This window comes from Bolinopsis microptera, chromosome 11 (genome assembly GCF_026151205.1).
Source record: "Bolinopsis microptera isolate Bmic1 chromosome 11, MBARI_Bmic_1.0, whole genome shotgun sequence".
In the NCBI taxonomy this organism is placed as follows: domain Eukaryota; kingdom Metazoa; phylum Ctenophora; class Tentaculata; order Lobata; family Bolinopsidae; genus Bolinopsis; species Bolinopsis microptera.
In genome coordinates this window covers 9,706,911-9,950,745 of record NC_087082.1, presented here as the reverse complement: position 1 = coordinate 9,950,745, position 243,835 = coordinate 9,706,911, and the positions used below count along the sequence as shown (strand labels likewise).

General features: G+C 39.4%; 14 protein-coding genes and 2 long non-coding RNA genes across 18 annotated transcripts; 13 read left to right on the top strand and 3 right to left on the bottom strand.

Annotated features, from left to right (window-relative positions):
- Nucleotides 1–6,191: 6,191 nt before the first annotated feature.
- Nucleotides 6,192–54,237, bottom strand: LOC134823310 (zinc finger protein 1-like). 2 transcript variants are annotated; one of them, XM_063834731.1, is made up of 12 exons: nucleotides 54,175–54,237; nucleotides 53,756–53,866; nucleotides 53,221–53,333; nucleotides 16,678–16,754; nucleotides 13,669–14,706; nucleotides 13,285–13,439; nucleotides 11,386–11,553; nucleotides 10,875–11,042; nucleotides 9,884–9,983; nucleotides 7,965–8,161; nucleotides 7,291–7,504; nucleotides 6,192–7,162 (listed from the first exon to the last, which is right to left on the bottom strand). In XM_063834731.1, the coding sequence occupies exons 4-12, from the start codon at nucleotides 16,750–16,752 to the stop codon at nucleotides 7,037–7,039; spliced, it is 2,241 nt and encodes a 746-aa protein (XP_063690801.1). In that variant the 5' UTR covers nucleotides 16,753–16,754; nucleotides 53,221–53,333; nucleotides 53,756–53,866; nucleotides 54,175–54,237; the 3' UTR covers nucleotides 6,192–7,036. The 2 variants fall into 2 exon arrangements, with proteins under 2 accessions (XP_063690801.1, XP_063690802.1); XM_063834732.1 differs by lacking the exons at nucleotides 16,678–16,754; nucleotides 53,221–53,333; nucleotides 53,756–53,866; nucleotides 54,175–54,237 and adding an exon at nucleotides 15,690–15,859.
- Nucleotides 54,238–67,982: 13,745 nt separating this feature from the next.
- LOC134822612 (coiled-coil domain-containing protein 166-like) lies at nucleotides 67,983–108,511 on the top strand. The gene is made up of 9 exons (XM_063833737.1): nucleotides 67,983–67,999; nucleotides 95,712–95,846; nucleotides 96,074–96,154; nucleotides 96,429–96,545; nucleotides 96,713–96,823; nucleotides 97,112–97,249; nucleotides 107,086–107,172; nucleotides 107,785–107,877; nucleotides 108,089–108,511. The coding sequence occupies exons 2-9, from the start codon at nucleotides 95,712–95,714 to the stop codon at nucleotides 108,137–108,139; spliced, it is 813 nt and encodes a 270-aa protein (XP_063689807.1). The 5' UTR covers nucleotides 67,983–67,999; the 3' UTR covers nucleotides 108,140–108,511.
- Nucleotides 83,127–93,520, top strand: LOC134822610 (uncharacterized). Its single transcript, XM_063833734.1, has 8 exons — nucleotides 83,127–83,272; nucleotides 83,383–83,477; nucleotides 83,658–83,793; nucleotides 84,019–84,111; nucleotides 84,279–84,361; nucleotides 84,529–84,689; nucleotides 92,116–92,290; nucleotides 92,658–93,520. The coding sequence occupies exons 1-8, from the start codon at nucleotides 83,132–83,134 to the stop codon at nucleotides 93,442–93,444; spliced, it is 1,671 nt and encodes a 556-aa protein (XP_063689804.1). The 5' UTR covers nucleotides 83,127–83,131; the 3' UTR covers nucleotides 93,445–93,520.
- On the bottom strand, nucleotides 84,133–90,311 carry LOC134822606 (uncharacterized). Its single transcript, XM_063833731.1, has 2 exons — nucleotides 90,224–90,311; nucleotides 84,133–87,322 (listed from the first exon to the last, which is right to left on the bottom strand). Exons 1-2 carry the CDS (start codon nucleotides 90,279–90,281, stop codon nucleotides 85,050–85,052), a joined length of 2,331 nt encoding a protein of 776 aa, XP_063689801.1. The 5' UTR covers nucleotides 90,282–90,311; the 3' UTR covers nucleotides 84,133–85,049.
- LOC134823140 (large ribosomal subunit protein uL23m-like) lies at nucleotides 93,816–95,475 on the top strand. Its single transcript, XM_063834488.1, has 3 exons — nucleotides 93,816–93,901; nucleotides 94,054–94,219; nucleotides 94,713–95,475. The coding sequence occupies exons 2-3, from the start codon at nucleotides 94,082–94,084 to the stop codon at nucleotides 94,896–94,898; spliced, it is 324 nt and encodes a 107-aa protein (XP_063690558.1). The 5' UTR covers nucleotides 93,816–93,901; nucleotides 94,054–94,081; the 3' UTR covers nucleotides 94,899–95,475.
- On the top strand, nucleotides 107,610–185,844 carry LOC134822609 (phospholipase A-2-activating protein-like). Its single transcript, XM_063833733.1, has 18 exons — nucleotides 107,610–107,628; nucleotides 172,201–172,278; nucleotides 173,040–173,128; nucleotides 173,498–173,634; nucleotides 174,083–174,192; nucleotides 174,517–174,649; nucleotides 174,891–175,076; nucleotides 175,249–175,380; nucleotides 175,506–175,633; nucleotides 175,821–175,944; nucleotides 176,459–176,634; nucleotides 176,813–176,936; nucleotides 182,669–182,850; nucleotides 183,071–183,222; nucleotides 183,419–183,575; nucleotides 183,862–183,960; nucleotides 184,233–184,311; nucleotides 184,519–185,844. Exons 2-18 carry the CDS (start codon nucleotides 172,210–172,212, stop codon nucleotides 184,647–184,649), a joined length of 2,208 nt encoding a protein of 735 aa, XP_063689803.1. The 5' UTR covers nucleotides 107,610–107,628; nucleotides 172,201–172,209; the 3' UTR covers nucleotides 184,650–185,844.
- Nucleotides 109,431–113,474, bottom strand: LOC134822613 (uncharacterized). Its single transcript, XR_010161210.1, has 2 exons — nucleotides 113,396–113,474; nucleotides 109,431–110,080 (listed from the first exon to the last, which is right to left on the bottom strand). It is a non-coding gene; the product is annotated as an uncharacterized LOC134822613 (long non-coding RNA).
- On the top strand, nucleotides 119,032–123,245 carry LOC134822598 (uncharacterized). The gene is made up of 3 exons (XR_010161207.1): nucleotides 119,032–119,118; nucleotides 122,580–122,982; nucleotides 123,182–123,245. It is a non-coding gene; the product is annotated as an uncharacterized LOC134822598 (long non-coding RNA).
- On the top strand, nucleotides 139,368–140,899 carry LOC134823314 (uncharacterized). Its single transcript, XM_063834736.1, has 2 exons — nucleotides 139,368–139,549; nucleotides 139,697–140,899. Exons 1-2 carry the CDS (start codon nucleotides 139,380–139,382, stop codon nucleotides 140,862–140,864), a joined length of 1,338 nt encoding a protein of 445 aa, XP_063690806.1. The 5' UTR covers nucleotides 139,368–139,379; the 3' UTR covers nucleotides 140,865–140,899.
- LOC134822688 (serine/threonine-protein kinase RIO3-like) lies at nucleotides 142,905–148,262 on the top strand. 2 transcript variants are annotated; one of them, XM_063833882.1, is made up of 12 exons: nucleotides 142,905–142,976; nucleotides 143,243–143,395; nucleotides 143,498–143,599; nucleotides 143,849–144,040; nucleotides 144,249–144,475; nucleotides 144,841–144,968; nucleotides 145,259–145,369; nucleotides 145,517–145,668; nucleotides 146,130–146,224; nucleotides 146,674–146,813; nucleotides 147,405–147,534; nucleotides 147,714–148,262. In XM_063833882.1, the coding sequence occupies exons 1-12, from the start codon at nucleotides 142,964–142,966 to the stop codon at nucleotides 147,945–147,947; spliced, it is 1,677 nt and encodes a 558-aa protein (XP_063689952.1). In that variant the 5' UTR covers nucleotides 142,905–142,963; the 3' UTR covers nucleotides 147,948–148,262. The 2 variants fall into 2 exon arrangements, with proteins under 2 accessions (XP_063689952.1, XP_063689951.1); XM_063833881.1 differs by lacking the exon at nucleotides 142,905–142,976 and adding an exon at nucleotides 143,061–143,116.
- LOC134823616 (mitochondrial inner membrane protease subunit 2-like) lies at nucleotides 148,467–149,057 on the top strand. Its single transcript, XM_063835148.1, has one exon. It carries the CDS (start codon nucleotides 148,467–148,469, stop codon nucleotides 149,055–149,057), a length of 591 nt encoding a protein of 196 aa, XP_063691218.1.
- Nucleotides 149,469–156,967, top strand: LOC134822607 (elongator complex protein 2-like). The gene is made up of 13 exons (XM_063833732.1): nucleotides 149,469–149,593; nucleotides 149,802–149,956; nucleotides 150,120–150,252; nucleotides 150,563–150,662; nucleotides 150,804–150,937; nucleotides 151,092–151,272; nucleotides 151,621–151,738; nucleotides 151,877–151,996; nucleotides 152,776–153,060; nucleotides 153,266–153,362; nucleotides 153,796–153,947; nucleotides 155,857–156,053; nucleotides 156,256–156,967. Exons 1-13 carry the CDS (start codon nucleotides 149,533–149,535, stop codon nucleotides 156,791–156,793), a joined length of 2,271 nt encoding a protein of 756 aa, XP_063689802.1. The 5' UTR covers nucleotides 149,469–149,532; the 3' UTR covers nucleotides 156,794–156,967.
- LOC134822611 (transcription initiation factor TFIID subunit 7-like) lies at nucleotides 157,115–171,982 on the top strand. The gene is made up of 9 exons (XM_063833735.1): nucleotides 157,115–157,202; nucleotides 157,590–157,676; nucleotides 163,885–164,001; nucleotides 164,209–164,394; nucleotides 164,653–164,776; nucleotides 169,436–169,545; nucleotides 169,888–169,977; nucleotides 171,077–171,172; nucleotides 171,403–171,982. The coding sequence occupies exons 1-9, from the start codon at nucleotides 157,125–157,127 to the stop codon at nucleotides 171,535–171,537; spliced, it is 1,023 nt and encodes a 340-aa protein (XP_063689805.1). The 5' UTR covers nucleotides 157,115–157,124; the 3' UTR covers nucleotides 171,538–171,982.
- Nucleotides 185,845–193,588: 7,744 nt separating the features above from the next.
- LOC134822892 (proprotein convertase subtilisin/kexin type 5-like) lies at nucleotides 193,589–197,162 on the top strand. Its single transcript, XM_063834163.1, has 2 exons — nucleotides 193,589–196,103; nucleotides 196,269–197,162. The coding sequence occupies exon 1, from the start codon at nucleotides 193,816–193,818 to the stop codon at nucleotides 196,087–196,089; it is 2,274 nt and encodes a 757-aa protein (XP_063690233.1). The 5' UTR covers nucleotides 193,589–193,815; the 3' UTR covers nucleotides 196,090–196,103; nucleotides 196,269–197,162.
- An 11,060-nt stretch (nucleotides 197,163–208,222) lies between these two features.
- LOC134823328 (uncharacterized) lies at nucleotides 208,223–213,647 on the top strand. The gene is made up of 12 exons (XM_063834754.1): nucleotides 208,223–208,352; nucleotides 208,872–208,985; nucleotides 209,124–209,220; nucleotides 209,662–209,764; nucleotides 209,915–209,997; nucleotides 210,428–210,579; nucleotides 210,759–210,837; nucleotides 211,488–211,606; nucleotides 211,929–212,044; nucleotides 212,250–212,385; nucleotides 212,482–212,578; nucleotides 212,983–213,647. The coding sequence occupies exons 1-12, from the start codon at nucleotides 208,227–208,229 to the stop codon at nucleotides 213,045–213,047; spliced, it is 1,287 nt and encodes a 428-aa protein (XP_063690824.1). The 5' UTR covers nucleotides 208,223–208,226; the 3' UTR covers nucleotides 213,048–213,647.
- A 1,129-nt stretch (nucleotides 213,648–214,776) lies between these two features.
- LOC134823615 (uncharacterized) lies at nucleotides 214,777–221,774 on the top strand. Its single transcript, XM_063835146.1, has 7 exons — nucleotides 214,777–215,313; nucleotides 216,146–216,236; nucleotides 218,289–218,407; nucleotides 218,704–218,825; nucleotides 219,229–219,395; nucleotides 220,315–220,431; nucleotides 220,859–221,774. The coding sequence occupies exons 1-7, from the start codon at nucleotides 214,777–214,779 to the stop codon at nucleotides 221,068–221,070; spliced, it is 1,365 nt and encodes a 454-aa protein (XP_063691216.1). The 3' UTR covers nucleotides 221,071–221,774.
- The last annotated feature ends 22,061 nt before the right edge of the window (nucleotides 221,775–243,835 follow it).

Here is a 243,835-nt window from a genome sequence, read left to right as displayed (position 1 = left end):
TCAAAATAGTACATACATCAATGTAATTGCATGAAAATAACACGGTCAAAAAGGGATTTCTATGTACTATAATGACGGGAAACCAGAACGTAGTTCGTGCAAAAATTACACCTACAAAATATGGTCCCTGACAAAACATTTCATACAATCAACACATATAAATGTAAGATATATAGTAATAGAGATGATTGTGCAATAATAAAATACAGCGTGCATAAAATATCATAATGTTAATAATTTGTTAACTTTTTAATGAAATAGATTATATCATACAATACTTTTAAAAACCCAACCCACAACCCAACCCACCCCTAACCCCTTAAATAGTTTGGATCGGTTATTTTAGATTAGAGAATTGGCATTGGGAGAAATGAGATGCATCTAATCATTATCAGACAGGTAGAATTCAGCGTGACTATCGTTTGGATCTGTGGGTAGCATTTCCGACCATAGGTGATCCTTAAGTTTGGCCTTGAAGATATCAGGACAGCTATGGTCTCTTATTTCGAGAGGAAGTTTATTCCAGAGCAGATGTGTCCGATAAAAGAATGATTTCTTAAGGAGACTGCTATTACACTGTGTTTGAACAAGAGTCGTTACATAACTTAGGCTGTCATGGTGACATGATCTTAAGCGTGTGCTTCCTTTGTATAGTTGTAAGTAATTAGGAAGCTCTTGTGTGCATACACCATTGACTATTTTGTGAAACAAGGTCAGGTCATTCAATTCAAACCTCTTGCTGAGAGGAAGGATTTTCAATTGATGACATTTGTAAGTATAGTTTTCAAAGGACTGATAGTTTTAATTTTTACGCAAGTTTTAATTTTTAAAGTTTTTGTTTTTGTTTTTAATGAATAGACGTAAAAGGTTACATCATAATTTTCAATTTTCATATTCACGCATATTAAATAAAATTATATTGTTATATTATTTTGTAAACATTGGCCGGGTACCAAAAACCGGTCCCCAAACAAACATTAATAATAACAACACCAAATCACACCTGATATTAATAATAACAACACCAAATCACACCTGATAATGATATTAATAATAACAACACCAAATCACACCTGATATTAATAATAACAACACCAAATCACACCTGATATTAATAATATAATAACACCAAATCACACCTGATATTAATAATAATAACACCAAATCACACCTGATAGATATTAATAATAATAACACCAAATCACACCTGATATTAATAATAATAACAACAAATCACACCTGATATTAATAATAATAACACCAAATCACTTACCTGGGGACCTCAGGCTATCATGTTCATGAACAAAGATTTGGCGGAATGACAGGCTGAGCGCGGCCCAGTAAACTCGTGCGCGACGGGTCAATGGTCATACAACGTATGGCAAGTCCTATATTATTTATTTACTAATTTTATTTTTATTACTATCTATTACATGTTCAATGTTCATGTTAAGCCATTTATTTATTAAAAGCTATCATAACGGATTAATAAACGCAATAATCGCAAAGCACTTACTAAACGAAAATTGGTTTAAAAAAACGAAAATTTTGATTACATAATTAGCAAAAATTGTCCAATCGGTATTTCGAAAATCGGTAAAAAATTAAAATTTTGAATCAAAATTTTAATTTTTTACCGATTTTCGAAATACCGATTGATTACGTAATCAACGACCAAATCAATAGTAAGCATTTGAAACCCCCCCTCGGCTGATTACGTAATATGCGAACGACCCCATAGTTATTCAGGGCCACCAAGAAAACGTGTTCAGTGTTTAGTACAGTCAAATCCGTCTTTTTGTCGGACAAAATTCGCAACAAAGCGATTTTAACGGGATATGGTCGGGACAGGTCCCAGGATTCATTCCAGAGAGTTCCCAAAATCCTCGACTTCAGGAAAATCCACAGTTACCACTTTTTTACCACCTTTTTACCACTTTGGTTTTCCGCAAATAAGTCACGTTCTGAATATCCTAGAAGATTCTAGTTTAAAGCATTGTGTTAAGAAAACAAAGAAGAACAACTTTTTCTTTAACAACGTTTTCAAAAATAAATTATTTATTTAATTAATTAAATAATTAATAAATTTTAAAATATTTCAAAAATACATTTTCATGAAAAATGTTCACAATTACATTCCACGAATATTGAACTAATTTCTATGAAAATTTTGAAAATTTTCACTAACAATATTTTGAACTTGTAAAATTTACGAAATTTGAGAAGAAAAACCACTATTTACCACTTTTTACCACATTGAATCTCCGCTAAAAAACGACTTCTGAATATCGTAGAAGGTTCTAGATTGAACCAATGTGTTCAAAATATAAAGAGAACAAAGTTTTATCTGACAACCTTTGGATTAGATAATTAATTAATTAGTTAATTCGATTATTAAACAAATATCCAAAAATTATAAAAATTATTTTTGATCAAAATATTTTAAAATTACATATCACGAATAATTAACAAATTTCCATTAAATTAATCGGGAAATCGAAGTAGTACTTTATATAACCATATATATACTAGATAACAGTCTAACTTATGAGTCCTCAGCTGGCACATTGCTGCAATTGTCCTGACATTTGAGGCAGGTTGATCCACAATGTATTCCTGCTTTTCTGCATGAACAAGCATTGCCACAACCTGACTTTAAACATTTGCAACTGATTTTTTGAATGAGCTTTTTCGGAGCTGTACTCATAAGAGTGGTCACTGGTACATGTGTCCCATTGTTCATCTTCCATCCCAGCTTATCGGATCTAGGTCATTCTCATCCCACACCTGCTGCTGATGGTAAACACGATAAGAATGTTGGCGGGAGCTGTTCGCACTTGATGTCTGCTGTTGAAGATTGCGACTTCTGTTCAAGAACTGAAAGTCTTGCTTCATCTAGTGATCTCGATTTTTATGAAATCAGCTATTCTTAACCAATACAATGTTTTAATTTACCAGGCAAATGAGGAGTTAGTTTCGGTGAATAGCTTTAAGAGGGCGAATGATCGACAATGTAAATTTGCATGGAATGAAATATGGAAAGGGTTGCTGTCCTCAGGTACTATTTAAACTATTTATCTTTTAAGTAAGTGCACTAACTTTTAAACTATGCCCAGCAAATTTGAAACGGATACGTACAGTCCTATTCTTTATCCTGACGCCTCTCATACCTTGTATAAATAAAGAAATCAACGCACCACAGGTTGGATCAACAACCCCTGGTCACTGAACGAAATTAAACGGCAGTACAACGGCATGACTGATTCAGCTCTGAGTGACGTCTTGTGTGTATTATTGCAGACAGTGACCATAGACCAGTTCCAAAGATTCATATCTAGCCTAGCGGTTAGAGCATCCGCCTTCTGCGCAGAGGTTCAGGGTTCGAATCCCAGTGTCACCTAGTCTAGGGAGTAGCTAAGGATCCATTGGATCTAAGGGATCTCAACGGTCGACTCAACCGAATGATAGGAAACTTAATTGAGGTTTAAATGAGGCGGGGCACCTGTTAAAAGTTCAAGCAACTAGGATACCCCTTCAGTGCATACTGTAAACATAGTGCTGTTAACTATTATATCGGCCAATGAAGAGGAGTTCGTTGTAACTGAGACAGGACCATCTTTAGTCCGCGAACACAGTTTAAACAAATGTCCATTCTGTAACGTAGAGATCGCACTAAATGATAAATCCTCAAACCGGATTACAGACAGGGTAAATTATTGTGCGGGGGAGGGGGGAGGTGGTATAGTACACATACGTTAGGCTCTTACTAAGTTCCTAATTCGCTCGCCCAAAAATTTCTCGTGACTTTCTCCGTAGCTTAGTGCACTAGATTCCCACTATCGGAATCGTTCTGAATAGCCGATCCTTACCAACTCCGTGGATCCGACTGGTGGTGTCTGATCCAGTGAAAGCGTGGCACAGAAATCGTGCAGAAAGCCCAATTACGGTATCCTAGCACCCTGTCACGTGATAAGCAATTAGGTAATCATTGATAACCCAATCAATTTCGCTAACGAGATAAACAAATTGCTTGATAACTTCGTCATTTTCAATCCGTTTCGCACATCGTTTTGCAGATGTTTTGATTTGCAGAGAGGCAGTTCTGTGGTCTAATCCAGTTGATGTTTCTGTAAGTCGAGAGATATGATGTGTAAATATTTATAAATAAGCTATAATAGTATCGTACAAATTTTGATATTTTACCGTTTATTCCATTTATCTGAATTTTTTAAATCTGTTATCTAATCTATGTGACGGTGTATGTTCTGTTATTCAAGTAAATTCATTTTACGTCACGGCAAATATTTTTGATAAAAAGTATATTTTGAAATTTTTAAAAATTTAATTATTATTTAATTAATAAATCAATTAATTATCTAATCCAAAGGTTGTCAGATAAAAAGTTGTTCTCTTTTATATTTTGAACACATTGGTTCAATCTAGAACCTTCGACGACATTCAGAAGTCGTTTTATTAGCGGAGATTCAATGTGGTAAAAAGTGATAAATAGTGGTTATTCTTTACGAATTTCGAAAATTTTACAAGTCCAAAATATTGAAAGTGAAAATTTTTATAAAAATTAGTTCATTGCACGTGGAATGTAATTGTGAACATTTTTTATGAAAATATATTTTTGAAATATTTGAAATTTTATTAATTATTTAATTTATTAATTAAATAATTTATTTTTGAAAAAGTTGTTAAAAGAAAAGTTGTTCTTCTTTGTTTTCTAAACACAATGCTTTAAACTAGAATCTTCTAGGATATTCAGAACGTGACTTATTTGCAGAAAACCAAAGTGGTAAAAAGGTGGTAAAAAAGTGGTAATTGTGGATTTTCCTGAAGTCGAGGATTTTGGGAACTCTCTGGAATGATTCCTGGGACCTGTCCCGACCATATCCCGTTAAAATCGCTTTGTTGCGAATTTTGTCCGACAAAGGCTTAAATTAGGACGGATTTGACTGTACTAGTTTAAAAAGTCACATGACAGTCGAGTGCAAAGTGATTAATTATCATCCAGCAAGTTGATTTTTGGAAAATCAATAAGTATTACTTTGAACTTTTCAAGCTGGATATTCGAAATCCCTCAGCAGATTGAAATTGAGTCACTTTAGCTTCACCACATTATAGTCGCTCATAGTTAAACAATATACACACAATGTGTTGGAATCTTATGTTGTAAAGTTATACTTATACTTATAAAGTTATAATATTGAGTACTCAACTTCGATTATGCTCATTATCAGCTTGTTTATAAATACACATTGGTTTACCAAGGTCACACAAGGTCGCCAGTGGTCATTGCTAATAGCCGGCTTGTGACCGCATAGTACTAGTAGCCAGTCACTAGCCGGCTAGGAAACTCAATGTAAGACATAACTAAGACTCAGTGTTAGACATTGATTCACGATGTCAATCCTTCGCATCTCGCCGATCTGTGGTTGCGAGAAGCATTATCAATTATTGGATGCGCGCGCGGCCGGCCCAGTAGTGCATCGCGCTACAATGTTAGACACTACGTATAGTAAGACAGTGGACACATCGTAAATGTCGTGTCGTGTTAAACATGAAAACAATCCAGTTTAAGGCTGCAAATTTGGTGAATTGTTCAGCCTAATTGTGGCGTTTTTTGTCCCCAAATTTGCCACACATAAAATTAAAAAAGGTTTGGGTGGGTAAAGAATCGCACAAATTACGAAATATTACCGCACTTACATGTTGACTCTGCCGTCTTCCGTGTTCGAGGTGAAAGTGTAATTGTGAAGTTGTCATAATTTTGTTACTATCACCCCCCCCCCCTTCCTCGACTGATCACGTAATATGTCAATGTGAACGACCCCTCAGTAGTTATTGTTGTTATTATCAATTGAACACCCCCCCCCCCCCCTATTCCTCGGCTTATCACGTTATATTTGAACAACCCCTTAGTGGTTAGTGTTGTTGATGATAGTGGCGATAAGCATGTCATCAAAGATACTTACTTTATCTTTGTAGAGGTGTTTAGTTAGTGCCCGGTGATGATACATTATTCTTTAGGCCATGCTCTGAACTTGCCTTGATTTTACTTTTAAATAGAGCAGTAATTTACTATCTTTAGAATATTTGATTATGTCTTGCTCTGAGCCTATTTTTATCTCAGAATCTGAGAATTTGATCGTACTTCTACAGTGGTTCAAAGTAAGACGACAGTGTTAAAATCTACAAATACTATACTTGTAAATAATAAAAGGTAACACAGTAATAGTTTACACATGTTGTTGCGAGCAGAATATACTACTTGTACTACTGCTACCAGAAGAGAAAATAATATAACAAAATAATTGAAATTCTCATATAATGACGGTAATTACTTTACGCGATTATCAAATTCAACGTAAATTCAATTTTGGAGTTGCAAAATACGTTCCCTTAATCGTGACATTTCTCCAATTATGTAACAATTCGACTATACTACTTAACTACTATAAACTTAAAGACATATTAAATTCGAAATAAATAGTCTAAAATTCAGAGAGACAGCTCTCCAAGGGATAAAACAAATACACATCACAAGCTTGGACATTACCTTATAAGGAAATGTTACCATGTTGCCATTACCTGATAAGGAAATGTAACCATGTTGACATTACCTTATATGGTCGTGGCAAAAACGAAAAAACGTGTCGCAAATATTGAATACCCTGCAACCAATCAACTATTAGATAAATATTATGATTATATAATTCTCAATACTTATAGAATTAAATATGAAATTAATTTATTAATTTAAAAACAAAATATACATTGACATATATTAAGGTTCGATAAAGATTCAGTCCAATCGCTAGTTCTTCTTTGCATAATCCATCCTCAAAGTCCAGACGTAAAACACAAATTATCATTATCTTATCTTATCTCATCTCATCTTATCTTATCTTATCTTATCTATCTAGTCTTATCTTCAGTAGCAAATAACGTCTTCTCCTCACATACTTTCTCAGACTTCTTCACCTAGCTCAAGCTAGTCTCACAGTTTCTCAACTTGTCTCCCTTGCTTTCAACTGGTCTCAACAGGACCAGTTTCACCAGCTACTGCACTACCATCCAATAACTGGTTGATACCGTCAGTTATTTTGGAGAAGGGGGAGGAGAGGGTGAAATTGTTTGGAGTTTCACTCTTCTTCTGAAATAGAGTTAGGTCAGATAGTTGAACTAGAGGTCGATCAAAAGTGAACTAATCTATGGCTTATACAGGGTTTAATCCCGTATAATTAGCAATAACCATAGGAGATAAAGTGAAAGTGAACTAACCTCAGTTTTGGTCGTCTGAGTTGTGGTCTTGCTTCCTTGTTTTGACGATCTTTGGAGGGAGGCAATGAGTTCTTGCAGTTGCTCAGTTGCCATGGCAACAGTGGGCGCCTCGCTGGGAGTCTCAGTTTTAGGTTCTGGTTTCTGCTCTCCATCGACCTGCATGGCTTCTTCCGGCTGTTGTTGCGGGGGAGCTGGAGCAACTGTTGGAGTGTTCCTGAGAAATACAGAGTGTTATCTTGTGGTCAGAGAGGAGGTGGAGAGTGAGAAAATAGAGGATTGAGAAGAAAGAGGAGTAACCGATCTGTTGAGTCTGTTATTTCTGCTTTTATGTCTGTTTGTTTTTCTGTCTGTTTGTTTGTTAGTATTTGTGTCTGTTGGAACAGTTTTCGTTTTCTCAGCGTTTCTTCTATTTTGTTCACGTGCACCATGCTTCTACAATATTACATCACTCTTAACCAAACCAACTTGCATCGGAAATATGGAATCAAAAGACAGCTTATAGCTAATTTATAAAACTAACTGATGTAAATTGTAAATTAGGGTCTCGTTATTAAAGTCTGTGCCGTATGGTAAAGCGCGGTCTATTGCAGGGAAAAAACGAAATATCCAATAATCTTTATATTTCCAGAAATTTCTGCAAATTCCCAGAAAGTTGGAGTAAGATAAGTACTCACATTATATTATTGGATGGAGTGAGCTGCACTGAGTTGGCTTGTGTCGTGGGGGAGTGGACTATGGGGGAGTGTTTCTGATGAGTAGCTGAGGAAGGAGTGTGGGCTGGAGAGTGGGCTGGAGATCCACATCCACCCAGGGACATGTTGCCGGGGATAATATCTCCCTCGTGCAGGGGGTTCAAACTGTTTATCAGCTCCTGAAAAAGGGGGTGGGTTATTATCATATCTAGGTAGAGGGTGTGGTTAACCATGTTTGGTGCGCTAATGTTGGGTCCTTATTGCACAGTGGTGATGTGGTTTGTGGCTGAATTTGTGGAGTGTCAAGGCCCTGTTTATTAATTACTTTTATTAATTGTTCGCTCCAATGATTTTCAACTAAGTGTTTCAGATTTAATTTACTGGGGTCTACAGTGAATTATTACAGAGAATGGGGCTAACAAGACACAATGGTTAGAAGTAACGGGAGATCACAAAAAACTGGCAGGTGATAATGGACAAATTATAACCTCCGAAAGGGATCCTCTCGGTACATAATTCAAGGAATATTCAGGTCCCATTTCGGAGCCGCCCCTCCCTTAATCTTTAACTTTTTACAGGTCTTTCTAAGCGAAAATTACTGTTGCTAGTTCTGCTGTAAAATTTTCGGATAATTTGAAACAAGTTGATCCATGGGAGCGTGGTTAGGGTTTCAGTCACCACCACTCTGCCAAAATTATACCTAATTGCACAAACAGATTAAAAATTTATTAGAGGACGTCAAATTTCTTTCAAAAATTGCGTTCAAAGGACAATTAGCCGAGTGGTTTGGGTAAAGGTCTTACTCGTTTAATTTGTGCTTTTTCTTCACACCAAATGACAGAACATGACAAATTGGTCACCTTGAATTAACCTCCTCATTGGTCCACCAGCCGAACATAGCCTTCTGATTGGTTACCGGTTAACTATGACAACTTTTGGGCAAGAAGGCGGCCTAGTTTTATAAGTAGCGCTATTATCAAATAAATTATAAATTTATTCTAATGTGATGACCGCCTTACCTTTTGATGTTAACGAGCCGGTGCTAAAGTCAATTGTTATGTAGTAGCGGCCCCTTAATACAATTCACCCTTGAATAACTTAATGTTAAGAAATGATATTATACTTTATGGTTAACCAGCCTGCAATCTTCTTTGTCAAATTAACTCCTACATATTCATATGAACTACGTTAATAACAAGACGTGTTACTTCCATTAAATTGTTAAAGCTGTGTTTTGCTGTGAGTACAGTCAAGTCACGTGAAATACCCAAATATGGTCATGTCACGTGACAGGAAGGTTTTATAAAAATTAAAATCAGATGATTCAGAGAGCACCTGGCATGTTCGAACAGAGAGAAAACGCAGTGTCAGTGTCACAATCTCTTTACTAATATTTTACTAATGAGATCTTGAAATCCACACAGGTGGCCACCGACCAGGACAAAAAAAGTGGTTTTAGTGAATTTAATTTGTAGTTGAAGAGCGGAGGAGATTTAAACTCAAATACGTCCAGGATTTTGGGAGATTAAATTGAGTGACAATAGTTGGAAAGTACAGCTCGCAGTTCAGTACGTGGAGTTTTCGGACTTGACAATCTAATTTTGTTGTGTGGGCGTGAAATGAAGCGGACCAGAAAGTTAAAAACACAGGAGCACATGATGTCTAGTGACTATTGTTATTTGTGGGTCTAAACTAAGACAATGTTAGTAATAAAAGATACTTCACAAAGGGGGAAAACACGTACTTAACAAGGAATTGAGGAACATTATACATACTATATATTATAATATCTGGTGATGAGCCGATTATTCACGTACTCTATGAGGAGCATTATACATACTGTATATTATATCTGAGCCACCTACGTCTCTACTGTAAAGCAGTCAAAAATAGTCACAAACCTTATGTTTCCGGGCGATGTGGAGTTTAAGCTGGTTCTTCTGAACGAACTCGCTGGGGCAGTACTGGCACTTGGCGGGCTTTTCTCCCGTGTGTTGGAAACTGGAATAAATCTCTGTTAGATTACGTCAATATTGCTACTTAGTAAGTTAACGTCATGTTTATACTTTGTGAGATTTTCAACGTTTCAACTCCAGTTACAATTTAATGTGTGATTGTTTAACTCAAGTTACGCAATCACAAATAAAACACCGACATTCCAATTTCCAATAGTTTAACTCTAGCTCAGCCCGCACAAAACAATACCTTTTTCCTAACTACAACCATTATACCCTCACCCAAGTCTAGGCCACTTTAATTAAAAAGCTCCGCCGGCTTTTTGTTGCAAGCAACGGGCGAGACAGAGAATTGGAAAGGCAATGTCTGAGTGACAGTGAACCAGTAAGTAACCCCGTATTAAAACCTCTCTCTATATTATACATAATATAGTGCTATTATTAAACAGAAAAAGGCTCTCCCGGCCACTATTAATGAGAACTGACGGAGCGGAGGATATTATTCATTCCAGGGTTCATTGTTCCTCCCCACAGACACACAGTCCACCTCATTAGCACGGCTACAATTTTAATTCTAAAAATTAAAAAAAACAAAAAGCCGTGATGAGAGCACTCAATCCAGACATTGGCTTGCTTTTAATCATGATTTTAAAAACTATCGCTATAATTGGATTGTCTGGAGTTGAACAAAGGAAACAGACTACCTAACATCTTCCAATACACTGCAGCTAGCTGGGCAGTACAAGCATTGTAAGATTGTAGATATCTCTCTCTCTCTCTCTCTCTCTCTCTCTCTTTCTCTCTCTCTCTCTTTCACTCCAAACCCTCGCCCAGTTATGTAAAACATCTCACACAAACGAACTACAAAACAACAACCACGTGACATGCCCAAACAAGGCGATACCACGTGACTTGCCCGTATAAGGGCACCACGTACCTGTGATAACGCAGAGCGGAGGAGCTGGCGAAGCCGCGGCCGCACACCGGGCAACTGTACGGTTTAACGGGAGAGTGAATGGAGAAATGATTGCGGAGGTAGTACTTGTCCGCAAATGTCTTGCCACAAATGTTACAGGCAAAGGGCTTGTCCTTCACGTGCGTTTTCCTGGATATAGACAATGTTATACGGCACACTAATTGGGGGTCTTTTGATTCACTGCTGCATGTTTTTACGAGCTTTAATGGGTTTGATATGCTGTTCTGACACAAGTGCACTCGGCTAATTCCACTTGTCTTTTTAAAAGCATGGAAAGAATCTCGCTAAGATATTTGCGATTACCAAACCACTGCAAGTGTACTGATGGTTTATTATATGTCACGTGATATCAGTTGTAATATTAGAAATCACATACATTGTTAGAAATCACATTCATGGTTAAATGTATATGAGCCGGTAATGAACCAGGCTACTCGCTTTATATCACCGGCAAATAATACACTCGACTAACCGGTGGTTTTTGAGGAGGTAAACACTGTTGAAACTCTTGTTACAGCTCCCGCACTCGTATTCTTTCTTGGGGTGCATTGCCAGATGTGCGTTAAACGCTTCTTCGTTGGAAAAAGTAGTCTTACACTCGGGACAGGTCTTCAAGTTGTGCACGTTTATAATGTGGTTACTGAAGGTAAGGTAGGGTTAGTGGGGTTCTTACGTTATTAAATAAAAAGGGGAAATTTGAGGCCCGTGTTTTCCTAGGTCAGCCGGAAATCTATTACGAGGATAAAATAATTTGGGATTATAGACGATAAATGGTCGAGCTATGATTAAAGTCCTCTTATTGCCTATTGATAATGTCCGACGAAGACCGTGCTACACATAGGGAACATGTTGTAATTTTCTAAATATACGGGAAGAGCAGGTCGGAGGCCCCACGGAGTAGAAAAGCAACCATTTAGCGGGTCACGTGACATGACGGAGGTACCACGTGACATGACGCGCGCCCCACGTGACACAGGAACACTGAATTGGAGTAGTACTCACCCGCAATTAGTGCGCTCTTACAGTAATCATCTTTTGTATTCTACTAGCTAATGAGGTATGATCACAGACCAACTTTAGAGGAAATTTTCCTCAAAACGGCTCTTTAGTGGGTGATTAATGACAGGCACAGATCGATTAAGTACAGCCCGAAAATGACTACTCTCTGCTCTCTCCAAAGTTAATGAGGACAACTTTTAGCTAAAATTCTCCCTGACAACGCCTCCTGCCTCCACGAGGTTATCTCAGATGGGTACTACTGTCCACCAACCTCCCGGCTACCAGACATATAATTTCGCGATTTACCAGAATAATGATTAGGTTTTTCCGGGTACTGTCCAGAAGAATCGTAGTAGTTTTGGGTAAAATTACCAGCGCTAACGAAATCTATGTCTAGATCTGAGGAGAGAGATGGTGGAATTTGGTGGGTGGCCGGCCTCGTGAACCGGTTAATTGACCGGTGGTAGTTGGCGTGTGTCATGGGCACTGTTCGATGCTCAAAATACGGGAACGTCTGCCATTTCGTAGACAGACAAAAGACACTTTTACCTTTCTGAACCTTTCAGACGTGATCAAATTCAGGTAAATCAATATAATCCTTCCTGTCATGGACAGGCGCAATAATGTCAGATAGTATTAGTATGGTATACTATTATAAGGTAGCTCGTGTTTCTCGCAATATGCAGAAGATGGTTTACGTCTACGGTCGGAGAATAATGAGGCTGCAGGCGGTAGTCGGGTGATATCTGATCAGATTTAGAGAACCCAATAAAAGTTGATGAGGTCCACTAAAGACTCTGCTCACTTTTAACAGGGTAGGATCCGCAGAACTAATGAGCTATACAAAGTTTAGCTCGGGTAAATGTTACGAAAAAGACGCTACCTCTAACAATGAACTCAGTAACAAAGGTCCGTTTAGCCTCATCAGTCCAGCTTTTAGAAAAGTCATGTCTATATCACAGAGAGAATAGATCAGATAAATCATGGCGTGTTCACGTGTGGTGGCAGGTTTCAGACGGACTTCACGTGCTCTTCAGACTACTTCACGTGAAGCTGGTCGGAGAAGATGAGGAAGATGAGTGGATGGACTAAGGATTTAGTCTGGTACATCAGTTAAGGACTCGACTTGGGCCTCATTACTTAGCACGGCCAGTCCTTCATATCCATTATTGTTCATGGTAAATTCGGCGGAACAGCCGATTAAGACATGGTTGACTTCATGAAACATGTCAGACCAGATGTACTCGCTCACGTACAAATTGAAGAAAGAAGGAAACGGAGTACGGAGTTGAGAATCGTGCAGAAAAAATTTTTTATTTTACTGTTTAATGTACAATATAAAAGAAACATTTCCTTGTGTATAAAATCTTACCTGAGATATTGACGTCTAGCAAATGCAGTCTCGCAGTGGGGACACTTGTAGAGCTTATCCTTAGCTTGGCCCCATGGGTCTGGCTTGATGTTTGTCATGTTCACTTGAATGTCCATTAGGACTTTCTCAATATCCTTAGCTGCCTTGTCTTGGCCCTGCGACGAGTGGGGGTTAAGTATGGACATTTTTGTGGGAAATTCTAAGAGTGAGAACATAAACATGACAAATTCTGATGACAAAATTAAGAGCCTAAATATTTTAGTCTGTCGTGTAATCAATCAAAATACTCAAGGTAGGTCGACAAAAAGTGACTGATTGAACATTAGTGCGTTTAACAAAACATTATAGCGACTGTAAAGTGCCCGGAACTGTAAATATACTCACAGCAATGCCGAGCTTCTGTCCGAGCATGGAGGGCGCTGTCTGGTTCAGCAGGTTAATCTGCTTGATGAAGTTCTGGTGGACCTCCATGTTGCTCATGGTAGTTGCAGGAGAGTTGTTGAGGAGGTTGGAGCCGTTGGAGAGGAGCATGTTGGTGGTGTTGGTGAGAGCAGCTGAGCTCAGACTGCTAGGTAGAGACAGAGAGGGGTGGTTGAGGTGAGACTGCTGGGTAAAAACAGTGCTGGACATTGGTCTGTTGCCTCCAGACATGGAATTCTGGAGCTGTTGTAGAGAATTAGCCAGGGAGACAGGGCTCGAGTTGGCGGAGGAGGAGATGGTCTGAGATTTGCTGGCGGCCACAGAAGTGAAGGGTGAACTGGGGGAGAAGATGCTCTTTGTCTCAGTGCCGGTGTGAAAGGCTTGTTGAGGTGACTTGCTTGGTGACACCCTGTTAGTATCCTCGCTCTTGATAACACCAGGAGAGAATATCTTGGGTCCTACAGCTGGTTCGTTAGCTAGGAACTGTTTCTGTAGAGAAGGAATGAGAGGGGGAGTGAAGGGTTTGGAGACAGGGTTGAAGGGGGCTGCTGGAGCGGTCTCTCTCGCTTTAAACAGATTGTTTTGCTGGTTGAGAAGACTAGAGTAAGGGTTAACTTTGTGGAGAGGTAAGTTGGGGTAGCCCAGGAACTGGGCGTAAGGTTTGCTCTGAGTCTTGTTCAAGTCAGAGTTCAGGGAGTTTAGCTCTATCAATTTCAGCAGCTGGTTGGTAGTTTGGTTGAAGATGTCCGGTTGTTGCTGGACACCGCTGTTGTTCTGCAACATCTTCAGGATCTTAGGATCCAAGTTAGCTTCACCTCCAACCCTTTCTTTCTTCAGGATGATGGAAGTCTTTTCGGGGGAGCCAACGAAGGAGCTGAGGTTGTCCTTCAGGGCGAGTTCCAGGACTTCTGTGGTGATGTGGGGTGCCCCGGTACCGTAGGCAGAATCCAGGGTCTGTGTCACAACTTCGCGAATTGTGTCCAGGAGCTGCGAGTAGATCGCCTGAAGAAAAGATTTAGTTAGTCAGAGTTAAAATAAACTTGTCATTTTTTGCTTGACTTTTTGCAGTATCGTGTGAAAAATATAAAGCAACTTGGGGAACCCATTTTTGTTGTCCAACCAACACCATTGTTTCTTAAATTTATCCCTCCCAGCGTTACGGTCCTTTGTACTAAATACTGTGACATTATTAATGTTTTTCAAAACCGGCAACTAATTTTCAATTCTTTGATTTTTAACACGTCCGTGCACGGCATGATAAGATTCTATTTTCAAATTATGAATTCATACAAATATTTTAGTGTGATTCTATGAACATTAGTAAATATATGTTTCTCCGTGACAAGAGAGCAGTGAGAGACCGGTAACTGGATAATGGGGAACACTAAAACCTGCCTCAGACGATTCAAACTAATCACGTGACCGGATTCCTGCGGTCTCGTTGGTCCAGATCAGTTCTCTGATCGAATACTGCACGATGATTGGTCGACAGGTGCAAGAAAACTATTGTTTTTCACTAGACACGTCAAGGAGCTTGGGTAATTTTTTGTCAAATTTTGTGTGCCCACGTTTTTGATATGAGATTAACCGGGGTAGGGTTAGAATAATCAGCAATGAATCGTTAAAAATTGAAATTTTACAGTCGGAGCCACCTTTGTGAAGATCAATAAAACTGAGTAATCCCTGAATCCCAACCGAGATTTGAATTTAATTCACACACTCAAGGCGCGCCGTATTTTGGTCTCAAAGAATGTTCAATACCCGGTACCATTGTTCGAATGAATCCCTCACTTATCTTTAAAAGCTTCCTTTGAGAATCTCTTTATATAAAATGACTAATTAGAATTAAAAAGCCCCAATTTTTCTGCATCTTCGAGCTAATTCTCATGACGACGCGAAATGGAACGACTGATTAATCTAACTAGAGAGAAGAAAGAAAAGAAATATAACTTTGCAAAGTAAATCTGAACATCCACAAAACCCACCATTTTATAGTACTCAGCAAATTCAAAATGTTCGGTTAACATATTCAACAGACTAATTCGGAGTATGGAGTCGAACGAAAGAGCAAATGATACCAATATCGTTATATCGGAGGACAAATTTAAAGAAATAAGTAGAACGCACACAAAATAATAGTGCCTCTAACAACAGTGCTCTTGTATTGATCCCTACTCAGAAGTTAATAGAATTTAAAGAAAAATGACAAAGTCACGTCATGGTGCCTCGACACGGAAACTTGGCAGGCTGTTAGACGCGGCTCTCTGTTTTTACATGAAATGTGCGTTATTTTGGGAAGTTATTGCCTCATTGGTGCCCTGATATGACCGGATGAGCTAATTTGAGCGGTGCCTGTACAGCATGATTTAGAACCTGATCTAGGTTGTTGTGTAATGTGGTATGACGAAACCAACACCACACCTCCGACCGAGAGGGGGACTCTGTCTGGAATTGGAACCAATTTGCGCCTTGTATAGGGGGTCCATGTAGTTATCTCCTTGTTAAACCAAGCCCGGAACGTGGGAATTACATGATACAATATACTGTGGTAACTGCATTACTTTCTTATTAGCTTATTGATCTCTTTCTCTCTCTCTCTCTCTCTAGCCCCTGATACTTGGTGTATTTACGAGATGGAGCATGCCATGGCTTATACCGTCACAGTACCTTAATTAAATCTGAATATCATTCTGATCGAATTGGGATAATGATCCGGCCAATAATGATGGAAATACTAGTTTTTTGGACTGAACACAAATTCTTTATGACTCACCGTTAGTGATTTAAGACATTTAAAAAGACAAAGTTTTCCGACGAAAAAATCGAATGAAGATTTTTAAAGAAGGCGACCATATAATTCAGTTAAATGCTACCTTACAACCATAGGGTAGTAAGACTTTTTTAACCAATCACAGCTTAGTATTGAGACCACGTGACATGAAATAACTGATCATCAAAGCACAGTTTTCTTACCTTGTAGGGCAGTAACAGTTCCTCGTGGTCGCTGATACCAAGATCGGTTTGTGCTGTGCTGTCGATTTGTGTCATACCTGATCAAGATAACAAACGGTTAATTAACAGTTACTCCTTCGTAATACAAACCGTTACTCCTTCATAATGACGAATTTCCCACGAAATTACAGGTAAACAATATGTTATCGACACTTGTCTCAAATTCTACGTTATCCGAAATTGCCGAGCCTGTAAGTTGATGGGAACAATAGATTTACACCAAGACACTAAAAAGGTAATAATTTTTTGTACGTCACTCACAACACAGCCTCAGGACACAAGGTGCCGTGACTGATAAATCGAATTATAAAGATCAAAATATGTACCCATTAATAATAATTATATATCCCGCTTTTCCTTCATTAGATCAGGAATTAAATAACTCCTAAAAACTAAGGAGAAGGTAAGAGTTGTAAAAGTTTAGTGAGCATTGAGCAGGAGCGAGTCCAAGAACTACTACAACACCGCTATCATAGCGCAGAAAGACGTCTCTTTCTCTTGAAAAAATCACATACAAAAAGTAACACAAAAAAGGTTTGCGATCTAATATAAGAGTTTTGGTGTGGAGGAATAATGGTTTGTAATGCAAATCTTATAGCTTCAAAGTTGAAGATGCATTGTGGCTGTAGATTCTCCTGCAATGAGATGACCACAAGTATTGGAAACAGGCGACAAAAAATAACTTTGCAGAGGAGGCGACAAAAACCCCAGCTCAATTCGGATTCGACGATTTGTATGGTACTTCAACGTGGCCAATATGGAGCTTTAATCGAGTCACGTGTCAAGTAGCTGGCCAATCAAAGGTTAGGAAAGGTTGGTTGGAAATAATACCAAAAATCTGGCGGTGAGAAGTCCGGAAATCAATTTAAGATAAACGTTTGGTTTAGCAACGCTACGAGAGTGCTCAAGTCGGTCACCAATATTAGACCTGTTGGTAATGGTTAAATCTAGTAAGATAGAAGCAAGTTTTCAAATATCAGGTCGAGGAGAGGAGAGAGAAAGTCATAACTTTCACACGATTGCAGGCTATTAGTGGAGGAAAATCCTGACACATTCCCACAAAAATACCCTTCACAAGCGAAGGGAAAATAACTTTGCAGAGGATTTCACGAAAAGGTGTTATAATCACGGTTGGATCAGGAAATCAATTTGTTGCGTAAACTGAAACATGGTTTTCACCAGACAAATCGTCACGCCAATCCGGAGCTCGACAGCGGGTCACATGACCCGGGAGAGCCAACCAGCAGCGTTTGTTGACAACTCGTGGGCGGAGATGAGCCAATAGGATGGCTGGAAACTAATGGTTGATGAGTATAATCATTAATTAAAAATATATTTCCTAAGCGCGCTCGTTAAACGTTAAAAATGACATCGTGACAGATTGATGGTGGGATCTTGTTGTCATGGTAACCAGTAAAACTATTGATTGTAGTCGCTGGGTTGGTTATCATAATACGCATCACTAAATAATGGATAACGTAACATGAGTAACTGAGAGACGGACGGAAAGCAAGTCGATTTGTAATCGAAAATCACAGAATTAAGGATGAAAAGAGGGAAAATTATATTTATCGGGTTCGTTGATAAGACAATACATAACTCCGCAAAGGTATCTCGAGGGTAATAATAAGATCTGCATGTTAATTGCACATGAGGCATTTGACAGATATCATGTCAAGTGAACCACCTAAACAGATACCATGCCAAGTGATCCAACTGGAAACCTGTCAAATCACTACATTGTTTCGACCTTAGGGTGGTGTTCATGTGGTAACAATGATACCAGCCCAGACACACTGTTTCACGAGACAGGTCTAGACCCTGGTCAGGCAGGGACACCCACTACAGGGTCACCTGATGAGCACCACCCCGCGGTGAGGAAGTCGTTACATTCTAATCAGGATGTGTTTGAGGAGGAAGGAAGGGTTGTGATCAAGAATGACGGGCTTTTAGATGATGCAAATACCGATCAGATCATCGATCTATTTCGGGGATATTAGATACTTCGAGGGGATGAGTTGTCTAAGGAACTCTGAGGAAAGTTTGGCTTCAACTTAGAATGATTGTAGCTAAGACTAGGTTCCTGCGCTCCCAAACACCACGGATATTCTTATTTGACTGGCAGAATGTCCTGGTGATAAGATTGTGTTGTGGTGATAAGATTATGTTGTGGTGATATGATTGTGTTGTGGTGATAAGATTGTGTTGTGGTGATAAGATGGTGTTGTGGTGATAAGATTGTGTTATAACTATAAGGGACGTGACGAAAGTTGATTGTGTCAAAAGGATTCTGGTATTGTACGAGCTGATAGTGTTGGTAGTAGTGGTGGACTAACACCACAGTGTTACTGTGTCAGATGTTCTTTTCGAGGCTCCTAGAGGTGATATGGAGCCCAACAAGTAAAACCACGAAGTAGGGACCGAGTAAAAAACGCAGTACTTTAACTGAGTAGAAATTCTTGGTTGTCGCGTGACCGTTAGTATTAATTTTTAAGTGCCCGTCATTGGTTGAACTGTGCACGTGGGCGCGTACTAAGCTCTGAATGGCTCTCAAGGTTCGCAGGAGCCACGCGATTGGAGGGTATAAATGTGGAGGTCTAATCGGCTGAATCGGATGATTACCAAGACTAAAATTTCAATTAATTTAGCTTGTTTGTTACCTGCTACCTCGCACACGTGTCAGTTGTCATGACTACTAGATTGTAAGTACAACCAAAACTCAACTGGTTGACGGTCCCCATCTCATTGGTAATCACGGCGCACGTGCCACCACCCCGGCCCTGCTATTGGTTCAGGGCAAGACACGTGACCCGAATTTAACTAATTACGAGTCACGAGGGTTGAAGGTCTGAGTGTCACGTGGCAGAGCTGATTGTTTCTCCTCCAATAATGCGGGGAGAGGGCTGCACAGTAAAAACAAGGCACTTGTCCCGTGACAAGAGAATAAAAACCGGATCAGAGAGCACTAATTCAAGATAATTAACAAAAAACGGTGCAGTTAGCCGAGCTATTAGAGGGATAGTAAGGGAGGTTGTGTGGTCAATCTTCTTGAACAGGGACACCACATGACCCTACTGCGTAATGAATTGCAATGTCAACCCCGTTACAAGTAGGGGCTTGCAGAACTTTTAATCTGAGGGCCGGGGATTTGACAGCTGACAAAGTGAAGAAGATAAATATTAAATAGTTGGTCAGAAGAGAGAGGTCTGGGCACCACGATCTGCACTTGGTTCACCAGGCCAATACCGAGATAACGGAGCTGTGGACTCACGTGATCTGTCGTTAATAAATCACGTGGTCACTTCACCACGTTACGTCCCAAGATAACTTGTAACAGGGTGCAGCAGCGCTTGACTCCCCACAAACTTAACTACCTTACACCCGCTGCAAAGTTACTTTTACTTGCAACACGGAAAACAGGCTGAAAGAAAGTCGTCATTTTCACAGCAAAAAAGATCATGATCTCATGGGGGAAGAATTAACAGTATCAGTACTTAATTAAGCTTAGTCTTATTGGTGTAGTTGGGGGCAGTAGGGTGCAAGGGGCTGGCTGGTGGGGCGCTTAACATGGGGCACTTTGACTGGAACTCCTATCAGCTCAATATCATTATTCTCCTGTTGTCAACCATCAGCCAGCTAACGCTTCAAAGAAAACCGGAGCACGGGCGTAAAGCAATTATAATTAGGTAAATATGAATCGCAAACTACGCTGGTAACAGAAAATACTGCGGACTATTTGTATTTAGAGTAGGTCTAAGCGAAGAGTTCAAGCAGTGAAACTGTGGAGTTAGGCCACGGGAAATTGGATACCCAACTCCCAAATTGGACCTAAAACTTGTGTTAAAGAGCAACTTAAGGCAACTTTACCACCTTGTGGCCGGAACGAGTTAGATAACAATACCAGCTGTTAAAGTCTGAGTTAATGGTTGAACTAACACGTCCACTACATGGTTATCACATTGACTAAACATCTGAAAATCGGATGGTTTATAGACCCCACACCCATTGTCTAATGTTGCCCGGAGATGAGATTTGACATGAAATCCTAACTACCCTGATTCTGCTGCATTTCACAAAACCCCCTGGTTAGCCGACCCATGTGAAAAGATTAGCCCTTTCGTCACGAGGCGGTGAGGTAATCTTTTAGATGGAAGCAGTCTCTTTAGACTCTCCCTCTTCCTGATTGGTCGGGAGCAGCTGCACGTGCGGGAATACTGACTTCTGATTGGCTTCCACCAGTCACATGACCAAGCTGTGAATCAGTGTCGGGTATCAGAAGGGATTTAACCAAAAATGCTGAGAAAATCAGTCGGAGAAGAAGGAGTTGGTTCAATAGAATAATGAGATTTAGTTGGGTTAGTGCCGGACAATGTCAGCTTGTAGTTCAGACAGACCCTGTCACACCCTCCCCCAGTTACAAGGTAGCTTAGGTACACCACTATCTTCCTCCTGATCCAGACCCTGAACATAGGAACTCTACTCACAGGGTCTATTACAGAGGGTGTTGTTAAGATCTAATGGAGGTCTAGCGGAGGTCTACTACCCCAGACTATCACATCCTGATACGGACCCTCCAAAAACATCACCTCCGGTCTGACCCAAGTGCAGCACCCTCGTTGCCTGACGAGGTGCTGTGATGACGTCATGGGATGTAGTCATGACGTCATACCATGGTGATGTCATGTGGTGTAATGAGGAGGGAATGTAGGAATGAGAGCATGCTGCCCTACCGCACTCTGACCACCAACATTACCAGAAATGCAGGACAAGTATGCAAGGAGTTCCGGGTTCTGCTGACGATGGCGGTTAGAATAGAAAACGGAAATCACCTACCAAACGAAAAACGTGCCGAGCGCCAGTCATGTTAATTTTGTTTAGTGAAAAATTCAGCCCGTGTTTAAAAACACACTTCTCACAGCGGCATCAAAAAATTTGAAAAATATCATCAAGCATTTGAGATTATTTTCTAAAAAAACTTTTGTAAGGGCGAGCCGTGATCAACTACTCTCATTCTTTTCTTTCTCTCACACTTGGATCTGTATGGTTTGAAAATTCTTTATATAGTAGGACTTTTATAATACTTTTATCTCGACCCTACCGCGAGGCGGTAGTAACGTATGCCCTTAAAAAGCTTAAGAAGCAAATGGCAGAAACAATGCAATGTTTTAAGTAGATATAGAATCTTTTTTTTAGACTTTTTACTACAAAGATATGACTCATACATAGCGAAATTACTGATAGTACTGAAGAGCGGTAGATAGTACTGAAGAGTGGTTTCTAGATTTCGTGGATGGGTTTAAAAGTTTGCGATTAAAAGCACTTATAAAGTGATTATGCAGGCGACTTTAAAGTCGAGATCATTGCAAGCAGATATTGAAAGTGAAGAGGGAAGCTGATCGAGCAACAGTTAGGATGCAAATAACTTTGCAAAGCATCACACGTGCGCACGGTATCAATGAAAAATCAGGATCCATTATGGTACGTCTCTCAAAAGTGGTAACGTGACAGTGCAGAGAAAATCACAGGTAATTCCAGAAACGAACTACAAATTTGAGGGTGAAACCTTAGGAGTGAGCGCTCGAAGGGTGGAGCTCGAATCTGGGATCTTAAACCATTCCCAAACTAGCACGTGGTAATCCTTAAACGCGTTTTAAAGTCATTACCCAGCTAGTTTCGACAACTGGACAAGGGAAATAATACTTATCTGGAGGGGGAGGCCGGGCACTTATATACTCCACACTGACAAATAAACTCTGACAGTTTGACAGTTTTTGTTGTGCACAGATCGAAACATGGTTCATTAAAAATATCACTAATACTCTCGAGAAACGGCTGAGAAATGGGGGGCATGTTACAGTTTGTTATAACTTGTAGGGCGTATTTCAGGTGAAGTAAAATCCAAGGGTTCAGTTAATTAGGTCAGGAAATCGGTTTAATTTGTTGGTAATGAATTAGGGGGAAAGCGATGGAGGGATTGTATTGGTGGTTGTTGTTGCAACTGTTTGTTGACACGTGATAAGCGGTGTGGGGTGTGTGGTGATAATTCAATAAGCTACATTTTCTGGAAAAGTAAGTGAACTGTGTTGTCATTCTCCGCGGGCGAGAAGTTTTCCACATGAGGTTGTTATGTGGTTTTAGTGTAAAATGGTTTTGCTGTGACTCGGATCGTGTTCGGTGCATGAGCACCGTTTATGTTTTGACAGCGGTTTTCATCTCTGGTGGTTCAGAAGCAAAATAAAATCAGGCCTTTATTTCAGTGGTTTTAAATATGTACGCATGGGATAAAACGACCATTTGAACCATTAACTGGTGGTGGCACAACATCAGAACAAATTACAAAATACCGGAATAAGACGGGCCAGTATAGTCCTGCTCACCCAGCGACCCGACACGCAAAAACAAAGACCAGCCGGCACAGGTAGCTTCAACTCAGGATCTAACGGGTTAAACTTAATTTTAGATGAATTTTTACCGGGATCACCTGCAGCGTGCGGTGTACTGGCCATATCTCACCGACTAACAACCAGTCTAGTTTACTTCCTTATTTGGTCATTAACGTGTACAAACGAACCTTGTATGGAAGAAGTGGTCAGGTAGTGATACCTTATATGGAAGTAGATCTAGAACAATATTCTAGAGACTGGATATTGATCTGATTCTAACAATTTAATTATGTTTTTCATTAGAATTTTAATCAGCTTAAAGTTATAACATTAAACGGTGGGAACCGCTGGAAAACTAATACAAAAACACATCGGATTGAAATAAGTGCGATATCCAATGAGAGCGAAGAAAACAGGCCACGTGATGGAAACCAACCATTCAGAAGACAGCGGGGGTGAAAAGAGGAGTGAATTAAATAGAGGCCACCAGGATTACAGTTGGTAGGCAGAGATTAACAAATTATTACTAGACACGATTGTTTATATAAAGACTGGTCACCAGCTGCACTGGTCCCTAATTCACGGGAATTAAATGTTAATTTTGACATTTTTATCGGATTGTTAAGAGCAAATTCTCATAATTTTTGGTTAATTTTACGCGATAATTAAGTTATAATCCCCTGCAGACTTCAGCCTTAGTCGGACAAATAATGATCTGATTTTAATTCACCAAATTACAAAAAGAGCGACCAGTGGCGATTATATACAGGGACTCTCGCAGTACCATGTGGCTCTATTAGTATTTAGCTGATCTAGCTCCCACATAGAACCCCTTCTCTTTTAAACCTCGAATCAACAAACCAGAAAAACAGCGCGTTATCGACAAAAGGAACTGAGCGAACATTAACAAGGAAACAATAAGTTTTTCAAAGCAGAGATAGGTCCTCTAACTCGTTTTTAACAGCATCTCTCTCTTACCCAAATAGGGTAGGTGTAACCATGATAGAAGGACCATATTGGGTCGGTGTCATACTGTTTCGCTAACTCGTTTTTAACAAAACTACTGAGTGTTTCAGATATTTATTTAAATGTCAGCATGTTTTTAAGACATGGTTAAACACATTAAATTTAAATGATCCCTTAAGAATAAATGACAAACTCGAGGTAGCGTTGGTTTGCGATATTGTTATATTAAAATCGGTGTTTTGAGTATATGAGCGTGACTGCGTGACTAAATAATAGTACCCAATATATGCAGATTTCTCATCAATGTATGCGGATTTCTCCTCAATATAATATGCGAATTTCAAAGGAAGTCGCCAATCACTAGCAAATACGAAATAAGTAAGAGATAAGAACACAAGATAACTGAGAGAACGACCCAGAAAGAGAGATAATAACAAGTGCACCCAGAAAGAAATATAATAACAAGTGCACCCAGAAAGAGAGATAATAACAAGTGCACCCAGAAAGAGAGATAATAACAAGTGCACCCAGAAAGAGAGATAATAACAAGTGCACCCAGAAAGAGAGATAATAACAAGTGCACCCAGATAGAGAGAGAATAACAAGTGCACCCAGAAAGAGAGATAATAACAAGTGCACCCAGAAAGAGAGATAATAACAAGTGCACCCAGAAAGAGAGATAATAACAAGTGCACCCAGATAGAGAGAGAATAACAAGTGCACCCAGAAAGAGAGGGAGGATTAGTAAAGCAGGTTAGAAGCAGGACGGAGTGGAACTGTACCTCTAAACATGACAACAGGGGGTTGAAAGGAGGGGGCCTATTAGCAAATTGGGACGCGTTTTCCCGCGGCACTGGCCCGGGCCGGCGCGTGTGTGTGTTTTGGGAACCTCGAACTTGACGTCTGCCGGGAAACCGGACAACTGTACCGGACAATGATCAACAGAAAAACATGGCCTCCTTCTCCCCTCTCACTCTCTCTCCCTCTCTCTCTCTCTCTCTCTCTCCCTCTCTCTCTCCCTCTCTCTGGTTAACTGTGCGAGTAAGAGGGGGCTCACCGGGGTGATGGTGTTGAAGCCTGTTAAAAAGAGATAGCTGCATGTCGGGAGAGAGTAAGGTTGGGGCGCGTGGTCATCTGTCACCTGATAAGATAGAGAGAGAGAGGGGACACCTCTGTGAACGCTGACAACACCCTCCGCACGCGTTTCCATGTCACGTGACTGTCCCCTCTCTCTTTTGCCTGACAACTCTACTCGGGCAGTTTTAGCGCTTTTTGGTGGTTCAACGCATGCCTTGCTAATCTAATAAATATAATCAATGTGTCATGACGGCGTGAAAGATTGCTGCACGGAGATTCAAGAGTCGATCTTGACAGAGTTTAATTAGCTACTAAAATGAGACGCCTTTACAAGAGGAGCCCCGGGTGACGCGCTAGATCATACCCCAATATTGATATATAAAACTTTCCATTAGTGATCTGTTGACAGGTGCCCGGGGAGCACGAGCCACACTACAGATAACACCACATTTTACTAACTTTTAAAAAGTGGGGAGAGAGAGATAGAGAGAGAGATGGGGGAGGGCTGGTGATGGTTGTTTGGTCCGGTTTTAACACAGCAGATTACAAGCTGCTAATACGATGACATGCCCCCACGAGCAGGAGAGTAGCCAATAAGATACCGGACTGGTTTGACTTGTAACCTCACCCCCACCCTGGTTCAGAGTACCCAACCTCTGCTCCGGCTAATTCTCACGTCCTCGAGTAGCTCGTTAACAGGTATCTTCACTTTTAAAGACTATCTATTGAGGATGAAGGAGTGATAATGGTCGGATAAGCTCGACAGCTGGAGACCTGATATAATTCTACGTCTACCATATTGTCCGGCTCTTATCCGGCTTCTCCAGGAGTTACCGAGTGTGAAGTGGGTGGCTCCGATCCTCTACACTCCGATACACCACTGCAGACTAAAACTATCCTGAAGTGGCCCGGAACTGGCCTGTTTGTTCTTTTCAGTTCGTCTAGAAAAGAGTTGACAGGCAACCACTGGGACAGAACTGACATGTGGTGTTACTGATATAACATAAAGTAGGGATATCTGTATATAGATAATAATACTTGGTGCACCCTTACACTTTAACAGATAGCCAGCTACTTTACTACAGACTGACTGTTAGCTCGTGCCAAGATCGTCCCTTGAAACCCTTTCTCAAAATTAACCATCCCCATCAGGGAGCCAGTATTGCTCTGAATTACAACACCGGTTTAACATTTTACAAAGATTTCTTAGAGGATCTAAAGTGGTGTTTTGCGGAGAGTCTGACACAAAATGTTAAACCGCTGGTTTTAAACTAAAGCAGCAACATTTAGTCGCAACATAAAACTAAGTCCATGACATGAAAATCCGTCTGGCGGAATGTACAGGATAAAAAGAAAGAAATGATCAAAAGAAAGAGGTTTAGCCAATAAAGGATTTCTCTCCAACAAAAAAGCTAGTGTCTAGCCCACAAGCAGAAACATAAAGGTAGAAACTACAAACTATAGGGCACGTGGTCTCGCGTGAGAGTGCACCTAGCTACTCCTTCATAAACCGATCTCTCTATATGTGTGTGGTTAATATCCGCCCTCTGTAACCAGCTTGCTCGTACAAGTAAATCAACCTAAACAAAAACACTCCAATTACAAAACCAATACCAACAATGCGTCCGCTAATGAAGACAAAATTTGGGAGGAAATTATTGGCGGAGCAGGAGACCGACAAAATCAATGAGAAGAACAAAAAGGTTTTATAAAGGAGTAGGTAACAAAGGGATTTTCAAGGTGTATTCTCGTTAACAAAGAGATAAGTCAAACGGTTTTGTTACCAAGAACAAAGAGATCTGGCCTGGGGAACTGTGGTAGTGTATTGGTTGGTTAAAAATATTGTAGAGTTACGGCAGGTGAGATATTTAACTAGGAATTTGTTGTTTCTCTGACGACTTTCAGGCGATTTGATTGATCAAGGTGGCGGTCCGGGTCAAGGTGGAAACCGGTAAATATGATGGGTTATGTTTTTACTGTTAGCAATTGATTTGATATTGGGGTTACGGTCAACATAAAAATTTGAACATAGCTCCGGCAGTGTTTAAAGAAACTATCTGAGCCAAATATCAAAAGAATCCCGAACTAGTTTCCGTTGGAATCGGTATGTGGAACGTTTAGCGATTTCAAAGAAATACTCGCAAATTTGAAATTCCAGTCATGACCGAAAATATGTCAAAAAAATCAGTAGCAACATAACTTTGTAACTAGTAAACAAGCGTGAATTTTAGATTGGTTCCATCGAACCAACCCTTAAATTCGACAAAATGTCACCAAATAATGGTCCGCTATTGATCTCACAGGAGCTGCACAACTGTTCATGTTCAGACTAAGGAATGAAGATGTTTTAGAAAATCGCCCATTTTATTTTCACGTTCCACTTCATAAAATCTGACTATACCAGACTGGGTAAAGAGGGGCTTTGTATACCGGCTACAAGCCCAAATACGGTAAACACGTGACGTCAGGCCCGGACTATTACCGGCCGGGTTTCCAGAAGAATCTGGCGACAAATGCCTGTTCTTTGCCCGGTAAATGTTTTACCTCATTGTCAAATGGTTTTCTCACCATTGTTTTATACTAAATGTTGTGCAATGTGCCCATATATTAGATGAAGTAACATACCCTTAAACTGGCGCAGACACAGGTATATATCAGGGTGAGAGAGTGTAAAAGACGGAGAATATTTTTAAGGGTCAATCATACTAACCAATCAGAGACCTGCATTTTAGTTACAGTCACGTGACTGAAACTAACCAATCAGATAGCTGGATTCTTGTCACGTGACTCAAACTAACCAATTCGTGGCAAGATACTAAAGAGCAAAATGTTTGAATAAAGCAAGGTAGTACTGACAACAACAGTGCGGCATTTAATAGCAATCAAACTGTTTTGCATCTTGTTTTAATACGATAATGTGACTGTCAAGCGAGACAAGAAATGAAGTTGCGTTATTACTGAATGGGGCTCTTATACTTATAGTGGGAGAGAGAGAGAGTAATTCTAAAACAGTTAACTATTTCATCAGGAAAACATCTAAATCTTCATAACATTTCATCAAACAAACTCTAGAGCTGCCACCTTTCAAATGACAGCCATAGAACTGTACTAGCTCCCAAAAATCAGGGGCAAGGTTTTGCTTAATAGTTTAGGTGGGGGTTTGTGCGAGGACCAATCGGTTGGCAGAAACGTGTCACGTGATCCAATAAAATTATAACCAATAATTGGGAGTCCCATGGTATAATTGTAGTTCCTCGCAGAGCGAAAGGAAATTCTAATGCGGGAGCTCTGCCGCTAGGAAACTCACTTAATTTGCACAAAAATTATGTAATTTTTACTACGCGTAGTGCCGTTCAAAAATTAGGGTTAAAACACGAGGAAGTTAGCCAATAAGGGCAGTGGAAACACGGCACGTGACATAGTTCGAAGATTTCAGTGGTGGAGAAAAATCAGGGGTAAAAAGAGATTTTCACTGTATAGCTGTGGACCAGTTAACACTGGGAATAGTGTTTTAGGGAAAAGGAGTGCAAGTTAGCACACCGTCAATTACACGTACCATCTCTTGCTAGGCTACCTAAATAGGCCTACCATTACATGGCCGGGAAACTTTATTTTTTCAGAGTTTAAATAAAACACGGGACTTGTACTACTAAGGGTGAGTGTGAGTTTTTAACATAGTAGTGGTGCTTAGTAGCCTAGTAGGGAGCATCACGGCTCTCGACAGACAAAGATTTTTACTAAAATTACATTTAGTTTTCACCAGTTATTTGCCTGATGTTTCTCATTGTCTGTCTCGAGCGGTGATCTTCCTTACTAAACACTACAATGAAACAAGACACCACCACCATTTCTAACCCTACCCTCTAAAAATGCTGAATCTCTGTTAGCGATATTCTGAGATTTCATAAAATTATTACAGTAAAAATCTCAATTTACAGTCTTTAGCTAATTTAGATTTTAACCCCAGGATCCGACAAGATTTGGCTAAAAACTAATTAGATTATGGCAGGGAATCTGTCAGGAGCGGGTATCAAGACGTGATGGTAATGTCGCCCTTTTTGAGTGGAGAGGGAGAGAGCAATGGTGTGGGAAGCAGGTAAAATCTCGAAGCTCAATTCTCGGTCAGGTACAGAATTACCTGCCATCACTACGTTAATCTCGCTACCAATACCAGTCCTGCTGCATTCAAAGCACCTCATTATATTTAAGTTAAGCAATAACGCTAATTCCATTTGAAGATTATGTCACCCTCAAGATGACACCTAACGCCCACATAGTACTAGTAAATACTTGAGTTAGAAAGTTAAAACAAAGCCGATTATATGACAAGGATCTTAAAAACTAGAGGTAAAGAGATGGGTGATGAGGAGTGATAACTAATAACACGTAAGGGTCCCTGGTCGAAAGTGCAGGTCCCTTGACCACGGCAGCTCAAAAAACATGTCTTCACAATGCAATAAACCAGCCACGATCAGACAACATGCCCATATATGGTTAACACGTGATAAGGAGCTGTGCAGGTTTTACCAGATAATACCATGTCTCCTGATAAACGCTGCAAAGCTGCTGTTCACGGTGGTTTGGCAATGGAGCTGATCTGTAAAACAACTGAAAGAAGCTGTATCAAACTGTCATAACAAGCCAGTTGCAAACTCAGATCATTGACTTGGAGTAGGACACTTTGTAAATGGTTGTGTTAATTGTTGAAAAATGAAAGGCAGGCTAGATTGGCTGCGCAATTCTAAATTAAAGTTAAAATAAGTAATCATGGATTTGGAAACAAAGAGGAGTTGTAAAATATCGCTTAAGGAATATCGTTCACAAAAACCCGGCCATCGCGCATTCAAGTGTTGTTTTTGTCACTATCAAGCAAAATATAAAAAGATTTAACCCAATAAGGAAGGAGCATGCTAAATCAGGTGACTCTGCTCGACCAATGAGAGCACGACAATAGTGTGAAATCTTGAACAGTATTACAAAAGAGAGTTGCTGTGAGAGAATCAAACGCTTTGAGATATTTTTGCGGAACGTCAAAAAATTTAAGAGAGATATTTTAAGGAGAGGAAATTTTTTAGCGTATGAGCGATAATAAAGTAAGATCACTGCTACGCTAAGTGGTAATGAGAAGGGGTGACATCGCTACCACGCTTGCCATGGCACAAGCAAGGCAAAAAGTTTATAAAGGAGTAAAAGGTTGAATACCAGAGGGTGGTGAATGTAAACAGAAATTAGGATTACCCATCCTCAAGGCTGTGCGAGGTACCTTTAAAAATCTGAAAAACGCTTGGTACCAGCTAAGGTAAAAACCTTCCGCTAATTAGTTCAGGATCGGTTGCCGGGGGAGAGTTTTTCACCATGTCGGCTCATTACAGACTACTTCTCTCTACTTTTTACTATGTTTGGGTGTGCCTCTCTGTGATTGAAGTGGGGAATTTCCAAAATAGGTTTCCATGGAAATAGGCAGGGAGTGAAAATCGAAATCGTTTGACGTGACAGTTAGGCCAAATTTACTTGCTATCAAGCAATTTCCAAAGAAACTACAAATTTTACATTATTCTCTGAGTGTTTCGACCATAAAATTTCCATGCTAACTTAACGTAGGCTTTAACAAACACCACATATTTTAACCGAGATAACAAGATACCACTAGTTATGACAGACCCCTAGGAATGGTGAGAAATTGCAACTTATTAGCAAAAACAACTCCCCTCAGATAGCTACATAATAAGTTTAACCTTTTTGCTGCAGTAACGAGTTAACATCAGGGTATGAAAATAATTATCTTGATCTAAAATCTCATTGCCCCTCATAAACTACATGTAGTTACTCGTATATTATTAAATCAGTAGGCTATATATTGGGGAGGGGGGAGAAAATGATAATTTTTGTAGTACATGATCTGTTGATTTAGTGATTTAGTAGGGCAGGTGGTCCCCCAACTGCTCCTTTATAAACCGTACTGTTAGCTGCTGGCAGATGTAATTAATAAAAATATAAATCAGCGACACCGGTCATTCAGACCCCTCTCTCTCTCTCTCTCTCTCTCTCTCTCTCTCTCTCTCTCTCTCTCTCTCTCTCTCTCTCTCTCTCTCTCTCTCTCTCTCTCTCTCTCTCTCTCTCTCTCTCTCACACAAAAGTAGGCAGGTCAAAAACCATAGCTCTCTAAATACGCACGTGCTGCACAATGCCCGGTACTGCTCCTTTATAAAGTTAACTATTGCACAGTGAGGTGTGTCGGGGTTGTTTCATTGTGTTTCACTGGACCACACCTGCACTTTTCAACCACAAAGCTCCACTTTTTACTCTTTTTGAACGACTAGTATAATAGTGAATGTGTTGCAAATGTTTTAACTTTTAACGATCAATGGGTGATAATTATTAGCTGCAGCTGAGGCCACTTGTCAACCAATCATAACACACGCTGAGAGCAAGTCAGACCAATTAGAACCTATTATAAGTCACGTGGCTCATAAAAAGTCGAATGAAAAGATTGAGGATCTGTTCGCTATCACGGTTCCTCTAAAAATACAAATTGTAATTTGTTGAGCAGGTGACGGAGCAATAACTATTCATGAGGCCGGGGGAAAGGTGGATCACTGATTTTGAGTTTTTATAGTAGCACCTGTAAATCATAATTCTCAGCTCATTTTTCTAGAACAAACAGATTAGAGCCGGTTATATGATAATCAGATCTTATAAACTATACTTTGTGTCTAGTGACCAGGACGATAAAATAGACGAAAGTTAAAGTCTAAACGTCTAGAGTATCAGATCTACTCCTTAATAAACTCTTTTTTAAACTACATCTGTAATATTTCCCAGCGATCGAGACGACAGACAAAAAGATCACAAAATCCGCCAGCCAACCAGTGGACAATACCTACACTTTAATACCTACTCATAATTCAACATGTAGGGGTTGTAAAACAAGACAAAAACCACTGTCTAGCACATGGCAAGAGACAAGAAATGGTAGCGAGAGGATGGTATGTGTAGTACCTACCAGCGGACACAGAGTCAGTTATCAGACAAGAGATGTGCACTATTGGAAAGAGCAGGGAGAGGGGGAAGTAATAAAACAAAATACTTTGGTGTTATGAGTTTTTGAAGGGGCATCTGGGTTGCCATAGTGAACAATATCCGGTCGGATAAAGTCACGTGACAGTGAGATTTACCTCTGATTGATCCGGAGTGTCACCTGACATTGGGAGGTTGGCTGATCCTTCATACCAGCTCTTTTTATTGGCCAAAAAGCTTCATGTTGTGAAATTGGTACACGTGCACAGTGTGGAGATATTAAAGGTACGATTTCCTTTACGATCACCCGATTCGATTGTATAAGAGTTTGTTCGGCTGAGTGTTCTTAAATTGAGGATTGTTAATGCTGGAAAATAAGGGAAACACATTCTCCGTATACCACTAGCAGCAACAGCATATTAACAGTGACTTTCCATAGCAACTTATAGTAACCATGGAGTAACTAATAGTAACTAAACACTAAAAAGAATTGGAGCACTGGCTGAATAATATGCTATGTGGAAAGCAGAGTGGACAATAGCGTGAGTATGCTTTTTGGTAGGGCCGGCTTCACAAACGCCAGCACATGACACGCTGGTAACAATGGGAATTTTGTTACAAAGTTAAAGATTGGAACACAGAGATTTTGTATAATGGACATTAGCCCCTTGTGTGCGGGGGAGCGCAGGCTAACTCCCACAATCGATTACCCTATTGCACCCCGGGCCCCAAAAACAAACTCCATTTACATAGCAAAGAGCCCCGGTATAGGCCCATTGTCCTGCTAATCAGCACCCTTTTTGGGTGGCAACAAATCACCCGACCCCTTTTATCGACCAGGTCTAACTTAACGATTATTAATACTCCGTCCCTAATTAGGATATGCGTCTAGAAGCATTGAAATTGACCGGAACAGGAGGAAAATGGATAGGAACTGGAGCTGATGGCAACTGGACAAAGGAGAATAAACGTTCTTTTGAGAGGGCCCTGCCCTTGTTAGACGTTATCACTGGAGTGGGATGAATAGGTAATGACTACTCAGCACCAATCCGCCCAATGGAATCGCTATCTGATTATACGGACGGTCTATTTGCTAGCAGAGAGTTCGGGAACAGTAGCTGTCAGTGGTAACTGTGGCTGTAGGCCGTAGGGGGTATAAGAGAGGGGTTGTTTATCTGAGGGCCTTCAAGAGTGGGGGTGGGGCTACAAGAGTGGGGGGTGGGGCTACAAGAGTTGGGGGTGGGGCTACAAGAGTGGGGTGGGGGCTACAAGAGTGGGGTGGGGGCTACAAGAGTTGGGGGTGGGGCTACAAGAGTGGGGTGGGGGCTACAAGAGTGGGGGGTGGGGCTACAAGAGTTGGGGGTGGGGCTACAAGAGTGGGGTGGGGGCTACAAGAGTGGGGGGTGGGGCTACAAGAGTTGGGGGAGCTACAAGAGTTGGGGGGAGCTACAAGAGTGGAGGGGTAGGGGTGGGGGCTACAAGAGTGGGGGGGGGGCTACAAGAGTGGGGTGGGGGCTACAAGAGTGGGGGTGGGGGCTACAAGAGTGGGGGTGGGGCTGTTTAATGTTTACGGGATGTACTCTCTGCATGGAAAAATCTTTTAGAAGATACAGTATACAAGCTGAAACCAGGCAGAAATCTGGGAAATAAGTACCTACCTAATTGTTTTTAAGGGAACGAAAATTTCCGAGAAATCCATGGGCATTTGAAAACATATGGTATTCAAGGTTTTCCTTTTTATCTATTTCACGTAAATAAATATTAGAAAACTTAAACCAAAATATATTTGGATTAGCGTACGTATCGGGGAAACGACACAAATTCTTTATGAAAAATACAAGTCAATGAAACATTCAATTCTATCTCAAGCCTCCATCAAATTCGCTGGAAGAAGAATATTCAGCGATACGATCAGACGCTCCTATCAGATATCAGATTGCTATCAAAAAATTTGTAAACAAAAACTACTCGATGAAATGAGATCTCCCGATTTTCCAAACAAAAATGAAATTAAAAAGATCGGTACAACTGTAAACAAAAAGAGATGAAAGGCAATAAGCTTATCTAAAAGTAGCCGCCTAGCCACGGCCAGCTGAGAATTGGAAACGATGGCAAACAATTTCACGGGTGTTGAGAATCACAAACCGAGATACGCTGGATCACAAATATGTCACGTGATAACCTTAAAAGGTAACAATATCCAAAACACAGTTGAAATATTGCCTCCGGTACAGAGGAGTCCATTCATTAAGGAAATTAAAGACGAGTTCTCTAGCAAAACATGCTTACAGTAATGATATAAAACTCGCACTTATTTTTTCCAGGATGCAACGTGGCCGTGCGGCGTGCAATGAGGCTATTCTACAAACAAATAGGACAAATTTGATTGCAAAATGCAAAGTCGGGAGAGTAGAACAATCACCCTTGGTCCAAAGAACAATGGTTCGAATGACGATTGCAGTATGAATTGTTCAAAAACGAAACACCTAGACGGTTGTTCAACGAAAGGGACTTAAACCTGCGAGAAACTTTTTCAGAATTCATACAAAACCGTGCCGCGCACCATGGTCACATGAACAACGTAATAAACCACGTGACCTGGCGTAAAGCACGTGTCTTATCTCTAACATGCAGGAGGACCCAACTAACACTATGGGGCAATTACCACGACCTCAAATTAAATCAGCAGCGACACAATTAAAAACCTCAGTCCTCTTTTAACGAGGTTGTTATCTGTGCCCGTGACCAGTATCTGAGGGCACGTGTCTCGGTTAAAACGATCTGATTGGCCGAGAGCAGCAGTTCTCATCTGATGGTGGCATTATGGTCAAGATGTGTGGTTGATAATTTGGGATTAAAAAGTTAGATGGAAGTTAGAAGCTAAGGGTGAGGGTGTACGTGTTGCTAGGACTGGTCAATACGGTCTGTCAATTATAATACCAATAACTTGATAATAATCGGTCGAGTTTAGTCAAATCTTAAGTTAGAATTCAAAACCTTATCTTACTTTGATCGAAATTATGCACTGCTCGACGAAAAGCCTGCAATTTCGTCGGGAAGAAACTATTAAACATTTACCAACCAGTACTTACAATTAAAATCGTAAAATCATTTCCTGGCATGCCCCATCATGACAATCTGGCACCTTCGCAAAGAAACAGCACGCTAAAGATGGGGTGAAACACACCGCTTAGTAGTTTAGTACTAGTAGGCCCCCGTGACTCTGTCGAGTAGACTTGAGACAGATGAGCAAGAAAAGTAACAACTGTAAGAAGACAGAGCCGTTGTAATGTCACGTGGCTGACTGTCACTTGTCAAATGTCACGTGACCTTATAAAGTCTGGTCACGGTTCACTGGTTCTGATTAAAAGCAACACGAATCTGACGTTAGCTAGTAAACGGGTGAAGTTTGCTGAACTGGAACTGCAATTACCAAACATTCCAATCAAAACTGTGACGGTATTTCAAGAGAAAATAGCTCTATTGCACGGTGCTGTAAAACGATGTAATTCCTAAAAATATGGGCTCCGGCAAGGCGTGGTTGAGAGTTGCAGTGAGGAGCAGTTCTCAAGGGGCCCCAAAAACTCGGGGGATCGAATTAAGACAGCGGGCTCGTGGAGCTGTTTCATGCTCTGTTGAGCGTGTCATTATTTGACAGGTAAAAAACGGAGTGCAGATGAAATTGTCTTGGTAACTCACATGATAACACGTTGTGTCATGTGGTGTCACGTGACGTCTTGCAGACGAGTAACGCGCTGCTCAGGATCTCCACATGGGCGGTTGAGCCACTCTCGGCTCGTCATCCGCCACCACGTGGCTAGAAAAAGATTAAAAACAGGGCTGGAATTGACATCTTTTCAATTACATTCAATTGTAAAAGTACGGCCCAAGGTTAATGGTATTAGTAACCCCCTAAGTAAAGTTACTATAGCTCGAGGAACCAATCACACGGGAGATCGCACACCACGTGACCTCAGAATAACCACGTGACCCAGGACCACCTGGTAGATACTTTTTACTTGTAACTCGGTCTAAAAAGGTGAAGCGGGGGCACCTGGTCGCTAATGGCTCTGGCTAACTCTCCCAGTTATACCAAGTGACAACACTAAAAACCATTTTAACCTGGCCAGCTCAGCGCTGTAAAGTTGCTTCAGACTGGTAGAGTGGGACATCTCACTTACTGAATACTGGGGCAGGGTCAGGGCCAGGGGCCATTTGATACTCTTAATTTACCGCTTGTATGTGATTAGATCTAACCTCGATAGGATCAAGAAAATAGCTAAAATCTGGAATTGTGATTTATGTGTTGACCGTGACTAAAATGTGTTAGGAGTTAATCGCCGATCGTAATGGGGGATCAGTCGGTATTCGGTATCACAAAGGAATCACAATATTTAGCGACTGTTCAATGTTCATGCGAAAACTTTAAACTACACTTAAACTTATAGCTTAAATTTATGCAAAGCCACATATAAGACTGCTAAAAGTTCGATAGAAAGAAGGAAGTCTGAGATAAAAACAGAAAACTCGAGTTATCATTCAAAATACGCGACCGAGAGTTTACTGATCATGTTTATAGTCCAATCAAAAATGTAATATCATCGGAACATAATTCCACGGAACAAAAAGGGAAGAAAAGTAAGATACAAGAACCTGAAATAAAGATAGATAATTACTCCATAGAAACCTTTGACAACAACTCCTTGGAATATAACCAACTTTAATGTTTCTCTATCGTTTAAGGTTTATATTTACCAGCAATTAAAGTGAATAATATATACAAAAAGGGTTCGGCTAGAGTACTACCGTTAAGAAACGAACCGTGGGTAGAACTCGCTCGAGGCTGTAATCTTTTTTCAAACCACTCTTATACATATCGAAACATAACCGTGATAACGTAGAGACTAATTCTTATGATTTTTTCGGTTAGAGGGTAGGTAAAGTTGTTGGCCACTCCGGTTAGAGACCTTCTAATCTCATCTCATGTTCGAAATATCGGAAAGAAGGACAAACGAATGGTAAAGATGTGTTTCTTATCCTTTGATAACTGTTAGAACCGATCCTGGTAATAAAAGTGCAAGATTTCTGGGATTGAGACCCAAGACCCAAAAAACCAATTCGCAGAAGCGTCATTGTCAATTACTGCCGCCAAAAGTGTAGGCTGAACCCAGAATTGAATATTAGTCTATAAAAATTACGATGATTACACCGAGGGACTTAAGAAGGGCGATTCACGGTCATGAGTAACCAGAGAGATGTAAGTCTGATTCGGATTAGCAGTCTTAGAACTGTAGACCTAGTTTTTTGATAGAGAGTGAACGCTGCATTTAAAACTGATTAAATTGTCCAGATCGATTCAACAGAAGCTGGGCACGTGATCAAATCGCAGCTCCCTTATTGGACAGCGTCTCGCTCGTGACTGGAATACAAATTCTCGATAGGATAAAGTGCTTAGTCCCCATGTCTGGATTTAATGACTTTTAAATCGCTATTGTCCTACTAAAAACTATTCGTGAGCACTTCAGCGGTGGTGTGTCCCGGGGTGGAGGGTGCTGACCTAAAAACTCATCTCTGAACTACCCAGGAACAGGTTTTAGAGAACACATTGCTCCCCTGAGTACGTGACAAATTAGACAAATAGAGACCTGAATGTCTATCGGTAGGATGGCCACGCAGAAAGTGAGCTGAGCTGTTAGCTTAGAGCTGAGTAGGAGGAGAGCTATATGGAAGCTAAGCTAAAGAAATGTCAAATGATATAAATAGATCAATACTATCTATTTTGGTGGTGCAACGTGATAGTTGTAGTTGTTTAAGACAGTATATAAATACAATTAAATTACCTAAAATACCGAGGAACTAGTACTTTTTATTGGTATCATCTAAAAACTGAAGTAACAGTTGAAAGACAAGGTATATCGGAGAAAAGTAATTGGTATCAAGGACAATAGAGGAGTTATAGACGTTGTCTCGGTTCCTCATCGGACGGTAAAACACCAACCTGAACGGGTATCTACTCAGTGATCACCCATTTTCCCTTTACTCCCGACAGGGTCACCCGCTAATCAGCACTCTCCCTCAACCTCATCCACCAATGGGCAGCCAGGGTTCTGGTGACGTCAGGACAACAAGAACCAATGGAAACCCGGCATTCTTTCTCTCTCCGCATTAAAACTAAAACAACATTAAACCCAGTGCAAAAACTGGGGATTGAAAAGAATTGAGAGGTCCTTTGTTCGGGAGGGAGCGTGTGTAGGACTCACGTGACTTATTTCCACCAATGAGACGTGAGGAGGGCATCACATGACAATCAGACGAGCTCGGCTAGTGGTGATTGAATACATACACGCACCAAACCGCGGCAATCCCGTGTATACTATCCGGGTAAAAAATAAAATTTATCACAAGAACACTTAGGGGGGAGAGTGTGGTTGGACTATTGGCATTACAGTTAGGTACTATGTACAGCAGAAATTCGGGGAGGGTTAATAGAAATAAAACTACGAGCTCCTACTAATGATCTGACTTGGTAGACTCTAAAAATACCCCCCTCAAGTCCATGTATTATGCAGTTTTCAGCTAAAAAAGGACACTCACGGATGTTATATTTGAGGTTAGAAGGTAAGTTGTGGTGTTACAGAGTAGGGTCAGATTAACCACAGGCATGCTTGACAGACCTGCCCCGGATTAGAATTACCCCACTCACGCACCTCCCATTTGGCGACACTGTACTTAGCCCCAATTCGGGTTCACGAAATATTCCGACCACCTAATTTACTCAAAGAGCGCCCTTTTAGCGTTTTGGAGACTAGTAATTATTAGCATTTCCTATGCTTTCTTGGCATTTTTTCAGCGAGAGATTTTAACGGTTTTGTCTAATTTTAGAACACAGTCCATACAAGGTTTTTATGTTCACGTGATGTCATAACCTAATATCCAATTGTAACATTTAATATTTATGTTATGTCGATATGCAGTTATAGATATGCTAATGGGAAGATTATATAAGATAGGTTTTATAAAAGGTTATAGGTCTTTATAATTCGAGTTGAATGCTACTTGTGGGTAGGCCGTCAACTAGTTAACTCCTGATTATAGAAGTGAGATCTCAGCTCGACAACTGACGCCCCAATATTAGCAGTAGTGAGATCTCAGCTCGACAACTGACGCCCCAATATTAGCAGTAGTGAGATCTCAGCTCGACAACTGACGCCCCAATATTAGTAGTAGTGAGATCTCAGCTCGACAACTGACGCCCCAATATTAGCAGTAGTGAGATCTCAGCTCGACAACTGACGCCCCAATATTAGCAGTAGTGAGATCTCAGCTCGACAACTGACGCCCCAATATTAGCAGTAGTGAGATCTCAGCTCGACAACTGACGCCACAATATTAGCAGTAGTGAGATCTCAGCTCGACAACTGACGCCCCAATATTAGCAGTGGTGAGATCTCAGCTCGACAACTGACGCCCCAATATTAGCAGTGGTGAGATCTCAGCTCGACAACTGACGCCCCAATATTAGCAGTATAACAGTTACAGTTTACACCTCAAGTTACACTCTCCGATGCGGTCGAGTAAACGGGTGTCTTATTGTTTTGTAGCAAATTTAGAGGTTAATGGGCACTTATGCTAAGTAGGTCCTAACATGGTACCTCAGGATCAACAGAGCTACCTGCATGTTCAATGTTCATGAGGTAGTAAAACGAGCGAATCTTCATGAGCTCTTCAACAAACTGTGTTTTTTACAGCGCTTAAAACTGAAAGTCACTACTTGTCACCTGACTGGTGTAAACAAAACAAAATCTCAACAAGAGACATGTCCCTCAACGAAACCAGCAAGACAAGAACCATAATAAAGGCCCTAATAGAGAATCAAGAAGGGAGAGAGAGAGAGAAGGGAACAAGGGAGCGGGTTTCATCCATCTTAATAAGTGTAAACCATGAATACTTGCTTCTGGTTGGTTAAGAGGAATCACCTTGACCCTTGTGAGCTGTTTACCCTGTGGTCGAACTGATGAGTAATTCATAGCTTCAACGAGAAGTTGTTAGAGGAGTTTTTGTGTGCACTTGAAGCTCGCTCAAGTAAAAAAGGGGCCAATTTGCTGAACGAGGAGGGGATTAGGTCGGCGTTAAACGCTGACCAATCAGAGAGCTGTATAATGGTCACGTGACTCAAACAGTCCAATCAGAGGCTTATATTAGATAAATGTCTGGAATGGGAGCGTGTCTTACAACTGCATTTAAACGGTTCTATCTCGGCATAAGATACCCTGAAAAGGCGCAAATGGACGATTCCAATTCGATATGGGATACTAAAGGTAATCTTATATTGATTATTGTTGACTAAAATGTGAAGATGCCGCTTAGTGGATCATTGGCTGGGTAACCGCGGTCAGGTAGCATTGATAATTGAGCAGTCGCCATTGTCACATTGCTTTTGACTGTAAAAACGCGGCGTGAGAAAGCGGGTAAATTATTAGGTTTTGTAATCAAAATAACATTGACACGGCTTCTTCAAGGGCCAAATGTTTGAGGTCACCTATGCGTCCGTAAATTCCCGGTAAAGTCATTTGCCGTTTTGTGAAAATTTGGTAATCCGAACTTGCACTGAAGTCGGCCGTTCCAAATCAAAAACTCCCTTTCTAAAGTGACTGGAATTATGGGGAAGTTAACGCGCACGCCCTTAGACTGTTAACTGAGGCACTGCAGATACAGAACACGGGATAGAACAGTGAATTGGAGCAGTATAATCAATGATTTCAGTCAGACCAAGCCTCAGTATTCAGTGCCGGTACCTGGACTGGTCACTGAATGATGATTCTAATCTGGGCTTGTCTGAGGAGTCACAGCAATGACACAGCTAAAAGGTAAACATGAGATGAGAGAGGCAAGTGAGTACACACCAAGAGTTTTTGGTCCCAGACACATAACCAGAAGATGAGAGAGAGTTCTTTTTTAATCCAGGTCAGCGGGGACTGCAGTGATTCAACACAATTATACTCGAATTAAACGCGGTGATCACATGACTAACCTCTCCGCCAGTCAGGAGCAAGAGATCGTGGTACTGCGGCTAGGCAGCCAATGGAGGACCAGTAATGCTTTTTCCTGCACCCTTCGGATCAATCAAATTTAAATTTTCGTTTTTATACTAGCGTGCGATCTTACAAAACTTGTACCCTGTAAATATGAGAAAAGATGATTCGCGCAGGATTCGATGATGGACTAAATAGAGGAAAATACTGAATGATCCGGTGAAACTAGATGAGAGCAAACTCCTCGGAGAGAAACAGAAAATAAGAGGGTGGGGACTATAAATTTGGAAGTTATTTTCACATTCCCGCGATTATCAAAAACATGATATCAAGATTACATTCCAGACGCTTATCAGTAGATAAATGTTTGTATAAGTTATTTCAAAAGTCCTCGGAAAAAAATGTAATCTGATGTTGTGACATCAAAATCCAAACACATTAAGTCTAAACAACATGATAAAACAAAAAACAGTGCTGAGAAGCGACGAGAATACAGCACAACTTTTGTTGACTCACGATTACCCTTCAGTTTACGTAAGGACCATTTTAAGAGCTGATCTGGTACGGATCACAAACTCAAGGCAAACTAATTGTAAGAATATCTAATCAGATATCGTGGTAACCAAGATACACTACACCTTTAATAAGGTAATACAGTGATAATGCTACGAGATACTAAAACTTGTCTAAGACCAGCGCTTGGTCCCGGCATGACACTTCGATCCGGCATAACAAGCACCATACATCTCAAGCAAATGGTTATTATAATTGTCGAGGGTTACATAGTAGCACGAGGGATCTAATGCTGAAAAGTAAAAAGTAAAACGGTTATGACCATGAACAACATTGATACCGTTAGTTTAACCAATGCCATTAAATTTTAGAATTTTAAAATACCTGAGAAAGTCACGCACATACACTCCTATATTCTCAATTAAAAGCAGAAACAGGCAACAAGAATAGCTGTCTAGGAGCGCTTTGTAATAATTATAAAGGGATACGCTCTGTAATAAAAAGTCCTACGTCAAATATTACAGAATGTAGGTGCCCAACTTAATATTACAGAATGAAGGTTCCCAACTTCCCATATTAGAACAAATTCTTGACTATTTTATTTAAATATAAGAGCTGAAAGCTGAAGGATCACGTAAAATAGATATTAAATTTGCTTTAAATTTATAAAATCAGATGCGCAGAATAAGTTAAAATCTGCTTAAAGAATAACCTCAACGCAGGCTATAACCAAGTGAAACAGATCTTGAATCTAGATCTAAAGTGCGATTCAACTGTAGGATGGAAGACACACTGGTTCAAATTAACAAGAGCTGAGGTCACACGTGATAAAACCACAGAAACAGTACTTCTACCTTCAGCCACCTCTAATAACCTATAGAACTTGACAGATCTAGCCGCGTTTTTAGGAAATCTAGCCGGCGCACCCAGCTATTTTATATCATAAGTACCTGTCTAAAATCAGTGGTGTTTCCTGAATTATAACCTCTGCGTTAAGCACTAAAACATTGGGTTAAACCTCAAAAATGTGCACTTTTAAAATGCCTTTTTAAGTGCACTTTTAAATCCATTAGCTAAAGTAACTGTTTAGTGTTCAACGATGATTAATTTGAGACGGCACAATTTACGCATCTCAAGGATACTAATGAATTATTACGACATTTGTTATCACGGAAAAGATGTTATCTCTGCACTAATTATCAACAAAAACCACAAGTCTTATACACCCCGAATGCTGTGATGATTGATAAAAACAGAGACCAAGAAGAATAGATAAAAACTTAATTTGCACCACTAAATTAAGCTGTGTGTTAAGGGCGACACAATATCCCCCTTATTGTGCTCCATCCTGTCAAATCATCTGCCGTACTGATACTCAAACACAGACCGCAATACCAGCCCCCTTACGTGATCAGAGATTAACCAACGATAGCTCGACTGTGGATCACGTGGTTGAGGTTCGTCACGAGGGGTACGAGTGATTCCCATTCCAGTTAACTGTACTGCCCTACGGTTTTTGGGTATTTTTCCGCGGATACCCGTATATTGAGGTATTGATAGGGTGAAACATACGAAAGTTGAGACCAGGGAGATGCGTGTGGTGGGGTTTCCCGGTATTTTAGGACGGTTTAAGGGCCCAATTAGACTACATTTCAAGAGCAGCGGGGTTCTCTTTTGAGCGGAAGAGCATGCAAGTAGTGTTAATTATTACACTTATACAGACTTAAGTCAGCTCTAAATAGGGCGGTAAATAAAAACGCGGGTAATAACGGACAGATGATCTATATCTCACTTTTAAAACTCCAGCTCAACAGAGCTACTTTTTATACGACTTGTGTTGTTTTATAGCGAAAATGTGGATCACCTCCCTGCCATTGCCCAATTCTATTAAAAATTGAGGAGACGCAACAGATGCGCCCCACCTACCGAATAGAGAAAGACAAGATTTGAACCAGGAATCTTAATGAGGCGAATTTAAATAATGAGGATAGTTTAAATGATTGAAGACAATAGTCTGAGAAAATAGGGTGACCCGGTGTTTTGATTACTATTCATATTGACATTGTCGAGCGGAAGTGAACAAATGGGGGGCTCGTGCCAGAATACGGTTCCAGATCATGAGGTTCGGAACTGAACAATGAGGGGACCAAGACCTGCAATTCTAGTCATGAGCAATAAACTGGGCTCCAACTCATCATCAAAACGATAAAATGTGATTTGATTGGAGGATTTATATATATTTAGCTGAGCATGCTTTATAACGATTATCGGGGGATGAAACAATGGACCAGCTATGACTAATCAGTCTGCGTCTCCTCTAAATTTGTCGCATTTTTGATTGGCAAGCAGAGACTTGCGCACGTGCAATAGCGTAGGTGAGCTGAATAAAGGGGCACGCGCCCTGCTCAACCAACCTACCTTTTGTTTCCTAAAAATCAAATATCTGAACAGCTGTCAAGCGATGGTCTGATTAGCAAGCATGTAATGAGTTAATAGCTTCGCTCAAATCTATGAAAAATGTTCTGAAGCAGGCCATTGTTCGGGGCTGTACCTGGTCTATAGTTTTTAGTAGCACAGGATAGGACCCCCACCCGGACAATGAGCATCTCCATTCTGACCCTTTATGGTGACGAGTCACGTGGTGGTAAAGGGAGGATCCGATTAGTCCGTGGTCCGAGATAGCATCCATGATAGGTTGAAAGCCAGGTTTACGTCACTAGTAATGTGATGAATATTAACGGTAGACGATTGTTTTACCTGTTGGACCTGGTTGCAGCTGTCCAATCAGATACGAGGAAATGTCACGTGACTCGCGTGCCGACACCGATCTCTGGCCACTGTTCATTTGCTTATGAATTAAATAAAGCTGATAATTTCTCGATTATCGGCAATTACTGAACCCAGGAATTTGCATACTTCAAAATCCTGACAAAGCACAATGGATCTGATTTTCTAAGTAGGATTTAAAGAGGAGCCCTTAGCGTCCACCTTGGGACGAATTAGCATAATATTGGTGCAGGATTTTTTCATAATAAAGGGCTGGTGGCGCCGATTTGATCCTCAAAACTGGAGTAACAACTATAGGTACTTATAATTCCTTTGTGCTGAGACAAAGAACGGACATCAAGAGCAGGTGAAGTGGAATATAATTGATTCCCGAACCAAGAGAACCACTAAATGACATCACACAAGCAGCATGAGAGTACACGTAAAACGAACATTTCGCCGGACAAAAAGATAATGATAAATTAAGGGGTTTGAAATGAGTGGGTTTGAAAGAAACCGCAAGTGTTGCCACACGATGATTCCACTGAGCCCATCTACCAGCCTCCCGCCCACCAGCCTCCGGTTTGTTCTCACACTAAACTGTAATAAAGCAGTATACCAATGTTTGGCAACCTGATGTAAAAGGTTACCCCCAGAGACCACTATAAAGCTAATATTGGTAAAGTTTGTGGCTTCCAAAAATCAAATCCAACTAATTGCAGGGCAGGCGGATCATTACCTTTTAACCTTGTGATGGAGGGCGATCTGTGGTCTCAAGCAGCACAAAAAACCGGCACGCCCTACACACTAATACTGGGTAATCATACACCAGACTAGAATTATCCCGCTAGGATTAAAAAAGGGCAACGTCAGATGTAAATCAAATGAAGAGGGTACTAATGACTCCCCAGCAATCTCAACCACGGGGCCAGGAAACTATTCGGGGTGTGTTCCATTCTTTACCACAAACTAAAGAGCTACTTCATAAAGTGGTAAAAAATATATTATAGAATAAATCGCTCCGGTATTAACTATTTAGGAAATGCCTAATTTAGAGCGCCGCGAAAAATCTGAAACGTCAGAACTTGTGGACACCCACCCTGATAAGCGCAATGGTTAACAAAAAACATTTACTTTGTGATCCATTAAACTACTTCACTTTCGTAATACCTTGCCTGATATTACGACAGAAGCGTGGACGTTTAGTGTTTATTGAGATATTTTGAATTTTTTGAGATAAGAGTGGGCTTTGAACGTAAAAAACAGAGAGAGAATTTAAGATCGTGAGGGCGAGTTGAAAAGTCAAGCTACACTCATTTAAAACAAGCCGGGAGGCACCAAGATGATCTTGAGGGCTATTACAACACGGTAAAAGGAACCGTATTCGTTATTTGAATGAGTTCTGGTTCACGCAATTTGTATGCACTTTTGTCCAAACCAAATAAAAACTTATTGGGTTGGATGGACGATAATGGATAAGGAGAGTGAAAATGAGGCCAGTGGTCAGGGATCCCTCTGATTTTTGTAAATAAAGCGATCTTACCGAACACTTTGAATTGAACACGTGATCCCAAAACAAGTCAGCTGACCCGAGAGTTTGTCACGTGTCCATATATTCAGGGTACAAGGCTCAGGAATTGTATCTTTAGTAGCTTTTACGTTGAAATTTAACGAACTTTTTCAACCTCACCTGGGCAGAGAAAGGAGCTGATTTAACAGGGTCGCTAAAATAGACGTGTTAACTGTTAGTCATACTCAACTATGAGAGCTAAAGAGAGGTCAACTCGGAGATGAAAAAAATTAGGACCCGTCCCCTTCCGGAGAAAAGTGTGACTTTTTACAGTGAACAAGTTACTACTACTACTATAAATCAAGAGGCTTGCATATAATGAACATATTGACATGGGTGCAGAGTTGAGTCTGTACGGAACCTAGCAGTTTCAGTTCCTTGTTAACTTGCCGTACAGCAAGGAAATCCACTACTATGTCGGAACTAAGTCCGATCTACGCCAGATAACCCCCTCCATATATCCCTGTCCCGCATCAGGATTCGCAGTTCCTCTTCAGAGTTTGGAAACTCTGGAAACTTTGGAAACTCTTGAACGAGTTAAAATAAAAAAAACTTGAATGAAGTCATATTAAGATGATGTTGAAATAGCTTACTGCTTTTGGCACAATTAGATCACTTCATCATGGAGTTAAAAGTGCCAAGAAATCTGGTTAAATCTGAAACCACAGGGTGCGAGTACTGAACAAAGTGACGGCGCTAAATTCACTGTTTAAAAACTTTAAAACGGCCCTGCTTTAAGGACCTCGTGTAAATATTAAACAAAAATATAACACCTCAAAAAATCTTTGGCCACTCGAGAGCGCGAAAGTGAGCACGTGACCCCCTAAAACCATCAGATGACTATGAAATGTGCCCCGGATTGGTGAGAGGTAAATGAAACTGTTATTAATATCATCCTGAGCGTGCATGATGTTTTTGAACTGTCCCCCAAAACTTGTTGTCCATTTGATTGAAGTTGGCAAGCACCAAATCTACTGCTGAAAACAGTTGACTGTTGGCCTTAGGCTCTGTATCAAAACACCAAGTGAGAATAATGGCGTCAATATACTGGGTCACGTGACATAGGGTCACGTGACATAGGGTACAAGTCACTTGAGCACAACGTGCCTCTCAGCTTGAGGTTAGGAGCTGCCCACACAATGTTCACCAAAATTAGGAATAAGGTGTTCCGATATCACCGCATATCAACTGGAACTAACCGATTGAGGGCCAACAATCAAACCGATTAACTGGTATTACAGATGATGGAGATGTGGATAACAGATTGTTACATTGCTTGATATCACGGACACACCTAGTGGTACACTCATGATGGTAAAACGGTATGTGATAAGTATTATATACCTTTCGAGAAATATTTATGTACGACTAATTCCAGTGACCTAAACGATTTGAGAACGAAAATATGGGGATTTTTTTCCAAAAACCGCCCAATTTCCTACCCCAAATTAAATCATGGTATTAAGGGATTTTTGAAAATCTCCTTATTTTACAAAAAATAGTCCGAAAATATGGTGTTTTTTTCGAAAAACCACCGACTTTGGTACCGTTTGTCTCGTAAAGTAGAGTAAAGTTCTGGCTTGGACAGTAGGAACCAGTAACCAGTATACCCTAAACCGGTGGTTTGAACCACAGACAAATTTCAATAAAAGCATAACGAAAAACTAACTCAAAGTTCCTATGAAATTGAATATTCAACGATATGAAGAAAAAAAACGTACAGCTGCACACGCCCCGTTCTAAAAACAGAACTGATTGAGTGAGACACGAGGTGTAATAAGTTAGAGTTCATGCCCGGAACTCTGCCCGGAAACCACAGAGCACCACAGAGCACCGCAGAGAACCACAGAGCACCACTTGAGAAACTGTTAAACAGTTCCCTGTTAAACGTGCAGTCCTCCTGCCAGACGAGTTCAAACAGAGCTGAAAGGTGCGGAAACAAAGAACAGAGACAATATGATCCCTCCAACATATCCTCTATTCACATAATATAACAGTTCACAATTAACGATTTGTACACACGCTCTTCCCTGGCTTTAGTCAGGCAGTTGAGGGGCTGCTGGTAGTTTTTGATACGGAGAACCACGACAAAAGACCCGGGTTGAAAAGAGCTGGGTGTTAAAAAACTGTTAAAACTGGCTCGCGTCGGGGGGAGATAACCCACACCTCACTTCAACTCGCGATCATTACTGTCAGCTCAGGTCGGGAAAGCTTACAATTATGTTGCCTTTTAAATCGCGACAATGCAGGGTCGCAGTACGGCTCGTGTAGCCAGGAGTTTGGACAGCAAGGCGACTCCGTCCCAGGCTCCCTGCCCAGCAATTACAGGAAATTCCTTAAATTTTTACTAATTTTTAGACACGGCCTTCTTAAATTTCTCTTTGTACGGCTACCGAAATATTAACAATCACTACAAGGCTGACCCACTTAAGGGGTATAAAAAGCTCCAAAAATGAGAGCTCAAAAACGAGTACCACAAAAATGGGCCGGAAGGTCCTTAATGGTGTAGATTTAAAGATTTAATTTGCAGGGAGCAAAGGTAATAGTTTTGTAGATTCTTCGATCTGATTTGACGCAAGAACGAATTAAAAGGATGGCTGGGGCACTATCACAAAAAGTAGTGGTGAGGATCTAGCTGAAAGTTAATTAATAAAATACTAGAGTGCATTCCCATGCAGAGGGGGGTTTCTCACTATCGCCTCTCTCTGTTGTTTCATAGGTCTGCTCCTTCATCATGAAACGTGCGGGGTGTAAATAGCAAGTGAGGAATCGGGAAATGCGTCAGTTTAACAAGATGAAGCGGGGTGGGATATGTTAATTACAAGCTAATTAGATATGAAGATAAGACACTGAAAAATAGAGGAGTTGCATGGTGGGCTTGCTCAAATAACGAGCAGTTAAAAATAGCAGTGATAGACACTATTAATGAGCTGGATGATATTATGCATGCTTAATATAAATTAGGTAAATATAGGAAGTCAGCAGAAAACGCATGGGGACACGCGCTCAAACGGGTAAAAACATACGTAAACACTGTCATCAAAATACGGCAATAAGTGCAGCTATATGTTTTGTTACTACTACTGCATAGAACTGTTTGAATAATTTAGTGTGCAAGGTATGTAAAAATTGGTATACAAATAAAATGTCATGTTACGTGGAGGAACAAGTTTAAAAAGTAAAATATGAGAGGAACAAGAATAGAAACCCTAAAATGATCTCCGGTCGGCTGGTGGGCCAATAAGATTCAACAGTGATTTAATATATCATTACCTAAACATGCAGGCTTAAGGAAAAACTGTGATATTCTTACTAGCCGAACTAAAAAACACAGGAACTAGCATGTTCAAATTGTCGAAAAAATTCAACCTCAGTACTTAATGTTTAATGAATGAGTGCTTGACAGATGCGACTTTATAATTTATTTTTATAATTTCGCTTTCATCAAATCAAGCAACTCGTGACCTCAAAACCATATCAGATGCCAGTTTCTGTAAAACTCTAATTTGGCCAAGTTTCTCAAATAAAAACAATTCTTATCAGCGAATGAGTAATAAGCCGATAGAAAATCATCATACTTCCTCAGATGTTTTTAGAGGCTTGTCCAAAATTCACTCAATCAGATATTATGTTGCTATTTGATTTTCAAGCTTCTTTCCCTTTTTTTCTGAAAACAGATCATATGTTTGGACAGTCCGTGCGAACCCATAGCGAACAACATCGCAGAGACCTGCTGTTCCTAGAGTTTATCTATTAATAATCAGCTAGGATTTAGAGAGAAGACTTAAGAATCGGAGCTCTGCTAGTAACGGCAGGTGTAGCGGATTAGTGATGTTATTTAGCACACAAGGAAACTATTTATAAAGGAGTAGTGTAGACGGCCAGCTAGGCTGCCTTCTCACGACAATTGGTATTATTGTCTCCAGTAGTTCATGCTGCTTCTTCGCCATCACCGAATATTTTAGAGGCCATGGATCACTGTAGAAGCGAGTAGAAGTGGAAGTGTAAGATTAGGGTATGCTCTCTGACGCATATATTATTAAACAATTTAAGGTTTGAACGTATCAAACTGAGATTCACACTTATAATACTTAACTCTATAACAACATACATATTATCAGAGTGACGATTCACCGTATGTAACCGTGCTAATATCAAGTATAAATTATCTTCGACTGTAATTATTAACAAATGCAGCCGCGAGATTGAAACAGTAAATCTGAGTTGTCAGGTCAGCCCAAACCAGAATTTCCGCTGCAAGGTGTTGCAGTATGCCATTACCATAAAACGCAGTTTTAGCGGTCAAAAGAAAAATTTTCCGGACACGCCGTAAGAGGCTGTCTCAAACCACGTGATCATTCCTCCGGCCAATCGGAGAGCAGCACAACCCACGTGACACGGACTGCCGGTAATTTGATTGGATAAAACTGGACGGGTTTTGGAAATCCTAAAAACAGCTCTCTTTAAGTGAACACGTTGACTGCAACCTACTTGCAAAAAGACATTTAGGTAAACGGAGGTTTACCCTGCCTCCGTTACTTTATTAATGTATTTAGCGCTGAATCAGTATTCAGCAGATGCTGCTTTACAAATAAGCTCTCTCTCAGGACGTAAAGAGGAGCTATTAACTATTTAAAATAAATCATTTTAATGCTGAGAGTTGAAATGGAGAGTTAAAATGGTAAACGTATTTATTTTTTGAGACCAAAAGGAATAGCTATTTATTTGTCAATGAAAATTCGTTAATGCTTACACCAATGCTTGGATGGTAACATGTGTCGTTTACACTTAAATATGGAAATAGTGTCATCAAGTCGTAAGAAGCTCACGCCCCTTCCCCGTACCCCTACCCATTCAATAGCCTAAATAAAACGTAGTTGGGGGCGTCAACCTCATAAATATAAATAAATACCTATACCTATTTTGAAATCGGAGGGAATAATAGGTATTTATATGTATTTTACCAAAGATCATCTAAGGCAGCTAAAAGTTACTTTTTTGGACGTTTCAGAATATTGTGAGCAAAATAGATTTTTTGAAATTTTAGGTGAAAATTTCATGACAAGATTTTTACTTAAAAATTTTCGATTAAAAATTTGTTTTTGGAAATATTTTTAATCGTTGTTCAAAATGTTCAGAAACTTTTATATAAGCAACCTTTTGATAGTCTGAACTGTTCATAATCCTTTGATCAAATTAAAAACCCTATACAACCTAAGTTTAAGGTACACAAAGGCAAAAAATCCAATTTTTCCCAAATCCCAACCCCAAAAATTGGTTTTAAAACTTGATATCAACCCCCCTAATGCAGTAAAAACACAGCTAACACTATGAATAGAATTGAATATATTATGTTAAAAGTGGGAAAAATACTGAAAATACAACAAAACCTTTAAATATATGGTTATAATAGGTATTTATGAGGTTGATGCCCCCCCCCCCCCCCCCCCCCCCCCCCTATTATTCAGATTAACTATATAATTAATTCAATGTTTGTCGTGCAAATTGACTACAAAGCAAAACCAGCACGAGTCCGCGCAGTAAGAAACACAAACAGGCAAAAACAGCTCGGTTGATCCGGAGTCTATCTATTAAAAAGCAGGGATGCCGCCCATATGTTGTCTGGGAGGCTAATTAACTGTAATAGAAGTACATAGTTTCTCTTGATTGTTCAGGACATTTTGGAGAGTATTCTAATAGTCCTGAGACCATGTGAAATAATCCTCATCCTTTATAAAGATGTGGCCAACTTTCCAAGCTGCAGTTTTTCTCTGTACGGACAAAGGACTGAAGAGAGCCCCTTGCTCCTTCATAAATGTAAGCCGGACACTTAGCTAACGCTCGCGAGAAATAACAGGACACTCTTCAAACGCTTTCTTCTCTTTCTTTACAATTCAAATACAGGTAGTCTTTCTCTACCCAAGACAATGCACCTAGCCCTATTGTGTTTTGAACAGTATATAATCCGCTACAGAAAGGGGTTTCAGCTAACAACTGCAGCCAGTCTAAAGACTTAAATAGACTATTTAACAGCAACCGGCCAAATCTGACATGGCGATTAAGAGGAGGTTTAAAATACAGCCTTCTCGCTGCTGCATTCAAAAAACAAGGCTAGACAGGGGACCCTTTTCAGAATGAGAAATCAAATTTCGGCCCTTTGTTAAGTTGGCCCAGCCATGTGTGTTACAATTATGGTCTGCCTGGACAAGGACACTTTCGTACTTTAAGTCACGCATCACAATCATTGCCCAATCTTTATAAGTCAATCTAGCTGCTTCTTTCTAATCTGCAGGGCAATTAACAATTTCTCTGTTAGCAGGACAGAGCTGGTTAGTGAATTGCTACAACTCAAGATAATTGTAGGGTTACACGCTCAAGATGCTAATGTCAAAATGTAAACATTGAAGTAAGTCTTTAACTTTGCGAATTAAGATGTAAGAGAAGCAGAACTGCAATCACTGACCAGTGACCATACGTGATTTTTAATTTTCTCAGGAATTCGATATGACAAAATGCAACTCAAGTGCTCGGCCAGGCTAAGGATTAGAACCAGAGTTTGGGGTTGGAATGGCATTGTATAATAGTTGAACAGATAGGAAAGTCGAGGAGTCTGGAATTTCGTGTGGACACAGCCTGACCCATCATCTTAGCAGGGGAGAGGTGGCGGAGGGAGCCGTACAAGTACAGGCAAGTGAAATATGGTTTGACTAACCTTTCATCAATATGATTTATAAGCGAAGGAAAGGTTATATGTTTTTTGTAAAAATCAACGATGACTAATGAATTTTGTCTAGAATTACTGTCTATTGTGATATAATTCTCAAAAATCATTGTATTGTGGCTGTGCTAGACAACAACTTAACTCGTTATTTTCATTCGATTGAATACAGGAGTAAATTCGTCCTGCGAATTAGAGAATGATCTGCATAAGTTTGACAAATTTAATGTGAGATGTTGCTAACATAATGAGTCACGTATCATAGTAAAAAGAAGTCATCAATCTTTCGCTGTAAATAAAAACGACTAAAATGAATTGATCCGTTTAAAATTGTCTAATATTAAGTTTTTAGGTCTAATTATATCATCATTATAAGGTATAAGATTTGCGAGGCACATGCGCGCGTTTAGAAAGCGCGCGGAGTAAAACACGCACAATTTTTTAGCGCAGTGTGCACCTTACCTTGCTATTACAAAGATAGTTGATTTGGCGTCCGCGTGTTCCATATATTCCATAACTCTGCTCTACAGCTTCGAAAGTACTTCAACCGTCATGAGTCATCCAGTATAATACACCTGAAGAGGGTATATAATTACTATTAAATTCGGAGTTCTGAAATTGATCGATAGAAAGGCGAACCATATTTACATAAAACTTTACAGTGATTACTGATTCTGGGTTTTGATTGGCCAATACTGGAAGCTGATTGGATAATCGTTGTATCGCGTCATTTGAAATATAGATCTAATCATGATATATAGTTCTAATGTACCGTCACAAAAGTGACTTTAAATATACAAAGTTTCCTAAAAATGTTACCTGACCATTAGTTGTAAGGACTTCGGTTTAGCAGCTTTATGCAACATATTTTTAGCGATTTTTATTCGTGCCTGGCTCAACTCAGTCATGGCGCCCACCCCCCCCCCCCGCACAGTGGGGTCAGCGGGGCCATTCGTTACGCCACTGGCTCAATTATGACATTGATATTGAAACTTACACAGCATGTTTATTCTAAACATTAATCTTTTCTCATTTCTCTTGTGGTCTTCTGCGGCACGGCAAGGCCCTTCCTGATGGTTCATGTAGGTGTCTCGAATCTTGATATCGCCTGAAATGTTTAGCCAGATCCTATTTGCAAAGCTACTCACAAAGCTTTCACAATAACACAGTATATATATATATATAACAACATTTTTTGATAATAATTTCGTAAATAAAACCGTATATTTGACAAACCGAAAACTTCCTTCTTTGAATAAATCGGTTTTGTAATTGCAGCCTAGAGTCCAGATTACACCAACATTAGGTTCAACAATTTGACGAGGTGTGATGTTCACACAGGTTACAGACAGTACTGATGTTTTACAAAAATAAAAGTTTAGTAATAGTAGTACATTGACTGTCTCACAATCTTACCTTGTACTGGTAGTGTAATTTTGTTCTCTCAACTGATCTCCTTTGTCTTTATCGACATCAACTAATGTGCACAGGGTGTTAGACTCACGTGAAATTAGATGATTAGTACTTATCTTATACATATAACATTATAGACAAAAAATTAAACCAGCAAAACATTCTTCAAAAGTACATGTGCACCCTATCCCTTTATATGAGTCATGGCGGAGTGACGTATGAGAAGTGACAAAATGTCAGTGTTCGAACTGAACTTAAAAACGATAACGCCATAAAGGAATCGTCCCTATATCACGTAAAAGTTTAGCTATGTGTAAAGTGGCTAAGAAGATGGCTGAGCTAATAGCTTATAAAGCAAGACAAATGTATACATACCTAATTTGTATATCAGGTGATTGATGATATTATGAGGCCTTGTTACAACAAAACAAGTGACTCGGAATAGTCCTTTTATTGGTCCTTGAGTGCATCAAATTACGATAATGATACAGATAAGTTATGTGGTTCGGCCTGGTCCTCGTGTGCAATTTTGCCGTCTTTTAATTAGAATTGCGTACATACCCGACACTATGGTTAGAGTCAAACGTTTTTTATTTGGCGAACTGTTCGATCATATTAAAGATCTAGGCAGGTGCGGAATCGCACTATTTGCAAAATATTACTGATCTTCAAGGATTTCACAAGAAATCAAGTTTTTAACTCAATTGGAAGATTTCGATCAGTTTTGATATCAAAATATCCACCTTATAGTTTATCGGCTACAATAAACATGACTCCTGCACAGAGACCCAAAAGTTCCCGGGACAGCTCTGTCGATATGGGATTCTGCGGTTAGTTAAGTAACAACATGCAACATTTTGTGTGATATAATGGATGAAGTTTTAATTTCTACTTGTCATACACAAGTTAAATACAATGACGTTAACTTGGCTACTGAAGTAGCGGAAAGCTGAACCATATTTATTTTTCTGATACGTGACAGCGATTAGCATATTAGTTTACAGTGTCGTAAAACCCAAATAAATTCACCAACCTGTATCCAGATATTTTACTAGACAAACTGCCAGGATCTTATGAGAGGGAATTCATATTTTATTAATCGGATGTGTAGTATTGTCAGATCCCAGTTCAATTTGTACGGAGTTTATATTAACAGGAAACGATGTAACAGAGTCAATATATTTTAATGTTGCTATGGGGTGGCATTTGGCAAGTTCATCGTAGTCCGATAGTTTCACTGCATCCTATTATGTGAGGGAATTCATATGATACACTGTGTACAGTGTACAGTGTACAGTGTACAGTGTACACTGTACAGTGTACACTTGTTCATCATTCACTGGCGGTCACAGTTTCATCAGTGGCTGAATAATAAATAAAATGGTGTCCATCATACAGAATAGTAATTTAACTTCGATGGTGAATAGGTCCTGTTAAGAATCTTAACTATAAGGTCTGCTTGTTGGACATTTTTTAACATAACCGTATCTCGTGTACACGTTCAGCTACTGCATGGTTGATAAATCGAGATTCTTGACAAGGGGACTGACATTTAATCCTTGGTCATTGGTCAAGTTAATCTTGTTACGCTAATTGTCAGGCTCAAAGAGTTAAGGTTGTGTTAAACAAAATTTAATAAAACAAAATTTAATAAAACAAAATTTAATAAAACAAAATTTGATTTTATACCCACAATCAATTCATATTTAGTTCAAATATTTATAGTTAAAATAACCATTTCACAAAAATTTACAAATGAAGACACAATTTTTACTTTGTAACACTGGTTCGGCGTGCGGCTGATGCATGTTAATCAAAAGAGTTTGGTTTAAATTTCCGAACTACAGCGTACATCAAGAGCTAACTTACTGAATTGTTTGATATATATTAAATCTGGTTCAATGAATTAGCCACGAAAATGTTCAAATTGTGTAGGAGGGTAAAGGACACGATTGCTAATTGGTATATATATTAAAGTCACTATTGTGACGGTACATTAGAACTAGACAGAAACAAAGTGTGAAGGGCCTGAACGGAACCCCTCGGTTTCAGTTCCTTGTTTAACACTGCCATACAGCAAGGACATCCACCGGGTTCTCCAAGGATGGGCACATAGCTCACTCCACACTGCTCTGTCAAATGTTGCCAAGGATCTACAGGAAATATTTCCTTGTAAGTTTAGAGGGCGATCTGTGAACAGATAACTCATTCCCAACTATAGGAACCAGATATTATATGCAATTGAATAAATAGAGTATTACTTCTACCTCAAGAAATAGACACTAATAATGCTTTTTTTAAAAACAAATTATGCTATTATTGGACCTTGGTAAAACAGTAATCCAGAACTCACTATAGCTACTGTAGTCTGTAAGTGACCGCAGAGAATGACAGTGTTTTTGTAGCCGCAGGATTCGTATGGGTCAATGTGGTCTACAGTGGGTGCGAAGACCTGTTTTGCAGGAAGGTAATTTCCAAAGGATCTCTTAGGGTCAAGTCCAAATTTAAGTCCACCAGTGTTGGAATCTCCCATGAAATATGTAGAAGCACGGTTTAGAGCACTAAGAAATCTGAGGGTCACAGAGTATCGGATACCGGAGTCGACAGATCCTGAGTCAATTCTGTGTTCGTACAAATCCTGACTTGCCCTGGTCATAGTGATCGTGGTGGACAAGACTGGTTGTGATAGGGCTCTGTGGTGCCAGTCTTGCTGAAAGTGACTGTGCAATGGTGACTTAGTGAAAGTGTGTGTACTGATGAGTCAGGATGAATGAGGGGTTCGTTGTCTGAGTTTTGTGGAAGGAAGCTTGAGTGACCATCATACCGATTGATGAGAATGCCATTGACAGGTGGAGTGTTTGGATGATCATTGTTCAGTTGTGTTATGAGTGATTGGAGTTGGTCTGGGAATTGGTTGGATGAGGAGGATGATTTTGTGCCGGTGTAGTGATATCTTTGAACTTCAAAAGCCAGTACAGATCATCCATTCTCATTCTTGAACTCAGATGTGCGAAAATCAAGCATTTCTATGAGATCCTTCTCTGTCTCCTCATCAATAAAATCGAGAGAGTGTTTAGATACAGGCGGGCAACTGTGTGGGGGCAGCTGGGTTACAACCTGGGTGTTGAGCTCTTGTAATCCAGGGAGGGTCAGTGGATGCTCTGAGGAATGCTGCAGGTTTGCTGTTGATTGCTTCAGCTCCTGCTTGCATACCTCTCTGAGCTCTTGTGACACCTGTTCAAGGAGCTTGTCAGATTGATCTGATGTTGGTGAGGCGGTCAAGTCTGATGATAAGGATGTAACTTGCTGTTTGAGATCATTTAGTTGGTTGGTGAGTGAGTGGAAAGTCTTGTCATGAGTTTGTAAGGCAGTTGTGAGGTTTTCAATTGTGGTGTTGAGTGGTGGTGTGGGTGATTGATCCAGGGTAGTGGCCAACTGGTCTGAAAGGAGCTTCATATCTGAGTCTAAGGATTTCAAGGACTGGTCGTTTAAGAGGAGGTGCATAAGGCGTTGGTCAAATTGGCCGAGTGTATCAATTCTGTTGCTGAATTCAACAAAGTCAATATCCTTAATAAGCTTGCAACAATTGGCTAGTTGAGATGAAATGAGTGCTGTTTCTGCTTCCAGGTTTGACTGCTGTAGTGATAAGGTGTTTCTGCAAACATGACAGACGTCAACGTCGGTGGATATAGCAGCAATAGGTGATACAAAACAAAAGGGACAGGGCCACTGTGTGAGATCATTGAGCATCTTCCTATTTAGTCCATTAAGCCTACGCAGTCCGCATGCCAAAACTGTCCACATTTGGCACAGTTTAGTTTCTACAATGATTCCAGTGACTGGTCACAAGGACATTTTTCCTTATCTCTGTGGGAGTGCTGGATGGCTGGCATTACAATGTGTGGTGTAACGTTCAGCTGGGTCGCTATTGAAGAAGCATCTAACTCTGATAGGGATGATGATGTGGGCTTCTTAGTAGTTTTTGTTTTAGGTTGAGTTGGAGTAGAAACTGGAACTGGAACTGGAGGAGAGGTTTCTGAGCCTCCCTGGCTTCTTAGTATTGCTATTTTTACCAGCCATAGTAGAAATCAGCTATATCTATGATCTATAATAAACACAAGTGTGCAGCGGTAATGCAGTAAGAGCTTTCACAGCCAACAAAACAACGAAAACTTACGACTCCCCTTGGAGGGCACTAATACATGCTATCCCTGAACTCAAATTATTTGTTATATAGTAGTGTTGAAAGTATATAAACTCATACAGCTGAAAGTGAACAACCATCTGGGAAATGACTTCTAAATTAATGAAGTAATATAATGACAACTGAAACATTTTGCAGTTCACGATATCGGCAAAATTAAAGTTGGGAAAATAAATCAGAAAGTGACCCAAATAAGTTTTGCGCGGCGTAGTAAAATTAAATCTGTGTTGGTTTGGAATCGGAATTATCATTTCCCCAAAACATTACTGACCTATCCGGTTTGCTCTCCAACAAAACTCTTGATCCTAACACACTTACTGCCACAGCAAGAGCAATCCATTCAATTCTCTCCTGTGAACGAACAATATACAGCCTATATTATAAGAGCCCAGATTTCCACTCAAATACTCAGTGAAACAAAAATTCAATTAAACAAAAATTCAATTTTATGCTATTTATTACAGAGTAAACAAGTTTAGAGCAACTGAAAGTGCAGTTCGTGTCAATGGAGAATTGACAAGATGGTTTGATGTCGATTCGGGGACTGGACAGGGTGATGTGCAAGGGCCCCCCCCCCCCCCCCCCCCCCCCCCCCATTTTTAATCTTGTACTTAACTGGGAATTAGAACTTGCAGAGAAGTTTAAGAATATATCCCGTGGTTTTACACTTCAGTACAGACAACGTTCCAGACAACCGGAAAAATGTGTCATTGATCTTGACTATGCTGATGACATCGCAGCAATGGATGACACTGTTGAAGGACTGCAAGAAACTACGGACGATATTGCGAAATACTGTGGGCTTGGGGGTTTTAAGGTGAACGCAAAGAAAACAAAGATCATGGTCATTGGGAAAGATACATCGCAGCACCCACTCCCAGAGAATAGGACCATAGATATAACTGTCGATGGAAACTCTGCAAAGCAGGTCACTCAATTCACTTATTTGGGTGCCAAAATTACATCAGATGGCAAGATTGATAAAGAAATAAGTGTCAGGATTGGAAAAGCAACCGGAGCTTTTAACCAACAACATTTGGAAGAATAAGAACATAAGCATTAACAACAAAGTGCGAATCTACATCGCAGCTGTTCTTACCATTCTGACCTATGGATGTGAGATATGGAACACGACTCAAGTGCAGACAAGAAGATTGGAGTCTTTCCATCAGTACTGCTTAAGAAGAATCCTGAGAGTGAGGTGGTTCCATCGAGTAAGTAATGAGGATGTTTTAAGAAGGGCATCAATAACTGCTCTTGCTGACATAATAATAACAAAACGGCTGCGTTGGTTTGGACATGTCAGTAGAATGCCTGAAGATCGGTTACCCAACTATTTACTTGAATGGAAACCCAAGCATGGGAAGAGATCAAGAGGCAAGCCTAGGAAGAGCTTAAATGATGTATTTATTGAGGATGCTGAGCAGAGATTGGATCGTAATGGACTCACGATTGATTGTATGAGAAGATTAGCTGCAGACCGAAAGGGATGGAGAAATGTTACCCGCCGAAGTTGTATAATACAAAGTAATGACGCAGTCGACGCAGACTAATCCTCTTGGATGGAGATCTCGCCATGTAACATGTATGTATGTAAACAAGTTTACAATAAATCAATTTGATATTTGAAGGAATCCTAATTCAATGTGAAGTATGGTTGTCACTCTTTAAATAGATTAGATATACAGGGTGGGCCAAAAGTCAGTACCCATACGTTGGCCTTTATAGCTCAGTCACTGAGTGCCCAATTTAAATACTTCTTTCTGGTATGACTTAGTACCATCACTGGTTCGAGGAATTTGTCAACTCGAAAAATATTCGCGTTCATTTTTTTCAAATGAAGGTTCATTTTCACATTTATTTGATAGTTCGGATAGTCGGATCAAGCTAAATGTTATTGAATTGTGTTTGGCCATTCGAATTACGTTTGTCCTGAAAGAATTAGAACTGTAGCTTCTCAGATGACCGAGATATGAAGCATAACGAGTTTATTCATTACGTGTGATCAGGTGATTGGTTTACCTAATCACGTGATAAGGTCCCCCGTTAACTACCCCGTTAAACATTATGGGAATTGTTAAGGGTGCCCAATTAAGGTGTCGTGTCACGGTGTCACATAATCACCCAGTCAATTTTGTTAACGAGATACAGAAAATGCTTGATAACTTCGTCATTTCTAATCTGTTTTGCCTCATGTTTTCAGATCATATGCAACATTTGATAATCTATCGTCTCTGAAAAAATTAGGCATTCAGCATGTTCAGAGAAAACAATATAGGTGTTTTAATATTGAATGGGCGTGGTCTAAAATATTCGAATTTTCAAATTTTGACGACGGAATCCTCGAACCAGTAAATACAGTATGCCATCTGCAAAGCAACAGCTCTCAAATATAAAACACGGCGGAGCTATTAAGGCCAACGTATGGGTACTGACTTTTGGCCCACCCTGTAGGTTGACGGGGCAAAGGAGTGTGCGTGCTGTTCGCTATTGCTCACACCAAACGGCAACCTAGTAAATGTTTTGTATGGACACCGGTCTCCAGTGGCGTAACGAAGGGCCCCGCTGACCCCGCTGTGCAGGTGGGCGCCGTCTTAGGGGGGCGCCAAATCGTTGTTTGAATGTGGGACAATTTCGAAAACTTAACTAAAGTACTAGCAAAACTGCGCGTTTTGCTCTAGATACACACTTTTTTAGAGATTTTTACCGGCGTATCCTCTAACATCACCTAATTTGTTCAATTTTAGGGAGGGGCACCAAAAGGGGAGGGGGCGCCAACAGGGGCGCCTTTTCGGCAGGGGGCGCCAACAGGCAACGTTACGCCACTGCCGGTCTCCATCACGATACAAAATTAGGATTGTATAATTTACTGTATAACTTTTAGTGCAGTGGAGGTAGCGGTGTGGTGCATTCATAGAGTGACAGCCTACTGATTTAGAGTTGTTTTTAAGTGAGCATAATGGGTATATTTTTGGACCTAAAGGTTTTAGTATGGCAACTTTAAAATTGGTTCTTTTAATCATTTATTAAATATCATTTTAAAGATATATAAATCTGGAATCTGTTCACACTGTGAACCAGTCCTATAAAAATTTCAAAAATCTTCTTAAATTAAATATTAAAAACGTCTCAATAATGGAAATAGTCATACAATTAATAAATCTACCAAATTCTTAATATCTACCTAAGAGAAAAAATACCTACCTAAGTCAATGTCTACCTGTAATACACTAAATATTAGGTTAAATACATAGGTGGTGGAGTCAGCACACATTTACCAAAATCAAAAAATTTTTTAAATAAAATTGAACCATACTGTCAGCCTATTCTATATACTGTTATCTAACGACATCCCCCTTTAGGTTATTTCAGGATAAATAAACTCGATTTTTTTATCTTTTAAAAAACTAGCATTATATAACATTTCTAAATTATCCCTACACATTTGTAAATAATTAGAATTGTGTAACTTAAATTATTTCAGAATTACAACTATTGTGTACTCAATAATGCTCAATAATAAATTAATTATCACTTTTGTATCCTTGTATCCTTGTATCCTTGTATCCACAGCGGTCTCTTTCTCTCTCATGCTCATTGTACATCTTTGCTGGGGTGTTGTGATTAGCGTTGGATTCGGCTCCGGGGTGTGAAACCCTGATATTAAAAAATGACATCTCCACCACAGGCCTCTTGCTAAAATGTCAAGCCTTCCCCATCATCCAGAATGGTACCAGGGCAAAGGCTTTCTCCAGTGCATGGCTGGAGTGTGGGCTCTACAACAACATTTGAATTTATTTATGAATATAACATTATGTATTGGTTGTTTTGTGGTAAATACAAAATTTTCTTTCTTTAACCTCATTACAGATTTTTTTAAAGAATGCTTGCAATGGTGTTTCTGAGTCGCGGTTGTATCTGCTGTTGACAAAGCCTCCTTTCTTGCAAATGAGAATGAGGTTGTAGGTGTTATTTTTGCCACAAATGCATTTCTTGGCTATGTTGGCCTTGGCAATGGGTGAAGCGTATCTCAGTAATATAGCGTCGCATTCTTTACTGGGCCGCGCTCAGCCTGTCATTCCGCCGAATCTTTGACACACGCTGCAACCCCTTTTGATCGCGCGGCCGGCCGGCGTGCACGCTTCGCGTGCACGAGAGGTATACAACGTGTAGCAACCGAATCTCTATTCGTTTATGCTTATGAACACAATATATTATGTTTATGAACATAATAGCCTGAGGTCCCCAGGTAACGCGATCTTTGGACCCACGCTTGTCATGTTACGGTATCAGGTACAATATTATTTGTAATAAAATTCAAATATTTTTTTTAATAAAATGCTTTTTGAAAAATTAAATTTATTAACATTCGCATTAAAACTGCAATGCAATTTTATGAAAGCGCACTTTATTGTGTGCATTGAAATAACTTATAGAACTTTTTTCAAACTTTATTAATCAAACCTTTTTAATATATATATGTACCCGTTTAATTTTAGTCCATATACGATAACGCAGCACAAAATAAAGCAAGTTATAGAATTATTTCATACGTATCAAATTGGATGTCTTTTCGCGGGAGAAATAGCGTGCGGCTTTTATAAATGCAATTTTAAATTAGTTGAAAATAAATCCAGGATCGTGGTAAATCAACCAATTCATAAATGGAATAATAAAATTTAAATTAAAACAATTATACAAAAACTCATTTGCATTTCTGATTTCGCTAGCTATGCTATATTCAGTAATTTATGCAATTATATTTGCAATTTGATCATTTTAATTTTAGACATCTAACTCATAATTGCGCTTTAATTTATAATACAATATATATAATAATTGTGGACACAACAAGAAAATTGAGAATAATCTTGTGCGAGGGTAGGGACCCAGATGTCGTTTCTAACCCAAATAAACTTTAAGGAGGCTTCTCATCAGTAGCCGCACCTCCTTACTCGGTTTCTGAACTGGAATTCTATGGGCTTCCAGACGGCCAGACCGTATATTACCATCCCATCCTTCTAGAGTTCATCACAAGTAGCACCCACCTTGAAGATCTTTGACACCCAGACACACCCCATTGGCGAACAAACTTTGGATATAATCTTACATGCTCCCGAAGGAATCCCTGGTTTATGGTCTTTCTCATCGTCACCAGCACTTTCACTAGGTCACCAGCTCTTTCATAATATATATTATAGTAAAACAAATTTTTAGTAAAACAAATTTAAATTTTGGTATTTATTAATAACAATCAAAACATATCATATCATAAAAATAAAGCCGCGCGTTGGTTGACTGCCTCAGTATGGTGAATAATTTAAGCTTGAAGGTGCCCTGCGCATTTACAGAACATTATGCGGCGATCACATGATCACGAGGACCTGTGAGCGCCAAATTTAATTTAAACTTTCTAGAAATCGTACATCACTACGAGTTACTCATGCTTTTGAATTATAGGAGTGCGGATTGTCATGTATTTCATTCATTCATACTTAATCGGTTTAAAGCTGTATATTTAGAGCTCACTATTGTTTGAACTATGAAAGCAGAACGTAAATAATGGACAATATACCGACGACAATACCAAGGACCCGAGTGCCGCATTGACTTTTCCGGATCCGTTTTTACCGAAGGCTTATCCACCAGTTACTCATGCTGCATGTATAGTCTGATAATATTTTGTTTTATCTCTAGCAAGCATTCTGTAAGTTGGAGTGTCGTATTTATTATAGAAGAGCCAGCCAACCTCCGCATTACAATCTTTTGTATGCCAGGTTCGTTTATAAAATCTAATCATATAATAAGATTGATCCAATAGTCTAAGATGAACGGTATATCTTAGCTCATCGTTATTAAAATCCTAATGGATGAATTAATCAAGTAATGTTCCCTTCCAACACAACTAAACAACAAACAAATGCTTGCTCACCAGTGGTGACGCAATCGTAGGGGCATGCAGTTGGTTCAGATAACTCTCACCCCGACGACAGCGTCGAGAAATTATCAAATGATGCATTTGCGCCATACTGGACACATTTTATATTTAATATTTTGTGGTTTGTAGAAATTAGTGTCATCTAAAGTATAGCTTAACTGGCGAGCAAGCATCGTCCCACTCGGCGGGGACGAAAATACCGAGTCCAATCACAGAAAGTTAACCAAAAGATAAAAACAAGAGCTCGGATATCAACAAAAATCACACGCTCCAGACGACGGGGGAAGAGAGGATAGGAAGTAAGCTGCTGGGCTCAACAAATTTTGATAATTGTAAACAAATTTGTTCTTGTGCCCTATAATAATTTGGTATTGAGGTATGACCCTGTACTGTGCGTGATAGTGAAAATGAAAGTGAATGTGAATCTGTAATGCGAACGAAATGAGTTATGGCCAGACGATTCTTCAATTTCAAAATAATAAAGTCAAAGGACTCTGTTTTAAAATACAAGCTCATTCTTATCGAAGTTTAATTCTGTCCATTCTAAATCTTCGTACCTGGACTGTATCTTGAGTAGCTCACTTTTCAGTGTTACTTTAACTAAGTTCGTTGACTTAGTAAAGCTTATCATACTGTCAATTTTTCGACAGTCGTTCCACATTTTTGTTGATTGATAAATGAAAGAGGAGGATGGGTTTGGGGTGATGAACTGGTCTGAACGTCTTTGTGATGGTGATCTGTGGAGTAAAGATAGGAGTGAGATTGGAGATTCTAATCTGACAATTTTGAACAGTTCTAATAGACATGTGTATTTGTACAGGTTGTGGACGGTAAGAAGGCCGTTCTTGTTAAACAACGGCTTTGTATGCTCTTTTTCAAAGAATTCTCTTCCTAGGATTTGTTCATCTATACAACGTGTTCTGGCACATGTTCTAAATTTATCTAGATATGCTTCAAGGTCACCAAATAGTATTCTGATACATTTTTTCTGAGTGATGAAGATAGGTTGAAGCATATTATTACTCGACCCACCCCATACCGATATTCCAAATCTTAGGTGTGACTCAAATAACGTGTGGTACAATTCTTTATGGTGTTTTTTCGGGATAACGTGTCGTATTCTACTGAGTCTTCCGATCTCACACCTAAGTTTCGAGTTGAGGGCTCTTATTTGAACATCCCATTTTAGCTTTTCGTCAATAATAACACCTAAAAACTTGGTCTCTTTAACTTGCTTTATTACCGTATTATTTAGAGTTAGTATATATTCTGATTCGTTATCTGCCTCATTATCAGTAGCTGTACGTGACGGATTGAAGTGAATGTAGCAGCATTTCTTTATATTTATATGTAATAGATTGCATTTCATGTACTGGTGTAACAAACGGAAAATTTCGTTTGCTCTTGCATACAGTTTTTTTCTACATTCATCTACTACGAATATGTTTGTGTCATCTGCAAATAGTATGAACTTGCCCAGATCAGTTGTTCTAAATAAGTCGTTAACATATATTATAAATAGCAAGGGTCCGAGACAAGAGCCTTGAGGAACTCCAAAGAGAACAGGCAGCTTGTCAGACTCTTCGCCCAGTACAGAGACATATTGATATCTATTAGAGAGATAACTAGCGATGAGTCTATTGGCGTTTCCACGTATTCCATAGTTGTCTAGTTTATTAAGTAGTTTTTCATGTGAGATCGTGTCAAACGCTTTAGATATATATATATATATATATATATATATATATATATATAATATACAATATATATGTAATAGATAATTTATAATAGAATGCTTAAATAAAAATGTTTCTGCTTCGACGAGCCGCGCGAATAATCATCATTTATATTGTTTCGCTTTGGTAGCGGAGCTGCAACCTGCAAGAATAAATTAGTATAGGCATTGTCAATAAATCCAATGCAATGCAATTAGTAACAAATGACAAACATGTCATATATTTTGTATTTATAAAATGATTATGATCTCTGAGTAACATATAATTTTATTTAATATATATCAAATTTGCGAAAATAATTATTTTATGCGCGGAGCACGGCCCAGTAGTGCATTGCCACCATTGCGCTTAATACCATATTCTCGTTGCCATTCACATTTAATTTACATATTAGTTACTGTGTTAACGGGTGATACTCGTAAAATATTTGTTCCATATATTAGATAGGACCGTCGCGACGAGTCCAACTCGGCGCGCGTCCTGGTAGGTTGTAAACATACAATTACTGGGTCGCGCTCAGCCTGTCATTCCGCCGAATCTCTATTATATTATGTTTATAAACATAACAGCCTGAGGTCCCCATGTAACATAATAACATATTAGTTGTTTCTTATAATTGAAATAAAAACGGGCAGTTGCAGTTGTCTTTGATGTCGAAATCACGCTTTTTACATTATTTGGCTGTGCCGCGCATACTCATACAGTAATATGAATCATGAAATCAGAATCGAGCGCCTTCTTTAACTTAACGTTGATGGTACGACCACCGTTTTCGTTATGTATGCACAAGTGCTCTACTTTAAATTCCACCATCCCGCCCTACGATGTAGGACAGGGAAATATCTGACAAAAAGGAGCAAGGGAAAAATGATCAACGGTTAACGAATTTTTACCAACTGTTGAAAAAGGACAGACACATATTATATCTTATATGACGTTCATCATTTATATTTTAATCTCTTTCCCTATGTTGCGACGTACAGAATTAAACTGTTATTGTGTAACAACTTTTTTAACAGTAGCATAAAATGAAACATTATTTGAAGTTTGTTTATATTGAAGTGTCCTGGTATAAAACATTGGCGCAACGTTACCTGTTTTGGACAAATTAGGTGATTTTTGAGGATATGCCGGTAAAATATCTGAAAAGGTGTGTTTCTAGAGCAAAACGTGGAGTTTTGCTAGTACCTCGTTAAGTTTTTCAAAATTGTACCACATACAAACGACAGCAGGGTCAGCGGGGCCCTTCGTTACGCCACTGCTATAGAACTTATTAAGTGAAAAACTGCAGTGCCCTGGTGATTGACACTCGAGTCAGTAACATCATCAAAGTGGTAATGGTGGTGGTGGTGGTGGTAGTGGTGCTGGGTTACCAGATCTTAAGGTTGTCACAGATTGATTTGTTGGATTCAAGATGCAGAATTAGCTTCTTTTTAATAACATGTTTATTGTTACTTCTTAAAGGTTATAAATGTACCTTAGCATTGTCAATAAGATTTTTCCACTAAGAACTTTACTTCTAGAAAGTATTTTTAACTGACAAATGCAGCATCATAAAATCTTTGTGATACAAAACGTAAAACATACAAACATAGTTTTTGACATTAAAAAACGTATACTATACATTCTTTATAATTCATACTTTTCACTGATGACACCAATATGTTTGTAGTCGACAAATCTGTCCAGAATCTCCACCAAAAAGTTAATGCTATCATGAATTCTGTTTACAATTATATGAAATTATAGCATTAGCTTTTATAAATAACGCCGCGCTACATCCGAGAACCAATAATTTATATTCTGTATATCTTACATAACGCAAATTGTTGTGTCACACTCCAGGCTTTGGACCACGATGTTAACCTTGCAGCAGCTGTGTCAGCCCAATATAATCTAAAATGATCCCACCTAATACTTTCGGCGCTGCTGTATAACAAATAATTTGAGTTCAGGGATAGAATGATTTAACGCCCCCAAAGGGGAGTTTGTAAGTTTTCTTGTTGATTTATTGCTGCGATTCTTGTGTCTTTGCTGTCCGACTCACTTGAAGATCTTATCTCATCATGTCAGGTCAAAAGACTGCTGGCATCAAACCCCCTGGTAACAGGCGAAATTCAGGCGCAAACACCCCTACAGACACAAAAGACAGGAAAACAGCCAAGAAGTCATCTCTGAAAAAGGACGTAGATGTGCTGCAGACTGCCTTAAATGCGATTCCAGCTGGAGATACCCCTGCCCTGCTCACCAACCACAGAGACCTAGAACAATGCCCTTGTGGCAATTCTTCGGATGCATGGAAGATTGACTGTTCAAAATGTCACCAGTTCTGGCATGTGGATTGTGTAAGCATGAAGGGCATGGGACAGTCCCAAATCAACAAACTGGTAGAATATCTATGCCCATTCTGCTATGTAGCACCAATACCAACCATAAATCATGACCTCGACCTCTGCCATGTCTGTAGAAACACACTCACGATCCAGCAAGCCAACAGTGTTCATGAAATAGGAATAGCAAGTGAGAAGCTGGAACAAATGGCATCATTTGGTGACCTGCTCAACAAAGTGAACTTTGACAACCTCAAAGATGGACTATTGGCCATACAGAACCTCGAGCTACATGTTCAACATATATTAATCAGTGAGGAAGGTCTGAAGCATCACCAAAACAAAGTGAGTAAGATAGAGGAACATATGAGTGAAATTGCTAAGCTAAAAGCATCAGAGGATGGTTCAATCACTGACATGGTAAAACAGACACATCAGTTGGTTGAACAACTCCAGAAGATCAGTGATAAGCCGGAGGTAACATCTCACAAGAACGAGGAGCTAATGAAAAGGATCGAAGACAAGCTCCAGGCACTAACCGAAAGTGAGACAACTTTTCAGACCCAACTTAACAGTTTAGGTAGTCAAATACAGGATCTTAAAGCATCTCCTCAATCCAGAGCACCACTTGTGGCTGAGAAACACTCTCCTCCACCACATACTCTCTTACAACCTGACCAGCCTACCCCTCATATAGCACATGACCAGGTGCCTGTAACGGAAATCAAGCCAGATTTCATTCTGTCAACTGAATCTGATAAAATTACTGCCTTTCTTCAGTCATGTTCCTTCGAATCAGAGAACGGTCACTCTGTCATTTCATTTGGCAATCCCTACCACTACACTGGTTCAAAATCTTCAAAAAATGAACTACTCTGTAGAACATATAGAATCGTTAATTAGTAAAAAGCAACATGTCCTAGGGGTCTTCATCGATCTCTCAAAAGCCTTTGACACTCTAGATCACTGTAAACTAACTACTAAATTAAAAAACTACGGTATAAGAGGGAATGCTCTGAATCTTATCTCTAGTTACTTGTCTAATAGGAAACAATTTGTAAATGTTCTAGATACCAAATCTGATGAATTACCGGTCGAATTTGGAGTCCCTCAGGGTAGTGTATTAGGACCTCTACTTTTCCTACTGTATATCAATGATATTTGCAGTATAACTAATAAGGGTAAATTTGTCTTATTTGCAGACGATACTAATATATTTGTCGCTGCCGATTCGAAAAATAAAGCATACGAATTGGCTAATGAAGTACTACAGGCCGTAAACAAGTATATGGGAGTTAACCTACTGCACATTAATGTAAAGAAGTGTTGTTATATGTACTTTTCTCCCTCTAAACGTGATAATAGCGAATTAAATGCAGATATAGATAGCCAAAACTTGTCCATAAATAACAAAATAATTAAACGTGTAAGTCAGACAAAATTTCTTGGAGTAATCATTGATGATAAACTGAGCTGGAAACCACACATATTATCTCTCAATAAGAAACTAAGTAGTGCTTGTGGACGTATCTACCGTATTAAGAAATGCTTGCCAGAATCACTATATAAGCAAATATATCATTCCCTCTTTGAATCACACCTAGGTTATGCTATTTCTGTCTGGGGAGGTATTCCCAATAATCAGTTGAAACCGCTATTTATTACTCAAAAGAAGTGTATCAGGATTCTCTTTGGAGACTTTGAAGCCTATGTAGACAAGTTCAAGACATGTGCTAGAGCTAGACCAATTAATTCTCAACGTCTAGGATCTGAATTCTATGTTAAAGAGTCCACCAAACCTCTATTCACAAAACACGAACTACTTGCTATAGAGAACCTATACAGATACCGTTGTTTAATAGAATTGTTTAAGATCATTAAGTCACGAGTACCAATTTCGTTATACTACCTATTCGGCTTATCAAACAGGAAAGATAATTTGTTAATCACGCCCTCTCCAACTAATCAATTTATGTACAAATCTGCATGGCTGTGGAACGAATTTCGTAAAGTTGGGCCGATGAATTTCACCTCCCCTTGCAGCTCTGTCAAGAATTTGCTTAAACAGTCACTTCTAAGAGCTCAAAACAGGTATGGAACTGATTGGTGTGACAAAAATTTCACTGAATTCTGAGTGAGAAGTGATACTTGCCTGTTATTCCCACTTACTGACTGATAATCTTATCTATGGATACCATGCTTGAATTTAGGTAAACAACATAGCACTTCCTCACCAGTCACGTTGAACGCGATCGCCGAATGATAAAACAATGTGGGAACGCGCGCGCACAGCATTGCGCGCTGATACTCTAAATACTGTGCGCGTTTCGTCCGGAACCTGGGGGAGTTCCCGCTCTAATATATCTGACGACAGTGATCACTCATTATGAGAACTAATCCCGACCACTTTCCTGGTCGAACCGTACCCAAATCAAACTAATTTATAAACCACGTGTATAGCCAACGTCCTTGCGGTGCTGAGCCGATGTAAAACTCTTCTGTCTCTTGTTAATATTTTAGTTGTACTGTGCATAAAAGTGTGTAGTGACAAGTGTGTAGTGGTAATGTATATTATTTATTATGACGACGTGATAACTGATAACTGATATTTATAATTCAGAATTAAAAGCTGCTTTCGATATGACTGGTGGTGGGCTCTCTCCGGCGGGACATAGATCTATATAGGGGGTACCCGGGGTACGAGTTAACGAACAGTGTTCGTGTCCTTCCACAACCCCCTGTTACCTGTGTTTCTGTCGGGGTAGCCTAATTCATCCGTTAGAATCGCAGAGTTAGCGGAGCTCATGATATCTCGCGACGTATGCTGCATGAACGGTGCAAGACTTGCGCCGTTTGTTTCAGCATCCAGTTGCGAGTGCTTGCCCATCGAAAACATGATTAGTGATTGTGGATTTTATTGATATTACTGATTATCCATCATATTCAGTATTAATGTTATCCATTATTTATTTATCGACATCCTTCAGTCTCCAAAACGAGGTGTGAAGGTAAATTAACTCTGAGCCTTGTTTTGGCGACTGCTTAATCGATGGGCAAGTAGGTATTTGTTTTTTAGCAGTGTTGAACATTGAAACAATTATAAAATGTTTATTTTTATCTTATATAACGTACAATATGAATGACATATGCTATAGTGACGTAACATATATAGTGCAAAGAATTAGTAACTTGCGAGATGTGATTTAGTGATAATCGACGTTAACATTTTGCAGTTTACAGTTGCGCAATGTTGGCGTCGATTGTTACTAACATTTATCTGAATTTAATACAAGTACATGTCACATATAAATTGGGTAGCTGAATGAAACTCGTGCCTCAAAACTTTCCGTTATTAGCATTGCAGTGTCCACGCCCTGTACTGCGTTAACGACCGAAATTTTCCCAATATGCAATTATTATTTTGCTTCTAAAATTCTCTGATAATTAATAATATATCGTGACATGTAATTGTAAGATAACAAACCTCGCGCGCGGTGCTTACATCTGCACCTGAGAATCTCTCAGCAATGTGTGGCTGTCTGCGCGGCGGGCTGTGTATTGTGTATATGGTCAAGTTCGGAGACAACCTGTACATTTTTTACTTTTTTAGAAGTGTGTGGTGGAGCCAGCTCAACACAGAATGAAACTCCCTGATTATATGGCTGACAAGACATTTTTCAGGACTTTCTCTGAGTAAAAAAATAAAATTAAAAGGTTGAACGGTTGAGCAGATACAGGTGGTATTAAACAAACCCTTAAAAGGTGGAGATTTAAGGTGGAGACTGGCTCTGGTTGAAGAAACTTTTGATTAAGGTGAAAAAGGTTATTGGTAACACAAACTACATCAAATTTGCAATCTGATGGTTTTATCAATATTTTATTTAAGTGCTCAACCGAGGTGGAGAAATTAAATGCACTTTTCAAAGCTGCTCAACCGGGGGTGGAGAAAGTTTTAGAGAGTTCTAGGTTAGCTAGAAAGTTGCGTCTCGGCCTTTTCTACTTCCCGTTAAATTTTGTTTTTTCCATTGACGCTCAACAGGGTGGAGATCTTTCATTAAGAAACAGTAAAAAGCCTGTCAAACATGCCTAAATTCATTAGTTTTATCACTAATTCTAATCTGCTCTGTTAACTGCTACTGTAGGGGATCATAAAACTGTTACCCCTTCTGTCTTAAAGCAAAGTGTTCTAGCAAATGAAAAAACTATCAAAGTTGTGAAAAGGTGCTCAACAAGGTGGAGAAATTGTTGAATAAACATTAAAACATTAAAAATGCATTAAAAATGGCCCCACCGGGTTGAGTTGAGCTTTGGCAGTTGATTTCTGGAAGAAATAACATCGGGTGACCCTTTAGCATGTATACAACTCATCAAACTAGCCATCAACCACTCAACCACGGTGGAGAACCTTGACTTCTGAGGTCAAATTTACGCCCAAATTTGCCAAATTTGAGTCTCCACCTATGTTGAGTGTACTTTTCAGCAAGGATGCCTTGTAATATGAGTTGGTAGATGATTTAGAATCATTGGTATTGCAAATGGACTGCCACAGTCACTCTACAGCTCCTAAACTACAGAATAACAGATTTTGAACTGCATGTTATGCAGTCTCCACCTCGGTTGAGCCGATTCTGAGGATCCTATTCTATGAAATATGATTGGTATAACCCATAATATTAAATATTAGGACTTTGGAGCAATTAAAAAGCATGAGAGGGTTAGTTCTAGTCACTTATATTAGCTCATGTAGTCAGTGAGCTGCTCCACCTGTGTTGAGCAGACAAACCTGCTCAACCGGCACTTTTTGAGTACCCACCTGTCTTACGTAACTTTAAATTGTGAAATTTGGAGTAAATTTTTTTTCATAAGTGATTTACAGCTCCTTTATTTTTGTAATTTTCAGGTGGCCACTGTCTCCACCAAGGTTGAGTTATTTAAATTTTGAACCCAGATATCATTATAGAAAGGTTAGGAGTATAATATCTGAAGAGCCTGTACCCCTTGGACTGTCAGAGGAATTATAATTAATTTTACCGTTTATGGCAGTGAAATGAGTGTAATTAGTGACTGATTTTATGTACAGGTTGTCTCCGAACTTGACCATATAGCTGAATTTAAATTTAGATTTATTTGTAAATGTATAATAATATTAAATATGTATTGATTGTTTTGTGGTAAATAAAAATTTTGTTTTAAAATATTTTGTTTTACTTATTTTAATGAACAAGACCCATATTTAATACAATAAGATCAAAGATACTTGTCAACTCAGCAGCAGTTTCCGTCCGTGTGATGTGTTGTCCTTCTCCTTTCTGTGTCCCCGTCGTTTTGTTTTGTACATTATATTTTGTTTTTTACAACATGTAGTAGTGTTTTAAGCAAATATTTCAAACGAACGTAACTTAATAGTTAATAATAACAAACACAAATACTAGACATTTAACTTTTTAACGTGTATTATATTTAACGTGTATATATTATGTGCTATGTATTAAAGCTTTTACATCTTAATATGCAATCTATTCAATAGTATGTACAAGCTGATTTGTTGTGAAAATCCTTAAACAATCTATATGTTTTTGCTTGCAACTGATATCAGTTGCAATAGAAACGGTATTTCGGGTACTAATAAAACAAAAGTTTTAATAAAACAAAAGTTAAATTTATTACCAATTATTCAATCAATACATATCATAAATTCTAATATTAGAAACACAATGCAAAATGGATGACTATAATTTTGTTGTGACTAATAATCTATTGACTTTCAAAGTTGAATTTTAGTTAAGTGGACACGTTCATAAAAAGGTGGCACTAGAGATTGATTTTTCACTGCCAAAATTGTGTGAAGCATTTTAAAATACTTGTATCTCAAGGAGTATGCTATGAAAGTTAACCAAATTTTAATATGTGGTCCAAAAAGAGTCAAATGTCACATAATTAAGTCATTCATCTCTTTATGTCTGTTAATTGTGCAGATATGAGCCAGAAATCACAAAATATTCATTTCTTGCACCTCTAATGATGAATTTACATTCTGTGAGTGTGTCCTGCTTCTCAATGTGATTATTGAACCTTTTTGAGATAGTTGAGTGTTAAAAGTGCAAAGAGTCACCGGTTAAATGTGGAGTTATGATGCAATTATCACACACAGGGTTAATTCTGACTAATTATTTTAGAATGATGAATGTGATATGAATATCAACGGAATGATTGTAATAGTGAACTCTATCGATCACAATTATAGCATGCTAACTAATATTTAGAGAATTTAGATGGTTAAAAGTGCCATAATGAGTCAAAAATCACATAAATGAGCATGTATTGAAATGATGCTGTATCAGGGGAATGTATCACTTTTTGGCTCTATATCAGGTTGGTATTCATAGTAAATCTGCAGTGATTTGTTGTGACACTTGTTTATGGTCATGGAGAAGTTCGTTATTAGAGTAATAGTGGAATCAATAATCACAAAACACTGATTTTAAACTGAGTAAACTAGGCTAGTACTTTTACTACTCAAGCCATGATAATTTTGTCTCCATAATGTGACAAATGAATCAATCAGTAACGTATAATACTTAATTGGATTTTTGAAATGTGATTATCGATTCATTACCTTTCCTTTCAAAATGTCATTACAACTTGAACATTACATATGATTCAATTGTCACACTTTAAAGAAAATTACATATTTGGTAGCTCGATTTATGTGATTTTTGAATCATTTAAGCACCCAGATCAAAAATTATCGCTCAAAGGCCTTCAATATGGGGGGGGGTGTCACGTCCGTCTATGTCCGCTTGTCTCATAGAATCCAAAAAGGACAGGACATAGGCGGACATAGGCGGACATAGGCGGACATAGACGGACATAGGCGGACATAGGCGGACATAGGCGGACATAGACGGACATAGGCGGACATAGGCGGACATTAATGGACACCTAAATTGCTAAATAAAATGTTCAAATGGACAAAAACGGACAAAAATGGACAAAAACGGACAAAAATGGAAATAACATTTAGATGCTTCCTCCTCCTACTCTTCCGACTCCTCCCCCTGGGTCTTCCTGATCTTCCTCAGTCCTCTTCCTCCTCCCCTCCTCAGTCCTCCTCCTACTCCTCCTCCTCGTCCTCGGTCCTCCTCATCAGTCCTCAACAGTCCTCCTCCTCCCCAGTCTTCCTCCTCCTCCTGAGTCCTCCTCCTGGGTCCTCCTCTTCCTCTTCATCCTCCTCCTCTTCCTCCTCAGTCCTCAGTCCTCCTCAGTCCTCCTCCTCATCCTTCTCCTCAGTCCTCCATCCTCCTTCTCAGTCCTCCCCCAGTCCCCCTCCTCCTCCTCCTATTCAGTCCTCCTCCTCCTCCTATTCAGTCCTCCTCCTCCTCCTCCTTCTCAGTCCTCCTCAGTCCTCCTCCTCCTCCTCTTCCCTCTCAGTCATCCTCCTCAGCCATCCTCCTCAGTCCTCCTCAGTCCTCCTCCTCAGTCCTCCTCCTCCTGGGTCCTCCTCCTCCTCTTCATCCTCCTCCTCTTCCTCCTCGGTCCTCAGTCCTCCTCCTCCTGGGTCCTCCTCCTCATCCTTCTCATCAGTCCTCCTCCTCCCCAGTCCTCTCCCAGTCCCCCTCCTTCTCCTCCTCCTTTTCAGTCCTCCTCCTCCTCCTCCTCAGTTCTCCTCAGTCCTCCTTCTCATTTCTCCTAAGTCCTCCTCCTGAGTCCTCCTCCTGAGTCCTCATCCTCTTCCTTCTGAGTCCTCCTCCTGAGTCCTCCTCCTCCTCCCTCTCAGTCATCCTCCTCAGCCATCCTCCTCAGCCATCCTCCCCAGCCGTCCTCCTCAGCCATCCTCCTCAGTACTCCCCAGTCCTCCTCCTTCTCAGTCATCGTCAGTCCTCCTCCTCAGTCCTCCTCCTCCTCCTGGGTCCTCCTCCTCCTCCTCCTCCTGGGTCCTCCTGGGTCTTCCTGATCCTCCCCAGTTCTCTTCCTCCTCCCCTCCTCAGTCCTCCTCCTTCTCTTCCTCCTCGTCCTCAGTCCTCCTCATCAGTCCTCAACAGTTCTCCTCCTCCCCAGTCCTCCTCATCCTCCTGGGGCCTTTTCCTAGGTCCTCCTCCTGGGTCCTCCTCCTCCTGGGTCCTCCTCCTCCTGGGTCCTCCTTCTCCTCCTCAGTCCTTCTCCTCCTCCTCCTCAGTCCTCTTCCTCCTCTTCCTCCTCCTCCTCCCTCTCAGTCATCCTCCTCAGCCATCCCTCTCAGTCATCCTCCTCAGCCATCCTCCTTCTCAGTCCTCCTCAGTCCTCCTCCTTCTCAGTCCTCCTCAGTCCTCCTCCTGAGTCCTCCTCCTCCTCCTGAGTCATCCTCCTCAGTTCTCCTCCTCCTCCTCCTAGGTCCTCCTTCTGGGTCCTCCTCCTCCTCCTCCTCCTGGGTCTTCCTGATCCTTCTCCTCCCTCTCAGTCATCCTCCTCAGTCCTCCTCCTCCTGGGTCCTCCTCCTCATCCTTCTCATCAGTCCTCCTCCTCCCCAGTCCTCTCCCAGTCCCCCTCCTTCTCCTCCTCCTATTCAGTCCTCCTCCTCCTCCTCCTCAGTTCTCCTCAGTCCTCCTTCTCATTTCTCCTAAGTCCTCCTCCTGAGTCCTCCTCCTGAGTCCTCATCCTCTTCCTTCTGAGTCCTCCTCCTGAGTCCTCCTCCTCCTCCCTCTCAGTCATCCTCCTCAGCCATCCTCCTCAGCCATCCTCCCCAGCCGTCCTCCTCAGCCATCCTCCTCAGTACTCCCCAGTCCTCCTCCTTCTCAGTCATCGTCAGTCCTCCTCCTCAGTCCTCCTCAGTCCTCCTCCTCCTCCTGGGTCCTCCTCCTCCTCCTCCTCCTGGGTCCTCCTGGGTCTTCCTGATCCTCCCCAGTTCTCTTCCTCCTCCCCTCCTCAGTCCTCCTCCTTCTCTTCCTCCTCGTCCTCAGTCCTCCTCATCAGTCCTCAACAGTTCTCCTCCTCCCCAGTCCTCCTCATCCTCCTGGGGCCTTTTCTAGGTCCTCCTCCTGGGTCCTCCTCCTCCTGGGTCCTCCTCCTCCTGGGTCCTCCTTCTCCTCCTCAGTCCTTCTCCTCCTCCTCCTCAGTCCTCTTCCTCCTCTTCCTCCTCCTCCTCCCTCTCAGTCATCCTCCTCAGCCATCCCTCTCAGTCATCCTCCTCAGCCATCCTCCTTCTCAGTCCTCCTCAGTCCTCCTCCTTCTCAGTCCTCCTCAGTCCTCCTCCTGAGTCCTCCTCCTCCTGAGTCATCCTCCTCAGTTCTCCTCCTCCTCCTCCTAGGTCCTCCTTCTGGGTCCTCCTCCTCCTCCTCCTCCTGGGTCTTCCTGATCCTTCTCCTCCCTCTCAGTCATCCTCCTCAGTCATCCTCCTCAGTCATCCTCCTCAGCCATCCTCCTCAGTACTCTTCAGTACTCTTCAGTACTCTTCAGTCCTCAAAATGTTTGTCCGCTAATGTCCACCAATGTCCGCTAATGTCCACCAATGTCCATCCAAGTCCGCCAATGTCCGTCCGGGTCCGCCAATGTCCGTCCGAGTCCGCCAATGTCCGTCCGAGTCCGCCAATGTCCGTCCGAGTCCGCCAATGTCCGTCTGTGTCCGCCAATGTCCCAAAAAACACGTCCGTTGTCTCATAGAATCCAAAAAGGACAGGACATAGGCGGACATAGACGGACATGACACCCCCCCCAATATGGTATAAGCTTAGACATGGATTCAAAAATCACATAATAAGATTCATAGAATGAATATAAATTGTCATATCGTGCACTTAATTTAAGGCTTACTATAGTGTGACTTAATAGCGCACCTTTAACGAAAATGTGACTTTTGAATCATATTAACTGGTTTTAATACTATTTAATACTATTTTGTACCCTAAAAAATGATAGAAAGCCAATAAAAACGTTAGATGATACAATAATCACTGCTCAAAATAGGCTCATTTCCAACGTTTAAGTTGTGATTTTTGACTCATTTTGGCACCAATAACAATTTCAGATAAGACATTCCATTCCTTACATGCATTATAGTCACCATATCAATTTTGGCTTCTTTGTGAATATTACTTTTCAGATTATCTAGTGTTGATTCATCTTGCATTTCTAATTGTGTGACTTTTGACTCATTGGCACACTAATAACGATAACTCCTGTGATATAAGCACTAGAGACTCCGTGATTTCAGGATCATGAAATTTAATCGAATTTCTAAAGGTATAGATAGATATATCAACCAACAAAGAGCAATGACTATTTTTAAAACGCATTTAAAAAAATCAATCTCTAGTGCCACCTTTTTTTGAACGTGTCCAAGTATGAAATGCCACCACATCATAGTTAGGGTAAAATGTTATTCTTAAATTTTAAAATTGAAAATATAGTAAAGCTCTTACAGGCAACTGGTTCCTTTTGCCAGCCGTTTTTAGTCCAGTACTGTCTCATTTCTGGTCTCAGAACATGTGCAACAAAAATGTTGTTATGCCAATGTGGAATTATTTGAATCACGTCGTAAAGTGGTTTTGTGGCGAAAGCCACGAATGACGAAGCCGCGCACTCGTGCGCGGCAGGGCTACAACGTGAAACAAGGCATTATGGACTATCGATTTATAAGATTTAAACATTTAGAATACAAGTCAGTTAATGAAATATTTTTAGAATAACTTTCACTTCTGCTTTAGAATTTTTATTTAATTTTTAATTGCGCTGATAAAAATTTATGATGGGGACGAATTTTCGAGTAGTATATAGTAAAAAGCATATTTTACATTTCATGAGCATTCAATCTAATATTCATGAGTTTATTATCGGATGTTCAAGTTTAACTACAGGGTTATCATACAGAAAATGCTTGATAACTTCGTCATTTCTAATCTGTTTTGCCTCATCTTTTCAGATCATATGCAACATTTAATACTCTTACTCTAGTAGCAGGGCATAGTTGAGTGTGCACTTCGATGTATACGATTTCTGACAACACAGGGTTGTTTGTTAGGTCATTCTAAACCAGAATCGTTTTAGGTGGACAATTTGTTTCGCTAGAGACAACCCTACAGGGCAAATTTTCTAAATTACCCTCAGTCGCGTATACGGGATTTTTGTATTTCGGCTCCTGAAGGTCATAGAGACTTCATTTTTGGCGTAAAATTACCGCAGTGGCCACATTTATATACAGCTTATTAATCAATGCATGGTCTAAAATTGTTTGTTCCCGAGATATCTGCAAAAAACTAATTTAAGCTCAGGCGTAGGCACAAATTTCATCAAATTTGTATCTCAGCTTCTGAAGATCTTAGAGACTCAAACTTTGGCTTAAAATGACCGCAATGCACATGTTTATATTAACACTATAAAGGTCATAAAGGTCCAAAATGCTTGCTTTTGGAAAAAATTCAGAAAAACTGATTTTCACTGGGGCGAGTGAAAAAATCTACTCTAGAAGCTAACTGAAATCGAGTATGCAGTTTGGTGTCTACTTACCTTTTCTAGAAACCAGGTCCTTTGTAAGATCATTCTGGATCAGAATTGATAAGGTACGCAATTTCTATCAGTAGTTCCAACCCTAGGGGGGATTTCTTAATTACCCTCAGGCGCAAATATATGACTTTTGTATCTCGGCTTCAGAACGTTGTAGGGGCCTCTCTTTTAGCTCAAACTAACTGCAAAAGCCACATTTACATACAAGCAATAAAGCAACATAGGGTTTATAGTGCTTAGCTTTGGAGATATTCATTAAAAACTGTTTTAACTTTCGTGCATCTTAAAATAGTAACATCAAACATGTAATTAATTTTGGTATCCTGGGCTAAAAAAGTCTTACAGACACTTTACTTGCAGCATCTCAAAATGTTCAGCATGAACACATTCAGATAATATTTATGGAGCAACACAATTCAGTTTCAGAAGCTCTTCCAGCTATCTTATCTTATCCCCAAATGTATACATCTAACCATCTCTCTGGCTACTTCAAACCACTTCAATCCCCACATTTTTATACATCTGACCATCTCCCTGGTTGCGTCCATCTCATTAAAGCCAAGGCTCGACCGGGACCGCTTCTTTGGCCAGGACTGGGACTGGGAAAAAGTGCCAGGACCGGGATTAAGACCGGGACCGGGATTATGGATCGGGATTAAGCCGGGATCCCGGTCTTACCACAAGTTGGGCTCTCTCCAGTACTGTTTGGCTATTATGGCTAATCAACTCCAATCCAACCTCATGTAGTAGAATCTACTTCTAGTTTCCTTCAATTCTGCTACCTCCACTCTAGCTCCTTCTAGCAATCTCTGAATGCTATTTCCTGCTCTATCTAGCTTCCACCAACACCAATAATTGTTGTTTAAATGTTACCACTAGCACCTGCAAATTCTAGCCCTATCCAGCAACCTCAGACTTACTCCTAGTAAGAGGTTGCTAGAAAGAGCTAAAATTATAACGTGCTGGTGGTAGCTGGGTAGAATAGGCATGGCACGGAGGTAGCAGAATTAAAGGTAGCTAGAAGTAGAGTCTACTTCATGAGGTGGGATTGAAGTTGATTAGCCATAATAGTCAAACAGTACTGGAGAGAGCCCAACTTGTAGTAGCTATAACGAGATAGTTAGATGTTCATGTATAAATTTGGGGATTGAAGTAGTTTGAAGTAGCCAGAGAGATGGTTAGGCTTATACATTTGGGGATAAGATAAGATAGCTGGAAGGAGCTTCTGAAACTAAATTGTGTTGCTCCATAAATAGATAGATAGAGCAGGAAATAGCATTCAGAGATTTCTAGAAGGAGCTAGAGTGGAGGTAGCAGAATTGAAGGAACCTAGAAGTAGATTCTACTACATGAGGTTGGATTGGAGTCGATTAACCATAATTGCCAAACAGTACTGGAGAGAGCCCAACTTGTGGTAAGACCGGGATCCCGGCTTAATCCCGATCCATAATCCCGGTCCCGGTCTTAATCCCGGTCCTGGCACTTTTTCCCAGTCCCAGTCCCGGCCAAAGAAGCGGTCCCGGTCGAGCCTTGGCTTTAACGAGATGGAAGCAACCAGGGAGATGGTCAGATGTATAAAAATGTGGGGATTGAAGTGGTTTGAAGTAGCCAGAAAGATGGTTAGATGTATACATTTGGGGATAAGATAAGATAGCTGGAAGAGCTTCTGAAACTGAATTGTGTTGCTCCATAAATATTGTCTGAATGTGTTCTTGCTGAACATTTTGAGATGCTGCAAGTAAAGTGTCTGTAAGACTTTTTTAGCCCAGGATACCAAAATTAATTACATGTTTGATGTTACTATTTTAGGATGCACGAAAGTTAAAACAGTTTTTAATGAATATCTCCAAAGCTAAGCACTATAAACCCTATGTTGCTTTATTGCTTGTATGTAAATGTGGCTTTTGCAGTTAGTTTGAGCTAAAAGAGAGGCCCCTACAACGTTCTGAAGCCGAGATACAAAAGTCATATATTTGCGCCTGAGGGTAATTAATAAATCCCCCCCTAGGGTTGGAACTACTGATAGAAATTGCGTACCTTATCAATTCTGATCCAGAATGATCTTACAAAGGACCTGGTTTCTAGAAAAGGTAAGTAGACACCAAACTGCATACTCGATTTCAGTTAGCTTCTAGAGTAGATTTTTTCACTCGCCCCAGTGAAAATCAGTTTTTCTGAATTTTTTCCAAAAGCAAGCATTTTGGACCTTTATGACCTTTATAGTGTTAATATAAACATGTGCATTGCGGTCATTTTAAGCCAAAGTTTGAGTCTCTAAGACCTTCAGAAGCTGAGATACAAATTTGATGAAATTTGTGCCTACACTTGAGCTTAAATTAGTTTTTTGCAGATATCTCGGAAACAAACAATTTTAGACCATACATTGATTAATAAGTTGTATATAAATGTAGCCACTGCGGTAATTTTACGCCAAAAATGAAGTCTCTATGACTTTCAGGAGCCGAAATACAAAAATCCCGTATACGCGACTGAGGGTAATTTAGAAAATTTGCCCTGTAGGGTTGTCTCTAGCGAAACAAATTGTCCACCTAAAACGATTCTGGTTTAGAATGACCTAACAAACAACCCTGTGTTGTCAGAAATCGTATACATCGAAGTGCACACTCAACTATGCCCTGCTACTAGAGTAAGAGTATTAAATGTTGCATATGATCTGAAAAGATGAGGCAAAACAGATTAGAAATGACGAAGTTATCAAGCATTTTCTGTATCTCGTTAACAAAATTGACTGGGTGATTATGTGACACCGTGACACAACACCTTAATTGGGCACCCTTAACAATTCCCATAATGTTTAACGGGGTGGTTAACGGGGGGCACCTTATCACGTGATTAGGTAAACCAATCACCTGATCACATGAATGAATAAACTCGTTATGCTTCATATCTCGGTCATCTGAGAAGCTACAGTTCTAATTTTTTAAGGACAAACGTAATTCGAATGGCCAAACACAATTCAATAAAATTTAGTTCGATCCGACTATCCAAACTATCAAATAAATGCAAAAATGAACTCTCATTCGAAAAAAATTATCTCGAATATTTTTCGATTTGACAAACTCCTCGAACCAGTGGTGGTAGTAAGTCATACCAGAAAGAATTATTTCAATTGGGCAATCAGTGACTGAGCTATTAAGGCCAACGTATGCCCACTGACTTTTGGCCCACCCTGTATGATTATTATGATATTATTATTCACTGTAATATGGCAATAAAATTTAAATTTTGTTTTACTTAAATTTTGTTTTACTTCAGAATGGGTGATGATCTAGGCTCAAGGCCCATAGTGACGTTGACAACTCCACAAGGCCTTGAGGACGATGAAGTTCTATCTTGTGTGATGCAATCTCTTGCTGTGGCACCTCTCCTCGATATTGCCTCTGATATGGACATACAGGTTTGTTTTTAAACTACTATTATCTTCGCTATAGCTGAACTCCAATAACAATTTGATCGGTACATCTTCTCTTTTTATGTTATTGATTTTTAATTCAATTTAATTCGCAGGACCTACTCACAAGTATGAAACAGCTGTTACTCCAGTTCTATGAGGACACTGTCAGCAGGGAGGCAATACAAGTACCTTTATTGACATTCAACAGGTACTCTATCTAGCAATGAATTTTAACTAGGCAAGATAATCGGTTCTGACAGTGACACCTGCCTATTTCTGATAGGATGACAAATATTGAATAGAAATTTAAACATACTTGGACATTTGAGAAGTGAATATTGTGTGCTTTACATCTACTGTATAATAAGTATTGATTGTACATTTGCAGGATAGACCCAACAGTGATTCCACTGAAGACGCTAACGATAACGTTTTCTGACCTGTGGAACACCCCTGGTATTGACCGTGTCAAGCTTCTGGACAAGTTCTTTGAAATACTGCCCACTTTTGAGAGCTTCAGAGAGGTAATTTGAATATTGTATATATTTATTTCGTGAATAAACATTATTTATTTAATTCATGCTAGTGGCATGACATTATAAAATATATGCTCACAGTTGTGAAAAGGTTGTGAATATTAACTTAAGTTTGAAAATCCCTGAGCTTTAATTCGAGGTGATGTCATGAATTTAAAAGTTATTAATCCATCTTGAATTCCTATCAAAAGTTAACCCCCACTCAAAAATCAGAATTTTGCATACGATTACGACGTGTTAGAGTTCTTAGGAGTCTTACTGGATAAGATAATCGAGGACTTGAACAGCTACAAGATAGATGAAGAGGTAAAAGAGTAGAAACTGTTTAGAATTCACAATAGATTTTATAGAATGGGCCTCGTCCAATTTCAGTACTCAATTTTTGGGTATAAACTGTACAATAAATATAATATCGGTATTCTAAACCCCCACTGATATATTTGTGGTTCACATTTCATATTTAACATTCCCAGATAACGAATATAAAGCTGCAAGATTATCTCTTAAACATTTTCTACATAACTCTGGAACAGGACTGGGAGCTCTTGAAAAAGAAGTTAGATCATTTTAATTTGGCTTCTAAATTACATTATTTCCTTAAAAGTGCCTCAAATTGAAAGTAAACACTGTTATATTATATTTAAAGTTAAATTATTGAATCAAGTTTCACTGAAAAATGATAACATTTATATAAATCCTTAAACTGATATCAGTAACCAACAGGTGGAATATAAACTTCTACATGATTGAGAAGCAGCTAGTGTACCTTATAGCTGCACACTCTCAACTCAACCTTTCCAACTCTGAAGTGACTCTGAAACAGATTGTAAAGACAATTACACAAGCCTATCCCAAGATAGACTTCAATATCTTGCTGGAACTAGGTAAGACAAACATCAAGTTGATTATATTTCTCGAGCCATATGAAATAGACTCCTGTATCTTTCTTGAGATAGGTAAAATAGTATTATAACAATAATTATGAAATTATTATTAAACACGTGTTCAAGCAATCTATGAATCTACTTCATCAAAAGAACAAAACATTACAAGTTGTAATCTTATGACTCAATTCTTTTTTAACCGTCGATAATATGTGTACGACTAATGAAAAAATGGGAGGTCAATACGACTTTTAACAAGCGAACCAGATGGTCCACATCTTGTTACTTTAGCCAGGGAGCTAAACATGGAGCTAAACAACAATTCAGACATGATGGGACCATAATAGAATCCATCCTTCTCTAGTATAGATACATAAAGATAGTACACTTTACCCTCGCCCTAGATATCATGAGATAAAGTTGAGACAACGAATCTATTTCCTTCACATCTCCGTCTACTTTATCTACTCCGAATATCCCAATTACAGCAGACCACTCAGCTGAAGGACTATCTTTATTGCAGCATAACCCCATTTCTTCAGTGTCATGATTACTTGGAACTTTAATTAAGTCCAACATTCGATAATTCGTATACACTACTCCTATATCAGACACTTTCAAATCGCTCTCTTCCAATAATCCAGTTAGTTCTTGTGATATCAGTTTACCAAGCAAATCGTGATTTCGATACACGAAAACATATATTTTCGTTCGTGGCCCGTGAATGAAATGTCCATGCGCCTGTTCTGGAAGAAGCTCATTTACTCTTATTTCGTGTCTTAATAGCGTTCTACATTGTATGTCTCTTATAAGAGCAAGCATTCCCGCCAGTTCACTTGTGTTTCTCAGGTTTTTATGGAGAGTTCCTACTTGCCACTCATCATAGACTTGACCCACAAATGTACTCTGAATAGCGTCTTTTCCGCCATTAAAAACCATTGGGTCTGTTGGACTTTGTGCTATGTCACAAGCCACCCAAACAAAGTTACTTCGAGAAAATTCTACCAGGGTCTTAGAAAACTCTTTAGATTTCTCAGTAGAGTTATGGAATGCTACGAGTTGGGCATCATCTATGAATATGTTACTGCCTTTTTGAGTTTTTACCAACTGAATGAGTTTTTCGAATCTATTATGAAAATTGAGGTACTGCTGCAGCTTTATGATGACAACTTGGTTATTTTCTTTGTACAATGACATCATTTCAAGTTCCCGCTCACATAGTTTCTCCTCGCAACCGTTTTTCCACCCATCGAACACAACAGTTTCAGCTGCAACCCCTGCCTTTTCTAATGCACTCTCATATATGTTAACAGGATTACCCGGACCAGGGAAGAAGAATACTGAGATTTTGTTCTGATCATCTGAAAGTGCTAGTTCTAATATTTTTCCACACATGATAACAGATTTCCCTGAACCCGCAGGCCCGTTTATCCACATTAACTTCTGCTCAGATTTCAGGATGGCAAGTTGTTCGATTGTCAGATTATTAACTCCGATGGAGTTTTTGATCGTATCTGGAGTCTCTGAGGCTATTGCTGGATTAGGATCACGGTTTTTACTGTGAAACGTAAAGTCCCCATCTTTTAGCCCTTTATCGATTGCATTAATAGTTCTCCCTAAAGTGCATTTTCGTGTGTCACATTTATTTTTTTCCGTGCACCACAAGGCAACTAAAATCTGCTCCACACGTCTATAAATTTGCGAGATAATCCAAGGACGCACAACATTGCTGCTTTTTGTGAGCCTAGATATTCCCTCTTGATGGATGATTTCTTTTATTTGCAAAAGAACGAGAGTGAAGAGCATCGGGAAATCAGCTGGTCCGGATAGTTCCCACAACTCCTGCCAATCTACAAACCAATAAACAGACGACAAAATTTCAGCGGCTTTATCAACACGATCCATGTGAAATTGTTGTGGCTTGATCGGAGACAATGAGCGTGGCAAATGCAAACTGAATTTAACATTGTCTTTCCACCATTGGCGAATATTTTTAATGTCCTCTTGGAAGATAATTGATGATAATTCACTTTCAGTTACCTGAAAGTGGTTTTTGAATTGGTGGCTTAAATATGGATAAGCCGTAAATTGGAGTACAGCAGCTTCTTTGCTTATGCCTGTGATTAGTTTGACCGTTCTACTTCGCTGGTCTACTGAATCCTTAAATGTCTTGTTTAAATAAATTTCGGCTTTTTCGACACCTTGCGCGCGATCTTTACACCCTACATTTTTAACCTCGATAACTATCGCATAGTTCTCCCCAATCACGACAAAATCACATTCCTCCTCTGTCTCCTTATTCTTCATCTTGCATACTTCACCAGCCTTCCTTTTAGACAAATGCTCTCCGACGAACATCGTATAATCTCCGTGCGTGTACTTCAAACCTTGAATGACAATAAAATCCCCATTTACTCTCTCTAATCCTCGATATACCTCAACCTCTGCTTCATAATCCTGCTGACGTTGTTGACTGGCGAGGTTACTCTTACTGAGCTGAGAGTCCTTATCGTATTTATCAATGTAATTGGAAAGGTTCGGCGCTTGAGGTATCATAAGAGGTGGACTATAGGTACCGAGATTCTTGTAAACTTCTTTTCCGTCCTCTTCCAGTTTTTCTATTCTCTTTTGTTCTGAAATTTGCAGAGTTTAATGTCAGGACTGCATAGGTGAAATTTGAAAAGAAGTTCGAAAGGTGGAACCTTAACTTGAGCTGATATTTGTTTGAGAGAGATTATTACCTTTGCGGCTAGGGCTGTCGCTGAATTTCCAAAGGTGTTTGCCACATCAGTTAAAGTTATTATTATTTGATTTGAAACTGTGTTTGATAATTATCTCTATTGCCAAATTTTTCATCGCAAAAATAAATAAGAGTAAAACTATCTTCGTTGCCGTTGGTTTCGAACTATCTGCGTACAGCATGAATTAATTACGGCTTACCGATTGCGCCACGAAATTAGTATGCGAAGTAATATTTGTATTATATATTATATTATATATATAATCGCACGTTAATGCTCGACTCTAAAAAATACTCAAACATTCCCGAGAATTTCCAGGAATGCACTGACACGTCAGTGCATACGCCATACTGTAAACAATAAACATAGAACTATTGACTACTATCTATTATTCAGGAGGTGACCGGGATTGGCAATTTTGAGCTATCCCGGTCCCGGTCCCGGTCAAATGCTGATTTATTTAATTATGATCCCGGTCCCGGTTAATTCGGGATTCTTGGTCCCGGTCCCGGTCAATCACTCAAATTTGCCGGGATTTTGACCGGGATCTTTTACATAATTTCATTCACTGTGATTTTAAGTTTTTCCTTTCATTCATTGTGAATTTCATCTTTAAACATCCTCTGAGCCAAATACAACAATGTTTAAAATTGCTAAACAAGTTTGAGTAATAAATTATGATCATGAATTAACCAGTAATCAACCGGAATTCCCGGTACCGGGAATCCCAGTACCGGGAATCCCGGTACCGGGATTGGCAATTTTGAGCTATCCCGGTCCCGGTCCCGGTCCCGGTCAAGTCACATTTTTCATACCGGTCCCGGTCCCGGTCCTGGTAAATTGATAATCTCAATTTTGAGCTATCCCGGTCCCGGTCCCGGTCAAGTCACATTTTGTATCCCGGTCCCGGGAATCTTTGAGCATTTTTTAGAGTCGAGCAATTAGCATGAACACGATTATATATGTAACAAATAATACTTCGGGGTATCCTAGGAAGGTTCTTGAACTTTGAACAGGTACCCCTGGCCCTCCTCATTTAACCGTAAATTAAGTTTCCTATTATTCGGCTGAGTCAACGGGGGGATTGCATAGATTCAATGGATCCTTAGCTACTCCATTATAGACTAGGTGACACTATAAACAAGTGATAAAATACACGTGATCGCACGCCATGTTAAGTTCCTAATTATTGTGCTCTCAACTTTTAAGTTAAACTTACATCTATAATGAGTAAGACTCTCAATAAGATGATATTGAACAGGATCAAACCTGCCATGGAAGACATCTTAAGGATCAATCAGAACGGATTTAGAGAGAGTAGGTCAACAACTAGTCATATTCTTGGCATAAGAAGGGTATTCGAGGAGCCCGGGATAAAGGTATAAAGATCTGACCGCGGTAATGCTCTTCATTGATTTCAAGAAGGCATTCGACAACGTGCACCGTGGACTCCTCATGAAGATCCTCCAGGCATATGGCATTCCCAAGGAGATTGTAGGATTGATACAAAGAATGTATGCAGACACTTTTGCTCGTGTGATTACCAAGGATGGGCTGAGTGAAGCATTCTTTATTCTAGCAGGAGTGATGCAGGGAGACACCTTGGCGCCCTATCTATTCATAATCGTAATTGACTACATTATGAGGGTGTCCCTAGAGGGTAGGGACTTTGGGTTTACTCTACACCCTAGAAGAAGCCGACGCTATCCGGCTGTCAAGGTTACTGATGCGGACTTTGCTGACGACCTTGCTCTTACGACAGATAGTGTTGCGGAGGCACAGGATTTCCTCAGGAGTCTGGAACTCCTTTGGACTCCACCTCAACAAGAGGAAAACTAAGTACATGGGAATCAACATAAGAGATGATGATAACCCGACTCTGGTTGCTGGGAGCGGGAAGACCATTGAGAAAGTCGATGACTTTGTATATTTGGGTAGTAGAATGAAGAGTTCCGAGAAGAACTTCGAGTTGAGGAAAGCTAAGGCATGGGGACCGTGTCACCAGATGAAGCTTGTATGGAAGTCGGATATGCGTAGAGATCTCAAGATACGGCTGTTCCTGGCTACAGTTGAGTCCATCCTTCTGTATGGCTCTGAAACATGGAATGTCAGCCAGACCCTCGCAAAACGTATTGATGGATGTAATACGAGAATGCTGAGGATGGCACTTTAAAACATAAACTGGAAAGAGTGGCAGACTTACGCCAAGGTTTATGGACACCTCATCAGAGCATCTGATAAGATAGCTGAACGGAGGATGAGACTTGCAGGTCATCTAGCCAGGCATGAAGAACTTCTGAGTCATCAACTTCTCTTCTGGGAACCCCTTCAAGGACATCGTCGAAGGGGAAGACCACACCTCACATATATTGACATCCTTCGGAAGGACACGGGGCTTGACGACAGCAAAGAGATTAACAAACTCATGCTGGATAGACAGATTTGGAAAAAAACTGTTCGGACGTTGAAGCCGCCCTAAATCAGTAAGTCAGTTTTCTGTTTTCTTATTTATTTACAAATTTTGTGTGATGAGTCTAACTTGCAATCTTGCATTAATCTTGACCTGGGTCTGGGACTTTCAACCAGGGTAAATTAACTTATCTCAAGTTAAATCTCCTTCAGGTTAATCTGTTCACTTGAACTTTTTCAAAATTTAACATGGCTTTGAAATTTTAACGTAAGGAGGCCGAGGGGGCCAGAGAAGGTACTTATTTACAGTGGTGCTTCAGGAGCTTAAATTACGATATAATATGTGAACAATCTCTAAATATCGTATACAGCTAATTAACCCACCTGGTGTTTTCTTATGTTTTCCACTGCTTGATGCCACATCTTTCTTGTGCTTATTCATGATAATGAGATGAAACTAACACTGCAGATGTTTTCAATAGGTTGTAGTCCTAGATACTCATGAAATTGTTGCTAAATTGAACGGTTCAAGAGCAATATGCGGCAATACAACGCAAATGATATCAGAGTCAAATCGTGGGCATTAATTTAAAATTGCCAAACTGTAAATAGAATTAAGTTTTACTACTAGACTATAGCATGGGGCTGCCATACTAGCTCATAAACACCAAGTCAGTAAATGTATAACAAATGTACAACAACGAACTACTCAACTTCCTTATTGTGACAAACGACTGTAGCTAGCGTAGAAAAGAGCTAGTAATGTAGTGACTATATTACCGGCGTGGCGGCTTTCTTATCTAATTATCTGTGTTACTATGTTCCATGACATGGAAGCTATATTGTATGTAACTTGATCATTACCTCATGTTCATTGTTCACAATACTATTTATATTGTATGGGTCCCCGGTCCATAATAGAATTCATCTTTCTCTAGATACATAAATATAATATTGCACTTCACCCTCGCCCTAGATATCATGAGTAGAGATAAAGTAGAGATAAAGTTGAGACAAAGAATCTTTTTCATCCACATCTCCGTCTACTTTATCTACTCCGAATATCCCAATTACAGCAGACCACTCAGCTGAAGGACTATCTTTATTGCAGCATAACCCCATTTCTTCAGTGTTATGATTACTTGGAACTTGAATTAAGTCCAACATTCGATAATTCGTATACACTACTCCTATATCAGACACTTTCAAATCGCTCTCTTCCAATAATCCAGTTAGTTCTTGTGATAACAGTTCACCCAGCAAATCGTGATTTCGATACACGGAAACATATATTTTCGTTCTTGGCCCGTGAATAAAATGTCCATGCACCTGTTCTGGAAGAAGCTCATTTACTCTTATTTCGTGTCTTAAGGTTAGCGTTCAACATTGTATGTTTCTTATAAGAGCAAGTATTCCCGCCAGTTCACTTGTGTTTCTCAGGTTTTTATGGAGAGTTCCTACTTGCCACTCATCATAGACTTGACCCACAAATGTACTCTGAATAGCGTCTTTTCCGCCATTAAAAACCATTGGGTCTGTTGGACTTTGTGCTATGTCACAAGCCACCCAAACAAAGTTACTTCGAGAAAATTCTACCAGGGTCTTAGAAAACTCTTTAGATTTCTCAGTAGAGTTATGGAATGCTACGAGTTGGGCATCATCTATGAATATGTTACTGCCTTTTTGAGTTTTTACCACCTGAATGAGTTTTTCGAATCTATTATGAAAATTGAGGTACTGCTGCAGCTTTATGATGACAACTTGGTTATTTTCTTTGTACAACGACATCATTTCAAGTTCCCGCTCACATAGTTCCTCCTCGCAACCGTTTTCCCACCCATCAAACACAACAATTTCAGCTGCAACCCCTGCCTTTTCTAATGCACTCTCATATATGTTAACAGGATTACCCGGACCAGGGAAGAAGAATACTGAGATTTTGTTCTGATCATCTGAAAGTGCTAGTTCTAATAGTGCTAGCATCTGAAAGTGCTAGTTTTTATATTTTTCCACACATGATAACAGATTTCCCTGAACCCGCAGGCCCGCTTATCCACAATAACTTCTGCTCGATTGTCATATTATTAGTAATAACCCACTGATTGATGCCACAAATAGCGGAAAAGATTTCCCCGTTTAACGATCATTTTCATTATTTTCGAAAAGCTAAAAAATTAACATTTCTGCGTTTTCTGAAGCTTTCAACAATAATCGGATACTTACTGACTGCTGCTGGCACATTAAAACTTCACGTTGACCTTAACTTCAAATGACAGGTAAAGATTACCGGTTAAAGTGGAAACAAGAGAAAAGGAACGAGATGGTACGATCACTCTTGTTCGACCCGGAACTCCACACGGGATCCCTACTGGAGAAGATACTGGTAGATATTATCCTGCCCCTAGGAGATAATATCAACAAACTACACACACCTCGTTTCGCTTTCAAATGGTGAGTTGTGGTGTTATCGCTATTATAATGTACAGTTAGACCAGGTTTATTGTGTTTATGTTTCAATACATTGATCAACGAGGTGAGGCCGTTTTTTGAAGATTATCAGAATTGGATTTGTGAGCCTGAGGCTGCTTTGAGACATGATATTAAACAGCTTATAAAATATAGAGCCAATAGTTACAGTAACTTGTTAGGATTTGATGCATGAGAACTATTGATAGCTATAACGTAGTTCTCGCATTGCACATGCTATATTGATTAATTTATTCGATGAAAATTTTACTGCCATTATGCGAAAGTTAATTTGGTCTCCAGTAATTTAATTAGTTATTTGGTTGATAAACTGATGGTTTGAATTTGTCAGGTTAATGTCGCACACGAAGTTCCCTTATATTGGGATACACTTAACGAAGTTAGCTCCACCTTGTCTCCAACTCATTTCAAGTTCTCACGACGAAAACAAAATACTAGCTCTCAAATGTTTCAACCTCATCATTGAAAACATCGGCAGAAGCGAGATGAAAGTTAACAATTTTGATCACGTGATTTGTGATGAGATCATGAAACTGATCAACCACCCAAGTTTCGAAGTTCTTGAACTTTCCATACCGTGCAGCTTATCACTAATGAACTTGATGACTGATCCACCGCATAAACTACAAGAATTGTGGAGACCGAACAGTTTTGATATGTATCTCTTATCGTATCTTGAGTACGCTGCGTACGAAACAAAAAGCAACAGAAAACACTTGTATGTGAAATATTTAGAGAGGATTATTCAGACTTGCAGACAAGCCATCATCAAACATCTCAAATCGATCGTAACCCTACTAATAGACTACATGAAAGTGAGGGATGTTGAAGAAGTCAGATTGTCCTGTCTAAAATGTCTGAAACTTTTGCTAGTTCACGGTTGGCCAAGGATTTGTACTCATTCCATTGATATTCTGATGTGTTGCGTGAACGTCGTGGCAGAGTCTCATTCTGATGAAAACACAACTGTTTATAATGAAACCAGGGATTTTGTTCTAGCATTAAAAACACTTTGTAATGGTAGTTTGGATAAGCATTTGGAGTGTTTGAAAAGTTTTAGTAACAAGGGGGTTAAGAACATGGTCGCGTATGTTATGGAGAAGAAAACTGGGAGCTGATTTCTCTCATGTGACCTCTTATCTATTAATCTGACATTTTATATTGTAATTGTTGACGAAACTTCTTAATTTCCTTATTTTTACCACTTAAATCTCCTTTTCCCCGTTGCCAAGGTAAGCTTTAATGAGACTGTCCGCGTGTAAATGGTATCGAGCGCTATCTCCAAGTGACTTCAGAATGTTAAAAGCACGATATTTCAGCATGTTAAATGTCACGCGCGTGCGCGCTGAATATCCACTTGAAATTTTAAATTATGAGAAGAATAGGATGCATGCCGGCCGTAATTGTTATTTTCGTATACAATAGTTTACATATTAGAGGCTGAAATTTGATTCACTGATAAATCACCCCCGAATTGTTTAATAGAATGACAAGGTCTCTCCTATTTGGACGTCAGGGCATCTCTGCCACTCTCTGGAAATACCATACAAAACAAAGCAACATCCAAAGAAAACGGTACGTCCTGCCAGCGTAGAAACTCAAACATAATTGCTTGTTTTGTACCCCATTCGTTCCCATTAGAGAGATGAGTTTGCTTCGATCATTTTACTTTCCCGTAAATATATATGATTATTATCAAATCAAATTACAATTCCTCCACCTTGCAGGCCTCCGATCGTATTCACACAGTACTGGATGCGAGTTATACCTCCTCGAGATGGGATACCTACCAACACCGTCATGTTCGAATGTAGTTTCCAGATGAATAAGACAGAGATTAAGGACTACCTCAAAGATATTTACAATTTGGAGACGCAGCAAGTCAATACAGAGGTATGCAGTCATGCTTGTATTCAGTGCCGTAACGAAGGGCCCCAATGACCCCGCTGTGCGGGGGGGGGGGGGGGGGGGCATCTTAGGGGGGCGCAAAATCGTCGTTCAAATGTGTGACAATTTTGAAAAACTTAACTGAGGTACTTAGCAAAACTGAGGTACTTAGCAAAACTGCGCGTTTTGCTCTAGAAACACACTTTTTTAGAGTTTTTACCGGCGTTTAAAGGGGGGAGGGCATCAACAGGGGGGGGGGGGGGGGGGCGCATTTTCGGGGGGGGGCGCCAACAGGCAACGTTACGCCACTGCTTATACTCACACATTTTAAAATATCCCTGACCTCTAGCTCTTTGAACCCCCTGATTACATACTCAAATGCTGTGTATTTTATAATCTAATGACCTCATGACCTGTTGTTGGACGGTTCTTAACTCCTGAAGTAACTGCTTTTAACATGAGTTTTGTATGATCGCTCATGAAAATGTTCCTCCTGCAGGTTGTGGACGGGGAACGATTCAAGTTCCAAGTTCCCGAATTAGGAATCAAAACGCACACAAACACTCATAAGAAGATAGCATACGTGGTTCTAAAAGACCACGATATGAGTTATCCTAACGATGAATTTTTTAAATCTCCCGATTCATCACCCGAATCATCTGATTTAGTAGTTGCCCCATCTTGACGGTAGAGCATTGCTGATCCATGCTGCAAACATCTGGTAACAGCCTCCGCTCTTTGTTGCTCAGAATTGGCGCAATGCCAAAATCTGTAGAGCTGGATACTCTTCCTCTTCCTATATTTCTGATTCTTATATTGAATAAATATAGTTAGACCACAACTAATGATTCTCTTTGTATGCCATGTTTTGCAAGTTACCCCGGTAAATCAAGTTACCCCGGTAAATCAAGTTACCCCAGTAAATCAAGCTTCCCCGACCTAAATCAAGCTTCTTCACAAACTGGTTTTTTATTACTTGTTGACCTTCACTGAAGGTCCTTCAGTAATGATAGCCACGGTGAGACTTGAGTCCCATGATGAACTGTCGGATAACTTTCAGGGTGATACAAATGGTTCTTCTATCTTAACACATATGAATGTGCTTATTTTAGCTGGGGTATACGAAGATTTTTAAAGTTCGTTTTATGTTTAAATACCAGTTTTAGGGCTATGACGAGTTTTACATTTGCCACTGACTTAATGATTTAATTTATTACTGAAAACTGTGACCCTGTTTTATTAGCTTATTGAGAATATATTCTACTCATTGGTATTAATTCATACCCTGATTAATACTGACCGCAATGAACGGAAAAAAACATTAATTATAAAAAATAATTAGAAAAACTGATAAATTCTTACCAGCTACGTGATCGAGCAGATCAAATTTGCTTATTTAGTTTTATTTATTTACTTTACTTTACTCTATATGTCACGCATAGTAATTTGTAGTAAGTAAGACTTTATCAATCGAATTAATTCTTTAAGCGCCCGATAGATGGCAGGAAAGAAGGGTAAAAAGGCTAAATCAGATGGGGACAAGAAAGGGGCCGATCAGCCATCAGAACGAGAGGTTGTGGCGAGGATTGAGCTGGAGAAACTGAACGACGAACTGGCGTCGGTAAAGAGTGAGGTGAGTTGGGTAATTTCTCTTCATTCCCGTACAAGAAGTGCTGCGGTAGATGAAGTGCTGCCCGCTTTAGCCACTATTGATTCACATAGTTATAACACTAATATTACAGTTTTTATATCTAGATTTTTAATACCTTTCCGTTATGCCTATACAAAATTATACATGATTGTAATTCTATTCTGGTGGGGGAATGACTTCACAGGCATGATGCGATTTTAACCGTACAGGTGGAAAGACTACGAAAGGAGAACGAATGGTTGAAAGATGAAGCTAATAGAACGAAGATGGAAAGTCACGAATATTTACAGGTATGAAAACTACAGTTCTCGAGTTATTGATTTCCGAATTTCGTAATTCATATTTCATACAATTGTAAAATGAAAGATACTCAAAAATGCGCACACCAAGATAAATCTAGTATTGTCATTTTTGTCAAGTTAATTTAATTTTAAGTTAATTTCTTACTGAATGACGCCACTGCTGTTTATACCTCAGCTCTTGGCATAATTCCGGTAATCTTCAATTAGAATTATCCACGAACTCGACCAGTTCAGAGCTGTATTTATGAGGTACTATTTTTAGTACATGTCTCGAAAGACCCAGAAGAGGCAGAGCACGATAGCCATGCTCAATGAGAAAAACGAAAAGGAGCTGGAACAAATAAATACAGAGAGAGAAGCGATTGTTGAGCAGTATGAGGTTAGTTATACTAATAGAGATTCTGATCATTTTTAAACTGTGAGTCTGGAAAAATCATTTTTGCACTTCATATTTATTTTAGTTATACATATATAATTGTAATTATTACGATGTGATTTCTCATCTAAGCATGAAGCAATATGTTGGCTTAAACTCACTCGCCTTAGAAAAGGAAGCAAGAGTTAAAGAGTTTGTTAGAACAGAAAGAAGGAGAACACGCTCAGGTTATGAGGGATCTTCAGGACCTTGCTGAGTATCAGCACATCAGACTCGAACAGGTTATTTTCGGAATATTTATACCTGCACGCAATTATACACATAATACACGCAATTGTACACATAATTATACCTGCACGCAAGGCCCCCGGCCCCCACGCAACAACACGTACACTCAAAATAACTTTCCAGAGAAAAACGTACATTTTTATATCACCACATAGCATTGTACGATTTTGATGTATTCTTTACGGTTTAAGATTGTGAGGAACAATATAAAAATTAAGTTAGATAACATGATACGAAAATTTCTAGTAACTATTTCAGATTTGAGATCCTTTTTTTTGTAGGAGGCGGAGATCGGTCATCTGGAGACAGAAGTGGAGAGATTGAAGATAGAACACGCGGAGACCCTCCAACAAATGAAGAGCAACTTTTTGAAGGAAAAAGCAAATCACGAATATGACGCCGACCATAAAATTAAACAGGTTTAATCATATCACCATTTCATTCGTATATACATGGCGACTACCATGCCACGTACCAACTGTCATACTGCATACTATTACTATACTTCAGCTTCAAACTGTGTTCAATTTTAGTGCAGGTTCTATTTTTAGTTCGGTTCGTTTGCGCAGCCCCTTGTATTTGTAAACAATTAAAATTCGCATGCACATCGAGCTGCGCAGCGCAAGTGAAGCGTAACGTTTTAAAACGCTAATACTGTAAGTTAGTAAAATACGAGATAACTTGATGGTCATTGACTGAGGTATTTGTTTTTCTCGGGAATATTATTTAAGAAATTTCTGGAACATAAGTAATTGTAAATAAGGAAAGATTACCTAACCTGATGTACAATAGAGTCGGAGAGGAGGAAGATATCAGTATAGGATTACGTCGAATCTGCATCTAAACGACTAGAACTAGAAGGCAAACCGATACAAGGCACGAGCTTACGGCTGATAGCCTGATATAATTTATATTCTGGCTCCAGGTCCTATAATAGAAATTAAAAAGTGGTAATATACTGGACAATAAGTTCGCAGTGGAATACTTTTGAAAAAAAATTTCAACGGACTTTGACTTGGACGGACGTAACGGTAAACGGACAGACTATATTTGAGCAGACATTAATATTAACGGTAGAGCCTCTGGGCCAGCGTCCAATTAATTTCTATTCGAATAAAATCCGGTAGGGTAAATATGGTTCTGTCCTCACTGGACGGCGCCAACCTCTCACTCCGCCATATCTTCAAGAACGCTTAAGCCTGAAGTCTATCTAAGATTTTTTGCGCTCTCGTGAGTAGCAATTACCACAATTATTACAAGATATCTCTGTCTCTGATTGGAGAAAGTAGAGGATAAAAAGACAGTGGACTGAAACTAATTGATAATTTGAAAAAAATGTAATTTACTCGCACATAACTTTATATATTGACTATGATTTAAAAAAATGTAATTTACTCGCACCTAAATGTTAAAATTATACATATTACATATGACTGAAAAAAATCTGGGATGATCATCAGTCATCACCATCTGTGCCATTCACATATTTTAAGTATTTCCCGGTGAAATAAGAAAACATAAAACTGGCGAAGAAAGCGGAAACTTCCAGGAGAAAGAGCGGATAAGTTTTGCTTCCTACTCCTCACTGGACAGCGAAACAATTATCCCTGCACAAGCGTGTCTAATAAGATATTTATCATCAACTACATCACAGTTTTTCCTCACAGTCTCTTTAACATGTTCTCTAGCCTCCTCGCTTAAATCCTGGAACTCAGCTTGTAAGAAGAAGGAGACGACCTCATCGTTTCTCGACCCATTCTCCTCCCGAACAAACTCGTCCACGCCTATATGAGTGATATCCTCCTGGACAGAAACTATCAATTCTGGGTGCTTAGCTCGGATGAAAGACGCTATTTTTGGTGCGGTGAGTGCGTGATTTGCGTGGGTTAGACTGGTGTTAAAGATGTTTTAATCACTTTGGTTTATCAAGTATGTGTACATCTCCGAACATGCAGATTCTCCTTGGTTGAATATGAGAATTTTACCATGAGGTTTCAGAAATTTGACCGCGTGCGAAACTGCCTCAAACGGGTCCTCAAATGTGTACAAGCAGTGTGATAGCATTATGAGGTCGAATAGAGGACTCTCGTATTTCTCATCGAACTCAAACTCTTTGTTGAAGAATGATGTGTCGATATCGTACTTTGTAATATCAAGACTTTTCAGTTCAGTCTCCAACAGCGGAATATGGGCGGGATTCGGCTCGATAGCGTAGATATACCCCAACTTTAGCCCCTGTTCCCTCACCAGCCTTGTCTCAAATTGTCCTCTTCCGGCTCCAATGCTTAACATTCGCACCGGCTCCTTGTCGAAGTTGTTCTCTAGAATGACCCTCCTGGAGATACGAGCCATAAGATCGTATTCAGTGCTGTTAGCTACCAGCACGGCGAATGTTCTCGCATATCCCTCAATAGTGAGGGGGGCAGCAGATTCTCTCCTAGTCATTGCTGGAATTGTAATTTGTCTTGTTAGATGGAGAATACGGAAGTTGTTCAAGGTATCATTAAATGTTATTAGCAAATACAAAACAATTCTAGCTCGCAAATGGAGGTGAAAACTTGCGAATTTTAGGGAATCACGTGACTATGTTTAACACTTTCTCTAGAACTAGAAGTAGATGGCTCTGACGACCTGACGTTTCAAATCCCTAACCCTCTACTGTGACCCACCCTAACCATAACTTTACCCTCGCTCCCACTAAATCGCTCGCCACAATTTAAAAAAAATTCTTTTGTAAAGACTATGAAGGTATGTATAAAACTACTTTAGATCAGCGTATTTTTGGACGCTGATTTCGAATCATACCCCATGACGTAGGGTAAAAATGCTTCCCTGGAGAGTTATGGGCACCACACCATTTTCATTTTGGTCACGTGACACTTGACAGGCTAGTAAAACACTAATTCGATTGTTTAGGACTCGGGTTAGGGTTGGGGTTGTGGTTAGGGTTATGGATAGCTTCGGGGTTAGAGTTGGGAATTGGGATTAGGTTTTATGTAAAACTGTATTGTTCGGCTGCAAAACAATAAAAACCAAAGTCACGTGATAATTTTTGGGCGAGCGAATTAGAAAGAGCCCTTTGCCCTAGCACAAAGTGCAAGTTATTGATGATAATATTCGATGAAATAGTAATTAAAACGCTCAGAGGCATCCAAAACTAATAAAAATCTAAAATGTTTTCATCTTTTTTTGTCGTTTTGTTATTCAATTTTGGCATATAATTGTTTAATAGGCATCTTTGTAAAGATAATAAAATAATTCGGATGCAATATTTTGTTATGTTTTAACGATGTAAACTTGTATAGTGAATTTTACCAAAACCCATAATCATGGGTAGAGTGGACCGCTGCCAGTGTCTCTCTTTCCCAAACAAAAGGAAATGATATTAATTTGATTGACCGTTCTCAAATGCAAGATGATACCGAGAATGAAATCGGTCGCTCGCTTTTCCCATTCATTCACGGCTTACAATCAATCACATGCTGTAAAAATCTCTTTGGGTTGCGTTCGGGTCGATATACCTAGTATTTCGGGATGGGGGGGAACCAACGGGCATTAATGGCAGTATTTTAAAATTTTGCTCAGACTGCCACTGCCATTAATGCCCATTAATGCCCATTAATGCACATTAATGCACATTAATGCCCATATTTAATAGAAAAATCGAAACCATGAGACACGTGCTTTCTCGACAGTAGTAGTTCTCTATCTCAGATGGCAGTCTAATACACAGACCACATGAGCACCAGCTTTCAATCGGTACTAGAGCACTGAGGAGAGATCCTTCCGGGATGTATGATCCTTCTTCGTCTGTATCAGTATCGCATGATCCATAGCCTTGCTGGCTCGGGTGGGCGACAATTGACCCCCGACAATTGACCCTAACCCTAACCCTAACCCTAAGTCCTAACCCTAACCCTAATCCTAACCCTAACCCTAACCCTTACCCTAACCCTGACCCAGGACCCTGACCCTAGCCTAGGACCCAGGACCCTGACCGTACCCTGACCCTGACCCTGACCCTGACCCTGACCCTGACCCTGACCCTGACCCTGACCCTGACCCTGACCCTGACCCTGACCTTTATCCTGACCCTGGCCCAGGACCCTCACCCTAACCCTAACCCTAACCCTAACCCTGACCCTGACCCGGACCCTGACCCTGACCCTAACCCAGGACCCTGACCGTACCTAGGACCCTGACCCAGGACCCTGACCTAGGATCCTGACCTAGGACCCTGACCTAGGATCCTGTATCAGTATCGCATGATCCGTAGCCTTGCTGGCTCGGGTGGGCGACAATTGACCTCCCGACAATTGACCCTAACCCTGACCCTAACCCTAACCCTAAGTCCTAACCCTAACCCTGACCCTAACCCTAACCCTGACCCAGGACCCTGACCCAGGACCCTGACCCTAGCCTAGGACCCAGGACCCTGACCGTACCCTGACCCTGACCCAGGACCCTGACCCTGATTCTGACCCTGACCCTGACCCTGACCCTGACCCTGACCCTGACCCTGACCCTGACCCTGACCCTGACCCTGACCCTGACCTTTATCCTGACCCTGACCCTAACCCTGACCCTGACCCTGACCCTAACCCAGGACCCTGACCGTACCTAGGACCCTGACCCAGGACCCTGACCTAGGATCCTGACCTAGGACCCTGACCTAGGACCCTGACCTAGGATCCTGACCTAGTGGGGAGCATAATTAGATCTCCCAATATCTCGGGATAGGAAGCAGATAAAAAGGTCCGGTTTTGACTAATCTCAGTTATATGTTACATAACAACAATATATTAAAATATAAGGGTGGGTTATTTTTGGGCGTCATGAACCTTTAATAAGGTCTGTAGACAGGATATTTATTGTAGGTATGAAATAGACGTGACCTGAAAGTTTCAAAAGCGAATAAAAAAGTATGGGCATTAATGGCAGTATTTTAAAATTTTGCACAGACTGCCACTGCCATTAATGCCCATTAATGCCCATTAATGCCCATTAATGCCCATAAATGCCCATTAATGCCCGTTGGTTCCCCCCCCCCCCACCCCCCCCCCCCCCCCCCCCCCCCCCCCTTCGGGATAAGGGTGGTACTGGTAGTTAGTGAATTAGCTGAAGTTTATTGATTCTTTATTGCTGAGTACAGCTGCCTTCGGGTAGTTCTTCTTAATCTATTACATTTACAATTGTAAATTAATGGGAAAAGCGAGCGACCGATTTCATTCTCGGTATCATCTTGCATTTGAGAACGGTCAATCAAATTAATATCATTTCCTTTTGTTTGGGAAAGAGAGACACTGGCAGCGGTCCACTCTACCCATGATTATGGGTTTTGGTAAAATATCACCTCTTTTTGATTATAATGTCAGGGTACTTTATAAAGTCGAAATATAAACTGATGTCTTCATTAATAAGGAGGAAGTTTTAACGATTTCGAAATTTTTCCTTTAAAAACATTTCCTTGTGTTTAGGTAAGCATATCGGTCTATCACTGACTGAACATAAAACATTATAATCATTCAAGTTGCCATTAAATTCATATATAATGACATTGAACTGTCGTGGTAAAGCAGAATTTGTTCGAAACCACGAATGAGCAAAATTCTCACCGTTCGCACGTGCAAACTTTGAGCGGTTGTTGCGTGCGCATCCAATACTGAATCGCCGTAAATTTTTGCATAGCGGTATTTTATATATAGTTTGATAAGCGTGCAAAGTTTCAAAAGATTTCAAATAGAACTTGGATCACAACGGGACTCCAAAGTTGATAAAAATCGTGAAAACACAAATTTTCAGTGATTTTAGCAATTTTTAATCAATTTCGGCGTGTCCCCACGTGTGCAACTTTTCGATTTTTAACTTTAAAACTAGCCTAATGCACAATTTATACCTATAGGAAGCAGAACTGAGCTCCACAACCCAAGGGATAGCCCAACACCAGAGAATACTAAATCGCAAAATTGACGTTTTTATAAAATAATTTTTCAAAAAAGCACTAACTTCAAAGGCAAATATCTTTATGAAGGAGTAAGATAAGAAAACTTTCCGGTAGATTTTCAGAATGCTTGAACAATTATCTAAGATAAAATTTCCTCAGATGTTGAAAAAAATTACTTTTAAATGGTGTAAAATCAATTTTAAAAGTTATTACTTTGTCGAAAATCAAGTTTTAAAAACGGTTAACTTGATGACGTCATCAAGGGGTGTTTATGACGTCAAATAATTTTTTTATACAATATAAACTAAAATGTAAACAATTATTTTCAAGATCTGTGGTCGGAAATGGCTGTATCTTTTATACTTTTGAATCTATGGAAACTTAAATTTAGGATACAATTGACTACATTTGACTGTCAAAGCGTCTATCCCTGAATATGTATATATGTATTTGACCAAAACCCATAATCATGGGTAGAGTGGACCGCTGCCAGTGTCTCTCTTTCCCAAACAAAAGGAAATGATATCAATTTGGTTGACCGTTCTCAAATGCAAAATGATACCGAAAATGAAATCGGTCGCTCGCTTTTCCCATTCATTCACGGCTTACGAATTGTAATAAGTTTCGATTGATTAGGTACATCAATCAGATGCTGTAAAAATCTCTTTGGGTTGCGTTCGGGTCGATACCTAGTATTTCGGGGTAAGGGTGGTAGTTATTACTTATTGAATTAGCTGACGTTTATTGAATCTTTATTGCCGAGTACAGCTGCCTTTGGGTAGTTCTTCTTAATCTATTACAATTGTAAATGAATGGGAAAAGCGAGCGACATATTTCATTTTCGGTATCATTTTGCATTTGAGAACGGTCAATCAAATTAATATCATTTCCTTTTGTTTGGGAAAGAGAGACACTGGCAGCGGTCCACTCTACCCATGATTATGGGTTTTGGTCAAATATCATCTCTTTTTGATTATAATGTCAGGGTACTTTATTTATAAAGTCGAAATATAAACTGATATCTTCATAAATAAGGAGGAAGTTTCAACAATTTCGAAATTTTTCCTTTAAAAACATTTCCTTGTGTTTAGGTAAGCATATCGGTCGATCACTGACTGAATATGCCACTTGATACTCATTCAAGTTGGCATTAAATTCATTTATAATGACATTAAACTGTCGTGGCAAAGCAGAATTTGTTGGAAATCACGAATGAGCAAAATTCTCACCTTTCGCACGTGCAAACTTTGAGCGGACGTTGCGTGCGCATCCAATATTGAATCGCCGTAACTTTTTGCATGTAATTGTTTTATATATAGCTTGATAAGCATGCAAAGAGAGACACTGGCAGCGGTCCACTCTACCCATGATTATGGGTTTTGGTCAAATATCATCTATTTTTGATTATAATGTCAGGGTAATTTTTAATCAATTTTAGCAATTTTGTATAGCGGTATTTTATATATAGTTTGATAAGCGTGCAAAGTTTCAAAAGATTTCAAATAGAACTTGGATCACAACGGGACTCCAAAGTTGATAAAAATCGTGAAAACACAAATTTTCGGTGATTTTAGCAATTTTTAATCAATTTGGGCGTGTCCCCACGTGTGCAACTTTTCGATTTTCAACTTTAAAACTAGCCTAATGCACAATTTATACCTATAGGAAGCAGAACTGAGCTCCACAACCCAAGGCATGGCCCAACACCAGAGAATACTAAATCGCAAAATTGACGTTTTTATAAAATAATTCTTCAAAAAAGTACAAACTTCAATGACGAATATCTTTATGAAGGAGCAAGGTAGAAAAACTTTCCGGTAGATTTTCAGAATGCTTAAACAATTATCTAACTTCAATATGTCCTCAAATCTTGAATAAAATTAATTCTTAATGGTGTAAAATCGATTTTAAAAGTGATTACTTTGTCAAAAATCAAGTTTTAAAAACGGTTAACTTGATGACGTCATCAAGGGGTGTTCATGACGTCAAATAATTTGTTTATACAATGTAAACTAAAGTGTAAACAATTATTTTCATGACCTGTGGTCGGAAATGGTTGTATCTTTTATACTTTTGAATCTATGGACAATTAAATACAGGCTACAATTGACTGGCAAAGCGTCTATCCCTGAATATATATGTATATCTGTATGTATGGCAATTGATTAAAAATTGCTAAAATCACTGAAAATTTGTGTTTTCACGATTTTTATCAACTTTGGAGTCCCGTTGTGATCCAAGTTCTATTTGAAATCTTTTGAAACTTTGCACGCTTATCAAACTATATATAAAATACCGCTATGCAAAATTGCTAAAATCACTGAAAATTGCTGTTTTCGTCATTTTCTGTCAACTATAGAGTGCCGTTGTGATTACAGTTCTTTTTGAAATACTTTGAAACTTTGCATGCTCATCAAACTATATATAAAACACCAACATGAAAAAATTTACGGCGATTCAGTATTGGATGCGCACGCAACGACCGCTCAAAGTTTGCACGTGCGAAAGGTGAGAATTTTGCTCATTCGTGATTTCCAACAAATTCTGCTTTGCCACGACAGTTTAATGTCATTATATATGAATTTAATGCCAACTTGAATGAGTATAAAGTGGCATATTCAGTCAGTGATCGACTGATATGCTTACCTAAACACAAGAAAATGTTTTTAAAGGAAAAATTTCGAAATCGTTGAAACTTCTTCCTTATTGATGAAGATATCAGTTTATATTTTGTATTTCAAAGTACCCTGACATTATAATCAAAAATAGATGATATTTGACCAAAACCCATAATCATGGGTAGAGCGAGCGACCGATTTCATTTTCGGTATCATTTTGCATTTGAGAACGGTCAATCAAATTAATATCATTTCCTTTTGTTTGGGAAAGAGAGACACTGGCAGCGGTCCACTCTACCCATGATTATGGGTTTTGGTCAAATATATATATATAATGTATAGATAGATATCACGACAATCTGTCGTAAAACAGGGGTTCTAGAAAACCCACTTTCCGATGCTCCTGAAACCTGAAACTTTTTTTGCAGTCGATTTGATCAACGTCTAGACGCCCTGAAAAATTTCAGATCTCTAACTCAATTTTAACATGGTTTTTAAGGCACCTGAATATGGCGATTTTGGGTTTTTTACCGAATTTCGTATAACAGTGCTGGCGAGTATTTTATGCAAATTTCTTAAAAATCTCAACATAACTATTTTTTATTCCTGTCATCTTTGACATCAAATTAGAATGTTTTGAACTAAAAATAAATCTGCTGAACGACTTCCGATGAGTCTTAATGCCTGAAAAACTCCTGCCGGAGGCGGCGGCCTTCGGCCGCCGCCTCCGGCCGGAGTGCACGCTTCGCGTGCACGAAAGAGGCTTGTAACGTGTACCAAAGGGGGTATAATAGTAAAGGGGGTATAATAGTAAAGGGGGTACATAGTATACCCACAATAAATGCACCGGTCGTGCTTGTCAGCACTGTGATCACGACAATCTGTCGTAAAACAGGGGTTCTAGAAAACCCATTTCCCGATGCTCCTGAAACCTGAAACTTTTTTTGCAGTCGATTTGGTCAACGTCTAAACGCTCTGAAAAATTTCAGATATTTAACTCAATTTTAACATGGTTTTTAAGGCACCTGAATATGGCGATTTTGGGTTTTTTACCGAATTTCGTATAACAGTGCTGGCGAGTATTTTATGCAAATTTCTTAAAAATCTCAACATAACTATTTTTTATTCCTGTCATCTTTGACATTAAATTAGAATGTTTTCAACTAAAAATAAATCTGCTGAACGACTTCCGATGAGTCTTAATGCCTGAAAAACTCCTGCCGGAGGCGGCGGCCTTCGGCCGCCGCCTCCGGCCGGAGTGCACGCTTCGCGTGCACGAAAGAGGCGTGTAACGTGTACCAAAGGGGGTATGATAGTAAAGGGGGTATGATAGTAAAGGGGGTACATAGTATACCCACAATAAATGCAACGGTCGTGCTTGCCAGCACTGTGATTTCCTGCCGCGATAGTGCCAACAAAGCAAGCTAGTAGAATAACCTATCTAGTCCGCTGAATCGATGATAGAAATTGAAATTTACCAAAATTAAAAAGTAGTGATAAAAGTAGTCATACTCATAGTACATATATCCTGGACAATAAGTTCGTAGTGTAATACAAAAAATTTTCAACAAATTTTGACTTAGACAGACCTTATTTAAACGGACATTTAAATGAACGCTAGAGCATCCTCACTCCTGTGTCCAATTAGTGTCCGTCCAAATAAAGTCCGGTGAGTTAATGCCATGGTTTACAGATGAAGCAGAAAGCTAATGACGAAGCAGTGCAGTGTCTAGTTGAGCACACTCAGAAAATAAGTGCTGAAAACAAACTTCTTCGCAAGGTATTCGTCTCATTTCTTGATAATTTCCATTTGGAATGATGGAGATTCAACTGCAAAGTGGATCTCCAATCAAATCCATGTCTGTTTATCCGGCTGGATCGATTTCATACGAACTTTTGATAGTTTTTATATAACAGGAATTGTTGATGTATTCTTGTGTAAATTTGTATAGATCCCGTTTGATGCGACAAGGAAAAATGATCTGATCAGGAAAGGAATTATTCAACGTTTCAATGTTACAACATCTTGGAGGACTTCGCCGCTTCGACGCGCCGCGCAAACTAACATTCTTGCTTCGCATCGATCGTTGCTCTGCTTCGCAGAGCAACGATCTCGACGGATTGACATCGTCAATCAATACAACATCGTATTCATGATCTCAAATTATTTGTTATATACTAGTGTTGAAAGTATTAAAAGAGTTTTCAACACTACTATATAACAAATAATTTGAGATCAAGAATACGATGTTGCAACATTGAAACGTTGAATAATTCCTTTCTTGATCAGATCATTTTTCCTTGTCGCATCAAACGGGATCAATAATAATTGACACAAGAATACATTGCAACCATGCGACTCATAAACAACATTCTAATCCGGATTTGACAGGAATTGTTGACGCTCATCCGAAGATCCCAAGCTCTCACGGAACACAAACTGGAGCTGCAAGGTCAAAGGAAGGGACTTGTCAGGGAACATCAAGTAATTATTTCTTTAATCCTACCGTTAATTAAAGCCGTCTTACATGCATACTACATTGTGATGGAAACTGCATTGCGATGAAAACTGCGATAAAATCCGCGCCGTAACTTTGATTTACTTGAGCCAATTTACATGCGACAATTTCAAACAAAATTGTCGCATGTCGTATAGTATAATCGATGTGTCTAACGTGGATGTTTTAAAATTTCAGATAACAAAAGATTTGAAGAAGCTTCGAAAAGTTCACGTTGATGAGGTTTAGCGGCCTGTAAAGTCCATCTTCCCGAATCTCAAACTCCAGCTTCCAGAAAAACTTTTTCCGTGTTAATCAAACATTCGATTAACTTTCTCATGATATAAAAGTGTACAGTGTATAAGAAAGTTGCAGAGCGTACAATAAAGCTAATGTTTGTACTTTTAGTTCGTAAACTTTTATAATGAATATTCCAGAAATTATGATTTATAGAGATTAACGCTCATTCAGAATTAACTACAATGAACAAACAGAATTTTAAATGGTAGGGTCAAAGAGTTTTGTTTAACTTTATGTTTTTCGTTTTGTATCAGATGTAAATATGTACAAAAGCTGTTCATCCTCTACTGTGAGGAAGTGTAAGTTATAATTTATTAGATATTTCTAGAACTTTTATTCGGCCCAAAATAAGAGTTTTTGGAATTAAACTCAAAATCCACATTGTCTCAAATTTCTTAGGGGAGGGGGACGTTAATTTTACGAGGCGAACATATTGCAAAAACCAGAATTTTTTATTTCTTTTCCTTTGGAAAAGCAAATAAGGTTTCCTGGGGTTATAAAGGCTGCGACAGTTGTGCCGAGGTGCTAGGAGCTTTCTAGAATATTTAAAAAGGTCTATAAATTTACAATTCAGGGGTCGTTTTGTATCACGTGGTGACCCCCACGGTCGTTTCACTATAGTTAGGAGGTGCACGATAAAAATAAACTTGCTCGGATTTTAAAAATTTTTGTACCACTGTTTTCTAGAGATTGTGAGAATTTCCCCAATACCAAATTTGTCATACCCTTTTGGAAAGATCAGTGAGTTTCGCCTAGGTGCCATATTTGATGGTGCGCGGCTTTTGGAGCAAAAGTAGCTGTAAAAGTCGCGTAATTTGACCAAATTCGTCCAAATTTGACCATTTTTGTCGTATTATTCGGATTTATCTTCAGTTCCTTAAATGAGATCATTCTGGAAATTGGCGACGACCTTCCAATAGGGCTTTCACAACTGTCCGAAAAATTTGGTGGATATCGGAGTTGATATAGTGATCAAAATGGGGCAAAATACGCTACTTTTAGCTGTAACATAATGTCTGATGGTTGGATATGCTTTAAATTTTTCGGACACTTTCCTTGTAAGTCTTTAAGTAAGCCTACCAACACCGCGGCAGAAGGAGTAGGGACCTTTTCACGCGCAGATTGGGAAAATACGGCCATCTCGCTCTTAGACAGCTTGATTAGTGTGTTTATTCGTTTTCATTTGACAAATGAAGTACACCAATGTATTCATAAAGGTTTACACATGATCACATAGAAAGAATTTTAAAAATCGGATAAAATCTGTTAAAATGGTAAAAAGAAACCTCCGCGCATTTGGTAATATTGAACGAATTTGCGCCCATAATTTTTGTCTTCATTAAACAATTTCTTGGCTGATAGACACAATACAAAAATTGTGCAGTTAAGTGTAGAAAGCTGAAATGATTTTCTAACCGTACATATTAAAATTTTTCCTCAAAATTGATGTCTTAAATCACAATAGATACCATATTGAAATCAGTCCGCCGATAAAAATATTACATATCTGGCGCAAATATATCTCACTTAATCGTTGTCGGTTTTTAACACAAATTTCTACAAATAAAGTCTTTATTTCTCCAAATGAGCATAATATTCTATTATACAATTAATATTGGCAGTTTTGACATTTTAGTAATAAGAAATGTTTCTTTGGTTGATACGAAAAGATAAAGTTTAGTTTTTTCGGCAGAGAACTATAAGAAGTGATTTGTCCGATGTATCTTCATTGTGGGTTATTCACTGAATTAGAAACATTATTTCCATGTCATCATTCATCATCGTTTGGTGCTTTACCATGCTTGCTGATGGAATACAATGTGGGATATTCCGGTTTCAATTATCACCCATTGACTGTCTGTAGTGTCACACGGTTGACGACTAGAGGAACTGAAAATATGTACGACATTAGTTAAAAGTGTAAACAAGAGAAGTCAGAGTATAAACAGTTAAACTGGTATCCAATTAGTATGTCAAGATGGAGTAAAGTGTAGAATAGTAATGGTTTTATGACCGTTGGGCTTGCATTGAAATTAGGCGGGAAAAATTGTGTACACAGCACTGAGGTCCCTACTCCAAGATGCAAGAAATCGCGCGCGCAAACTTCAAAAGGTCCCTTTTCCAGCCAACCAAAATGGTAGTCGATCTCATAGTAGAATTTGACCGTAGAGAAATTTACTAACTAACATTAATTTTGTTGAAACTACGTTATCATATTTGTTCATAATTTTTAAACTTAAACAATCATCCAAAGTCACAGCAAGTTGTTCATATATTGATAATCTATTGCAGAAATACCGTATTTCTTGTTTTCGGTCGGAGCATGAAACGCAAAATGGGGCAAAATTTGGCAAAAGCTTTAACGTATTATATCAGTAAGATGATTTGATTATAAGGCTGTAGGTACCTCCAATCCTATACTTAATCAGATTTGCTGGTCAAAGATAATTCGGTGACAAATCGAATGAAATGCGTGTAGATTCGGCTGAATTCTAGCACATTCAAGCACATTTTTCTAATCCTAGTAGGTAGATATAATGACGTGGTCATGGTAAGTAAACAAAACTTGAGCATAAAGTTAGCTACTATATTATTGTTAGAAATTACCACAATTGCACTTTTAAACTTTAAAACTGAATCACCAATCAATTCTGGTCACTATTTCAAAGTTTTGAGTCGGCAGAATGTTGTGAATTATGGTTCCTAAGCTATCACTCCAGTTCAATTACACTTTTAAACTTCAAAACTGAATCACCAATCAATCTGGTCACTATTTCAAAGTTTTGAGTCGGCAGAATGTTGTTAATTATGGTTCCTAAGCTATCACTCCAGTTCAATTACACTTTTAAACTTCAAAACTGAATCACCAATCAATCTGGTCACTATTTCAAAGTTTTGATACGGCAGAATGTTGTGAATTATGGTTCCTAAGCTATCACTCCAGTTCAATTACACTTTTAAACTTCAAAACTGAATCACCGATCAATTCTGGTCACTATTTCAAAGTTTTGAGTCGGCAGAATGTTGTGAATTATGGTTCCTAAGCTATCACTCCAGTTCAATTACATTTTCTTACTTCAAAACTGAATCACCAATCAATCCTGGTCACTATTTCAAAGTTTTGAGTCGGCAGAATGTTGTTAATTATGGTTCCTAAGCTATCACTCCAGTTCAATTACACTTTTAAACTTCAAAACTGAATCACCAATCAATCCTGGTCACTATTTCAAAGTTTTGATACGGCAGAATGTTGTGAATTATGGTTCCTAAGCTATCACTCCAGTTCAATTACACTTTTAAACTTCAAAACTGAATCACCAATCAATCCTGGTCACTATTTCAAAGTTTTGAGTCGGCAGAATGTTGTTAATTATGGTTCCTAAGCTATCACTCCAGTTCAATTACACTTTTAAACTTCAAAACTGAATCACCAATCAATCCTGGTCACTATTTCAAAGTTTTGATACGGCAGAATGTTGTGAATTATGGTTCCTAAGCTATCACTCCAGTTCAATTACACTTTTAAACTTCAAAACTGAATCACCGATCAATCCTGGTCACTATTTCAAAGTTTTGATACGGCAGAATGTTGTGAATTATGGTTCCTAAGCTATCACTCCAGTTCAATTACACTTTTAAACTTCAAAACTGAATCACCAATCAATCCTGGTCACTATTTCAAAGTTTTGAGTCGGCAGAATGTTGTTAATTATGGTTCCTAAGCTATCACACCAGTTCAATTACACTTCAAAACTTCAAAACTGAATCACCAATCAATTCTTGTCACTACTTCAAAGTTTTGAGACGGCAGAATGTTGTGAATTATAGCTCATAAGCTATCACTCCAGTTCAATTACATTTTCTTACTTCAAAACTGAATCACCAATCAATCCTGGTCACTATTTCAAAGTTTTGAGTCGGCAGAATGTTGTTAATTATGGTTCCTAAGCTATCACTCCAGTTCAATTACACTTTTAAACTTCAAAACTGAATCACCAATCAATCCTGGTCACTATTTCAAAGTTTTGATACGGCAGAATGTTGTGAATTATGGTTCCTAAGCTATCACTCCAGTTCAATTACACTTTTAAACTTCAAAACTGAATCACCGATCAATTCTGGTCACTATTTCAAAGTTTTGAGTCGGCAGAATGTTGTGAATTATGGTTCCTAAGCTATCACTCCAGTTCAATTACACTTTTAAACTTCAAAACTGAATCACCAATTAATTCTGATCACTATTTCAAAGTTTTGAGTCGGCAGAATGTTGTGAATTATGGTTCCTGAGCTAATAACGTGGTCATGGTAAGTTAATAAAACTTGAGCATAAAGTTAGCTACTATATAGTTGTTAGAAATTACCACAATTGCACTTTTAAACTTCACAACTGAATCACCAATCAATTCTTGTCACTACTTCAAAGTTTTGAGACGGCAGAATGTTGTGAATTGTGGTTCCTAAGCTATCACACCAGTTCAATTACACTTCAAAACTTCAAAACTGAATCACCAATCAATTCTTGTCACTACTTCAAAGTTTTGAGACGGCAGAATGTTGTGAATTATAGCTCATAAGCTATCACTCCAGTTCAATTACACTTTCTTACTTCAAAACTGAATCACCAATCAATCCTGGTCACTATTTCAAAGTTTTGAGTCGGCAGAATGTTGTTAATTATGGTTCCTAAGCTATCACTCCAGTTCAATTACACTTTTAAACTTCAAAACTGAATCACCAATCAATCCTGGTCACTATTTCAAAGTTTTGATACGGCAGAATGTTGTGAATTATGGTTCCTAAGCTATCACTCCAGTTCAATTACACTTTTAAACTTCAAAACTGAATCACCAATCAATCCTGGTCACTATTTCAAAGTTTTGAGTCGGCAGAATGTTGTTAATTATGGTTCCTAAGCTATCACTCCAGTTCAATTACACTTTTAAACTTCAAAACTGAATCACCAATCAATCCTGGTCACTATTTTAAAGTTTTGATACGGCAGAATGTTGTGAATTGTGGTTCCTAAGCTATCACTCCAGTTCAATTACACTTTTAAACTTCAAAACTGAATCACCGATCAATTCTGGTCACTATTTCAAAGTTTTGAGTCGGCAGAATGTTGTGAATTATGGTTCCTAAGCTATCACTTCAGTTCAATTACACTTGCAAATAAATACTTAATAAATAACAAAAATAAATACTTACTGATTGGACGATAGTCTGCTGCCACTGATCCGCAACTCTCCGCTCCAATCGGTTAATCTGGTGTGCTTGACATTTTGCTAGAAAGGGTAAACCCGGTTAAATGTAATCTGTCACAAAAGGTAAGAAAGGCGTGATCAGAAGTCAAAACTAACATCCTAAGCTACCATTCTAGTTGTGGTTGAAAACGAAGAGACACTATGTAACAAAACTAGATGGCCGATTGGGCTAAGCTGTCACCATTTGAATAGACGGTCAAGGGTTCGAATCCCAGTGTCAAATAGCTAAAAATATGTGGATCTACCTTACAATGTACAAGTTACACAGTAAAGTGTTATTTTTCTTAGGTGGGGTTGTTTGAAAATGAAACATGTAAATCCAAAATCTGTTATGTCTCACAAAACTGTGGTTCAACAGACCAAGAAATTTAAACCTTATATCCGAACGACGTCCAAGACCCTGTACGTCATGTACAAATTCATTACAATCTTATATGTTTTAGCCTAATTTATATTTCTTAGCTAAGTTAAATCTTGAGCGGGCCAGCAACAACTGAATACGGTAATGTGATCGTTTAAGTACAAAGAAAAACAGTGCAATTGACAGTGATAAGAAAGTAAGCGTTGCAAAGATTCAAAAGTCGCAGGAATGATACAAATCATACGTGTCATGATCCAACGCGAATGACGAAACAAAATTGCGTTGGCACTTATATTTCATATCCCAATGTCTTGCGCGGCGTAAGATTGTATTTATGACGCGCACAAAATTTACAGCTTTTTGCACTTAAAAAAATTTTTTTCCTATCATGATCAAAAAAAAAGTTATGAACAATTTTATACACCTTTTTTGGCTCATATTTTTGCGATTTTTCCCAACTTTTTTTGCTCTGACACGTACCATTTTTTACAGTTTTCTTCAATTTTTATCAAACCTTCACTATTCATTTATTTAAACATTTTATTTCATGTTTTACATTCCACTTTTGCCGAAACTTTCATAAGTGTTTCCAAAAACTTATTTTGCTATCGCAAACCCCGAATTTTGCCAATTGTACGCGGAAAAGGTCCCTACTCCTTCTGGCTTGTCATACGTTGTATGACCCGCCGCGCACGAAGTGCGCGGCTCCCCCTGTAGCGTCGAAGACGCTACAGGGGGTCATAGCCGTTTTGCAAACAATAACAAACCAAAAGGGAACTCAGTCAGTTCCCTCCATAATAAAGCGCCGCGCCATACGTGATTGTACTGAATATTTGTGTGTCGCCAATACGAAATGCTTGCGGAGAACATGTTTGTGGCTTTTGACTTGGATCCAGCTTTATTAATTATAAATTCGATCGACCTTTATTGCTATTTTATTCGTAATGGTTTTGAACTTGAATTATTCTAGTTTATCTACTCGATCTACCGTTAGTTATTTCGATCCTTGATTGCTGCTGTTTAGGTAGGATTATAGGATAGCTTTCGCTTTTAGAGCCATCTGCACTGTATACTAGTATTGTTAATGCAAGTTGAATGAATGTATATTTTAGGGGATTTGGTCTTGTTTAAGCATTTCATATCATTTAATTGAAAGGTATACCGGTCGGACCTGTTTGTGTATAAGTATAAAGGCACATAATATTTTGAACCTTGAAAACACAGTGTTCGGTTTCTGTAGATATTTAACTTTACTGTAACCTGCTCATGCCTATCCTGATCCCAGAAATATTATCAGTTTTATCATATCAGTATGTTCAACAGGTCAGACGTTTTAGTAATCTATAATCGACAATTGTGACTGGTTTAACCTGCATAATTTCTTATTGGGCGACAGCTGTCCGGCAGCGACATCTGTCCGACAGCCGAATTGGGGATTTCGGACAGATTTCGCTGTCGGACAGGAGCAGTTTTTGGCGACATCTGTCCGAATTTCGGATCATTATATATTGTAACTTCGGTTCACATTCGTATTTCACAAGCTCACAGGTAATCTCGTGACGTTGCTCCCATTGTTCTAATGCTGATGTGATCCGTTGAGATCTGATCAATCGATACGTGATTGACCAGTTGCGGACAGGATCGTGCTAGCCGTACACTAACAAGCTGTCGATCACATCACAGGTGTTTCTAATATGTCTCATATGTTTTTTTTACACTCTGTGTTTACTCGACGATTTGCTTAATTATAACAGTAAACCATTTGTGTGGAATTAATATTAGATCGTACCTTTACCATTTAAGCCCTCGAACATTGATATTAAAACAAAGAGCTCAGTTTGTATTATAGATTTAAACATCAAGTGGGACGTTGAATACGTGACTTGTGTGGAGGCTCCTGCCTGCCCTTTAAATCAACGGTTTAAGTGTATACGTCTTTATTAATGTTGCCTCCGATTTCACTACACTGACAACATTCACTTTTTATTTTTTGTGTTATTTTTTACTTGGGATCTCATATCATAAAATTTTACCATCGCAATACGGGTATTAATTTACCTCCCAGCGGTGAGACACCGCTTCCCTCCATCGCCATGTTTGAAGCTCTCCCATCATCTGTTCTACTTCAGAGGGAAGTGATTTATTTTATATTTTAAAATTGTTATTATTCCAGTATAACAAATACATTTTTTAATCGTGTAAAATCGTGTAAATTGTTTAACCACTCCCGGACGAATTGCCATTATAATAGGCCCGACAGAATGTGAGGGCTTATTATACCTACATCACATCGCTGCTAGGAAACCAGTTATTAAGTGTTTCTAATATGTCTCATATATTTGTTTACACTCTGTGTTTACTCGACGATTTGCTTAATTATAACAGTTAACCATTTGTGTGGAAATAACATTTGATCGTACCTTTACTATTTAAGCCCTCAAATATCCCTCGAACATTGATAATGATATTAAAACAAAGAGCTCAGTTTGTATTATAGATTTGAACATCAAGTAGGACGTTGAATACGTGACTTTTGTGGAGGCTCCTGCCTGCCCTTTAAATTGTTTAACCACTCCCGGACGAATTGCCATAATAATAGGCCCGACAGAATGTGAGGGCTTATTATACCTACATCACATCGCTGTTAGGAAACCAGTTATTAAGTGTTTCTAATATGTCTCATATATTTGTTTACACTCTGTGTTTACTCGACGATTTGCTTAATATTATAACAGTAAACCATATGTGTGGAAATAACATTTGATCGTACCTTTACTATTTAGGCCCTCAAATATCCCTCGAACATTGATAATGATATTAAAACAAAGAGCTCAGTTTGTATTGAATGTAATGAGGTAACTTTCACAATCAAAGAGTGCAAAGAGACAAAATATCTTGGCCTCATTCTAGATAGTAAATTAAACTTCAAAAGCCATGTAGATTATATTATTAGGAAGGTCATGAAGAGAATTGGTGCCATGTATAGAAGTAAAGCACTGCTACCCATTAAATATAGGAAAATGTTTGCCAATGCACTCATGTTACCACAATTCGATTTAGACACGATCTATTGTAGAGCTGGCAAGACAAAACTTGCTGAACTTGACACTCTGTACAAAAAGGTAGCCAAAATAGCTCTCAACGTTCCACAAACAGAGAGCAGCCTTAATGTTTATAGAGACATGAAATGGTTACCACTCCATCTTAGACGACAACTCCATCTGTCAAATTATATGTTTAGAATCATCCATGACAATTGTCCTACAAACTTTATGAACAAATTTAGTTACATATCAGGAGGTAGTAGTAGCGGCGAAAGCTGCAACTTATATGTTAATAGATCAACATCACATAAAAACTTTCAATACTTGGGGGCAAAATGTTGGAATAATGTTCCAACAGATCTACGAAATCTGCCCGATGTTAAAAGCTTTAGTGATTCGTATAAGAAACAGCTACTCTCATCTATAACAACAGACCCTAATTATACCGTCGACAATTCATATGACAAATTTTACACTGCAATCATAGTCGACGATAACTAAGTATCTTCTAATTCTTTTAAATCTGAGGCATATATAATTGAAGGATATTCCCTTTTTTTACCACCTTACCATTCTGATTGATTTTGCACATGACTGACATGTTTTAACTGGAGAAGGGGTTCGCACAGTGGTAGTTTTATAAACCACTTTTAATTTATTGACCTATTATACCTAGTGGTAGTTTTATAGACCAAATTTAATTTATTAACTTATTATACTTAATATTTATTTTTGGTGACTGTATCACCCAGTTTTAACATTTGATAATTGTACAGTTTATTGACGACACATTGACTGAATGTTATTTTATATTTTAATTTATATTCTAGATATTTTATTTATTTTTCAACAGACGACATCTTCCTGTTTTTTCTTTTCTATATTAGTTACTCATATCTCTTGTACAGACTGTTTTACAAGGACATTGACAGATGATACTCACATTAGGCATTCATTATTGCATCTAAATTATTTCACTTGCATTAGGTTTAGAAATTTATTCTCTAGTTAACAGATTCAAATGTATAATTAATTTGTAGTATGACAGTAAGGTATCGTATATAAGAAGTTATTGAATTTTGCTTGGGCTATTATATTGACTATTGAGGTTTAATGATGATATGGAATTTGAATATTATATATTAATTTACACTGTGTGGTTGGGGCATTTTGCATAGTAAATATGGTTACTACTCCTATATATCATATTATTTGATTGGTATTCGATTTCTGATTATTTTCCTAGGAATATGATTATTATATCTCAATTTGGCTTCAGGTAGGGTGCCCCGCTAAAAAGCTAAAAGAACTGGATTCTTCCAGGAAGCATCCCGTGCACAGAGCTTGGTCTACATATATATTAAATTATTAACCAATAACCATTCATTCTGTATGTGCACGAAAATTTATTTCGATCATTTATAGATTTAAACATCAAGTGGGACGTTGAATACGTGACTTTTGTGAAGGCCCCTCATGCCTGCCCTTTAAATTGTTTAACCACTCCCGGACGAATTGCCATAATAATAGGCCCGACAGAATGTGAGGGCTTATTATACCTACATCACATCGCTGCTAGGAAACCAGTTATTAAGTGTTTCTACTATGTCTCATATATTTGTTTACACACTGTGTTTACTCGACGATTTGCTTTATTATAACAGTAAACCATTTGTGTGGAATTAACATTTGATCGTACCTTTACCATTTAAGCCCTCGAATATTGATATTAAAACAAAGAGCTCAGTTTGTATTAAATTTTATTTGAATTAGGTATTTTTAAACCCAATTAGTAATGTTGCTTTTAATTATAATTTTCCATAGCAAGGACTAATCAAGTGTAATATGTAACAAGATAACATCAGTATTCTCTAAACTGTATATGCAGGCAAGTTATTTGACTTTAAGTGTCTATTTAAATTGACTATAGGTCATTTTCAAGGTCGCAGACGGTTGAATTTTTGCATTTGAAGGTTTATATTGTATGTTATCACAAATTATCACTAGAGTTACAATCAGTACAATGCGCTTATATAATTCAATACTCAGGTAACGTGTTGACTCTTGGCCCGGTAATAACTTAATAATGAGCCGAGAATAAGGGTTAAAGTTCGGTATCCATAATGGAGACTGAGAGGAAGATATTGTCGAAGTATCCACTCACTTGACTCATCGGTATGATATCTGACCATAATGAAAAAAAAAGACTTCGCACATGCAGTCCATGTTCTAGTTCTTGGTCTGCACTCTGCAATCTACCATGTAAGTGAATTTTATTGATAAGTTATTTGCGATCTGATCAGCTAACAACGCTTTTAGTAAAACCAAAAAATATGTTATCACAAGATGTACACATGATGATCGCAATTAGGTCACTACTTAATTACTACGATAGGATGTCAATCTATATACATTATCTTATTCTACACACATACCTTAGGGTGCGGTTGGCCGTCGCGGGGCTCACACGTGGGCGGATTCCCGCGTAATTTTCGAAGTAAATTTGTACAAAGTGTAACTTTCGTGAGCACTATCTCAATCTGTGCGCGTACATTACATTTACATATTATTTTGTCGACAAAAATATGAATTATAGCGAGGCCGATGTTTTTTTTGGATAACTTTTTATCCATTTGTCTAAACTTCACTCTGTAAAAAGTTATTGGTAGTTCTAACTTCTAAGGTTTAAAGGTGTTCTAAGAACTTGAAAGAACACCGTGTTCTTTCAAGTTTTTACGTCACCATTTGCATTGCCCATCATACTCCATAGCAACCGCAACGGGTCCCCTAGCAACTGTTTCAAAATTTTGACTTTCTATCATCGTCTAAAGCATTACCTTTTATTTACTATAGCCTTGTCGAAGCCTTGTGATTTACAGTCATGATCTGGTGAATCTTTTGATTGGTCGGTGGCTTTCACAACGCGTCCCCATTCTCCAACTCCTGCTGCTGGAGAGAGAGACTCCCAAATTATATACCATAGATATATTGGGGGGGGGGGGGGGGGGGGGGGGTGACATGTCTCCAATGTCTCCCGCACCTTATCTTTTCGAAAAAGACAAAGACATTGGAGACACAGCTTTTGGAGACATTGGAGACATTGGGGACATTAGAGACACAGCTTTTGGAGACATTGGAGACATTGGGGACATTGGGGACATTGGGAACATTAGGGACATAAAATGGATATTAGGGGCATTGGAGACATTGGAGACACAGCTTTTGGAGACTCCTCCTCCTCTTTCTCCTTCCAGTCCTCCTCAGTCATTCTCCTCCTCCTCCTGGGTCCTCCTCCTGGGTCCTCCTCTTCCTCTTCATCCTCCTCCTCTTCCTCCTCAATCATCAGTCCTCCTCCTCAGTCCTCCTCCTCATCCTTCTCGTCAGTCCTCCTCCTCAGTCCTCCCCAAGTCCCCCTCCTCCTCAGTCTCCCCCAGTCCCCCTCCTCCTCCTATTCAGTTCTCCTCAGTCCTCCTCCTTCTCATTCCTCCTCCTGAGTCCTCTTCCTGAGTCCTCTTCCTGAGTCCTCCTACTCCTAGGTCCTCCTTCTCCTCAGTCCTTCTCCTCCTCCTCCTCCCCCTCCTCTCAGTCATCCTCCTCAGTCATCCTCCTCAGTCATCCTCCTCAGCCATCCTCCTCAGCCATCCTCCTCAGTCCTCCCCAGTCCCCCTCCTTCTCCTCATATTCACTCCTCCTTCTCCTCAGTTATCCTGAGTCCTCCTCCTGAGTCCTCCTCCTCCTCCTCCTGAGTCCTCTTCCTCAGTCCTTATCCTCATCCTCCTCTTCAGTCCTCCTCCTCCTGGGTCCTCTTCCTCCTCTTCATCCTCCTCCTCTTCCTCCTTAGTCCTCAGTTCTCCTCCTCATCCTTCTCGTCAGTCCTCCTCCTCCTCAGTCCTCCCCAGTCCCCCTCCTCCTCCTCCTCCTATTCAATCCTCCTCCTCCTCCTCCTCAGTCCTCCTCAGTCCTCTTCCTGAGTTCTCCTCCTCCTCCTGAGTCCTCCTTCCGGGTCTTCCTCCTCCTAGGTCCTCCTCCTCCAGCTCAGCCATCCTCCTCAGTACTCCTCAGTACTCCTCAGTCCTCCTCCTTCTCAGTCCTCCTCAGTCCTCTTCCTGAGTCCTCCTCCTGCACTGAGTCCTCATCCTCCTCCTTCTCCTCCTGAGTCCTCCTCCTGGGTCATCCTCCTCCTAGATCCTCCTCCTTTTCCAATCATACATCTAAGTCTCCAGTGTCTCCAATGTCTCCAAAAGCTTTGTCTCCAATGTCTCCAATGTCTCCAGGACATGTCTCTGCACCCTATCGTTTCAAAAAAGACAAAAGACAACGGAGACATGTCAACCCCCCCCCCCCCCCCCCTATATTAAACATAGATATCGACAACATACTCCGAGAGTCTTGAAGTTTTGTTACCACCGCCCTTGGTGCAACCCCGCCGGGTTAACGACAGAGAGACAGGGACTTCCAGGGGAGGTCATGGCCTGCTACGTGCAACTCGTAGGAGTATGCAATGCTCATGTAACGTCACTGTAGACCGCTCCTCTTTCGATTTTTGAGTGACAAATCTAAACTAAATCCTGGAGTTACACAAGACTTGGAAGCCTGTGAGCGAGTCAAATCCTGGGGTTACACGAGACATGGTAGCCTGTGAGCGTGTAGACCGCTCCTCTATCGTTGTTTTGAGTATCCGATCCAAAACCGAATCCTAGGGTACACGAGACGTGGAAGCCTGTGAGCGTGTTAGAGTCTGTTAAGTGTTAGAGTCCTAGAGTTACACGAGACGTGGTAGCCTGTGAGCGTGTTAAATCCTGGGGTTACACGAGACATGGTAGCCTGTGAGCGTGTAGACCGCTCCTCTATCGTTGTTTTGAGTGTCCGATCCAAAACCGAATCCTAGGGTACACGAGACGTGGAAGCCTGTGAGCGTGTTAGAGTCTGTTAAGTGTTAGAGTCCTAGAGTTACACGAGACGTGGTAGCCTGTGAGCGTGCTAAATCCTGGGGTTACACGAGACATGGTAGCCTGTGAGCGTGTAGACCGCTCCTCTATCGTTGTTTTGAGTGTCCGATCCAAAACCGAATCCTAGGGTACACGAGACGTGGAAGCCTGTGAGCGTGTTAGAGTCTGTCAAGTGTTAGAGTCCTAGGGTTACACGAGACGTGGTACCCTGTGAGCGTGTTAAATCCTGGGGTTACACGAGACGTAGTAGCCTGTGAGCGTGTAGACCGCTCCTCTATCGTTGTTTTGAGTGTCCGATCCAAAACCAAATGCTGGGCCGGGGTTACACGTCATGTGGGAGCTTGTGAGCCTGTTAGTTTCCTGCGGAAGGTGTTATTTGCCTGTGGTAAAAGCGGTTATGCTGCGGTTCTGAGGTTAGTAGAGGCTATTAGAGCCTTTCCTTTGTTGTAGAGATGGCTAGTCCCTTCCTATGCATAGGTTAGAAACACCCATGCACCTCTCGTTCGAGCCACCCACCCAACACCGCGTGGATTTTCGGTGAGGTTTTTCGTGGGGCGACTTGTCACATCATCACATGCTATGTTGATCGATCTGCACTTGGTGAAATTGTTGCTGAGCCATGTGGTTTTAGGTTGATTTTAAAATAAATCTTAATGTTGTGTTTTTAATAAGCTGCTATTATGAAAGAAATCCTTTTGGGTATGCTTGAACAAATCATAGATTGCCCGTTACAGTGTCTTTCCGTATCATCTAATGTGACATAACATATTTCAGGAGACTGTAGAAATCCGATGATTGTTTCCTGGATCTAACTTCATAAAAGTATTCCCATTTGAACCTACAGCAGAACCTCAACATCCAGCATAACCTCAACCCTCGTCTGAACCTCCACCTCGAAAAGAACTCCTTCGAACTCCTTTTAGAACCCCTTCTGCTAAGAAGAGAAGATACAATATAGACAATCTTGACGGGTTGGCACCCTTGATAGCTGTGCACAGGGTAAATAACAAAGTATGCGCTAGACTTACCTGTAAATATAACGAGTTTATGGAGTTTGACAAGCAGTTTACAGTAAAGAAGGTGAGAGGAATTGTGCAGCGATCTAAAGAGAATGCGTTAGAATAGCCTTGGAATCTGACAGTGGAGTCGCTCTACTTTGACAGGAAAAAGGATAAAGGTATAATGCTTTTTTTATTGACTTCATAGATCTTTCTTTTTTGGCAACTAAACGCTTTTAAAATAAATATGGGATTTCGAGTCGAATATCCAAGCCTATCGATTAAATGGGATTTTAGGTATAAGATTTTGATAACTCATTACTTTTTTAGTTGCTTGATATAAAAAGGTAAATGATGTAAAAATGTTTATCTAACCAGGTACGTTAGCCTTGGATCAACACAAGATTAGACAGAAGGTTACTGAGGAACTCACGACCCTTGTAGCGCAGCCATCTGGTCGTTACCTTGATGACTGCCTTCTTGGAGAAGAATATTGGACGGGAATTGCAAAGATGTATTTGCTGCCTTCGCAGGGTAGAGCTGCCATTCAGACACTTATTCATTGCATTTGATGGAGAGAAATCCGGCCCCAACTCGTTTACCCACGATATCGGAAATCTTCTCAGGACAACCGTTAAGTCAACGAGACATTTATGTCTTCTCTAGGGACATACATTCAAGCCCCTGGATAGAAACACCGTGAAGAAGCTGGGTTGGGACCTATGACTGTGTGTGTAAGGAGATGCTCCTAAACTAAGGAAATTAGTTAGTTATATTATCAATATTTACTTACCGCTTCATTTGAATTTCAAGTATAAAAGCTCAGTTATTTATGGTATAGTTAGCTTGTTTGAGGAAGTAACATTGGTCAGGAAACACGTTTCGGGTAAAGTTCACAGGGAAATTTGTTTTAGGAAATAATTCTTACTTTGCACATTCCCATAACATTCTAATTGCCATGTTACCTGACGATTGTTCTGTTATTAGAAAAGAGGCTATAGAGAAGATGTCTGAAGTTAAGAGTATCAGATGTTTTGTCCTTAAGCTATGTTCTGCCTTGGTTGAATGTTAGGGCCACTTAAAGTATACAGAGTTGTGTTCTATGAGTAAGCTAGATGGTAGTTGGGTATATTTAAATTGTTTTGGTAAGAACGTGTCGGTAAAAAAGGTCAATTATTAGCAGAATTTTAGACTTAACTGAGAGATAAAAGACTAACGTGGTAACTCTTACTTCGTTTTAAAGATCTAGATTTACAGTATGCTATATAGATAAATATCTATACTCCAGTAGCAGGGAATAGTTGAGTGTGCACTTCGATGTACACGATTTCTGACAACACAGGGTTGTTTGTTAGATCATTCTTAACCAAAATCGTTTAGGTACGCAATTTGTGTCGCTAGACATAACCCTACAGGGCAACTTTTCTAAATTACCCTCAGTCGCGTATACGGGATTTTTGTATTTCAGCTCCTGAAGGTCATACAGACTTCAATTTTAGCTTAAAATTACCGCAACGGCCATATTTATATACAAGTTATGAAGCAACATAAGGTCTCCAGTGCTTTGTTTTATAGATATTGACAAAAAACTGTTTTTTGGCTCAGCGAACCAAAAATGGGACTGAATTTTGGTAACTTGAACTAGGAAGATCGTAGAGACTTGAATTTTAGCTTAAAATGAGCGCAAACATCACATTTATGTACAATTTATAAAGCAATATAAGCCCTTTAATGCTTATTTGTTAAGATATTGACAAAAATCGGTCATTTTGGCTACACGCGTGAGGAAAAATACCAAATTGGGCAACAACTTTGGTCTTTTTTTGACCAGTTTTGTGCTCAAGTTTTTAAAATGTGCTTTGATGTTGTAGATCGGGTGTTTTCTTCCAATATGGGTTTCGGTATAAATCCGGATGCACCCGGTTCATGGGTGATAAGGGTTAAAAACCCTAAAATGTCAGGCAATGGGCGAGACAATTGTCTGAATTTGGTTATAAAAACACTTGCACTCTTTGCTAGGGTTTGCTTTTTTCTGCTACATTGATCCGATTTCTAACTACTAATCATCCCCCTCTACATCATTCTCTTTTAGATACATGATTTCTATAAGTTCTTAAAGGTACATCCGGCATGATGTAAAGTCTATATCAAAGCATTTAAATGTGGTCTTAACAAGTTGCAAGATATTCAAGTTCGCTAATAAAACAAAGATTGTAGGTTATCGTTCTTTTACATATCGAGTAATTTTGGCTACACATTTGAGGAAAGATACCAAATCGGTTTACCAAACGAAGATTGTAGGTTATCTATTATTCTTTACATGATTATTGACGCAACTTCATAGTCAAAGCTGTATTATTTTAAATATTTAATATTTATCCACACTCTCCATAAGAATATTATTGGGAGTCATTTTTGTGGTTAAAATTCGATTAAATCAGTATTTCCAAGCAAAAAACTGTCCCAAATTTCTCCTCCGAATATGGTCCGCTAGTTCGAAATTTTAGCACTTATAAACGTTATTGTTAGACATTACATTAACTAGTGTAATACCACTGAGACCAGATGTAGTGATCTATTCAGATAAAGCGAAGAATGTGCATCTGAATGAAGAGAAATTTTCTGATCAAGAGAAAAGAATATGAAGAGATATCAGCAATTTTTTTTAAAAATCTAGACACTTATTTTACTTCGGAGTATTCCAACAGCCATATTGTTACACAAGTGCAACCAGCCAATTACAGGAAGCCGAAGGATTTGTTTTTAGCCAGTGACGGTTAAGGTAGTGTGTACCATACTTTCTTCGCCCGAGACTTTGCTGCAATGTGCAGCTCCTCATTTAACCCTCACACCCGATTTCTCGAGTATTCGGCTGAGTAGACCGGGGGCTGCATAGACCACTCACGATCCTTAGCTGAATGTCAACGACACTCACCCCACGACCAGGCAGGCAGTGGGATTTGAACCCGCAACCTCACGATTGCAAAGCTGGCTAACCAACTGCGCTACCTGGCCGTAAAATTGACAGAAGAGATTGCAAGCTCCAGACAGTAGCAGTTCGAGGCATTTACAACTGCATCCTCCAAACATTTATGAACCACTGCACCTGATCGTAAACACTAAAGAGAAAAAGGCCTGCACGAAGATCGCTGAAATTAGCATGAGGGCATCATACACCATCTATCTGCCCAGAAACACCATTATATGGACAGATGATTGGGAGTTAGTCCAGGACTAGTAATTGCATAGTAGGAGCGTATAATGTTTGTAGAATGTAATTATTTTTACAAACTACCGTTCAAAATTTATAGATCAAGTGATTGCCTACCCACAATTATATTACAACGTCGTGGGGTCAGTTGATATTGTTGCTAAAAATCAGGAGCAAGCGTCTTGAAACAGGATACCATGAATCTGTATAAGTTTTAAGTAGTTTCATTCTACGTTTAATATTATTATTGGGTCGTTTACTTTAAAGTTATATTTGGCCATTTTATAGCCTCCCCCTCAAAAAGCCCACAATTGCTCAATATTATGTAAAAGAAGGATTTACTACAATCTTTATTTTATTAGTGAACTTGAATATCTTGCAACTTGTTAAGACCACATTAAAATGCTTTGATATAGACTTTACATCATGCCGGATGTACCTTTAAGAACTTATAGAAATCATGTATCTAAAAGAGAATGATGTAGTGGGGGATGATTAGTAGTTAGAAATCGGATCAATGTAGCAGAAAAAAGCAAACCCTAGCAAAGAGTGCAAGTGTTTTTATAACCAAATTCAGACAATTGTCTCGCCCATCGCCTGACATTTTAGGGTTTTTAACCCCTATCACCCATGAACCGGGTGCTTCTGGATTTATACCGAAACCCATATTGGAAGAAAACACCCGATCTACAACATCAAAGCACATTTTAATAACTTGAGCACAAAACTGGTCAAAAAAAGACCAAAGTTGTTGCCCAATTTGGTATTTTTCCTCACGCGTGTAGCCAAAATGACCGATTTTTGTCAATATCTTAACAAATAAGCATTAAAGGGCTTATATTGCTTTATAAGTTGTATATAAATGTGATGTTTGCGCTCATTTTAAGCTAAAATTCAAGTCTCTACGATCTTCCTAGTTCAAGTTACCAAAATTCAGTCCCATTTTTGGTTTGCTGAGCCAAAAAACAGTTTTTTGTCAATATCTATAAAACAAAGCACTGGAGACCTTATGTTGCTTCATAACTTGTATATAAATATGGCCATTGCGGTAATTTTAAGCTAAAATTGAAGTCTGTATGACCTTCAGGAGCTGAAATACAAAAATCCCGTATACGCGACTGAGGGTAATTTAGAAAAGTTGCCCTGTAGGGTTATGTCTAGCGACACAAATTGCGTACCTAAACGATTTTGGTTAAGAATGATCTAACAAACAACCCTGTGTTGTCAGAAATCGTGTACATCGAAGTGCACACTCAACTATTCCCTGCTACTAGAGTACTACCACATACCACACTTTATTTTATCACAAACGACTAGTAATCTGAGTACCCGTCTAGAGATTTGGCTGTTGAACCGGAAACAGTCTGATATCAGTATATTTTCCTGTTAGCATGCCCTTTAATAGTTGATACCTGATATGGAACCAAATATTTACTTTAAAATTACTGCAAAATTTAGTTCTTTGACATTTGAAGCGCTGAGGCATCCGTATATTTTCATTAATTTATGATGCAGATGAATTTTAGTTGTGTTATCTATCATCTCCAGGATACCAATTGTACAAGTTTTAATTATATGTGGTCCATTCTGTAAATATTGTTGATTGTGACTAAAATTATGGCTTTACTGATTTAATTTGGAATATGTTTTCTGATTAAAATACTAATTTTGATGTCCTGCACAGCAGATCGAAGCATTTTTAATTTATTTACTATTTCTATTATATTGCTGTTTAAATTTGACTCTTATTCTAATTCTAATTTGTAAAATGCTTTCCTGTCTCAAATTCAATACCGGGACTTACGTGATCAGACACTAAACACCAAAGCCCGGGGTCCCCAAGTAAGCAAGTAAGAATAAGATAGAGGGAGAGCTGCAAGTTCAAAAATTGTGAATAGTTGAGGGTTAAGCTTTTCTGTTAATTGTGATCACATCATCGAAGAAGTCAACATACAACGTCAAATAGTCTAGAACCTTCTAAATGTGACTCTACCGTACACGCGGTAACAATTAAGTATTGAATCTATCATCTCGCGCACGCGAGTTCTTCTCGTACAGTTGCACCTGAGATTTCTCGCGAATCTCGCAATTCGGATGACACCCACTATAGTGAAGCGGCAGTGGGGGTCACCGCGTGATACAACTTCTGGCGCGGTGACCAATTTTTGTTGCAATTGGAGGTCGGGAAAGATACTCAATATCTATTTGTTTGAAGAAAATTGTGCTGGCCGAAATTAGCGCTAAAAAACCATCCTACAGTCGGCACGCGCGGCTCACTGTCGATGGCGCACTACCTACTATAGTAGCGTCTTCGACGCTACAGGGGGAGTCGCGCACTTCGTGCGCGGCGGGTCATACAACGTATGACAAGGGTCGTTCATATAATTATATTACGTAATCAATATTTTAGCAATTTTTACCCCCCCCCCCCCCCCTCGGTAATCAACCGTAGGCGTAATCAAGACCCACCCCCCCCCCCTCCTGGCAGCAAAATTACGTAATCATTGTTATGATACCCGGCCAAGCACCTTACAGTTACTACTACTTACCTTCCAGTTCCAAACTACTTTAGTATATAATAGCAGCCGGATACCCGATTGCCGATCCATTCCTAAATTTTATCACTATCAAGGTGAAATTGAGTGGAATTTGCATTGAAATATTATTATTGTCAAATCGTTATCATTCTAGACGGTAAAACTTTGATTACGTAATCAACAGCCAACCCCCCTCCCCCTCCTTTAAGTATTCGGGAACCCCCTCTACCCTCGGCTGATTACGTATATGTGAACGACCCCTTGCTTAAGGAGAAAGATTAATGTTTGGCATTATTAACCATTAACATAACAAATTCTAAAACAGTAAAAATAAATTGTGTCGTCGACGGCTAAACGGCGGGTTTTTAACAGTAATTAATATTATGTATTCGTAGCTTACTGGGCCGCGCTCAGCTTGTCATTCCGCCGAATCTCTTTGAACATGATTTGTGATAGCCTGAGGTCCCCAGGTTGAGGTAATTCGTAACATGCACTGCGCCACTGCATACTATCGAAGTCTTGCGAGTTTTTATATGCTATAAGTATATATAGTAGTTGTTATAGTGTTACATGTTAAGAAAAACTTGTGGCGCGATGCAAGCGTGCTAAATCACTTTAGTGTGCTAAATCACTCTATACAGTCGAATATCTATACAGTCGAATATATCGATCTTCGAGATTGTTCTAAAAGGGCCTTGTCATACGTTGTATGACCCGCCGCGCACGAAGTGCGCGGCTCCCCCTGTAGCGTCGAAGACGCTATAGTGAAACGACCGTGGGGGTCACCACGTGATACAAAAAGGGCCCGAGTCCCGACAGTTGAAACCAACTTGAATCGATGTATTTTCAAACGCATATGCTTTTGTTATTGTAAAGGTTTGGGTTAGGGTTATGATCAAGTAAAAGTAAAAGTACAGGTAAAATTTATGACATCACTATAGTTTAAGGGCCAAGTGCAAATGGGGCGCGCGACAGCAGAAGTGAGCAACAGTGATCAGCAGTGAGCAGCAGTTAGCAGCAGTTAGCAGCAGTGAGCAGCAGTTAGCAGCAGTGAGCAGCAGTTGGCAGCAGTTAGCAGCAGTTAGCAGCAAATAGCAGCAGTTAGCAGCGGTTAACAGCAGTGAGCAGCAGTTAGCAGCAGTGAGCAGCAGTTAGCACTTAGCAGCAGTTTCTTGGCACTTTGGTCCTCCTGTGAGTGTGACTAGTGTAAGCCGGCCTTCGGCCTGAGATTATTGATTAAGATTGTGTGATCTAGTTAATGAAGTCATGATCAAGATCAACGACTGAGGAGTGAGGGGGCTCACTTTGTGTTCAATGTTGCGATTAGCTGAGCAAGATATTTATTAGACAGCCCATATATTTATAGATTCTAATGCAACTGTGCAGAATGCAGAAAACATAGAGACTAATATAATGAAGCATCTACATTCTACAAACTCGATCAGAATATAGTTAAAATATTCACATAATTCCAGGAAAAAGGAAATGCGTACCAGTAAAATAAAACGAAATAGCTCGAGGGATGGTAACATCATACATGCTGCTAACCTAATACCCAGAATCCGTTGAGAGATGATCAACTGCGGAGCTTCCTCTGAACCGCTATCAACCAGAAATCAGAATGCAGTGTAATGAGCTGTATTTAAAAAAGAAAACTCGAGATGGCTCATTAACTTACTACCTTATAGTTATCGGACATAATTGTCGCGGACAAGTTTTTCACGACCCAAATTTTTCACGGACATAATTGTTCACGCTAAGGTCTTCAGCGTGAAAGTAATGTCTGCGGTAATTATGTCCGATAATATATATATATAGATATATGAAGCGAGACGATATATATTGCCATTTTACTGACACCAAGTCATCAACTTAGTAACATGACTTTCCACGAAAGCCGTGGTATGAGGGATATATCATTAAACCTTTTTTGACTGGGTCGAATGCTTTTATGGCCTTTTGACCAGTACGAAGTTATCCTTAAATATTGCCGTATAACCGTTGGGTCAGTACCCTGGCCTTTAACTAATGGTGTATTATAATTGTTAAATGATTGACCTAATCTACTAAATTTCAGACCAAGGAATTTTAATTGGGCACCTACATGTAGTCACAAAAATGTGACATTAGTGCCAAACAACAATAAGTTTTATTTCTGAGCAGTGCATATAGGAGTATGGGTTACGTGGTTAATGTTCAGATGCTAATGTTCAGAACTTCTGAACATGTTAGGTTAATATATGCCAAAATTAAGCCACTAACCGTCTAAAACGCTATTATTTTTGTTTACCTATTTTATTGGGCTCGAAAAAGGCTTGTAGAATGATAACTTAAGATCTCCATCAATCATTAATTCCTCTCAGATTCATTTAAAGCGCTTAACAACACCAGTTTTAACTCACGGTTCGTTCTGAACATCTCAGATTAACTCAACTTACTAGGTATTCAATATTCATATCGAGTAGAACTTAGATGTTCCAGAAACATCCCAGCACCTCCTCTGCAAGTGCATCCAGATCATGACGCGTATGGAGGATCTTAACAACAGTAAACTCAACCATATCTTCAAATTTGTGTAACAGTCGACAAGACTTATAGATAGGGACAACCTTTTTGGGTAACCTCCTAGGATTCTTCAACAGGAACTTTCGCTAAATCCCACACTAGGAACTCAACCTAGGCCCATCCCCGCATAGAGACATATCTCCCATGCTTTGGCCTTGCTCGGAAGTCCCTTGTTTGCCCGCAGAAGTACTACAACGGAAGTGGGTTTGTAATAGCTTGAAGTACTTTACTTACATAATAACCAATAGAGACACGATCATGATTGATGATAAAGTCTTTAAGAGATGCGTATAGTAAATCGTGAATACAATAACTGAACTCTTAACAAAATATCTGGTACATATTGAATCTCAATCGCCCACCCGCGGAATGCGGTCACCTAGGTAATTGGGAGGTGGTCGCGGCCACGTCCGGGGCAACTATTTTCACAAGTAAGAGGACACTCCTAATTGGTGCAATGTTGTTTTTAGAAGGCTGGATTCCTGGAACTCAAAGGTGATCCGTCTAGATTCTTCAAGTCGCTTGCAGAACCCGGATAAAAGTAGCACAAATGAATTTGGAACATGAGGTGGTTTAACTAAATACAGGTTATCGTAACCTGTTATGATTATGTTTTTAGCGGCAAAAGTGGAGACAGGTTTGGCGTTTGCTGGAGTCCAATAATTACATAACAGGTTTGCGCTGAGCCAGGCAGTGACAGCTTCAAGACTCAAGGGGTCTGTGTTGCATTGATATTTATTATTTTATGATTTTTTGGGTAACTCGGTAATCTGCCGATGCACATCTGGGGCACACCTCGGGCACACCTGGGGCACAAACTTGGGCACATCTCGGGCAGAAAGCACACCTCGGGCAGAACCACCTGGGGCACACCTCGGGCACATCTCGGGCAAAATTCGGGCATGGTAATTGGGAAACCTTGGGAAAAGAACAGGTGGGCACACCCGGGGCACACCCAGGTGGGCACCGCAGAAAGCACACCTCGGGCACACCTCGGGCAGAACCACAATAATCACAATAACGAACCTACGGTAAACAGTATCATACACTAGTTCAACACGGTGGATACGATATTTATTATCGTATGATTAGTTAAATAGGAAGATACGATATATGTAGTATCGTATAATGAGTTAAATACGGAGGTACGATAATTAGTATCGTACAATAATGGAACCACAAACCTTCACAAGCAGTCATTGCTGTAACACTATAACAGGATTATAAATACGATAAAACGGGTATCACTCTAAACTCTTATACACAAGAAGTGCTCTTATACACAAGAAGTTACTTTCAATTCGATCGAATGACTATAATTTGAATCCTAAGTTAGGGATGCAAAAAATAAACAGAAAATTCGAACAATAAGTTCCGAAAGTAAAAATATATAAACTTTGACGAACAAATAAAACTAGTAGCTCGTCGGCCACGTCACAGTGTTCTCGAGCAGCGGTAAACTTTTTTAACCGTAACCTAACTTGCTACTTCAAGAACTACCTCTAACGGGGCAAGCGAGCATCTTACAACACTGTGTCACGTGGTACCACATGGCAAACCACGTGGTACCGCGCGGCGCAGTCTGTTTAATAACTAACCTAACCTAAAGAACCTGACTAACACGTTATTTTCCACTTAACTAGAATATTCTAAAATAAATACTACGCTAATACCCAATAATCTACCAATTATTTCTGAAAGATAATTGAATTCTAATAGAGGCATAGTTCTTAAAAATAGGGACAAGAAATGTTGACTTCGTCACATCATTTTTGTGACAATTTTAACATCAACTGCCCTATCTTGAATCATCCATACTCCTTATATGGAGTTTTACCGCTTTTCAAACCAAAATCAGATATAAATGATTTCGGCAATGCATCCAAAATTTAAAGTGCCATAAAATGTGACAGAATTAACCTCATTAACCAAATATCAATAATCAAGTGCGTGTATTAGGGAACTAATATATATTTAAGGGCTGCAATCGATAGAATAAATATCACGTAGTGAGTTAAAAGGTTCTTGTGGACACCATGATACAGTAAAAAAGAGGTATCGTATTATAAGTGTGACAAATTTAACCAAATATTGCCGTATAACCGTTGGATCATGAGGACCCTTTAACTAATGGCGTATTATAATTGTGAGATTGACATAATCTACTATATTTCAGACCAAGGAATGTTAATTGAGCAGCTACAGTTAACTAAGTCAGTAAGTCACAAAAATGTGACATTTTAAACATTATAGTGCCAAACAACAATAAATTTTATTTCTGAGCAGTGCATATGGTAGACTTGACCATTGTTAATATAATATAATGGTATCTATATAATGGTCTGGCCCGGCGTGCGCTACTTCGTAGCATTTGCCATCGGGCCATTTCGAAAAGAAAGCGGCGCGCTACTTCGAAGAAATTTAGACGAGTAACATCCGTCAAATGGTAGACGGGAGTATGGGTCACGTGGCTAACTGGCTAATGATCAGAACTTCTGAACGTGTTAGGTTAATAGATGCAAAAATTAAGCCACTATCGTCGAAAACGCTATTATTTTTGTTTACCAATATCCTCAAACTCAATTGGACGTGTCCGTAAATGTTTTCTTTGATATTCATGACCCGATAAACCACATACGTAGTAAAATTGAGCCGAGTTTATGAATCATAAACCTCGGTGGCATTTATTGCATGATCTCTCTTACTGGGCGGCGCTCAGCCTGTCATTCCGCCGAATCTTTATGAACATAATAGCCTGGGGTCATAATAGCCTGGGAACATAATAGCCTGGGGTCCCCAGGTAAATCATCACACATGTCTACAAAATATCATCGCACTATGTGAAAAAATATATAATAAATATTTCCCCACCAACATTAATTATTTATCAAATACAATTATATTTAAAAACAATTTTATCAAAAACATTATCCTATATTTTAAAAACTTTCCAGTGGAATAAAGATTTATAAAACACTTCTTTGCCGCATAAGGATGATGATTTCTAAAAGTATTACAAATGATTGCTTTTTTTGGAATGTTTCTAATGAAGTCTTAGTAAGAATTTAGGGAGCCAGTTATGTCAGTAATAAAGAGAAACATAACAATTATCTTTGGTTCCATCCTTATGTGGCAAAGAAGCTTCTTTGCCACATAAGGATGGAACCAAAGATAATTGTTATGTTTCTTATAATTTAAATTAGGATTGTTCTTAAAATTAATATGCACTACTTTGCACTTGGCAGGATTAAATTGTAAAAGCCAAATACTTTCTCAAACTTCTAATTCTTCAATATCTTCAGCAACACTACCGTGGTTAGCTGCATGATACCAATTAATTTAAGATCATCAGCAAATAACTGAATCTTATTTTTTACAAGGTCAGGCAAATCATTAATATACAGAATGAATAGGAAAGGGCCTAGAACCCCTGAGGAACACCAGATAAAACATGTTTAACATCGGACCATTGTCCTTCATAAGTCCTGTCTGTCAGAAAATCTTTAATAACATCTAAAACCTTTCCTTTGACACCAAAGCCTTCCAATTTAGACAGAAGTCTAAAGTGCGGGACTGTGTCGAACGCCTCACTAAAATCAAAGTATAGAAGATCAACCGGGGCACCTTCATCTAAAATGTCAAGAATGTCATCAAATGTCTCTAAAAGATTAGATAAACACGATTTACCCTTAACAAATCCATGCTGATGCTCCGAAATTCGATGTTCTAGAAAATTTAATACATGTGCTCTCACCAACTTTTCATACACTTTGCACAAAATACAAGTTAATGAAACTGGTCTATAATTTAAGGGGTCCGATTTAATACCCTTTTTAAACAATGCTACACCAGATGCAGATTTCCACACTGCAGGTAAAGATCCTGTATCTGAACACTTTTGAAATAATTTAGTTACTGCTTCAACAAAATTGTTGTCATAAGCTAGCGATTTCAACAACTTCGGATGAACACCATCCGGACCAGAACTCTTAAAAATGTTAAGCTTTAAAAATTGCTTTTTTATATCAGAACTGCTGACTTCCATATCATCAATATCATCAATACTCTCATTGTCAGGTCTTAAATTTTCAGTTTTAGGGAGAGGATCAGGTGGTTCACTCACAAAAACAGAGCTAAAGGCACTTGCGAGTACCTCAGCTGACTCAGTCGAACTATCTGTGCGTGTACCATCTCTTCTATCTAAAGAAACCACACTTGATTTAACTTGACGTTTATTTCGTAAATAAGAGTAAAAAGACTTACAATTCTGCTTCAGATTAGACGTAATTTTCTTTTCATAGTTAACTTTAGCTTTAATTTCTGCTACTTCATAAGTATGTTGTTTGCTACTTCTGTCAATTTAGAATTGACAATTCCACTGCACCCAGTGACATAAATTTAAAAAGGGACTAGGAATCCAGTCTGGAAAGAAAAAACGGCTACCATATATTTTTAAAACGACTACCATAAATTTTTCGGCCGCTCCACGGCCGGATAACGATTTCATTTTACTTTGCTAGTTATATTACATAGGTTTAGTTATTCATTAGTATAGTTATTAATTCATTAGTATAGTTATTCATAATTGCCAAAAGATTGTGAAAGAATTCCTTTCCGTGTTCCGGGTCTCGAACTCGCGATCTGCTAATGTGGTATCGACGGATTAACCATTTAACCAACTAGGCCACGATTCCATGTACGCTTTTGTAATATTTACATATATAGCCCTTCGCGCGTTCCTGCAACTACCATACTACCATACTACCAAACAGTCCATACTACCATACTGGTATAGGTAGTAGGAAAATCTTGGATCCTGACAGGAATATCTTGGATTATTTGGTAACGCCCAAGTTAAGCGCAAGAACTAGGAATCTGCAGGAATCTGGCATTTGCGCTCGATTCGAACATCTTCTCGGATAAATATAGAATTAAAGTACAGTGCGCGGCGTTACAGTGTGTAACAACCGAGAGCGACTATTTTAAAGTTGATTTAATAATTTTGTTGAAAAAAATTAGTCGGCGTGGCTATGGAAATTAATATGGCTAGGAATTAGATTCTTAGATTCCTCACTTTATGTCACTGGGCCACTGCAGCAGTATAAGTGTCTATAATTTATGTTAAAAACTGTTGTAATGCTTCACTTTGCTCTCTGGAACCTTGATCAGATAAAAGGGTTAGGGTTTCGAATAGTCGTTCAGGGCCAGCTAGAGAACGGGTTGAAAAATCACGTGACAATCGAGTCTATGTGTAGAGCGATTAATCGTCATCCATAAATAAACTTAAAGTATAGCAAATTCAACCATCGACACAACGACGCAGCCCGCCGCGCGCATAGCCACACATTGTTGAGATAATCTCTAGATGCGGGTGTAAGTGCAATGCATATTCACTTTACAATTATTCACCTAGCCATGAGTTTACGTGTACTGCGGTCGCGCTACTGCAAGCGAAAGTGCTCTGGATAGTGCAATTACAATATCATGTCACATTTTCATCTAACCATGTGCTTTCGCGCCACTGCGAGAGGCGGGCGCGTTGTGACCCCCACGGTCGTTTCACTAGATAGTCCTGACGATACAGGCGGGTCATACAACGTATAACAAAAGCGCATGAAGGGCTAGCTCTGGATAGAGCAATGTCACATTCATTAGTTACCAAGGTTAAAATTTCAAAAGCTTTATAATTTTGTTGGGGAAAAATTTGGTTGTTTGCGCATTGATTCACGATGTAGGGCTGTGAACACCACACCACAATGCCATAAATAACGAAGTTATGCTAGCTTGCTAGTCAATTGCTCGCTTCTCTCACGTTCAGGAAGCTTAAAAAGAGCGCCGCGCACACAGCACATGGACTGTGACATGTACATTTTACTGTGACATGTACATTTTAATTGTATTAAAACAAACATTAAATCGATTTTAATAATTATTGTCATTAAGGCCACAGGGGGGGGGGGGTCCGAGGTCGATTTTGAGATTTTGAGATATGTTGTAGAGCTCGATCTAAATTTTCAAATGCTTTTGTCCTTACCGAAAACAAAGTTTCCTATTTGAAGATATCGCGCGTTGAATTTTGAGGTTTACCTGTAATTCTATTGTAAATGAAAACTTTAAATGAAATCGTGTTCAAAATCTATCTTCTTTTTCAGTTTATGACTTAGAACTTTGTAACTTGGCAACAATGTTCTTCAAGGTATTTTGAGTTTTTGTTATGTAACGATTTATGATATCTTGCTCCAAAGCTGAGATATGAGGTTAACCATGAGTGCGGGTTACAAAATTTAAAATGGTTAACCTCATAAAAAGAGTTAGGAGCAAAATTACAACAATCGTTACATAACAAACTTTTAAATTTATGTCAGGAACATAAGTTCCAAATTTGAGGTGAAATGGATAAAAACTCTAGGAGAAGATAGATTTTGAAGTCAAAAATTCGAGGTTTTCAGGAGAGGCAAAAAACTGTTTTTTATGTTTATGTGATTTTTGAGTATTTTGCCTTTATGTGTATATTTTTCAAAGTTTAACTGCTGAAATAACACAAAAACATTAAAAACAAAGCTTATCATAGTTTTCAGTTGTAATGGCATCAATATTTCTGCCCTCCATTATCGATTTATCAAAAAAATGAGGTTATTTGAAGAAGTGGTGGCAAAGTATCCACCACAAAAATATATATTGATTTAAAGCATAATATGTTTTTGCATTTTTTGAAGCCTCGACCCCCCCCCCCCTGTGGCCTTAACGTGTTAACCACATCTAGCAAATTATTATTTGTATTTTAATTTTGTTTTACTTAAATTTTGTTAATGTTTAACTTATGTCTGTTTACACAACTATAGCATATATGATAGAGATACAAATTTAATAATTGCTTCAGTTTTCGCCACACATCAGATTCGAATTTATTTGATTGTCAAGCCATAAGTCATGTTATATGCATATACAATATGTATATTTTAATATAATATACAATACCTTTAGGCTCACAACATAGCTATTTTTCATTATAGTTGAGTCTTGTGACTTTGCAAACGACACGCGAAATGTAAACACTCAAATGTGTGATTAAAATTCTTATATTAGTCTTTGAAATGTGTTAGACATCCCAATTCATGATGGCTTTTAGTTATTGTTTTGTATGCTCTGTGGGTTATCAGATCATGTGATACAATACAGCAAGCAAGCCATTGATTAAGTTCTCTAAATAGTGTATGAATAATAAATAATAATAATAATTTAAACTTTTAGATTATAGTGTCACAACAACTATATGATGATGTAGTCTGATCAGGATTCCTTACTACCTGGTCAGGTCTTAACAGACCCACTATGCTTCATATTTTGGGCGTCTGAGTAGTTAAACAGTGCCATAATGCTTCTCCTTTTAAATTTACAAGTTATTTAAAAGGTCAATCACTAGAATTAGAATTAGAATTAGAATCAAATTTACACAGCAATACAATAAGAATAAAAAATAATTTAAGAAGCTTCAATCTGCTGTGCAGGACATTCAAGTCAGTCAAAAACTGTTAGCAGAACACCCTTCTAGGGACATAAGGATATAGCATGTAAATTGTAAAACAAAATAAGTAATAAATTAATGAGTGGTAAAATAAGATATGATTTAACAGTGAACTGTGGGCATGGAGGTAACAATTAATGTTGAAAATTACATAGATGCCCACTTTGGAATTTCGTAAGTAATATTATTTACAGTTATACACAGAGAAGTATAGAACAACATTAGAATGGCAATGATAACAAATGGGAACGAATAAAGGAGATGTTTAAAGTTCTATACTTCTGAAAATAGGTCATATAACGCAGGGGGCCTTTCCACCCGACAAAAACTCCAGCACCTTAAAAATTGTTTCAGTTGTCACATAGCTAGAGTGTAGAAATAGTCGAAACTATTGTTTATTTCATAGGATGAGACTCCTTGAATTACATCTGACATAAATTTAGATTTCATACATTGTGAGAAATTTACACTACATTCTATAGTCCTTATGTTCTCTGGAATTGTATTCCAACATTTTGCACCTAAATATGTAAAGGTTTTGTGTGTTCTGGATTTGTGAATATAAAGGTTGCACCTCTCAGCATCACGTGATCCTCCAGATACATAAGAAAATTTACCGGTGAATGATGCACTACAATTTTAATTTACCCAATCATTCAAGCTAAGTTTACCTGATCAATTAGCTAAGTTAACCAAGGATATTTTACTCAATGTAGTCTTTTATCTTCATCCAGGGTTATGAAATTTAACTTTTCCTGCAAGACAAACATAGTTACCACTTTGGGTCAAAGTAATAGGAGTCAACCTCGCAAGTCTTATGTGGGATTAAAACTACAAAATGGCACCGTCAGCATGGATGTTCAGACATCTAAGAATCCTAATGGAGCAGCTTATATCATCTCAAAGAGGTTTGGTTATTTATATACAGATTTCAATGTTTTGCTGGTAATGTTTTGGTTAATATGTAATAAATTACTAAATTACCTCCCTTCCTAGTCTTTCATGAATCAGTTTTTTGAATGACTTCTGTCAATTCAATAATCAATATCACCCAGCAACATTGAAGCAGTACACAGTCGGTTGCTGCAGGAAGGGAAGATGAGCATAACATTCAAAAACCCGCCACATCTTATGATGATTAGTGATGCCCAACCTAATGAACTTCAAATATTGATAGAAACAATAAAGAAACCAAGTTATTTCATTCAATTAGATCCAGAATCTATAAAGGCAAAGACGATTCGTCCTAAATTTCAACCAAAGGAAGATGTGAAAACCATGACAATTGGACTTCTGTCCCAGTATCCTGCCATATCTGGAGTTGGGTTTCCTAAGACACTCACTGAACTTACAATTTCAAGATTGAATTACCGCCATCTGGAGAATAGGATCATGGCTTTAGAGTCCCTGAAAAAGCTTGATTTATCTGGCAACCGTTTAACAAAGCTACCAAGAGGACTATGGGATATGAAAAGTTTGATACATCTAAATGTTGAAAACAATCAAATATCTGAAATACCTTCCTTTATTCCTGCAGACTCTAATGTTTGCAAAAACATCCAATGCCTTATAATTTCAAACAACAAGCTTGATCACTTTCCAGAATTCTTGAGACACTGCAAGTGGTTGAACACATTAAGAATTGCTGGAAATCAGATAAACTATGTCCCAAATTATCTTAAAGCCTGCTCCTCCTCTCTCAGAGTATTAGACATTGATCGATGTAACTTAAAGAATCTTCCTGCATGCTTGATAAGTTTTAGTCTGAATGATCTGCTGTTGGATGGAAACCCCTTTCCCCCTAAAATTGAAGAAAATGCAATATACAAGGGGAAGCATGAAAAATCGTGGAGTTTAGTACCTAGTCTGCAGGCATGCTGTGTAAAATCCGTTATACGCCATGGGGTGCGATTTTCTAGACTTCGATATGTCCTTCCTCAATCTTTAATTAACTATGTTCATTCTCGCCAGTACTGCAATTGGTGTCAAAGGTTGGTGATGGAGAACTCAATCTTATACTATTACGAGGCTGAACTAAAAAAGTTTGCTAGAACATTCTCATCCTTAAGTGGTTCAGCACCTTTCATCTCTGGATATGTGTGCTCCTCTTTTTGCTTCAAACGTATACAAGAAGGCAAGAAAGTCATACCAGCTACCATCTTCTTCAAACAGTGTGCTTATATTGAAAGGGATAATTCAACACGATTTAGAATTGGCAGTTGATATCTCTGATGAGGGTAACATTAGGTGAAACCTGAAGGGCCTTTAGGACACCTTCAACAAGACGTTGTCTCACGTTTTGACTTTTTCTAAATTGATTTTTAGAGTCTTATATAGTCTATTGGCTATGATAGACTCGATTGATTGGTTGCAGAATCTTCATAGCTTTATGACTATGAAATCAAAATCATGCTATCACATAAATTGACAGAGCTAGACCACGTTAAAGTCCAATGATACAAATATCACATTTTCTGAGATGTGATAATGATACAAATGGGTCTGGAGAGACCGAATGCTATCAGTTTTTTATGAAAATTTCGTAACATGATGCCTGTCTCCTAAGGAAGCAGTGTACAAAAGGAAATCGTTATTTAGGCTCGTTATGATACAAATATCACACATTTTCGTTTCAAAATTGTCCGTTTTATGATGTGATTATTGAATCCCCTTGACCTCTTTTTTCTGTTTCTTTGAACTCAAACTGTACCAGAGGCAATTCCAAACAGAATTAGTGAAAAGTATGATACAAAAATCAACCTCCCGTTAGATGTACTACAATTATCACATTGTATTTTAAAACAACGAAATATAGCTATTTTTCGGGTCCAGTTCTCTGGGTGGCTGTTTGAAGGGTACATAATTCATTAATAAAGATGAAACTTCATTCACACCTACAAAATGGTAACTCAGTATGGATACAAGGATGAAAAATTGTTCCAACCACTTGAAGGATACAAATATCACATTTTTTGTGAACCAAATTTTACAAGTGTAACATTCGTGATAAATGTATCAATATGGGTCTATAGAACGAGATTCTTTTTGATACATGTAAAATATTTAAACATTATTACTCCCTGAACATCTTACACAGCACATCTAGGAACCAAAATAGGATACGAATATCACAATTTCAATTTAAATAATTTTTTATTTTTTAAAATTTTTTTTTAATCAAGTGATATTTGTATCTGAAAAGTGCTTATTTAATGAAATGCCTATTACTTATTGACTATGTTTAATAATATTGGATGAATTGATCTTCAAAAACAACATTCACACATTATTGACATTGATTCGTGAAAAATATTGAATTTAATGTGATATTTGTATCATTTACAGGTTATTTATTGAGTGTCAATCATTACAACATTATTTTACAGCCTAAAGCACCTTGAATAGCATTCAAAACATCAAAATAGTCCTCACTGGTTGTCATTAGAGCCTACCCTAAGTGATGTGTGATAATCGTACCATATTTCGTATATTTAACCATTAATCGCGGTACATATAACACCCACATGCTTCAGAAAGGTTTGATGGTCACATCTATCACGATAACTCACTCAAATCATGTAAATTCGATTTTACACAGCCATAAACAAGTTTCCCTGTGATATTCTTATCATAAAGTGTACAAATAACAAATTTATCTGTTTCATGTTGATGAATGAGTGATTATTGTATCCTTGTTGACCAAACTACAAATTTTTGTGGTAATTGGTTTAAAATTGGCCGAGTAATAACTATCACATGGTTTGGCAGTCAAAATTCGAGCATGTGGCAGTCAAAACGTGAGACAACGTCTTGTTGAAGATGTCCTTTAGTGAAAATGCTAACATGTTGGATGTTGGTGATCCTCCAGTTTGTTTGTTTGTTTTTCTAAGAAAATAGTAAAGTATTAGTTATGATGACCCGAATAATAAATTCAAACACTGAGTCTTTGACAATATGTTACAATTTGTGTTAATATCGACATTATTTTAAAGTTAAATTGTTATTCCAATAAAATTATTGAATTACATCGTTTTTAAGTTATACTATTATTTGATATCGTTTCAATTTTTTGTCGTTTTAGCATTAAAGAGCTATAATAAAATCATGATTAATTCTAATATGACAATACCTTTAATTTTAATAATTTTAATAATTAAATTATACCCACTACTTACACGTTTTATAACTGACACATCAAAGTTGAAAAGTAGATTAATAAACAACTTTTAGAATTCCAATCAATATAACTCGTTTAGGAAATGGCAGAAAAACCTTGGGGTGAAAGCCTCAATAACAATCAGTTCCAGAGTCTAGATTCTATAATGCAACAAGAAGGTAACAGTGACGTCATAACACGTGGTGTGACGTCATAACACGTGTTATGACAACACACCACGTGTTATGACGTCACAATTTGGGCGAAAGCCTCAATAACAATCAGTTTCAGAGTCTAGATTCTATAATGCAACAAGAAGGTAAAAGTTTACATACCATTAGTTTTAATTTAAATAGATAAATGAATTCTCCTACCGTGAAGTACCTAAAAGAACTACCGACACAATAACACTTGATGTACGTGTAACATTATCTTTATCCTCCAGGCGAAGAGAAAGATGAGAGACTAGCTAGAGAGATACACAGAAAGTTGAACCTAGTTGACAACTCAACAGGTGCACGTGCTTCCTCCTCCACTGGTGCTGCTGCTGAGTCAGATGAAGAGATGGCCAGAAGACTACAGGAGCAACTTAATAGAGGTAATTAAACCGATTTAATTTCAGTTTATAATGAACATTGAACACTAACTTATATTTACGAAGGTGGTATAAAAGCAATTAACCTACGTTTCACTGTCACAGGCTCTCCAATAGTAACCCCAAGTGAGGTCACCCCATCTTCTTCAACTAGCACGGAAACAGACGAGGAAATGGCACGGAGATTACAGGAGGAACTTAACAGAGGTTTGTTATTAACGCTTTATTAATTCCCTCAACATTTAACAAGGAAATAATAACCTACCCTCGACATGTAACAAGGATACATTAGTGAAATAATAACGAGCTTTTCATTTAGAAGTGAAACAAAGCTTTATATAAAACATTTCCATCTCATAACATAATACTCAATAAATGTATTTATTTGTAGTTACGAAAGTAGTTTAACTTTACTTGGTATAATTCTAAGTAAGATGTTGAGTATTCTTATGACAGAAGATGACGAGAATACAGCAAACGACGCGCTACTAGCAGCCATGTTACAAAACCAAATAGACACTGAGAGAATGGCTGAGGAGAAGCACAGGAACGGGAATGCTAAGGTAACCATGAGTTCCTTCAGAGGTACCCAGTACCGTGATCAGGATATGGATGAGTTCTCTGAGGATGAGGAAGAGAGTTTCTACGGTAAGAGACCTGTGTATTATCTACACTGTATAGCACTAGTACTACACTGTAGTGCATTGAGCTTATCTTCTTTTGTACTGATTTTCAAAACGGAATTATAATCGTTTTCTAGCGACAGTACCAAAAGCTTGTTTGAGGTTTAACTTAATATAAAGTCTGTATAAATATTTTCGTCAAGAATTAGATGAGATAATTTATGTATTTACAGAAGTACCGGAAGTAGTGTCAGACCCGAGTCGTACTAAGCACGACAAGGCGGCTAACATGGCCCGCAACCAGAAGAAGATAACAGACACCTTCAACATTGAGTTCAACACTGGTGATTTTACAGGGATCAAGGTGCCCCATAAAGTTTACAACGAGCTGCAAGTTGAGGCGCATAAGTCTAAGTTTGATGGTGTTAGGGTGAAGGATAGGAGGGATATCTCTACTCATGTGAGGCTTTTCACCTTTTCTTTTTAATTTTATAGCTTAATCGTTGATAACTTTTCAAATAAAATGTAACAAATAATAATCATTAAGAGTGAACCTGATTTGTTTTTTTCCTTCGTTGGGTAGCCTATATGCCAAACAAAATCACATTTGATAACTTGAGTTTAATGCTCGATACCCCTCCTCTGAAGCAGGATTGTAATTACAATTAAATTTCAATTATTAATTAAATTGCAATTAATTAAATTGCAATTAATTAAATTGCAATTACTTAAATTGCAATTAATTAAATTGCAATTAATTAAATTGCAATTAATTAAATTGCAATTAATTAAATTTCAATTAATTTTAAATTGCAATGTTGATAGGAGAAAGTGTTGGACAAGAGAACGAGGGTAGTGATGTTGAAAATGTTGAACAGTGGGATAGTTAATAAGATAAACGGTATTATCAGCACTGGCAAGGAGAGTGTTATTATACACTGTAACGGTGGCAGGTACTTTACATTTTTCAGTTTTTAACTTTTTCAGTTTATTTTATCTTTTTATCTGAAGATACGGTGGGCTGACTTTTTCAACGGTCAACTATTTGCTCTTACTCTTAGGATTTAAAATTCCCTTTTAAATCATCAATTAGATCATTGATAAATTTTATCGAGTCTTTCGTTTACTCTCCTGAAGCAAAAATGAGATCATCACACAGTTTCAGTATGCATAGCCTTCAACATGTTCAGCTTATCACATCCAATTATTTGTATTGATCCACAACTAATCCAGTCTGTTTCAGGCTGCCAGGGCTGGGTAACGAGTCAATACCCGTACCAGCTGAGTGTGTATTCAAGATCCACAAGACCAGTTTAAACGAGTTCCGGAGGAGGAGAGAGTACTTGGATGACAGGTACACTTATTATAAAGTTCTAAATAACAGATAGTGTAAACGCTGATATCTTATCTTTCTCTAAAAAACAGAATCACAAAGCTTGCGTCAATTTGCTCTGTCAAAAGCAATATTTCTAAGATAATTTAAACAGTACATATTATTAAGGTACACTAAAGTGGTTAACAACAGAACAAAGAAACTAATAGAGGTATGGGCTATGAAGGAAGTTAACAATCTGAACAGGTTGAGGAGAGCGGGGATATTGTGTCCAGAAGTGGTGGCTCACAGAAAACAGTTGCTACTTCTCAGCTTTATTGGTAAGGGTGCCTGAAGTGGTGGCTCACAGAAAACAGTTGCTACTTCTCAGCTTTATTGGTAAGGGTGCCTGAAGTGGTGGCTCACAGAAAACAGTTGCTACTTCTCAGCTTTATTGGTAAGGGTGCCTGAAGTGGTGGCTCACAGAAAACAGTTGCTACTTCTCAGCTTTATTGGTAAGGGTGCCTGAAGTGGTGGCTCACAGAAAACAGTTGCTACTTCTCAGCTTTATTGGTAAGGGTGCCTGAAGTGGTGGCTCACAGAAAACAGTTGCTACTTCTCAGCTTTATTGGTAAGGGTGCCTGAAGTGGTGGCTCACAGAAAACAGTTGCTACTTCTCAGCTTTATTGGTAAGGGTGATGGTGCCTGATTTCGGTGCAACTCATAACCCTTGGGGTAGATTTTTTTTGTTAGGACAGTTTTAAACTTGCCAAATAAAAAGTATAAATAGGTTTTTAATCAGGATCTAACGGTGTTCCGGCCCCGACCCTCCACGATGCTGCCTTCTCATCCGACCAGTTAAAATCCGCCTATCAGCAACTGCTATCCGGCATGATGGTCAGCAATATACTGAGTAGTAAATTAAATTCTTGTCACTCTAATCTAACCAAATCAACGCTATTTTTATAATTTTAAAAATTTCACCGTGTAATGAAACTCATTGTAAGTGACAAAACTTTCCTTCATTATTTATTTCCTTTTGATAATTTGCTGTCCAACTATGTATTAAAATTCATTTATGAGAGAAGAGAAAGACCATATTTGGACGCAAGGAGAGTTAGGAATCCTCGGACTACATTAAATCAATTCCTTCTATAACGTCCTGAACAAAACTTAATTCGTTATGATTTATCACATTTGACTTCATTTTTTATTTTTGATTTATTTTATTTTTCTAAAAGCTATGTTTTTTAATGAGCAAGTCTTATCTGACAAGACACTACAAATAACACTTCTTAGTGAGTTGATAATATTAATGATACTTAATTAATTAATTAATGTTTCAGGCAATGCACAGTAAAAGTAAGCTAGTACACGCTGATCTTAGCGAATATAACTTACTTTGGTCTAACGGAGTTTTGCACTTTATAGACCTATCACAAGCAGTCCTTACTGACCATCCCTCAGCTCTTACTTATCTATACAGGTAGTTAATATGTCTAGGTAGTTATATTGGGGGTGAGGTTGCCTTATTTCTCTATTTCCAGAGTTGGTTTTTAACAGTTACGATGAGTGGTTCACGTGATGACAGATCTTTTCGTATTTTCGAGCTTTTTATTTGTTTGGTTTCAAAAACAAGTCCCATATAATAACAGTACACTGCGCACAAATACTAATTATTACATTGTATTTGTAATAAACTAACTCAGTAGTGTAGTGGCCTGAAGTGTAGAGAAAAGGGTTTAGATCCCCTGACGAGCGTGACTACCTATTTAGCTGTGTCTGAAATGATATTAATTTTAAGCATTTTAAGTTTTGTGAGAATCTAGCAACATATAATATGCTAATATATGATAATTATATGCTAATTTTAATCAGTATTATGATAGTATTACTTGCACTTATAATATTGATGGACACACTGCACGAACATACTTTGATATAATTATTTTCAGTGTAACACTTCCAAATTACAAACATCACATTAACCTGATATTTAACTGCCAGAAATTGTATGAATGTTATACAAACATAAAATCAGAAATCCTGTGTACTACACAAATATTTCAATTTTCAGAGATTGTACGAATATGTACAAATATTTCCACTCTCGGGGGTTGAAGAATGTCGCAGATCCTAGGAAAATGTTTTGTCACGTGACAGGATTGGAAGTAGAGTACACAGATGAAGCTACTTTTGTGGCTAGGGTAAGTCTTATTTATGTTGTCTCTTGTTACTGCTCTAATCTTAGTTTCATCTCTGTTCATTCAGAACTTGACTAGCTATGAGTTGTGTAGGATATCACTAGCTGAAGCTATAATGTCAATCAGATCGTTTCCTTAAAACTATGAAAACAATTGTATAACAGCTTTGCAAATTTCCACAGATAGAGCACTTACAACGAAAAGAAATAAAAGACTTCAAGCATGGTTCAACAGCTACTGACTACGCTTTTGAGACATCTTTTCAAGAGACAATCCTTTTATCTGATAGTGATAGCGAAGAAGAGGAGGAAGAAGAAGAGGAGGCTAGGGGAGAAGAAAGTCAGCAGGAAGGAGACAGGGGGGAGGAGAGTTTACAAGGTAATGCAGAACCTTGTAGCAGTACAGGACAGGAGTAAGGATTACTGGGGGAACTTTCTGTTGAGTAGGACTTTGTGAATGGTTTTATTGGAGTTGGGGAAATGTGTTAGTTTAGAAATACTTAGTTCACAAGTGCTGTGAGTTGTAATTGTAACATTAGCTATTGGGAGACTATTTAGTTTATTAACAGTTCCTAAAAAATGCTAATAGTAGGACTTAGGAGAATCTGATTTATTTACTTTAGTCTGATTTATTTAATTCTGATCCTCTTGGTTGACATTTTGACCTTTCAAAACATTTTTAGGTATGTACTCATTTATTGTAAAAATGTTTTTATTGTGAAAGTTAGTGAATTAATTTCTTTAACTGCTTTCCATAGAAATCCAAACTCTTCGTTATCATTGACTACAATTCGCCAAGTGAAAATATTTTTAGAAATTCACTGGCTGTTAAAACGATAATGATGATAATCTTTAACAGTGCTTTTACAAACAGCTCTCCCCTTGGAATGTCACAACACTACTAACAGATAAGAAAGGAATGTAACACCAGCCAACATGTGGCAAACAAGAGTTAACAAGATATGGCAAATGTCCAAATGGTTTGTGGGAGGAGGAGTTCTCTCCGTTTTATTCTACGATAACGTGGGCTACGTCCACACTGTCCGGGGCCGGTCCATGTCCCCCACCCTGAACCCTGGTCCAACACGTACCCTACTCCGGGAGCGTGTCTGGCTGAGCAAGTTCTCCTTCACACCGCTGGTGGGTGACATTGTGGTGTTCAGGTCACCTAAACACGGTAACAGACTAGCAATGAAGCGTGTTGCAGCTACTTCTGGACAGACTATCGTACCGAGTAAGTTAATGAAGAGTGGTGGAAGTCCAGTGCTGATAAAACCCGGGTATGTGTGGGTGGAGGCGGATAACAGGGACACTGCAGGCAGGGACAGTAATGAGTACGGGCAGTTACACGAGAAGATGATTGTGGGGAAGGTTACGTGGTTACTGTGGCCTTGGTCTAGGATACAAGATTTGAGGAAGACTCAGCCTCCTTATTTCAGACTCAATGATCAGACTGAATCTGATCAGACTGAATCTGATCAGACTGCATCAATATTTGAACAGACTAAAATGGTTCCTGAAGGATAAAGTTTAAATGTTATGATACTGTTAATCATTTGATGACCCTTAAAGATATGATTTGAGCAAGAATTTTTTTTCCAATTTTAGTTTTTTTATGTTTTGGTCAAAGGATTGAGAGTCTTTTTGGATTAGGACTTAACTTATTAATCGTCTGTAGAATGTACATTGTACAGTCGACGTACTTACCAATTTATAGATAATTTATTTGCTACATGATTTCTAGGTAATTTATTTCCTACACATTGTGTTTGAATGCTTTTATAAATACAATCTTAAATCAAGTGAACGGACCATTGTTAGGTTTTGAAGAGAAATATGTAATTTTACCTCCGCAGCTTTAAACTGTGGAACAACCCGTTAAGTTTATTTTGTTGTGAGCGTAATAATATATCATAAAACCCATTATTTTACATTAACTTTGTAGTTGCTTATTAGATTATATTATGTTCAATAACTGAAAATAAATATAGTTGCTGAGGTGATGCTTGGTGGGGAGATAGTTGAGACTAGATGTAATTACAGATCCATCTCTTGTAACCGAGGTTTGTACTACTATCACTACAATCATTTACTGTTGAAGTTCAGAAATTACAAAGTTTAGTGTTTACAGCAGCTCGAGCTTCAATCAAAATGGGTTGAGCTAACAGATCCCATGTTTTCCCCACTTACCCTGACAAATCCCTACTAACATACACGACGCACGTGTATGATCAAGTGTCAACTGACGTGTTAACTGACCCACGTGTTCAGGTACGGGCACAGCAGATATACACAATGGTACTGACTCTATAGTGTACGGGGGTGGGAGGTGTGTGGTAGTGTTGACTAGAAGTGGACACCGTTACTCCACTTCACAGTATCTTCCTACTACTAGTACTGTTAAATCTGTGGCATGGGTTAAACTGGTATGCGCTTATCTATTTATTTCCAGTAGTACCCATTATCAATGATTATGTTTTTATACACGCAGAGTGGATTCTTTACCAGAAAAACTAGGTATCATAAATGTTATCCAATAATAGAGGTAAACAGATTTCGAACAGAATCTGATTTCAGTTTTCTCTTCAGGACTCAGCAGAAATAGCAGTGGTCGGGTGTGAAGATGGTCGGGTGTACTTGTGGAATGTGAAGAATGTGGATACTATCGAGATATGCAAACACGGCGACTCTATCGTGTACCTTTCTGCTATCTTGTGTCATGGTATGTGCTTTAATTTACTTATTTATTTATTTATGGTAAGTGCTATGTACTCTAGTACAACTACTCCCTGCTACTAGAGTAATGACCAGGGTCTGCTATGCTATTATCGAGCACTTCATGATATGCTCACAGGTTAAAAAAAAAGTATTTATTGATTGAAAGGTCAAAATCTTGAGTTATATTCACTTTGATAGCTTGTGACCAAGTTAAGATCTTGATTATTTAAAATCATCCAACAAATCGAGTTAAAGTTTAATTTTGATGTTTTCTATCCTATCATATTGAATATTCCACATTAGTTTCTCCCCAGATGTGATTTACATAGTGAGTAGTGGTGGTGATTCTATTGTTAAAGTTCATTGCAGCAAAACCAACCAAATAAACGAACACTCCTCCATCACATTACCAAGGTAAGGATACAGTATCATACATTATTATCAAAGTTTAACGTCAATGTTGAATCTGCATGTTTTCATTTAACAGTCGATATTTTGGTTTTGTTAGTGAAATTTCCAGTGCTATTTTCTGCACTCAATACAAATGTTTACCAGGCAAGGGTTTGCACATTCTGTATCAGTTACACGTGTAAATGGCGCCGTGATATTGGCTATGGGAACAGATGATTCCTCTGTATCACTGTACCATATATCGGACTCTGAAACAATACTTCTCACTAAATTAACGGGTATTGTACTTTTTTTTCAAGATATTTTCATCCTTATTTAATCATTCATCAGCTTTGAATCTGATCTCGTGTAAAAACGGCAACAAAACTATTTTTTTAAATTATTTAAATTTTCGAACTAGCTTAAGTTTCTAAGATACATAATATCTATCAGGTCACGAAGACTGGGTGAGAGGGCTAGATTTCAGAAGTACAGAGACGGGTTGTATACTAGCTAGTGGCAGTCAGGATCACTATATCAGACTGTGGAAAATAGAGCTAGTGCAGGAGGACTTAGATGCTAAGGGATTCAAACTCAACGAGAAGTTGTTTCAGATCCAAAATAGAAAGTATAGGTGAGTTTGTTTTTTAAGTTTCCACGTCGTAGCGACAGTTTGAAAGTTCTGAAAGGGTCTTTATTTTATTGTTGATGGAATGCGCCGTCGATAGCCAGTTAGAGTTTCGGCATCGAAAACGTGATTTTCGCGCCGCGCGCATTTCGATTCAATTCCATTCAATTTTATCAATCATCGAATGAAATGCCGATAACTTGTGATAAGATATGATAATTGATATTTGATAAGCCACGATATTCAACTGTTATCTGTCATAAATATCAGTAAACTTTGAGAATGTTAAAACAATCTAGAAATAATTTACAATTTGCCAGGCATAACTTTCAAACCCCACTTCCCATTCCCCAGGTTGACATTGGATAATATTCTACTTTCTCACGAGAACTTTGTAACGTCTGTGAGGTGGATGTCTAATGGAATGTTGTTATCTTCAAGTATGGACAAAACTCTCATTGTATGGCAACAGGTACAGATATTTTTATTTGCACGTGGTTTGTGTGAAACGCACTGAATAAGCGCGTAGACTGATCTATCCGACCTTTATTTCACTCCTGTAACACTAAGCTGAACCATGAGTTAATCGCTGAGTTTATTAATTTGCCAGGATACCGAAGGAATGTGGACGGAGAGTGTGCATGTGGGGGAGGTTGGAGGTAACAACTTAGGGCTATACGGAGCTTTCCCCACAGCAGACTGCTCACTCATTGTCTCCCATGGCTTTCAGGTACTCATTTTAGTGTTGATTGGCGCCTTTACCAATTTTATATGTTGTATATTATTAGAGTTTGTCTGATAAGAAATTATTAAAAAAGTAAATCAAGAAAACAGAAATTGCAACACATGTGGGTATCGAACCCGCTATCTTTCGATCACTTCGGCGTCAAATCATTAATCATTAGGTCTTTAGCATGTTTTTGGAACTTTTTCAAGATCACCAAGGTCTTGATGCGAACAATATGCAAACTCTTGCAAAATAACTAAAACCAGATGGCGGTAGAGGCGGTTGTGTAATGAACGAATTCCCAGTATTTGTGTTTACGAAGTAACCCCTTCTCTAGCTGGCTGTGAAAAGAACGTATTTAGGTAGTATATTCCCTCATGAGGCCTAGGATATAGTTTTATATATTAGTAACAATTTGCCAATTTTGTGATACAAAGTTCAATTCTTCAAGATGCACTTATATTTTAGACATAAAACATAGGTCTTGAACCCGCTACCCCTTGATCATATCAGTTTTAAGTTGTTGACCTAGGAGCCTTTTTAAAAAAGCAATTTCCAGTATTATGGTGTGTTAGGATTGAATCTCGGATTGAGCTTCTCCAAAATAAACAACCAGATTGCGGCGGGGGTGTTTCTAGCGTAAGCTAAATCTAAACAGTGATTTGTATTATCGAAGTAACCCCTGCTCTAGCCGGCTGTAGACAAGCAGGAAATATCTCTTATTTACATTGCTTTTTACATCAGAACTCAGGAGGTCCATTACAAAGCAACATTATTCTCAGGGAGCATTGCAAGCCTGGAGGACCACAGAGGGAGGCTGGGTCGGGGTCCCCATGCCTGGAGGACACTTCGGTCCTGTCAAGGACCTGAGTTGGGCACCCAGCGGTAACTACCTTATCAGTGCCAGTACTGACCAGAGTGTACGAGTGTGTGGCGAGTGGGAGGGACAGGGCTGGTATGAAGTAGCCAGGTCTCAGGTTCACGGACACGATCTCAGCTGTGCTAGCTTCATTTCGGATAGCACTTATTTTAGTGGCAGCGAGGAGAAAGTTCTCAGGGTATTTCAGGTAGTTTTCTGATTCAGCTTACAAATAAGATCTGTCATGGGAGGTGCATAGTATATCTCGAAAATTATCAAAATTTACGATCAAAATCAAAATTAGTTTATTGTGGGTTTACTTCGAAGCCCTCTCTATTTTAAGAAGCATTTGTTTTTAACTTGTTGAATGGGATCTGAGATTTATTGACAAGTTTTATAGTTTATACCCTCAGGCTACCTCTACATTTTTCTCCAATGTTAACGCAATTACGGGTAGTAACATAGTTCCCACGGTTCCGGGCGTGATCGGGGCTCACATTCCTGCTTTAGGTAAGCATGCTTACAGTTTTTATGGATTTGTTTAAAATATTGTTCGCTTATTTTGAGATTAAGGCTTAAATTTATAGTTTCTTTGAGTCTGGTCGAAGATTAGAACGATATCTGAGTTAATAATATCTGAGTTAGGGAGAGGGAGTTAATTATCTTGCTTTTCTTTCGTTTTAAATGTAGATTAATGAGGGGATGGAAGAGGAAGTCGAGGGAGAGGGTGAGCCGTGTAAAGTTAGTCACCATGTCGTCAGGGATGGTGAGGGGTACTGATGGCAAGAATAAGGACACTGGCCTGCTAGAATCCGTCTTCGCAAAATCTACTAAGTTTTACCCCATACCAAGCTATAATATTTCTATTACATTATTGCCTTTATACTTAGAACAAATATTAAAGAGATCAATGGCTACTATTAAACAACTTTACCCTCTTCAGGGCTGTCAAACAAAGCGATAACCCCGGAGGACATGAAGAGTGCAGTGGAGCACACTGGTACAGCTAATGTCAAGGATTACGACATACCCTACCAGGTAGCCTTCGCTCCTGCTACTCTGGTGGAACCTCCTCTGGAGGAGGTCTTGTTGCAGGTCTGTTCGTTATTATGTCGCTTTGCACAAGATTCAATTTTCTTGAATTAGGTTAAAATTGATTTCACTGTTATCAGATTGAAAATTATTTAGGGCACTCAGACCAATCAATGTTCCTTACAACCCAAACCTAAAATTTAGTTCCTCCTAAAACCCATGACATATTAAGTGTTCAAGACCCCTAATCTAATTTGATCCTTCGTAAAGTTAAGATTTGAACAGAAACTAAGTTTACCAACACCTAACTAAATATTCCGTTCTCAAACTAAACCTCTAATATTTCTTACAACTTAAAACCTTGAACATTTAAAGGTCCCCTAACCCCTAACCCAAACACCTGTGCCGTTTCACTAATAACCGTTACGAGTTTACAATGCCCGCTCCCCGAGACGCCAAATTCCTCCTTCAAGCTACACTTGTTGCTCGTTTACAGTGGTCGCGGCACCACAACTGCAAGTTTCTATCATACAAACTTTACAGAATTATCAGACGCTTCTCAATCTGAAGATACGATTTTTTTTCCTAAAATCTTTTGCAATAATAGCTAACATGATCATCTCAAGGCTACTTAAATTTACGGTTTCAAACTGAGAACTTAAACATATATGTAATGTACCATCAATTGGTCTACTGACCCATACCCTCCCGAAAGTTTCCTTTTCCAAACACGTTATGGAACAGTGTATACCAGTGTGGCCTTAGGGACCCCTCTCAATTTCCTTCCAACCTAAACCTTAAAGTATTACAGGTATCTAGCCTTCATTCGGAACTCTCCTCCTTCGAATAACTTATGAAAGTATTAAAGTATACTAAACTATGGCGAAATAAATTTCGTTAAACTAACCTGATGAAAGTAACATGTTCCTCAAGCCCTTAACCAAATTTCTTTCATACTACGCTGTATGAACAGTCACAAGTGGTCCTCAGCTAACTCAAATGATTCTTTACGAAACTATGTCGGTAAATGTGTCTCAAGCTAACCAGATAGTGTCATTTTCAACTCAACCTAGACACCAGTTTCTCTCCTCAACCCATCAAGAATTCCTTGTTCAAGCTAAAGGAGGACAGGATGAGTTTCAGTTGTCTCAATGATAATCCTAACCTCGAATATTTCCTTTTCAAACTAAAACTTATGAACAGTATTACAAGTGTCTCCTCAAACCCCTAACCTCAAATATTTCCTTTTCAAACTAAAACTTATGAACAGTATTACAAGTGTCTCCTCAAGCCCCTAACCTCAAATATTTCCTTTTCAAACTAAAACTTATGAACAGTATTACAAGTGTCTCCTCAAGCCTCTAACCTCAAATATTTCCTTTTAAAACTAAAACTTATGAACAGTATTACAAGTGTCCCCTCAAGCCCCTAACCTCAAATATTTCCTTTTCAAACTAAAACTTATGAACAGTATTACAAGTGTCTCCTCAAGCCTCTAACCTCAAATATTTCCTTTTCAAACTAAAACTTATGAACAGTATTACAAGTGTCTCCTCAACCCCCTAACCTCAAATATTTCCTTTACAAACTAAAACCTATGAACATTATTACAAGTGTCCCCTAACCCCCTAACCTCAAATATTTCCTTTTCAAACTAAAACTTATGAACAGTATTACAAGTGTCTCCTCAAGCCCCTAACCTCAAATATTTCCTTTTCAAACTAAAACTTATGAACAGTATTACAAGTGTCCCCTCAAGCCCCTAACCTCAAATATTTCCTTTTCAAACTAAAACTTATGAACAGTATTACAAGTGTCTCCTCAAGCCCCTAACCTCAAATATTTCCTTTTCAAACTAAAACTTATGAACAGTATTACAAGTGTCTCCTCAACCCCCTAACCTCAAATATTTCCTTTACAAACTAAAACCTATGAACATTATTACAAGTGTCCCCTAACCCCCTAACCCCAGAACACGCTGTGGCCGGAGTTACACAAGCTGTACGGACACGGTTACGAAGTGTACCAATGCGCCGCCTCCCCGGACGGACGAGTCCTGGCCTCCTCCTGCAGAGCTACCCAGCTTCAGTTCGCTGCTGTGATCCTGTGGGAAGCGGGCACCTGGACCAAGCTGGCAGAGTTACAACATCACAATCTTACTGTTACTAGGTAATCTATCAGACGCTTTCTCAGATTGAAGATACATTTTTTATTGCTCTAAAATCTCTGTTGTTGCTAATAATCGCAACATAATCAGCCGAAGTTTTGAGCTTGCAAAGTAGGGTTTCCTAGTGTGGATATATCAAAATAAATTCGGTAATGTACCGGTAATTTGGTAGTGTAGGTACACTGACCCACATGACCCGTCCAGGATGAAGTTCTCCCCAGACAGCCGTTACCTGGTGACAGTGTCACGTGACCGTGAGTGGGCAGTTTGGGATATCCCCTCTCACTCCCTCCTCGCCACCTCCCCCTCTAAAGCTCACTCCAGGATAATCTGGGGTTGTGCTTGGTTCGGAGACTCCTCCTCCTTCGCTACCGTCTCCAGAGATAAGAAACTGAAAGTATGGGACGAAGATAAGAGTGAGGGTAAGGCATCCTGGAGGGAAGCGTGTTCGAGAACGTTCCAAAGTTCAGTAACCGCGGTGGATATATCACCACGTGGTCTGATACTATTAGGATTTGAAACGGGGGATATTTGTATAGTGGAGAGGAGAGGTGACGTGATAGAGTTGCTGAGCAGTCTGCCCAGACACCAGTGTGCTACCCTTACCATTAACACAGTGCAGTGGAGACCGGGTCAGGGTAAGGGGGAGGAGGAGGAGATGATGTTTGCAGCTTGTTCAGATGATAATTCTATGCTCATTAATACTGTTTCTATGGCACTGGAAGTAGCTCATGAATCATAATCAATAATTTTAAGATTGAGTTCTAGAGAGCATTTGATGAGTTAGATTACTGAATAGATTAAACATTTTATTTATTCACAGCAGGTTTTTCTTTTTTGTGAAATTGCCTAATTTGGGTATTTTTATGGTTTTAATTTATTTATTGTGTATGAGTTTTCAATCTTTTAGTCTTCACTCCAGCTCGGTTACTTCTTCCTCCCATTGAACACGAAAATAAATAAATATTTTACGTTATGCCTACTATTATTACTATTGTCTATCAACTATGATCGTATTTTAAAGCGAGATTTGTCTGCTCACCTTTACATGCGACAAAGTATTCACAGAAAGGATGTCGAGAAAGAAGGATGAGGACGATGAAAACCAAGAAAACCTGATGATCCTCAGACTTCCCGACAAATACGCTCAGGTAAACTGTCAGCTGACTTTGTAATATAATTAAGGTATTTAGTGATTAAGTGAACTTGTAGACTAACAGTAGGATCATACAACAAAACCCCGATTTGCTGGGTGTTTTTTATATCCCCATAATAATTGTATACTTTATTTAATGTAGATCAAACTACGAATTACTGGGTTAGAAAGCCCCAGTAAATTGGCAATTTACTGTATAATATATAATAATATTTAGCTAAATAATCCTTAATACTTGCAATATTATCACATACAACACCACAGAATCTTGTATTAGATATACTACTACTATATATAATACTACTACTATATATAATACTATATAATACTACTACTGATACACACTATACAGTTTCACATAACGACAGTCCGTGTTTTACAGACAGTGAGACAGGCAGTAAGTAAGGGTAACCTACGTGAGAGATTACAGGTGGACATCAAGGATGACTGCAGGAACGCGCTGCTCAAGGTAATGTGTTTATTTAATTACGGTTATTTAATTACGTAGAACTTTTAATATTTTACGTTTTCTGCTAATTTATCTTATAGTTATTACTAGAAAACCCGTAGTCACTGGGAGGAAGCCAATAGTATTTTTTGTAGGTAAGTTTAAATTGCGTCAAAAAATATACTACACGACTGAAGATACAGCCAATTAAAATGTTGCTCGTACTAAACACAGCGTAATATCAACAAAACCGATCAAAATGACGTTAAAACAATCATTGCACGTGCACGTGCGTGTAATAACCCTCGCAACCATGGTTACTACGCAAGTTCATATTTTTCGTTTGATTTGCACGTGGGCGGTCGTACAGTGTACGTACAGAAAGAATTCTCTGATTTATAATATAGACTAGAAAACCCGTGGTCACAGGGAGGAACCTAATGGTATTCTTTGTTAGTAAGATTAAATCGCGTCAAAAAATATCCTACACAACCGAAGATACAGCCAAATAAAATGTTGCTCGTACTAAACACAGCGTAATATCAACAAAACCGATCAAAATGACGTTAAAATAATCATTAAAATAGGTATATTCTCGATAGTATTGCCTGAATAAATAGTATCTGGAGAGAAGATTTGTAGGATACAATACTTGAGTAGGAACAGTGTACCTCGTGACGTGTAAAGCTGTATGTACTTCGCACGACAATAGCTGGATAACGCAATATTGTTCACACACGTTTCGTGTACCTTCTTAGCTTATCAATTACAGTGAATGGGATATTGACTTTGAGTAGGGAATGTTAGGACATGACTGGATCTTGTGATATAAAGTAAGAATAGCTCATCGCATGTAATCCTCAACAAGCTAGTATATTTTTACTACAAGCTTACAGGAAAATGTTTCATTCTTTTATTTTGTGCTCGATATACTCGTCCTTGGTCAGCTGCCTTATAGAGCGAAACATATCTATTCATTCCTATAGCTCATCTTATATACCTCATATTCACGCTGTTATCAATCTACCTTTTTGTTCATATTGATTCGTGATCAAAGGGACAGTTTCAATATTCCTTATTATTACAACCAGTTCCTAACCATACATTTTTATTGTACGATTTTAAAGCTTTATTCGAGTATGAGTGTGTTTATTTTATTATAACTTTTCAACTGTTACGTTGCTAATTTATCTTATAGTTATATATTAATTATAGATAAAAAGAATGCAGTTCAATCAGAAAATTATGGTTTGTAATATTAAATATTTGTGTTCGCATCCGCACACCATTTGTACTGGAAGGCAGTGGCTGAAGTTGTTGAGGATTACTAAAAGTACAAATAAACAAATTACTACACAGACAAACCATTTTGGTATCTTTAATGTTGCAACTATACAGCTTTATATTAATAAATTGGTTACTAAATAGTGAATTTCCCGAAATCAGTAAGGTATATAACGTGTCACCTGTTAATCACTCAATCGACTTCATAATGACTTCACGCCTGATAGTTATGGGTATCAAGTTACATTCTCATTTCATAAGATTTCGTTACTGTTTGTAATTTGTTCGCTCGTGATTTGAGTCGCCCAATCGGTTCATATGAGGTCATTTCGCTGGTGACCGTGCGTTTTAGGTTCCAATCCAGAAACAGTGCTACTCAACAGCATGTTAAAGAAGCTATGATGTGATTCTGTTTTTCTAAATTTTAAGATTTTCCCATGAACAACCGCATCGTTCATCCTAACTTTGAAATCCTAACTTTGAAATCCATACTGCTTATCTCTGCCAGCAGAATTATGCTCATATTTCGCCCCTTTTTAATACGAATTTGACGTTGGAAATTTTGACATTTAAGTTCACTTTTTTGACAACTTCAACTTTTGTGCCAAACACTGATTCCAAACAGTGTTATTTCCCTTTCCCGGTATTTCAGGGATCAACAGTTCTAACCGCCCTACATTTCAGGTTATGACATGGTTGTAACATGGTTATGACATGGTTAGATGGTTGTAACATTGAGATTCTGATTTATAGACTATAACCCTTGTTCAATGTCCACCAACAGTGTTCACTCTGTGAATATCAGTGGGATTGTGTACGAAAATGTCACAACGTTATGGCAGCCCCACCTCAACTCCCTCGAAGCTGCCTTAGCTTTTGTGATTCCCGGTTTATACCTAGTGTTAACGTCTGCTCTCTTGTATAAACTTGGAGCTAATCGCTTAGGGTGGCGCCAAATCGTCAAGATTTATCAGGATAAGAAGAACTGCATTTACTTTGAGGAGTATTTTGGAGAGGAGCTATTCGCCTTGATAACCGAGCAAGTTGATCCACAGATTAAGCTGAAAATAAATATGTATCGACACGAATGTAGGGCGAGAGAGAATCAGATCCGATTAGCAGCTAATAGTCGACCTGCTGCAATACCCAGCTTTAGTCACACTTCTCCTTTCACTGCAGGTGCTAATCAAGGCTTTACTGCAGGTGCTAATCAAGGCTTTACTGCAGGTGCTAATCAAGGCTTTACTGCAGGTGCTAATCAAGGCTTTGCCGCACCTTTTCCCCGTGGAACATCTTCAAGGATGACGTTTCAAAGACCTAGGTTTATTAACCCAGGGATGAATATGGCAGGTATGACAAACATGCGCCAGACAGTCCCCTTCCCAACAGGAAACCCGAATATCTCCAGAGCTCAACTCCTCCCCTCTATCCGCCCACTACTCCTCCCCTCACCTCACAACACCATGACCTTACCACCTGAAATATACGAGCTGTTTGACAAGCCTGTGCTGTTCAAGTATCATGTCTTCAGGCGGACTGATGGTATCTATATCAGTGCTTCTGGTGTTCAGCTTCCTATTAAGTTCTGTGATCAGCTGGCTGGTACAAAGATGGCGGGTATACAGAGCGTTTGGGTGTCTGGGAAGCAGCTGATAACTGCACAGAAGTGCAGCCCTTTTTCTTGTGCAACCCCCAAACTTGTGAGGTTAGTCTGGTCGATGTTAAAACTCATCGCACTCCCAATAGGGAAGATAGCTGTGGATCATGCAGATGTTATGGTGGATGTGTATTATTTCGTACGGCTGGATTCAGGTGATCTCATTCCCAGAGCCATTACCCGGAATGTGTTCGTCACCTACGGTATTCTGACATTTGGAATACTCGGTGCGATTAAGTCGACCGTGTTTGCTTATCTTGTGCTGAAAGTGGTCAAGAATAGCTACGACGAAACTGCCAATGTCAGATCCCACCTCTTGAAGGTAATGGCAGCTTGCTTCAAAATAGTGGTTGAAGATGGTCCCGAGTTGCTACTAGAATATTTCTACGTGGACAAGTACGTCACTTCCAATCCTCCTTGGTGGATCATCTTCAAAGATGCAGTCACAACCCTACTCTACATCCTGCCCATCGTGAGGCTTGTTAAGTCAGGAAGTGGGAGTTACCAACTGCTGACAACCTCCTCAACTATCTACTTGGACATATTCGGGACTCACCTGGACTTGTTCAAATGGTCACGTGTTTTTGTGTGTTGTGCTTTTGTCCATTTTTTCTTTAGTTTTACCATGATATTCCGTGTGATGGGCATGATTTATCAGTACAGTTCAGCGAATATAGCGCAGCACTGTTTAAATGCTACTGATATGGGAGAGTTGGTTCACACACCCTTCAGTTATAAGTGTCTGAACGGGTTTGATTATGTTATCCTCATTTTAATGGCCATTGTCGTCATGTTGATTTTAATTATCTGCTCGTATGTGTTTTTTGTCAAAATGGGAGATTTGCTGAAGTATTTTCGATCTGAACACAAAAATGTTGTGAGATATTCTGTTTATGGGGAAAATTCTTACGTGAAGGAAGCTGAGCGAAAGGAGAATAGCGAGTCTCGTGAAACAGGAACATTGATACGATTCAACTGTGAGACGAGGAAGTATTTTAAGGAGACTGTCAGTAAAGACAAGGACTGTAAAATCTCTGTTTGCCAGTGGAGGGTTAAGAACCATTTCTCGGAGCCGACCTAAATATTGTGGCCTGGTTATCCTGTTTTTGTAGAATAGGTTTGATGAAAGAAAATTTTAAATGAAAATACAATTGTGTTATTTTATAGTTTCTTTAATTGGTTTCTTTAATTGTCTTATTATTAATTGTCTTATTTAGACATTAATACGTTATAGATCATAGAATAGCTAGGTAAATCTTTTTCTTTTCTTTTCTCTTCCTGTTTTGAAAGTGTGATTCTGCACCCACCGGCCCACGTTTTTAAAGATATAACCTGCCAAAACCCATGGTGCCCTGGTGGGAGAGGGGTCCCGAATTGGCCACTTGCCAAGCTCTGTTACTTGTTTTTGCAGAAGGCCAGCAGTCACCACGTATCGAGGTGACAGCCAGCCGAAATGTTTGTCAAGGTCATAGTTTTAGCAGTACCTTCTTTACAAAGCGTGGAGTTCAAATCCCGCCGTATTAGAGCCCTCCACAGGCATTTATAGAGTTGTGATTTCAGTGCGAGTAATTTGTTTTGCAATTGCCTTTCCTTTTGGGCTTCCATGTTCCGCGTGTATGCATGCTAAGTCTGACTGTTGTACTGTTGAGTGCAGACGGTTTTGTCATACATTGAAGAGTCCATGCTGCACTAAATACAGGCATGAATTCAGAACGTGTTTTTAATTTACAGTTTATTTAATTGGTTTAACGTTACAATTGATTGTAGTTAAAAATAAAAGTTAGTACAGTGACATATCAATATTAATAAGTCGGATGGAGCCAAAGTACTATTGAATTGTGTTTGGCCATTCGAATAACGTTTGTCCTGAAAAAAATGAGAGTTCTAGCTTCTCAGATAACCGAGATATGAAGCATAACGAGTTTGTTCATTACGTGTGATCAGGTGATTGGGCTGAGGCTAGATCCGCATTATAGGAATCGTGCAGAGAACCCAATTACGGTGTCGTAATTGGGTAATCATTGATTAACCAATCAATTTTGATAACGAGATAAACAAATTGCTTGATAACTTCGTCATTCTAAATCCGTTTCGCACCATCTTTTCGGATTATATTCCGGATTAAATGACCTATTGCAATATGTTACAACGGAGTCTTTAATATGTTCACCCAATTCAATGTTGATTGGGTGTGGCCCCAAAAATCGAATTACCAAATTTTGGTGACCGAATCCTGGAACAAGTAGGTACAGTATGCTATCTCTCAAATATAAAACACTGCGGTGGTTCCAGTTTCCACCACGATTGATCATTGAATAACGAACACAATGAATAACCATCGTACTGTGATTCTATTTGCGATATCAAAATGTCTCCATATATCACGGTACACGATGAAATTCCATCAATAATTACAAACATTTAAATGAAAAAACGGATCTAACTTTCCTCGCTTTGTTATTTAGAACTAATTCCAACCAAACTCTATCGTATCGTGATCCTATTTGCGATATTAAAACTTCTGTGTACTTAGGCAAAACATATTTAAAGGCGTCCGATTGATCATTTCACCCTCGTTTTCACCATATATCACGGTGAAATTCCACCGAAACATATATTACATTTACTACAATACTACGGATTACACCAGAAATGAATAAATGGATCTAACTTTGATTGTCAATTAGAACAAATTCCAACCACCCAACTACATATTATATACGACTGCATCTACTACTTCGTTATGTGACTATATAATACGTTAACAGTTAAATGTTAATTAATGACAATAGTTAAGATCAAATTGCGTGATGTTATTACCGCCCTAGTGTCCACCGCCCTCGCGTCCACCGCCCTTGTGTCCACCGCCCTCGCGTCCACCGCCCTCGCGTCCACCGCCCTCGCGTCCACCGCCCTAGTGTCCGACGCCCTCGCGTCCACCGCCCTTGTGTCCGGTTCCCGCACCTTGTGAACGGGCATGGCATTTATTAATATCAGTTATTAGTCACATGAGATAGAAAAGAGATTCGATTCGTAAAGGAGTTAAAGTCACTGCATCTGTTGTCTGTGGAAGGGTTGTGTTTTAAGATAATGATCCTATCCGGGTAACCCCCATGGTTTTAGGACATTTTATTGGTGAACACAGAGGTCACTGGTCAGTGGACATACATAAAGGTAAATCCACTAACTTATATAACACAGATATATTTTTTTAATGACAAACCATTTTATATGATATCCAAGTTAAAATGATCGCAATTTTCGCGGATGATAATGTTACAATTTCAGATTGAAAATGACATACTGTCAGCAAGGATAGTTGACCTGCCGTGCATAGTTGAGTGTCAGAAAACTGTGGATAACAAAACGTTCTACAAATCTGGGGACATCTGCCAGATGTTACTGGTAAGTTTCACCGATCACAGTAAAACCCCGATTTACCGTGGAGTTTGGGGGAAAGGTAACAGCAGCGGGGAATCGGGGTTTGCGGCAAATCTTAGTGATTACCGAGCGTATCTCTTAATTATTTTATAGTGATTACAGAGCTGATCTCTTAATTTATTATAACTATCCAGTATCGAAGGAAAGTAGAGTATAACATACCATGTGCAGGTGGCCGAAACACCGCTAGAAGCGGAGGATGCGAACAGATCACAGCTGATAAGAAAGGAGAAGAACGATCACAAGAAATATGTTCACTCCCACGGTATAACCCCTCCCTTTAAGAACGTACGGAAGAAGCGTTTCAGGAAAACTGCTCCTAAAAAGATAATAGACGATCCTGAGGTGGAGAAAGAGGTAAGCAGCTAAATTTTGGTTCATCAGTTCTGTCATATTTTACTGAATTGCTCTTTTCTAATTGTTTTAAAGTTAAGCCTACAGATTAGGCTGATGTAATCTCCGACCGGAGTGACGTCCTACTTCGAGCAGATACCAGTGTTAGTATCTGAGTTTGAACCCTGTATTACTGAAATCAGATTAAGTTTTTTAAATCATATCTACTTTTCATATCTAAGTGCTAAACTAAAGAAAGTCAGCTAAAAACCACCAACTCAGGTTAGACGCCTACTACGAGCTGATATCAGTGCTATCAGCGTCCAAACGAGGATTGTATACGACAAACCACACTTGGCTCCGTCCTCCGTTCCGGAGAGTAGCAAGACTGTATTGGAACTACCAGGTCAGATAATGATGATCCAGTACAAATATTTCCGTGTTTCCTCACATATTTTGTGCGAGGCAGAATATTTTAGCTTCAGTCTGTTAATTAATTTAAGTTGAAATTGGGGGTTCCAGTTTGTCCAGGTCAGATTTTTTTACAATAATTTAAAGAATACAGTATGAAGTTCACTTCACTCCTTGCCTTATCGTACGAGGAGGACATTACTTTTGCAGTCCTACCATTCCAGTATACCACAGTAGACCACACTCCACAGTTCTAACAGATAACCTTATCATATATTATCTTCCAAATATGCCCCACCTCTCCACCAGAATCCACATCATTTACCTTCCATCCGAACACAATTTATTGCATCAATCTCTTTTGGCTTCACTCTTCTCCTTTTCATCTTGAATTTTCTTACAGACAGAGCCTCTGCTATAAAATCTTGGTTAGCAGTTTCGTTAAAGATAATAAAAAAGAGATGAAATCCCAACTATCTCTTATTTTTCTCGTGACTTTAACGATAAATTTGGCGGTCTGCCAAAGTTTAGTTCTGGACAACAACCAGTTTCTAATATACAACAAAGTGTACCATAAAGCCCGGCTGACCCAGTGGGGTAGTGGAGGTTCCAACGTGGGAACATACGAACATGCTCTCTACCCGGACCAGCTCTGGACTCTAGAACCTCATCCTTCACAAAAGGGGTGCTACTACATCATCAATGAAGTTTACTCTCAGTATAGGATCGCTAACTGGGTACACAGATTCGTAGTGTACAGTGGGCCCCACTTTAGCGACCAACTGTTTCGCTTTGTGCCCTCCGGAAATAACGATGGATTCTTTTACATCTACAGTTGCCTTTATAAAAACGACAGAATCGCCAAGTATGGTGTTGGAAATCAGCAAATTTCGATGTACAGCGGGCCACGTTACAACGATCAGATGTGGAAGTTAGTTCCCAGGTTCAAGGTAAACTTCTACACAGATGAGGTGTTTCACTTTGATAACAGGCAGGGATCCAGCCCCATCACTCGGGAGATTACTGTTACAACTGGCATCAAGAGATCCAGCTCACACACCATCACCAACAAGTCCACTTATAAAATGTCCGTGGAAGCATCAATGAAGGGAGGATTCAAGTTGTTCGGCATGAGCGCAACAGCGAAAGCCGACTACTCGTCCGAGTTGGAAACAACTTTCTCTGAGAACAATGAGTTGTCCTGGTCAAAGACTGAGAAGATCGTATTCATCATCCGCCCTGGGAAGAACTTCAAGGTGATGCAGCACAAAGTAAACTTTGACGGCCAGTTCAGTCACGACTCCTGTTCCCTTCTTACCAGCATCAAGATCTTTGAGAGTGATACGGCACACTTTGAGGACAAAGACAACTTTATCATTTCATACGTGCAGTAAGAATTCGTGTAAAAATGTTATGTAGCGTGAAACTCCTCTACAGTTTATCCTGGGACCTGGACGCTGGACATTTTAGAATTAAACCCAATATATTTTTTCATAAACATTCAATTGTTTTAAAACTTCTTACTCGTGTTTTTTTCTTTTCCTATTCAATAAAAGGGCAAATTCAATGTATATCAACAAAGAAAAGATCTTCATATAAATTGAGTTTTTATAAAAAATGTGCTGTCTTCGTGATGTTGGCCCCAGAGGGTAGCACTTATAAATCACCAAGCACTAACAGTTTTCAAGTCGATCTCAAAGCGTTATTCTTAAAACACCTTGTGGTATTCTCACTCTACACTGTTTCTCTGTTCTCGAATTAAACCACAATTAAAATCAAATCACAATTCATCGCGTACTGTACATTATTCAAGCTTTAATTAATCAAAATCTTTTAAAACAGTTACCACAACTCAACTTTGGTCCACATCAATGCTATGAGATTTAGCGTTCCTGTTCTTGCTAACCCACCTGCTGCCTACCATCCTGACCACCTTGTCCTCCTGCATGCCCTTCAGCTTCTCCACCAGGGGCTCCACCTGAGAGTATCCCAGGTCCTGCAGGTGGTCCACCCAGTACTTGCTATCCAGACTGTTCCTCCGGTTACAATGGTAGTACGCGTAGTAGACACACCACTGGGTCAACAAGTGCAGCTTCTCGCTGCTCACACTGATCTTAGGGAGTAGGTCTAAGCACCGGGAGATGTGTTCTGAAGCTATCATGATCTTGCCACTCGCGAAACAGGTGGCGAGGAGAAGGGAGGCTTCGAACAGTATGAAGGGGGAGGATATCCGGCTGATAACCCTGGAGAGGAGAGCCTCTGCACTCATTACTTTGTTGAGGTAGATCATCAGCTTGGCTAGCGAGAGATTGTATTTTTCCTCCAAAATAGGAGATGAAATTATTGCTCTCTTGTAATATTCTTGAGCCTCAATGTACAGAACTTCATTGGAACATTTCCTAGAATCTGTATCGATCCTCTGAATGATTTTCAGTACAGCTGTGGGCGAAGTTAGAGCTAACCTCCGTTCTCTGTCTCTTCTGTAGAGAGCTACTGCTGTGGGTGGTGGAGGAGATAAGCCACTATCTTGCTCGTTTGTTGGAGGTTTCACGTAAACTGGACACCTCTCCAGGATATCCGTCCACATGGGGTCACACCCCTTCTGTCTATTCGCCAACTTAACCATCCCCTCCCCAATCCAATAGTAAGTATCAGCCAGCTTGCTGACTTGCAATGATCGCTTCAACAAGTGGACCCCCTTTCCGGGGAACCCCGCTTTCACATATTCCTTCCCTATCTGATACTGAGCATACCCTGACACGACCATATTGTTTGGTACTGGGATAGTCACTGACGCCATTCTTACTTGCAACTTCCACAGATACACTCCGCAAACGTTTCTATAATGGGATATCTTGAGTAGGGGAGTAAGTTTGTCAATGCAGAGTTGCGCGTAATACTTGGACAACCCTCGCTCAGCGTTCTGGTTGAAGTAATAGTAAACTAGACCATAACAAAAGCTTAAAAAGCAAACAGTTCTCCCGGACCTCTTAGAGCTGAGGCGAAGCCGAGCTTTATGGAGCATCTCGAGCGCCGCGCAGTTCAGACCAAACACAATGTGCGCCAGGGCTAGATCAATAATAGCTTCAATTTGAAAGGACTCATAGTATGTGTCTAGCAGGCTCCTCTGCAGTAGTTTCAGAGTTTTTTTAGCATTTTTAGTATCGGAGGTACGGTTAAACAGTTCGGACTCGGTAGTGAGAACAAGGAGAGTAGCTGAAGAGAGAAGCTTGCAGCGGCTGATGACTGATGCTGCTTCTTTGTAGTTCCCCTTGACAGTGTAGATAAAGGAGAGTAAACTGAGGAGGGACAGTTTCTCTCGTCCCTTGAAGAGGGGCAGGGAGAAGATCAACTTGTCTCGGACAGCCGTTACTCTGAAAATATCGGATTTAACCATAAGTTCAAGTTTAAGATTTTAGAAAAAGCAAAGCCGACATAAACAAAAGGGTGAGTGCGAAATTTGACTGTATAATGGATAATGCATTCGTTCCAATCGTGAACTTATGGAAAGAATAGTCTACAAAAACATGATGTATTCTCGCATAAGCTACCTTTGACATTGCTCAAAGTTGTGATCGAAATAGGACGGCAGTGCAGAAGTCATCTCTCAGTCATCAAATTGAAACCTTGATCGCTCTCACAAATAGGACAATGAATGTGTTGAGCGCTGCACGGTCGTTTTTACCGTTGCAATATGCTTCTCATTACCTGGTGTCACACTGCCTGATTTAAACTTTAAACAGGTGCACAGCTTGAGATCACAGCTCTGATTATATCAAGTGCAATTGTAATAACTTCATCGGTTACTCCTGGCTTGCACGTGACCGACTTTGGTTTGAGTGCTATGTAATACAGCTGATAGCATGTTGTGGGTTGTGTCGCGGGTTGTGGTGGTGTCGCGGGTTGTAGCGTGTTGTAGCGGGATGTTTAAAGGATGTCTCCTCAGCTGTGTTTAACGGGATAATTGTATGATAGCATTGAGATTATGGAGTGTAAAGGTGTCGTTGTATTTGAGTAACAAGTAAAGCCCTGATGATAACGTCAAGATAACAAGTTAGTCAATAGATACAATTGCGGTGTCGTGGTCATTCTTGAAACATATTTACTATCGGAATTGATGAAGTACAGATTGTACTTTCTTATTTTATGTTCCATTACAGAAACCACGGCGTCTATCAATTTGCTACATTGTGCCCTGTAGAAAACCGAACCTGCATAACTAAAACAAAACAAAACAAAACAAAACTGATAACAACCACGTGATAAATATTGTAATATTAATAAAACTTGGGATAACTTATAATTTATATATTTTATTTTTATTTTATGCATACAAATAGTAAGCATGTTGTTCAATAAAACTAAAAAGTGTTGAATGTGTACTTAAATAAGCCTGTATTAACATTTCGTTCAGGCTACAAAGTGATCCAACCTGTCCTATTTTAACAATGCAGCTATTATTTTAATAGACACATACTCTCTGCACGGCGCACCACCACTGCGTTGCTGCACGTACATCAAGTAAAAGAGACACAAGCTGAACCTCCAAACTAACTCTGATATTTTGTGCTACAGACACAGTAAACAGCAGAGCCGATAATACGTGCTCTTTCAGGGTAATTCACAAACCCTCTGTAACACTATTCCCACGCAGGCCTCTCTCAAGAAATAATAGAGATACCCCAGACTGCTACATGTGACCTCTCTAAAATGTTGGATGAAACGCTGACTGCTGACATTTCAGCCACAAAACACAGCGCTCAGGTAGGATTACAACAAATAAAAATCATGCTCGGTTTAACGTTTTCATCTGAAATCATTCAGTAAAAATCAGTGGTTTAACTTCACGACTTTTTTTTTCTTGAAATCCAAACATTGCTTCTCACAGCCGTTCCATCGCGGTAAATTGCTCAGCTTGACAAAATATGGCTGCTATCCCCAAACCCCAAAACATTCTGCCCCCCCCCCCCCCCCCCCGCTTCCTACACCCCTGTTCTGGAGGGAAAATAGGAGAAGAGTTATATTATACATTATACACTATACACTATACACCATACACTATACCCTATACAGTATACACTCTGTATACAAAACATTCTGATTCAGGAGGGAGAAGAGGAGAAGAGTTTCGACAAAGAGCTAATGGAGATGTTCCAGGATCTGAGTAGTGATGACGGGGACTCCAGTCCAGACGAGGTTTGCTAGCTTTCACTCCCTAATCATTAGTCCAGACGAGGTTTGCTAGCTTTCACTCCCTAATTATTAGTCCGGACGAGGTTTGCTAGCTTTCGCTCCCTAATTATTAGTCCAGACGAGGTTTGCTAGCTTTCACTCCATAATTATTAGTCCAGACGAGGTTTGCTAGCTTTCACTCCCTAATTATTAGTCCGGACGAGGTTTGCTAGCTTTCACTCCCTAATTATTAGTCCGGACGAGGTTTGCTAGCTTTCACTCCCTAATTATTAGTCCGGACGAGGTTTGCTAGCTTTCACTCCCTAATTATTAGTCCAGACGAGGTTTGCTAGCTTTCACTCCCTAATTATTAGTCCAGACGAGGTTTGCTAGCTTTCACTCCCTAATTATTAGTCCAGACGAGGTTTGCTAGCTTTCACTCCCTAATTATTAGTCCAGACGAGGTTTGCTAGCTTTCACTCCCAAATTATTAGTCCAGACGAGGTTTGCTAGCTTTCTCTCCCAAATTATTAGTCCAGACGAGGTTTGCTAGCTTTCACTCCCTAATTATTAGTCCAGACGAGGTTTGCTAGCTTTCACTCCCTAATTATTAGTCCAGACGAGGTTTGCTAGCTTTCACTCCCTAATTATTAGTCCAGACGAGGTTTGCTAGCTTTCACTCCCTAATTATTAGTCCGGACGAGGTTTGCTAGCTTTCACTCCCTAATTATTAGTCCGGACGAGGTTTGCTAGCTTTCACTCCCTAATTATTAGTCCAGACGAGGTTTTCTAGCTTTCACTCCCTAATTATTAGTCCGGACGAGGTTTGCTAGCTTTCACTCCCTAATTATTAGTCCAGACGAGGTTTGCTAGCTTTCACTCCATAATTATTAGTCCAGACGAGGTTTGCTAGCTTTCACTCCCAAATTATTAGTCCAGACGAGGTTTTCTAGCTTTCACTACCAAATTATTGAGAATTTGCGATTATTCTCGGACTTTATTCTACAGATTATTCGACTGATACCTCTTTACCTATTGTACAGTTAGTAAAAGCAAATCACGGTTAATCCCTTCATAACCATGATACTCTCTAATCATAATAATAATAATGTTCCACCTACAGGACGGTACGACTACAAAGGCCATTAGGAAAGGAGCTGTGAGGGTAGCCATGGATACCAGCAATTCTACCAGTCAGGATGCTATATTTGAGCTGGAGGTTATTATTTTGCTAGTGTTCATAACTATAGCATGTAGCGGACATGTTAATTAGAGTGTATTTAGCAGACTTTATACTGCTTTAACTTGAACTATAAAATTAAGATTTAAGATACTGTGCAATCATTTCCGACTGAATGTTACAAAAATAACTACGATTTGTAAAAATAGCATCCGCATTCTGTTTAAATAACAAAATTCCACATATTTCACATATTTCACATATTTCAGACCTTGGACAGGAAGATAAGAGGGTTAGAGGTGGAGGTAGCTCGTACCACCAACTCATTCCTACAACAACGACTCCAGGATGATCTGGAGAATCTTAAGAAACTAAGAAGTAAGAAGTCAACTGATATGGACTGAAACTGGTCACTTGTCAATGAGGACAAATTTACAGCGAGAAGAAGTGAAAGCGGACAGAAGTTCAACTTTCGATAATGACAAGATAGACCTAGTGATCAGTTGTACTTGGTTATTTTCACATGGTCATCTTCGCCTGAGCTTTGAGTTTACAGTTTACATTGTCCTCTTCCAATTTGTTAGATCTACAAATTAGATATGATTTGTGTTAAGATGATAATATGATGTGTTATATGTTTAATGATTGTCTTGTAATTGATTGGCATAATAGAAAGTGTCCAGTTACGATCTAAACTGTGAAGATTAGAACCATACAGATTCAGTCTCAGTTATCTTTAGTGCGAATAATTGCTTTTACATCATTTTGATAATCACTGATATCTTTTATTTGAGCATTTGACTTGTACATTTAGTTTTGTTTCAAATTTACATTTCTATTTTATCAGAATTTGGAGTTTTATTGATATCTGTAAATCATTCTGTTACCTCGCCGTCCTAGTAGTTCATAGAGTGCGAATTCTATTTACACGACTTTCACCAACTCGAGCCTTTACTTTCGAGATTCAAAAACTTACCAAATTTGTTCAATTTCATCCCTGGCTCTCCAGAGAGCGTAATTTATACCTAGAAATTGCGCAGTGACTACATTTCTTCCACCCCACCAGAGTTATTAGAATGTACGATCTGTCTGCTACCCTTGTCGGTCACTCCTCTGATGTCCGGTGCTGCTGCATGACCGCCACTGTAAGTTTATACACTCTGTATACCATACACTATGCTCTTTATACTATACAAATTATACAATATACATTACAGCCACTGTAAGTTAATAGCATGACCGCCACTGTAAGTTAATAGCATGACCGCCACTGTAAGTTAATAGCATGACCGCCACTGTAAGTTAATAGCATGACAGCCACTGTAAGTTAATAGCATGACCGCCACTGTAAGTTAATAGCATGACCGCCACTGTAAGTTAATAGCATGACCGCCACTGTAAGTTAATAGCATGACCGCCACTGTAAGTTAATAGCATGACCGCCACTGTAAGTTAATAGCATGACCGCCACTGTAAGTTAATAGCATGACAGCCACTGTAAGTTAATAGCATGACAGCCACTGTAAGTTAATAGCATGACCGCCACTGTAAGTTTCATATCAACATTCAACATAATGGGGCAAATTAGACGGTTGAATTAGTTTGTTTGCTATATTTTGACAGCAAGTTGTCCGCTTATAGGGATTAGTTATAGAGAAAGCCTGGTTGGCAAGTTTCCAATTCTTTAGTATATATTCCTTAACGACTCACCATCTCTATACATTATACATTATACACTACATTATACACTATACACTATGTATACAATAACAACCCCTCACAACCAGGGTCTGATAGTGACAGGGTCCAGGGACAACACGATCTGTTAATAGTGTCCTCACCACCTCTATACATTATACACTATACACTATACACTATGTATACAATAACAACCCCTCACAACCAGGGTCTGATAGTGACAGGGTCCAGGGACAACACTGCCCGGCTCTGGGAACAGAACTCTGACTGTGACAAGGACACACCCGCTGCTGACAGGTTTACATTTACTTTTCAACTGTCTACCTTGAAACTTGTTACTAGGTGTTACTAGGTGTTACTAGGTGTTACTACATGTGTTGCTAGGTGTTACTAGGTGTTACTAGGTATTACTAGGTGTTACTACATGTGTTGCTAGGTGTTACTAGGTGTTACTAGGTATTACTAAGTGTTACTACTTATGTGACTAGGTGTTACTAGGTGTTGCTAGGTGTTACTAGGTGTTACTACCTGTGTTACTAGGTGTTACTACCTGTGTTGCTAGGTGTTACTAGGTGTTGCTAGGTGTTACTAGGTGTTACTACCCGTGTTACTAGGTGTTACTAGGTGTTGCTAGGTGTTACTAGGTGTTACTATCTTTGTTACTAGGTGGAGCGTGATATGTCAGCTAACTGGACACACAGGGTTTGTGAACGCAGTTGCGTCCCTCAAGACCACTGATGACTTTCCGAAGGGCCTTATTGTGACTGGCGGACAGGACAAAGTTATCAACATCTATTGTACAGGTTGGTTGGAAACTTATTTGGGGACAGGTTTGTTGGAGACCTTTTGGAGTAGAATATAGCTCTTATGGGATACGTTGTTGGGCGTTGTCAGTTTTATGCCTTCTCCCACCGAGTGCAGCAACCTTTTCTGTAGACCAATAAGTTCCCCCACTCGCCCTTATATCAAATATCTTTGCTCCTTTCTTCTCTGTATTTTCTCTTCTGCTGCAAACACGATCTGTTAATAGTGTCGTCACCAGAAAGAGTTTTTCCATGAAAAATATCAGCATTCTTTCGGTTAAAAATCTTTAGACAATATTAAAATTATTGTATTGAGCATTCATAAAGCCTGGTTTAAACTCCCTTAACAGTTTACCACACCATTCGAAAAGTGTTAGAATTTCTAAAAAGATATTTTGACGGTCAATCATGTAGAACTTAACTGCATAAATAATTTAAATTCTTGCAGGAGTAGCAGAGCCGATCAAGCAGCTTATCGGACACACGGAGGGAGTCACGTGTCTCTCCACGGGATGGCACGGTACTATTCTGTCTGGGTCAGCTGATAGCACCGTTAGGGTACGTACTTTTAATGACTCGGAGGGGTAAGGTTGCTCGTGAAGCGATTAAATAAACGGTTTTTTAAAACCTTTTTGTCTCTTATTTAGTTCTTAACACTCTCTAGACTCTTTTAAGTTTGATAGATAAAGGTAAGGTTTTGAAGTTCACAAATTTAATGCTGCTCCTACATAATATGCTCCTACATTATATGCTCCTACATAATATGCTTCTACATTATATGCTCCTACATAATATGCTCCTTCATAATATATGCTCCTACATTATATGCTCCTACATAATATGCTCCTTCATAATATGCTCCTTCATAATATGCTCCTTCAGGTATGGGAGGAGATGGAACTGAAGGAGGTGCTGAAGGGACACTCTGCTCCGGTGTGGGACGTGGCCATCTACCCTGGTGCGGGGATCTACCTCTCTGCTAGTGGAGACAAGACCATTAGACTCTGGAGAGATGGTGAGAATCTACCAACTGCCCACATAGATGCACCTTTCACATCTTCATAATTCTATGATTTTTTTGGACAAATGTCAAATGCAAATGGTCGTCTTGAACCTAGATCTTAAATTAGTGACAAGATTGAGTAGGTTCAAACTATGATAACAATATTTCTCACAAGCTTATCCAAGCTGTGAAATGCCGTCTAACGTACCGTCTGACATGCCGTATAACTGGGGACTATAACCACCTATCGCAGGTAAACAGGAGACAGTGTACAAAGGACATCTGGACGCAGTAAGGAAGCTATCAGTTCTCCCTGACAAGACCTTCATGTCCTGCAGTAACGACGGGACCGTCAGACACTGGGACATTTCGGGTTCTTGTCTTAACACGGTCCAGCTGAGCAGCAACTTCCTCTACTCTCTCTGTCTCCTTCCTGAAGGTATGTGTTTGATTTTGGAAACACGTGCCTGGTTACCAACTTAGTGACCAACGTAGTAACCATACAATGTATGGCATACATGTTATTAACCTAGTTAGATAGCTATGTATTATGTAACCATAGCATCCAAATCAGTAACCAATAACTAATAACCTCTGTACCGCCTCCCCAGGATTCGCAGTGTCAGGAGAAGGAGGTAACCTGTTTATAGTAAAGGATGGTTCACTCCAACAGAGCATCCAGATACCAGCTATCAGTGCGTGGTGTTGCGAACCTCTCCCTGATTCTGATATTCTCGTCGGAGGTGAGCTCATCAGTTTGGTAGTTTCCATGACAACATGTTGAATAAGACGCTACCTTATATCCGGATCTTAGTACTTTAAGTTAATAACCATTTCAGTACCTACTCTAACTAACTATTCCCTGAAGGTAGCGACGGAGTAGCTCGCATCTTCAGTCCCCACGAGGGGAGATTAGCACCACTGATAGATAGGGAGCAGATGAAGGAACAGCTAGCTGCACAGAAACACAGTGCACAGAGTGTGGGAGATTTACAGGTAGATAGACTATCTGGGAGTAGAAATGGTTAATTCATTATAGAACTTGTATCTGTCTCATTGTGTTTCAACTCGTGAGGAGTTTTGGGAACTAAGGAACCAGAAGAGAATGGAAAATAAGACAGTTTCCTCCTCCTTTGTCCTATCACTGCTCGATACCCATTAAAAACACATTATTTCTCCTCAGTTGGATAAACTACAAGGACCTGAGGCTCTGAACAAACCAGGAAGAGAGGGACAGACCCTGATGATAAACAGGTCGGGTACTGTGGAGGTGTACCAGTACTCAGGGGGCAGCTGGCAGAGCTTAGGTTCGTTACTTAGTAATCTGTTTAATATTTAGTAACTCTAGTAATCTGAGTTACAATGCTGTTTGTTTAGAGTTCTGACTCCGGTCAGAGCTCCCTAATTCGTGATATGTTTTGAAACCTGAGTAACCCGGCTGCTAACTCCCACTTTGTAACTAACTAACCACTGCTTAGTAACCACTGTACTGCTTAGTAATCACTGCTTAGTAACCACTGCTTAGTAACCACTGCTTAGTAGTTATTAACCACTGCTTAGTAATCACTGCTTAGCTTAGTAACCACTGCTTAGTAACCACTGCTTAGTAGTTAGTAACCACTGCTTAGTAACCACTGCTTAGTAACCACTGCTTAGTAACCACTGCTTAGTAACCACTGCTTAGTATTAGTAACCACTGCTTAGTAATTAGTAACCACTGCTTAGTAACAACTGCTTAGTAACCACTGCTTAGTAACCACTGCTTAGTAACCACTGCTTAGTAACCACTGCTTAGTAACCACTCTCCTCCCCACTCCCCAGGTGTAGTACAGGACGCGTATGACAAGGATAAGCACGAACTGGACGGAGTAAAGTACGACTTTGTGATAAATGTAGATGTAGAGGAGGGTAAGCCTCCTCTCAAGCTGGGCTGTAATAAAGAGGACGATCCTTGGAATGTGGCTCAGGAATTCATCAACAAAAACTGTCTTTCTCAGGTTAGTGTCGGGAATTCAATAGCTCAACGTTCTTACTGTGAACAAGTTCAAGGTGAGGAAGCAGATATTTAAATGCTGACAATGCTGTGTAAGTGCTTCAGATTGACCAATAAACATATAGATAAATATTATAGATACCAAACAACAGAGTAATATTATGGTGCTCAAATTATTTCAGGCGTACCTAACCCAGATAGCAGAGTACATAAGGCAGAACACGGGTATTGATAACAAGGCAATGGAGTACGACCCTAACTTCAGCGACCCCTACACTGGTGGGAGTAGACATGTTCCTGATGCTGGTTTGTTTTTCCTTTTGTTCGATTTATTACTTTTTATGAGGACTAGCATGCAGTAAACAATAATAATACATGTTATGTAAACAATAATAATATGTATCCATACAAACGGAATCAGGTGAAAATCTGTCCTGAACCTTTATTTGTCTATACCCCTATACCTATCTGCTCAAATTATATTTTGGTAACCAAAACAATAAAGCTTAAGTTGACAAGTTGATTGAAATTTTCTAATGACAATTTAAGTCTTTGATGATATTGCAATCGGTAGGAGAAGTAATCTGATCAAAAGCCTTATTATCTTCATCAGCAGACAGAGATTTTTTAATCATTTTGCACTTGTTGGATATTATGTACAATTTAATAGTTACAAATTATAACAAAGATCAAAGAATTGTGAAAACATATTTCGCATATTTGTTACGCACAAATTCAGCAAATCGTTATAAAGACGGACTGCCGGCCGTCATTGGAACTATATTTTGAAGCTGGCAATCCAAATGTATCCGGATTCAAACGTAGAATCCGCTAGGAAACGAGGTTATTTTAAAAAATCTGTACAGTTCTCTTCAGTTCATGACAGTATGTAGTTGCAGTGTTTATATGAGCAGGCTAAGTCTACAGTTTGTCAGATTTAGATTTAGTAACTCTATAAGGCAGAGGCAGCACAGTGGAGAGTCCCCTTCTAACAACAGAAGCTTGTAACTGTACCGCTACACAAGGGTACAACAACACAGCCACTAACAAGTCCTCCGCAGAACTACCATGTATCTGATACCGGTCCCTGACCGCCCCTCTAACCGCTGAGACAATGTACCCGTGTGCCAGGTAACACACCCAACCCACTGCTCCCCACCCTGGCACCTGTGTCTCTAGGATCACCAGGAACAGCCAGCATACCCAGAACAGATAGGCCAGCAGACAGGTGGTTCCAGCCTCTTTCTTACTGGCCCCGATCTTAACACTGACAAAGTAAAGAGTGACGGGGGTCAGGACCAAGTTCTTGAGAAGGGAGCACCAGAGGGTGGGTCTCCAGCTGGATACAGGGTCTATAACACCCACTGTAAAGTCTACACCGTACGGGTTAACGTCCCCACATTCCATCTCCAGACCCCTCCACAGTGAAACACACAGAACAGATAAGAACAGGTAGAAAGGTAGTGCCGTCAGGATGCTAGCCGTCTGTATAGCCGCCAGTGCCGCTTCCCCCTTGGTGGCTAAAGCGGCACTTGCCACCCCGCCCATCACACAGCACCAGAAGATCCTCTGGACCCGAGGTGGGTGTTTGTCTCCGTTAGCTGCGATTATATCCACCATGAGAGCTCCGGAGCTGGTGCTGGTGATGATGAAGAGGAAGATAGCGACAAGGGACGCGATACTGAGCATGTTGCCCAGGTTATTGTAGGTGTACATGAGGGAGTACCAGAGATCACCCGCCGGGATACAGGAGAGTCTAGCTGCTGTCTTGTTGCCGTTTAACGGGTACAGCTCATCGTGTGATCTGATCAGGGATATCTTGTACCTGTTCTTGCTGGTGTTGTAGAAAGTTCCAAAGTTTGTAAACTCGAGACCCCCCGCTGTGTTGTCCTTCCAGTGCTGGTCCCACAGTGTAATAAACTTCTCCGTACATCCCTCCACATTATCGTACCCACCATACTTCTTCTGAACGTCTCTAACCAGTTCTGTCCGCCAGTTAGCACCTGCTAAAGCTGCTGGTCCCCAGTTCAGTAACTCTGGTTGTGCGGGACAACAGAATGGAGTCTCATCGGTGACCAAGGTGGCTGCAATCTTCTCATTCCTGATAGCTGCTCCTCCAAAGGTAGCGACCCACAGGAAACTGAACGTGATGGGTGCCACAAGTGCACCTCTGATGACTTCTCTCACAGTTCTACCCTTTGATATCTTAGCAATGAACATGCCCACAAAAGGTGTCCAGGATAGCCAGAGTCCCCAGTAGTGGAGCGTCCACATCTGTAACCACCCTGAAGGTCCGTCCCCAGCTCCATCTTTATAATCCCTCCCTCTATCCGCCCCCTGAGCGGACGTTATATTCATCTCCTCCATAGCGTCACCGTTAAACCCTAACTTCAACAAATAATGGAAATAGTTCCCTGTTGTCTGGAAGAAAGTGGTCAGTAAGAAGGGGGTGTCATCAGAGAGGAGGACAGTGAGAGTGAGGAGCACTGCCGCAGCTAGACACAGCTCACAAACCCTCCTGACTCCACCACCGCACAACACACTCGCTGCTGTGAATGCTGTTAGTGTCCACACTATAATGGTCTGGGAGACCGTACTGTTCCCGATGTTGCTGTTCGGAAACACGAAGTTTAGCCCGGAGTTTATCTGTAGAGCTCCGATACCGATGACAGAGATGAGGGATAACATGGTGGACACCACAGAGAGAATATCTATCAGGTCCCCTAGCCAGGTATATACTCTACCTCCAATCAGAGGGTAGAAACAAGATCTGATAGTCATGGGCAGCCCCTTTCTGTGAGTTACAAACGCTAGTCCCACCCCCAATACCACATACGCAATCCAACTTTGGAGGCCCCAATGGAAGAAAGCCAGGGTCAGGGCCGGTTCCGCTAGTTCGTTATCAGGGGTGTAACCGTGTGCAGTGTGTTTGTTGGGGGTGGTGTAGTGGTAGACGGGCTCTGAAGCGCCGTACAAGAATATACCCACCCCTACTCCACTGCAGAAGATCATGGAGAACCAGGTGCCCTCTGAGTACTGGGGCTTATCCCTGTCCTTTCCCAGCTTTACTGCCCCGTGTTTACTGACGTATAACACCAGTATGAAGCCTATCCAGAACATTCTACAGAATATATAAAACCAGGACAACCCCCCTGACAGAGCCAGTTCACCATCCTTTAACGTCTTGTGAGCATCTTCTGTCCGGACAATACACCAGAGTCCGACCCCTGCTATCATCAGTAAAGATACAAGTACCACTGCAGGGTTAAACCTCAGCTCGGGCCCTTCTCCTCCCTTACCAAACCTCCACTTGGCCCACAAACTATCATCCTTTATCAGGGCTCCTTTCCACGATGTTAGAGTTGGCTGTTCAGGGTGGGTCTCAATAACATCCTCAGTTCTTTCCTCCTCCATTACCATGAGGTTAGGTCATCATTACATGGTGTCTGGTGTTAAAATGTTCAATGTAAGCAAGTTGAGAAATAAATTGTTCGCAGTAAGTTTGTCCTGAGTTTGCTAATTGAACGATTGTTTGGGAAGTTTTTAGAAAACGTTTCAAAATTGTAAAAACATGATCTTCTGTCGTTAATGATCTAGATAGAAGACGTGGAAGTATTACATTGAAGGCGGCGCATGTTTTAAAGAGAAACAGTTGTAACGAACTAGATGACCAACCTCAAACCAGCAAACTGGTAGTGTAACTATGGTAACTAGTAGTGTAACTATGGTTACCAACCTCAAACCAGCAAACTGGTAACTAACAAGCAGATCTGCAGCTAACAAGCCTAGTTAATGTCGGCTGATGGGCTGGCACTATATTTCTACGATACTTGGCACTTTCTTCAGAATCCACACCAGCCTGTTATACGCAGACAGTGATAATACCCGACCTGTTCGTCGTTAGTTGGTCATTTTAGGAGAAACCCGCCATTAAAATATGTGCTCCTTAGAGATTGTACTAGATTTACAGAAATGGCAAGTTAATACTAGTACTGCAGGTTAAACTTTTATAATTTTAACGGGTTCATACCATGTGTATGTGTAACATACAGATACCGTGACCATGATGATTGCAACTTGTACTTCACATTTCACTCAACTATTGGCTAATGGGTGTCCTCGTTTCAGTCCCACTCCACTCCACACCACCCTCCGCCTCACTCACAATGTCCGACCCTTCACTCCTCGACTTCAAGATGTCTGACGGCGTGTTAGTCGAGAAACCCGGTACCTCATTCACAGGTCTAGCTAATGATTTTTATCGAGACAAATGTAATGTAAAATGTAATGTGAAATGTAATGTAAAATGTAATGTAAAATGCAATGTAAAATGGAATGTAAAATGGAATGTAAAATGCAATGTAAAATGAAATGTAAAATGTAATGTAAAATGTGATGTAAAATGTAATGTGAAATGTAATGTAAAATGTAATGTAAAATGCAATGTGAAATGTAATGTGAAATGTAATGTAAAATGTAATGTAAAATGATTGTTGTATCTTCTCTAAAGAGAAGAGTTATTCAAATAGGATGGCTATATACAGAGATGTGATACAGTTGAAAAATATCCGCCTCCGCACATGGTGCTACGTCACAGCAAGATAAACATGTTACATTACACGATATCTAGATCACGGCTATATTAGATCTAGACTCTAGATTACTGGTTACTAGGTAGCTAGGTGTTACTAGGTGTTACTAGGTGTTACTAGGTGTTACTAGGTGTTACTAGGTGCTACGTCACAGCAAGATAAACATGTTACATTACACGATATCTAGATCACGGTTATATTAGATCTAGACTCTAGACTACTGGTTACTAGGTGTTACTAGGTGTTACTAGGTGTTGCTAGGTGCTACGTCACAGCAAGATAAACATGTTACATTACAAAATATCTATATCACGGCTATATTAGATCTAGACTCTAGATTACTGGTTACTAGGTGTTACTAGAGGTGTTGCTAGGTGCTACGTCACAGCAAGATAAACATGTTACATTACACAATATCTAGATCACTGCTATATTAGATCTAGACTCTAGATTACTGGTTACTAGGTGTTACTAGGTGTTGCTAGGTGCTACGTCACTGCAAGATAAACATGTTACATTACACGATATCTAGATCACGGCTATATTAGATCTAGATTACTGGTTACTAGGTGTTACTAGGTGTTACTAGGTGTTGCTAGGTGCTACGTCACTGTAAGATAAACATGTTACATTACACGTTATCTAGATCAAGGTTACATTAGATCTAGACTCTAGATTACTGGTTACTAGGTGTTACTAGGTGTTACTAGGTGTTACTAGGTGTTACTAGGTGTTGCTAGGTGCTACGTCACTGCAAGATAAACATGTTACATTACACGATATCTAGAGCACGGCTATATTGGATCTAGACTCTAGATTACTGGTTACTAGGTGTTACTAGGTGTTACTAGGTGTTGCTAGGTGCTACGTCACAGCAAGATAAACATGTTACATTACACGATATCTAGATCAAGGTTATATTAGATCTAGTCTAGTTACTGTTACTATGGTAACTAGTAGTGTTGCTATGGTAACACTGTGTGTTACATTACACGATATCTAGATCACGGCTATATTAGATCTAGTCTAGATAAATGAAGTTTAATGCAACGCGTATATAATTAAAAGTGACAGTGAAAATCATATCGTGTAAAGACTGAGAAAATTTGTAATGAATTGTAAATTTGCAGAATCGTTTTGCTGCGTTTTCTGAGTAATTCTAATTATCTTTCTTAATTTTATGATGACTGATGCTGAAGACAATGAACCAAAAGGTCGTCTCAGTCATATCTTGGGAATAGGTCTGAAATAAATTGTAGTCTACGGATAATATGTGAGATCAAAGTATGTCTCCTGACAAAAACAAATAATTATAACCTTAGCTGGGACGAATACTAAGGGTTTTAAAGTCTTCTAGCTCCTTACTCTAATAGCTCCTAAATCCTATATTCGCACACTCTAAGATGGGTCCTGTTGTTACCCTCTTATCACCGCCCCCTTATCCAGGTCAAGGTAAGAGTCCAGCTCTGGGTACGACAAGACACTTTCCTGCCACCAGGGTACTGACAGAGAACATTCCTGACGCTTCTAAACTGATCAAGAAGATAACAGAACACAATGGTTCGGTAAATGAGAATAGTCAGCTCAGTGGAGATGAACTGACTCACTTCGAGAAGATCGCCAAGAAGGTAACACTCTGCATTTAAGTTTCTGTTGTGACAAGTTTTGAATGTTTGTAGGTTAGATCCTCCTACCTCATTCACTGTTGTGCGAATTGTGATATTAAACACTAATTTTACATTTCTTGAGTGTTCAATTATTGTGAACGAGTACCTGATCCCCCCTCCTTGCCCCCCCCCCCCCCCCCCCCCCCCCCCCCCCCGAGTGATTTAAAACATTCCTTTACAGACAAGTGAGGGACAGAAGCTGGATGCAGGTGATATGGAGCTGGTAGCTAAACTGTTATCTTGGGACAAGAGTCTTGTCTTCCCCTGTTTAGATCTAGCTAGATCCATCAACAAAACATCACCTGATTTCTTCGAACTTCAGGATAAGTTCAAGTTAGTGTTTGATTTTGGTTTTGAGCTATTTTTAAATGAGTTTTAGTGTATTCCTCAGAATCAGGTTGAACTTGTATTTGGAGTGTGAGCCTCCCAGCATAGCATCAACCGTGGTCTTGCTAATTATTAACTCTAATTATTGAAATTAGAATAACTCAAATCTGGTCCCCATTTGTAATCACACCCCTGTCTACAGTATCGCCGTGACTAACTACAAGGCTGACTCCACCACGTGCGTGAGGGTCGCGCTGCGCTTCCTGGTTGACATCACGTGTCAGCACACTGAGTACTGTGTTCAGAACTTTGTAGACTTCATCGCTCCGGCTATGGACTGTCTCAACACTACTGATAAGGTTTGTGGTAGTAACTGGGTCACTTGTGGTAGTAACTGGGTCACTTGTGGTAGTAACTTGGTCACTTGTGGTGCGGTAACTTTGTCATTTTTTTGTAGTTACTACGTCAATTTTGGTATCCGTTTATCCCCAATGTCAGTTAATTTTGAGTAATTTTGAGTAATTTTGAGTAATTTTGAGTAATTTTGAGCAATTTTGAGTAATTTTGAGTAATTTTGAGTATCGGATAATCGAAATGTCAGAAGTAAGTTAGTAACTATTTAATAACTAATACACACTTTTACAGAAGTTCGTGTGTATGTCTCTTAACAAGATTCTACACAACATGACATGCGTGGAAACAGACCAAGTCACTTCAAGATATCTTTTAGACTGCATTTCTAAGGTTTGGGTTATTTATCATCATTTTCATTCTCGGTATTTTAGTTATGTGGTTATATTAGATCTATTAGATGAAACAGTGATTCTAATGTAGACTGTCAAGTGGAGAAATGGTCAGACATTGTGGTCATCACAGTACTGGCAAGAGAGACACTGGCAGTGGTCCACTTTACCCATGATTCTGGGTTTCGGTCAAATTGCAACTATTTAATTGTGACGTTGTTTATTGGATGATTTATTTATAAAATTCGTATTTATAATTCTATTAATTTCCAGTTACTGGAATATATACAGCGGGAATTGACAGAAAAAGACAAGATTGAGACTATGCAGTTTAACCTTCTCGTTGCAACGGGTACTTATGATTTTAACTTATTATTTAAGGCCAGTTGGTAATCTAGCTAGGCACATTAGGGGCACATTTAGGGCACACCCGGAGCACAAATTTTAAATTTAAAGGTAACTTCAACATTTTGATCATGTTTTGTGTTGTTTAAAGGATGCTTATTAAACCAAAAATAAACATTCTATTTATTTGTGTTACTAAACTCAACCATTCCAGGAAATTTATTGACAAAGCACCCGCAAATAAAACAGTTCGTTGTCAAGACTCTTATGGAACAGTTCTCCGCCCAAAAGTTCAGCCACAAAATCAGAATTACCGCCAACGAAATCCTTGCGATGTCTTCTTAGTGCCCGGAAAATGTTGTAGTGTTTATATATTTAGTTTGGGAAGGGTTATTTTGATTATAACTGTGTCAGTATGGTGTGCAGTTTGGGACCTTTGGACAAAAGTGGCTTTTGTTTATTAATTTCTTTTCGTAATCTACTGGACTGGAACTGAGTGACAAAGAATTTAATCTTAGAATCGGAGATTATTTTTATTCGCCATCGATTTCAGAAATTTCCAATGAAGCCGTGGCCCGTGTTGACAATGGCAAACATTCACGCTGCGACTTTGAAATGAGAAATTTTGCGTTTGATGGAGAAATGACTAAAATGGTTGACATTTTAACCGTTAAAATGAAAGTCGTAAACTCGAAAAATTGATGGTGTTAACTGATCTCACACCCATGATATATAGTCTGATGTTTTGAGTTAATGTTAGTTCTCCGGATTGATACCAACACTGATTAGCTCCTTATAAGGTAGTGTTAGCTTAGCTTATGTTACACTCCTTATAAGGTAGTGTTAGCTTAGCTTATGTTACACTCCTTATAAGGTAGTGTTAGCTTAGCTTATGTTACACTCCTTATAAGGTAGTGTTAGCATTGCTTATGTTACACTCCTTATAAGGTAGTGTTAGCTTTGCTTATGTTACACTCCTTATAAGGTAGTGTTAGCTTTGCTTATGTTACACTCCTTATAAGGTAGTGTTTGCTTAGCTTATGTTACACTCCTTATAAGGTAGTGTTAGCTTAGCTTATGTTACACTCCTAATAAGGTAGTGTTAGCTTAGCTTATGTTACACTCCTTATAAGGTAGTGTTAGCTTAGCTTATGTTACACTCCTTATAAGGTAGTGTTAGCTTTGCTTATGTTACACTCCTTATAAGGTAGTGTTAGCTTAGCTTATGTTACACTCCTTATAAGGTAGTGTTAGCTTAGCTTATGTTATTTATAGTTTGAGTTCCCGGCACGGGGGACAGTCTGGTGTTTAATGTATTTATATATCAATTTTATTACTTGCGACAAGTGAAGATCTATTTATCCGGGATAAAATGTGAATTTCGAGTGTTTTTCGTTATTCAACAGATTTCAGAAATCATTTCTGCAATTCTGGTAGGCTGTGCCACCTTTGTATTGACAGGGTGAATTCTAGTTGACAATACTGTTGTTTCTAATGATGGTATTATCGTGGTAACTATTTAATTTGTAAACTTGTAAAATGAGAAGTTTTACTTTGAAACGGCGAACTGGTGCTAGTACTATCATTATGTAGTATATGTAGTACTAATAATATATAATACCGATCTAAATTTAAATTAACCATAAATGATAAGACGCTTAACCTATTCAGCATCGAAAAGGCCGATGCATCCCGAAGCATGACTAGAGTTCCATTATTTTCTCTGATATTACGTTTTCTCTGATATTACGTTGGGATACCACTCACGCAGGAGATGAATAATGAGGCTTAGTGTTTATAAACACTTACCGCTTAGGTTTACTCAAAGACAGACACCTCGTGCCCCTGGGGCACTTTTTAGATAGACTCAAGCTCACACGGGTCTTAGATAGACGGCGGGTCGGGTCTATCTGAGATAAATAAGTTCGGGTTTATCTGAGATAGATACGTCGCGTGTCTATGTATAATGATTATATACTGTACACTACTTTCTGCATTTTAACTATAACCACTGCCCACTGCATCGAGCACGATCACCCAACTCGTCATTTTATTTGGTGAGTACAGATAAGTATAGAATTTCAAATTGTGTTCTTCTGTGTGTGTTAATGCTAGTAATACTATTCAAGTTTTATAAAAATTAATTTCATGGATACAGCCACATGCCTGGTATCTATGATTATGGCTGATTTAACATGCTACTGAAAATTTCCTTCATTTTTTATGATTTCATTGAAGTCACAAAAAGTTCATAATCTCTGTTGTGATTATCGGATGATCCGCTGTAGTTAACATTATATCTGTGAGTTAACAAATTCCAGGAATCCAGCCCTCTCCACCAACTCAACCACCAGATTCTGATTAAAGTACAAATTGTATCACGGAATCAAAAATATGGAATGAGGAAATCAAAATCCGTAAACTGAAATATTTTGATAGTCACAATGCACGTGCATCCACGGTGATGCTATTAAGTAACTCCACAAATCACAACGGCAGTTAATTCCGAACTGTTGATAACTTTTAAGTCGCACATCTTTTTGCTTAACGGGTGATATTCGTAAAATATTTGTTCCAAGACCGTCGACGAGTCCAACTAAACTCGGCGCGTGTCTTGGTAAGCTACTAGCTGATAAACCTACACGTTTTTGTGAAAGATGCTGCTTCAGACAAAGATAGGATTGCTGCTCGCTCTACTTGTGACAAATTGCCGTAAGTTTCCAATCATGATTGTGAGCCAATAGCTTTTTTAGTTTTTAAACAAAATTGCAATGGTAGTCGAATATTATATTCCCTGATTTTATGGATTTTTGGGATAAAACAATTCAGCAAATATATAATTATATTCAAACAAGTTGCAAAATTTATTATTTAATTAGGGGCCATATTGATATACTTATTACGTCCACCAAAATCGCAGATTTTCAGACCACCCCCTCCCCCTGTTGATCCGGGTGTGTTCTAATTTTAGTAGGAATATGCGAGTTGTGTCTCGGTGTGATGATTAATCATTCTACACTCGAATGTCACGTAACTTTTTCAACCCGTTCTCTAGCTGGCCCTGAACGACTATTCGAAACCCTAACCCTAACCCTCTTATCTAGTCTGATCCCAACCCTAACCCAATCCCTAACAAAAGCATATGTTCAAATCCTAACCCTAACGAGAAATTCGACCAACTTCCTTATACGGTCATATCACGTGATCAAGACAGTTTTTCGCCAATATCTCGCCAGGGGAGCATTTTAACCCGATGTCAAGGGGGGTGATTCTGAATCAGCGTCTAAAAAAACATCGATTATAGTTGGTTTCAACTGTCGGGGGCATTTTTATTAGAACCATCTCGAAGATCAACTGTAAAGTGATTTAGCTCGCTCGGTCTCGGCTCTCATGAGCTGCTCTGAAAATCGACTTCTCGTTCAAAATACAGGGACTTATATTACAGAGTAATTAGTGTCGAACAAAAAGAGATGCTACCAACAGTGTGCTACTAGTTGTGTAGTACTAGCAGTGTGCTACTAGCTGTGTGCTACTAGCTGTGTGCTACTAGCTGTGTGCTACTAGCAGTGTGCTACTAGCAGTGTGCTACTAGCTGTGTGCTACTAGCAGTGTGCTACTAGCTGTGTGCTACTAGCTGTGTGCTACTAGCTGTGTGCTACTAGCTGTGTGTTACTAGTTGTGTGCTACTAGCTGTGTGCTACTAGCTGTGTGCTACTAGCAGTGTGCTACTAGCAGTGTGCTACTAGCTGTGTGCTACTAGCAGTGTGCTACTAGCTGTGTGCTACTAGCTGTGTGTTACTAGTTGTGTGCTACTAGCAGTGTAGTACTAGCAGTGTGCTACTAGCTGTGTGCTACTAGCTGTGTGCTACTAGCTGTGTGCTACTAGCAGTGTGCTACTAGCAGTGTGCTACTAGCTGTGTGCTACTAGCAGTGTGCTACTAGCTGTGTGCTACTAGCTGTGTGCTACTAGCTGTGTGCTACTAGTTGTGTATTACTAGTTGTATGCTACTAGCAGTGTGCTACTAGCTGTGTGCTACTAGCAGTGTGCTACTAGTTGTGTGCTACTAGTTGTGTATTACTAGTTGTGTGCTACTAGCAGTGTGTTACTAGTTGTGTGCTACTAGCAGTGTGCTACTAGCAGTGTGCTACTAGCTGTGTGCTACTAGCAGTGTGCTACTAGCTGTGTGCTACTAGCTGTGTGCTACTAGCTGTGTGCTACTAGCTGTGTACTGCTAGCTGTGTGCTACTAGCTGTGTGCTACTAGCAGTGTGCTACTAGCAGTGTGCTACTAGCTGTGTGCTACTAGCTGTGTGCTACTAGCTGTGTGCTACTAGCTGTGTGCTACTAGCTGTGTGCTACTAGCTGTGTGCTACTAGCTGTGTGCTACTAGCTGTGTGTTACTAGTTGTGTGCTACTAGCAGTGTGCTACTAGCTGTGTGCTACTAGCTGTGTGCTACTAGCTGTGTGCTACTAGCTGTGTGTTACTAGTTGTGTGCTACTAGCTGTGTGCTACTAGCTGTGTGTTACTAGTTGTGTGCTACTAGCAGTGTGCTACTAGCTGTGTGCTACTAGCTGTGTGCTACTAGCTGTGTGTTACTAGCTGTGTGCTACTAGCAGTGTGTTACTAGTTGTGTGCTACTAGTTGTGTGCTACTAGCTGTGTGTAACTAGTTGAGTGCTACGAGTTGTGTGCTACTAGCTGTGTGCTACTAGCTGTGTGCTACTAGCAGTGTGCTACTAGCAGTGTGCTACTAGCTGTGTGCTACTAGCAGTGTGCTACTAGCTGTGTGCTACTAGCTGTGTGTTACTAGTTGTGTGCTACTAGCAGTGTAGTACTAGCAGTGTGCTACTAGCTGTGTGCTACTAGCTGTGTGCTACTAGCTGTGTGCTACTAGCAGTGTGCTACTAGCAGTGTGCTACTAGCTGTGTGCTACTAGCAGTGTGCTACTAGCTGTGTGCTACTAGCTGTGTGCTACTAGCTGTGTGCTACTAGTTGTGTATTACTAGTTGTATGCTACTAGCAGTGTGCTACTAGCTGTGTGCTACTAGCAGTGTGCTACTAGTTGTGTGCTACTAGTTGTGTATTACTAGTTGTGTGCTACTAGCAGTGTGTTACTAGTTGTGTGCTACTAGCAGTGTGCTACTAGCAGTGTGCTACTAGCTGTGTGCTACTAGCAGTGTGCTACTAGCTGTGTGCTACTAGCTGTGTGCTACTAGCTGTGTGCTACTAGCTGTGTACTGCTAGCTGTGTGCTACTAGCTGTGTGCTACTAGCAGTGTGCTACTAGCAGTGTGCTACTAGCTGTGTGCTACTAGCTGTGTGCTACTAGCTGTGTGCTACTAGCTGTGTGCTACTAGCTGTGTGCTACTAGCTGTGTGCTACTAGCTGTGTGCTACTAGCTGTGTGTTACTAGTTGTGTGCTACTAGCTGTGTGCTACTAGCTGTGTGTTACTAGTTGTGTGCTACTAGCAGTGTGCTACTAGCTGTGTGCTACTAGCTGTGTGCTACTAGCTGTGTGTTACTAGTTGTGTGCTACTAGCAGTGTGTTACTAGTTGTGTGCTACTAGCTGTGTGCTACTAGCTGTGTGCTACTAGCTGTGTGCTACTAGTTGTGTATTACTAGTTGTATGCTACTAGCAGTGTGCTACTAGCTGTGTGCTACTAGCAGTGTGCTACTAGTTGTGTGCTACTAGTTGTGTATTACTAGTTGTGTGCTACTAGCAGTGTGTTACTAGTTGTGTGCTACTAGCAGTGTGCTACTAGCAGTGTGCTACTAGCTGTGTGCTACTAGCAGTGTGCTACTAGCTGTGTGCTACTAGCTGTGTGCTACTAGCTGTGTGCTACTAGCTGTGTACTGCTAGCTGTGTGCTACTAGCTGTGTGCTACTAGCAGTGTGCTACTAGCAGTGTGCTACTAGCTGTGTGCTACTAGCTGTGTGCTACTAGCTGTGTGCTACTAGCTGTGTGCTACTAGCTGTGTGCTACTAGCTGTGTGTTACTAGTTGTGTGCTACTAGCAGTGTGCTACTAGCTGTGTGCTACTAGCTGTGTGCTACTAGCTGTGTGCTACTAGCTGTGTGCTACTAGCTGTGTGCTACTAGCTGTGTACTGCTAGCTGTGTGCTACTAGCTGTGTGCTACTAGCAGTGTGCTACTAGCAGTGTGCTACTAGCTGTGTGCTACTAGCTGTGTGCTACTAGCTGTGTGCTACTAGCTGTGTGCTACTAGCTGTGTGCTACTAGCTGTGTGTTACTAGTTGTGTGCTACTAGCAGTGTGCTACTAGCTGTGTGCTACTAGCTGTGTGCTACTAGCTGTGTGCTACAAGTTGTGTGCTACTAGCAGTGTGCTACTAGCAGTGTGCTACTAGCAGTGTGCTACTAGCAGTGTGCTACTAGCTGTGTGCTACTAGCAGTGTGCTACTAGCTGTGTGCTACTAGCTGTGTGTTACTAGTTGTGTGCTACTAGCAGTGTGCTACTAGCTGTGTGCTACTAGCTGTGTGCTACTAGTTGTGTGCTACTAGTTGTGTATTACTATTTGTGTGCTACTAGCAGTGTGTTACTAGCTGTGTGCTACTAGTAGTGTGCTACTACCAGTGTGCTACTAGTTGTGTGCTACTAACAGTGTGCTACTAGCTGTGTGTTACTAACAGTGTGCTACTAGCAGTGTGCTACTAACAGTGTGCTACTAGCTGTGTGCTACTAGCTGTGTGCTACTAGTTGTGTGTTACTAGCTGTGTGCTACTAGCTGTGTGCTACTAGTTGTGTGTTACTAGCAGTGTGCTACTAACAGTGTGCTACTAGCAGTGTGCTACTAACAGTGTGCTACTAGCTGTGTGCTACTAGCGGTGTGCTACTAGCTGTGTGCTACTAGTTGTGTGCTACTAGCTGTGTGCTACTAACAGTGTGCTACTAGCAGTGTGCTACTAGCAGTGTGCTACTAACAGTGTGCTACTAGCAGTGTGCTACTAACAGTGTGCTACTAGCAGTGTGCTACTAGCTGTGTGCTACTAGCTGTGTGCTACTAGCTGTGTGTTACTAGTTGTGTGCTACTAGCAGTGTGTTACTAGTTGAGTGCTACGAGTTGTATATTAATAGTTGTGTGCTACTAGCAGTGTGCTACTAGCTGTGTGCTACTAGCAGTGTGCTACTAGCTGTGTGCTACTAGCTGTGTGTTACTAGCTGTGTGCTACTAGCAGTGTGCTACTAGCTGTGTGCTACTAGCTGTGTGCTACTAGTTGTGTGCTACTAGTTGTGTATTACTATTTGTGTGCTACTAGCAGTGTGTTACTAGCTGTGTGCTACTAGTAGTGTGCTACTACCAGTGTGCTACTAGTTGTGTGCTACTAACAGTGTGCTACTAGCTGTGTGTTACTAACAGTGTGCTACTAGCAGTGTGCTACTAACAGTGTGCTACTAGCTGTGTGCTACTAGCTGTGTGCTACTAGTTGTGTGTTACTAGCTGTGTGCTACTAGCTGTGTGCTACTAGTTGTGTGTTACTAGCAGTGTGCTACTAACAGTGTGCTACTAGCAGTGTGCTACTAACAGTGTGCTACTAGCTGTGTGCTACTAGCGGTGTGCTACTAGCTGTGTGCTACTAGTTGTGTGCTACTAGCTGTGTGCTACTAACAGTTTGCTACTAGCAGTGTGCTACTAGCAGTGTGCTACTAACAGTGTGCTACTAGCAGTGTGCTACTAACAGTGTGCTACTAGCAGTGTGCTACTAACAGTGTGCTACTAGCAGTGTGCTACTAGCTGTGTGCTACTAGCTGTGTGCTACTAGCTGTGTGTTACTAGTTGTGTGCTACTAGCAGTGTGTTACTAGTTGTGTGCTACTAGCAGTGTGCTACTAGCATTGTGCTACTAACAGTGTGCTACTAGCTGTGTGCTACTAGCTGTGTGCTGCTAGCATTATTTGATAACTAGCATTGTGCTACTAACAGTGTGCTACTAGCTGTGTGCTACTAGCAGTGTGCTACTAGCAGTGTGTTACTAACAGTGTGCTACTAGCAGTGTGCTACTAACAGTGTGCTACTAGCTGTGTGCTACTAGCGGTGTGCTACTAGCTGTGTGCTACTAGCTGTGTGCTACTAGCTGTGTGCTACTAGCAGTGTGCTACTAGCTGTGTGCTACTAGCAGTGTGCTATTAACAGTGTGCTACTAGCAGTGTGCTACTAGTTGTGTGCTACTAGCTGTGTGCTACTAACAGTGTGCTACTAGCTGTGTGCTACTAGCAGTGTGCTACTAACAGTGTGCTACTAGCAGTGTGCTACTAGCTGTGTGCTACTAACAGTGTGCTACTAGCAGTGTGCTACTAACAGTGTGCTACTAGCATTGTGCTACTAACAGTGTGCTACTAGCTGTGTGCTACTAGCTGTGTGCTACTAGCTGTGTGCTACTAGCTGTGTGCTACTAACAGTGTGCTAATAGCAGTGTGCTACTAGCATTGTGCTACTAACAGTGTGCTACTAGCTGTGTGCTACTAGCTGTGTGCTGCTAGCATTATTTGATAACTAGCATTGTGCTACTAGCTGTGTGCTACTAGCTGTGTGCTACTAGCAGTGTGCTACTAGCAGTGTGTTACTAACAGTGTGCTACTAGCAGTGTGCTAGCATTATTTGATAACTAGCTGTGTGCTACTAGCTGTGTGCTGCTAGTATTAACTAAATCGTTAATCCTATAAAGCTATAAAAGTGTCAGTATGTAAGATAAACAGTACTAGTATGACCTTCATCCTTGACGGATGATACGCGTCTAAATTTCTTCGAAACATATTGATTCCAGGGAAAGTGCTCCGAGTCAGTTCATTCACAATGAACATTGAACAACCTTTATCGTCATCATTGTACTGCACTGTAATTTGACGTTAACGTAAAAGGTTAACGTGTTTCAGGTTGCAGCTTCCGCCTGGTAAATGAGTACGGGAGTACGATAAGCAATGAGGATCTGGGACTGCTACTGTATAATGGTGGTACTGTGTGTGACGATAGCTTTAGTGACAATTCAGCCAGTGCCATATGTAGAGAGATGGGATATGATTCAGCTAATGGCTGGACATCTGGAAGCATTTGGAGTCGACAGAGTGGTTATGATATAAGGCTTGATAATGTTAAGTGCTCCTCTCCGCGTTGGTCTTCATGTAGTTACAAAACAAGTCATGACTGTTCTCATGGTGAGGATGTATTTCTAATGTGCAACGGTCGCATAGTGGTCTGTCCTTCAGGTCAATACCGTAGCGCTAGGTCATGTATACAGTGCCGCGTTAACACTTACAAATCTGAAACTGGAACTAGTACATCCTGTACATCATGCTCGTCTTCATCTACCTCCACATTTGGTTCCTCCAGTTGCACTAGTGTTACGTGCCCACCAGGACAATACAGTAATTCTAGGTCTTGTAGACAGTGCCCCGTTAACACTTACAAATCTGAGACTGGAACTGAGACCTCCTGTACTTCATGCCCAGAGTCATCTTCCTCCACTACTGGTTCCACCCTTTGCTCCTGCATAGCTGGCATGTTTTGGAGTGATACAGTTTGTGAAAACTGTACAGCGAGCTCTGCGAGTCAAGTCGGTGCTTTACAGTGCCTTACCTGCCCCACTGGATCACGCTCATTAAATAATGGGAAATCTTGCAGTTGTCCTGCAGGGCAGATATGGAGCTGGAGCGATCTTACTAGCGGCACGTGTATCTCATGTACAGAAGGTACCTACAAGAGTAATCAAATGGAGATGTGTGCGAGCTGTCCTAGGGGTACATCTTCTGTTGCTGGATCTAGCTACTGCTCATGTAACGCTGGTCTGTATTGGAACACAACTAGCTGCCATAGCTGCTCAGAAGTTTCTTCCAGCCAGGAAGGGGCTCTTAGTTGCACTGAATGCCTCATTGAATCAATATCGCTGCATAATGGAACATCGTGTAGCTGTAACGCTGGAAACATTTGGTCTTGGGATGGAAAAACCAACGGGTCTTGTAAGGCGTGCTCCAATAATACCTACAGGAATGATCAAATGGAGATGTGTGCGAGCTGTCCTAGAGGTACATCTTCTGTTGCTGGATCTAGCTACTGCTCATGTACCGCTGGTCTGTATTGGAACACCACTAGCTGCCATAGCTGCTCAGAAGTTTCTTCCAGCCAGGAAGGGGCTCTTAGTTGCACTGAATGCCCCATCAAATCAATATCGCTGCATAATGGAACAACGTGTAGCTGTAACGCTGGAAACATTTGGTCTTGGGATGGAAAAACCAACGGGTCTTGTAAGGCGTGCTCCAATAATACCTACAGGAATGATCAAATGGAGATGTGTGCGAGCTGTCCTAGAGGTACATCTTCTGTTGCTGGATCTAGCTACTGCTCATGTACCGCTGGTCTGTATTGGAACACAACTAGCTGCCATAGCTGCTCAGAAGTTTCTTCCAGCCAGGAAGGGGCTCTTAGTTGCACTGAATGCCCCATCAAATCAATATCGCTGCATAATGGAACAACGTGTAGCTGTAACGCTGGAAACATTTGGTCTTGGGATAGAAAAACCAACGGGTCTTGTAAGGCGTGCTCCAATAATACCTACAGGAATGATCAAATGGAGATGTGTGCGAGCTGTCCTAGAGGTACATCTTCTGTTGCTGGATCTAGCTACTGCTCATGTACCGCTGGTCTGTATTGGAACGACACTAGCTGCCATAGCTACTCAGAAGTTTCTTCCAGCCAGGAAGGGGCTCTTAGTTGCACTGAATGCCCCATCAAATCAATATCGCTGCATAATGGAACAACGTGTAGCTGTAACGCTGGAAACATTTGGTCTTGGGATGGAAAAACCAACGGGTCTTGTAAGGCGTGCTCCAATAATACCTACAGGAATGATCAAATGGAGATGTGTGCGAGCTGTCCTAGAGGTACATCTTCTGTTGCTGGATCTAGCTACTGCTCATGTACCGCTGGTCTGTATTGGAACGACACTAGCTGCCATAGCTGCTCAGAAGTTTCTTCCAGCCAGGAAGGGGCTCTTAGTTGCACTGAATGCCCCATCAAATCAATATCGCTGCATAATGGAACATCGTGTAGCTGTAATGCTGGAGAAATGTGGTCTTGGGACGGAAAAACCAATGTTGGTAAGATATGGAGTTGGGATGAGCTTCATCACGGATCTTGTAAAGTCTGTGCTACTGGAACATACAAAAATGAGCAAATGGATTCATGTCTTAGTTGCCCAATAGATGCAACATCTGCTCCAAGTTTGGACCACTGTTCTTGCTCAGAAGGTAAATTTTGGAACTTAACAGCGTGTGAAAGATGCCCTCAAGGATTAGTGAGTTCGAAGGGATCCCTTCAATGTCAAGAATGTCCAGCAGGCTCATCTGCCCACCCCTCTAAGACCTTCTGCAGCTGCATGAACGGAAACCTATGGAGTTGGAGTGAGCATAGAAATGGATCCTGTCAGTCTCTGTCGCCTGCTAAAGTTCAAAGGAGTGCTCACAAAATAAGTTACATTCTGATTCTTGTGTCATGCACATCGGTACTCCTGGCAGTGGTGTCCATTACACTAGGTTTGCTTCTGCTCCACGAGAAAAGAAAGGGTAGGCTAGAAGAAAGAGATCCAGTAAGAGTTGTCTATAATGCACAGGCTAGTGTTCATGAAGGCGTCCAGGAAGAAATGGAACTAGTTGAGCGGTCGGGTGAGAGTCCAATGATCATGGCTGAAGTTGGAGCGTGTTTTTCTGCAGCTGCTGAGGGTGGACAGTTCCTAGCATCAGACACTGAGAACATATACGAAACTGTAGATAAACAATAGGACTAACTAATAAGGTACATGTAAATTCGTTTTTACTATTCACTAATTGTTTTTATTGTGAAATTTGCAACATACATCGAAACAGAAATCTCCAGTTTTTTTTCAAGAAAGCTATAAATTAGAATGTAAACTTTAACAAAACAAAAGCTGCCATTGAACTAAATTTAAATCTCCCTCAGGTGGACGCTGACTCTGACCTTATCTTGAAGTAGGACCGTTTCAGTGATTAGCTGTGAGTAAGTCAGGAACAATTATAGAAACTGAGACAATGAACCTACACGGACAATAATTATTAATAATGAGTGCATCGAGACTATGTTTTTTAATATCTTTCAGTATTTTCATGGTTAATTTAGTTTACAATATAGCTTACATTATTATGCCGACAGATTTCTGGAGGACCAAAAAATGGTCGCTGTTATACTTATATTTTTGGTGAAAATCGCCATATCGATGTATGAAATGAACCTTTTCGGTAAACTCAAATGTGGCGATTTTTTTAAAACTCAGTCTCATTTGGTTCACTATATTATATGCATATTATGTAATATAAACTAGATTAAGATCAAGATTATCCGATTTTCAATGCAATTGGGTTCACTATGTACATAATGAAATCTAAATCATGTCGACAGTTGTTAATTTCTATTTGTTGAATTAATATGCTTCAAATTAACCCACATCATTTATGCTGTTATCACCTTTAAAAAGCTTCGGCAGAAAGAGTACGGGCACTTAATTTATAACATGAGGCAATCATGAAGCATGTAATCGTTTTAAGATTACATTTAGGATATGTATTTTTAATGTTAATTTTTTGTGTTTAAAAAAACTTTACCAGAATGTTTTGGTTTTCGTAATTGTATAAGCCCATATTGATGCAGCGTGAAATATTGGTCAGGGAAATCACGGATATTGATTGTTCAACCTTTCGGATGATTACAAATTACAATGTATAGAATTCCATACTATCTTTTAGATTTATGTCACTTATGATGGCTCCGGCTGAAAGTACTATGACTCATTTTATCTAGAAGATTGTAGTTTCATTGCTTCTGAAGTAGCTATCAGTTCGCCGGTCAATGTTGGGTATAATACTCTTGTGATTTAACCGTTTTGGACAACCTGGCGCTTATGGTTCTGGAGCCCGATTTTTCTCTAGACAATGGGAAGACCCAACCCATTGTGAATCAAAATGATGAAAGCCACCTCTTAGAGAACTCTCAAACAGGAGAAAAAACAGTCTTCCAGAAACTTCAGTTGCTGAAAATGAAACTGAAATTCTTGAGAAACTGCGTGAAATTGAAACGCCCACCACCATCCCTTCGGGTTAAAGGAGCCCCTACTATCCCTGATGCATCTAAACTTAAACATTTTTCTGTACTAGAGACACTGATGTTAGGAGAGGCCATCAAAAACAAACTGAATGAAATCAAACACATGGCCTCTGTTTTTAAGGCTGGTGCACACGAAAAAATCCCGTTAGTCCCCTCTGAGGTTAAGAGAACCAAGGAGAAACACCAAAACAAACTTGATTTCTACAAACAACAAGAGGAAACTGAGTGGAAGAGGTGGCCAAGAAAAACATTAAAAACTCTTCAACTCATTGAGGGAAATAAGAAGCGTGTGAATTTTAAGAACCGACAGCAGATAAACAGAAGACGAACTGAGAAAGAAGCCAAAAGACTCATAAAGGACGGAAGTGTTGTCATCCTTGTGAATGAACCTGTCCCACCCGGGGCTGTGTGTGTACTTGGAAAAGGGTTGGGCTTTGTACCTACACCTTCTCTTGATGTTGAAGGAACAAGATTGGACATGCGTTTAACAACGAACAGGATCCTTCAGTCTTCAAATCAGTCACTTAACAGCAATGACCAGTTTGAAACCCCGAATCTGCCCCAAATACCACCAAAACTCTACCAAAAATCATACTATTCATCACAGTCATCAGATGACAGTAGTGTTAATGATATTGTGAAGAGTATGGAGGCGGACCTTGACCAGAGATTGACCATTCAGAAAACTACAAGAGGCGACACAAAGAAGAACTTGTCAAAGGAAGAGACTGAGGGCCTAAAATGGCTTGAGTGCATGAACAATGAGGGAAAACTATCCGTTGTTCAAGCTGATAAAGGAGGTGCAGTGATCATTATCAACCCAGAGACACTAAGGAAGAAGACACTTGAGAAGCTCCAAAACCCGAATATCTATACTGAACTGAAGGAAGATCTCACCCAAACATTACACCATGAGTTATTCCTCAAATGGGTTGAAGGTAAAGAGAAAGGTTTTATCCATCCGATGACTGCAAAAAGTGTCATGGGTGTTTCTGATAATGATAGCACAAAAGAGGGGAAAGATAAGACCAATGCAAAGAGCACTTCTTCACATTTCAAGCCAGGAAAAGCCTACTTTTACCCGAGTTTGAAGATCCACAAATTGAAGAGAAAAGACCTTGTGCCAGGCATAGAGCCCCCTGTGAGACTAGTCACTGCACTACAGGAAGGAATAGCAAAAAGGAGTGATGTCTTCTTGGCCAGTGAGTACTTCAAAAATCTTGAAAAGGACTATTGCGAAGACTTACTGACTGACTCAACGGACGCACTGAGATGGCTTGAAGTATGCAATGAAGTTGAAACAGACAAACGAGCCCTCCGAGCTTTCACTTTCGACTTCAAAGCTCTCTACGACTCATTAAACCCTGAACTTGTCAAGGAAGCCGTTCATCATGCAATGAATACCACCAGACCAGACTGGACACCAGCACTCTGTGATTGGCTGGTCGACCTCGTTGATATCAGTCTAAGATCCTCTATTGGATGCTTCGAAGACAAGTGGTACGTCCAAAAGAACGGAGTGCCTACAGGTGGAAGTCTGTGTGTGCAGTTGGCCAACATAACTGTATTTTATGTAATGAACAAATGCGTTTACAGTAACACTGACATGATGAAGAGAGTCAGGACTGTAAGACGGTACATTGACGATGGTGCAGGTTTCTTCTACAGCACTGAAAGGAAATTTGACCAGTGGATTTCCGATGTAAACAAATCCTTGAAAGAATATGGGCTACTCATTGACGAATCCCAATGGAAGGAAGTTGGCACGCCTGTGGCTTTTCTAGATATCGAGTTTTGTTTCGACCCTGAGGGAAACTTACAAACTGACCTCCATATCAAGGAAACAGATTCAAGGAGCTATCTACATTTTAGCAGTGCACATCCAAACCACATTTATAGTGGAATAGTTTACAGCCAGTGTATCAGACTCAGGAGAATAATCAACTCACAAGAACGACTGGAAACCAGATTGAGTGAATTAAGCCAAGCATTCAAGGCAGCTGCTTATCCCTCAAAAATGGTGAACAACATTAGCAAAAAAGTTCTCAACTCCGAAAGAAACCTTGAACGAAGACCTCCCAAGGACAACACACTGAAGCCAGAGATCCTACCAATAAGGGTTGTCTCAACCTACGGAAGTGACTCTGACATTGTCACCACAGTGAAAAAGTATGAGGAGAACTTAAAGAAGACCAGAAGTTTTTGTAACCTGAGTGACTCAAAACAACAGAGTAACACCCTTGAAGAAAAGAAGAATGGCAAAAAGTTCTTCCAATTTGTCAAGAAAACAGGAAGCAACCTCAAAAGCCGGTTGGTTAAGGTGAAAGAAATAGCTCTGGGGAATAAGCATGGTCAAACAAGGCCGTGTAGAAAGAAGAACTGTGCAACGTGTGAGTCTATTGATAGTGCTACACAAATCAGCATCAATGGGAAACGGGTAAAACCAGCACCAGGTACATGCATCACTTACAACATCATATATTTGATCAGATGTAAACTGTGTGAGAAACCATACGTAGGCAAATCCACCAGAATGCTACGGGTAAGGTTTGGCGAACACAGAAGAGCATTCTACAAGATCATCAGTGGGCAAAAGGTTGACACGGATGATGACTCAAACTGCGTAGGACTCCACCTCCATATAGAGCATGGACTGACTCAGAAGGAAAATTTTAACAATAGTGTTTCAGTGTGTATCCTAGAAAATTCAAGTCCTAGTAGTTTAGATGTTAAGGAGCACCGATATATACATGCCTTAAATTCCCTCCGCCCCTCAGGAATGAATAGTACAAACCCTTTTAAGATTCCTTTATTGCATAATTGATTTTTATTTTGTCTGAGGGGCTTTCCATAAATTATTTTTTTAAATAATTGGTCCTTTTATTGATGTTTCATATTTCACGGCAGTTTCCTTTTCAGAGTTTGAGTTTATATTTAGAAACTAACCATACTATCTTTTAGATTTATGTCACTTATGATGGCTCCGGCTGAAAGTACTATGACTCATTTTATCTAGAAGATTGTAGTTTCATTGCTTCTGAAGTAGCTATCAGTTCGCCGGTCAATGTTGGGTATAATACTCATGTATAGAATTCCCTTCATTAACAGTTTTGTTTGACAGAATGAATTTTTGCAATCAATGTGTTTTTATTTTTTGTGTTTTAAAGAACTTTTTTTGTGTTTTAAAGAACTTACCAGAATGTTTTGGTTTTCGTAATTGTATAAGCCCATACTGATGCAGCGTGAAATAATGGCCAGGGAAATCACGGATATTGATTGTTCAACCTTTCGGATGATTACAAATTGCAATGTATAGAATTCCCTTCATTAACAGTTTTGTTTGACAGAATGAATTTTTGCAATCAATGTGTTTTCTTCAAATACCTAAGAAACGCAAAACAATAAACATTTAAAAACCAAATTTACTTTGAACTCCGACCGAAATCAAACTTCCAGCACCTCAATTGTGCCATTTATAATAGTGGGCTAAAATGGGCGATTAGGTTTGGCCTCTATACGGCCACTATACGGCCTCTATACGGCCTCTATACGGCCTCTATACGGCCTCTATACGGCCTCTATACGGCCTCCAAATGGCCTTTATACGGCCCCTACACGGCCACTATACGGCCTTTATACGGCCTCTACACGGCCTCTATACGGCCTTTATACGGCCTTTATACAGCCTTTATACGGCCTCTATACGGCCTTTATACGGCCACTATACGGCCACTATACGGCCTCTATACGGCCACTATACGGCCTTTATACGGCCACTTAAAAGATATTTTAAGCCACAAAGTGGCTACTATAACCGGCCACTAGCCGGTCACTAGCCGGCTACTAACCGGCACTTAGGGACCCCTAAGGAACAAATTTGGCTTGGGTAGACTACTTTCTGAATATAGGGCAGTTTTGAGCAATTGACCACGCCCTTTTTTGGCGCTTTCGTGATTTCTAAACCCACATATCTCCACTTCTGATTGGAGAAAGGAGATCAACTATGAAAATGATCAGAATCATCATATTTAGTGGGGTAGAACCTGGTTTCAAAGTCCTCACGCGCAAAACTGCCCCATATAATTCAGAAAGTCTACCCAAGCCAAATTTGTTCCTTAGGGGTCCCTTGATCCGTTCCAGGTCTCAAACCTCGGGGCGGAAGACGTGTCTACCGGAATATTCTCAGATCCTTGATTGCTGTAAGAAAGAATCAAAGTTAAATTGTGACCTGCTGTGACTATTTGACTGCAACTAATCGGAAAATAGCAAGTAGTGGCCGATTAGTAGCCGGTTTGGAACCTCGAATAAGCGGGTCTTCTTTATAACGTAGCTAAGTGCCGGTTAGAAGCCGGCTAGTGACCGCCTAGTAGCCGGTTAGTAGCCACTTTGTGGTCACTAGCCGGCTAGAGGCCGTGTAAAGGCCGTATAGTGGCCGTGTAGAGGCCGTATAAAGGCCATATAGAGGCCGTATAGAGGCTGTATAGTGGCCGTATAGAGGCCAAACCTAATCGCCCATTTTCCCCGGAAATTTCATCTTCAAAAACTAAAAATGGGACAGAGAATGGGACAATGTGATTTTCCAATTCTCTTCGGGATTTTGATTTCCAGTACCTAAATTTGGTTTCATACCATCATCAATTAATTTACTAATTAATCTCTGGGAAAAATGTCCAACCTTGAATCTGTCAAATCTGTGTTCAGAAATTTTCATATTTAAAAATGCGACAGAAATTGGAAAATATGAATTTTCGTTTTGTTAAGCTTTCTGCTGAGTGCTGCGAGCTTCTTCCCGCTCGACCGCAAAACAGTTTTTCGCCGATAACTCGTTCGATCAACAACAAAATTTCGAAACGTACGTTTAAATATACATCGATTTAATATGGTTTTCGACCCTAACCTTAACCCGGGCCACCAAAAAAATTTTTTGCCCATATAATTATAATATAAACTCTCCATAAATCTCCCATAACACGGGTGATTCGGAATCAGCGTCCAAAAATACACCGATTATTATTAAAATTATTTTCATACCCTCAGTACCTTTTCACAAGAATTTTCTATGATTTGGGCAAGCGATTTAGTGGAAGCACTTCAACCCAGTAGTTAATAAACTTTGAAGCAGTCGTTCATTCTATTTTGCATGCAGATTGATGATTAAAAATATTTTACGGATGATACCCGTAAATATTTGTTTCAAACCCGGCTATACGCGAACGAGGCGTGCAGTTCGGCGCGTGAGAGTGAGACTGGGTCCGGGGTTGACGGTCGTGGTAGGTTATAAACAAACAAATACCATTTAATCTACAAACAAATACCTTCTTTCAGTCTCCAAAACAGGCGTGGTTAATCATATAAAACAGAAACAGTAAGATTAAAACGTTAAGACACCCACGGCGCCCTCTATTTACTTTTAAATTTTTATAAGTAAAGAGGGTCCACTCTGCACTGGTTCGCTCCATATAATACAAACCTAGATGTTAAAGGTCAATATATAGAGTCTCGGGAGAGCAATGTCCACTAGAGAGCATGTGTACACTGTATCCGAATACAGATTATATAGAACATAGTGAGCGTGTGTTCACTGTATCCGCACTACAAGTATACATACTGATTATATAGAACCTAGAGAGCATGTGTACACTGTATCCGCACTACTTACTGATTATATAGAACCTAGTGAGCATGTGTACACTGTATCCGCACTACATACTGATTATATAGAACCTAGTGAGCATGTGTACACTGTATCCGCACTACAAGTACATACTGATTATATAGAACCTAGTGAGCATGTGTACACTGTATCCGCACTACAGGGACAAAAGGATTTCGCGATTATTTTGGCCAAAAATCGCGGTACCGCGAAATTTAACAGGCTATACATTAAACTATACATAAAATTTGTCGCGGAGAATGGGAAATTTCGCGATTTCGTACATGCCGCGAAATCCTTTTGTCCCTGCCGCACTACATACTGATTATATAGAACCTAGTGAGCATGTGTACACTGTATCCGCATACTGATTAAATTATATAGAACATAGTGAGCGTGTGTACACTGTATCCGCACTACATACTGATTATATAGAACCTAGTGAGCATGTGTACACTGTATCCGCACTACAAGTACATACTGATTATATAGAACCTAGTGAGCATGTGTACACTGTATCCGCACTACATACTGATTATATAGAACCTAGTGAGCATGTGTACACTGTATCCGCACTACATACTGATTATATAGAACCTAGTGAGCGTGTGTACACTGTATCCGCACTACATACTGATTATATAGAACCTAGAGAGCAGAGAGCATCATGTGCTAATGGCTTAATGGATACCTAAACGACTGTACTTTAATACCAATAGGAGGTTAACATAGACCACGGTCGTTTTGTTTGCTGTTTGTAGTGCTACAACTACAATGATCTTTGTGTATTCATAGTGAAGTACTGGTTTTCTTGTATCTTTAAGATTGTGCAGTGTCGTTACATGTACAATCTGATCCAAGGTATGTAATGCTCGAGACTCAGTTACCTGTAGTTACCTGTTACCAAGTTACCTGTTACCTACCTAGTTACCTGGTAGAAACAGTATCCCTCTCTGCTCGCAAAAGCAAGGGGGAATCCAACGCGAAAAGTCGCGGTATAATTTATTTGGGGACTGTATGGAGAATTAACTGTTATTAACACTTCATAGCCCCGGAGCCCCCTTTGGCAATATTTTAATACTAAGAAAAAGTTTGTTAAACATTACACGCAAGAACAGTTAAAAAGTAATTTTGGTAAGTTGGATAAAAAGTGAACAATTTTTGGATAAATTTCTTAACTCATCTCGGCTGAGTATGATGGTTGATTGTAATATGGTGATGTGACTTTACAGTCGACACCCATTATCCCTCGTATGGAGATATACATTAAAAGTTTACTTCTGTGGAAAAATATAAATAAATTAATAACAAAAGTTTAATATCAACAAGTAGCAGTTGCTATCGCCTCTACTGTAGTTGAATTAGTATGATAAAGTAGTATCCACACAGTCCACAATTATACGCTGATACACCGGTGAGTATGATGAGTGGTAGGACATTGTTCTCTTTCTCTGTCTCTTACTGGACACTGGTGGTTATTGTATTTGTATATATACTAGTTGTCAGTTATTCGGAGCTGTATATTACTATTATACACTGCTTAATCGACATTTCATTTGAGCTGTTTCGTTAACTTTACTGTATCAGCTGATTCGATCGTGATATAATAGTTTGTTGCAGTGGTTAGTGGTATACAACTAGTGGTGACTGACTTACTGAATTATGCAGCTCTATGTGACTATGCCTGAGCACCGGGTGGTGTACTGGTATTTTAATCCTCCCTAACAATCGAGTTGACTTCTAAGATGAGAAATACGTACGGTACGTACCTTTAAAAATAGCTGTAGTACGGTACATACTTTTAAACTTGGGCTGAAAGGTACAGTGCTTGCAATTGCAAAAAAATGCACAAAAACCACGTTCACACGACAACTTTCATGGAAGCTGAATTCGCTCATCGCTGCATTTAAATTTATACCATTAGATTTAGAGCAGTTGTACAATACGTGCGCCCAAGAATGTTCCAGAAGGGTTGGACCATGTGACATTGGATTTTGGCGCTTTGAACTATTATATGTTGGTTGAAAAAGTTGGCAGATGTTGTTTACGCGAATTTGAGCGCATCGTCATTGTGTGAAACAAACTTTAGAGACTACGAATATCTTATGAATAAAGGAAGGCTGAGGCTGAAGCCTCAGCTTGCTGAAAAACTAGTGTTTATTTACTCCAATAAGCACATTAAAATGTGATACTGATTTTATCTGTCACTGCTCATTTTTATCTCTCACTGTTAATTTACTATCTTAATAATTCATGTTTCTCTTCGAATACTACCTCAAATAAAATTATGATAATACTGAAGGAACATTGCAAGTACTCCACTGACTTTGAAAAAAGTAACATTTTTTCCCAAAAAAGGCTGTACCCTATAGGGCCTGTACGGTACGTACTTTTAAAAGTTGCTGTACCGTACGTACTTTAAGCCCAGTACCGTACGTACTTCTCATTATAGGTTGACTTATCGAGCTGAAGACGATTTACACATGTATTTTGAAAGCTCCTGCTAATACAATCTTTTCGTATCGCTTATATGTTTTAAATAAATCCCCCTCCAGGGTTATCGATTATGGTTTGAATGTTACGCTAGTGATTACTAATGGGCCATCGTACGGTGATCACATTGTATTAAAAGCGATTAATTTCATGGCCGGTGCTTCTCACGCCTGTTGCTTTTGATAATGAACTGGCTTATAAACACACCGTTTATAAACGATTACAAATCGCTTTAGTAATGTTTTTAACATTTTTAAGATAGATCGGCGAAAAGTTTAGTGATTTAAAGTCCGAGGTCGATTAGTCGATAGTGCCTTTAATATTTAATATTTAATATTTAATATTTAATATTTAATATTTAATATTTAATATTTAATATTTAATATTTAATATTTAATATTTAATATTTAATATTTAATATTTAATATTTAATATTTAATATTTAATATTTGCATACACGTAATTAGTAATGCGCTTGCAGATACTGAGATCTATTTAGCTTTTGTTCAATCGCTCACCCATATCACATATGTGCTTGCAGCTCAGGGACCCGTTATGCTTAAAGAGTAAGGAGTGGACGGTATTGAAATTTAGTAAGAGTTCTTACAGCCGGTTTTATATATTGATGGTGGCCCAAAATTATGTCCGTCTACGTATAAATGTCCGCCCATATAATTGTATAAGGTTCGAAAAGGTACCTTAAATCGGCCTATGGATGTCTTTTATAAAATAATACATTCTCTGCTCATAGATTGATTTCCCTTCTATAAGCTGATCCATTCTTGTCACAACAGATGGTCCTTTTGTAAAGCTAAAATAGATCAAGTAGGGATCTAGTAAAGGCAGTTGAGGCTGAGCTGTTGAGTGTCATGCTGCATATTGGGAGGGCTAGGTATCATGTAACGATACCAAAGCTCTCGTAACTAAAAGTGCTTGTTGTTTGCTGCTTCCATTGTTGAGGATCTATATATATTTTTATAATATATAGATCTTCAACAATGAAAGCACTTTACGAAGTAGGACGCAGATTTTTTGCTGGGCCGCGATTTTTGTTAGAACCCCCTCCAAATATATTGGGGCTAATCACTCGTCAGTTCTTTATACTCTTGACAACGCTTTAATTGGATTTCCCGCTTTAAAAACAGTATATATCTATACAATAAGGGATTATTAACTTGCGCAGAGCACCTGCAAGTACCGTGACCAACTTTAACATTTATAATAGGAAGCTCGGCGGGTCACGTGCTGCATGTATCGAAATAATAATGAATTCGATAACATATTATTGGTCGATCGTTGACTTTAAGCTCACGTTGATAACCATGTATTTATTGCTTTTCGATACAGTCTACTACATTAGTGCTTTTCTTTGCTAATGCTAAGAGTTAGCCTGAAAATGAACCTTTCACTAGTTTTTTGCTGCTATAAGTATATTATATCCATACACTTGATCTATACATTTGATAATTTCAAAAACTGATCGCTGCCTCTTCCATCATCATGACGTACATATTACATATGGATTAAGCACAGATCCATAGCACAAATATTGAAGATTTTGATCCAGTGTCGGTTTCGTGGTTTACTCCGGCGGCTAATTTCCATTTTTCAAGCAGATTTCTTCTTGATATCGTTTTAAACCGATCGGCTGGAAAACCTGTAATTAAAAAAAAAATGGAATACAGTTTCATGTGCACGATGGAGGATGCTCGGACATGTCCTTCGCAGTGATAACAACTCACCTGCACAGCTTGCATTACATTTTGCAGTAGAGAGTCAGAGTACTAAAAAGGGTAGAGTAGGCAGACACCAGTCGAACTTGCTTAGGACTATTAAATTTGATTTAGGTAGTAGGAACATTCCATTTGTAAATATAGACGATTTTTACAGTTTAAGACTTTTAGCCTCTGATGGAGTGGGATGGAAGAAATTGTTATAGCTTGTGTATCAGTATTTATTTTTTTCTAGCTACTAATCAGATCTTTATTTATGTTCTATTTTTGATTTGAATAAAGTTATATAATAATTCAAGAATCCAAGTCTGAGATTGCTGCTCATAAATCTACGAGCACATTTCGTGACTTGAAATCATTTGAAGAAAATTGTCCTGTATGCAATTTAACGTCGTTGGATGTATCACAAAGCATTTTCGCATATTCTTAGAATAAATATATTCATACGCATTGTGGATTACTATTTCTGGCTTTGTATTACAACATTTGGGAGTAATTATAACCTATATGGCACACGCACCCCAGTTCGACACACACCCTAGTTCGTTACAATGGCAGTAACAGTTACCGTCACAATTCCTCTATTTTTTACTTTTAGTTTTACAACCTTTATTTTGTCTCGTAGTCTTTCAATAAATCCGCTATTTCTACCGGAGCTTTAGCTGGAATGTTAAGCTCTGGAGTCTGGACTACTGTACATAGCAACAATAACCTTGTAGTGAAAACGGTAAACTTAGAACCGAAATTAAACAAAGTGTTACAAAATATTTATTAAGCAGAAGCTAAGTGAGTGAGTTTCAACTAGCGGATTGGAGCTTTTTTCAAATTTCCCCTCAAAATCATAATAATAATTATAATACATTATAAAATTCATAACAATAATTTAGCATCTTAACACCAAACAGAACACCCTGAAAGGTAATGAACTCACTGCTGGTGTGGGTGGCACTCACCTTCACCACAACAGCGGGTCTAACGAGAGATGAGATTGCGGCGTTCACAACTAACGGTGCACATGTGGAGAAGTACAGTGGTAGCAGCCCTGAAGTGAGTAGTATTCTGTTTTTTGCACAACAATTACAGTGAAACCCCGTGTTACCGCGGACTTTGCGGGGGAAGGGAAAATCACATATTTCTCCGGTGGCACGAACCGATCCTTTTTAAACCCAATCGTGCCCTGTCATGAAAAATGCTGTCATTGTCAAGAATGGATGATGATTAATCACTCTACACTCGACTGTCACGTGACTTTTTTAACCCGTTCTCTATCACTATGTGACCCTGAATGACTATTCGAAACCCTAATACTCTAATCTGATCCCAACCCTAACCCTAACCCATTCCCTCACAAAAGCATATGCTGAAACCCTAACGATAAATTAAACTAACTTTCTTACATGATCGATCAAATCACGTGATCGAGATTGTTTTTCGCCAATATCTCGCCAGCCCAAAGTCAGTCAACATTGCCTTTAGAGCTCAGCAGTGGGTTAAGACCCAACGTGTGTACACTGACCCCCCCCCCCCCCCCCCCCCCTTGTATTAATCAAACATTCCCACAAACAGGTATCAGTTGAGACTGACGCAGCCGGCGAAGTGCTACTGATAAAGTTCAACGCTATCCCTGATCATTACACCGGACAGTGGGACGGTCAAAACGAGGACTTTAATCTGCTCCAGGTTATTATATAAGTTCACTGTACATGTTACCTAATACGCCGGGAGGGGGGGGGGGGGAATATTTGTTATCAATCCGACAAATAAAGTGTTGTGAAACTTTCAATTTTTGCACGATATAACTTTTAATTTAAACTGCAGAGTCAAGATCTGAAGATATTGATCAGGAAGACACCAAAGAGGGCAAACACTGTTCTGTGGTGCTTACCTCTGGGGATGATCGGAGTCACTGTGAAAGGTACCTGTGTCATCGCTAGCAACTGTCACCTAGCAACTGTCACCTAGCAACTGTCACCTTGCAACTGTCACCTAGCAACTGTCACCTAGAAACTGTCACCTAGCAACTGTCATCTAGCAACTGTCACCAAGCAACTGTCACCTAGCAACTGTCACCTAGCAACTGTCATCGCTTATTCAGTCATACTTATATTACTATATATAGTATATAAGTATATAATCATGTTTTACTAATTATACTATATTTTTTTTCTAATTATACTATATTAATGTATTATTGTGAAAATAAGATCATCCTGCAAATATGTTGCCCAATTTTGCTTGTTTTTACTATGCTACGTATTTAAATTCAACTAAAATAACAACGCAAAAGATTTCATATTTTAACCTACTGAATACTTATATAAAATTAGTTGTATGAAAATTTCTCTTTCGACCCCAGGAGTCCCTATTCATAACCCCTACATGCCAGTAAAAGGGTGTAAAAACGCCAAAACCAGTCTTTATTTGGATGCTTGCAGAGGAAGAACTGATGAAAACGGAGTGTAAGTGGCACTAAAAATAACAAATTTGCGAGTAAACAAAATATTTTTGAATTTTGTACCATTAACCCTCAAATCATCCTTCATGAGCAATAAACATGAGCAAATATTTGGAAACTGACTTCGCTCGCGTTACATTTGTTACTATCTCAGGTACCACTACTACGACTACAGTCCATGTGTACAATCCTTCAAATGTAATCAGCCGGGGCAGATATACGGGGTCGCCATTGATGGTTTGTTCATTATCTCCTTCATTCTATTCTTTACAGTAAACTGCTGCAACCGTTCTCTTAAAATGTGTACTTCAGATTTACATTACAGACACTTTGTATAGTTAATAGTAATTGTGAACTTTTATGTACTTATGTATACAAGCTCACAACTGTTAACTATACAAAGTGGAGCTTATTTGCAGCCCTATGCGTGCATAGTTTGGTGAATTATTCATAAGAAAAGCTAGTAGCTAATGTAATGCCTCTGGAATGGGTGTAGGAACTGTGGGATAGGGAAACAGTCCCCCCCTAATATTATCTAGGGGGTATTAGAAATAGTATATACACCCCCACCCCGCCCCCGGCCCCCGGCCCCGCCCCCCCGGCCCCGCCCCCTACTCTTAGTTGCTCTGTCATACGAAAATCAATTGTAACCCTCGTCACAACACAGGATACCCCATCTACGGTCCGTATGACGAACAAGGTGTCTTGTTGACCAGCCGAAATCTGGACGAGTGTGGGGGAAGGCTGGACAACTATGGAATGTATAAATACCATATTGTCATGGACCAACCCAACTTTATGTACTGCCTCAAGGGCCAGGTAAGGTCAAAAGAGATGTACATTTTATATTGTATATTGGACATTGTACATTGTACATTGTATAATTCAAATGCGGTGATTGAGCAATCATAAAACTTACTTTATCAATTGAAATAACTTCGTTAAAATTATTTTGTTGAAATTATTTCGTCGAGAACTGGAGAGGGTTTCTTTTTCAGATACACAAGAACCTAGCTCACGTTCTGAATATTGATAGCTTTGTCTGCAATTGTCCTTATACAGACTCACACTTCAAAGGTAGGCTTTTAATTGTTTTGCAGTTCAATCGCAATTCGAAAATTTGCGACGATAACTGCCAAGTGCCAAAGGCATACAAATATGTTCTATCGTTCTTTTATAATCGTCATAACTCATAACAATTATACAATGTACATTGTACAATGTACAATGTACCTACAATGCTGTACTGTTCAGATGTCCAAATTGTCCAAGTTTGGACTAATATCTTACTTTAAGGGTGCCAAGATTAGGATACAAGCTGCTATAAATGTGGATTCTGGTGGGGAGGTGGGGCATATTAGTTTACCTTAAAGTTGATATAGATGTGGACTCTGCTGGGGCATATTGGTTTACCTTAAAGTTGATACAGATGTGGACTCTGGTGGGGCATATTAGTTTACCTTAAAGTTGATATATAAGATGTGGACTCTGGTGGGGCATATTAGTTTACCTTAAAATTGATATAGATGTGGATTTTAGTTAAAGTTGATCCGTGATCAAACACGTGATCAATCCTTAGCATAAATGGGATAGGACTGCAATTACACAAATATACCTCCCCACCAGAATCCACATCTTTAACTTCTTAAAACACAGCACCAAAGCCGGCTTTACTCAGTTGCTAAAATACACGGATACAAGACGCTATATAACATCTTATAACACAGCGCCCAAGCCTATTTGTGAAGAAGAAGAACCAACTACTGTGCCACCAGTCATGGAAGATGAAGAAGAAGAGGAAATCAGCTTTGATCCTATTCCAGGCAGGGACTGTTTGACACCCGAGGTACTTTAATTTTTCCTTTTATTTTCAACAAGATCCAAGCTTGAGGAGGTTCACTGTTGGCTCGTATAATTACTCTATGAATATCTTTCCTCAACACTTTGTAGCCACAATCTTGATAGTACTATTATTACAGTATTAAACCCCCGGTTTACTGTTTCCTTTCCCCAAACGGTAATTGGTAAATCATACATCATATGTTTACTGTACGAACTAGTCCTGTTCCCTGCTATATTCTTACTCTCATACATCATATGTTTACTGTACGAACTAGTCCTGTTCCCTGCTATATTCTTACTATCAAAGATGTGATCAAATATTTCAGATGCTGGAGGAAAGGTACACGGACACCAAGTGGGGAGATTACAACATCAGCCGAGTAGAAAGGGTGTGCAACTTTAGTAACCCACAAAATACCGTAATCTGCCAAGTAAACGAGACGTGAGTGGTTGATAGAGGCTTCCTCTCATTGAAGATATTCGTTAATAGTAGAGATTATCTTAATATGGTATCTCACATTTACACCCCCTTTAATATTATTAGCAAAGTTGTCTAATAAGTTATTATGAGAAAATATTCACGAAAATTAAATACAGCATCTTCTGATATATTAACTTATCAACGATTGAAAGTTAATTATTTCCAGGCTATGGCAGAATCGGCCCAGCTGGGTCTACAAAGAAGCTACTATGTTAACATTACCCTGCTGCCCAAAGGCTAACAGTAACACTGATAGCGAATCTGGCGAATCCTGTCAGGAAACGTGTTTCGTCAATAGAGACGTTAGTTTTATTTTTTTTATTCCACAAATATCTAAATCTGTATACCTCATCAGTGCTAAGATGTTACGGCTAAATAAATAAATTAAACAATTTCAGGTCTCAAAAGACAACATCAACCCTAAATGTCAAAGAAAAAAGATTGAAATATTATCGAGGGATCGAGTTATGGTACCCAACTCATCACTCAATCTTGGTAAGATCTTACTAGAGCCATGAACTTCTCAATTTCTTAATTCTGAGAATTTCTTACGTCATCAACACACTTTCTGACGTAAAGTATAACAAGTCCAATAAAAATTAAATCATTTTAGCGATTGGTTTTGTAAGGCTTTCTCTAAAATCTGAGATGACGCTTTTTTGAATCATCATTTTGTTACAAACGTCATCATAAATTTAAAACAGGATTACTCAAATGACTGACTGATATCACTTCACTTCCATAATTAACTTTCATCACAACTGAAAATATTTTTGCTGAATCCAGTCGCGTGCCATCAAATTATCAGATTTAATAATAACTTAATTCAAGCTGTGTTTTTTGGTGGAGATAATTATTCTAATTATGACCTGGATATCACTTAATTATTTATCCTACAGGAGGTTGGTGGAAGTTCAGCGGAGTAATTATTCTATCAATACTTGGCACGCTGCCCCACCATTGAGCCGAGAAAAACATTCCAGGAACCAAGAATGTTAGAAATGAGTCATTCTCTGAACCTTTGGGGAAGACATCAAGGGCTCCTAGAGACACAGGGGGGCTCCTAGAGGCACATTAGTATTTTAAAGAGTTGCAGAGCGACCCTCATCGGTAGATCAGAGGGAGACAGAGCATTTTTAAGGTTGATTGAATTTATGAGCTGGTCAATCCACATATTTTGAATTGACGACCGTGTGAGCGGATACAGTTTAGTGCTTTTTGATTTAGAAACTTCCATATTATTTTATTCAGAGATGATTTTGTTGGAGAAAGAACAATAATGTTTACTGCTGCATCAGGATTATGATGATTTTTAAAATTTTTGTGACCCTAGATTATTTTCAATTCCGTTTTATAGTTTAGGTGTGTAACAAGTATCTTAATACCAATTACATGACATCTTGCTAAGGTTAAGAAAGTGGCAAAAATTGCAAAAGTGGCAAAATAAGTGGCTTTAAGTCGGCAACCTATTTTGTTGAGTAACGAAAATTTTGCTGTTTGATTGAGACCGTCTTTTAATTTATACGATTGTTATAGATCGCTGTGTACAAAGTTAATTAGTTGGATGCATATGTATTGTTCTGAATATAATTATAAACTTGTAGATAAGTTCACCAAACAATTTTTACTCTTGTTATCGTCTTGAAATCTTACGGTTCGGGAATTTCGCTGAGTGAGCGAGAGAAACGTACTTCTAGTCGAATAATCACATATTAATGATATAATTAGTGTTAGGGTGACTTGGCCGTGAACGAGTCAATCGCCATGTTCCTTTCCAGACAGCGAAAATTTCACCAGAGCCACAGGAAAACGTTTATATGACCCTGGAAGGAGGCGTGAATTAATGTTGCCATGGAAACGTGGGCACCTAAACATGACCTGTATGAGGTGCGATAATAAGGGAGATAAGCCCATGCTTCTTGGGGAGGAGCGTTTCATAATTTTCTGTTGCGGTTAAGCTGCTAAAAGTGAATGATTGAATTAAATGCGATGTTTTGCTACCTCGTTTTCATTGCTGTTTTAGGAGTTCTTTGATTATTTTTATTCTGAACTGGGAGCTAAATATGTTTTATGCAGTTTCTTTTATAATGAGAAAACAAGGCAACAACTCATAGTCGTATTACCTTTAAAGCTGTGAAGTGGACATTGCGAAAAAGCTTTGTTTCACATTACAAAAGAAGGTGCGTCAAACTTGTCATGTTTCTCCTAGTTTCCACCAGAACAAATCCAAGAAACTACTCAGCATATACTCAGCATATACTCAGCATCATTGTATATACAATGAGGGTATGAGCTGTAGCCCTGGCTATTGTATTTAACCACCGAAACAAGCTTGTACCTGATATTTTGATATTCTGGTGCAGGTATCTGTGTAGTGCTTGAAAGTAATTAGTAAAGCAGGCCATTGTTTGTTTGCCTCGTGATTTCGTTTTAAAAGTTGATAATTTTCTCTCGTCCGACTTTTATCTTAAAACAGTCCACTTCACCAGGAAAGAAACAGTACAGAAGTTTGAAAGCACCGTTTTAGCAGCATGGCCGAACCGCTGGGTGCGAGTCAACTGAAATCATCCGACAGACAATTAAAAGGAAAACTTTATTCTTTCTGCTCAAAAGAGCTGGCGTTAGCAGCGAACAAACGATCAGACCAGATTCTCCGGAAAGAGAAACTAAGCATCGGTAAGCAGAGCGAATATATGGTTCGTGTCTACAAGCTGGATAGACTGAAAATGACTAAAGAGCTACTGGCCATTGAGAAGTCAGCAGCAATATGCAGGAGAGACAACTTCGACAAGTACAAGTACCCTTGTTTTTGGGATCCTGACGTACCGTCCATTGTTGAGGGGTACAAGCCTGTTGTGATTGGTCACGTGAGCCGAGCTAAAGCTAAGGAACCTGCACCGATGCTGTACGGAGAGGAGCCCAGCGCTTTCCTGCCACCCACAAGGGACCATGGCAACCTGCGGAGGTGCAGCAGTGAGAGCAGTCTGGAGTCCAATCTTGATACTGCTAGTCAGATCATGGAGGGGATCAGGAGGATCCAAGTGGAGGCGTGCTCGAGGCAACCCAAGCAACTGGTTAAGAAAGTGATAACCATGGGGAGATTTGTGAATGAGTTTGAGTGGCTAGACACCAAGCACACTCAGTGGTTTATGGATAACACAGTGAAGGTGTTTCATAAGAATCTCATGGCTGATATGAGGAGAGAGGCTGAGAAAGAGCGGTTAGAAAAGGTGAATAAACCCTCAAGATATTGTCAGAAAAACATCAATAAACCACGGCTCAGCCGGACTTCTGCGGGGAGAAAGTCGATTACTTTCCCAGTTATTTTGGGTACCCGTTAGAACCCGAGATCACGGCAATATCTGCCCGTATGGAGTATTCGACAATTTATCTAATCAATCGAAGTGATTTTGTTGGAGAGCTGTTTCTCAGAAATTTTCGCGTTATGCTGGGCAGCAAACGATAAAGATATTAGAACTAGCCCCTTGCTTATGAGATTACCTGAGAATTTCCACCATGCAATGAACCCTATAGCTCTATAGCCACACCCATTTAGATTTTTAGCCCACCGTTAGCTTTATAAATTGGTTTAGTGGCGCTTGCCACGAGGTGCCTTATACTCAAAGATAAATTATTTTAAGCGCAATATCTTATCTATATAAAAGTTCTGTAATTTATTTAAGTAACAGTGCCTACCTAATTTGCAACTGGACACTGGTGACGTTAAGAAGAAGCAGGAAGGATGGCAGAAATCGGCAAAATCTGAGTCACCTGATTGTTAAGGGGTCAAACACGTGAGGCGGCCATTGTTTTAAATCGGGAGGTATTTCAAGAAGTTGTGATCATGTCATTTCTTAATTTCTTGACTAGCTTTAGCGCAAATTTTATTAGTTCTTGTCAAATCCTGTTATGATTTTCAACTTTAACTGGGATGATCATTCAATCGAAGAAACGAAATAAAAACATTTCTTAATTTGTTGTTTAATTTGACAGTATAAAATACGTTACAATTATTTTATTATTTGCCTCATCGCATTTACTTATTTAATTTTCTTGTTGAAGGTCATGTTGCTTGCTGAGAGAAATAAAGGTTTCAACACAGATGTCTACAGAAGATCGCTCAACGTTGTTGACAAGGACGTCAAATACTCCGGTAAGCTACCTCCAAACCTTTTGGTTTTACGGCAATAATTTTCATTTATTAGTACTTAGTAGTAGTAGCAGGTAAATCAAACATTTGGTAAAATATTGTTGGTACTGGTAGTGGAAAGCTAAATTCATAAATACCCTGTATTTACCGATTGATTAAATTCGTGGGCTTCCAGAGTTCCAGTATGCGATTTATAATAAACTTCTTTTAAAGTTTATTATAAATGATTTGAATAAAAGAAACCTACCATTACGTGATATCAATGATCTTTATGATCTTAGGGCTACTGCCTCTAACAGAGTTTTGTGGAGAAATTTATATACCTCATAATTAACTTTATTTTTCAGAGAACTGTTATGTTTTTTTGGGCACTTATCAGTCTCTTAAGATGTTTCTTTACTATTTTGAGATTGTTTTAAAAGTTAGATAATAATCCAATTGATTGTATGTTTGACAAGCTGTTAAATATCTTAGTATACCCAATAACCAAACTACTTGGTTTAACAGCGATTATTTCCATTTATTAGTTTTAAAGGCAGGTATTTATCGATTGATTAAATTCATAAGCTTCCAGTATGTGATTGGTTCATATTATATCAGAAGTGCACGAAAAGTTCTTAAATATATTATAGTATTACCAATAACCATAGATAGCATGACTTGAAGCAATAATATCAATACCTAAAGATTGAATATTTTTCAATTTTCAATTTATCTGAATTCTTAATCCTTATATAAACATCTTCCTAATATTTATTCGAAATAACCATATAAACTTGAGGAATCCATACTATTTGACATTACGTTCTTAATCTCACTATTTGTAGAGAAAGGTGATAACACTACAAATTCTCCCTCAGAGAAAGAGGGTCGGTTACTAGCAAAGAGTCTGGTGATAACACTACCTCCCTCAGAGAAAGAGGGTCGGTTACTAGCAAAGAGTCTGGTGATAACACTACCTCCCTCAGAGAAAGAGGGTCGGTTACTAGCAAAGAGTCTGGTGATAACACTACCTCCCTCAGAGAAAGAGGGTCGGTTACTAGCAAAGAGTCTGGTGATAACACTTCCTCCCTCAGAGAAAGAGGGTCGGTTACTAGCAAAGAGTCTGGTGATAACACTACCTCCCTCAGAGAAAGAGGGTCGGTTACTAGCAAAGAGTCTGGTGATAACACTACCTCCCTCAGAGAAAGAGGGTCGGTTACTAGCAAAGAGTCTGGTGATAACACTACCTCCCTCAGAGAAAGAGGGTCGGTTACTAGCAAAGAGTCTGGTGATAACACTACCTCCCTCAGAGAAAGAGGGTCGGTTACTAGCAAAGAGTCTGGTGATAACACTACCTCCCTCAGAGAAAGAGGGTCGGTTACTAGCAAAGAGTCTGGTGATAACACTACCTCCCTCAGAGAAAGAGGGTCGGTTACTAGCAAAGAGTCTGGTGATAACACTATCTCCCTCAGAGAAAGAGGGTCGGTTACTAGCAAAGAGTCTGGTGATAACACTACCTCCCTCAGAGAAAGTGGGTCGGTTACTAGCAAAGAGTCTGGTGATAACACTTCCTCCCTCAGAGAAAGAGGGTCGGTTACTAGCAAAGAGTCTGGTGATAACACTACCTCCCTCAGAGAAAGAGGGTCGGTTACTAGCAAAGAGTCTGGTGATAACACTACCTCCCTCAGAGAAAGAGGGTCGGTTACTAGCAAAGAGTCTGGTGATAACACTACCTCCCTCAGAGAAAGAGGGTCGGTTACTAGCAAAGAGTCTGGTGATAACACTACCTCCCTCAGAGAAAGAGGGTCGGTTACTAGCAAAGAGTCTGGTGATAACACTTCCTCCCTCAGAGAAAGAGGGTCGGTTACTAGCAAAGAGACTGGTGATAACACTACCTCCCTCAGAGAAAGAGGGTCGGTTACTAGCAAAGAGTCTGGTGATAACACTACCTCCCTCAGAGAAAGAGGGTCTGTTACTAGCAAAGAGTCTGGTGATAACACTACCTCCCTCGACCCTCAGAGAAAGAGGGTCGGTTACTAGCAAAGAGTCTGGTGATAACACTACCTCCCTCAGAGAAAGAGGGTCGGTTACTAGCAAAGAGTCTGGACATACTATCTAAAGATGCAAGAAGAGTGTCCAGAAACATGGATGCTGAGCAGAGAAACTTGATAAGACGCTCCACCAGCGTTCATGTAAGATGCTTTATTTCATACTAATATACTAAGAAGTTGATGTAAAATAAAATGAGAGACAAAAGGTTCCTAAAAATAAACGTTCAAAAATAATTACATCGTCTCACTGTTATTCTTCGATTGGTAAACTTTCGTGAATAAGAAAATTAAATATAATGCTTTTGGACACGAAGGGAAACACACAATGTAAGGCTTGAAATCTTCATAAAACTACATCATTAGAGCCTCAAATCATTTGTTATATAGTAGTGTTGAAAGTATTAAAACTATAAGAAAATCAATACTTTCTCAATCAGGCAAAGACCGATATCTCGTATTCAAGTAGAAGAATAACTCTATCAGAATCACCCTCCTCGATGCCTCATACCAACCTTTATGGTGAAGCTAACACCTTTACTAACAGCTGTTCTAACCTCAGGTTAATATGGTTTTTATTTTTTGAACTTGTAGTGGTCTTCAAATGATTCAGTCAGTCTAGAGTTCAAACAGATCGATCGTAAGGTTTTACTTTCTATCCTAAAAATCACTCTCAGCAGAGTTTTTGGTCAGATTTCGTTAATTTGGAGCTGGTGGGCCCTTAGCCAATAATCTGACAAGATTTTAACTAAAAAGTGCTTTCGCAATTCAAGCTTGCCAATTCGTTAGAATTCATCGGGAATCGAATAAATTTTGGTTAATAACCTATTAAGACGCCCGCTGAGTTGGACTCGTCGACGGTCAAATTATTTTACGAGTATCACCTGTTAAACACTTTCTCAGGATCTTATTAACACACATCTGCACAGTAGGTAGAGCTACCGTTAACACACTTTCCATCACAGTAGGTACAGCTACCGCTCACAGTCACCAGAAGATCCTGTCAGGAAGATCTCCGGGTCCTCCAAGTACTCGGACAACATGATGAATGACCTTCGTTTAATAGCCAACCGAGCACTGTCTGACCTGGACAAGACCAAACCTACTGGTCGAGACCGGAGCAATAGTTGGGGTAATATGAACGTTATTATGCCTTTTTAACCGGAGCAATAGTTGGGGTAATGTGAACGTTATCATGCCTTTTTAAGATCTGTAGACTTGACCATCAGACCGGAGCAATAGTTGGGGTAATGTGTACGTTATTATGCCTTTTTACCCGGAGCAATAGTTGGGGTAATGTGAACGTTATTATGCCTTTTTAAGATCTGTAGGCTTGACCATCAGACCTGAGACCATGATAGTTCACGTAGAAAAATTCAGGTTATATTCCTAAGTGCATATTCATAGACAATGCAATTATGACTTTATAAGCCTGCAGCTTTGAAATTTCAGTATTTAAAATGCAATATTGCAACCAGGACAACTGTTGTAACTAGAAAACTTTGTAACTGGACAATGCTTGATTATTTAATAGTTAGTCACTGAAAATTGTGGTACTCGCAACTATGAATTAGAACTCAAAACTGCTAAAAACAGCGCAATAACCACGTTACTTGGCAACACGTTACTTGGCAACACGTTACTTGGCAACACGTTACTTGGCAACACGTTACTTGGCAACACGTTACTTGGCAACACGTTACTTGGCAACACGTTACTTGGCAACACGTTACTTGGCAACACGTTACTTGGCAACACGTTACTTGGCAACACGTTACTTGGCAACACGTTACTTGGAAACACGTTACTTGGCAGCACCGCTTTTATCACCTTGATGTGAAATAAGTACCAACTATCAACGTCAATCATCGACAATTTCATTTAAATTGCTGGCACCAATCAATAAATATTTTATCCGTTCCATCAAGCTACCATTGCCACTAAAAACTGATGCTGCTTTTAAAGTTTTAACAATGTCTGTCATGGTTATTGGTTAGACTTAGAACCTTGAAAATGAAAAACACCAGAAAGTTTAACACACAAAAAACCAGGTATAATAAAAAGGGAGTCAATGAAGGAGCGGAAGAACAGTAAAGCTGACAACTTACTACAGCAGAATATCTCTAGGTGGCACAATAGTTACCAGCGAGCTGCTAATACTTCTCCAGGTGGGAAAATAACCCTGCTTTTAGAATATAATTATGAATTTTTCATGATAATTTGGGCTTTTACGTTTACGGCGCACTACAGCTATTATTAGCGAGCAAGCTGTCTCCAGCTTCAGCTTCTCACTCTGTGATATTTGGAATTAATTTGGCATATTACCCATCTAAAGCAGGCATATTACCCATCTAAAGCAGGCATATTACCCATCTAAAGCAGGCATATTACCCATCTAAAGCAGGCATATTACCCATCTACAGCAGGCATATTACCCATCTAAAGCAGGCATATTACCCATCTAAAGCAGGCATATTACCCATCTGTTGCCTGCAGCCTGTTTATGAACCGTACTTTTAAAAGTACCGTGGAAACTGAAAGAATATGGGTTAAATCCAATTAATCTGTACGCTCACCAAAAACAACCCCCTTCAGGCTCGAATGAATCCCTAAAAATGAACAAAGCCTTAGATAGGAGCAGAAAAACGGGCTACACAGCGGATATGAACAGATCCTATAGTTGCGACCTGCCCCGGATTGAGGGAGATCGTCCCCCGTCCAGACTCTCACGTCGCTCTGAACCCGTTATAGCGCTAAACAAGTACAGTCCTCACCATGATGTGTACTTACCCAATATCGGGAAGTGAGGGGCATGTTATTAGAAATAGGATTATAGTTTATAGTTGTACAGTGTTGTGTTTAACTAGGTTTAGTTTGAAATATTTGTGCCTGCTTAATAATAATTAGAGTTTGAAGAACTTTAAGAGTTTGGTTTAATCCAGATATAGCTTTAGCTATATTATGATAGTTTTTAGTAATGTGTATTAAAAACTGTATTTAAGTATTAATATAGCTTTAGAACGTGTTTTATATGTATGATGATTACATGGAATTGGAATTTGTCCAGATAGACCCTTTGGCCCGGGTCCTATTTGCTATAATGGCCCGCAAACAAAGAGTCAGTCTTTTTGTGAACCGGAAGTGTAGCAACGTGTGTATGTAAGTATGTGTGTGTTTATACCTGAGTCTCTGCGAGACAAGCAGGAACCCGTCTAACGTCCTAAAGTGGTGAGACAACAATACAAGGAGCCGTAATTTTGAATGAGCAAGCCTTGGTCACGTGACAGGCATGTTAAATTTAAACATATAATCAGGCCTACAAATACATCTTTTGACAATGATAAATGTATCATTAGACGCGGGCTCCTAGTAGGTTACTATTTACGTGTTTATTGTTAAAATGAAATATTGCTCGCTCGGTATCTCGCTGTAAACTCTGATATATAAATTCGTGGTTTAATAACATATTTTGTTGATATACTCAATACTCACATACGCCGTGCTACTTGACACACAGATCAAAAGCCATTGTCATACAGCACGTTGTTGCAGCAACGTGCAGCAGCGTGCAGCAACGTGCAGCAACGTGCAGCAACGTACAGCAACGTGCAGCAACGTGCAGCAACGTGCAGCAACGTGCAGCAACGTACAGCAACGTGCAGCAACGTGCAGCAACGTACAGCAACGTGCAGCAACGTACAGCAACGTACAGCAACGTGCAGCAACGTACAGCAACGTACAGCAACGTGCAGCAACGTGCAGCAACGTACAGCAACGTGCAGCAACGTACAGCAACGTGCAGCAACGTACAGCAACGTGCAGCAACGTGCAGCAACGTGCAGCAACGTACAGCAACGTGCAGCAACGTGCAGCAACGTGCAGCAACGTGATAACTCGAATCCTCACATCATGCTGTAATCGGTGCCCTTAAAACTGACTGTACCTTTAGGCGACAATGGCTTGATTTGCTTGAATAGCGATATTGGAATCATTTAATTATGACACCAGTGGCACAATGATTTGGATCATTGATGCCACCAATTATCTATGGCGATTTGAACTAGGGAATGGTCAATGGCGATGATTTGCGGTCAAGACAACCCTACATTTTACAATGAAATTTCATTACACTTAAAAAGCGATCGGAACTCTCGAATGACCAAGTGACATGAACGTCTTTGAAGCAATTAAGTTTTTTTGTGACGGTTGTCGACGTTATTCAAAGAGTTAATTCGCGTTTTACATTCCAATGTTGTTTGTACATTTTATGGTTGTGAACTGACCTGCTCGATTCAGTAAATGATTCTTTGATAAAAATTGAGATTTGAAGACTTAATTTGATCATTTTTATGTAAAATTAACAATTATCCATCGAAGCAATTAATCCATTTCTAAGTGAGAAATATTGCTTCATATTGCTTTACTTTTATGGTAAAATCAATAGGTATTGGAGCTACTTCCCCATTTTATTTCCCTTGCATATATATCTGGTTTCGACCTACTAATAATGTTAATCGTAACCCCCGTTCTGTCGTAATATTCGGTTTTCTGGGAGATTTTGTTAATATTTTCCCCAAACTCCCGACGAATCGGGGTTATTTTGCTGTAAAATAATTTTAATATCAATGTATGTAATTAAATTATTTCAACTTAGAAATAAGTTTTATAGATGTATTATTACTATTAGGATAAACAGTTTATTAATTATTTTTGGATGATCTTCTAAATTCTAAAAACAATCAATCGTCGCTTCCCTGCTTCTGCTTAACATATTTAACGTTGCCTACTAATTGAATACGCTAATTGATGTCTCGGGATCACCGACTGGCCATGATCTGCAAAATAAATGGTTGCAAAATGGTCTTGTGTAATTTTAGTAAACTTTATTTAAGTCGACTGATTACCAAACCATGGTGTTGCTTAGCACAAAAAATGGTACAATCAATTGTCGTAGGTAGTGCGCCATCGACAGTGAGCCGCGCGTGCCGACTGTAGGATGATTTTTTAGCGCTAATTTCGGCCAGCACAATTTTCTTCAAACAAATAGATATTAAGTATCTTGACCATTGTTAATGATCTGGCCCGGCGCGCGCTACTTCGTAGCTCGTGCCGTCGGGCCAACATTTCGAGAAGAAAGCGGCGCGCGCTACTTCGAAGAAATTTAGACGAGTAACATCCGTCAATTAAGTATCCTTCCGCGACCTCCGATTGCAACAAAAATTGGTAAGCTTACTCATAGACTTATAAGGAAAGTGTCCGAAAAGTTTAAAGCATATCCAACCATCAGACATTATGTTACAGCTAAAAGCAGCGTATTTTGCCCCATTTTTATCACTATATCAACTCCGATATCCACCAAATTTTTCGGACAGTTGTGAAAGCCTTATTGGAAGGTCGTCGCGTCGCCAATTTTCAGAATGATCTCATTCAAGGAACTGAAGATATATCCAAATAATACGACAAAAATCAACGAATTTGGTCAAATTTGGTCAAATTACGCAACTTTTACAGCTAATTTTGCTCCAAAAGCCGCGCACCATCGAATATGGCACCTAGGCGAAACTCACTGATCTTTCCAAAAAGGTATGAAAAATTTGGTATTGTGAAAATTCTCACAGTCTCTAGAAAACAATGGTACAAAAATTTTTAAAATCCGAGCAAGTACTTTATTTTATGGTGCAACCGTACCCCTATCGGTAGCTGTGAAGCCCTTCACAGTGAAGCCGAAGGGCTCCTCGTGCAGAAATGCATGAATATCTTCCTTTTTGCTTACACTTGTGTGAGCTTGGAGAAGCATCATGAGCGGGCGTTGCCAGGTTACTGGCTATCCCGTAAATGGAAGCTTAGTAAAAATAAAACAACAAATTATTTAAGTTTTCTTCTGATTATGTTTTTATTGATTTCACTAAAAATGTTTGATTTTCTCAAAGATAATTGTACTAAAAAATTCAAAATAAAAATGAGTAGCATTTTAAATCCTGACTTGTTTCTTTGAGTATGAGTATGAATGAGTGAATACGGTGAAATTAGATAAGTAAAATCGTTTTAACAGCTTGGTAAAGTCATATACAACAAAATAATTTAATCAAAATTCTTTATGCACTACCAAAATTAAAGTTTATTTTTAAATCATACGATGGTTTGCAATAAAATTACTTTAATATATATTTGGTGGCGGCTCATTTTATTGGCCTTAACCCAACTTTAACTAGAAATCTGAAATCTTGGGTATATGATTGTTCCATTAAATCATCCGTGTACCAAACTGTTGCTGGACACGTGTCATGTTATTGAATTTTAATACACTTGTTAGTATAACACCTTCGTCAACATAAATTATAGCATATCCAGTATCGACTGTAAAAGATCAAATATAAATAATCACAATCAAATCGCCTGATAACGATATAATTATGAGTATTTTTACACGCATTTTCAAGCTGTTTCATTATCCTACAAGAGCCTGTTTACAAGCAGCCGCATGACCGGCTACTCTGAGTAACTGACATGATGGAATGTTACAAAGTGTCTACCACTCCATAGATGTGAATTCTGGCGAGGCGATGCATATTTTAACACCTGACTGTGATTTTAGGGTTTACTCTGAGACCTGAGTAACTGACATGATGGTATGTAGGTGATTGAGAATGCTATACCTACCACTTTAATCTTCGGGAACCTGTGATGTTTAACTTTAAAAGCTATTACGACCTGCTTCCAGATTTAAACTTTTACCGGTTTAAGGGTAAACCCTGCATCTTGGGGCGTGTCAGACTCAGAAGGTTACTATACTATTATATCCAATACCAATTTATAGGTTATAAACCCACAAATTGTAACTTTAAAGATCTAACGTTCGTCCGCAGCTTGGTTGAGCGTAACAGGACCGGCATCTTGTGACTCTAGAGAGTGGTGCAAAGAATTGTAGTAATTACAGTTAATTGGAGTCATTGAACAATCATTGAACAATCATTGCACAATCATTGAATAAAGTCACCTCATTTGAGAGATGCACCAGCAATTAACCAAAGTAATTCATACTAATTTGATATTAAACAGATACTGCATGAAAGTCGAGCTCATGCCTTATACAGAAGTTGCTATTCCGAATTGTTACTGTATAGCGTATAAGTGCATGAAGTATTTTCTTTACACATTCCTTTACAGCATTCATGTTACAGCTATTACATACCTTCTACCAGCTTAACTAAAGTCCTTTATCCAGTTAGTATGTGATTTCATAGCTCCTTTCCCGGTTCACACTAAACTTGACAGCCACTCCAACACTGTTGCAATATTGTGTTAGATTGAGAGTTGTGAATATGTCGAGAGAGAGCTCCACTCCAACACTGTTGCAATATTGTGTTAGATTGAGAGTTGTGAATGTGAATATGTCGAGAGAGAGCTACTCCAACACTTTTGCAATATTGTGTTAGATTGAGAGTTGCGAATATGTAAGAGCCACTCCAATACTGTCGCAATATTGTGTTAGATTGAGAGTTGTGAATATGTAAGAGCCACTCCAACACTGTTGCAATAATGTGTTAGATTGAGAGTTGCGAATATGTGAGAGCCACTCCAATACTGTCGCAATATTGTGTTAGATTGAGAGTTGTGAATATGTCGATTTTCACTTAGATTCGATCTAACCACTCATGATCTTATTCTTAGCTGTTTTGGCCCCCTGCCAGTGCCATCTGGCATACAAACAGGGTTAACCATCAAGGGAGTTCCCCGTAAGATTAGATGCACTGTAAGCAGCAGTATAACAGAACCAACTGTAACTATATAACGATATAACTACTTGATTGACGATTTCAACCCTGGCCCTTCCAGAATTCCAGATCGTTGCTCTGCGAATTAACAAAGCAACGATCTCGATGCGAAGTAAAAATGTCAATGATAGTTTGCGCGGCGCGTCGAAGCGTCGAAGTCCTCGAATATAACTCCCTAAATTTAAATTTAAAATAGGAGGTCATGCCGTTTAGTTTCACTTATACAGTAAGTTCATATTCCGATAGCTACTAATACTATACAGTTTACTTTAGTTTCCAGGAACCATCCACATTGATCGTAAAGCCTTGTCTGCACTGATTCGGTCATGTCGCAAATAGGGCAGTCGGGTATTTTAACTTAATACCAATATGCTGAATTGCATTTGTCATACCATTTGGTAATTGGTATTCATTATTATACTATCGCGTGACTTACATAAACACGTTAGATAGCCTTGAGGGGCTATTCAAAACCCTAGCCATCTACTCTGACCCCAACCCTAATCCTAACCCAATCCCTGACTCATAGTGATGCATAATGCATATGATAAAACCCTACCCCTAACGAGAAATTAGAATTATAGGAACATCTCGAAGTTCGAGTATAAAGTGATTTAGCACGCTCGATAATTATAACTATTGACGTGCAAATAATTGGTCCCCTACAATATTGCGGTACCTAGCGAGCTGAATATTGCCGCTATTTAAGTCAAAGTTGTGCTAATCCTAGTCTGTGGTTACTCCAGGCATATAACCTGACCTCATGACTTAAAAGGTGAATTAAAGTGGTCAAACTTATAGTTGAGACAGCTGGTGGGTTAAAGTGGTTGAACTATAGTTGAGACAGCTGGTAGGTTAAAGTGGCTGAACTTATAGTTGAGACAGCTGGTGGGTTAAAGTGGTTGAACTATAATTGAGACAGCTGGTGGGTTAAAGTGGTTGAACTTATAGTTGAGACAGCTGGTGGGTTAAAGTGGTTGAACTATAGTTAAAGTGGTTGAACTTATAGTTGAGACAGCTGGTGGGTTAAAGTGGTTGAACTTATAGTTAAAGTGGTTGAACTTATAGTTGACACGGCTGATGGGTTAAAGTGTTTGAACTATAGTTGAGACAGCTGGTGGGTTAAAGTGGTTGAACTTATAGTTGAGACAGCTGGTGGGTTAAAGTGGTTGAACTATAGTTAAAGTGGTTGAACTTATAGTTGAGACAGCTGGTGGGTTAAAGTGGTTGAACTTATAGTTAAAGTGGTTGAACTTATAGTTGACACGGCTGATGGGTTAAAGTGGTTGAACTTATATTTGAGACAGCTGGTGGGTTAAAGTGGTTGAACTTATAGTTGAGACAGCTGGTGGGTTAAAGTGGTTGAAGTTGAACTTATAGTTGACACGGCTGATGGGTTAAAGTGGTTGAACTTATAGTTGACACGTCAATCTTACAGAAATTTGTCCTGAAGCGTTGTTGCAGGAGTTTCCATATAATAACGTAATGATGATCGTCTAACGCACCCCTTTACCTAGCTTGCTAATCTATTTCTTGCTTCTTTAACAGGCCCCTTCCAGACATTGCCACCTGCCACCTAATTTGGCAGGTTTTACATTAAGGCTGATAATCAATTTGAAGTCTTAAAATGATTCCCGCAAAATTAACCGAAATCCTGCCTATTTATCGTATTCGCGCAGAGTTGTATCTCACGTAATTATTTAATCGAGTTGTTGATTTATAGAAAAGCCTGCAAAATTAAGACAAAACCTGCCTCACCTTTCACCTACTCTCACTCTCAGCAGGTTTGCTCTATTTTGGCAGGTTTTCCGTTAATAGTTTATTAGCCTAATAAGCGGAACTCGGCTCATTTCTCTGGTAATGTGTTGATTTTGGGAAAGACTGGAGTCGGCAAATCAACTTGGATAAATTCGTTTGCCAATTATATCAGCTTTGACAGCCTTCAATCGGCAATAGAAAATAGCAAAGACGATCCAGTCGTGGCTAGTATTCCATCCAAGTTCACTTTTACAAAAGGTGGAGAAACGGAAGATGTTCTTATTGGGGATCAAAATGACCCAGGCGAGGTGCCTGGTGCATGATATTGGAAAATCAAATACTCAGGGAGCAAAAACCTGAACTCAGCTCATTTCTTTTAACTTGAGACCTACTCTATAAGCTTTTAAATTCACTTACAGTCCGGTCAACACTCAACACGGTCTTCTATATTAAATGTTGTAACTTTCTCCGTTGTAACGGGTCAGTGACTTGGGCAAGCTTTCTCTATTTGAAATAATACCTGACCCACATCTTACTTTGGTAGACAAAGCAAATAGACCCACAGGAATACTATCCCGGTTTGATCTTCCTAGGTTATCTTTCTTATATCGGTATAGTATACCCGGGCATCTAATCGCTTTTCTCTATTTGTCTATTGTTACTTTTATGTGTGCTAGTTAACTAGGGTTACGGTAACAGGATCAGCCTTAATACTCTACGATGGAGTATACATGAGTATGTAGAGACGACCGAAACAAGCACTCGACCTATTAATGCAGGTCACTTCGCAGAGTTACTCTTAGTTACTCAATATTTTAATAGAGCTGGTGAATAAACGCTTGTCTTGAGATATTTAATATTCAAACAGTTAGTCTGTTTATCCTTTTGGACTGACGGTAACAATGAGCTTAATTTTGTAATTAACCTTGTTGTTAAACTTAAACTAAATTGCGTTTGTCGCCTGACAAGATGAACAAACCAAATATTATATCACCCATATAACCCTCTCATAACAACTCACAAAAGTGCAGGACTCAGTAAGCCGTAATATCCTAGCTTAACTAATGCCCTTTATCAAGTGAGAGCTCAACTAATTTTCTATCGAATGAACATTGTTAGAAATTGAAAGCTTTTAGTTTTACCATCCACTGGAGCTTCTGCCATTCTCTGACGGGACCTTTATTTCGCTGCCTACTTATAAATTAGTTTATTGTAATCACTGCTCATTTGGGTCATTCTTTTTGTTAACAATCCTGTGAGCAGAGTTTAATTCTTAATAAATGGTTAACCTACGTGTCCTAAGAGTCGACATATATATAAAACCTAACTTTAACGATTTATTACTTGTTTATTATTTGAAGGTGTTCTTTAGTTAACCGATTTCTATTCGACAGATGTTGAAAACAACTTTTGTCTTTGCTGTGGCGTTTGTGTGTGTTTCCACTGATATCGGAGAAAGGAAGGGAGTAACCATATCTATCCCGGGAGAAGGAACTGATCTGATGTTAGCTACAGAAGAGGGTATGGGAAGTTTTTATTGTGACAATACAGCGGCAGCATCATGTGAGTATGTATTCACTACTGTCAAAGGTCCTAACACCATTTGGGATATCATACCCTACAAAGAAGGAGAAGAGGACTGCTACAAGATTGTTAAAGCAAGCGGATACTCTGCCGGACAAACGATGACCGCAAGGAATGCTTGGAAATGGGCGTCGATTTTTGAGGACGATAAACCTAAGCTACTAACCTCAGATCCGTTGAATCCCGAATCCAAATGTTGGCAGTTCGACAGTGTGGGTCTTGACAACTTCAAGATCAAGAAGAAACTGAAGGATGCTGCTGGTATGTTTATCAGAGCTCGACCCATAAACTTCAAGGAGGACTCAGTTCCAAAGACGAGGAGGTTTTGTTCGGTATCGGATGACGATACCTTCAACGTTTGGACGATCAAGAATGCATAGACATTTACTTGAAACAATGTATCGACATAACAGGAAATTTATCGCCATTTGAACTTGGTGTACCGGACCCAAAAATGCGAAGAATTTGAAATATTTTCCTTTGAAAGTTTTCCCTTGAAAGTGCAAGTGTACATTTTAAATCGTTAGATTTATGAAGAACTATGGTTTTATAACAACAATTGGTTAAAAATCAGCAAAATTTTAATTTCAACTTGAAATCATAATACAATGATTTTCATTGCATTGGTGGGGTGCCGGTAGGGTGTCATATCAGGATACTGGGTATATGATCTCCGATTATAAAGAAAAAAAAACAACAAAAATAGTTCCTGCTACATGACTAGATCATGTTATTGATATTTTGGACCGTATCAGTGTCATGTTTATTCCAAGTAATCGATCGTGAATATAAACTGCAGAAATATTTCATCAGGTGATTTAGTTTTTGGTAGGTATCACGTTTATAATGCTTACGCTTACCAATACCAATACCCTGACCCCTAATAAACTCTTTTATCACGTGTCACTCGACTTATCCTGCGACTGAGATTGTTTATTGGACAAGAACAATTTATGGGGTCAGGAGTGGCAAGTATACTCTGTGGCGGTGGTATATTTACAAAACTTTTGATTTGCTTGCTGCGATACAGCTGTACTGAGTGTACTTCCTTATATGGTTAAAATGCATCATCTGAAACTATGCTTGGTGTAGCTTGTTGGGATAGTATAGGAATTCTAGTTCATATAGTTGGGAATGAGGTAGTTGTCTGTTCACAGATCGCCCTCCTAAACTTACAAGGAAATATTTCCTGTAGATCCTTGGTATATAATTATAAGCAACATTTGACAGAGCATTGTGTGGAGTGAGCTATGTGCCCATCCTTGGAGAACCCGGCGAATTTCCTTGCTGTACGGCAGTGTTAAACAAGGAACTGAAACCGAGGGGTTCCGTTCAGGCCCTTCACAATTTGTTTCTGTGTAGTTCTAATGTACCGTCACAATAGTGACTTTAAATATATAGTGTGTTTCATAAATAGTGTCCTGTCTTCGATTTCTTAGTGTCTGTTTTCCCGGTCTCACCATCCTCAAAGAAGAAGGGACCAAAAATACCATAATACCCGATCCCCATCGAAGCTGTGACTTTCTCTCTAGTGATAAACGACTCAACTGTGGCGTGGGGTTTCTCAAGCCACAGTTGAGCAAGGGTGTCATAGTTTGCTACCAACAAGAGTGATTTCAGTTTTGACTCTGATATAAATTTTGGAGTTACATTTATATTATATACTGACTCATTATCATTTATCATGATAATGAGTCAGTATATATAATATTAATGTAACTCCAGAATTCACTAAGCACACTCAAACCACGAATGACTCACGGAATTCTTGCGAGAATTGCATACATATTTCAAGTTTTAGATTTATGGGTTCAACATATATTCCGAGAAAGTTTTGTAAAATTCCTCAATTAAATTTACTGTGAGTATCGCCTGCCAGTGTCTCTACATAACTACTTCACTAGTTTCTTATTTCCGTTATAACAATCCGGTAGGCTAGATGCTGCCGATGTACAAAGTACACCATATTTTTGTCAGATTTGTGCCTCGCCCTCAATAAAATAGAGGTAAATCTGAAAAGTTCTGGAAAGATCTTGATTCCTCATCCCATCTTGTGCTTATAGGTCTCTTAACTCTTAAACGTTTTTTGTTAAGTGTGGGAATTAAACGAAATGGATATATATCATGATCACGCTTAGTTCTGTTATCCGAGTGTGCTAAATCACTCTACTCTCCATTTTTGAGATAAGGGACCCAAGCAGTTGAAACCAACTCCAATCGCGATGTATTTTCGAACGCTGATTCCAAATCACCCCACATGACATGGGGTTAAAATGCTCCCCTGAAACCGGTATGATAAAATGTATCGTTATGACACGCACTACCTGCACTTGTAAAACAAGTTTTATTTTATAAAAAACGTTTAAATTTAAAATCAACATCACGAAGGAGTAGCTCAATTAAAGTGAACATGGTTATAAATCACTCTACACTCGAACTTTAAGATTTTTCCAAAAGGGACCCCGACAGTTGAAACCAACCTGAATCGATGTATTTTTGAATCACCCCAACGTATTTTCGAATCACCCCACTACACATGACATAGCGTTAAAATGCTCCCCTGGAGGTGCAATGTTTTGCCACTTTATTACTTTACTAGTGTAACCCAGCCTTCGGCCGGGATTTCACTGCCGCAGTTAAAAAGGGTAGGAGTAATTACCCGCTGAGTCAAAACCCGCATTAGGTGACCTAATAGTTTCTTAAACAATAATCTCATAATCAGTTATTTCTTGTGGATAATTAAGTCATTATTAGCCATGAGGCACCACATTCCATAATCATAAGGTCTGAACACCGAGTATTACACCTCATCACTCCCGTCTTGAACCGCTTTCTATTTTTATTTAAATCGTTATAGAAATTAACCCTTGTTAACTCCGCACCACACCCGCATATTATATTTGAAAACACGCATAACATTTTCGTATGAACTCTCTCTCTCTGCAGCCCAAACAGACCCCAATCACTAACAGTCCCCCTCCCCTTATGAGCTTATGGTATTACATTACAGCGAATCTTCCCGGGCTAACGCAATTATGACGCTACTTAAATGCAGCTACATATTATACAGTAATGAGATATAGAGAGCAAGCCCCGTAACTCTTGCCGTTCTGCTCAAGCTATTTTATGCAACATTTGTGGTACAAAACCGTCAATTAAACCACTTACCACCGGCCGATTTTAAAAAATTTGCTTACGGGCTTCATCAGATTTTTGTCCGCACTATACCGAAAAAACCAGTCCCGTAACTCTTACCGTTATTTTTGTATAACCGTGCGGAAATTACACACAGACAGACACGCACACAGACACACAGACACACACACATTCTGGTGTTATTAAGTTGAATACTTGCGCTGCGATCTTTACATCTATTTAGTTTCATATCTAATTCAACTGTTTAAACTCAAATTGACTTACTAAAGATGCACAAAAGAAATATCATAACACCCGTATAGCCTTACATAAAACATTCACAGCAGTGGTAAGCCGTAAAATAAATATCACGGGGTGGTCTTTATCAAGTGAGAGCTCAACTAATGTTCTATTGAATGAACATTGTTGGAAATATAAAGCTTTTAGTTTTACCATCCATCGGAGCTTCTGCCATTCTCTGACGGGACCTTTCTTTCGCTGCCTATTCATGAATTTATCTATTGTAAACTTTTCTTATTTGGATAATTTTTATCGTTATATTTGATGAATAGAAACGAACTTATAAAAGCACAAAAGAAACGTCAACAAGTCTGTGAGCAGAGTTTATTTTTCAATAAAAGTTTAACCATACGTGTCCTATAACTATAAGGGTTGCCATATATATAGTTACACAACATAGTTTTCACGATATATTACTTAAGGTAATCTCTAGTTGAATTGATATCTATTTGAAAGATGCTGAAAAAAATTGTTTTCTTTGTTGTGGCGTTGGTGTGTGTTTCGACTGATGCCGGAGATGATATCGGAGAAAGGAAAGGAGTGACCATCTCTATCCCGGGAGAAGGAACTGATCTGATGTTAGCTACACAAAAAGATCTGGGAAGTTTTTATTGTGACAATAATGTGGCATCATGTGAGTATGTATTCACTACTGTCAAAGGTCCTAACACCATTTGGGATATCATACCCTACAAAGAAGGAGAAGAGGACTGCTACAAGATTGTTAAAGCAAGCGGATACTCTGCCGGACAAACGATGACCGCAAGGAATGCTTGGAAATGGGCGTCGATTTTTGAGGACGATAAACCTAAGCTACTAACCTCAGATCCGTTGAATCCCGAATCCAAATGTTGGCAGTTCAACAGTGTGGGTGGGGACAACTACAAGATCAAGAAGAAACTGAAGGATGCTGCTGGTATGTTTATCAGAGCTCGACCCATAAACTTCAAGGAGGACTCAGTTCCAAAGACGAGGAGGTTTTGTTCGGTATCGGATGACGATACCTTCAACGTTTGGACGATCAAGAACGCATAGCCATTTATCAATTAAAGAATGCATCGACAGGAGATTTATCACCATATTTGAACTTTATCCCGGACCCAAAATAACTAAGAATTTGAAACATTTTTTTAAAAAATCTCAAAGTGTATTAGTGTAACTGTAAGTACGTGAATATTTAAAACAGTTAGATTGTTTAGATTTTTTGAACAAATTTTAATTTCAACTTTAAATCAAACTGATTTTCATTGCATCAATGTCATAAATTAAAACAAGAATTACGCCCGTTGTTTCGTTGTGGCGGGCGCTCGATTTCCATTACACTACAAGTTAGCTCTAATCAGCCCACTTCATAACAATAGGGAAACACTTGTGATTCAATTCTGCAATTGCCGTAGAAGTTAAATTTTATCTGTAACTTAAGAAATTGTCAGCAAAAGGTGAACTATACTCGTATTTTATAATTGTTCACATCAGTACACTACGCACAGGGAGACTAAAGTGCAAAGAAACTGCTGCTGACTGCTGCTGACTGCTGCTGACTGCTGCAGCAGTTAGCAGCAATCAGCAGCAGTTAGCAGCAGTTAGCAGCAGTCAGCAGCAGTTAGCAGCAGTTAGCAGCAGTTAGCAGCAGTTAGCAGCAGTCAGCAGCAGTTAGCAGCAGTTAGCAGCAGTTAGCAGCAGTCAGCAGCAGTCAGCAGCAGTTAGCAGCAGTTAGCAGCAGTTAGCAGCACTCCGCAGTAGTTAGCAGCAGTTAGCAGCAGTTAGCAGCAGTTAGCAGCAGTTAGCAGCAGTTAGCAGCAGTTAGCAGCAGTTAGCAGCAGTTAGCAGCAGTTAGCAGCAGTTAGCAGCAGTTAGCAGCAGTTAGCAGCAGTTAGCAGCAGTCAGTGAATACTCTGTCCCATTTTCAGTTTTTGAAGCTGAAATTTCCAGGGCCGAATTTTAACAGTTTTGACCGAATGTTGGACCTGCAACCAATTAGTCAGTCAACTATAGATGACAAATGACACGATTGAGGTGCTGGAAGTTTGATTTCGGTCGGAGAAAGCTCACCGCAGAAAGCTTAACAAAACGAAAAGTTGCATTTTCAAAACTCTGTCCCATTTTCAGATATGAAAATGTCTGAACACACGTTTGACAGATTGGATGAAATTTTTGCCCAGAAACTAATTAGTCAGTTAATTGATGATGGTATGAAACCAAATTGGGGTACTGCAAGTCAAAATCTCGAAAAAAATTGGAAAATCATACTGTCCAATACTCTGTCCCATTTTCAGTTTTTAAAGCTGAAATTACCAGGGCCGAATTTTAACAGTTTTGACCGAATGTTGGACCTGCACCCAATTAGTCAGTCAACTATAGATGACAAATGACACGATCGAGGTGCTGGAAGTTTGATTTATGTCGGAGGAAGCTCACAGCAGAAAGCTTAACAAAACAAAAAGTTGTATTTTCAAAACTCTGTCCCATTTTCAGATATGAAAATGTCTGAACACACATTTGACAGATTGGATGAAATTTTTGCCCAGAAACCAATTAGTCAGTTAATTGATGATAGCATGAAACCAAATTGGGGTACTGCAAGTCAAAATCTCGAAAAAATTTGGAAAATCATACTGTCTAATACTCTGTCCCATTTTCGGTTTTTGAAGCTGAAATTTCCAGGGCCGAAATTTTACAGTTTTGACCCAATTTCTGACCTGCAACCAACTAACCAATTAGTCAGTCAACTATAGATGACATATGACACGATTGAGGTGCTGGAAGTTTGATTTCGGTCGGAGGAAGCTCACAGCAGAAAGCTTAACCAAACGAAAAGTTGTATTTTCAAAACTGCTGTCCCATTTTCAGATATGAAAATGTCTGAACACACATTTGACAGATTTGATGAAATTTTTACCAAGAAACCAATTAGTCAGTTAATTTCGATGATGGCATGAAACCAAATTGGGGTACTGCAAGTCAAAATCTCGAAGAAAATTGGAAAATCATACTGTCCAATACTCTGTCCCATTTTCAGTTTTTGAAGCTGAAATTTCCAGGGCCGAAATTTTACAGTTTTGACCGAATTTCTGACCTGCAACCAATTATTCAGTCAACTATAGATGACAAATGACACGATTGAGGTGCTGGAAGTTTGATTTCGGTCAGAGGAAGCTCACAGCAGAAAGCTTAACAAAACGAAAAGTTGTATTTTCAAAACTCTGTCCCATTTTCAGATATGAAAATGTCTGAACACACATTTGACAGATTTGATGAAATTTTTACCCAGAAACCAATTAGTCAGTTAATTGATGATGGTATGATACCAAATTTGGGTACTGCAAGTCAAAATCTCGAAAAAAATTGGAAAATCATACTGTCCAATACTCTGTCCCATTTTCAGTTTTTGAAGCTAAAATTTCCAGGGCCGAAATTTTACAGTTTTGACCGAATTTCTGACCTTCAACCAATTAGTAAGTCAACTATAGATGACAAATGACACGATCGAGGTGCTGGAAGTTTGATGTCGGTCGGAGGACGCTCACAGCAGAAAGCTTGACAAAACGAAAAGTTGTATTTTCAAAACTCTGTCCCATTTTCAGATATGAAAATGTCTGAACACACATTTGACAGATTGGATGAAATTTTTGCCCAGAAACCAATTAGTCAGTTAATTGATGATGGTATGAAACCAAATTGGGGCACTGCAAGTAGAAATCTCGAAAAAAAAAATTGGAAAATCATACTGTCCAATACTCTGTCCCATTTTCAGTTTTTGAAGCTGAAATTTCCAGGGCCGAAATTTTACAGTTTTGACCGAATTTCTGACCTGCAACCAATTAGTCAGTCAACTATAGATGACAAATGACACGATTAAGGTGCTGGAAATTGGATTGCGGTCGGAGGAAGCTCACAGCAGAAAGCTTAACAAAACGAAAAGTTGTATTTTCAAAACTCTGTCCCATTTTCAGATATGAAAATGTCTGAACACACATTTGACAGATTGGATTAAATTTTTGCCCAGAAACCATGGGTACCAAACTGGTTCCTGATGGAAACAATCCTTGCTGTAACGATTTCAAACCCATTTTGAACCCTTCTTCTTTTGATTGGTCGGCGTCGACTGTAAGCCTTCCTTGCGGTGGCTTTCACAACGCGTCCCCATTCTCCAACTCCTGCTGCTAGAGAGAGAGACTCCCAAGTTATATACCATAATTATATTATACATAGATATCGACAACAGACTCCGAGAGTCCTGAAGTTCTGTTACCACCGCCCCTGCACCCGATTCAATTTCAATCTTTTGCCCGAGTTAACCCATTTTTCCAATATGCCTATTCGATTAGCGGTCCTGATGGAATGGTAATCGCACTATATACTCCTCACATACCTTCAGGAATCAGGTACAGTGGTCTGGATTCTTCCGTTCCTGGTTTTCTAGACAAAGTGCATGATCTTAAAGTCACTATTCAGATTATAGTCTCCTCGGATCCCAATTCCCAGTCTTTAGTCTTATTTCTGAGAAACTAGTACGGTAAAGTTGATTGATTGTACCGGAAATTTACTAATCCAGATCAATCTGCCTGGAATAACAGGTTGATGTATGTGACTTCAGCTAATCGGAAAGAAAGCGGTAATATCGCTTATTTCCTGGAATTTACAGGAAAATAACATTCCTAGCGTGATCCTTCGTCCTCGTGGAATTGTCCCAGTATTTATCAATATCCGGCAGTTTGTTTGTTTGTTTGTTTGTTTGTTTTCAAGAGCTACTTGCCACTTATGTCCAGATCATTATATAAAATTATATAATGTAGGACTTCTAGGCAGAGTGCTTGGTTGTGGGACACACTCGACTTTAAGATAGTAGAGGCTCTTACGGGCATTGTCTGCTCGATACGTTAGGGACCCCAGATACAACTTACTAGACGTATTTTTGACCGTAGAATCGATTGAAAGTGGTTTCAAGATGATTGGACTGATTGTTCTGGGGTAAAATCGCAAAAAAACCGATTTTTGGGCCAAAAATAGGCCAAAAAACCATGTTTTTTGATATTTTGAGCAAGTTAATTTTGTTGGCATGTCGGCAAAACTTGCATAAAGATAGCTAAAAGACAGCCGCACAAGATTGTATAAAAATAAAACAAATCCCTCTATTTGTTCTGAGGTAAAAATCCAAAAAAGTGGTAAAAATTTTGACTTTTTTGCTTGAAGTTTGAATAATTTTTTGCAGTTGTATTAAATCAACCCAAAAATAGTCACATCGTGTTTGCCTAAATTTTTCCTTTCCGAGAAGTACCCACTTCATATACTTTATCGAAGTTTGAATATTGTCACTCCGCAAGCGTTTTTGCCAAATTTTCGACGCGCACTACGCGCAAGAGCATTTAGTTGTTATCAATTGGCACCCGCGCGTTCATCATAAATTTCAAACAGCTATAACTCAGCGAGATTATGTCCGTTCTAGCTCATATTTTCACACTAAATAGAAAATAATGTGATCTTATTGCTGACAAAATATGAATATAATTACTCTATTTGCCTTAGAGTAATAGACTGTCAAAGTTTAAAACGCGCATTGGTATAGCACGTGACTAATAAGGCTAAGAATGGTGAGAAACCACAAATCTCACTAGTGAGATATCAACAGAGTGTGAACCACTGCCTGACTTACCTGTGGTTTGAGAATAGAAGAGAGTATCTTCCGTGTTGTTGAGATTCTGTGAGTCCTTTGACCACGTTGCTGGTTACAAACTCTTGTTGTGGGAGGTGGTAGGATCATAGGCGCAATTACATGATGGATAAGAGATGAGGTTTAGCAAGTGATAGTTGTGGGGTATCTAATGGTTTAATGAGTGATAATATAAATGAACACAAGGTAAACATAAGTAATGTCAAAACAATGTCACTCTGCGATTCTCAGGTAAAGGGGAATGCTAAGGAGGAACTTGAGTAAAGAATGGGGTGAGATGCTGTTAAAATCTGCTAGGTGAGGAGGTGTTGTAGCCGATCGAACTCCAGGGCTGGGCAGAAAAAGAGAACGTGGTAATTGTCTTGGCGTCCAGAGAAACAGTACGAACAATTAGGGTTGATCGTGTCGTCTATTTTGTTCAGAAAGGCTTGAAGTGGTGCACGGTTATCCAGAAAAGCAGTAATAATGCGAGAGTTACACCTGTTAAGAGACCTGAAGAATTTAATGTGCTGTGGTAAGGACTCCTGGTAAGGAGTAGTGGGTAAGTAGGAGGGAGAGTAGAGGGTTAGAGGAAGTGGAGTCAGACCAGTTGTTGACTCTGGAGGTAAAGCTGTTATCTCGCAGTGTCGTCTTGTAATAGCTTACGGGAAGAGGTACTGTTTTAATGGAGCTGCAGGTGGTCCCTTCCTTCGCAAGAGTGTCAGCCAGATCGTTTCCTCTTATACCTGAGTGTCCTTTTATCCGTGTTAGGAAAAAAGAAGAGCAAAATGATGTGAGCATATCTAGTTCTTTTCTTGTTTCGATGCATAATGGGCTAGACGAGGCGTCGGCAGATAGGGCATGAACTGCAGAAAGTGAGTCAGTGAAGATGGCTACTGATGCGTTCTGACAGGGCAGGGAGCGAAGGCATGCGCAAGCTTCTCTTATGGCCATCATTTCGGCTTGGAAAACGGTGTTGTGGTCATCCAGTCTCCATTTGAATGTAGCTAAGGGGTCTACGTCATGCATGGAGTATACCACAAGTGCTGAGCCTGTTTTGTTATTGAGGCGGGATCCATCGGTAAAGCAGCAGAAGTGGTATTAATCTGTTACCGTCTTGTGGGAGGAGATGAGTTCGTTCAATTGTTGTTCGGAGGCCAAATTTGCAATGAACATCGGAGTTTTAAATCTTACTGGACGGGTGATGTCCCAATGTTCGATACTAGGTGTGAGGCAATCGGAGTAGGTAATTGAATGCGGTTGGAATTTTGTTCTGGGGTTGTGGACTAGGTTGAACCTTTGGTGACCTTGCAGACGGAAAAGGGTCGAGCAGGCAGTCTTTTTAATCTCGCTTTGGAGTGGCAGGATACCTGTGGTAACTTCCATGGTTCTTCTAGACGTATAAATAGGGCAGTGGACTATTGTGCGACAAGCAAGGGACTGGACTTTGGACAGTTTTGCGTTAATGTGTGATTTAGGGTTAATTCCCCAAACGTGACTTCCGTAGGTCACAGCTGGTACTACAACTGAATTATAGATCCACCGTGCTGTGCTTGTTGTGTAACCCCAGTTTTTACCAATAGATCTACTAGTTGCGAGGAGGGACCAGGTAGCTTTTTTGATGATTTGGTCGACGTGTTTACTCCAGTTCAGTTTTTGATCCAGGATCAATCCTAAATAACGTACATCTGAGGAGTATTCGATAGGATGGTCATCGATCGTTATCGGGGTATCTACAACAAACTTCCGTTTCCATGTAAAGAGTACTAATGAGGTCTTGGCAGTTAGAGCAGTTGCAAAATTCGCGGTGTGCACCTTTAATTCGTGTACCTTAGGGCAGCTGCAGCACAGCCTGGCCGGAATAATTATATATATCGTCTAATTTTGTTTGACGGAATTGATACAATTATATTCATATGCATATGCTAAATTTGATTGTTTGCTATTGTTTGTTGTTTTCATAAAGAGAGACGAGAGTATAGGATACCTTATCGGACCTTATTTGGACGTACATTACATGAACGGACATAATTATGAACGGACATTAACCCATTAGGGACGACAAGTTTTAAAGTTTGTCGATTTTGATGCAATTTAACACACTAGGTCACTGCACAGCTAAAATGAGATATCCAAAAAAGCTAATCTGTATCTCGTTTAATTTAGAAGATACAGCTATGGTCGCATACGACCCACTCGTCTGGGTCACAAACGACCCATCACGTTTTTCCGGCTATTATTTCTGAAACAAAGACGTTAGGATAAAATACAAACTGTAGCATAAGATAAAAACATATTGCCGATACTGTGTGACTCTAAATTTTTTTAAATACAGAAATTGAGTCATAAACGACCCACTCGGCTCACTCGCTTATCAGTTATTACTACATAATGTGCATGTATATTCTTGAATTCGGTCTACTTAAAACTATGAAATGAAATAGAGCATTTATATCCCGCTTATATCAACATTCAATAACCAATATTATTAAAAATAAAAATTGCTGACTTCAAAGCGGCTGGCGTGGTGACAAAAGTGATAATTTAAACTCCAGAATGCATGTATATTCCCAGTAAATGTAAAGTGTAAGAGTTCATATATAAAATGGCGAAAAAATATGTAATATCTATTTTATTGAATAAGAAATAAACTATTATATCTCACTCATCTTTCTCACAAATTTTACCAGTCCTGATAAAATAACGTTTATTAGGATTTTCCGTGACCTTCCTCTTCAAATCTAGAACCAACTGTATATGTACTGCACGCTCCTCCGGCGACCGATCCGGTGAAATAAAGACAGTTTTGAAATACTGAGACAGTCTGAGTTCTTTAGCTTTAATCAGTATCTGATGAAAGGTGCTAGAGCTTCCAAATGATACTTTGACAGCTCTATGTTTTTCAGCAACTTTATTCCCAATTCGAGCAGCTTCTCTGCCATTTGTTCAAACACATCGCAAATTTTATCACCAAGTTTCTCTCCTGCATCCTCCTTGAGACAAAAAATCAACACATTTCTGCTGCGATCCTCTTCAGCTACCACATTCTGAACTACTTTCTTCAAGTTCTCTGCTGTGAAAGTGGAGGCAGAGCTGGGGGAATGTTTTGACACAGCAGCACTGTAAGACTTAATCTCAGCTTGAACAGTATTTTCTACAGCGGTTTTAAGTTTCAGTTCTCTGGACTGATTCTAGATCTTTAGTCTTAAATCTTAATGTCCAAGAGTTCCCCTTGCAACTGAATAACTGATTTCTGAGCATTAATCATGTCACTTTTCATTTCCTCTCGTTTTGTTGTCGCTTTTAGAAAAGCTTCCTTATATGCAACAATACCCTGAAACACATCAAAAAGGTGCTTTACTAAAACGTCCTTGTATGGTTTCTTGAACTTTTCTAATGTAAAATGACTATCTTCATCACAGTCTATTGTCTTCATCACTTCCTCAGCCCAAAGACCAAGATCATTGGCAGCATCAGCAATCATGTCCAAATGAGTCATTAGCGACCCATTAGGACCACAAAATTGATTAATAAAACACATTGTTGTCAAACTTTTCAAAATATGAGTAAAAAAACATGTTATGCCTTGACGAGATAAAAATTCCAAGATTTATTGAATTTGCATTTTTATTGTTGCATAATGCATATATGTTAATTTTCCACTTAACTCTATTGCAAGTTTATTCTTATTATTATTTGTACCCTTGCACAATCTAATCATTGAGGATAAGACCGAGTTTGTCTGTCTATTTCTTGCTTCTCCGATCGAATTAGATGATAGCGGTGCTTTATTGAAAAAATGATCCCTGGAGGTCCAGTAAAAGTCTTGGGTCGCAGACTGACATTAAGCATAAAATCGTCTTCGCAAATTCCACCTTTAATAGATCATTTGGCTTGAAAATATGATCTTACGCGACGTAGACAGGATTTTCTGCAGCTCGGCCTCCTATATTTACGTTGTTTTATTTACGTTGTTTTATAGTTTTATTAACGTTGACCACGTTTTATTTACGTTGACCACTCTTTGATTTCACAGTTTATTATTAAGCTTTCAAGCAGTAAACTATTTTGTTTTCTAGACTTTTTAAGTACACATACACTCACATTCTTATACTGGGGTGGGAGATAAGTGCAAGTATTATAGAATACTCGTGTATCTGTACACATATGGTACACACTTAAGCACTTCACTCCAAGGGTAGTCTAAATATTGCATATATTTGTATGATTTTGTTGGGTGGTGTGTATTTGCGAATAGAGCTCAAACTTCGCATCTGAATTAGTGAACAAGCATATCGGAAAAATCAAGGCACTGGGACTGGACCGGGAATTAAACCCGGGACCTCCAGCTATCCGGACTGGTGTTATAACCGCTAAACTACCCAGGCCCTAGATACCCTAAAATTTCCAACGGCTTTGTTCACGTAATCATAGCTATTATTATCATTACTCTACTCATTGCATTCCACACATCAGGTATAGACTGTTACATGTTATCAATTTTTATACTGGGGTGGGAGATAAGTGCAAGTATTATAGAATACTCGTGTATCTGTACACATATGGTACACACTTAAGCACTTCACTCCAAGGGTAGTCTAAATATTGCATATATTTGTATGATTTTGTTGGGTGGTGTGTATTTGCGAATAGAGCTCAAACTTCGCATCTGAATTACACTCACATTCCACATTCACAAGCATGTGAGCTCACCTGGTCCAATGAGCGGAAAACGAATCGAGAACAAGCTCTGATGACGTCATAGTCACGTGACCTCAGGCTCATAATCACGTGACATCAGACCCAATCAATGGTTTCTGGCCTGGTCAGCTCCCTGTTACCTGATCTTGAGGTGACGTACGAAATAGGGTTTTTTTTTTTTTTTTTTTTTTTTAAGAGAGGCTGGGCATAGAAAGCCCACTAGAGGATAGCATTAAGATGCTTTGCCTACCTCTGGGATGAGGGGGGGTTTATTGGAGACAACAGTGTGAATTGTGGAGGACGGTGGTGGTGATGATCTGAATGGGAATACCGCGCTTTGGTACCAGATGAGTTTATAGATCAGTTAGGCAAGGCTGCAAATGTGATGTGTTAATGCGCTAAGTTACGCCAGTCTGATCCAGTTCTTCTGGTACTATTAAGCGTTTGGTGCGGTTTGTGAAGTTGACGATTGTGGTAATGTGGTGGTTGTCGAATATGTCGTTGACCGAGAGGTAGTAGTCCCGAAAGTATTGACCTCTTAGTTGGGCAATAGCTGGGCACTGTCCAAGAAAGTGTGAGACAGTTTCCTCTCCGTCACCGCACATAGGACAAGCACTGGTGCTAGATTTGCGGATGGTGTGAAGGTGTTTGTTTAAGCCACAGTGGCCC

Excerpts from the sequence above, each read along its gene's own strand:
- LOC134823310 (XM_063834731.1), bottom strand. The coding sequence starts at position 16,752 with ATGACACAAATCGACAGCACAGCACAAACCGATCTTGGTATCAGCGAC. Across the intron at positions 11,554-13,284 it reads GCTAGACGTCAATATCTCAG|TAACCACATTATAAACGTGC; the intron begins GTAAGATTTTAT and ends CCTTACCTTCAG. Across the intron at positions 7,505-7,964 it reads ACTCCATCCAATAATATAAT|GAACACTCCAACAGTTGCTC; the intron begins GTGAGTACTTAT and ends TGTATTTCTCAG.
- LOC134822610 (XM_063833734.1), top strand. The coding sequence starts at position 83,132 with ATGGGTGATGATCTAGGCTCAAGGCCCATAGTGACGTTGACAACTCCA. Across the intron at positions 84,690-92,115 it reads CAATATCTTGCTGGAACTAG|GTAAAGATTACCGGTTAAAG; the intron begins GTAAGACAAACA and ends TTCAAATGACAG. Across the intron at positions 92,291-92,657 it reads CCTCGTTTCGCTTTCAAATG|GTTAATGTCGCACACGAAGT; the intron begins GTGAGTTGTGGT and ends TGAATTTGTCAG.
- LOC134822606 (XM_063833731.1), bottom strand. The coding sequence starts at position 90,281 with ATGAATAAGCACAAGAAAGATGTGGCATCAAGCAGTGGAAAACATAAG. Across the intron at positions 87,323-90,223 it reads AAAACATAAGAAAACACCAG|AACAAAAGAGAATAGAAAAA; the intron begins GTGGGTTAATTA and ends TGCAAATTTCAG.
- LOC134823140 (XM_063834488.1), top strand. The coding sequence starts at position 94,082 with ATGCGAGTTATACCTCCTCGAGATGGGATACCTACCAACACCGTCATG. Across the intron at positions 94,220-94,712 it reads CGCAGCAAGTCAATACAGAG|GTTGTGGACGGGGAACGATT; the intron begins GTATGCAGTCAT and ends TTCCTCCTGCAG.
- LOC134822612 (XM_063833737.1), top strand. The coding sequence starts at position 95,712 with ATGGCAGGAAAGAAGGGTAAAAAGGCTAAATCAGATGGGGACAAGAAA. Across the intron at positions 96,824-97,111 it reads AGCACATCAGACTCGAACAG|GAGGCGGAGATCGGTCATCT; the intron begins GTTATTTTCGGA and ends TTTTTTTTGTAG. Across the intron at positions 97,250-107,085 it reads CCGACCATAAAATTAAACAG|ATGAAGCAGAAAGCTAATGA; the intron begins GTTTAATCATAT and ends CATGGTTTACAG.
- LOC134823314 (XM_063834736.1), top strand. The coding sequence starts at position 139,380 with ATGAAATTTAACTTTTCCTGCAAGACAAACATAGTTACCACTTTGGGT. Across the intron at positions 139,550-139,696 it reads GCTTATATCATCTCAAAGAG|CAACATTGAAGCAGTACACA; the intron begins GTTTGGTTATTT and ends AATATCACCCAG.
- LOC134822688 (XM_063833882.1), top strand. Across the intron at positions 146,814-147,404 it reads GCTCTTACTTATCTATACAG|AGATTGTACGAATATGTACA; the intron begins GTAGTTAATATG and ends TTCAATTTTCAG. Across the intron at positions 147,535-147,713 it reads AAGCTACTTTTGTGGCTAGG|ATAGAGCACTTACAACGAAA; the intron begins GTAAGTCTTATT and ends AAATTTCCACAG.
- LOC134823616 (XM_063835148.1), top strand. The coding sequence starts at position 148,467 with ATGTGGCAAACAAGAGTTAACAAGATATGGCAAATGTCCAAATGGTTT.
- LOC134822607 (XM_063833732.1), top strand. The coding sequence starts at position 149,533 with ATGCTTGGTGGGGAGATAGTTGAGACTAGATGTAATTACAGATCCATC. Across the intron at positions 149,957-150,119 it reads CTGTGGCATGGGTTAAACTG|GACTCAGCAGAAATAGCAGT; the intron begins GTATGCGCTTAT and ends TTTTCTCTTCAG. Across the intron at positions 150,663-150,803 it reads TCCTCCATCACATTACCAAG|GCAAGGGTTTGCACATTCTG; the intron begins GTAAGGATACAG and ends AATGTTTACCAG.
- LOC134822611 (XM_063833735.1), top strand. The coding sequence starts at position 157,125 with ATGTCGAGAAAGAAGGATGAGGACGATGAAAACCAAGAAAACCTGATG. Across the intron at positions 164,002-164,208 it reads ACATCTGCCAGATGTTACTG|GTGGCCGAAACACCGCTAGA; the intron begins GTAAGTTTCACC and ends TACCATGTGCAG. Across the intron at positions 164,777-169,435 it reads GACTGTATTGGAACTACCAG|GCCTCTCTCAAGAAATAATA; the intron begins GTCAGATAATGA and ends ATTCCCACGCAG.
- LOC134822609 (XM_063833733.1), top strand. The coding sequence starts at position 172,210 with ATGTACGATCTGTCTGCTACCCTTGTCGGTCACTCCTCTGATGTCCGG. Across the intron at positions 173,129-173,497 it reads GACACACCCGCTGCTGACAG|GTGGAGCGTGATATGTCAGC; the intron begins GTTTACATTTAC and ends CTTTGTTACTAG. Across the intron at positions 175,077-175,248 it reads TCTCTGTCTCCTTCCTGAAG|GATTCGCAGTGTCAGGAGAA; the intron begins GTATGTGTTTGA and ends CCGCCTCCCCAG.
- LOC134822892 (XM_063834163.1), top strand. The coding sequence starts at position 193,816 with ATGTTTTGGAGTGATACAGTTTGTGAAAACTGTACAGCGAGCTCTGCG.
- LOC134823328 (XM_063834754.1), top strand. The coding sequence starts at position 208,227 with ATGAACTCACTGCTGGTGTGGGTGGCACTCACCTTCACCACAACAGCG. Across the intron at positions 209,765-209,914 it reads AGAACTGATGAAAACGGAGT|GTACCACTACTACGACTACA; the intron begins GTAAGTGGCACT and ends TTACTATCTCAG. Across the intron at positions 212,045-212,249 it reads ATCTGCCAAGTAAACGAGAC|GCTATGGCAGAATCGGCCCA; the intron begins GTGAGTGGTTGA and ends AATTATTTCCAG.
- LOC134823615 (XM_063835146.1), top strand. The coding sequence starts at position 214,777 with ATGGTTCGTGTCTACAAGCTGGATAGACTGAAAATGACTAAAGAGCTA. Across the intron at positions 215,314-216,145 it reads AGAAAGAGCGGTTAGAAAAG|GTCATGTTGCTTGCTGAGAG; the intron begins GTGAATAAACCC and ends TTCTTGTTGAAG. Across the intron at positions 218,408-218,703 it reads GACGCTCCACCAGCGTTCAT|GCAAAGACCGATATCTCGTA; the intron begins GTAAGATGCTTT and ends TTTCTCAATCAG.